The sequence below is a fragment of the Acinonyx jubatus genome, chromosome E1 (genome assembly GCF_027475565.1).
Source record: "Acinonyx jubatus isolate Ajub_Pintada_27869175 chromosome E1, VMU_Ajub_asm_v1.0, whole genome shotgun sequence".
NCBI lineage: Eukaryota > Metazoa > Chordata > Mammalia > Carnivora > Felidae > Acinonyx > Acinonyx jubatus.
In genome coordinates, this window is record NC_069397.1 from 22,042,192 (window position 1) to 22,265,303 (window position 223,112).

General features: G+C 46.1%; 8 protein-coding genes, 1 long non-coding RNA gene and 2 other non-coding genes across 33 annotated transcripts; 4 read left to right on the forward strand and 7 right to left on the reverse strand.

Moving 5' to 3' along the window:
- Positions 1-32,465: 32,465 nt before the first annotated feature.
- Positions 32,466-86,833, reverse strand: CCT6B (chaperonin containing TCP1 subunit 6B). Of its 9 annotated transcripts, none has more exons than XM_027034381.2 (15): positions 86,652-86,833; positions 70,926-70,989; positions 69,995-70,129; positions 64,134-64,307; positions 61,924-62,027; positions 56,663-56,773; positions 56,118-56,277; positions 53,792-53,874; positions 53,108-53,228; positions 52,658-52,805; positions 46,195-46,328; positions 44,203-44,305; positions 42,887-42,959; positions 42,320-42,369; positions 32,469-32,889 (listed from the first exon to the last, which is right to left on the reverse strand). In XM_027034381.2, exons 2-15 carry the CDS (start codon positions 70,926-70,928, stop codon positions 32,765-32,767), a joined length of 1,524 nt encoding a protein of 507 aa, XP_026890182.2. In that variant the 5' UTR covers positions 70,929-70,989; positions 86,652-86,833; the 3' UTR covers positions 32,469-32,764. The 9 variants fall into 9 exon arrangements, with proteins under 9 accessions (XP_053067778.1, XP_026890182.2, XP_053067780.1 ...); XM_053211805.1 differs by lacking the exon at positions 86,652-86,833 and adding an exon at positions 72,868-73,119 and having other exon boundaries at positions 42,320-42,364; XM_053211801.1 differs by lacking the exon at positions 86,652-86,833 and adding an exon at positions 72,868-73,119 and having other exon boundaries at positions 32,470-32,889.
- ZNF830 (zinc finger protein 830) lies at positions 73,149-75,526 on the forward strand. The gene has a single exon (XM_015069367.3). The coding sequence runs from the start codon at positions 73,183-73,185 to the stop codon at positions 74,296-74,298; it is 1,116 nt and encodes a 371-aa protein (XP_014924853.1). The 5' UTR covers positions 73,149-73,182; the 3' UTR covers positions 74,299-75,526.
- Positions 86,834-87,721: 888 nt separating the features above from the next.
- LOC113592683 (translation initiation factor IF-2-like) lies at positions 87,722-90,864 on the reverse strand. Its single transcript, XM_053211838.1, has 3 exons — positions 90,684-90,864; positions 89,995-90,569; positions 87,722-88,313 (listed from the first exon to the last, which is right to left on the reverse strand). The coding sequence occupies exons 1-3, from the start codon at positions 90,862-90,864 to the stop codon at positions 88,170-88,172; spliced, it is 900 nt and encodes a 299-aa protein (XP_053067813.1). The 3' UTR covers positions 87,722-88,169.
- On the reverse strand, positions 89,127-89,232 carry LOC113592757 (U6 spliceosomal RNA). The gene has a single exon (XR_003412717.1). It is a non-coding gene; the product is annotated as a U6 spliceosomal RNA (small nuclear RNA).
- LIG3 (DNA ligase 3) lies at positions 89,977-111,800 on the forward strand. 4 transcript variants are annotated; one of them, XM_027034376.2, is made up of 20 exons: positions 89,977-90,135; positions 92,202-92,755; positions 96,594-96,737; positions 98,556-98,753; positions 99,727-99,878; positions 100,573-100,739; positions 100,852-100,929; positions 101,394-101,562; positions 103,030-103,185; positions 104,928-105,059; positions 105,457-105,536; positions 105,874-105,961; positions 106,324-106,401; positions 106,732-106,855; positions 107,462-107,604; positions 107,951-108,025; positions 108,439-108,585; positions 109,235-109,427; positions 109,810-109,892; positions 111,011-111,800. In XM_027034376.2, exons 2-20 carry the CDS (start codon positions 92,206-92,208, stop codon positions 111,242-111,244), a joined length of 2,991 nt encoding a protein of 996 aa, XP_026890177.1. In that variant the 5' UTR covers positions 89,977-90,135; positions 92,202-92,205; the 3' UTR covers positions 111,245-111,800. The 4 variants fall into 4 exon arrangements, with proteins under 4 accessions (XP_026890177.1, XP_053068518.1, XP_026890176.1 ...); XM_053212543.1 differs by having other exon boundaries at positions 90,119-90,139; XM_027034375.2 differs by lacking the exon at positions 89,977-90,135 and adding an exon at positions 90,550-90,992.
- Positions 111,801-112,679: 879 nt separating this feature from the next.
- On the reverse strand, positions 112,680-179,490 carry RFFL (ring finger and FYVE like domain containing E3 ubiquitin protein ligase). 9 transcript variants are annotated; one of them, XM_053212544.1, is made up of 8 exons: positions 159,632-159,995; positions 132,177-132,284; positions 131,886-132,073; positions 124,944-125,357; positions 121,781-121,864; positions 120,608-120,818; positions 119,340-119,363; positions 112,680-116,895 (listed from the first exon to the last, which is right to left on the reverse strand). In XM_053212544.1, the coding sequence occupies exons 2-8, from the start codon at positions 132,208-132,210 to the stop codon at positions 116,714-116,716; spliced, it is 1,137 nt and encodes a 378-aa protein (XP_053068519.1). In that variant the 5' UTR covers positions 132,211-132,284; positions 159,632-159,995; the 3' UTR covers positions 112,680-116,713. The 9 variants fall into 9 exon arrangements, with proteins under 9 accessions (XP_053068519.1, XP_014924848.2, XP_026890187.1 ...); XM_015069362.3 differs by having other exon boundaries at positions 124,944-125,354; positions 159,632-159,993; XM_027034386.2 differs by lacking the exons at positions 132,177-132,284; positions 159,632-159,995 and adding an exon at positions 179,350-179,490.
- A 4,382-nt stretch (positions 179,491-183,872) lies between these two features.
- Positions 183,873-202,461, reverse strand: RAD51D (RAD51 paralog D). 2 transcript variants are annotated; one of them, XM_015069359.3, is made up of 10 exons: positions 202,161-202,460; positions 201,768-201,829; positions 201,434-201,552; positions 193,581-193,662; positions 193,218-193,352; positions 192,616-192,711; positions 189,126-189,216; positions 188,934-189,004; positions 186,562-186,726; positions 183,873-186,418 (listed from the first exon to the last, which is right to left on the reverse strand). In XM_015069359.3, exons 1-10 carry the CDS (start codon positions 202,240-202,242, stop codon positions 186,335-186,337), a joined length of 987 nt encoding a protein of 328 aa, XP_014924845.3. In that variant the 5' UTR covers positions 202,243-202,460; the 3' UTR covers positions 183,873-186,334. The 2 variants fall into 2 exon arrangements, with proteins under 2 accessions (XP_014924845.3, XP_053067684.1); XM_053211709.1 differs by lacking the exons at positions 193,581-193,662; positions 201,434-201,552 and having other exon boundaries at positions 202,161-202,461.
- A 437-nt stretch (positions 202,462-202,898) lies between these two features.
- On the reverse strand, positions 202,899-203,701 carry LOC128313379 (uncharacterized). Its single transcript, XR_008294008.1, has 2 exons — positions 203,525-203,701; positions 202,899-203,086 (listed from the first exon to the last, which is right to left on the reverse strand). It is a non-coding gene; the product is annotated as an uncharacterized LOC128313379 (long non-coding RNA).
- Positions 203,702-203,776: 75 nt separating this feature from the next.
- On the forward strand, positions 203,777-211,894 carry FNDC8 (fibronectin type III domain containing 8). 2 transcript variants are annotated; one of them, XM_027034374.2, is made up of 4 exons: positions 203,777-204,083; positions 207,523-207,892; positions 209,367-209,576; positions 210,132-211,894. In XM_027034374.2, exons 1-4 carry the CDS (start codon positions 203,875-203,877, stop codon positions 210,282-210,284), a joined length of 942 nt encoding a protein of 313 aa, XP_026890175.1. In that variant the 5' UTR covers positions 203,777-203,874; the 3' UTR covers positions 210,285-211,894. The 2 variants fall into 2 exon arrangements, with proteins under 2 accessions (XP_026890175.1, XP_026890174.1); XM_027034373.2 differs by having other exon boundaries at positions 203,791-204,083; positions 209,367-209,603.
- On the forward strand, positions 205,188-205,260 carry TRNAE-CUC (transfer RNA glutamic acid (anticodon CUC)). The gene has a single exon. It is a non-coding gene; the product is annotated as a tRNA-Glu (tRNA).
- A 69-nt stretch (positions 211,895-211,963) lies between the features above and the next one.
- On the reverse strand, positions 211,964-219,878 carry NLE1 (notchless homolog 1). Of its 2 annotated transcripts, none has more exons than XM_027034372.2 (13): positions 219,802-219,878; positions 219,535-219,684; positions 218,349-218,566; positions 217,676-217,755; positions 216,693-216,769; positions 216,423-216,520; positions 215,890-216,082; positions 215,245-215,380; positions 215,050-215,096; positions 214,123-214,325; positions 213,066-213,225; positions 212,881-212,951; positions 211,964-212,217 (listed from the first exon to the last, which is right to left on the reverse strand). In XM_027034372.2, the coding sequence occupies exons 1-13, from the start codon at positions 219,817-219,819 to the stop codon at positions 212,205-212,207; spliced, it is 1,464 nt and encodes a 487-aa protein (XP_026890173.1). In that variant the 5' UTR covers positions 219,820-219,878; the 3' UTR covers positions 211,964-212,204. The 2 variants fall into 2 exon arrangements, with proteins under 2 accessions (XP_026890173.1, XP_026890172.1); XM_027034371.2 differs by having other exon boundaries at positions 219,796-219,877.
- Between the last annotated feature and the right edge of the window lie 3,234 nt (positions 219,879-223,112).

The following is a 223,112-nucleotide window of genomic DNA, read 5'->3' on the forward strand; positions in this document are numbered from 1 at the left end:
GGAAAATTAAGAGAATCCACCACCTTGACACGACACCTTAGAGGATACCAAGCACATATTCATTCAGAATTTTATTTCATCCATACCACAGCTTTATGAGTTATGAAAGGGGCCGATGGAAGGGAATGCTTTTTCCATTTTTCAGATGAGGAAATTGAGCGCTAACAGGCAATGTGACTTGCTCTGTGTCACCCTGTCAAGCATTGTCTCCTAGGGACTCGTCTCTGTCTCTCCCTCCCTGATCCCCAGATACAGCCATTTCTATTAGACAATGTACTTGTCAATGCATTTCTTGGAGTTCATCCCAAGCAGAAGAAACTGGACAGAAGGTGGGACTATCCAGCAGGAACCATGCTGGGGAGGTGGCAAGAACCGGCTGCTACTGGTTAGCCATAGGAGCAAAGTCAGATTCCCACCCCACCTCTACCAGGACCCATAAATTTCTGGGGCCTTGACCTTGTGGATGGCCTTTGGGATGTCCCTCTGGGTTCCTGGGGTTGGATCTATGTGGAGTACACCACAGCAGACTCCGCAGACTCAGACTGAGGGTCCCCCCACCAAGTGACTAGAAAAGCCTCAAAAGAAGCCACTTGGACAACTGGGGGTCTGTCTCACTCTCTCAAGCCAGTCAAGCTTCTCATTCTGGCACTCACCCAAGGCTGAAGAATATGCCCCCTACCCTCACCTCCCTTCTCCTTAGTACTCAAGCAAGGCCCAGGCCACAGCGAGACCAAATTCAGATTTGGGGACTGGCCAGTCCCTCTGAAGCCTGAGGAATCCCTGCCCCCTCACTGGACTCCACTTGTCCCATTTGGCCAGGACACAGACAACCTCCCACAAAGCTAGTGGCACGGATGCTTAGGCCCAGGCCTGCTACACTCCAGCCCTGCTCCCACCTCTGCCTCCCCTAGCTACGCCCTCCAGCCCTTCAGACCAGTCCTCTGGTCTTCCCCTGGCCCCACCATGCTGCTATTCCGAGCTGCTCATAAATTGCCAAGTTTGATTCATTTTTCTTCATAAATTCAGAGCTTCCAGCCTCCTGTTTGATTTGTGTTCCTGAATTATCCATGAAATTTTCAATGGCTCAATGAACAGTCAAGCGGAGGTTCCCCCTTGGCCCCCAGAAGAAGCCACAGAGACCAAGAAAAATGATGGTGGAGGTACCAAAGGGGGAGTGGTGTGGTCCAGCCTCTACGGAGAGAAGAAACTTCAGGGGTACGGCAGGAGACCTACAGGAAACAGAGGGGAAGCAGGTGGCCAGGTCTGGAGAAGCTTCTCCTCTACCACCTAAGGAGATACAACCAGAGGGGGAGACGAACATAGCAGAGGTCACACAGCCTGTGCCTCAAATAATGATAAAGCCCCGGGCATTTCTTTGAATCCAGGATCATCAATCCACAGAGCATTAAGGCTGGAAGGACACTTCAGATACACCTAATTTTTCTTTTAGAGTCTGTGTGTGTGTGTGTGTGTGTGTGTGGCGAAGATACGTACCAAAATCTACCATTTTAACCATGTACAGTTAAGTACACTCACATTGCTGTGCAACCATCACCACCATCCATTTCTAGCACTTCACCTGATTTTACACACGGAAAACCTAGTGCCAAAAGACAAGAGGACCAGATCGGGGCCAGGTAGCATGTCTGTAGCAGAGACCAAGTTAGAATTTGTCCAATGGAGTGTCTAGAGGCAGACCCCCCCCCCCCACCAGAGATAGACCCCTATGGGAATGGGGGAGCACACAATGAGTGTGTGCTCCAGAAGAGAAACGGCCCCTCCCACCAGTCTCTGCACCCCATGGGTTCCCCACCTGACTGGCAGCCCCTCATCCTGAGCACCTGCTCATCCCTTCTTCCATAAACTTGAGAAACAGCCTGAGCCAGCAAACACAGTGGGTGTCTTGGCCCCCAGCAGGTTTATGGAAACCATCCATCCCCTGCTGAGAGCTTAAATACATCTACATAATCAGCTCCCCTTGACCCCGCTGCTCCCTTCATTTCTCATGGAACCTCACAGAGGCCCTCATTCTTCCTCTTTTTTTTTTAATTGAAAACATCAATTCCCCTCAAGTCAGGGAAGTATGGTGCTCTGTTTAGACCCAGGTGTGACACAGCTAGATTAGACCCTGGGAGGGAACAGTGATAAAATACATCTCCCACCACACAAACACACACACACACACACACACACACACACACTGGTGTGAGCATTTAATTACCATGGGAAATCACTTCCTGACACTAAATCTACTCCACTCTCTCTGTTCCAACCAGATGGCTTTTGCTGGAATATTTGTCCCCATAATGAGCCCTCAGCCTCTAACTAAATAATTCATACACAGGTAGGGCTGGGTCTTGTAGAAAGGTTTGGGACGAAGTAGAGGAGCCAGGGAAGACCCTCAGGACTGACGGAGGTAGGGGCTCAGGCCAGTCCATCAGGGGAGAGAGGGGAGGGTGTCTCTGTGAGAAGAGGACATTTAAGCTGACGGCTGAAAGTTTAAAAAGACCCAATCATGGGAAGAGGGGAGAGGAGAGCATTTCCAGCAAGAAGATGGCACATGCAAAGACTCCAGGCCTGGCCCATAGGTCTAGGGCCACCTGCTCCCCACCTTGTCCCAGCCCATCTCTCCTTGAGGTTTCTCCCTGCCCTGCTTACCACTACCTCGAACCCATGATTAGGGGAACAAGGTGACAAGCTGATAAGTAGTTATGCCACAATAACCCCCTGAGATAGATCAGGAAAATATTACTTTGGAGATGAGGAGAGTGTGCCTTAGAGACACTGAGTGACACATCATATGGGACAAGCAGATCCCCTCCTTCTAGAGAAGGTATCATTTGCTCGCTCCTGGAGGTTCCCAGCTAGGCTGAGTGGCAGAGTTGAGGCCACCACAGATAGGTCCCACTTCCTGCCAGAGGACCCTTCGGTCCCACCACCTACCGTACTCTTGGAGGGGGAGCCTGGGTGGCTGCGAGATGCTGTCCAGCAGAACAGCCAAGCAAGACAGGTATAGATGCCTAGCTTCCTCCCTTACCAACTGCACTACTGGTTCAGCTCACTTCACCCCTTCCAGTGTCACTTTCCTCATCTGTAAAATGAGCTTAATAATTTTCCCTACTTGATAAGGTTGCTCTGTAAACACCTGGCATGGTTCCCAGCAGGTAGTAAGTGCTCAAAAAAACAACAACCCAAAACCATACTTATTTATTAATAATCTTATTAGTAGTATTATTGGGGTTCAGGCACAAGACAAGATTGGATTTTTTTAATTTGCCTTAAAAATAAAGCACACCCAGGATGCCTGAGTGACTCATCAGGTGAAGTGTCTGTCTCTTGGTTTTGACTCAGGTCATGATCTCAAAATTCATGAGATCGAGCCCCAAGTCAGGCTCGGCACTAACAGCATGGAGTCTGCTTGGGATTCTCCCTCTCCCTCTCTCTCTCTCTCTCTGCCCTTCCCCTGCTCGCGTGCATACTGTCTCTCTCTAAACAAATAAACATTTAAAAAAAATAATAAAGCACACCCTTCACAGCCCACATTTATAGTTTTCACACAAAGCAAACACTGTCTTCATCCTCCCCTCCCTCTGTGAATGGCCCAGGGCTCTGGCCAGTGCCTCCATAGGAAGAAAGCCCCAGGATGCTGTGATGATCCAGGAAGGGGACATTCGGAAGGGCCACACAATGGTCTCTGTTGATTAACATGCTCCTAAAGCAACAACCTCATTATCTGATGCTCCTGGGTCCTACTGGGCCCTCTACTTCTATTTCCCAGTTGTAAGCAAGCAGCCATATAGCTGTGCCCTAAGTCATGAACAGACTTCCATGTTGTAATCAAATGAAACTCACAACAATGCCATCCAGCCACATGTGAGTGCTGTGTGTTATGATTATTCAGCTTCTTGGAGATGAACTCTCAATGATAAGCAGTGGCTCAGATAGGAAGCATCGGTATTTTTCTCCTTTGTCAGTTCTGAATCTTTAAATGGTGGTGGTATTAGACTGAATCCTGATCACAGACACATATACTGAAACTCATTCTCAGGAAGTTTCAGAGAGCCTGGAGCCATCAGGCAGGGTTCCCTGTTGCCCCCACCCCCACCAAGCGTACAGGTCGAGGCTCCCTGGGTCTGCAAGTGTCCCTTCCATTCCTCCCTTCATAAGGGCATCTAGAATGTCAGCCTGTTCACTGGTCTCAAGGAAAGCGGCTTCTAGAAGGAGCACGGATTCTAAATTAGAATGCCTTGCACTCAAATCTCGGCTCTGCCACTCACAAGCTCCATGACCTGGAATGGGTCACCGATCTCCTCAAGATTTTAGTCTCCCCATCTCTACATTGGGTCGTTGTGAGAATAAACAAACTAGCATATGTTTTAACAGAGCAGCACATTGGTTAGACCCTGGCATCGGACTGCTTGGCCTTGGGTGAGTCATTGGCCCTCTCCAAGCTTCAGTTTCCTCATCTGCAAAATCAGAATAGAAACAGTACCTATCCCATAGGGTTGTCGTGGGGCTCAACTAAGACCTTCCAAGCACAGTGCTGACACTCAGAGTGTGTGCCACAAATATCTCCTGAGGTGCTTCTAACACTGTTACTTGTTCTGTGCTTGGCAGATCTTAAGCCCTCCTCTCAAATGTGCCGGCTCCCTGCTCCTACTGGAAGGGACAGCCTGGGGGTCCTGGGCAAAGGTAACCCTGGTGCCCACAGCCACAGCTCCATGCCCAGGAGGTGGTAACACTGACACTGAGTTTCCTCTGGGGCAAGGTGGGGCAGGGAGATATGGACAGGGAAAAATCAGGGAAGCAACCAGACAGGTGGGAAGGCCAGGGTTCAGGCAGGGCTGGCTCCGGATCTCAGGGCTTTGGCTTGATAGACAGGGTGGGCCCAAAAATGTGGGCCTTTGCCCTTAGCAACGCTGAGATGCGAGGCCCCAAAGCCCTGGCTTGGACATGTGCTCCACTCATCTGGGAATGAATAATTTACAGTCTTTCCTCTTATACTGCTGAGGAGGAGAGGGAGAAGACTGTGAGGGTGCTGGGCACCCAAAGATGAGAAAGGAGGGTGGGAGATAACACAGCCCTTTCTCCGGCCTCTCTCTGGCCTATCAAGTCTCCCTCGGATGCTGGCAGACCTGCTGATCCTTCTCACGAGGGCCCACACCCCCAGATGTCAAGAGCTACGCGAACACGTTCAGAACACGCCGGTGCCTCGGTAAGACTAGCAGGGAAGAGAAAGGAAACGTTAATAAACGTGTGATGCTTGTACCAACATTGCCGAATGACTTCCACTTCCCCCACTTAGATCCCGCCTCTCCTGTTGACAAACTACTTTTTTCCTTCATTCAGAAAACACCCCTACTTCACCAGTCTGCGAGTGTAAATGGCACTCACAAGGCCCAGATGTCTCTAGCTCAGAGCACTCACCCTCTGCAGACTCTCTCCCATATCTGGGAGCCCTGAGGGCTTCCTCACTCATTAATAGGTTTGGGTTTCCACGCTCTTGATTGCTCCGCAAATTGGCTACAACAAACCCTTCCCTAAATGAGATGGGTTTTTTTTAATCTTATCAAGACTTTAACCCAGTATTTTTGAGCACCTACTTTGTACCAGGTACTGTGCTAAGCACTGAGCATTGTCCTGCAGGGTGGAAGAATGTTTCCCTGTGTTACGTTCAGGCGCTGGCAGGAAGCAGACCAGACCTCCTGGGGCCACTGTGATGAATTTTCGCTCAGGGATCCCACTCTTCCCCAGCATCCTGGCTTTCATTGCCCCTTCCACTGGCCCAGTGGACACAACTCTGAATACGTAACCCCCATTGTGGACACAGTTAAGGGTTTGGGTGCCCCCTCTCTGTCCACCAAAGTCTGACTCTCCCATGAGTCAGCAAATGCAGTGCAACTTAGGGTAAGAAGGGTCACAACCACACATGCCAGCGAGATCAGAGCCTGGGCCACCCCAGAGGCCCTGTCCCCTCTCTCGGCATGGCCCCTCCTGTGAGAAAGGGAGCAGCCTCGAGTGGGAAAAAGTCACTGAAGCTCTAGGTGGGAAGAAAGGGCCACATCTGACATCACCCCCTCCCTCAGGGCTGGGCCTGCTCCTGTCTGAGCCTAGCCACATGGGAGCCCAGTGTGGAGGCACTCAGGATGCCAGCCAGTGCTCCTGGCCCCTTCCCCCACCCCCAAGCTAGAACCCAAGGCGAGCAGGAAATATACTGAAAGGGTTGGGAGGAGGGGTGGTTACAGTGAGCCACACACCAGCCCTGGACACACACACACACACACACACACACACACACACACACACCCCGACTAGACAACCCATCCATGCCTTTGCACAACCTAGAGGTTCCAACTCTGACCTGGACTGGGGTTCTAATTAACGGTTTCTATGGACCCTACCTCCTTCTTAAGGCCGGGTTCCATTCTAGGCCCCCATTCTGACCCCTGTGACCCAATCCTCAGGCTTGAGAGCTTGCCTCAGCGGCTAACTAACAGTAAGAACAAAATCAGTAAAAATGGCGAATATTTATAAAGCACTATAACCAAATACTATCACATATAATCCACTTAATCTTCATACAACCTATGAAGTAAATACTATCATTAACCCTATTTTGCAGATTTGAAAGCTGAGGAATGTAGCCCGAGGGCCGAGGGCCTTAACTGGTAACCCATCCACCTGCTAACAGACCTCTGCAGGCTGACCCCTCATCTGACACTTCCCCCGGACATCATTTGGCCGGCTTGTGGCAAAGCTGAAGACTGGACTCTGCCAGGTCTGTGCTCCATGCCTCATCTACATCTCATTTCATCCTCAAAATGACTCCAGATGGTGAGCATTATTGCCCCATTTGTAAATTCCAATACTGAGGCTCAGAAGCTTATAGGCCGTGCCCAGGCCCACCCAGCTGGTGAGTGGCAAAGCTCCCAAGTATACAGCAACCTGTCCCCTTGCTTCCTACCACCCAGCATCCCCTCTACACAAGCATCTAGCATCTAGTTTTGGTAGGCAGATGTCCCATCCCTGCCTCCTCTCCCTTCCCACAGGTCTGGTCCTGGGAGGGGTGGGGGGGGGGGGCGGTGCTCTGTTCTAGGGGAGACAAGAGGTAAGAGGAAAAATCAGGCAAATGCTGCAGGCATGAGGGTTTGGAGAAATTCTCTGAACAGCTACACCCATCTCCCCTCCACCCCATTCCTTCCCCGGGGAATCTTGGTGAAGAGAGACACACAGAGACGAGGCCTCTTGTAAAACTAATTAAAAGGCCCTCCAAGCTTGACAAGCGGGTCCTTCGCTCCCCTGAAAACAGGCTCCTGCGCTCAGGTGGGCAGGTGCCCCCGTCTGCTGCGTGTGGTGAGTGTCTCTTCCCGCATCTTGCCCACCCTCATCCCCAGGGCTACAGCCCCAACCAGAGGCAAGGGGCTGGGTGCGCCCCCTCAGCCCTCACCTCTGCCCCGGCATGGGAGGAAAGAGAGCAGAGACTGGTTTCACTTTCCTCCTCAACCCTCACCCTCCTCTTTTTGCCAGACAGAAGAGCCACCCCCTCCCACCCACCCCCCCCCACACCCACCCCCCGCAAGCTCCCAGATCCTGTCCCCAGTCTTGTCAAACCTGGCCTCATCAGAGGAAAATGGGACTTCCCTGAACAGCCCCAGCAGCTCTGCCTCCCCCAGCCTGGGATGTGTCCTTTCACTGAAGCTGGAGCCTTTCTGAGTGCTCTTGGGGAAGTGGGAGAGCTGCCTACAGACTTGATCCCCAGGCCTCTGTAAATGTTATTTCGTTTTCAGGAAAACCCTGCCCTGCCTCCAAATCTTCCTTACGCGTCAATGCACAGTGGCTTTCCACTCTGTGAAGCCACCTTGAAATCACACCCAGGGCTCACCATTCCCCACTCAGTGCCCACTATGCCGCCTCCCTCTTTTACCATCCCCATGACCCTGTGATATAACTGAGCTCCCTGACAGCACGGCAGGGGCGCAGTGTGGCACCCACAGTGCCAGCACATAGCAGGTGCTCAATAAAGATTGGGTGGCGATGCGGTTTTCCCACTGCCTGGAATGGGAGCCCTCAGAAGGGTGAATCTCAAGGCTTTTTAGGTCTAAAAAGGGCCCAGGGCAGAATCTACCTGAAGCAGGGCACGGCACGGGTACTCAGAGCACACTGCATGCATAGACTATGAGTAAAGCCAGCATTTAATTGGGCACTTACAAGGGTGCTGGGTGCCGCACTAAGCACTTTACACCCATTATCCTACTTATTCCTCACAATGACTATGTCACATGGATACCATTAGCCCCATTTTCAGATGGGGCAATGGAAGATTGGAGGGTTAATTAACGTGACTAGCGTGATACTGCTACTTAGCGGCAGAGCTACACTCAGATTGGACCTGTCTGACTCTGGAGTGCAGGCTCTTATCCACACCAGCCTCCTGGGCATTTACACCCCACCTCACTACACAGTGATCCCCTTGTTTGGGTTTAAGGCTCCGTGTGAGTCCTTCATGCAGAGGATGAGAGGCTCAGCTGAAATCGACAATGCCACCCCTGTACCACCACCATCCCCCGCCACACACACACCATCCCTTGTTCTGGGACTCAGACTACAAGGGGACCATCAAAGGTAAAAACATCCTGGTCAATTACAGAGTCAATTCTCCGGCTCCAGGAGATAAGCCTCACCTGTCAGATGAAAGCCTTACCCCAGGCGCCCAGCCACCTGCAAATCATAATTAAAGGGAAGTCCACGGCCTCTGAGGCAGCTGAAACTCCAACTCAGCCCCACAGGCACACCTCACCCTGCCCTCCCCTTGCTCCAGCCACCCAGGCCTCCATCCACTCCCCTTCCTGGACCAGGAGTCTTGAACGTGCCTCCCTTGTATGTTTTTTGTTTGTTTTGTCCTGATGAGTGGGAAAAGATACTAACAAAAAATTAAATCAAATCTAACAAATAACTTTACTTGCAGTTAATTGGCTGCTAGGCAAACAGGCCACCATGGATGGGCACCTGGAGGGAGAAGAGACATCCTTGCCGGCCCAGGGCTCAGGGCCCAGCTCCCCAGAGGTTTCAGGTTGGAGGGCAGCTGGGGGGTACTCAGGGCCATGCACACACTGAAAAGAACTTAAGAGTCACTTTTAAAAGAAGGGGATGGTCTGTCTTGAGCAAATCACTTTACCTTCTGAGCCTCCATGTGCTTACCTGCAAAATGGGTGGGTCTCCTAATGGATCTCAGAGGCTGCCGAGGGGAATTTAAAGAGTTCACTTAGGGGAAAGCTTTACAGGGAGCCCAGGGCCATGCAGATATATGGGACTGTGACAGCTAATAGTGACAATGGTATACACCCTTACAGAGTGCTCACATGGAGCAGGTGCTGTCCGAGGTTGCTTTATGTCCATTAAAGCTCATTTTGTTCTCAGCACAACCCTCTGAAGTGGAATTATTGTCGCCCCATTTTACAGATGAGAATATTGAGGCACAGGGAGGTTAAATAAGTTGCCCAAGGACACCCAGTTCATGTGTGGCTGCAGCAAGCTGGTGAGGCAGGGCAGTTTGGCTCTCGACTCTGCTCTAATCACTGAACCACGCTGCCTCTCTGGAGCAGGGAGAAAGATCAGGGAGTCAGCCTCTCTGGACAAGATGGCCAGAGGCACCTGCCCCTGAGTGAGCACCTACTATGTACCAAGCACTTTCCTCACGTAATTCAACAGCCCTGCCCACCTCTCCTTCACCCCTACCCCACACCCCACCACCACAAGCTGCACACCAGGTGATTGAGGGCCAGAAAGCCCAAGGTCTCCTGGCTGGCAGGGATATGAGCTGTGTATTCTCATTCCCCTTTCCCTTTTACTTCCATTCCACCCCAAACTTGTCTTCCTGAGCCCAAAGCCCCTACCAAGCCCTGCATTTCTGAGTTCCAGGGACTGAACGCCCTGGGGGATGGGCAGTGAGGTCACTAGAGGCTGGACATAGGCCACACCCTGCCTTATACCTCCTGCCACAGGGCCCATCTCTCCCTACCCAGGTTGCCAGCTCCTTGGTTCCCCCACCCCCTCTTCCCATTGCTACATCCAAACAGCCTGTCCCATCCAGGGCACCCAAAAGAGCCCTGCAGAGGGGGCACCTAGCATGGTCAAAGCTGGGCACTGGAAAGCTTTGGACCATGGGTGAGAACTGCTCCCCTGGACCAGACTGAGGTGCTCCTCAGCATCCTCAGATGCTCCCACCCACATGCCCAGGTGTGCCCCTGATTACCCTCAGGGCACCACCTTCCCTCCTGTCCCCACTCACAGGTCCAGGGAAAGGGAAGAGGCTGTCCGGCTCTTCTGCCTCTTCCTCCAGGAGCCCCAACCTAACCCTTAGAGTAACTGGGCTCCACAGGACTCTACAGAGGGTGCGTGGGGTAAGGCTGCCCCCCACAGGCAGTCGGGGAAGGAGGTTGCTTTGCTCAGAAAACCTGCAATCTCTGTAAACTGGGGGTGGACAGTCTCTATGCTGGATTGTGTCTGGGACCCTGAGCCTCACCCTCAAACCCTGAAGCTGGGAGAAATCCATTTACAAGGATATTAGGAGCAGGCTCAGAGTAGAGACTGTGGGTGAAGGGCTTCCAGGTCCAGCACATGGATGTGGGACTCCGGAAGGAGGTAGGCAGATAATCCCGGAATCAGAACTCTCCCCAAAAGCAGGGTCAGGGGACATGTGCCAGCACTCTCCCCTGCACCCCATCCCTCTTTCACTGTCCCTACTGCTGGCTCTGGGCCTTAAAAACTCCCGTCCTATATGCACCCTCCCACAACCCCTAATTGTCCAGAAGTGTTCCTAGGATCCAACCAGGATGCCCTCTGCTGCAACTAAAGCCCAGGTGCAAATTCTCTGGTCCTGGTTGGTCTGGGTGCGTGGGGGAAGATGAGTGAGTGGGCACGGCTTTGTGCCCCCAGGGCTGCCTGGAGTAGAAAAGTGAGCAGAACACTATTGGAAGGGAACAGGGGGTGGGGGCGGGGGGAGCCCCAGGGGAAATCTTCAGACCAAAGGCAGCAAAGCCAAGAACAGAGCATTCCTTTAGATGTCTCTGTAGGAATACAGTCCAAAGCCCCGTTTCCGTAAAAACAACACCCTCACTGCTCTTTCGCCTAATCGGAATGTGTCTATAGGAAGGACTGCATGCCTACACCAACAGGAACACCACTAATTAGTATTTAAAACCCGGCAGGAGAGGCGCCTGGGTGGCTCAGTCGGTTGAGCGTCTGACTTCGGCTCGGGTCATGATCTCGCAGTTTGTGACTTCAAGCCCCGCGTCAGGCTCTGTGCTGACAGCTCAGAGCCTGGAGCCTGCTTCGGATTCTGTGTCTCCCTCGCTCTCTGCCCCTCCCCCACTTGCACTCTCTCATGCACTCTCTCATGCGTACTCTCTCTCTCAAAAATAAATAAACGTTAAAAAAATTAAAAAAAAAAAAACAAAAACAAAAAACGGCAGGAGCAGAGGCTAGCATGTGCCCACCCCAGGGGCCAGGCCAGGGCCTTGACACAGCATTGTCTTCTTGGGTTTGAACGCCAGCCAGCTCTCCAGCTCCCTTTTTGAGCCACGGCCTCTTCATCCGTTAGGAGGAAGAATAATTCTTGCCTCATTTGGCACTTGAAAGAACTCGAGTGGCGTATTGCTTCGGAAGGTTTGAACACAAGGCCAGGTACCTACCCAGTGCTCCACCGGCATTCGAAAGCCAGTCTTTCTAGGGATGGCCTTGACTGGGTTCCAAGTCATCTCAGCCAGCTTATCCAAGCGTCTTGGGTAAACTGCCCTCTCTGAGCTTCAGCCGTCGAGCAGGGAGGATGCCCACCACAGGGTTGCCGTTACACTTACATAAGGCACCACGTGGTAGGTCTGTGCTGAGTCAGCATCCTTGGTAACCAGATGCTGCCAACCAACTGTTAGAGCCAGGAACCCTGACATTTTGGAAGGAATTGTGAAGCCAGCTGAGGAGTTTCCTGATGCCCCCCTCCAGTGTTAAGTTTCCTCCACCCAGTCATACCCATAGTATTTCAGGGCCCAGTTTTTTAGGGTCAGAGTCCCTGACCCCTCAGCAGGGAAGAAGCAAAAAGCTGTGCCTATGGATTGGTGATGATCACCACCAGCTCCCGCAGTGTCATGTGGGAGGGACTCAAGTCAGCCACCTGTCCGCATCTCGGGGCCCTCAGACAGTGCCGGGCTTGCCCCAAGCTCCAGCTCTGAGACCCCTTCCATCAACTCCCTGCACATCTGTCTGCTTGAGCACAGGAACGTCCAGGAGGACAAGAAGAGTGGGTTTCTGCCTGGCTCCACTCAAGCCTCTGTCCTGGGGATCCCGCAGAGCTGGCCTGCCCTTGGCTAAGATGGTCCTTCTAACCCCCCTACCTACAGGAGTCAGGCTGTGGCTGGAGACCCGGAGCCCTCCTAGGAGACGAGCCATGGGGCATCAACTTGACAGGGCCACTCACAGGAAAGGCCCAGAGCAAGAGTCAAAGAGTGAGCCATCCGTGGCAAACTTGAGAGCAGACCTCAGGCCTGCTGAGTCCTGGGTCAGAGGACCTTTCTCCTGAGGCTGGGAATGGCTTCACTGTCTCTACAGAACGTTACTCAGTGCTAAAGTGCACAGGGCAGATCTGAGTTCAAAGCCTGGCTCTCCCACTTCCTGTCAGGTACCTCAGACAAACCCACTTAGGCTCTCTGAGCCTCCGGTGGTTGTTGTTGTTACTGTTGTTTAATCTGTAAAATAGTGGCATAATTGCCTACTTCACGGGTAGCTGTGAGGATTCAGAGAGATGATGGAAAGGAGTTTGGTAAAAGGATGCAGCCATGCCTGGCACATGATGAGCATGCAGTATGGGGAAGCAGTTGCCACGGCCCCCATTTTATATTCACACACACGCACGCATGCACACACACACATGCATACACAGTGTGTGCACATGGGCACACACACCCCCCACACACAAACACGCCCACTCACTCACACACTCACACACACACACACACACACACACACACACACACACAATGCAAACTGCAAATATTAATGAAAAGAAAGAAAAAACCTCAAGCCAACAACCTGGGACTTTGTCCTATCCCTGCACCCATTTGCTTCTGACGGCACTGGATGCGGGAGACAGGACAGAGGGTAGACTAAGAAGCGGGAGCGCAGGACGTGACAAGGGGCAGGAATTCAGCCAGGAGCTAACAATCAAACTGGACCTGGGTTTTCCACAGCAGCCCTGCTCACCTCTCCCAACCAGCCCCTGCTGGTCACCTAGCAACAAGCATCTATCCCGAACCCTTCCTAAATCGCTGAGATTAGGCACTGCTCCTCATCAGTGCCTTCCATAACTCCCCATCACCCTCCCTCCAGGCATGAGCTGCCCTCACCTGGAAATCTACACCTCAGGCATCCTCTGGGTCCACTTCTCAGGGTAAGAACAACGTAGAAAGCATTGCTGGGACCTGTGACAAGGTGTTCCATGTGGAGGGAAGGGACAGCCATCCCGGGGCTGGGCAGGATCAGGGCCAAGGAGGAAGCCCACAGTCCCGCCCTGAGAAGGAAGTGCACCCCGGCGGGATCCAGAGCCACCTGAGAACACTTTCCAGAAGACACAGCTGTGAAAACCCAGGGCTATTTAATGCCAGGGACCAATGTTTTGGGAAAGCCAGAGTGGAGCAGGGAAAAGAAGTGAACAGAAGCACTTGCTGGGTTCGTACTGACTGCATGCTGAGCATTTTACAGACGCTGTCTCAATCCACAAACCCTGCTGGGTTAGGACTTCGACCCTCATTTTACCAATAAAGCGGCTGAGGTCGGAGGAGAGAGGTCCCTCCCCCACGGTCAGAGAGCAGGTGTGTGACAGCCCTGGGAAGGGAACTCGAATCCGACTGACCCTGGGACGCGGCAATGTCAGGGCTGGTGCCTGTGAGAGGGTCCGCGAGACAGACCCTGCTCAAAAACAGGTCTGCGAAGAGTCCCCAGCACCCACAGGGCCAATCAGGGCTTAAACCAGTCAGTGCAGCCCTCCCCCACCCCTCCAGGGGCCATGCCTCCACCTCCCCATAGCCCTGGGCTCTGGGCTGCCCTGGTGCGTCATCGGGCCCCTCTGGAGGGTTCTTCCAAGTCCCAAGGTCTCTGACAGGCAACGGCCATGCACCCCATGAGGCTTCTATGCCTTTCTGGCAGTCCTGAGCTGCCTCTGAGAGCCAAGGGCTCTTTATTCCCTACCCAGCACCACCCTGAGAGGTAGGCTGTGCACACGGCTAGCAGCATGGAGGGACAGTGATGGCAACAGGATGTCCGCCCCTCATAAGGCCGCCAGCGCCCCCAGGATGGGTGCAGGGCATGGAGATCTGTACCCGGGACGGCCAGAGCCCTCCCAGCAATCGTCCTTCTGTCCACTTCGCAGCCCCCAGAACATGCCGCCCTCTCTCCCACCTTCATGCCAGCCTTTGTCTCACACTGTTCCACCCCCAACATCACTTCCTCCTTTCTTCCTGTCATTCAGTAGCTCTTGCTGGTGGCTGCACACTTGAATCATGAGGGAAGATTCTGAATCGATGGGTCTGGGTGGGGCCTGGGCATCAGAATTTTTTAAAAGCTTCCCAGGGGATATCCCACCACGCCAATGTGAGACCTTTAGTGGACTGCCCCTTTTCCTCATACCTCGGCCCTGAAGTCACCTCTTCTAGGGAGCCTTCCCTCACCACCCCTCCACCCCCAGCCTGGGCTGGGTGCCTCCCTCTGAGTCCCCAGGTGCCCTGATACCTCCACTACCAAAACCCTTATCACACAATACTATAACTGAGTTTATTACAAATCTGTCCAGGGCCAGGACCGCGTCTTATTCTTTTCTGCATCCCCAGCACCCAGGGACTGCCACAAAGAAGAGGCTTCAGAAATGTTCGGTGAATGGATGAAGGATTCAAGGAACAAATGAACGAATGAATGAATCCAGGTGCTAGTGCTCTGCCTGCTGATATCTCTTCCCCTTCTTCCTCGGCCAAGCCTCCCAGATTGCTAAGCTGCCCAAAGTCCCCTCTGCCTAATCAGCCTGCCCCAGCCTCCCAGCCTTGGCCTATGCAGGGTCAGATGCCTGGGGTGCCCACCACACAGGCGTAAACCTCTCAGATCATTCTAAATGCTGCCCAGGTCTCACCTGCTTCAGGAGGCACCCAGTTAACCAGGCGGACCCCAACAATGCCCCTTGATGTAAAACACCCTGGTTTCTTTCCTACCACTTTCCTCCAACATGCGGTCTTGGACGGTCAGCACCTGGACTGACCTCACAGATGACGACGCTTGGCAATACATTCAGGACTATGAGTCAAGAGACTTGAGTTCCTGCCACCAACTTGCTGTGTGACATCGGGCTAATCACTTAACCTCTCTGTGTCTCAGGTTTCTCGTCTGTAAAATGAGGGAAATAATAGTACCCTCCTCATAGAGTTGCGATGAGGATTAATGAGTTAATAGACCTATCCTTAGAGTAACACTAGGCACAGGGTAAGTGCTATTACCATACTGTTCACTACTCTTATCAACCAATCACTAGGCTTGAGGCTTTTCCAGCCTGATGCATTATTTTACTATATCATTTGGCCCAAGCCCCCACCCATAGGCAGAGCCACCAGCAAGAGGCAGTGACAGTCCTGAACTTCCACCAGCTGGCCCCGGGTCTGAGTCTGTTGATATTTCTGTAAACACAGCCAAGGTACGCCCGGGCCACCACCCAGCCAGGACCAAGGCTGGATTTTTCAGCCTCCATTTCCCGTCAGGAAGGCCCAGCTTGATTCCCTCTGCACATACTCGCCCCTCCCTTTAAACAGACAGGAGCACCAAAGCGCAAAGACATGGAAATTACCAAACGCAATTTCTTTCCAGAGATGACAAATCTGCTGCAATTTGTATTTCCAAACAGGAGCTGCAGTTCCCGGGCAGCTCCCAGGCGGGTTCCCAGCCCCCAGGGACCACCTCCTGGCCGGCACAAGCGCTCCCAGCTCCACCCCTGCAGAGGAGGGGGAACACACACACCACCCACCCCCCCCCGCCCCCATCTTCACTCCAGGGTCAGCAGTGCTACCACAGGAAGGGGTCAAAGCAAGGGTAGGAGACCGAGGAGAGAACCAGGTGGTAGGTCCCTCAGGGTTCACTCAGCCACACCTGCTCTATCTGCACAGATGTCAGAGCACCCAACAACGGGTCATGACCCGGCTGAAGGACCGGCCCTGCCCCTAATAAACAATCCCAGTGACAGAGCCCACCATGCAACATGTAAGCTGGGCCTCTTTATTTGCAAAATCGCATTTACTCCTGGCTCCCCTACCCTGGGAGTTGGGTGGTCCTTTTCCCATTTTATGGGAGAGGATATGTATGAGAGGGGCCCCTGGGGCTGGCCCAAAGTTGCACAGTTAGTAGGACATGATGTTGAACCTCTCACGTCCCTGACTCCAAAGCTAGCGTGCTTCCCGACCACCACCTTGGGTACCTCATCGAATCTTAGTTTTCTCATCTGCAAACTGGTTTGGACCAATGTTTCTTAATATATATTTCTAAATATACGCCCCTGTTTAAGCAACATTGAGAGCTCACGCCCTTTCTGTGACCTACACGATGAAAAAACAGAAGATTTTTGGTTTGTTTTCCAAAACAAAATTCTGAGAGAAGGTTCATTTCCAAAGATGCTGACACCAAAGTTGCTTTTGCCCATGCTAACTCCTCCCTGCTCCCAGGAGATTCGGATGCACTCCTTATAGGAGCACAGGGCCTCCACTGCTCACCCCACCATGCCCTGTTGAGAAGATCCAGGCTCAGACCCTGGGGTGCTATCACTGCTCACACACTAGGAGAGGTAGCAGGACCTATGTCTGGGGCACCCCTCTGCACTGACAGCCTGAGAAAGTCACCTCTCCCCTCCAACCCTCTGTCTGTAACACAGGAATAACAATAGTTCCTAGTGGTGCTGTGAGAGCATTGAGTGAGTAAATACCTAGAACACTGCCTGGCCCGTGGCAAGTGCTAAGTGTTAACTCTTGTTAGGTTCTAGGGATGTTTCTTCACAGAGTCATCTTTTGCCTGCAACAGGAAAAGTCCTGTAGCAAGTGCAAGTGCCTGTCCCCTGGCTGGGCCCTAGGAGATCATTTTGTGGACATGTTCCATTACTGTAGCCTCTAACAGTGCTCAGGATGCACCCAAGAGTACAGTGGGTCCCATCATCTGTGAAAACCCAAACAAATCACAGCCTCTGATTTGTTTGGATTCAATTCAAACAAATTCAAACAAACCACAGCCTCTGATTTGTTTGGGTTTCATTTCAAATATGAAGGACTTCCATTTGAGGAACTAGCCATCTGGGAAATATTTTAAGTTAGATCTTTACCTCACTCCATGCACCAAAATAAATTCCAGATGGATCTCAGATTTAAACATAAACAATGAAACCATAAATGTACTTCCAAAACATGAATCTGAAAGTGGGAAAAACACCTTTCTAAGTAGGACGCAAAACCCAGAAACCATAAAAGAAAAGACGGGTCAATTCAACTACATATGATTGTCTATTTCACATGAAAAAAAAACTATAAATAAAATTAAAAGACAAATGTAAAGTCAAGGGAATACATTTCAATACAGGTTTCAGAAAAAGGCCTCATAAAGAAGGGCTGGAAATGAATGAGAAAATAACAAAGACCCAGTTTGAAAAAAATGGGTAAAGAACAGACAATTCACAGAAAAGCAAACAAAAATAGTCCTCAGACCTAAGACCTAAGATCCTCAGCCTTATTAACAAGGAAACACACAAAACCAGGAGCAGGATACCTATGGCTTTCTACCAATCATTAAAAAAAAAAAAAAAAAAAAAAAATGTCAATTATACTTCAGTAAAGCTGGAAAAAGCTTTTTTTAATGTTAAAGTTTGAGAATACTCCTTTGGAGAAACAGGAAGTGCCCCATTTTGCTGGTGAATTGATAAAATATATAGCAGTTTGGCAAAATTTGACACAGCACTTCCGAATCTTATCCTACCTGTGCAAAATGACTTATGAACAAGGATATCACTGTTGCATGATCAATTCCACACCTGTGGGCATAATTAACCAAATGTGGGACCTTGGGCAAAGTGACTTAACCTCTTTGGGCCTCAGTTTCCTCATCTGTAAAATGGGGATAATAACAGAACCTGCCTCAGAGGTTGTAAAGCTTCTCGAACAGTCAGTCACCTGGTGTGTAGTAAGTGCCCACCAAGTGTTACCATTCATATTATCATCATGATTAATGTTGTCACCAGCGGGCCCCACCTGGAGACTAGCTCCGAACACCAGTGTGGAGTTTGGGAATAGCTGAGTTGCCCATCATCTTCCATTAGGAGGACTCTCAGTCAGGCAAGACGAAATTGCAACTGTAACTAAGTAGAAACCCATCGCTATATTCTGCCCAACACGTACAGAAGCTTGGTCAGCAACGGAAACAGGAAAAATGGCTTTCCCAGAAGCAAACCTTGAGAGGGCCCATCCCAGCTCTTGCCCTGGGAACATTTTGGCTAAGTAGATGGGACCATTCCGTCTTGGAAAATCTATCCAAGTGATGGGTGAAAGCCTTGCTCACTTAAGGCCAACTAATAATAAAAGTAACCGATAACATGCTGTGATGTGTTTTCTAAATGCCGAACAGAGCTAAGCATTTAACATACAATAGTTCTTTATTCCTCACACAACATTATCAGGTAGGTATTATTGTTCTTCCCATTTTATAGAAGAAGAAACTGAGGCTCCAAGGTGGAGAGACTGAAACAGCAGGTAAGTGGCAGAGCCCACATTTGGGCCTGGGTCTCTGGTGCGTCAGCCGTGCCAAGGCGAGTGTTCTGTCCACCTGACAGGTGTATCTCCATGTAGAAACCACAGGGTAGCACCCTGGCTTCTTTTACATAGCTGTCATTATGCATCAGCCCCAAAGGCAGAACCTTTCTGAGCACAAGGACGAAACTGGGGTTTGGAGCTTAGGAGGCGCAGGCCGGGTCATGTGACCCATCCAGCCCATGTGAGGCACACATTGCTGTCCTTATCCCTATTTCAGAGGGGAAACAGGCTCGAGGTGCCATACCTAGCAATGGCAATTGTCTCCTGTCTCCTTCCTACCGCATCTTTCTGTGGCACCTCAGGGCCTAAGAAACCGAGGCAAAGGCCTGGACAGCAGGCAGGGGAAGTGAGGTCCCCTGCCTGCTCCTCCAATGAGAGGTCCCAGAGCAGAATCTGAAGTCTGTCCCCTTCAGGCACAAGGGCAGGCACACGTGGGCTGCCAGCTGTCCTGGCCAATTACCTTCCCGGTAAAGGAGGGGTCAGTGCTGGGGGAGGGGTGCGCAGTGAGAGCACAGCTTCCTGGAATCCTTGTAGTCCCTTTACCACAAGATAAATTGTTGCCTCTGATTCCGCTTCTCCCTCCCTCGCCCCAGCCCTACTGGGCTTCCTAAAACAATAAGAAAACACATTTCTCATCACTGCATTTATTCCTTCAGGCAGGGAAGGGGAGCTGCGCATCTGGTTCCAGGCTTGAGATGAGAAGGGGAGGAGAGGCCCAGGGAGGGGCTGTGAGAGGGCCAGTGGAGTCCAGGAAGAGACTCAGGGGGGGAGATGGCTGGAAACAAAATTCTTGGGGGGAGGGGGCACAGCTTGCTCTACTGTGTATTTAGTGCCTGAATCACGCTTTCACTCTGCTAGGATCCACGGAGGCAGGCCCTGTTTTATGCTGGACAGGCAGAAAGGAGAAATACAGGCCAGGATTCATAGTGCAATGGGCACATGGACCTATAGGCCACTAGCTATGTAGATGAGAGCATTCCACAAACTCCAATAGGGGAAAGTTCTGGGCTTTGAGGGAGCAAGGACCAAGGGAAGACTTCACTCTGGCTGTGGAAGATTCTGCAGGGGACAGGGGCCTTTGTGCTGCTCCTCAGAAATTCACCAGGCTGGTGACAATGCAGAGGAAAAAATGTTAATTTAATTACGGCATTCTTCTCCTGCAACGGTCCTTACTCTAAACGTGTGAACAGGGCTTTACAGTTTGCAAAGCTGCCATCATCTCATTTCATCTCATGCCATTCCTGCAAAGCAAAGATTATTATTCTATTCTACTTACCCTGCAGAAGGGGAAGAAGAGGCCCAGGGGGTGAAATGGCTCCCCTGGGTCTCCACAGCCAGTCAATGGCACAACTGGAATTCAAGCTCTTTCTACAACCCCAGGGATGCCAGTGTGTCCCCAGAAGGGTGCTGCAGGGGAGGCAGTGAGGGCAGAGTGGGCCCAAGGTGGGGTTAAGGAGGGCTGCGGAGAAACGGCCATGGCTCTGTGAAACAGGTCAGCTGCCATCCCCAGGCCCAGGCCAATCCGCCCACATTGCTAGGTCTGAACTGAGAGAGCCTCTGCCCTCGGGGGTGACATTCTCACTCAGCCAGACAGCCATAGTGGGCAGTGGACGTGGTGAGGGTTTTGAAGAAAAGGATATCTGGTCTGTCAGCTTAGATTTGTTCTTGCCTGCAATTATGGAAAGAGAGATATATATGGAATCAGCTGCTATTCTGAAAATGGACTGAAGGAAAAGGAGCAAGGACATAACTTTTTGTAGCACTTACAGTGTACCAGGTACTATGCTAGATTTTTCATCTCCTTGGCTCCTCCTGATAACCCTATCAAGGGAAATACCACAATCCCCATTACACCCACTAGGAAACTGAGGCTCAGAGAGGTGAAGCTACTTGCCCGAGGTCTCTGACTCAGACCCTCAGCTGATGCTCCTTCCTTTCCACCATAAATGTCCAGAAGAGGAGCAACCACAGGTGGTCAGAACCCGAGGAGCTGGGGGTCACTGTGTGGCATCCTCCTGGATACCCTAGGGGTCTGCAGAGAGACCCCCTCACCTTCCTTTTAAGATGATCAGTGCCAATAAACATAATTTAGTGCTAACATTGATTTATCAGAGCATGACCCTGGGAGTGGCAACCACAAAGCTAAACCAAATCACAAGAGAGAACCAGAATTCCAAAGGCTGCCATTTTAATGTGTCAGGAAGTGTGAACCTAACAGAAAGAATCTAAACAGAACTGCAGCATTCTCCTCAAGGTCAAAGGTTATTAAAACCTGGAGATAGGAAGATATTTCAAGATCTCAAGAGGCCAACAAAAGCCATGTCTGAGCACATGTTGTGGTGGCCTAGGAGGGGTTGCATATTTCCGTAGTGGAGTGAGTAATGAAGGCGCTCGAGTCCTGAGGCGCGGACTGCATAACCACCTCCTTCTTTACTTTATAGCATCCCTGACGGAGCATCTAAATATGGAGCTTGGCGGGCTCCATCTATGCCGCTGATAAGAATCCAGCCAGAGTTGTGGCTGATGACTCTGATTATTAGGCAACCTTAACTGTCAAAGAAGGTGACTCCCCAAACCACTTAGGAAGGTATAATTATCTCCTTAGTGGGTAAAGACCTTCCATCCTCATAGAAATATTTGAGAAATTCAAACCCACAGGGTGAACATTTTTAGATGTTAAAGGCTCTGTGCATATTGGCGCTGTATTTACAGTATTTTGAGAACTTGGCCTATTTGAATAGCAAGTTGGCCTTTAGTTCCAATCTAAAATGTAATTTAACAATTGAGTTATATTTGCGACTTTAAGGTGAAAAAATCATCTTAAATTCATATGTGTGAAGTGCTAGAACACTTAAGATAACTTAAGATTCCTTTGCATTTATAAAAATTACCTAATTACTTGGGAAGATTTCACAGGTAATAAATCATAGTACTTAAAAATAAAATGAAATCTATGAAATATATCAAATGAAGTTTTAAGTATTTGAAGGTGTGTGTGTTCTCTCTAAATAAATAAACTTTTTTAAAACATAAAGAAAAAGGGGGTACCCGGGTGGCTCAGTCGAGCATCCAACTTCAGCTAAGGTCATAATCTCACAGTTCGTGGGTTCAAGCCCTGCATCGGGCTCTGTGCTGATGGCTCGGAGCCTGGAACCTACTTCGGATTCTGTGTTTCCTTCTCTCTGCCCCTTCCTTGTTCACGCTCTGTCTTTCTCTCTCTCTCAAAAATAAACATTAAAAATTTTTTTAATTAAAAAAAAAACATAAGCATCCTCTGAATATCCTTTCTGTGCAAACTGTCTTGAGGCTTGAAAGAAATCTCACACTGGGGCACCTGGGTGTCTCTGTTAACCATCTGACTTTGGCTTAGGTCATGATCTCACAGTTCGTGAGTTTGAGCCCCACATCGGGCTCTCTGCTGTCAGCACAGAGCCTGCTTTGGATCCTCTGTCCCCCTCTCTCTCTGCCCCTACCCTTGCTGGCACACACACGTGCTCTCAAAAATAAATTTTAAACAAATTTTTTTTAGAAAGAAAAAAATCTCACACTGACACGGAGCACTTCCTACGCGCTCAGAGCTTATACTTTAAATGAATGATCTCACTTAGTCCTTATAACAACTCCATAAAGCAGGTACAATTACTATTTCCATCTTCTAGGCACTGAGCGCTGGAGCCAGGATTCTGAACTGGGGCTGCTGGGGTTTCAGAGCTATCTGCCTTAAGCCCTATGCCCCAGTTCCCACATAAGAAAGAACCCCGTCAGGGCTGGCTTGGAAACACCAATGAAACAACCCGGTAGCCGGCCTCATCTTGTGTTCATGAGTGTTTGAGCCATGACCCCCGTCCCCATCTCTGGATTTTATCTCTAGGGCTTCGCTACTCACTATGTGTTCCAAGAGCTAGCAGCACACACATCACCTGGGAGCTCGTCAGAAAGGCGGAGTCTTAGGTCCCACCCCAACCTTTCTGGATAAGCACCTGCATTCACAGGAGTCCCAAGTGATGCGGGTGCCCACCAGAGTTTGACAAGCCCTGCTCTACAGCATTTCCTTGGACCCACCTCACTCAACCTGACAAAACAGGTTGCTGCTCCTGGTCCCTGTCCCCAGAAGATGCCAGCCTCCTGGGGATATGTGCAGTGTTAATACAGAGAGGCGCAAAGCCACTTGGCCCAGCCCTTAGTGAGGGTGGGGCTCTCCCACCACTCAAAGTTCTTCTACCAGCAGTTGCTGAGAAAGGTAAATTTTGTTGAACTGCCCAAGGCCACGCTAATTTTTAATTATGCCATTAATGTTGGTCTCCCCCCCCCCAGATAGCTGTTAGGCTGGCAGTTACTGCGCTGCCCTGGCTTTAAACAGCTTGCAGATTTCCTGACAGTATTAATGAAGTTTTGCAAATTGATTTGGGGAGATTAGATGGAGAGAGGCTGGCGTGACTCGATGTGAAGCCCATTCTAAGCAGCTCAGATCCTTCTGCCCTTGATCTCCACCCAGGGCAAGAGAGGAAAGAGAAAAAGTCAGGCCAAAGCCAAAAGTGGGCCTGTGACCCCAGGCCTGTCACTTCATGGTTGGGCCTCTTCTTTAAAATGAGCAGGTTGGGCTTGTCCAGATTCACCAGTGATTTCTCCTGGCTTGCTTCACTCCAATTTCTAAGTCTCAGAAGCTGCCAGAATGGCTTGCCTTAGAGGAAACAAGCTTCCTTTCTTCCTTCTTTCCCTCATCCATTCAATCATTCATGTTTTCACTCAGTACACATGACCAAGGATCTGTAGGAGGCTCCACAGTAGGGGACACAGGTTTAAATCAGCTGCTTCTGGCTGGCATATAGTCACCCTCACCATGGTCTGAGCTCAGCATCAGGTTCAGAGTTCATCAGCCCCTCTGCTCCAAGAGCCACAGGACGAGGACCAGAAGAGACAGGGAGATGGGGCAGAAAGAGAATTGGCCTTGTGCCAGGCCTGGGTTCTGAATCAGCTCCGGCTCTAACGACTGTGTTAGTGACTTGGGCAAGTCCCTGTCTGTCTAGCCATCAGTCTCCTTTTGTGGAAAATGGGGAAATGGGAATGATAACTCTTGGTCTTGTTTGGTGGGGGAGGGAGGTGGTAGTTGAAAAGAATGTCATTAGTGAACCAGACGGCCTTTTCTGTGTTGATGAGGGAGAAGGATTGCATTCTATCCTGTTGCCAGGGAGCTGCCCTTCCCATCTCCAAGAAATCCAGCCACAGGGCAGAGTATCCAGGAGATCAAGCCTTGGCTGAAATCGCCAGGACTCCCTGCCCTTAACTCCTGACAGTGACCTCAAAGCCTTTAAAATATTCCCAGGGAGGGGCACCGGGGTGGCTCTGTCAGTTGGGCATCCGACTCTTAATCTCAGCTCAGGTCTTGATCTTGAGGTCATGGGTTCAGTCCCCTTGGTTGAGCCCCACATTGGGCCCCTTGTTGGGCATGAAGCCTACTTGAAAAAAAAAAAAACAACAACAACAACAAGGGGCACCTGTGTGGCTCAGTCAGTTAAACGTCCGACTGTGGTTCAGGTCATGAATGATCTCACTGTTCATGAGTTTGAGCCCCACATCAGGCTCTGTGCTGACAGCTCAGAGCCTGGAGCTGCTTCAGATTCTGTGTCTCCTTCTCTCTCGGCCCCTCCCCTGCTCAAACTCTGTCTGTCTGTCTCTCTCAAAAATAAACATAAAAAATTAAAAAAAAAAAAACAAAAACTGAAAACATTCCCAGGGAGACAGGCAGGGCAGGGGCAATAGCAAGACAGATCAAGGGTGGAAGGAAGTAGTCAGGGGCAGTATAAAAGCCATGGTCTGCCTCCACTCCCTGTAGAAGGCCCTCATCCCTAAACCATCCTACTGCACAAAGCCAAGCAAAATCCCGACTCCAGTATCCCAGGTTGGGAAAGTAGCTGACTTGGGGAATGGCTTGGCCACACACCGTCAGAGAAGTTGGGAGATGCTCTGGGCCTCCTGGCTCCCCTCATGCCTAAGGTGTATTCTTCTAGGCTGGACCGTCCCTGTATCTCTGGACCTGTTCTTCTAGCCACCGGCTTCTGGGTCTTAGCTCCTCTCTCCTCCTCTCTGATAAGCTGGCTAACCAAGTTCCTAAATTCTGCCCAGCACACTACCCCGGACTCCAGAGCTGCTGTTGCCTATAAGTTTACCTGGCCCACCCCCTCCACCATCACTGCCACCAGCAGCAAGAAGTGTTTGTTTATGGGCCTGGGTTTTCTTCTAAAATTAAGTTTTCAATTAAAGTTGAGAAGTAGGAGAAAATGCAGCCTCAGGCAGGCACCCCCTCTCTGAGGCTTCCTCTCAAACAGATGGTTTGTAGCATTTTTAATTAATGAGAGGTGTGCAGATGGGGGCCCTTAATAGCCTGCAGCAAAATGTAGAGGCTGGGGAGGGGTGGAGCAGGCTGGCCCTTAGCAGGCTCTGGGCCAGGGGATGATGCCCAAGTTGGGAAAGGAACCCTGCACTTCAGCCCTGTCTCTCCACGGCCAGTCCTGCCTGCAGCAGCCACACCTGCCCTAAGGATGAGAAAGTCTTGCACCCTGGATTCTCTGCGCTGTGCCAGCATGCCCTACAAGAAGGACGGAGGGTGGGAGGGCAAGCCACTTACACAGTGACCAGTTTTGCCTGAGGTCAACTGTTTGATCCCTGTGAAAATTAAGATGATGACAACATATATGAAACAGACTATAACTAACTTTGATTGCAGGTGCCAAGAATCTGGGGCCAGGAGAGGAGAAAACAGAGGTCCCAGAACAGCACCCCAAGCCCTGCTGTTGAAGCCCACCAGGTGACAACCAGCATCCTCCTTCCTATCCCACCCCAGAGTTCACCCCCCACCTCAGGCTCAAGAAGGAAAAAGTGGTCAGAGAAAGGTCAGCATTAACCAGCATTCCACTCCATCAACAAAAGCTCCTGGAGCCCCTGCTATGTGCCAGGGACCGTTCTAGGCACTGAGGACTCACCTGGGGACAGAAAGCCTCTTCCATTCCAGCGCAGGGCAGATCAGCAATTAACAATGAGCATTTTACTGAAATCTCAGGTAGGATGAGTAGTACGAGGAAAAATAAAGCAGACAATACAGAACATGGGAGGAGGCAGAGTTTAAAAAAAAAATAAATAAGTGGGACTAAATTAAGTAAAGGAGTAAAGCATGCAGGGGCCTAGGGGAAGAGTGTTCTAGGCGGTGAGAAAGCAAAGTCCCCAAGACAGAAACAGCCAGGGAGACCAGCGTGGCTGAAGAGAAGTGGCAGGGGTGGTGCAAGGTAGGCCACGGTGGCGGGTGGGGACTGGAGACACAGGAGAGCCCTCCCGAAACGAGCTGTCACCCCAACTGCCGCCACAGCGACACATCTACTCCCAAGCTCCACTCTGATGCCGCTTAAGGTTCTGTGGGGAGAAGGAGGTGGCAAACTTTGTCATCCACTGAGGCATCGCCAAAGAGAAGCAGGTGGTGAGGGAGGGCCGCCGAGGTGGCCACAGGGACGGGAGAAGAGGGGCTTCATTCTTCACAAGAAACAAGAGGATTATGGATTTCAGTGGGGAAGGGAAAAGGGTACACAGTGTAGACAAAGTAGGCAGAGAGAAGGAACATGCCAAATAAAAAGAGCAGCTTAACAGCGTGTGCGGGGAGTGGTTCTTAAAGCTTTGTGTTAAGTCTCTTCATCTTGAGAACAACTCTGTGAGGCCAACAACTATGAGGATGCCATTTTACAGATGAGGAAACTGAGGCACAGAGCAGTTAAGTAACTTACTCAAAGAGTAAGCCAGTGAAGGGACAGAGCAGGGCCCCAACCCGTGTTGGCTGGCTTTACGGTCCATGCTCACGGCTTTGGAAGATGCTATGTAGGGACAGGGACCTGCACAAAGATGGCTTGAAGAGAAGCAAGCTGGGCAAGGTTGGGGTGAGGGGGGCAGGGAACTCAAGGGGTGACTTTTGCCTCCCATACTGTTTTTCTCCCCATGAAATTCAATGATGATGCTATCCATTCAGTGCTTGAGAATTTCACAAAGTGCTTTCCTTCCTATTTGATCCTTTCATGGGTTGTGAAGAAACTCATCATCATGCCCAAGTTATAGACAAGGACACTGAGACTCAAGAGGTTAGGTAACCTTACCAGGAAGCGGCAAACACAAGATTCAAGTACGAGCTTTGCCTGACTCCAAATCCCATGCTCTTTCATTCATCCAAAAGCACTTATGGGCATCTACGTAGTGGCAGGCACGGAACCAAGTATTCAAACATGGGAAAGGTGCTTCTCTCAGAAGGATCCCTTGGTTTGTGCCCGTCTCCTACATCCTTCACCTGGCCCCATAAGGAACATGCATCTCATTCCTGGCTGAAGCAAGTGACAGCCTTGGGGTAGATAGGGGAAAAACACTCGTGAGCTCCTGCTCTGAGCTTGGTTTTTTGTGTATTACATCACAGAGTCTTTCCATCAGCTAGCTCAGCAAGGTAGATGTGGCTGGAGCTGCCTGGCCAATCCAGTGTCATGCTTCCCTACTTCTGGAGAATGAGAACTCTGGTTTTACAGAGAGTGTCAATGAGCCTAACTAAAGACTCGTTTTAAAGTCTCTACTTCAATTAGGTATAGCCATAAGACTCAGTTGTAGCCAACGAAATGTCAAAGAAGTCATTGTGTGAGACTTCTGGAAAAGATCCTTAAATCGAAGACTCTGAGGTAGGCCCTTTGGGCTATTTCTCCTTTTCTCCTGCTTCCTGCCTGGAACTCAGTTATGATGACTGAATATCTAACAGACATCATGGATCATGAAGGAAACTCTGAGGATGGGAATCTTATGTTCAGAATAGTGGAACAAAAAATGTAGGGTCCTGGGTCCCAGATGATACTGAGGAACCACTATACAAGCCTGATCTCCCTGCCTCTGAACATGGGTCGAAAATAAACTTCTTTATTATTAATCAAGTTACTACTATTCCTCATCTCATTTGCTGGCAGTCAAATGCATGCCTTAACAGATACAATGGCTATTACCATCATCCCCATCTGGAAACTGAGGCTGACACATTGTCCCAAATCCCACAGCCAAGTAAGGGAAAGAAACAGGATTCAAAGTTGAATCTGTTTCCAAAAGCCACGACCCTCCCGTCCCTTTGGTAAGAGCCCTCCCTGTTCACTCTCAGTAATTCATGAGAAGGCACAGGCATTACAGTGATTTTAAACAGCCAACATCCCTACATCCCTTGTTCTTGTCTTAGAGATACACACCAGAGCAGATTGTCTTCCCAGTTACCTGTACACTCTAGTAGATGAATTAACCACATACCAGGTAGCAGGCAGATTTTTAATTTCCCATTCAATACCTCCTCTGTCTCCAAGTCCCAAGTTGCCAGGTTCTTCAGGACTCCAGGAAGAAAGTCCCCAAACCCATTCTCATACAAACTTGACAATCTTCTCTTAGGACACCTTGTGCTTATTAATTCCTTAGAGTTTGTAGATACCAGACAATGTTGTCTGGGAACACAGTTCTTCCTCTAATACTATGTTAAATTGAAGAGATGAGCGGGGGCATCTGGATGGTTCAGTCGGTTAAGCGTCCCCCTTTTGATTTTGGCTCAGGTCATAATCTCACAGTTCATAGGTTCAAGCCCGGCATTGGGCTCTGCACAGCCTGCTTGGGACTCTCTCTCTCTCTCCCTCTCTCTCTTTGCTCCTCCCCTGCTTACATTCTCTCTCTCTCAAAATAAATAAATAAAACTTGAAGGAAAAAAAAGAGGTGAGTGGACATCTTTGGTTAAGGAAGTTTCCTTCTACTCTAAGTTTATTGAGTTGTACCATGAAATTTGTTAATGATCTTCCTTATGTGTGCATATGGAGATAATTTTATGGGTTTTGTCCTTTATTCTATTAATATGGCATATTATATTAATTGATTTTTTAATATAAAAACAACTTTTCATTCCTGGGATAAATCCCACTTGGGTCATATACTGCATAATCTTTTTTGTGATACTGGATTCAGCTTGCTAATATTTATTGAGGATTTCTGCTTAGATATTGTTCTATAATTTTCTTGTGATATCAGGAATATTGTGTTGGGGGCCCCCAAGACCATCCTCAGGTTCATTGATTCACTAAGAAGACTCAAAGTACTCAGTATATAGTCATACTCATGGCTATAATTTATTACAGAAAAAGAATACAAAGCAAAATCAACAAAGGCACATGGGACTAAGTCCAAAAGAAGTCAAGTGCCAGTTTTCCAAGGCCCTCTCTCACTGGAGTCAGTCAGGATGCTCTTAATTCTCCCAGCAAAAAACTGTGACACCTGTGAAGTGTTGCCAACCAGGGAAGGACATCAGAGGCTCAGTGACCAGGGTTTTTACTGGAGGCTGGTCACGTGGGTGCCCTATGCCTGAGATAAACCCAAGTTCCAGACTCCCAAAAGGAAAGCAAATGTTCAGCATAAACCATATTATTGACAGCTTACCTTAGGCACAGTGAGCCACTCTTACCAGTTACGGTGGTGGGAACACCCCCAAATCCAAGCTACCAGATGCCGAGTAGGAACAAATCTTGGAAGCAGGCCTTTGAAACGAGTCAGGCCTGCTATGTTAGCTCTTTTCTGCACACTTGCATTTAATTTTTCTTAATATTTATATTTGAGAGAGACAGAGAGACAGAGTATGAGCAGTGAGGGGCAGAGAGAGAGGGAGACACAGAATCCGAAGCAGGTCCCAGGCTCTGAGCTGTCAGCACAGAGCCTGATGTGGGGCTCAAACTCACGAACGGTGAGATCATGACCTGAGCTGAAGTCAGATGCTTAAATGACTGAGCCACCCAGGCACCCCTCTACACACCTGCATTTAAAACAAAAACCCAGAAAGCCGATAATGCTTAATACAAAAGAATTAAATGCTGATGTTGGAATTTTAGCCACAGGAGGTAGAAAAGTTTGAGTGTCAGGACATTGTTGGTGCCCTGAGACCATACTCTTTCAGCTTACCCACATGTGTGTGTAAGATCAAGCCTGCATCTCCAGAAAATTTAATTTGGAGCAACAGAAAAGAATTCCCAACTCATGTCACACAGTGCTTAAGCAGAAATATTTTCCCTACACTGTAGGGAAAATGGCTTCACAGGCCTTATGGTCTTCCAGCAATATTAGGCCCCCGCCCCCCCCAAAAAAAACTATGTAAGTTTCATCAGTCATAGTCTAGGGTAGAGACTGACAGCATGTCAAATGGGGAAACAGGAAAGAAAACACTCATTTGACTCACCGCTTTGGCATATTCTCAGTCACCCAACCTGTCTCCAGGCAGCATGATCCTGGTCCCACAGTCAAAGCAATGTTGACACTTCTTGAGCTCCAACAGCTAAAGCCAGAAGCTTCCAGGGTTATTGTCACTAGTTGATTTTACTCTATTTATGTCACCAGCTATGCCCCTAACACTCCTCTTATGCATACCATTGATAGTAATTAAAATAATAGCTAAACAGCTGTTAAGTACAAAGAACCAAGAACTCTGTGAAGCAATTTATACATACTAACTTATGCCCACAACAATCCTGTAAGATAGGTACAATACTGTCCCCCTTTTACAGATGAGAAAATTTTAGTTAACTGCCCCCAGGTTACACGGCCAATAGACGGTCGAGACAGAATATGATCCCACACACTCTGGTTCCAGAGCCAGAATTCTTAACTGCCAGCACAACCCAGTTCTACAAAGACAACTCCATGACAGAAAGAGTCTCCAACACTGTCTTTCCCACAGGATAGCCCATCACATTCTCTGAGCCAGATCGGGGGTGAGGGAGAAAAGAGAACTTCTTGAGGCTGTTAGTGAAGACAAAGAAGCAGGTAATACAAATGATATACAATTGGGTAGATTCCTGAAGAAAGTTTCCTTCAGTGGTACCATCTTCCAGAGGACATCTGGAAATGCAAGGGCATTCTTAGTTGCCACAAGGAATGGGGGTGTACTGCCTGAGTGCTAGGAATGTGGAACATCGCCAATGGATAGGACAGTCAAGCACAACGAATGGTGACTCCCATATGTCAACGGCACCCCCCACTAACAAACACTGCATACAACTCCAGGGCTAGAGAAGAAAGAGGCAACAGAAAAGGTCCTTTTAAGCTCACTGCTTTCACAGCCTTACCCTATGCATCTTGAGCTTTTGTGAAGTACCTGCCAGGCAAGCATATGGCCCGAACCTGTTCTTCAACCTCTGCATCTAGATTTATCTCCTGCATGGGCAGGAGCCAGATTTAGGCCCACAGGCTACTTGTCCAACAAGACACTTGGCTCCATCCTGGCCCAGGGAACTAGCAGACACGGGGCTATGCCAGCTGACTCTGGGACGAAGCAACTGAGAAATGTTAAGAAAGTCTCAGAAGGAAGGAAACTGCAGTCATTGCTCATTGTGACTGTCATCAGCTCAGTTCTGTACCATCAAGAGCACAGAGAACATGGCAAACCTGATCATGGGAAAACCATTCTTATCATTTGTAGGCTCTGGGGAAATATCAGCACTCTGGTACTTCTCTCTCTGTCCTCCCTCAAACATAATGCCCAGTAAAGGCTCAGTGAAGACTCCAACTCAGATGCCCAAGTCTCCTTTTTAAAAGGCTAATATTTATGAAAAAACTAAAGAGCAGTGTAATCAAGAATTCATAATCAAGTGTATGTTGTAAGGCAATCTTTAGAAATAGCTTAGCAGCAGGTCGCCTGGGTGGCTCAGTTGGTTAAGCACCCAACTTCGTTTCAGGTCATGATCTCACAGACTGTGGGTTCAAGCCCCATGTCGGGCTCTGTGCTGACAGCTTGGAGCCTGGAGCCTGCTTCGGATTCTGTGTCTGCCTCTCTCTCTGCCCCTACCCTGCTCACTCTCTCAAAAATGAATAAACATTAAAAAATTAAAAAAAAAAAAAAAGAAATAGCTTAGCAGCAGCTGTTTGTGTTTCACTAAGGCATTAAATCACTGATCTTCTAAATTCTAAAACACTGATCTTCCAGTTTCCCATTCCTGTCCCTTTCCCATATAGCCTAAACATCTGGCCAGGAAAAGTATGATTGAAGATTAACTCTAATTCATGAGGCACCTGATTTCCTGGTTGATAAGCTTAAAGACCTTAATCTAGAATAGGATAAGGAAAGCAAGTCTATTTACAGAGTCACTAGGGATGTCCTTAATGATTGTATCCCTGTTCCCCTAGATCTCTTTGACAATTATATAGGCAGCTGTAAAGGAAGAGTGAATGGACTGTTACAAGGCCTTAATACTTAGAGATATTAAACTGAATTATGTTCAAGAGCCAAAACCCTGGGATGGCAGTGTATTGTGGGAGGTTGGGAGGGTAGTAATGTATGGCTATCAGACAGGATCAAAACATAAAGCAATAGTGATGGCACCAATAAAGTGATCTCAAAGAAAGAGTTATTGTTATGGAATGGACTATAAAAAAAAAAGATAGGTAAGAAACAAACTGTTAGGAGAATGGCAGACAGGGGGATAATATTCTTGGCTCATGATACTTTAACTGAAACTGAAAGGTTTATGAAACAAACTTGGGATAAAGTCTTTTTTTTTTAATTATTTTTAAGGGAGTTGTTACAAATTTTCACATATTTAAAAGTTGGCTACTCTACAGAAGACAGAAAATTAGTTAAGCAATTTGCATTAAAACAGGATAGGTCTGGCAGTTGCAGCACATATAAGATTTAGCTGATGTGGATGACCTCCCGTCAATTCAAAAACACAAAAAAATGCCAGATAAAATGCAGCATACTTGAAACTATACGGCACATTATGATATACTATTTTATATTCATTAGGATGGCCATTATGGAAAAAAAATAACAGGGGCACCTGGGTGGCTCAGTCGGTTAAGCATCCAACTCTTCGTTTTGGCTCAGGTCACAATCTCCCAGTTTGTGGGTTCGAGGCCCATGTTGGGCTCTGTGCTGACAGCTCGGATCCTGGAGCCTGCTTCAGATTCTGTCTCTGTCTCTCTGCCCCTCCCCTGCTTGCTCGCTCTCTCTCTAAAATATAAAATAAAATATAAAATAAAATAAAACAAAATAAAATAAAATAAAACAAAACAAAACAAAACAAAATAAAATAAAATAAAATAAAATAAAACAAAATAAAAATAACAGAAAAGAACAGGTGTTGGCAAGGATGCAGAGAAATTGGAACCCTTGTGTACTGCTGGTAGTTATGTAAAATGTATGGTGATGGCTCAAAAATTTAAACACAGGTTATCACATGATCCAACAATTCCGCTTCTGGGTATATATCTCAAAAACTGAAAGCAAGGACACAAAGAGATATTTATATACACATGTTCATAGCCATTATTCACAATAACCAAAAGGTAGAAGCAACCCAAGTGCCCATCAACAGATGAGTAGATAAATGAAATGTGGTGTACCTATGCAATGGAACATTATTCAGTCTTAAAAAGGAAGGGAATTCCAACACTTGCCATAATAGAGATAAATCTTAAAGCCATTATGCTAAGTGAAATAAGCCAGTCACAGAAGGACAAATACGATATGATTCTCCCCATATGAGGTACTTAGAGTAGTCAGACTCATAGAAACAGAAAGTAGAATGGTGGTTGCCAGAGACTGTGGAGAGAAGATAACAGGGAGTTGTTTAATGGGTAAAGCATTTCAGTTTTGAAAGAAAAAAGTTCTGGAGATGGATGGTGGTAATGGCTGCACATCAATATGAATGACTTAATGCCACCGAACTGTACACTTTAAATGATTAAAATAGTAAATTTTATGTTATGCATATTTTACACAATTTGAATAATAGCAGAAAACAAGCAAACAAACAAAAAATAAAAACTATACTGAACTTTAAAAGAGAGGCATATTTGCCTCATGAGAAAACCCACAGAGAGTGATAAACTCTAAAGATGAATAGTAGATAGAAGCCCAGGAAAATAAGAAACTAGACATAAGATCCAGTCCAGGTGTCAAGTTCTGATGCCCACACAGAAACATGGCCATCCTCGAAGGACAGAGTTGATACCAGGCCCTAAGTGAGAGAAGGGCCTTGGAAAGGCCACCTCTCTGTGATGCTACACAAACTCTCCCCACTTTACTGCCACGCAAAGCAGTAAGGGAACTTGCTCCGCTCAGGGCTCCTACAAGGAACTGAAGCCCAAAGTCTGCACCGTGCTCAGGCTCGGATGAAGATTTTATGCTACCTGATGGGGCACCTGGCTGGCTGAGCTGGTAGAGCCTGTGACTCTTGATCTCAGGGCTATGAGTTCAAGCCCCACATTGGCCATAGAGCTTACTGTTAAAAAAAAAAAAAAAAAAAAAAAGAACTTTATGCTACCGGAGTTTTTAAAAAAGGTAAAAGTGAGTTCCCATGCTCTATAAATTGGTGGTGGGAACCCAAACTGGTACAACCCCTAGTGAGGGGAATTTGGAAACATTGTTGAAATTGCAAAGCATATACTATAGCAGAAAATAAGGAAATAATATTTTCAAAGTGCTGAGGGAAAATAATGGTTAACTTAGAATTCTCCACTCAGCTAAATTACCACTCAGTGGTAGGGGGGCAATGTAAAAAACCTCTTGAGGGAAGCAAAACCGAGAATATCATTGCCAGACTCACAGGACAAGGACTAACGATATATGCATCAGTAAGAAAGAAAGTGAGCCCAGATGGAAAAAGATAGTTACAAGAAAGAATGGTGAACAAAGAAATGAGTAAGCATATGGAAATTATAAACAATAACTGGCTATATAAAACAATAATTATTATTATGACTAACTAAGGGGATTTAAAAAATAAGATGGAACAAAATACTGAATAAGAACACATGTAAAACAAGAGGGGATGACTATATTTAAAATGTTTTAATGAGTTTATAATGCTAGGGAGGAGCAGAAAGTTAGTAACTACATTAAGTATGCAAGTTAAAATTTTTAAAGTAATAATAAGATAGATGATTTCCAAACTAGCAGAGGTAAAAGAGGGGGAATAAACTATAAAACTGTGCCATTCCAAGAGAAGTAAAAGAAGAAAAGCATAAAAAAGAGAGGTAAGCAGAAAGTACCAAAATTATATGGAAGAAATAAATCCAATATATCAATAATCATAAAAAATTAACTTGCCAGTTAAAAGTGTCAGAGGACCACATGGGTGGCTCAGTCAGTTAAACATCTGACTCTTGATTTCAGCTCAGGTCATGATCTCATAGTTTGTGGGTTTGAGCCCCGTGTCAGTCTCCACACTGACAGTGTGAAGCCTGCTTGGGATTCTCTCTCTCTCTCTTTCTCTCTTTCTCTCTCTCTCTGCCCTTCCCTCACTTACACTTTCTCTCTCTTTCAAAAGTAAATAGATAAACTTTAAAAAGACAGTGTCGGGGGCATCTGGGTGGTTCAGTTGGTTAAGCATCCGACTTCAGCTCTCGTTGTGATCTCATAGTTCATGAGATGGAGTGCCACACAGGGCTCTATGCTGACAGCTCAGAGCCTGGAGCCTGCTTCAGATTCTGTGTCTCCCTCTCTCTCTGCCCCTCCCCCGCCTGCAGTCTGTGTCTCTCTCTCTCTCTGTCTCACAAAAATAAACATTAAAAAAATTTTTTTTAATGTCAGAATTTTAAAAATAAAAATCTAGTTATAGGCTGTTTTTAGAGTCATACTTAAAACTTAATAACAAAGAAAGTAAAAGAATGGAAAAAGAAAAATATTATCTTCTCTCTACCCACCCCATCCACCCCATCATAGCTAAAAGAGCCAGAATCTCTAGAGTAACACAAAACAAGACTTCAAAGGAAAAAGCATCAATTTATAGAGGGTTTCTATAAAAATATAAATTATCAGAACAGACTCAAAAGAAAACACTTAAGACCTATAACAATGAAAAAAATCAGTAGTCAAAAATCTATTCCTCCCATTTAAAAACTGTCCAGAAATTGTCCAGAGAGAACTCTCCATTTTAATGACTCAACTATTCCAAAGAAAAGAGTAAGAGAAATAACTCCCAACTCATTTTATGAGGTTAATATGTCATTTATACCAAACAAGGATACAGATGGTCCCCAGCTTACGATGGTCCAATTTACAATTTTTTGACTTCACAATGCTGCAAAAGCATGTTTAAGGTATGCTAGGCTAAGTTACACGGTGTTAGGTAGGTTAGGTACATCAAATGCATTTTTAACTTAGGATCTTTTCTTTTCTTTTTTTTTTTTAAGTTTATTTTGAGAGACAGAGAGAGCACAAGCAGGGGAGGGGCAGAGACAGAGGGAGTGAGAGAATCCCAAGCAGGCTCTGCCCAATCAGACCAGAGCCCAAATCGGGGCTGGAACTCACGAACCATGAGATCATGACCCAGGCCGAAACCAAGAGTCGGCCGCTTAACTGACTGAGCCACCCAGACACCCCTCAACTTACAATATTTTCAACTTATGATGGGTTTATCAGGATTTAATTCCATCATAAGTCAAGGAAAGGCTGTAGTGAACAAGTAGAACCAATACTGCTTATGAACACATGCATAAATTTAAATAAATATTAGCATCAAGTGCAGCAACATACAAAAAGTTAATACAAAATTTCATTGAATCCAAAATGTCACTGACTGTAAGATACACCATTACTTTAAATACTAAGAAAGAAAATCTGCTGTCATTCAACCATAACATAATGCTTTCTTATCACTCATACATTTTATTCCATACTTAACTGAAGAAGCTTTTTTAGACTCACATAGGTTTTGTCATCTATCATTCTCATGCATCCATAACAAGGAAAACATAAGCAAAAAAAAAAAAAAAGGTAAGATCCCCATATTTACAGTCTAGCTCCTCTAAATCACTTTTAAACTCAGTCTTTGATATTCATTCTTGCCATCAAGAGGTGGTGGTACATTTCATTGAAGATACTCTACTGCTATTTCTGGCATTTTCTTCTAAGCCACTGGCACACATTCTGAAAGTTTTGATGCTGAGAGTTTCTTTACCATACCAGAAGACAACAACAAAAGTTTTCAATCAATAATCAGGACTCATATTTCTTCCTCAAGTGATCCTTACATGGTTGCTGATTAAAACACTAAAGAATTACAGGTGACCAAGTTCAAACAAAAGCAATTAGAAGATGCCATTGACTGCGAAATATATTCTAACAGAATATGACAGAAATGTGAAATGTGAAAAATCTGCATCTCAGAATCAACAAATGTGGTATATCAAATCAAACAGGATTTATCTCAGGAATACAAGAATAGTTTAACATTAGAAACTATTAAAGTAAGTCACCACATTAACAGATTAAAGAAAAAAATCTCAATGTATGCAGAAAGCATTTGATAAAACTCAATAAGCATAACTTTTTTAAAAAAAACTCTTAGCAAAACAGAAATAGAAAGGAACAGACTTAAGCCTTTATAGCTAGCTACCTGCCAACATTTTCACAGCAAAAACAAACAAAACTAGTAAAATAGTAGAAACATACCCCTCTAAAGGCAAGAACAAAATATAAGTGACTGCCATCACTGCTTCCATTTAATATTATAACACATAGGGTCTCAGAAACTTCAGTGCAACAGAAAAAAAGCAGAGGCAGTACAAGGATTGGTAACACGAAAGAACTATTATTATCAACCCAAATAATCCAAAATAATCTACAGAAAAACTACTGCAATAATAAGAGTTTGGCAAGGTTGTGGAATACAAAAGCCAATATATAAACCTCCATAAAGGGCCAATAGCACAGTGACAAACAATTAAAAAGTACATTTTTTTAAACATCCTATTCATAATAGCTTCCAAAATAAGACACATAGGAATAAATCTAACCAAAGATACATTTTCATATGGAAAATCTAAAGCTTTATTGTAAACAAAACATTTACTAATGTAAAACAACTGAAGCACTTAGTAAGATATAAATGAAGTGACATCAAATATTTATGAGGTGTGTATATATATTCTACATTCATTTCTACCTGAAAAAATCTATAAAATAATTGCAGTTCTAATCAAAACACATAACTCAACAAACTGATCCTAAAATTCATATGAAAGAAAGAAAAGATGAGATCCAGGAATAGCCAAAACAATTTTGAAGAAAATAAAGAAGGGGTTGGGGGACCATCCTACCACATATCAAGAATTTTTATAAAGTTTTAAGAATTAAAACAATATTGTATACCAATATTGTTTTATGACAATCTACCAGACCAAGGGAACAAAATATTTAAACCAGAAATAAACACAAATTTAAAAATTTGATCAATTCAAGGCAATGCAATGTATGATAGAGGTGATATCATAAATCAGCCAGTCTGAGAATACTTGGTTGGCTATGGGGGGGGGGGGGGGGTGGGGGAATAGATCCACAACACATACAAAAATGAAAATAAATTCCAATGAATTAAAGGCCTAAAAGTGATAAAATTTGAAAACTCATACAATATAAGAAAATATATTTTCTTTATTGCTGAAGTAGAGGCGCAAAAAATTCAGTATATAAGAATAAAAATATGTGTGTCAAATTATTCTGTGTACTTTGCAAAGGTAAGAAGACCTCAGTCTGGGAGAAAATATTGCGAAATATGGATAGACAGACAGATATACCAATCTGAAAGACAAATCCAATGAAAAAATACACAACAATGTGAATAGGCAATTTTATAGAACTGAAAATGGCCAACAGATTTATGAAAATATGTTCAATTACACTAGTAATCACAGCAATCCCTATTAAGACAAGATATAAAATTTTTTTTATTTAAAAAAATTTGTTTAAGTTTATTTATTCTTGAGAGATAGAGAGAGACAGAGCATGAGTAGGGGAGGGGCAGAGAGAAAGGAGGAGACACAGAATCTGAAGCAGGCTCCAGGCTCTGAGCTGTCAGCCTAGAGCCCGATGCCAGCCTCAAACTCACGAACTGCGAGATCGTGACCTGAGCTGAAGCCGGACGCTTAACCGACTGAGCCACCCAGACACCCCAAGACAAGATATAATTTTATACCCTTCAGGTTGTCAAGAATTACAACTTTAAAAATACCAAGACTTGGTAAGGTTATAAGGGCATGTAACTATTATATATTGCTGGGGAGAATGTAAAGTGAAATAATCACTTACTAAATATAAAGATGAGGAACACTAAACCCAAGCCATTCCATTTCTAGGTATAATCTCTAGGAACACTCTCATATATGTGCCCAAGAAGACATGTACACAGAAATTCAATGCTGCAATGTTTAAAATGATGTAAAATTAGAAATAACCAAAAGGTCCATTGATGGATAAGTACATTATAGTATAGAAACACACTTGAAAACAGCTAAAATGAAAGGATAAATGAATGAATGGATAAATCGCAAAACCATATGTCAAGTAGGAAATTAAAGCAGTAAAAGTATATACATTTTATACACTTTTAAAACCCAAAAAGAAAAATTTTGCATTGCTACAGGCATATGCATACATATAAAAAGGTTTTTTTTTAAGTGCATGAGGATGATACATATCAAAGATCAAAGACTACCTCTAGGCAGTCTTTTTCTAGGGAGAAAGAGTGGGAAAAGCAAATGATGGGGTGTGGGTGGGAAAAAGTGGCAATTTAACAGCATCTGCACTTTATTTCTTTAAAGAAAATCTGAAGCAAACATGACAAGATGTTACTATTTGTTAAAGCTAGGTGGAGGGTACAAAGGTGTTAATCATACTTTTTCAATCTTTTCAATATATTTGAAATATTCCATAATTTAAACATTTTACATAGAAAAGAGAAAGTCTGGCAGTATGCATGATATACACATCTTAAAAGGTCTATCCTATAAAACAAGGATAGAAGCTAAAGGAGGAGATGTTTGTTTTTACTGGGAAAAAAAATTGAAAACGCAGTTAAATAATCACAGAATAGCCATACAATGAAATGTCATGTAACCACAAAAAAATTATATAGCGCAGAAGCACAGTTATTAACCCAGAAAGATGCTGACAACATACCAAGTCAGGGGGAAAAGGGGTATAAAAATATAGGTTTTTGTTCTTTTTAAAAATTTTTTTCAATGTTTTATTTTGGAGAGAGAGAGAGAGAGAAAGTGGGAGAGGGGCAGAGAGAGAAGGGAGACAGAGGATACAAAGTGGGTTCCACGCTGACAGCAGAGAGCCCAATGCAGGGCTGGAGCCCATGAACCGTGAGATCATGACCTGAGCCATTTCAGCTGCCAATTGAGCTACCCAGGTGCCCTAAAAGTATAGGTTTTCAACAAAGTCAGGAAATGGTTAAACAAACCTCCCATATGCACTAACAGAGGCCCAAGTCCCACTAACGCACCTGCCATATTTTAATCTCCTTATCAACTTGTGTCCATGGAAAGAAATGAACTACAAGCAGCCCAATAATAATAAGTACAATAGATTCATTCCAGTGTTTCAAACAAGAAAGCTTTTGCTATAATACTGAAACAGAAGAGCTGCATTCAAAGCCAAAAACAATTATTTCCCAATGTTGGTGCCAACAATCCCCACCTTTGCAGATGAAACCTGCTCTATTTAACCATCCAGTCGGAGAACTAGCACAGAAGCCTAAGTTGCTGATCATATATACCAAAAATCCAGGTAAAATATAACATACTACAATCAAAATAAACTGTCATGTATCAGTGAAATCCAAAGCTATAGTCACAAAGTGATGTCATATTTGTAAGAGGAACGAGTGGCAGCAAGAAGTTACTGAAGGACTTTCGAGAGAGAATAAAATGTTTGCCTGTTATATTTATATCTTCTGATAAGCTGGAAATTGACTTGGGTACTAGAGAACCTGTGCTTCCTATTTTGTTCACTAAAAGTTGTCGAAAGGTCTAAGAATCATAATGGATTCTATTTTATGAAAAGTACAGTAGCCTATGAAAGGAAAACTGTTTCCTCTTCTCACAACACTTCTGACTCCAAATGTGTATGGGGTTTTCACACAGCAATCAATTCTACAACTCTCCAGATACCAAGTGGGTGTTCTACAAACAATTCTGACACCAACTACCTGAGTTAGTGCAGACCCCACAGACCAAGGGCTCACTCCCACAAGACTGCCCCCCACTTCACCTGATCTTAGCCAAAAGGCCGAGAAGCAATTAAGACTGACCTCCCACTTCAGACACCAATTGCAAGTAATGGGTACCCATGTAACTCACACTTCTGTCCAACAGGGCTAGAAATCAGGGTTCCCATGACCCCCTCCTCATGTTTGATAATTTGCTACAGCAGCTCACAGAACTCACGTACTTACATTTATTTAGTAGCTTATTATAAAGGATATTATCAAAGATATAAATGAACAACCTAATGAAGAGGTCCATGGTGTGAGGTCAGAAGGTTCCCAGACCCAGGAGCCTCTGTTCCCAGGAGGGTTGGAGCACACTGACTCTCTTTACACAGGCTTCATCACATAAGCATGACCTTTGACCTAGCAACTCAATCTCCAGCCCTTCTACCTACCCCAGAGGTAGAGGGGTAGAGTGGGAGGTGTGGGGGAGAGGCTGAAAGTTCTAACCCTCCCATCACAAGGTTGGTCCCTCTGGCATCCAACTGCCCTCCTAAGGGCCCATCAGTCACTCATTAGCATACAAAAAGACACTCATTAATTTCAGAGATTCCAGTGGTGTTAGAAGCTCTCTGGGACTGGGAGTGCCTGGATGGCTCCATCGGTTGAGCACCCAACTTCTGCTCAGGTCATGATCTTGTGGTTTCTGTGTTCAAGTCCCACATCGGGCTCTGTGCTGATAGCTCAGAGCCTGGAGCCTGCTTTGGATTTTGTGTCTCTGTCTCTCTGCCCTTCCTTTGCTAGTTCTCTCTCTCTGTGTCACTAAAAATAAGTAAACATTTAAAAAAAATTTTTTTAATAAAAAAAAAAAGAAGCTCTCCAGGCTGGGAAGTGGAAACTAAGACCAGATACTATAACCAAAAAAAAAAAAAAAAAAAAAAAAAAAAAAAGCACTCCTATCACCCCTATTCCTCAGGAAATTACAGTTTTAAAAGCTCTTGTGCCAGGAACTGAGGATGAAGACCAAATATATATTTCTACTATTTCATAATATTATACATACAATAAAGGGTAAGAAGTTAGAAATCTTTTTTTTATATATACTTATTTAAGTTATTTCTACCCTCAATGTGGAGCTCGAGCTCACAACCCCAAGATCAAGAGTCACATGCTCTTCTGAGCCAGCCAAGTGCCCCAAATGTTAGAACTCTTAAGAACAAATATTTTCACTATTATTCCTTTACTATGAAAATATTTCTTGTATTATTTATACTTTGATTAAGTATTATTGAGACTGCTAAGACCAACAAATATAAACTGGATTTATTGTGCAAAACTTGAGAATGGCTCAGTATATAACAGTAGTTGGATATAAGGTATACTAAATCTCAGCTTCCAGAAGAGTTGGTTTTGAACTCAATCACCCTTTAAGAGAAGACATACGAGCTTGCATAATTTCATCAACCAGGAGAATGTTGGTGGCAATCACTGTGCTGAGGAAAAAGATAATAGGGTGAGTAGAGTCTACCAACCCACTCCCATCTTTTCCCCCGGCAATCTTTAGCTACTAAAAGTACTTTGTTCATCAATGATGTTGGTATGAGATCTTATGAGACAAAGCTATTATAAATACAAACATCAACTCTTGTATTGTAATTTCAACTCCTTTGCTGATAAAGTAAAAGTTTGATTTTAAATTGTAGCAAAACTGAGCTCATTTTTGGCACATCATTTGCCTTTCCCCCCTATGCATGTGGTACTATTTTAGTTAATTTCCCTCTTTCCCTTCCCCCTCAAATAAACAGTAAGATAAACATTTCTTATATATCACACTACTAGAATTAAAATGGAAAAGGGACTGAAAAAATGACAGAAGCTAGCGTTAATAACTGGATACCACACCTTTTCATACACTTAACCATTTTTCTACTATAGAGTGGTAAAAATAATAGACAAGTTTTAATGTTATTATGTCCCTAAAAGTCTTTATTTTTATTAATATGAATTTACCAAGAGTGAAGAAGTTGTTTTTTCACACAATAGTTATCCCAAACTCCTGCATCAGCTGCTAACATTGGCTCACCTGCAAATAAAAACAATGTTAACAATACAATCTTGATATATTCTGTTAATACTGGTTATATATTCTAACAGTACTTAATGTACCAACAAAACTATAGTGTCCAGGTCACAATGAACTCCATGGTATCAAATCAAATCCAGTGGCCAGTTCTCAGGCCTCATCTATCAGCAACATTTAACACGGCCTCCTCACTACTCTTTCTCACTTGCCTCCCAGGCCACCATGTTCAGCCTGACTTTTTTCTTTTTTGTTAGTGGCTCCTTTTCTGTTGACTTTCCTGGATTTTCCTCTTCTTCTCTTAATTTTGGAATACCCAAAAGCTCAGTCCTGGATTCTTTCCTTCTCTCTCTACACTCACTCCTTAGGCGATTTCATCCAGTCTTCTTGATTTAAACCATGTGCACTTTGGCAACTCTCAAGTTTTTATCTCCAATCCAGACCTTTTTTTTTTAAGTTTTTCTTTTAATTATTGATTTTTGAGAGACACACACACACAGAGTGCGAGGCGGGGAGGAGCAGAGATAGAGGGAAACCCAGAATCTGAAGCAGGCTCCGGGCTCCAGGCTGTCAGCACAGAGCCCAGGGTGGCTTCGAACTCACGAACCAGAAGATCTTGACCTGAGTGGAAATCGGCGCTTAACCAACTGAGCCACCCAAGTGCCCCCAACCCAGAATTATTTCTTGAGCTCCATACTCATACTTCCAATTGTCTGTTTCGCTTGAAAGTCAAAGACACTTCAAACTTAGCTTTGCCAAAACTCAGTGCTGACCTCCCCCTACACAACCTGCTGCACCCACAGTTCTTCAATGAGGTTAATGGCAATTTCAACCTTCCAGCTGTTCAGTGGACTTCCCTCCACAGAACAACCACAGTGATCCTTTTAAACATAATTAGGCCATGTCCCACCTCTACTAAAAATTGCTATCTCATTACAGTCAAAGTCAAAGTCCTTGGACTGGCCCACATGTCCCTGCATGATCTTTCTATTACTTCTCTCATCTCCTTCCTCCTCCTCAAAAACTTCAAACACTGGCTTTTCCACTGGCTGTTCCCTCTGCCTAGGATACTCTTTCCCTAGTTCCCCAACATGGCTACTTCATCACTTCCTTTGATTTCTTTCTACAGACATATTCTCAATTAGCTCTACCCTGACCACCCTCTCTTTTTAAATTGCAAACTTCTGGGTCACTGGAGTAGAACCTATTTCTTTACTGAGCAGCTAATTTTTCTTCACTTTCTTACCTGTATTCAAGTCTATGCCAACAGGTTGTTTTGATTCTGAATGTTCAGCCTGAACTTTTACTAGAGTTTCCTGCAGGTCATAACCAGAATTCTGAGCAAGAACCTTAAGGAATAAAAATAATAATAAATATATGTATGAAATACCTTCACACATATATTTGAATATCAAAGATAATAAATAAGGCACTGCTCTCTAGTCTTGTGAAAACACACTTATAATACAGTAATCCCCTCCTTTTAAAGAATTCCATTCTTTGAGAGAGAGAGTGCATGCACACAAGCAAGCGGGCAAAGGGCAAAGGGGGAGGGAAATAAAGAATCTTAAGCAGGTTCCATGCCCAGCACAGAGCCCAACTCAGGGCTCAATCTCACAACTGTGAGATCATGGCCTGAGACAAAATCAAGAGTCTAATGCTTAACCAACTGAGCCACCCAGGTACCCTTGAAGAATTCTGTCCTTAATCTAAAACAAATTAGTATTTTATGTCTCTAGCAGTTTTTATACTTACTTAAACATTTTCCGTATGTACATCACACTAAATTCTGAGGACATTATAGTACCCCCATCCCCACCCCACTACAGTAATTTCCCTCCTTGCAAAAGATCTCTTAAAAAATGGAAAGAGGGACACCTGGCTGGCTCAGTTGGAAGAGTGTGTAACTCCATCTCAGGGTTGTGAGTTTGAGCTTCACATTGGGTGTAGAGAATAAATACATAGATAGATAGATAGATAGATAGATAGATAGATAGATAGATAGATAAAGTAAAGAAGTAGAATGGTATGGTTTCTTCTCGTCCCTCTAGCCACACATTTTCCAGCTTTTCCTAGATATCTGCTAAAAGAACCCTTCATATTTGCAGGATGCTTGTGTCCCTTACCAACATGAAGAGAGTCATGACCTGTGACAACAGGAATGGAGCTAATAGCACTCCAGACCAGGTTTATTTCCAAGTAGTACAAAACCAACAGCTGATGAGTAAGGAACCACCACTGTATACCAGGCTTACCAGTTTGTGTCAACTACAGGATCATTACTTAACTGACTTTGCTGTTTTGGGGAAAGAGAAAAATAGATATCTGATTCTCAAAGATTCCACAAATTGTGAATAATTTAAAGCAATTACCAAAGAGACTTTGCTAGCATTGTTCTTTTTTTTTTATTTTTTTATTAAAAAAATTTTTTTAATGTTTATTTATTTTTGAGACAGAGAGAGACAGAGCGTGAACAGAGGAGGGGCAGAGAGAGAGAGGGAGACACAGAATCTGAAACAGGCTCCAGGCTCTGAGCTGTCAGCACAGAGCCCAACGCAGGGCTCGAACTCACAGACCATGAGATCATGACCTGAGCCGAAGTCAAACGCTTAACCGACCGAGCCACCCAGGCGCGCCACTAGCATTGTTCTTAATGTTTTTAATTCACGGTAATAACATCTTTGACATGGTCTTCTGTGTTTCTAAGTGGTTCACAACCAGATTAAGGCAAAGGAAAAGGAATGGTAGTCTGTTTCCTTTGTTGACACATGGAAAAAATACCTGGTTTCTCTCCTTTTCCAGGAATTATAATGAAAATGACAAAAGCATGCTAGTATTTGGAGTTCTCGTTCCCACAGTTTAAAATAATAATTAATACTTTGGATACCACCAACAAAACAAAAATCTACACAAAAGTCTAGTTAAATTTTAAGTTCTAAACTTTTTCATTATGATTAATCATAAACCATTTTTGAAGGAAATTTCTGGACTTACTTCCACTTTTGGAGCTCAGAGATTAGCAAGGGGGTAACTTAGTGATTTCAGGAAACTCTGACAAGGATTCTGAGCTATTATCCCAAAAGTTTCCCTGCTTTTGCTGTAAAATATCTTAGACAAAACTGTGTGGGGAAATGCAAATTAAAACTCTCTCTACTCTGGTGTTAGATAATGTGGGCAATTTGTAATCCAACACCCTTAGATCTAACCAGTTGTTCTTTAGCCATTAGGATAGTTGTACCTTAGGAATAATGAGTAAGGCATTAGCAAAAGCTTGTACTCCAAGACGAGCTCTTCCTTTTACACTATGCTTGTAATTAACAAGAGCTTCAGCTATTGCCACTTCAACTGCACCTGCTCCTGGAACCACACAACCTATTGGAGGAAAAAAGATTGGCAAGACATTCCATACAGGGAAAAATAATTAAGCAAAATAAACAAACAAAAAAATAGAGAAAAAAGCAATTAGCTATTCAGGTGTGTTCTAATACCTATTATATGGCCTACATCTAAAATATACCTAAGTAGACACAGAAATAAAGTAAGTTGCATAGTTCAGTGATTACTTAGATGTCTTATGAAGCATCCTGAAGTTACATACCACTAAAAAATTAGGCATGGTACAGACAACTGGCTGCAACCAGCTTATTTGTTTGTAAAAGTAGACATTCTTCCCACCTTCATCTTATTCCTTTATGACTACATGCAAAAGGTAATTATTTATCATGTATAGGGACAGGTAATAAATTGTAACATCCGATTTGAAAAAAATTTAGGCCAAGATGATTTGGCCACCATTTTGGTATGGAATTCTTGGGACTTAATGAAGTATTTGTTTTCTATACTGAAGCAAAACCCAAACTGCTACCTAAGGAAAAAATATAGGTGTTTTCATTATTCTAAGGCAAAAGCTCTGTTTAAAAACATCAATTTTCACAACAGGATATGACTTTTATACCTGCTGGTATGGTTTTATAAAGTTTATGACTCTCCTTTGAATCAGCAAATTTGTTTTGGAATCACCCATCTTTAAAACAAAACAAGAAGAATCTCTCCTTTGTCCCACATCATTTTTTTTAATATTTGTTTATCTATTTTGAGAGAGAGAGAGTGAGCAGGAGAGGGGCAGAGAGAGAAGGAGAGAAAGAATCCCAAGCAGGCACCACGCTGTCAGCACAGAACCCCATGCAGGGCTTGAACCCATGAACTGTGAGATCATAACCTGGGCCGGAATCAAGAGTAGGATGCTTAAAATGACTGAGCCACCCAGGTGTCCCTATCCCACATCATTTTTTAATTACTAACCCCTTCTTCTGCTTCTCTGTACAACAAAACTGTTCAAAAGAGTTGTCTACCCACAAGATGACTGCATCCTTGCTTCCCATTCACACTTTTAAAAAGTTAAAAGCTCCCGAGGCGCCTGGGTGGCTCACTCTATTGAGTGCCTGACTTCGGCTTAGGTCATGATCTCACAGTTTGTGGGTTCGAGCCCCACACTGGGCTCTGTGCTGACAGCTCAGAGCCTGGAGCCTGTTTCAGATTCTGTCTCCCTCTCTCTCTGCCCCTCCCCCACTCGCACTCTGTCTCCCTCTGTCTCAAAAATAAATAAACATTAAAAAAAAAATTTTTTTTAAGTTAAAAGTTCCCTGTGGTGTAACACTGTATGTTAATTATACTGGAATTAAAACATAATTTTAAAAAACTTTTTTAAGTTCCTGTGAAATACTGAATATACACAGAAGAATATTTATATGTGTAAAGTACAAAGAATAAATGCACAAATAAATGTACTCATGTACTTCCCACCCGGCTTAAGAAACAGAACATTGCCAGTAACTTTGAAAACCTCCCTGATCCCATTCTGTGAAAACACAACATATCACAATTTGTGATTGTTGGGATGCTACTCAAGCAATACCTGAAGAGAAACTTATATCACTAAACACCTATGCTAGAAAGAAGGGTCTCAAACCAATGACCTCAGCTTTCACCTTAAGAACTAGAAAAGAGCAAATAAAACCTAATATAAACAGAAAAAAGAAATAATGAGAGTAGAAATCAATGAAATAAAAATGAACAGTGACCAAAAAAAAATAAACAATGTCAGAAATGAAAAAGGTAATATCACTATAGATTCCACAGACATGAGAAGCATAATAGTAAGGGAATATTATGAACAATTTTATGCTAATAAATTTGAAAAGTTAAGGGATTAGCAAACTTTCTATAAAAGATCAGATATAAATACTTCAGGTTCTATGAACCACACCATCTCTTTTTAACTAATCAACTCTGCCACTATAGCACAAAAAGAGCCACAGACAATACATATATGAATGGGTATAGCTGTACCCCAATAAAACTTTATTTACCAAAACCAGGCAGCAAAAAGGATTTAGCTCATGGGCAGTAGTTTGATCATCTTAACAGATGAAATGGACAAATTTCTTGAAAGACACAAACTCAAAAAAGACAGATAACCTGAATACCCCTGTCTCTATTAAAAAGATTGAATTCATAGTAAAATTTTCCCATTAAGAAAACTCCAGACCCAGATAGCTTTACTGGTGAATTCTACCAAACATTTAAGAAATAAATACCAATTCTACACAAGATTTCAACACTTTCAGAAAATTAAAGAGGAGAGAATACTTTCCAACTCATTCTATGAGGTCACCATTATTCTAACAGCAAAAAAGATAAAGGCATTACAAGAAAGAAAATACACAAGTACCCCTTATGAACATAGATATAAAAATTCTTAACAGCATAGAGGTGCCTGGGTGGCTCAGTCGGTTAAGAGTCCTACTTCCACCCAGGTCATGATCTCAGAGTTCATGAGATCTAGCCCTACATTGGGCTCCATGCTGGGCATGGAGCCTGCTTAGGATTCTCTCTCTACCTCTCTCTCTGCCCTTCCCTCATTTGCACTCTCTCTCTCTCTCTCAAAATAAATAAATAAAACTTAAAAAAAATTCTTAACAGCATATTAGCAAATCAAGTCCAATAATATATAGAAATACATAGCAGCATTACTTACAATACCCGAAAGATGAAGTGATCTAAGTTTCCATTACCGGATAAATAGATAAATAAAATGTGATTTATACATACAATACAGTATTATTCAGCCCGAAGAAGCAAGGAAATTCTGACACATCATTCAAGGATGAACCTTGAAGACATCGTGCTAAGTGAAATAAGCCGGCCCAAAAAGACAGATACTGGATGACCTCAAATGAGGTACATAGAATAGTCAAATTCATAGAGACAGAAAGCAGAATAGTGGTTTCCATGAGCTGGGAGGAGAGGGGAATGGAGAGTTATTATTTAATGGGTATAAAGTTTCAGTACTTAAGATGGAAAATGTTCTGTGGATACATGATCATGATGGCTACACAACAGTGTGAAAGAAAGGATTTATTGCCACTGAACTGTAATACTTACAAATGATTAAAATGACAAACTATATACTTATATCCACAATTTAAAAAAATAATTTTAAAAATTGTAATCCATTTTTAAAGAAAATAATACATCATAAGTAAGTAGGGTTTACCCCAAGAATGTAAGTTTGGTTGAACATTTGAAAATCAATGTAATTTACCACATTAATAAACTTAAAGAGAAAAAACATGTAATCATCTCAATAGATCAACAGAAAAGCAACTGACAAAATCCAACATCTATTCATGATAAAAGGTCTCAGCAAGAGAGGGGAACTTCCTCAATATGACAGAGGGCTTCTATGAAAACCCTACAGCTAAATATCATACATAATAGAGAAAGGCTGAATATTTTCCCCCCATTATCAGGAGCAAGGAAAGAATGCCCACTCTCACTATTTCCATTCAACAATGTATTGCAGCTTCTAGCCCATGAAATAAAGAGAAAAAGGAAATAAAAGATATCCAGATTGGAAAGAAACAAATAAAACGGTCTTTATTAGCAGACAACATGATTATTTATATAGACAACTCAATTAAATCTGTAGGAAAGCTACTAGAGTAAGTGAGTGTAACAAGGTTGCAGAATTCAAGATCAGTAAACAAAAATCAGTATCTATATGTTAATCAGAAATTGAAATTTTAAAAACATCATGTATAATAGGATCAAAATTCATGAAATACATAGATACATCTGAAAAAAATATATGCCACTAAGAATCACAAAATATTGCTGGGGTAAAAAAAAATATATATATATACACACACACACATATATATATACACATATACATATACATATGTATATGTGTATATATACATATATATACACATATACATATGTATATACACATACACATGTATATGTGTATATATATATATGTGTGTGTGTGTGTGTGTGTGTGTGTATATATATAAATTGCTGAGACAGAGTCAAGAAGGCCCAAATAGGGGCGCCTGGAGAGCTCAGTCAGTTGAGTCTGACTCTTGATTTTGGCTCAGGTCATGATCTCCTGGTTCATGGGATCCAGCCCTGCATCAAGCTCTGTACTAACAATGTGGAGCCTGCTTGGGATTCTCTCCACCTCTCTCTCCCTCCCTACGTCTCTCTCTCTCTCTCCCTACGTCTCTCTCTCTCTCTCTCTCTCTCTCTCAAAATAAATAAATAAACTTAAAAAAAATAAACTTATTTTAAAAAAAGAAGGCTGAAATAAATAGATATACCATGACTCAATATTGTTAAGATATCAAGATATCAATTATTCTCAAAATGTTCCACAGATTCAGTGAAATTCTAATCAAAATCTCAGCAGTCTTTTTAGTAGTGACAAGCTGATTCTAAAATTCATATGGAAATGCAAAAGATTTTAAATAACCAAAATAACTTAGAAAAGAACAACATGAGAGGATTAACATTGCTGATTTCAAGACTTATTATAAAGTTACAGTGATCAGGATAGTATATTAATATTGAGCCAGACAAACAGATTAGTGGAACAGAATAAAAACCCAGAAATAAAACCACACAAATATGGACAAATGGTCTTCATCAAAGATGCAAAAGCAACGCATTGGTGAAAGAAGAGTCTTTTCAACAAACGTAGCTGGAACACTTTGATCAAAGGTATATTATGGTATACCTAAGAGTTGATTTGCTGGGTCATATAGTATCTCTGTGTTTAACTTTGAAAAAAGAAAAAATGTTTAATGTTTATTTATTTTTGATAGAACACAAGGGGGGGGAGGAGAAGACAGAGAAGGAGACACAGAATCTGAAGCAGGCTCCAGGCTCTGAGCTGTCAGCACAGAGCCCAACGCGGGGCTCAAACTCACAAACCGTGAGATCATGACCCGAGCCAAAGTTGGACACCTAACTGACCAAGCCACCCAGGTGACCCTAATTTTTAAATTTTTAAATGTTTATTCATTTTTGAGAGACAGAGACAGAGTGCAAGCAGGGGAGAGGCAGAGAGAGAGGGAGACACAGAATACAAAACAGGCTCCAGGCTCTGAGCTGTCAGCACAGAGCCCGACGCGGGGCTCGAACCCACGGACCATGAGATCATGACCTGAGCTGGTCAGTCACCCAACGAACTGAGCCACCCAGGCACCCTGTCTCTGTGTTTAACTTGTTAAGGAACTCCCAGCTATTTTCCAACAGTTCCCACCAGCAATGCTGAAGGCTCCAATCTCTCCACATCTTTGCCAACATTTATTATCATCCAGGTTTTTTGATTTATAGCCATCCTAACAGTTGTGAAATGGTATCTCTTTATGGTTTTCATTTTCATTTTCCCAATGACTATGTTGAGCATTTTCCATGTGCTTATCATTCTATTTTAAACGTCTGTTTTTTATTGAATTATCTACCTCAACTCCTTTTAGAAGGTAGTTTATAAATTATCAATAAATAATAAATGCTAATATTCTGTCCTAATCATTCTTAAAATTATACTACATCTAAGGTAACAGAATGAGTTCTAAGCTATTAAATCCTTTTCATGGTTTTAAAAATAAATTTCTAAAAATAAAAAAACTTTATTATAGTGTGGGGTAAGTCTTTCCATCCTGGAACTATGGCCTAGTTTGTCCATAACCTTGCAGAGAAGGCCCCAGGGCTGGTGAATGAACACCAGCATTTGGTGCTGGTAAGGTCACAACTTACCTGAAGCCCCGACTGGCCACATTTTGGCGCTATGCCAAATTAAGCTGGCTCCTCCAATTCCTGCTGAGATCCCTACAGCTATTCAGAGCTTGAAAAAAATAGCCAAAAGCACTCAAACTGGTAGCTTCAAAAGGTTCACAGTTAAGGAATCTCGCTGACTGGTTTGGAGGCCACTGAGGTGTGGATGTGGTTTTATGTCGGTAAGATCATAGGCAAGCATGGCATCATTGGCTATAATGTTTGAAGACCAATCTTTAACATCTATTTACATTTGGTTTGTTATTTGAGCCCTCTTGGACCATGTGTAATCACACTGGTATTTGAATAAACTAAGATAACGTATCAAAAAAAAAGATACTATAGCATTAAATTAAGTGCTTTTTCATTTCATAAACAGAAGCTAATTAAAAGGGCAGCACACTCACTACAAATAATGCAAAGGAAAAATCTTCACAATCCAAATTATAAATTGTCCAAAGTGAAATAAAGAAGAGTAATCAGTCATATCTTCTAAAATACTGTGTGTACCATGACAGATTTAGTACCGCTTTTAAAATACATAAGGTTCATATCCATCATAAAAAAGAGCCTACCATCTTCAATGGCATTTTTGATGGCACGAAGTCCATCCCTTAGAGCATCCTTTATTTGTGTGAGAGTATGCTTATTTGGTCCTTTAACCAACAAGGTGACAGAACGAGGGTTAACACAGGCCTCGATAAAAGTGAACTTTTCTTCACCCTAGAGGGTAATCCAAGAAGATATAACTCTAATATTTAATGTCATTATGAAGTGAAGTCCTAGTTTATAATATTAGAATCCAATCTTGCAAATTTTTCTCATCAAACATAACTAAATAGACACTAAAAGCAGTTAAGTTATATTTGAACTCTTAACAAACATTTAGAAAGATAAATTGTAAAATACATCCTGGGGATTATTCAGATATCAAAAGGTAAAGCCTGAATGAAAAGATTTAGTATGTAAAAAAAAAAAAAAAGTTTACTCTTCACTTTATAACCACTGCCCACAGATATACTCACTAATGTACACTCATGTACAAGACCAGCATGCCCCAAACAATGTATACTGAGGTCTTCAAGAGAATTCACAGCCATTCCACCACAAGCAAGAGAGAGTCTGAAATTACAGAGGTCGTCGTAGCTTTGATTATGGTAAGCATGAAAGACTTAATTTCTCAAAGGTGAAAAAATACCTAACACAGAAGACTGCATTGTCACTGTATTGTACTGTTTTTAAAATCTGGGTTTTTAAAAAATTTTTTAAGTTCATTTATTTATTTTTGAGAGAGAGAGAGAGAGAGAGCACACAGGGGAGGAGCAGAGAGAGAGGGAGAGAGAGAAAATCTCAAGCAGGCTCTGCACTCTCAGTGCAGAGCCCAATGTGGAGCTCAAACTCACGAAACCATGAGATCATGACCTGAGCTGAAACCAAGAGTCATATGCTTAACTGACTGAGCCACCCAGGCACCCCTAAAATCTGTTTTAAGAAGATGAAAACCTTTGTCCTGCAACAAAGTTCTGACGTAGGTTAACAATCTTGATTTTTGACATTTCCATTATTTATTGAAATTAAAAACAAAATTTGGAACATGTATGCTACTACTTTGCTCAACAATGTTTACATGCAAGTTAAAAGGAATATCATGGAATCATTTCAATTTAATCTGCTAAAAATTTAGGATACATAATTATCTGCAAGCTTACCTTTCCATATTTCTTCTTTTTGCCCTGCGAAGAGCTACTATGCCATGTTTTGCAAGAGCATCTAAGGAAAATGGATCAATTCCCTAAAATCAAATTAGCAAAAAGTTATAAGCACATCTTAAGCCACTAGTTCTCAAACTTTTTTTATCTCAGCACTGCTTCACATTCTTAAAAATTAAGAACCCAAAAAACTTTTGTTTATGTGGACTCTAAGTTATCATAAATTAAAATTCAAAATAATAGTAAACTCATTTTATGTTAACATAAATAACATTTTTAAGTGAAAACTTACTATACTTTCATAAACAAAAAAATATGTAGGTTAAAGTAATGGCACGGTTTCACATTTTTTATATCGTTTTAATGTCGGTCTTAACAGAAGACATATGGAGTCTCATCTGCTTCTGCCTTCAATATGGTGTGATATCTTGTTTTGGTTAAAGTATATGAAGAAAGCTTGGCCTCACACAAATACATACTGGGAAAAAGAGGAATATTTTAATAACTTTTCAGATAAATGTGGGTGTTCTTCTTTGATACTACACCAAAACTCAATAAATAATAGTTTCTTAAAGGTTAGTTTCGAGGTGAAATATGGAACTTATCAATAAACTTTTCTTCTTTAAATTTTTTTTAAAATGTTTATTTTTAAGAGAGAGAGAGGGACAGAGTGTGAGCGGGGGAGGGATAGAGAGAGAGGGAGACACAGAATCCAAAGCAGGCTGCAGGGTCTGAGCTGTCAGAACAGAGCCCAGCACGGGGCTCAAACTAACGAACCCTGAGCTCATGACCTGAGCCAAAGTCCAACACTTAACCAACTAAGCCACCCATGGGCCCCTCAACAAAATTTCCATACTCTCTCATATGAAAATCCACCTGTCTGGGGCACCTGGGTGGCTCAGTTAAGCGTCCAACTCCTGATTTTGGCTCAGGTCATGATCTCACAGTTCATGATTTCAAGCCCCGTGTAGGTCTCTGCACTGACAGTGCGGGGCCTGTTGAGATCCTCTCTCTTCCTCTCTCTCTGCCCCTCCCCTGCTCACTCATGCTCACTCACTCTCTCCCCCTCTCTCTCTCTCTCTCAAAAATAAATAAACTTTAAAATAATAATAATAATAAAATCAAATCCACTTGCCTGTCTTACACTTCGAGTGTATTATTTACCCATGCATGATTTTGTTAAATCATATGGTTTTTTTGTCATTTAGAAAACATTGAGGGTGGGGGATGGGCTAGATGGGTGATGGGTATTAAAGAGGGGACTTGTGATAAGTACTGGGTGTTGTATGTAAGTGATGAATCACTGAATTCTATTCCTGAAACTAATACTGCACTGTATGTTACCTAACTAGAATTTAAATAAAAATCTGAAAAGAAAAAAAGAAGAAAACATTGGTTCACTATGTTAAGCAGAGCTTCCAAATGCTGATACATTTCATAGTTCTACAATACCAGAAATATCACATTTGCTAATATCACCATTAACATTATCAGAAAAGTCCTTCAAGTATTGGAGAGCTGTGACATTCACAATGGCAGATACAAGTTTTCCAAAATTTTAATTTTTGCTTGAAAGCTCAAATTTATTGGCAACAAATACCGTCAACTGTTTTCCTTGAAGTGACAGAACCACTTCTTCTTTTTTGAGAAAAACCTGCCAAATACCCACATCTAAATAACCACAGTTTGTCAGTTACTTTTTTTTTAAGTAATCTGTCTGCCCAACATATGCCTTGAACTCACAACCCTGAGGTCAATAGTCACTTGTTCTACCCACTGAGCCAACCAGCTGCCCCTGTCAGTTATTCTTTAAAGTAAAAATGGCATTCCATGAAAAAAGTGGCTAGGTCAGCTTGCAACTCAATTATACAAGAGTTTTCCTTCAAGATAACCATATTCTGATGTGCAGATTTCACACTCCGTCACACAGAATTATAAAAGGATGCCTATGTAAGGATCAAAATTCAATAAAATTAATAAGTTTTACCACTTCATTAAGATATTCTCAAATGAAACTTTTTTTTTTTAACTGCAAGTGTACGGTAAAATGGGAAAAAGAATATAATGACTATTAGTACAGTTTGGTGCTACTCCTTTGATTTGTACTAATGCACCAGTAGTTTTACCTAACGTTGACTTTGCGTGATCATTGCAAATGTCAGCACAACGTAAAAGGCATTATTATTACTATTATTATCATGAAAATAATTTTGACCTCATAGACTCCCTGAAATGGTCTTATGGACTCCCGGGAATCCACAGACCACACTCTGAGAAATGGTGAAAAACATTTACACATAGTTAAAATCAAAATTTTCTTTCTCACCTTTTGATTAATGACAACAAATCCTTTACTGGACTGAGCACAGACTTTGTCTTTCAGGTCTATTATTTTTTGTACTCGATCTTCAATAAATTTTCTTTCAGCTTTTACCAGTTTCTCTTTCTCTTCAGCAGACTTATAAAAGAAACCAGAGCTCACCTCTCTAAAAGATTAATAAAAACAAGCTAGTAAAGGCAGAAGAGAGAGGAGGAAAAGGCAGAAAGCGTTTACACTAAACATCTGGCAGGGAAGCAAGAGATTAAAAAAACACTTTTAGAAAATACAATTTCAGGAGTGCCTAGGTGGCTCAGTCGGTTGAGTGTCTGACTTCAGCTCAGGTCATGATCTCACAGCTTGGGAGCTCGAGCCCTGTGTTGGTCTCTGTGCTGACAGCACAGAGCCTGCTTTGGATTCTGTGTCTCCCTCTCTCTCTGCCCCTCCCCTGCTCACACTCTGTTGTGTGTCTCTCTCTCAAATAAATAAATGTTAAAAGAAAATTTAAAAAGAAAATACAATTTCAAAATTCACAAAGAGTAACTGACACGTACGTTTTTTCATATTCTAGTGATACATTGCAAGAAAGGATAAACGCATCTTCTACTCGTTTCTTCATATCTGGATGACGGGCACCATGATCCAGAACTAATCCTCTGATCAACCTATTAAAAATATGTAATGTTTCTTCCTCTGAATATACACTCTAAAATTTGTTATAAAATAAGGATTGTATTCTTAAAATTGTAACAGAACTACTGGGGCACACATTGTTTCCTTGCACCAACTGTAAGCCTAACACATAATTAGCAAAATTAGAAAAGAAAATTTATTTTAACACAGTGTGACTGGGAAGTCACAATGAAAAGTCAACCCAGAATTATTCTCTAAATTATGTGGCTCACACATATGACACAGCTGGTCAAGTATTGAAAGGTAGGCACACAGTGAGTTTCTTAGGAACATTTGTTCAAAATAATTATATGGAACCACCAAACATTGTTAACCTAAATGTCCAATAATAAGGCATTGTTCAGCAAATAAATGACCCAACTATTTCGTGGTCGTGAAAACTATGTAATGACATGGAAAAATATTTACAGTGGTAGCTGATAAACAAACACAGAATAGCAAACTACCTATAAAGCATGATTATAACTACTCTTTCAGAAAATAAGCACCTCAGTACTGACAAGAAAAAATGAAAAGAAATTAAGAGTAGAGTTATGCTTGGGTGGTAGGAATACAGATAATTCAGGAGTGGGAGACGCTTTTTTCCTATCGTTGAAATTTTCTTTCAAGAGTAAATATTTTTATAACTTTTAAAACTTCATTTATACCCAATTAGGGAGTGGTATTTCTATTTACAAATCTTTTATAACCAATATTTGTTATACATAAACATAAAAGAAATAATTGTTAAAATAGTTAAACACAATTATAAGGAAGTTTTCAAACTTTTAATTTAACTACTAATTTTAATCTGACTACAACATTTTAATCTAATTATCCAACTACCAGCTGAAAGTGCAGAGCTTTTCTTTAGGAAGAAAACAAGCAAACTATATGTTCAACACTTGTCACTCTCCAGGTCTCTTTACTCTTCCCCCCTCTCTCATTCTCAGCAAGTGACCTTGTGCTTTGAGAAAATACACTGTCCCACCACTACCTCTACCAGTCCACCTGCACTTGACCCTGAACCTCCTGCTCCTATGAGCGAACTGTCCATGCTCTTCTCTCAGGTTAACCCCTGCATGTGTGTACTCTATTCCCTTTCTGGTCTCTGCTCCGGCATCATCCCCTCTTCCCCCATGTCAGTTCCTCCTGCCTCCAGGAGCATTCTCGTCAGGACACAGATTTGCCATGAAAATTCTCATCTTTAAAACAAAGAATGCTTCTCCTTCAAGTCCCTTCCCATCCTCCCTTCTAGCTACTGCCCGTTTCTCTGCTAACCTCCTTGGAGCTGTGTATGCTTGCACCCTCACTTCTTCCTTAACCACTTCTCTCTCTCAAGCCCACTTCAATCCAACTTTCACACCTACTCCTTTATTGAATCAGTTCCCATCCAAGTCACCAAAAACATTAAATGCCTTCCATATCTAATGGTCAATTTTCAATCCACAACAACTTGCTCTAAGTTTCAGCAGCATATGACATACTTGATTATTCTCCCCTTGAAACATTTTCCTCTCTTAGCTTCTGGGACAATACTTTCTCTTGGCTTTCCTCCTATCTCAGTGACCATCCCTTCTGGTGCTGAATCCTTCTCATCTTCTCAATTTCTTTTTTTTTTTTTAAGCTTATTTATTTTGACAGAGAGAGTGTGTGTGAGCAGGGAAGGGGCAGAGAGAGGGGGAGAGAGAGAGAATCCGAAGCAGGCTCTATGCTGTCAGCACAGAGCCTGACATGGGGTTCAAACTCACAGACCACGAGATCATGACCTGAGCCTTAATCAAGAGTTGGACACTTAAGCAACTGAGCCACCCAGGCACTCCTTGTCTTCTCAATTTCTAAACATTTGAGTTTCCAGGGACCAACTTTAAACTTCTATCTATATTCACTTCTCAGCTGATCTCACTACCTCTCATAAGCTTTAAGTCATCTATACACAGATGACTCCCAAATATTTTTCTAGATCAGACCTCTATTCTGAACTGCAGACACACCTCTCCAACTCCCTACTCACACATGGATGCCTAACAGGCATCTTAAAACATAACATTTCCCAAACTGCGCTCTTGATTTATTTCCCCAAATCTGTTCCCCCGAGTCTTTTCCATCCCAAGAAATGGCATTTCCCCTTCTTCAGATGCTCCATGCAAAGCCCCAAGAGACATCCTTGACACTATTTCTGTCACATTCTATGTCAAACCATCAACAGATCCTACTGCTCCTTCTAAGTATACCCTGATCTAAAGTGTTTTCATCCTTCACCCATATTACAACAGATTCCTGACTGGGCTCCACTTCTGCCCTTGCCCTGGGAAATGCCCTGCTTCACAGTGCATTCTGCCCACAATAACCACAGAGATACTTCTGAAATATAAATCAGAACTGCTATTGCCCTCAGCAATAGTAGACTAATTTGGACCAACCCTACTACCAAAAGCAAAATGCTGGGTTAAAAACAAAAACCTTAGGAGCACCTGGGTGGCTCAGTTGGTTAGGCGTCCAACTTTGGCTCAGGTTCGTGGGTTTGAGCTCTGCATCGGGCTCTGTGCTGACAACTCAGAGCCTGGAGTCTGCTTCAGATTCTGTGTTTCCCGCTCTCTCTGCCTCTCCCCCACTCACATTCTGTCTCTGTTTCTCAGAAATAAATAAACATTAAAAAAATTAAATGCTTAAAAACACTGGAGAGCTTTAAAACAGTAAAGAAAACATGAACTCCAAAGGATAAGAAAAGAACTGCAAGTACTCTTATCCTAAAGTCACTTGACAATTCAGATCAATCTGAACTTGGGTTTCAACAACCTCACTATGAGAGGGGGACAGAATGAAAAGCTCAGGGCTCATCGAAGGTAGAGGGTCTAATAGGAGACACTCTTCACTTTAAGTAGGAACACCAAAGGGCTACATACTCAGGGCATAAACCAGAAGGATGAACTAGAAGCAAGCAGTCCTCATATGAATCAGTAGTTAGAACTACCAACTGGATATTTGGGATGCCTGGGTGGCTCACTCAGTTAAGCGTCTGACTCTTGGTTTTGGCTCAGGTCATGATCTCATGGTTCATGAGATCAAGCCCTGTGTGGGGCTCTGTGCTGACAGCGAGGAGCCTGCTTCAGATTCTCTCTCTCCCCCTCTCTGCCCCTTGCCTGATCATACGCTTCCTCTCTCTCTCTCTCTCTCTCTCTCTCTCTCTCAATAAACAAACATTTAAAAAAACAAAACTAGGGGCGCCTGGGTGGCTCAGTCGGTTAAGTGACTGACTTCGGCTCAAGTCATGATCTCACAGTTCATGGGTTCAAGACCCGCATCGGGCTCTGTGCTGACAGAGCCTGGAGACGCTCAGAGCCTGGAGACTGCTTCTGATTCTGTGTCTTCTTCTCTCTCTGTCTCTCCCCCTGCTTGCAGTCTGCCGCTCTCAAAAATAAATATTAAAAAAAATTTTTTAAACACAACTAGATATTAAAAACAAACAAAAACAGAACCCTCAAGCTGTGGATTTAATTTAAAGTATTCCCCAGGCTCCTTGCAACAGCAAATTCAAATCCTCTGTGCAGAAATGCACCTTCATCCTAGGTGTCAAATAATTTCTACAAATACCTTTTTCAAACATGATGAATGGCACATATAGAAACAAAACACAGGGGCGCCTGGGTGGCTCAGTCAGTTAAGTGTCCAACTTTGGCTCAGGTCATGATCTCACAGTTTGTGCGTTCAAGCCCAACGCTGGGCTCTGTGCTGACCGCTCAGAGCCTGGAGCCTGCTTCAGATTCTGTGTCTCTCTCTTTCTCTGCCCCTCCCCTGCTCGTACACTTTCTCTCTCTCAAAAATAAATAAACATTTAAAAAAATTTTTTTTAATAATAAAAGGCAGGCTTGGAAAGATCTGCAGGGAATAAGACACCATAAAAAGTGCAATGGCCAATCTAAGAAAAACCAAATAAAACTTCAAGAAATAAGTAAATAAAGAGATCCACAAACACACACATATATTAAAATAAAGTATTTTCAAATGAAATATGATATTTGGATTGGCTTCAAAATAATCCAGGTTTGGGATGAGGAAGAGAAAGAGGAGTTTATAAAGGGAAATAAAAGGAAAAATAAAATGGGCCACAGATTGAAAATTGATAAACATGAGTGACAGGTATGTGAGAGTTCACTATTCTATTCTTTCTGCTTTTATATATGTTTAGAATTTTCCATAAAAGAAAGTTTAAAATTCATTAAGTCCAAAATCAACAACATGCTACATATTCTGAGTACATACTTACCCAGACCATGTCAATTGTCTGACCTCTCTTTCCTCTCCAACTTCAAATCCTACTCTTTTTTCCTCTTACTTACTGTGCTCCAGGTACACTGGGACACCCCAGCACACTGGTGCCTTTGGGCCTTTTCAACCTCCATTCCCTTGACTTAGAACTCTTCATCCAAATATACACATGGCTAACTCCCTTATTTCTTCAGACACCTCCTTAGCTCTTGAGTTTAGTTTGCAATCACAAGGATCTTCCCTGAGCACTCCAAAATCACACACATGCTCTCAGTCACTCTAGTTTCTTCCCAGCATTTATTATCACTTATGTATTTATTATCTCCCACAACTAAAAACATAATCTTCTTAGAGAAAGAAATTCTGTTTTGTATTACTCTTCATTCCTAGCACCCAAAACAATGACTGCCTCAGGGTAAGTATTCACTTAATATATGTTGAATTAACAGACTGATGTTGAGGGGCGCCTGAGTGGCTCAGTCAGTCGAGTGTCCAACGTCGGCTCAAGTCATGATCTCATGGTTCATGAGTTGGGCTCACATTGTTGTCAGTGCAGAGCCCACTTCGGATCCTCTGTTCCCCTCCCTCTCCGCTCCTCCCCCGCCTGTGCTCTCTCTCAAAAATAAACATTTTTTAAAAAATAGACTGATATTGAATTAAAGTAACTAATGATATTAATGAAAAAAAAGTATCTGAACTACACCAAATATTCTAGAATCCATGTATTGTCAAAGTTTATGTAATTTAGGGGCACCTGGCTGGCTCAGTCGCAGGAGCATACAACTTTGATCTTGGGGTTGTAAGTTCAAGCCCCATGCTAGTGTAGAGATTACTTAAAAATAAAACCTTAAAAAAAAAAGTGTATGTAATTTACTTTGTATCTGTTTCTGATTTATGCTTCATCTCCATGATTTCTATCATGAAGAGATCAATAGGATAACCCGGTCTTCTAATAGCCAAAACAGAATCCACCACAGCCTGAAAGAGAAGTGAATGAGAACAGTAAATTACTGGTCTATTAAAAGAAATCACTGGCCCAAGTAATCATCAGACTAAACAGATAAAGGGCTTCAGGCCCCAAAATATAGGGCAAGGCCACAAAGGCCACTCTGTCATGGACATTAGTAATAATCAATGCCAGTGGGTACTTTAGACCCTGAAGGAACTTCAGAGATCATCAGGCCCAAAGCCTTCATTTTACAGTTAAGTAAAGTAAACTCTGAAACTTTTAAGAATTTACAGACTTAACACAAGGTCTAAAAGCAGAGCCAGGCCTAGAATTCCGTTTTCTTTAACTGCCAAGCCACTGCTCTACTACCAACACTACTCAAACTTTTCCACCAAAAGACATATTTAATGGAAAAGAAGGAAATGTAATCTGAGGTAAAAGTTAAAATTTTCTGATTACACTAACACGAAGTGTCTTAAATTTTGTGTTTTATCATGAAAAGCTTCTACGTCATGCCATCATATACATTTGCTTTAATGTGAAAGTAATGCTTTTCCCCAAAATTGCAGCGTGAAATTGATACTCCAGAAAGACATGTGCTATTTATTCTGCCACATAGCCCCAGGGATATATAGCATGGTACAATAATATATCCTATTGCTTAGCTCAGAAAGCTTGGGTGGTTCAGTTGGTTAAATGTCCGACTTCAGCTCAGGTCATGATCACACAGTTCGTGGGTTCCAGCCCTGCATCGGGCTCTGTGCTGACAGCTCAGAGCCTGAAGCCTGCTTTGGATTCTGTATGTCCCTCTCTCTCTCTGCCCCTCCCCCATTCGTGCTCTGTCTCTCAAAACTAAATAAATGCTAAAAAAAATTTTTTTTTAAAGAAAGTAATATGAAATTACATAAATTAAGTATTACAATATAACCACCCTAAAATATAAATAAAGCAAAAAACTATACCTTAGTTTACCTGAGATAACATGATACTTGGTTTTGGAACCTAACAGGGAATAATGACAAAGACCACAGGATAATGAGAGTATCAGTGTTTCTACAACTCCAAAAGAGAATGGGCGCACTAACCAGATAACATGAAGATTCTGGATCACTTGATATAAGTACTCCAACAGGAGAAAATACTGTAGTCTTTATTTGAACTCTGCTGAGCAAGAAATTGTCTGATCTTAATCTGATTTGCAAAGTAGGTTTTCCTATTGGTAAGGGGAATTGACCAGAAACAAATCAGGTGTTCTAGTCCATTTGTCATTTATATTTCTCAGAGTAAATTAGCAAGACAGCATTCTGATTTATATATCAATGCTTTGTGATTTTGGTTATGAATTCATCATTCCTGATAAACCAATATATTCAAGTTGCAGATAATACAACGCTGAGGAACAATGATGATATCAAACTATAGCCACCTGATAAAAGCCTTCCCAAAATACCCAATCTACTCCTTAAATTACATACATTTTACCTTTAGAAGTAAACAAAACAAATACGCATTTCCCAGATGTGAAGATTATCTGTCAGATCAATCACGCTTCATTAAAGTGGTAACCTTAACAACCTATGTGTCACCTCACATAATAAATATTGACCTCTAGGTTTGAAGAGACCAGCACCTCACCCCAATGACATCCACAAGGGTTGATCCACAGGCAGCCAAGCTCCCTTCATGTTAACTTAAAAGAAAGTTTAATATAAGAGGCTCTTAAATACTGAGAACAAACTGAGGGTTGATGGGGGATGGGGGAGAGGGGAAAGTGGGTGATGGGCATTGAGGAGGGCACCTGTTGGGATGAGCACTGGGTGTTGTATGGAAACCAATTTGACAATAAATTATATTTAATATAAAAATAAAAAGAAGGTTTAAGAAGGCAGCCAGGCCCCTTTCATTAACTTTCATGTTAACTTAAAAGAAGGTTTAATATGACACTTTTGAAAAATTACACATACTGTTCTGACCAATCAAGTATAGACTATAACTAAGTGAATAAATGTTTGCCTTCTGTATTTTATTTCATGTTCAAAAGAACCACATACGATAGTTGATTCTTATAGGAAAAATAAAAATATCATCATGCATTAGTCTATATTTGTTCTGAATGCAAAAGTTTAATCACAAACCTCTGTTAACACATCAGCCAATTCAGCAGGAACTTTAGTTTGTAGAGATGTTCTAGCCACATCTAAGAGGACTTCTCTTTTCATCTCTTTGTTAATTTTAACCTTTTCCAGAACTTCAAGTGCTTTTATCTTCGCAGCTTCAAATCCTTCAGCTATTATTCTAGGGTGCAGGCCCTGTCACATCAACATAAAACTAAAAATCATAAAGTAAGTCATCCAAAGTAAAAGTAACCATCTTCTCCTGTTAATAGGTATGTTCAAAGAAAGTAATATTACCCACATCAATGGCACTCAAGACAAATGCATGTACATAACTTATGAAAGTAATTTTTCAGTGCTTCATATTTAAAACAACCTCAAACTTACAGAAAAAAATTTATGTCCAGGACAAAACACTACAAAACTCCTTTTTATTTCCAAAAATTATGACACACTGTCATGTGGTACCCTTCCGAATGGGCACAAAAGAAAAGACTCCTTTAATGCAGAGGAAAAGAACCAATGCTGATTTGGAGGAAAGTACAGACAAACACCACCTTCACCAAATGTTAACATCACAGCAATGGGACAAATAGACATCATGTGCCTCCTGATACAATGCATTAAGAACACTACCACACGTCTATGGTATTTCATGCCAGAAGTTTATTACCTGAGTCTAATTGTGATAGTCAAATCCAAATTGAGGACTTTGTACAAAATAATTGGCTGTACTCTAAAAGTAGCAATGTCATAAAACACAAAAGACAGCTCAGGATAATTCCAGTTTAAAAGAGACTAAAGGAGGGCACGTGGGTGGCTCAGTCAAGTTAAGCATCTGACTTTTTTTTAGATATATTTATTTTGGGAGAGCGCAAGAGGGGAGGGACAGAGAGGGGAGACAGAGGATCCAAAGTGGACTCTGCGCTAATAGGCTGACAGCAGCATGCCTGGTGTGAGGCTTGAACTCACAAACCACAAGATCATGACCTGAACTGAAGTCAGACACTCAACCAGCTAAGCCACCAGGAGCCCCTAAATAAATGAAGCCTGGAGCCTGCTTCAGATTCTGTGTCTCCCTCTCTCTTGGCCCCTCCCCGGCATCCGTGCTCGCTCGCTCTCTCTCTCTCTCTCTCTCAAAAACAGATAAACATTAAAAAATTTTTTTGAGAAAATGTTAAAAATTAAAAAATAAAGAAGACTATAAGGATAGGACAACTGAATGTAATGCATGAACGTAGATTTTCTTCTGCTATAAAGGACACTGTTGGGACAAATGATAAAATAGGAATAAAATCTATAGATTATACTACTGTATCAATGTATCAATGTTAATATTAATTTCCTGGTTTTGATCACTATTCTGTGATTACATAAGAGAATATCGTGGTTTTAAGAAATATACACCGAGGGCACCTGGGTGGCTCAGTCAGTTAAGTGTCCAACTCTTGATTTTGGCTTAGGTCATGATCTCACAGTTTGTGAGATCCAGACCCACATCAGGCTCTGCACAGACAGCACTGGAGCCTGCTTGGATTCTCTCTCTCCCTCTCTGTCTCTCAAAATAAATAAAATTTTAAAAACAAAATTTTTAAGAAACATACACTGAAATATTTAGATGATCATGTCTGCAACTTACACCATTCAAAAAAATATGTACATACATACATATATGCATGCACCATATATACGTTTATATCTGAGAAAGAGAGAAATGTTATTCTTTGGAATATTCCTGAAACATTTCTATAGGCTTGATATTATAACAAAATAATTTTTTTTTATTTAAAAAAATTTTTTTAAATAAATAAAAATTTTTTTTAAAAAAACTTTTTTTTATTTATTTTTGAGACAGAGAGAGACAGAGCATGAACAGGGGAGGGTCACAGAGAGAGGGAGACACAGAATCTGAAACAGGCTCCAGGCTCTGAGCGGTCAGCACAGAGCCCGACACGGGGCTCGAACCGTGAGATCATGACCTGAGCCGAAGTCGGACGCTCAACCGACCGAGCCACCTAGGCACCCCAACAAAATAATTTTTTTAATTGTCTTTTCTGGAAAAATATATAAACTTATTGAAAGCTGGAACTGGGTCTAATTTATTCCCTTCCTCCATTCCTCTACATCAGTCCTACAATAATTTTTTAAAGTTAACATTTCTTAAGGATTTGTGCCAGGTTCTAATCTAAAAGGCTTATTTCATTCAATCCTCTCAACACTACGAAGTGGGTATTATTTCTGTTTCACAGATGAGGAAATTGAGGTTTATAATAATGTAACTTGCTTTAGATCACCAGGATATTAAGTGGTAGAGCCAGGATTTAAACCTACAAAGCCTGACTCCAGACCCTGGATGTTATTAAACATTTTCAAAACACTTCCTCAGTCTCGGATCTCACAATTTCTCACCCGGACTATGATCCTCTAGTCTTGACTCCCTTAAAGCTGTCCCTCGAATATTTAAAATGCCAATCTGACCAGATCAGTCATTAATATGTTAACACGAACATTCTTCGTGGTTAGTATACCACATGCCCTCTGTAATCCAGCTTCCACCTACTTCTCCTGCCTTTCATTGCCGTCCCACAGCACTTTAAAGTCTGGCCAACACCAAAATGCTTGCAGCTTTACACACATACCATGCTGCTTCTCTTCTCTGTTAATTTTGCCTCTGTTAATTTTGTTCCTTCTGCCTGGAATGTCTTTCTCCTTGCTCCTCACTCTTTCCACTGGTTCACTGCCTCTCATTCTAAAGATTTAACCCAGGTCTTACTTCCTCCAAAGAGTGCTTCCTAATTCGGGCAAGTTTAGGCTATCACTCCTTCCTCAGTGTTTCTATCACATCTGGTACTTAGGTTTATCACTATACTGCCACAGTTTCACAATTATGTCAATGCCTGTCAGCATCTCCCCCTTCCCAAACTTTTTTTTCCCTAACCAAACCCTAATCTTGTTTAGGTATCTCTTTCTCAGGTCTTCAGAGGAAGCTACCCTCTCTAGCTAACTCAAGGGGTGGATCCTGATTGGATTAAGTCAATTCCCCTAAAACCTGTTATTGATTTGGGATGGACACAGATCAAAGTTGGCCCAATTATATTATAAAGGAAGGAGTTAAACTCCATAATTGGGCAAATAGTTTTATCCTCCCTCTCCTGCTGAGTGTTATTAAAGGAAGCAAGTAGTCCTACTTTTCTCTGACAGTCTTATAATCAGGATAGAAATAAGCTTTATCATGAAACAGCACTATAAATGGAAGAGCTAAGACACAGAAAGGACCAGGGTACTTGATGACTAATAGACATTTTCAATCAACCAAACTTGGATGTTCTGTAATGGGAGATAACTTACTGTTTAAGTGACTTTCAGTCAAGTTTCTACTGCTTACAGCCAAAGGCATCCTAAATGAGGTACGTTGCAGGTACTGAATTGTTAGACAATTCCCAATACTAAATGAAATGCAAAGAAGTACTAATCTTAGTACTTGGACCAGGTAATGCTTTGCTGAAATGGTTCTTGAAAGAAAGGAAAAAACCCAAATACTTAATTAGATTAGACAGATAAATAATGCCAAGAAAAGGATACAGATTGAACAAAGGCAGTGACATAGAAATGTGTGTAGTGATTTCAGAGGCTAGTGAGTAGACTGGAGGAGTCTGGCTAGAGTAGATGGTTTATAAGGAAAATAAAATAGAAAGGTAGGTAAATTCACAGTGTGAAAACCTTCAATTATTTTTCCCCAGTTATTTTTTAAAAGGTGCATAATTTGGTTTAGACTTCATCAGTGATGTTTTCTTTTTTAGGTCATTATTCATGGGTATATGGCTAATTTTTTACCTTCTTATATACCTTAAATATTTCATTTTTTAAAAAGGGATATCATTCCAATGAAAGGAATTATTTTGGCAAAAAAAAAAAAAGAGTTCATTATTACTTCCATTTACAATTGTACTAAAACCGGGGTGCCTGGGTGGCTTAGTCTGTTGAGCGTCCGGCTTCAGGTCAAGTCATGATTTCACGGCTCGTGAGTTCAAGCCCCACGTCAGGCTCCGTGCTGACAGCTCAGAGCCTGGAGACTGCTTCGGATTCTGTGTCTCCCTCTCTCTCTCTGCCCCAACCCACTCTCATTCTGTCTCTGTCTCTCTCAAAAATAAATAAACATTAAAAAAAGAAAATTTACAATTGTACTAAAGTATCTTGATAAAAATTGGCACAAAAACACTCAGATCAATGGAACAGAATGGAGAACCCAGAAATGGACCCACAAACGTATGACCAACTAATCTTTGACAAATAGAAAATAATATCCAGTGGAATAAAGACAGTCTCTTCAGCAAGTGATGCTGGGAAAACTGGACAGTGACATGCAGAAGAATGAACCTGGACCACTTTCTTACACCATACACAAAAATAAACTCAAAATGGATGGAAGACCTAAATATAAGACAGAAAGCCATCCAAATCCTGGAAGAGAAAGCAGGCAAAAACCTCTTTGATCTTGGCCTCAGCAACTTCTTACTCAACACGTCTCCAGAGGCAAGGGAAACAAAAGCAAAAATGAACTATTGGGACCTCATCAAGATAAAAAAAAAACCTTCTGCACAGGGTAGGAAACAATCAGCAAAACTAAAAGGCAACAGACAGAATGGGAGAAGATATCTGCAAACGACAAATCAGATAAAGGGTTAGTATCCAAAATCTATAGAGAACTTATCAAAGTCAACACTCAGAAAACAAATAATCCAGTGATGAAATGGGCAAAAGACATGAATAGACACTTCTCCAAAGAAGACATCCAGATGGCCAACCGACACATGAAAAAATGCTCAACATCACTCATCATCAGGGAAATACGAATCGAAACCACAATGAGACATCACCTCACACCAGTCAGAATGGCTAACATTAACAACTCAGGCAACAACAGATGTTGGCGAGGATGCGGAGAGAGACGATCTCTTGGGCACTGCTGGTGGAAATGCAAACTTGGACAGCCACTCTGGAAAACAGTATGGAGGTTCCTCAAAAAATTAAAAATAGAACTACCCTACAACCCAGCAACTGCACTACTAGGTATTTATCCAAGGGATACAGGCATGCTGTTTTGAAGGGGCACATGCACCCCAATGTGTATAGCGGCACTATCAACAATAGCCAAAGTAGGGAAAGAGTCCAACTGTCCATCGATGGATGAATGGATAAAGAAGATGTGGTATATATATACAATGGAGTATTACTCGGCAATCAAAAAGAATGAAATCTTGCCATTTGCAACTACGTGGATGGAACTAGAGGGTATTATGCTAAGCGAAATTAGTCAGAGAAAGACAAATATCATATGACTTCACTTATATGAGGACTTTAAGACACAGAACAGATGAACACAAGAGAAGGGAAGCAAAAATAATATAAAAACAGGGAGGGGGACAAAACATAAGAGACTTCAATACGGAGAACAAAGAGGGTTGCTAGAGGGGGTGTGGGAGGGGGGGATGGGCTAAATGGGTAAGAGGTATTAAGGAATCTACTCCTGAAATCACTGTTGCACTATATGCTAACTAATTTGGGGGTAAATTAAAAAAATAAAATTAAATTTAAAAATAAACATTAAAAAAAATTTTTTTAAGTATCTTGATAAAAATTAACTTTTGCCCTCTAAAATTAAACCATTGTATGAGTGAAAACAACAATTTCCACCTGGGTGGCTCAGTCAGCTAAGCATCCAACTTCAGCTCAGGTCGTGATCTCACAGTTCGTGGGTTCGAGTCTGGCGACAAAGCCTCTGTTTATCCCCCCTTTTCTGCCCCTCCCCCCGATTCAAAAATAAACAAACATTTAAAACAGTCAAGTACTACATGAATGTGAATTCTGTAATATGCTAATACCTCAGATATGTAAAGATCAGCTTGTTTTAGTAACTCTCCAATAATTAGAACGTTGGAAGTAGTACCATCTCCTGTAATGTCATCCTGGGCTGTTGCTACTTTTGCTATCAAGGAAGCTGTTGGGTGTTGAATTTGCTGGAAAAAGCAAGCAACAGATTAAAAGAACAAGATTGGAAAAAAAAAAAACAGTCCAATGCAAACAAGATAACCTAAGGGCCACCAGTAAAATTAAGAAATGAAATAAGCCTCACTCTACACGTTCACAAATTCTGTAGTATCAATACTTAATAAATGTCAATACCCAAAATTTTTAAATTGAGAACTAATGAGGTTTGAACATTTTAGAAGAGTCTTTGCTTTAGAATGCAATGACATTTCCAAAATAACATTAAATCCTTCAATCTCTAAGATGAATATATTTACTAAAATTGCAAAGGATTTTTTATATTTTCATGATTACAAAGAACATAACACAGTGCCTTTAAAAGATGGAACTAACTTGGAAGTATCTCTAAGCTATTACTTGGACTGTATGAAGATTTGAAAACAACCAAAAATATCTTTTATTAAGGTTTAACCCAGCAAGTATAACTCATGACTGCAGTATGAGCAAGCTGACAGCCTTGGTTTAAGGATATACAATTTGTGGGGCACCTGGGTGGCTTGATCGGTTGGGCGTCTGACTTCGGCTAAGGTCATGATCTCACATCTCATGGGTTCGAGCCCTGCGTCGGGCTCTGGGCTGACAGCTGGGAGCCTGGAGCCTGCTTCAGATTCTATGTCTCCCTCTCTCTCTGCCCCTCCCCAACTCGTGCTCTGTCTCTCTCTCTCTCTCAAAAATAAACATTAAAAAAAATTTTTTTAAGGATATACAATTTGTACTATGTTTTAGGCTTATTAAGGTTTCTTAGAGTCAGTAGCATCAGCTCACCATCTCATGGAGCAGTACGTTGCCATCTTTGGTGAGTTTGATGTCACCTGCACCAGAAATAAGCCTGTTCAGAAAACAGTGATGTTATTAAACCTCAGATGGCAAGGGTCAAGCAAGATATTCTCAGTTCTTCCCAGTCTACGATCCTTGATATCAGGAACTGGGCTTCAAAACATCTATGTGCCATAGGGAGATTCCATGGTAACCACCACCATGTACAGCCTACAAAATCACTTCTCCCCATGAGGACTGCTATAGCAATTTCATTCCAAATGGAGCATTTACAAGTTTAAGGGTAACAGAAATTGATGAGTTATGAATGGCAGTTTGGTCCAAGAAGAGTATTTGTAAGTCTACAAACCACAAATTTGTAAATTTGCTGTAGGTTTTGTGTGCGTGCGTGTGTGTGTGTGTGTGTGTGTGTGTGTGTGAGAAATGTTACCATTCATTCACTCAACTTACTTTCTTCCCTCATCCCTCACATTTATTAGATCATCAAGTTCTGTCAATTGTACAACCTAAGTATTTCATGAATCTACTCCCTCCTCTCCATGTTCAACTGTCAACATCTCTAGCCTGGACTACTTAAGCAGCATCCTAATATCTCTGAATTTGAATCTACCCTCCACACTACATTTATCTTTCTAAAAGGCAATGTGACTCAGTCAGTTCTCTGATCAAAAATCCTTCAATGAGGGGCGCCTGGGTGGCGCAGTCGGTTAAGCGTCCGACTTGAGCCAGGTCACGATCTCGCGGTCCGGGAGTTCGAGCCCCGCGTCAGGCTCTGGGCTGATGGCTCAGAGCCTGGAGCCTGTTTCTGATTCTGTGTCTCCCTCTCTCTCTGCCCCTCCCCCGTTCATGCTCTGTCTCTCTCTCTGTCCCAAAAATAAATTTAAAAAAACGTTGAAAAATCTTTCAATGATTCTTACAAACATGGGGAAAAAAATCTTTCAATGAATTTTATGTTCTCCATCACCTTCAAGGTAAAATCCAGACTATTTGGCAATGACCTAGTTCACCCTTCCCAAACTGGTTTATGTCCATTTTTCCTGGCATCTACCAAATGAGATCTGGTGGGAAAATACTATGGTTCCTTTAATACGTCATGCTTGTTTTCACTTCTGTTGGATTTACATCACTGGACTTTCTCATTCCTTAACTTACCAGGAGGCCTTTACTCCCTTCTCCAACTGGTGAACTCTAACTTAATTTTCAAGACTCTGATCAAAAATCTGTTTTCGGGAGGTTTTTCCTTCTCCCTACCACCATCAGTAATTAGTCCCTTTCCTCAGTATATTTGCGATATATATGATCAATAACATATATGATACCTTCACCATCTGTGTTCCCAGCATCCAATTAGTACACAAGCATTCTTTTACCGTTAATATTAATTTTGCTCATTCCTCTTAGAATGCATCTTTCCCCCTTACACATTTTTTGCTCTTTTTTCCTCACTCTTCCAAAGAAACTTGTGATACTAAGTAAATGCATGCTGATGGCGCGAAGCGTTCAAGTTAAGTTGCCTAAGGACGCACGCTGGAAGGGGAACTTGGATTTGCAACCGCAAGGCCTGTGTGCCCTTAACGCTACAACACACTGCCAAACACAAACCAACCTAAGGGCATATAGTCTCAAAGAGCAGGGGAGTTAAACCGCTTATGTTTCTAAAGAGACACCAGATGAAACGACTTTCCAACTGCACAAGAGCGTTAACGTGGGCGGGGGGGTAGGGGGTGGGGAGTGGGTGTCACAGCTTCATTGGGGGCCCTTTCCTCGGGCTCCTCCCGCCCCAGGCCAGGGATGACCTCAGGGCAAGAATGAGAACGAGGACAACCAGGCCCACAGGTGCGTCCCGTCGCTCCAGGCCCTTCATGGAACGTCGGCCTTAGAGCGCGCAGCGACACCCAACAAGCCGCCGGCTCCCTAACCGCCGCCTCACATTTTCATGGTGCCCTTGGGCCCCAAGTTGGTACGTAGCACATCTTGCAGCCCTCGGACGGCGCATATGTTGACGGCCAAGGCCGACCGGGCCCGCGCCACCTCTGCCTTGGAGTTCACAGCCGTGATCGCAGCCATAGAACCGTTGAGCGTGCGACCCGGCCGGCAAAGACAGCCTTAGCGCAGATCCTGAGGGAAATCCCGGCGCCACCGCCCGCGCTCGCGAACCCTCAGCCAATCCTCGCCAGCACAGGAAGTGACGTTACCAGGCCTCGCCCGCACGGAAGCCAGAATCACCTTGGGTCAGGGCGCCAAGATGGCGTCCTCCGCCTCCGCTCGCACTCCGGCGGGGAAGCGAGTGGTGAATCAGGACGAACTGCGGCGCTTGATGAAGGAGAAGCAGCGTCTGAGCACCAACCGGAAACGGATAGAATCTCCATTTGCGAAGTACAACCGTTTGGGGCAGCTGAGCTGTGCCCTGTGCAACACCCCGGTGAAGAGCGAGCTCCTGTGGCAGACTCACGTCCTGGGAAAGCAGCACCGGGAGAAAGTGGCCGAGCTGAAAGGCGCGAAGGAAGCCACCCAGGGTCCGTCCGCCAGCTCAGTGCCTCAGTCAGCCAAGAGGAAGGCGTCGGAGGCGGACGGTCAAGATGCCAAAAGACCCAAGGCCTCCCCGCTTCCCCAGGTACAGCCCTCCACATCCGCTTTGTCCACCAACTTTGACAAAGCAGGGAAGGAGTCCACTAGAGCGACCCTCATTAAGGTTTCAGGACTCGGTTTACTCCCTGATTATGAAGATGAGGAAGAAGAGGAGGAGGAGGAGGAGGGAGGAGAAGGGAAAAGGGGAGACGCCGGCAAGCAGCCGCCCGATGCACAGGGCAAGGAACACTCGCTTTCCTCCTCGAGGGAGGCAACAAGTAGTATGCTGCCAAGCGGCTTCTCGGATACAAATCCTCCCAAGGCCCCTTTAATTCCTCATTCAGGGTCCATTGAGAAAGCAGAAATACATGAAAAAGTAGTGGAAAGGAGAGAAAACACAGCGGAAGCATTACCGGAAGGCTTTTTTGATGACCCTGAAATAGACGCTAGGGTTCGAAAGGTTGATGCCCCAAAGGATCAGATGGACAAAGAGTGGGACGAATTTCAAAAGGCCATGAGACAGGTCAATACCATTTCCGAAGCCATAGTTGCTGAAGAGGATGAGGAGGGACGGTTGGACCGGCAAATTGGGGAGATCGATGAGCAGATAGAATGTTACCGTCGGGTGGAAAAGCTTCGGAATCGCCAGGATGAAATTAAAAATAAGCTTAAAGAGGTTCTGACTATAAAAGAACTGCAGAAAAAGGAAGAGGAGAATGTTGACAGCGATGATGAGGGAGAACTACAAGATTTGTTGTCTCAGGATTGGAGGGTAAAAGGGGCTTTATTATAGGGTTTCAAAGACCCAAGATTTCTACACCCTCTACAGTGGTACCAAAAGTGCTGTCTCTGGATATGATCTTGGTTACTTCATGCCTAACTGGGTTGTTAAGATACAATGAACCTGTGAAGATAGCACTTTGGAAAGTTGGTGTAAAATATTTTTGAGGTAAAGTTGTTTTTGAAATTTTTCCAGTATTACATACTATATTGTCAACTTTTTACACATTTACTCAAGTGTATAATTTTGAGTTAAGTCTGTAAGCTGTAAATGTTGTACATAGTTAAATATATATTTACTTAAGTAATTCTGTTTTGAAATTTATAAATTAATAGAAGTTGGGCTAGCAGAGAAGGCTTTAGGTGAAAATCAAGTGTAGTATTTGGGATGTATTTGGTTTTTTTCTTTTCTGATCCCCTAAATCAACTCAAGGGTGGAGGATGTTTTTTATTTTAAGAACACTACTCAAACACATAAATCAGGGCAAATCAGTTCTCTGAATTTTCTGTTTCAAAAATGTGCCAGGAGAACATGGTGAAAACATGCCAAACATGACCAGCCTCCTTAACCCAAAAGTTTCTCTTGTTTAAACCAATGATTCTTGGGTGTAGGTGCACAGGAAGATGACCCGCCAAGCTTTCGAAAAGGTGCATATGAATCGCCTTGGAGCTTTTAAAAAATTCATGTGCCTGAGGCCTACTGTTAGAGACTTAATAAACCTGGAGTGGGGCCCAGGCATTTGAATTAGTTTTGAAAGTTTCCCAGGTTATTCTAATATACACCAAAGTTGGAGAACCATCTGGCCCTAAATCCAGAACACATATTTTTTCAGCCTGTTTTTTAAGTACTGCTTTTTATTTTTTCTAAAGATGTTCTTTTTCTTAAGTAATCTCTACACCCACCATGGGGCTTGAACCCACAACCCTGAGATCAAGCATTGCATGCTCCACCAACTGAGCCACCCAGGCACCCCAAGAAATACTACCTTTTATTTATATCTCATCTAGTCTTAAATGTTATTGCATCTTGTAGAAAATTAGGGTTTAGGGGCACCTGGGTGGCTGCATCTGACTTTGGCTCCGATCATGATTTCGCGTTTTGTGAGTTCAAGCCCAGCATCAAGCTCTCTGCTGTCAGCACAGAGCCCACTCCAGATGCTCTCCAGATGCTCTGTCCTCTCTCTGCACCCCACCCCCCACTGGTTCTCGTTTTCTCTCTCTCTCTCTCTCTCTCTCTCTCTCTCTCTCTCTCTCAAAAAAAAAAAAAGAAAAGAAAATTATTGTTCACAGTTTCTATCTATTGCAGGAAGAGAAGTTGTTTTCTCAAGGAGTTAACAATTGGCTTGTGCCAGTCAGATTGTTTAAATCACTACTTTTCCCATTGCAGACAGACCTGTTCAAATAGGAAAAAGGATTTAGCAGTGTTCCAGAGGTAGAAATGGATACAGCTTACTCAAATGAAAGTCAGCAATAATAATAATAGCTAAGATATATAGTTATTACAGTATAAACCAGGCATGGTTCTAAGTGCTTTACATAAAGTCAGTCTAGTTGCTCTAAAGCCCAGGTTTTATGGAGGATAGTACCAAAAGATAAGGAATGAAAAAGCCTGGCTTGAATGAATGCTAGATGAAGGAATCTTCCTTTGGGCAACGTAGGAAGAGTGGAAGTTTTTGAGCAGAGAATTATATTTGCAAAAAAATACTATGGAAGATGATTTTGTTGCAATATATAAAATGGAACGAGGGGCACCTGGGTGGCTCAGTCAGTTAAGCTGCTCTTGATTTCGGCTCAGGTCACAATCTCACAGCTCGTATGAGTTTGAGCCCCACGTGGGGCTCGGTGCTAATGGTGTGGAGCCTGCTTAGGATTTCCTTCCCTCCCTCTCCCCCTCCCTCTCTGTCTCCCTCCAGCCCCCTCCCACCCCCCCCCCCCCCCCCCCCCCCCGCTCACACGCTCACACTGTGCTCTCTAAAAAAAAGAAAAAATAGACTTTAAAATGGAACAAATGTGGATAGGGGAGAAAAGCTGGGAGACTACTTGGAAACTGAATTTTAAAAGCAAGGTGAGCAAGACTCGGATTAGTTACGAGAGAAAAGGAATAAAATTGAAAAACTTCACAGGAAGGGCTAACATTTTAGTAACTGGATATAGAAGAAAAACAGGGATAAAGATGGAATTCAAGGATTTGGGGGTTTTTTTAGCGTGGGTGACTAAAGGCAATCTAACACTTACTGAACATGTTAACTATTTTGCTGTCTTTGCCAGAAAGTGTTTTCTTGAGCTGTCAGCTGGTAATAGCAACTTCGATTTGATAACAGGGCATGCCTGCCTTAAATGAATAAAACCACAGGTACTCACAGTTTTCTATCATCCATCACTTTATTATTTTAGAATGAGGAAATACTAAGGTGGGCTTGAGTAGAAGGTCCTGTTCTATGTTGGCTTAAGAGGCTAGGCTGATGATTTAGTAGAGCACTGTCCATTTAAAAATACGGTGTAGTGGGGCGCCTGGGTGGCTCAGTCGGTTGAGTGCCTGACCAGCTCAGGTCATGATCTCACGGTTTGTGGGTTCCAGCCCCACCTTGGGCTCTGTGCTGACAGCTCAGAGCCTGGAGCCTGTTTCAGATTCTGTGTCTCCCTCTCTCTCTCTGCCCCTCCCCTGCTCGCAGCCTGTCTCTCTCTGTTCTCAAAAATGAATAAATGTATAAAAAAAAATTTGTTTTAATACGATATAGGGGTGGTTGGGTGGCTCAGTTGGTTAAGCATCCGACTCGGTTTCGGCTCAGGTCACGATCTCACGGTTTTGTGAGTTCACGCCCCACATCGGGATATTCTCTTTCTCTCTCTCTCTGTGTCTCTCCCTCCCTCCCTCTCCCCCCCCCCCACTCGCATTGTCTCTCTCTCGAAATTAAATAAATAAATAGAACTTTTAAAAAATAAAAAGATGTAAGCCACATATATATTTTACATTACTTAGGAGCCACATTAAAGTAAAAAATGTGAAATTAGTTTCAATGTGTTTTGTTTTATACACTATACCCAAAACATTCACTTTTCAATATATAGTCAATATTTAAATACCATGAATGAAATAGTTTACAATTGGGGTTCTACATTTCTGAAACCTGACACATCTCAGTTTGGACTGGCTCCATTTCAAGTGTGAGCCATATGTGATGGATGGCTACAATAAAGGACAGTACATACTTAAAGGTGTGCAGGTAGAAAAATAAAACATGCACAGGAGGTAGCAAGCAGACCAGTATAGAGCAGAATGTTCATTTCAGACAACAGTGGAAGCTATGATTGGAAAGCTAGATTATGAACTGTTGTGGAAGGTCTTTAATGCCATGCTCTAAGGAGTTGGAACTTAGTTCTAAGTTAACAATTGAGTATCTTTGAGGTTATTGAGGCCTTAACTGTAACACAGTTAAAGAGTGCTAGGTATAGGGGCGCCTGGGTAGCTCAGTCAGTTAAGCGTCTGACATTGGCTCAGGTCATGATCTCACAGCTTGTGGGTTCCAGCCCCGAGTCAGGCTCTGCGCTGACAGCTCAGAACCTGGAGCCTGCTTCAGATTCTGTCTTCCTCTCTCTCTGCCCCTCCCCTGCTTGTGCTCACTCGCGTGCTCTCTCTTTCTCCCTCTCTCTCTCTCTCAAACCTAATAAAATATTTTTTTAATTAAAAAAAAAAGTGCTAGGTATGTGTTACTACACATGTAAATAGCATTGGGTGTTCAAGAGGGACAGAAGCTCTCAAAATCTCCCAATGCTCTGCATCCCAGAGAATGAGTGGTGGGGCCCTGAACAAAATCAAGGGAATCCTTGTTGGGTCTGAGATCAATGTAAATAGCTATAGGGGTTAGTGGATCCTTTCAGATCCTCCACACGTTGGAGAGCTCCTTTATGCCTCTCTGAACTGGGTCAAAGAGGTTCTAGCATTAGACTGTAAATCCACTGAAGTTCCCAAATTGTAAGACTTAGTCCCACAGATTTCTTCCAGTCGCTGTTCTCTTTTTTAGAGAACCTCCTAATTTAGCCAACAGTATATCAGAGTTACTGTAAACGCTACAGAGGTAATCCTCTTCACCAATTCACTTGCCAATTTACTGTAGTTCCCCTGGGTTGAGGGGGAAAAAAGCTGATTTAATTAGCTTTCAAGTGTAAATTTGCCCAGTGCCTTACAACTTTCCAAATGCTTTCACATTTGTATTTCACATAATGATGAAAGTAATGACTACACACAAGGAAACAAGAGGCTGTGGAATGAGAATTCCAGAAAAAAAATAATTTAGGCCTAAAACCTTTAGTAGTAACTCACTAGATTCCTATGGAACAATAGAAAGAACAGAGAAATTGGCAAGAGAACAGAAGACCGAGGTTCAAGTTCCCACTCTACATTTTAATGGTTAGTAATCTTGGGCAAGTCACATCTCTAAACCTTAGTACACCCTACATCAAATGATGATATATCATTTACAGGTCAAATGACGCATGCATATGACAGGGATTTATAAATTGAAGTGCAATAAAGTGTCTGGTCCCCCACCTACATGAAGTTGTATTTCATGAAGTTTTGACTTCATAAGAGTGGGAAAGCAATACACGTTCTGTAGAAACTGCTTCAAATTGTGAACTGTGGGCCACCTGGGTGGCTCAGCTGAGCATCCGACTCTTGATTTCAGCTCAGATCATAATCCCAGGGTCGTGGGATTGAGCCCTGCATCAGGCTCTGTGCTGAATGTGGAGCCTGTTTAAAATTCTCCCTCTCTCTTCCTGTGCCCTGCTCACACACTCTCTCTCTCTGTAAAGAAAAGAAAAGAAAAAAAAATTTGTTTTGAATTGTGATTTGAATCTTCTCCTGGGCCAGTGATAGGGAGTATGATACTGTCGTGATGCTGGGCATGAGCAGTGAGCCACAGCTACCAGTGAGCCACATGATCACGGGTGTAAACAACCAATACTCTGACAGCCATTCTGTACTCCTACAACTATTCTGTCCTTCACTTTGAAGTATTCAATAAATTATATGGGATGTTCAACACTTTAGTATAAAATAGGCTTTGTGTTAGATTTTGTTCAACTGTAAGCCCATGTAAGTGTTCAGATCACATTTAAGATAGGCTAGGCTAAACTATGTTCGGTAGGTTGGCTGTGTTAAATCCATTTTCAACTTACAGTATTTTCTTTTTCTTTTTTTTTTAATGTTTATTTTTGAGAGAGAGAGAGAGAGGCCGAGCGTGAGAGGGGGAGAGGCAAAGAGGGAGGGAGACAGAATCAGAAGTAGGCTCCAGGCTCCAAGCTGTCAGCACAGAGCCCAAAGTGGGGCTCAAACTCACAAACCATGAGATCATGACCTGAGCCAAAGTCGGACACTTAACTGACTAAGCCACCCAGGCGCCCCTCCACTTACAGTTATTTTCAACTTATGTCTTTATTGGGACTTACCATGGAGTTATGTCGTAATAAACCCATCCTAAGTTAAGGAAGATGGACTGGTCTTACCCTGTCCCATGCTAACTTCATTTTAGGCTAATAATTTAGTGCCCCTTAATTTCCTCTCTGAAACTGAGGTAATTAGAGTAATGATTTACTTGAGATTTCTTTTAACTCCAGATGTTTAATTTTGCCATGAGACAAGTGGCATCTCACCTTTTAAACATTTTTAAAGTCATTCAATTGATCATCTGGAGACAGATGGCTAAAGTACTGTTGCTTTTACTTACAAGATTTGCCCATCATAGTCCTGTTTGTCTTGGCATAATATGAATAGTGCCCCCCACCTACCCTTCACCCTCAATGCTGGCCTTTTCTGGAGGTATATATACTCACCTAAAATTTTTATAAGAAGAAAAACCACTTTCTAATGAACATGGAATAGATGATCTCAATGGAGATAGCATGTTTCATTAACAGGAAATTGGCATGGGGCGCCTGGGTGGCTCAGCAGTTAAACGTCCGACTTCGGCTCAGGGTCATGATCTCACGGTCCGTGGGTTCGAGCCTGGCATGGGGCTCTGTGCTGACAGCTCAGAGCCTGGAGCCTGCTTTGGATTCTGTGTCTCCCCTCTCTGCCCCTCCCCCACTCCCACTCTGTCTTTCTCTGTCTCTCAAAAATAAATAAACATTAAAAAAAAATTGAATTTAGGTCGAGTCACTGTCACTTAAAACCCTTCATTGCATGCTTCCGTTACACTTGTGGGGGGAAACAGTCCGGGCCCTTATTAAGCTCAAATGGTGCTCAGCTTTGCCGATTCGAATGTCTACTGCCTATGAACTAATGACGGGCCACAAGCCCCACTAAAGGGCGGTGGAAAGGGCAGGAGAGCATAACTGCTCTATGTCGAAATCAACTGTCCTCCAATAGTGGGCTGGCGTGGCCATGTCTTTTTAATTATCTGGAGAAATTACAAGTCAAGGTTGTTTTTGTTTTTAGTGAAATCTCAAAAACATCTTGCAGGCTAAAGGTAATCCATAGGATCTCACTCTGTGACCTGTCTTTTAACTTCATTTGCTACACTCTCCCCCCTTTATTCTCCATGTCCCCATTCTTGCTGGCTAACTTTCTGTTCCTCAGACATGCCATTTTAGGACCTCCTCCTCACAGGACCCTCTGCTTAGAACCTGACTTCAAATAGCATGGCAATCTTATTCTGTTCTCAGCCCTGATGTTTCTTTCTCAGATGATATAAACAGCCATCTCTCCACCTCTTGTTACATCATTCTATGGGTTCATTAAATTTACCATTATCTTGAATTAGCTTGTTTATTTGCACATGAATTAGGTCTCTCCCCAACAAGAATGTAAACTCCACAAGGGCAGGAGACTCGTCTGTCTTGCCCACAACTTAATTAATGCCAAGCAATCATAGAGTTCAATAAATATCCACTGAATGAATAACACCCACATAGCAGGAAGTTGCTTGGAAACGTGGTGAGAAGACCAAGCTAACTCACGGAAGCCAGAACCAGAACAAAAGTCAATTCAGAGGCCTAAAGGGCTGAGAAATCTTTTCCTACCTGTGTGTCCCTTGTCTGGCACAAGAAGTCATTACCTACTCTGAGAGCAGCCGTACAAGAAGTATCCACAAGAGCCTCTGGAGTGCAATGGGCCACCCCCACATTTAGCAGCTAATGAGAATTCCTCATGGCACCAAACAAGCAAAGAGGGATGTCCAGAGATGTCCGTATGTCAGCGGGAGCTAGTGGGCAGCCCTCTTTGCCTAGAGGCCTCTTAAGTGGAGGAAAGGAGGAGTAAAGTGATTCTGTAGCAGAGTGCGATCAAAAAGTCAGCAAGGACACATTGCTTCCCAGCTGCTCTCAGCCCTCCGTGCTCTTGTCTGCCACCGCCATTTCATTTGGCTCCCTCCTCCTGTCACTTGGCAGTCAAAGCTATTTCAGGGTGAGTCTGCACTCAGCCATCCTTCATTAAAATCACCCCCAGTCTCTCAGAGGAGAAAAGGAGTTCCATCTGGCTAGACCTCCCTTTTGCTAACGGCATTTGGCCAGCTTCACATGCACTTGGGAGCCAGCCGTCACCTTTAGGGGAGCACAGAGGACCACACTGGTGGGGTGGTTGATGGTGGGGGTTATTGCTGTTTTCGTTGTGTGCGTGTGTGCCGAATGTGGTTATAAGAGAGTGTCGACCAAGCCAGGTTGTCAGGTTATTATTAATAATAGCTACCGTTTACTGGATTCCTACCATGTGTCTGGCTCTGTGCTAGGGTTTGACATGCACTATCTCTAATCCTCCCAACATCCCTGTAAGTATGTAATATCTTCATTTTACAAATGAGATTGATGCTCAGAAGTGAAGGAACTTGCTCAGGGCAGCAATCCCAAAGTCCTCACTATTACCCTGCATCATTATTATTTAACATCACCTTACATTTACATGGTGAGCGTATCTTTTATTCACTGCCTTCACATCAGTTTTCTTCAAGTCTCAATGCCCCCCGGAGGTAAAACAACTGCTATCGCCTCCATTTTAGACATCTAATGACTTGTCCAAGGTCACTCAGCAATTGCTAAAGTAAGACTAGATGTAACTTGATTCCCTCTACTATTTAATAGAGAAATGCGGAAAAGGGGAGAAGATCCCCCAAAATAGCAAGAATTAAGACTAGGGAAGTTTGCTATCAACATTAAGAGAACTCAGTGCCATTCAGAGACCTTGGCTGGGTTGGAAGCTATATTTTTTGAAGTTGTTAACAGACTGTCCACACTGCCCCACCCTCCTCCATTTCACCAGCAATAAATTTTACCCTTTTTTTTTAAATCTTTTGTTTACTTTTGACAGAAAGAGAGCACAAGCAGGAAAGAGGCAGAAAAAGGGGAACAGAGAATTTAAAAGCAGGCTCCCCGCTGACAGCTGTGAGCCCAATGCAGGGCTCGAACTCACGAACCTTGAGATCATGACCTCAGCCAGAAGTTGAATGCTCAACCAACTGAACCACCCAGGCGCCCCAGTAAATTTTACTCTTTAGTGGTCTCTGATGGGAGCAAGAATAATGACTTCAGTTCCCAGACATTTCAACTAGGAAATAACAGAGCATGCCCTGTGGTCCACCACTTTTTAACTATGCGACCTTGGGTAAGTGATCTCACCCTTCGTTTCCACAACTACAGGGAAAGTAACAGTTCCTACCTCCTAGAATTACTGAGAGGATTAAGTGAATTTCAAGGCATGTACATGCTTTTACATATAGCTTTTTTTATTTTTTTATTATTTTTTTTATTTTAAAATGTAAAAGCATTTTACATAATGCTTTTGAATAAATGAGTGAAGACATGACCCTTAGATTCAAGAAAACTACAAGCTGGTTGTACTGTAAATAGTATAAGAAATTGAGCAGGACCAAGGCGTCTAGGTGGCTCAGCTGGTCAAACGCCCAACTCTTGGTTTCGGCTCAGGTAATGATCTCACATTTCATGAGTTCGAGCCCCGCAGCAGATTCTGCGCTGACAGCGCGGAGCCTGCCTGGGATTCTCTCTCTCCCTCTCTCTCTGCCTCTCCTCCGTGCTCTCTCTCTCTCAAAATAAATAAACAAAAAAAATTTTTTTTAAGAAAAAAATTGAGCAGGATCCAATTATTTATTAAACTACTGGTATAGGTAGTAGAAAGAGAGCTAATCAAAAGTGTTCAGTCTGACTCTTCCCACTGACTAGTTATGTGTTATTTATCTAGTCAGTTTGCTCTCCAAGCCTCAGTTTTACCATCTCTGGGTATTATGCTATCTGGGTACTCCCTAAGACCCCTCCCACATCTGTCTATCACTGTGATATTGTGATTCAAAATAAGAGATACATATTTTGGGGCACCTGGGTGGCTCAGTTGGTTAAGCATCCGACTTCAGCTCAGGTCATGATCTCTCGGTCTGTGAGTTTGAGCCCCGCGTCCGGCTCTGTGCTGCCAGCTCAGAGTCTGGAGCCTGCTTCAGATCCTATGTCTCCCTCTCTCTCTGCCCCACCTCTGCTCGTGCTCTGTCTCTTCGTCTTTCAAAATTGAATAAATGCTAAAAAAAATTAAAAAAGACATATTTTGGCCTTTGTCCCCATTTCTGGCATAGATCTCCTAAAACCCTTGGAATTTCCTAAGTGATTAGGGTGGTAAGAGTGACAAAAGGGTCATTTGTTACTCAAAACAAGCCCCTTTCAACCACCTCAGAGTTCATGATAATCAGGTGACTTCTGGGCAGCCCCTAAGGTTATGTGCTGCTTGCCAGGGGAAGCAAGCTTGCTATTAGAAAGTTAAACTTTCAGCACCCCTCCCCCATCTCTGGGAAGGGAGAGGGGGCTAGAGATTCAGTTGGACCACGACTGCCAATGATTTAATCAATTGTGTCTCTGTGAGGAAACCTCTGTCGAACCCCGAAAGGATGGAGTTTGAGAGTTTCCAGGTCGGTGAATATGTGGACATACCAGGAGGGTGGCGTGGCCAGAGAGGGCTCTGTACTCCTTCTCGCACACCTTGCCCTACGCATCTCTTTCACCTGGCTGGTCCTGAGCTACATCCTTTTATTTCTCTTTATTTTAACGTTTATTTATTTATTTTTAGGAGGGAGAGAGAAAGTGAAAGTGGGGGAGGGGCAGAGAGAGAGGGAGAGAGAGAATCACAAGCGGACTGCACACTGCCAGCAAGAAACCCAATATGGGGCTCGAACCCACAAACCATGAGATCACGACCTGAGCTGAGGTCAGACGCTTAAGCGACTGAGTCACCCAGGCGCCCCGGATTACATCCTTTTATAATAAACGGATAATCCAGGAAGTAAACTTTTCCTGAGTTGCTCTACCACATTTATCAAACCCACAGAGGGGGGTCTGGGAAGCTCTGACTTGCAGGTGGTCAGTCGGAAGCCCCGTGACAACTTGGCCTTGGGACTGGCATCTGAAGTGGGGGCAGGGAGCAGTCTCGTGGGACTGAGCCCTTAACCGAAACCCTTTCATTGCTGGATGTAGAAAACCCATGTCTGGTGTCACAAGTGAAGTAGTCTTCAGAGTATCGTCTGTAATGCAAGTGGAAGCAATTGGGGTTTGTTTCTTTACTATCACCAACACCAAGACCGAAGCCGAAGGCAGGAGAGGGAGAGCACAGCGGGCTGCACGGTCAGAAGGTTCAGTAAGAGGGCATGGGTGGAAGCTCCCAGAAGAGAGAAGAGGGGTAGGCCCTTTCCTGAAGTAAAGAGAATGGCATGAGACACCAGAGGGGAAGGAAGCGTTCGACCTGATCTTCAAGCTGTACCATCATACCCAAACTGGAAAATCAACGGGCACCAAGGCCACCTCTCAGCCAGCCTAGAGTCCGCTGGAGGAGACAGAACTTAGGTTTGTTTCCCAGATAGGCTCATCTCTTTATAAATTTACCTTTTGAAAATTATTAACTTGCCTCCTAAAAATCGTGACTAGAAAACCCACCCCTGAAGTTTAGGGAAGACGTAGCAACTTTGAGGCCCCTCACTCCGTATCTGTGACCTCAACTGTCGGGATCGAACGTCCTAAACCCTGCCCCTGTCTCTGTGTCATGATCAGCTATTCCCGGAGGCACACAAGACACTTGACTCCACTCGTCTCTGTCCTACCTCAACCTGGCAGCTACAGCACAAAGCTATCCCAAGGAGAGGCCAAGAAACCCCGCTGGTTAAGAACCAACCGCCACAGCCTTTATTGAAAATAAAAAGCCATGGGCTGATGTGAATTATTACATCTTCCCACAGCTGTTCCCTTTTAAATATTTATCCTGGCAAACACCATCACCGTTTTTTACAACTTATTTTAATTGTGTGACTATTAAGCAAACCAAACCGTAAAATTGGCTCTCAGTGCTGAGATTTATGTGATTCATAGACCAGAGCTTATTAAAAAAGGGAATCTACTGAGTGTGAGTGCCCCACACTGTCTCTCGGAAGGTGCGAAGCCTTTTCCCTATTCCTGCCTGTGACTGCCAAGCTTCCGTACTGAGTAGCGTAAAAAATGAACAGAATCAATGATTTTTTTTTTCTCCTTAATCCTAATGAGCTTAAACTGGAAGTCAGGGCTGTTACAGTTGTTTTGTTTTAATTTTTTTTTTTTTATTTTTGAGAGACAGAGCACAAGCAGGGGAGGTGCAGAGAGAAAGGGAGACACAAGAACCTGAAGTAGGCTCCTGGTTCCGAGCTGTCAGCATAGAGCCGATGTAGGGCTCGAACCCACAAACTGTGAGATCATGACCTGAGCCGAAGTCGGATGCTTAACCAACTGATCCACCAAGGCGCCCCATGTTACAGTCTTAAAAGGGGGCAGCAGAAGCTCTGGGAGACTCAGCAGCAGAATCGGTGCCCTGGAGGGTTTGGCAGCAACATCTGAGGGGAGGATTTAATCATGTGGACTTTGAATAACTAGGAACAGGTAGGAGGCACCCTGGTTATTTGTCACCAAGGTCATTTTTGGTTTGATTCATGGAATTGCTTTAGGACTTCAATAAAAGCGCTCCCTTGAAAAATGCACTTACAGGGGCGTCTGGGTGGCTCAGACTCTGACTCTTGGTTTCTGCTCTAGGTCATAATCTCATGGTTTGTGAGTTCGAGCCCCTCATTAGGCTACGTGCTCACAGCGCAGAGAGTGCTTGGGATTCTGTCTCCCAGCTTGCTATCTTTCTCTCAATAAATAAAAAGAAAAATGCACTTACAAAAATTTACATGAATACTTGGTTACTCTTTCACTGTTACCACCCCAGCTGCCTTCATCTTCCCCTGTATTTTTACGGTAGCCAACTAACTCATCTCTCAGTTTCTCCACACAGCAGCCAGAATGATAGCAATCCTGGTAAACCTAAGTCAGATCATGTTACTTCTCTGCTTAATACAATCCACTGGCTTCCCATTTTACCTGCAATAAAAGGCATCAGATCTATAGGATCTGTCTCCGGATACCCTGCTGACCTTGTCTCCAGCTCCTCAACCTTAACTCCTGCTGCTGTTTGCAAGCCCATCTCCTTGCTGATCTCATAACCTGACTGACACATCCTGGCCTCTGGGCCTTAATTGCTATTCCCTGTACCCTAGACTACCACGTGGCTCTCATTCATCCCTTCCTGTCTTTACTCGGTTGTCGCTTTGGGGGTGAGGCCTTCCTGACCACTGTGGGGTTTTTTTTTTTTTTAGTTTATTTATTTTGAGAGAAAGGACGAGCTGGGGGGGGGGGGGGAGCTGCAGAGAGAGGGAGAGAATCCCCAAGCAGTCTCTGCACTGTCAGTGCAGAGCCCGATGCAGGGCTCAAACTCACAGATTGTGAGATCATGACCTGAGTCATCAAGAGTCAGAAGCTTAACTGACTGAGCCACTCAGGTGCTGCTTGACCACTGTGTTTAAAACTGCACCCCCATCCCCGCCTTGCCTGGCACCTCCTATCCTCCTCCTCTGCTTTCTTTTCCTCCAGAGCACTCCACGTCACCTTACATACTATGCATTTTATTTATTATTTATTTTCTACCTCCCCCTTTTTGTTTCACTGCTGTATTCCACTTCCTGGAATAGTCCCGAACAGAGAATAGGCATTCGATACCTGCCTGATTGATTCCGCTTCGCAGTGGGATGGATGCATCCAGGCTGGGGAGTGGAGGGGAATGTACATTTAGTGAAATACCTCTAAGTGCAGTTTGCAAGTTAATATAAATCCTATCACTTAACTGTCACACACAATCCTAGAAGGTATTTTTAGCCCCATTTCATCATGAAAACTGAAGCCCAGAGAAGTTAAGAAAATAGTTACACAGCATAGTTCAAACCTAAATTTGTTATTCCAAAGCCCTGCTATTTCCACTACACGTTACTTCACCCTCCTTGGTAACAGTTCCCACTTGTCTAAGGAAATGCAACTGCCAGCTTTCACACCTAGTTCTGTTTTATACTGGGGGACAGGGGAATGGAGGGTGAATCAAAGAGATTAGGGGTTCCTTGGAGCTGTATTCAAGCAAAACAAACATTAAGAGCCTGAGTCTTTTTGCACATTTACATCAAACATTGCCAAAGATACAATGTAATAAAACATTCTTCTGAGGGAGCTGATCAATGTCAGAGTTTCAAGTCCTTGCATTCACTCATGGGTTTCATTAATGTATTTATGAATATTTGCTGAGTGCCGACTATGTGCCCAGTACTATTCTCCACAGTGACGATAAAAAGACACATAAGGCACAGATGTCACCCTCCACAAACACTGAAGTCCAGGGCAGTGCTGTCCAACAGAAGTATCAAGTGAGTGGAGTATGCAGTTTTACATTTTCTAGTCACATTTTCAAAAGAGTGAAACAGTTGAGATTAATTTTAATATATTTTTATTTAACTAACCCAACTTATCCAAAAGATTACTTTAACATGGAATCAAATAGATAATTGATGAGATACCTTACAGTCCTTTGTTGTTTGGCAACACATCTTTGAAATCAGTGTGTATTTTACGCTTACAGCACGTCTCGATTTGGACTGGCCATGCTTCAAGAGCCTGATAGCCACATGTGGCTAGCAATGACAGCAGCCAACAGCACAGGGCCTGGGAAAAAGGTATAGTCCAGGGGATTCTCAAAACAATGTAGTAAATGCAGTGATAGAAATCAGGATTCCTCAACTGCCCGTTAAAATTTGAGCCTCCAGTGACCTTCCAAACCCCAAAACCACGCTCATTCTGCAGCACACTAAAGACTGCCCCACTCCAAACAGTGGGATTGTGGTTGTCCTCAACCAATCAAATATGTCCAAACAAAACTCATCCTTTTACCCCAAATACCTACTTCTCCCTGTTCATTTTGTATCTCAGTTGATGGCACCATTATCTCCTGCTCACTCAAGTCATTCTCATTTCATCTTTAGGTAAATGAGCATTGTATCCAAGTATTTATTTATCCAATCCAAGTATTTATTTTAGGGGCGTCTGGCTGGCTCAGCCAGTAGAGCATGCACCTCTGGATCTCAGGGTTGTGAGCTCCAGCCCCATGTCAGATGTAGAGATTATGTAAAAGTAAAATCTTCAAAAAAAAATTTTTTTAATAAAAAGTAAAATCCGAATATTTATTTTTCAAAAGATGCCCGTTCCTCTCCATCCCAACTAACTGAGCATGTTCAGGCCACTTTCTCACATGGGTCACTACCAGAAATGTTTTGTTTTTTTTCCCAGCTTTATTGAGATGTAATTCACATACATTACTACAGAAGTTTAAGGTGTACACAGCATAATGGTTTGACCTATATATTATGAAATGAATGCGAAACTTACAAAACTTACCCAGTAAGTTTGGGTAGCATCCACCATCATATACATAAAAGAAAAAGAAAAAAGGGGAAAAAAAAGAAAAAATTGTCTTTCTTTAATAATATGGAACTCTTCATGAATTTGTGTGTCATCCTTGTGCAGGGGCCATGCTAATCTTCTCTGTATGTTCCCATTTTAGTCTACGTGCTGCCTCAGCAAGCACCAAGAACCTTTCATTTCTTCCCTTGCCTCAGTCTCTCCCTGACCCAGCCTCAAAAGTAGTTACTATTCCCTAAGGCCCTTTATGGTTGCCCATCCCCTACACAGTAAAAGTCAAGCTCTTTTGCACAGAGCACAGAATTCCCTCCAGAATCTGATTTTAGTTTGCCTAATAATGCCCGATTGTTTGCTGTTCCTAGACCCTGAACAAGTTCGCTTAGGTTCTCTGAGCCTGCTGCTCTTTTGTAAAACTAGCCATCCTAATCCCTCAAAAAGTTGACCTGAGGTTTAAGCAACACAAGGGATTACTCTCCCCAACACTCCTTTACACCTTAATGTGTGTCCACGTATCTAGTGCTTTTCAACTCAATACTATTTATTGAATACAACGTGCTAGGCATTGTGCAGGACACAAGACACAGGGAATATATAAAAATAAATTGAAAAAAAAAAAAAAGAGGTTGAATGACGCATTCCTTTGCCTTCCCCAAGCTCATTACAAAACAGTTTCTCAACCATTCGATTTAAGGACTGGAGCATCTCTAACATTATGAACGCATCGGGGCGGGGGGGTCCTCTGAAGGTCAGGCCAGGGTGCGACCCCAGCTACCACCATGCCCCCCCCCCGCCCCCGGCACCTCCACTTTTCCTGACCTCCACCGCAGGCGGGGAACCACCCCCAAACCCCAACACCGTACCCAAAGCCGCACTGGGCGGAACCTGACCACCGCCCACGTGGCAGGGGGGGCGGGGACGCGTAAAGCACCTTGGGCCCGGACCTCTGCGCCTGCGCACTGCGCGGGCTCAAGGACCCGGATTTAAAGAGACAGGCGCTACAACCGTCGTGGCGGCGCGCGGCCTGTGGGCGCCCGGTGCGAGGCCTGCGGTGTGCGCTGGAGCGGGGAAGGTAGGTGAGCGGCGGGCGCGGCGGGGCCGGGCAGCGGGGAGGGAGGCGGCCCGGGGGGCCGGGGGCCCGGGGCTCGGCGCGGCCCGGGAGCCAGCCCCCTCGGCTCCTCCCCCGCCCGCCCGCCGAGCCCCGGGGCACACCCTCCGTGACGTGGCGGCCCCCGGGGAACCCACGGGGGTTGGCCCGTCGTTCCCGGGGACCCCCACGGTTCCGCGCGCGGGAGGGTCCCCCGGGGCCCCCGCGGAACCACGCTGGCCGCGCCGAGGCCCGTGTGCCTCCGTGCCCGTCCGTGCGTGTCGGGAGGTTTTCTCTGCCGGCCACGTCCCCTTCCCCAGCCCCGGGCCGTGTCCTCGCGCCCCTGGCCGGTCCGAACCGAGGAACTCGCTTCCCCGCTTCCTCCGCGGCCGTCCCCGGGCGTTCGCACCGGCCAGTCGCTCAGCCCACCCCCGCGAAGGCGTCGGGGAAGGCCCCCCGGGAAGAGCGGCTTCAGCGCGCTCGCTTCCCGGCCCGGGCTGCGTTCGGGCCCCAGCCGTTTCATTCTCCACCACGTTGGAGGAAACGCTGCGCGGCGGCCGTTGGGGGCTGCGAGCACACGGGCTTGCTCCGAGCAGCGTGGTGCCTCCTCGTGGCCCAGCTCGCCCTGGGCCTCGGGCCCCGCGGAGGGTGGGGTGCTGCGCCGCGCTCTCCGGTCGGCTCCGTGCGGAGCGAGGGGGCGCGCCTCCCAAACATCCTTCTGAGGACCGCGTGGAAACCTAATTCGGCCTGGGCTCCCCCGATGGGCCTGCCCTGCCCACATAACTCACCTCTGCAGACCTCCTCTCCAAGAGAATGCCCCTTGATGAATCTGCGCACTTTGTGTACGTTTTCAGGGAGTTCAGAGCCCCTTCCCCCAGCCCATCCATGGACTCCTTTAAATTTTCCCACTTATCCTGTGGAGTAGGTATTGTTTTCCCTACTTTGGAAAGAACAGAAACTGAGACACCAAGGAGTTAAGGGTTTTCTCAAAAATAATATAGTCACTCAACTGAACAGTCCCAGTCGCACTCCCATCCCTGATCCCGATCCACCTGCCTTCCTCTGCTTCATGTTGCACTACAGGAAGTAAAGCCTGCCTGTCATTGTAAACAGCTAACGTTATTTCCCTTTTGCAAAGCATGTGCGGGCTGGAAAGAATTTCCAGGATATTTAAAATGAGAACAATGAAGCTACTTTAGAAAATATGAATATAAAAAGGTGGGGGGATACCAGGTAGACATAATCCCTTGTTTCCATGCGGGTTGATCTATCAGTTCCTTTGATTCTTGCCGTCCAGTTGCTTCAACATTCCCTGATTCGAGGTGCTATAAATTATGAGCAGGCTGGTTGCACAGAGGGAGCCTCTCCTTAAAAAATAAGTGCTTCCAGTGGGTTTTGAACCTGTGCTGTGTGCCCAGCTCTGTTCTTTGGGCCTTCCTCTTAGAATGACAAGTTAGGTACTATCGTTTTCCATATTTACAGTTGAGGACATTGAGGAAGGGAGACGTTAAGTGACCTACCAAGGTCACGCAGCTAATGAGCTGGGATATGAACCCAAGCAGTCTGGTTCTAGGCTCTCCACTTAATGGCCTCTCAAAGTAGGTCATCTGATTACATCACAAATCTATATAGTGAATTATTTTCAGAGGATGGCATATATGTTATGCTTCACATTAAAAACTTCACAAACCTAATGCAGTTCTTCTTGGTGATTAAAAAGAAACTTCAGGATAGCTTGTAATACTTACCAGTCATCATCCATTACGAGTATCGGATGTTGCTGATGGCCTGAGAAAAGCTTTTATGTTATTTGGATTTGATCCCCTTGATTATGATTTACTAGATGTACATGTGTGCATTAGATACTTGAACACCCTTTTGCAAACTGAATTTTCCTGTTTTGAACTTGTCTTCATCCTGTAGGCAATAAATCTTTAATACTTTGGGAAATGTTTAGTCAGCATGGACTGTGTTAGGACTCTGGCCTCTGGGGACAGTGGAAGCCTAGCTTCTGGTTTATATGTCACTTTTCCTGCGTCTTTTTCATGCAGCTGTATGACTTTGACTTTCAAGATCCTCTTCCTCCCAACCCTCCGCGCACTTGGGCGAAAAGAACTCTGCCTCTTCGGAGAACAACATCGCTGGCCTGACAGAAGACAGTTCGGCCATTGGTCAGAAACAGAGCTGTTTCATGGGCACGGCCTCCTCCAGAGAAGAAAGGCCGTTCTGTCATCCCAGAAAGGCGGTCTAAGACCACGTGCCACCCACCTTGTTTTCTTGCCAGGGTCGCATGTGGGACTCTGCAGTGGCCCCTGTGAGATGGCCGAGCAACGGTTCTGTGTGGACTACGCCAAGCGTGGCACGGCCGGCTGCAAAAAGTGCAAGGAAAAGATCGTGAAGGGCGTATGCCGGATCGGCAAAGTGGTGCCCAACCCCTTCTCAGAGTCCGGGGGCGATATGAAAGAGTGGTATCACATTAAATGCATGTTCGAGAAACTGGAGCGGGCCCGGGCCACCACAAAAAAAATTGAGGACCTCACCGAGCTGGAAGGCTGGGAAGAGCTGGAAGATAATGAGAAGGAACAGATAAGCCAGCACATTGCAGGTGGGCGGGGAACTGGTGCTGAGAGAAAGGAGGGGGAGAGTAGGACCCCATTTTTTTTTCCTCCCTGCCTGCCTTCTTCTTTTTTGTTGTGTTTGGTTTTTTTTTTTTAACTTTTTGAAAACATTTCCAAACTCACAGAAGAGTTGTGAGGATAAAAAAAGAAAAAAAGCTCTTATTCCCTTTCCCCAGACATACCTGTTGTTACCATTTCGTTGTCTTTGCGTTAGCATTTGTGTTCCTGTGCTGTTACTCTCTCTGTCCACGTGCACAGTTTTCTTCCTGACCCATTTTAGAGTAGGTTGCATACGTTATGGCCTTGGCCTTGAAGTACTTCAGTGTGTATATCTTAAGAATAGGAATATTCTCTTATGTGACCGTAACAGTTATCAGCTCCAGTAAATCAATGCCTTATATAATACTTTCATCCACCATCTGTGTTCAGTTGTGTCAGTTGGTCAAACAGTATCTTTTTTTTTTTTTAAATATTTATTTTTGAGACAGAGAGAGACAGAGCATGAACGGGGGAGGGGCAGAGAGAGAGGGAGACACAGAATCGGAAGCAGGCTCCAGGCTCTGAGCCATCAGCCCAGAGCCCGACGCGGGGCTCGAACTCACAGACCGCGAGATTGTGACCTGAGCTGAAGTCGGACGCTTAACCGACTGCGCCACCCAGGCGCCCCTCAAACAGTATCTTTTATAGCTTTTGTCTCTGGTACAGAATCCCACTCTAGGATCCAGTATTGCATTTTGTTGTCTCTTTGTCCTCCTTAATGTGGAACATTTCAGTAGTCTTTTTTTTTTTTTTTTTTTTTTTTTTTTTTTTAAATGCCGTTGATATTCTTAAAGACTAGAGTGCCTACCATCACACCCTCTTATCTTTCAACTTCTTATCCTATGGACTCACAGGTTACTTTTTCCTGGTGGCTTGTAATTTTATTGTATTTTATTAATTTGGTATTTATCCCATAGTTGGCCACTTGGGAAACCCCTTTGAGCTGGTTTCTGTGTCCTAGATGCCTCATCATTTTTTATTTATTTATTTATTTATTTATTTTTTAATATATGAAATTTATTGTCAAATTGGTTTCCATACAACACCCAGTGCTCGTCCCAAAAGGTGCCCTCCTCAATACCCATCACCCACCCTCCCCTCCCTCCCACCCCCCATCAACCCTCAGTTTGTTCTCAGTTTTGCCTCATCATTTTTTAAAATGTTTTTTAAAAAACTTATTTTTATTTTGAGAGAGAGAATGCACACGTGTGGGGGTGAGGGGCAGAAGGAGAGAGAGAATCTCAGGCAGGTTCCACGCTCAGCACAGAGCCCAATGTAGGGCTCGATGCCATGATGCTGGGATCATGACCTGAGCCCAAATCAAGAGCTGGATGCAGGGCGCCTGGGTGGCTCAGTCGGTTGAGCGTACGACTTTGGCTCAGGTCATGATCTCACGGTTTGTGAGTCTGAGCCCTGTGTCGGGCTCTGTGGTGACAGCTCGGAGCCTGGAGCCTGCTTCGGAATCTGTGTCTCCTTCTCTCTCTGCCCCTCCCCAACTTGTGCTTTGTCTCTCTCGGTCTCTCAAAAAATAAATAAATGTAAAAAAAAGTTAAAAAAAAGAGTTGGATGCTCAACCGACTGAGCCACCCAGGTGCCTGTTTTTAAAAATATTTTACAAGAGCACACTTTACCTACTGTATGTTAGCCAATTTGACAATAAATTATATTAACAAAATAAAATATTTTAAAGTACTTCCTTAATTTTCTGGCATAATGCTCTTAGGCTTACTTTAGTTTTTTATTTTATTTCCTTACTATTTTTAAGGTTTTATTTAAATTTTTTTTGGATGTTTATTTATTTTTGAGAGAGACAGAGACAGAATGCGAGTGGGTTGGGGCAGAGAGAGAGGGAGGAACAGAATCTGAAGCAGGCTGCAGATTCCGAGCTATCAGCACAGAGCCTGACGCGGGGCTCGAACTAAGGAGCTGTGAGATCATGACCTGAGCTGAAGTCGGACGCTCAACTGACTGAGCCACCAGGCGGCTCTTACTTTTGAGATTTTAAAGTAATCTCTACACGCAGTGTGGGGCTTGAACTTACAACCCCAAGATCAAGAGTCACATGCTCTGGGGTACCTGGGTGGTTCAGTCTGTTGAGTGTCCGACTCTTGATTTTGACTCAGGTCATGATTGCGCAGTTCATGAGATCGAGCCTGACATCTGGCTGTGTGCTGACAGTGTGGAGCTTGCTGGGGATTCTCTCTCTGCTCTCTGCCTCTCTCTCAAAAAAAAAAAACAAGAAATCACGTGCTCCACCAGACTAACCCACCCAGGTGCCCTTCTTAGGCTTACCTCATGTGTATCCTACCATAACCCTGGAATCTGCCATTTCTCTGAAGAGTCCTGGTTCTGTTAGTGGGGAATGTCTTTAAAGAACAAAATCTAGATGCTCTGTATCCTTGTTACCATGAGGTATCTTTGCTTTTAAGCTCTTTTAGCAGACAGAACTAGAAAATGTATGTTCATATGCAAAAACGCCTGCATATACATACACAGATACATCTATATGCACACGTACATATTCACATGTGTGCATATTTTAGAAATCTTACACTGGTATTTCCAAATCCATTTAGTCCTTTATGACCTTCCTGTGCTCATTTTGACCTTTTTTTTTTTAACTTTATTTATTTTGAGAGAGAGAGACATAGCATACAAGAAGGGGAGGGGCAGAGAGAGAGGGAGAGAGAGAATCCCAAGCAGGTTCGGCGCTGTCCGTGCAGAGCCCCATGTGGAGCTCAAACCCACAAATCATGAGATGATGACCAAAATCAAGAGTCAGACACTTAACTGACCGAGCCACCCAGGCACTCTTCATGTGTTCATTTTTAAAGTAATCCTATCTTCAATTAAGTATAGTTCTGGTCACCGAAGGAGAACTATAGCAGTGGCTCTAAAAATGGGCAAAAAGATAAAAAACAAACAAAAAAAAAGTGGGCATCTATCTATCATTGTTCTTGGATCGGAGAGAAGACTTGCAAGAGAGAAAGCTACTTCACATATACTCCTTTCTCAAGTTCCCCATCCTGTCCTGCCTTGGCCATTGGCCTTAGCCTTTGTCACTTCTTAACTAATCTCCTTCAGAGGAAGAGAAATACAAGGTAGAGTCAGACTGTCACACAGCTCAAAAAACTCAGCAGCTGGGCTTTTCCTGCCTGTGCCAACCTGACCTGCTCTGTTTTCCATCTTCATTTTACTTTCTTGTTCATCTATAAATCAGGGGGCTAATTCCATGGAGCTGAGTCCCCAAGTTTTATCTGTGAAGATGTGATTTCTGATTTTCCCCAAATCTGGAGATTATTATATATGGGATAAGAAGTAGAGAGTGTTGATGAAAATATAAGTTACTAACAGAGGCAGAGTAATGGGGTCTTTTGTCGCCAGAACCTGCTCCTTCTTCCCCTGCCCCCAGTACTCTGTTACCCACTAGCTTCACTCAAAAAGATCAGTCCAGAGACATCTGGGTGGCTCAGTCCGTTCAGTGTCTGACTCTTGAGTTCAGCTGAGGTCATGATCTCATGGTTTGTGAGTTCGAGTTCCACGTTGGCACGGAGCCTGCTTGGGATTCTCTCCCTCTCCCTCTCTCTCTGCTCCTCCCTCCCTCTGTTTCTCTCAAAATAAATAAATAAACTTGAAACAAAACCAGATCAGTCCACAGCCAACCTTTGTAATGCCATGGTAGTAACTTACCAAGTAAGGCTGTAAGAGCAGTTGTGAGGTTCTTTGGAAGCTTTTCTCAGGGAGTTTTCACTGAAACATATTTTCCCTTCTTTTGGGGTCCTACAGATTTGTCTTCCAAGGCAACAAGCACACCAAAGAAGAAAGCTGTTGTCCAGGCTAAGCTGACAGCCACTGGCCAGGTGACGTCTCCAGTGAAAGGTGCCTCATTTGTCACCAATACCAATCCTCGGAAATTTTCTGGTTTTGCAGGTGAGAGATTAGGGCTGCTTTAGCCATTATGGTTCTTTTAGTTTGGAATCCTATTTGGGATTCTGGCTAAGAGTGGAAGTTCTGTGCTATCTATCTGGCCTCCTTCAGAATTCGCTTTCCTCTGAGCAGAGGCAGGTAATGGCTAATTTTCAGCATTCCAGTTGTATAGCAAGCATTTCTTTGTGTATGTGAATCTCTGTGGCAGCCTAAAGAGGTTTTGTGTTGGCAGGACTTTTTGCCCTTGAAGTAGTCACCTAGGTCGGATGGAGATGATTATACCCTGCCCTAAAGCTTCCTTGTTTTTTGGTACTGAATGAAGTTTGAGAACTTGCATCCCTAATCTTGCCCAAACCAGAGCTGAAAGTATGGAAGAAGGGAGGTGGCATGTGTGTCCTGTGTAACAGGTAGCACTGGGCTAGGTAGGGACTCTTGCCCATGTAATTTGGTTTGTTCCTTCAGTTAACCTTACGAAGTACTTTTACGAGGCCTGTCTTATGAAAGAGAAAGCTGACGTCCAGCGTTCATTATGGAATTAGTATTTACGCTAAAGTCTGTTTAACTCCAACGCCTGTGCTCTTTTCCCTGCACCCTGCTGCCTCTATCATTTGGAGACATTTCTGTGACTCAGGTAAAGAAAGTAAAGCCAAACACATGGCCTTAGAAGTTGTGCGCGGAGGTGGCTTTTTGTGAGTGAAAGAAGCGTAGGCTTCAAGTCAGAAGTCCCAGCATCTGACAGCTCGCTCAGGGGAGCATGTCGCTCTACCTCTGAGCTTCTGTGGCCTCATCTGTGAAGTGGGAACTGTAACACCTGCCTCGTTTACCACCCGGTATTCTCATGAGCACTAATGGAGAAAAGATTGCAAAAACAGTGCCTGATTCTGTGGGGGTTTTATTGTTTTAAAACTCTGAGGTTTGGTTTTTGTGTGGTTGTAGGCCAGAGACGGAAGTACAGAAGAGTTCAGGTAGCGATAAGGACAGCGTGTTTCTGGAAGGGCCCTGGTCCTAGGGAGGGAAATTTGGGAGGAACTGAGAGGAATGGGGTGTTCTAAATTCTCGCATCCTGCTGAACGTCACACTTTGGAGATTTTGTCCCCTAAAATCCTCTTTAGACTCCGGGTCAGAGTTGGGGATGGGTTCATAATTTACAAACCCCAGACAAGAGGAAGCTTACGTCAGCAGTCTGCTTGCTAATGGATCTGCTGCAAGCTTGCAGAACAGAATTTGCTTTGTAAATAGCCGCAAGGAAGTAAGAGAGGACCATTTGGGGATATCTGGAGGAAAGTCTTGCTCATTGAGCCAAATACCTGTTATTTTGGCAAGAATAAAGAAGTGGTGATGGGCGGGTGGGAGTGGCGAAAGGCTGGAAACGCCTTCTCCCTGGTCTTGGGTTCCTCATCAGTATGAGGAGATTGAACTGGGTAATCTTTAAGGCGTCTTCCAGCCCCAGCAGTCTGCGGTAGTGATGATTTCCCACTGACTAATATGTCACTTGGTTTCTTCTCCTGCTCTCCCTGCTTCTCTGGGGTCAGCTTTACCATTGCTGAGGTCTCCTCTCGGCACAAAGGTGACCTATTCTGTGCGGCACTCCTATAAACACATGCGCGTCAGCTGGGCACCTGCATGGGTGTGAGGCCAGTGTTTCTTTCCCATTAATAGCTGTGACGCCTGTTCTTTACCTGTAAGGTGGGAATAATGGTATCCCCCCCACAGGGCTATTTTGGGGGATTAAGTGAAGCTCCAGCAGATGGCTTGTCACTTTCCCTTTCTTCTTTCTCAGCAAGGCCAGTGAATCCTCCCTCATGTTTCTCTCTCCAACAGCCAAGCCCAACAACTCTGGGGAAGCCCGCTCAAGCCCTACCCCTAAGGCAAGCCTGTCCTCAAGCAGATGTGACCCCAAGCACAAGGATTGTCTGCTACGTGAGTTTCGGAAGTTGTGTGCCATGGTGGCTGAAAATCCTAGCTACAACACGAAGACCCAGATCATACAGGACTTTCTTCGGAAAGGTTCAGCAGGAGGTAGGGCCTAGAACATCCTAGATGGGCATTTCCTTTGAAGAGCTCAGAGCCGTGACTGGTTTCGTGGGCATGTGAACTATACGGTTTCACGGGGGGAGAGGGGGAGCTTGCTTTGATGTAATCTTCTGTTAATACCATCTTGAAATTCTCTTTTTTTTCTTTAGATTTTTCATTTTTAAGTAACCTCTACACCCAACATGGGCTCAAACTCACAACCCTGAGATCAAGAGTTGCATGCTCTACCCACTGAGCCAGCCAGATGCCACTTGAAATTCTTAATAATTTTGAAGAATGAGCCCTGCATTTTTACTTCTTCTTTTTTTTAATGTTTATTTTTGACAGAGAGAGAGAGAGAGAGATCGTGAGCAGGGAGGGACAGAGAGAGAGGGAGACACAGAATGTGAAGCAGGCTCCAGGCTCCAACCTGTCAGCACAGAGCCCAGTGCAGGGCTTGAACTCACAAGCTATGAGATCATGACCTGAGCTGAAGTCGGATGCTCAACCAGTTGAGCCCCCCAGGCGCCCCCATTTTTACCTCTTACAGGCTCCACAGGGAGCACAGCCAGTTGTTCTTGGGGCACAGTGGCGTCACTCTTCTGCTGCCCTTATTTTATCCCCAGAAGGCCGGAAGGACCTATTGCATTTGACCAAGAGGAAAGTTCACTATCCTGAATGTTGGATAAGGTTTTTGTGAACGATTCATCTAACAAATGATCATTGAGCATCTGAATGTGCTCATCACTGGGGACACTAAAGCAAAACAGTGGCTCCGCCCTGTGGGAGTTCATCCGGGGAGGTAGATGCGTAAGCCACGAGCCACCAGATGCGGTAGCCTCTACCTCTGTGATGAAGTACACGGGGTATTGTGGCAGCACAGACAGCGATGTAGACATCTCTTTCAGTTCCTTGAGTTTATGTATGTGTTTGTTTAAGCTCCCATTTCTCAAGAAGGGTTCTATTCTTCTGCCTCCAGATGGTTTCCACGGTGACGTGTACCTAACAGTGAAGCTGCTGCTGCCAGGTGTTATTAAGAGTGTTTACAACTTGAACGATAAGCAGATTGTGAAGCTTTTCAGCCGCATTTTTAACTGCAACCCAGATGATATGGCACGAGACCTGGAGCAGGTCAGAGGAAGGGGAGGGTGGGCGGCGTTCCAGGTGGGGCTCTGCCAAGCTAGGCACCTGCAACCTCTTTTTTCTGGTTGGGGCATATACTGTTTTAGGAAACTGAAACCCATTTGAGCAAGCTTCCTTTTCGAGAGAGCTTCCTTTACTAGAGGCCATAGCCGTTAGTGTCACGAGGTTGAGGACGGAAATTGGACTGCGACCCCATGAGAGGCCTAGATCTCAGCGACGGGGTTTGAGACTTCCCACTGGCTCTCCTTGGGTTCTCATTCTGGGCCCTCCTTTTTCTTGTTTTTTTTTTTCACCGTAACTTGGTATAACATTCAGCTTTTGTTTGTTCACAACTCCAGCTTTGGCAGCATAGAAAGTTTCTAACCGAGCGCTGCCCTTACCTGATGACCATATTTGTTTCTTGGTCCAAATTCTACCAGGAACCCAATTGGCTGCGTCCTGGATTAGTCCTTCCTTGCGTCACTTCTCAGCCAAGGCAGATGGCCAGATCCTAAGGCGGGTAGAGGTGCCCTTTCCAGGAACTGTGGGTGGGATAGAGTCTCCAAGAAGTGAGCCCAATATGTGCGAGCTGGGAATAGGAGTGATGATTGAAATCCCTGACTCACCTTTAGTGCTGGGGGGTTGGGAGATACGCTTGGCCACTCTGGGGTTGCAGCAGAGCCATTTTGGTTTTTGGAGACAGGGTGACGTGTCAGAGACGATCAGAGTCTTCTTTGAGCAGAGCAAGTCTTTCCCTCCAGCTGCCAAGAGCCTCCTCACCATCCAAGAGGTAGATGCGTTCCTCCTTCGCCTCTCCAAGCTCACCAAGGAGGATGAGCAACAGCAGGCCCTGCAGGACATCGCGTCCAGGTCGGGGGAGCTGCCTCGTGGGGCTGGGTGTGGGGAGATGCGATCGCCAGGAGAGGAGGCTTTGGGGGTCCACAGCTCTGCAGAGACCAGGCTGAATGTGCCTCACCCCTAGGTGTACAGCCAACGACCTTAAGTGCATCATCAGATTGATCAAACATGACCTGAAGATGAACTCAGGTGCAAAACACGTGTAAGTCCCAGCCCCTCTGATGGCCTGAACTGCCAGCTTCCTTTGTTGCCAGCTGGGGTCAGGGCCTTGGAGTCCTGATCTAGATTTAAATCCTCATTCTGCCTTATTCCTTCGTGTGGGACCCATCACTAGACCTAGCTCAGCCTCCGTCTTCTCACGTAAGATGTAAGGATCCCCTTCTCACGCAGTTGTTAAAATGGAAAGTATGGAGCATGTTCAAAAAATAGAATATGAGTTCCTTGTCCGCCCCGGCCCCCTCTTTGCCATGGCAGCACCCATGGAGGCCCAGTATCTCAAAATGCTGAGTTTTCCAAGAGCTCGTTTTCCTGTGAAAGTCTTTAGACAATAGAGCGTCAGCTTCCCCTCTGTATTGAGATGCTCCCTCTCTGAGAACTGACTACTATCTAAAGCAGTAAGGTCAGAGACAGTGGGTTTTGTTTCCTTGCTCCCATCTGCCTTGGCAGGTTAGATGCCCTTGACCCCAATGCCTATGAAGCCTTCAAAGCCTCACGCAACCTGCAGGATGTGGTGGAGCGAGTCCTCCGCAATGAGCAGGAGGTGGAGAAGGAGCCAGGCCGGAGACGAGCTCTGAGTGTCCAGGCTTCACTGATGACGCCAGTGCAGCCCATGCTGGTAAGGATGCTGCTCCGGCCCCATGTGCTCCAGATACTCCCCGTGCTTGTGAGATCTGCTAGGGTATGATGCTGGAGGGGTTTGGGGAGGGAACAGTGGAATTGCGGAGGGGTATGTTTCCGCGGGGAATTAGAGGTAACGGAGAAGGCGGCGTGATCTAGCAGAAATACCTGAATTCTAGGCCCGACTCTGCCAGCAAGCTGTAGAATCTTGAATGAGTTACTTGGCCCTTCTTAGTTTTTTCCTTCCCTCACACAAATGATGTATGAAATCTTCTGAAGCATCTACTTAGAATGGTTTGTCGGTCATCTTTCCTGAAAACAGGTGGATGTATTAAGTAACTCCTGAGATTCTGTGACCTACCCCAAAGTAGCTCTGAGACTTAGTGGCAGAGCCTAGCTGCTTATGACAGGGTGGCTTGGCCTCATATTCTTCTGGAAAACACAGCTCAAGGAATGAAGACCAGGTGTGACCGAGATCATCTTGAGCCTGTGTTCATTTCACGAGATGTGGGATTTCCTTTCTGGGATTGGTTTTTCTGTGCATCGGGCCCCTCCACATATGCTGCTGGGCCTACTATGCGGTCCCTGGGTTGCTCCAGCCGGTGCAGTGCCTTTTGTGAACCTGCCTCGTGTGTGCTGCTAACGCCTTCGCAGAAGTGTTCTCTCCCTCCCGGGAATGTGGGATGGCCAGCTCCAAATTTGTGAGCTCACCATCCCGGGGACAGGACTCTTGTCACCAGCAGTAGTGGCCTTTCTGACTTTTATAAGAGTTCTGTCCAGAGTCTATTGTACAACTTGTCACTTATTTGAAGAGTGGCATGGGTTCTATAGCTTAGTGCTTAACCCCACAGGCTTTGGAGTTGGGGCTAGCTGCAAACACCAGCCCTGCCATTGACCAGCTATATAGCTTTAAGGAAGGACTCAACCTCTTTGAACGTCCTGTTTTCTCAACCATGAAGCTAAGACAGCGTCCCTCATGTAAGATAGCACATGGAGGGTGTGGCGGGGCTATGTCTGATCTATACCCGTGAATAGCCCCAGAATGGTAGTCAGTCAGTCAGTGTTATGTGAGGCAGGGTGGCCCTGGTATGTGAGGAAGCACTCCTGTGACCTGTCCTGACCGCTGTCCCTGACCGCTGCTGCCCTGCCAGCCCCTGTCAACGTTCTGCATCCCTTATCTTACCTCTGCGTACCTCCTTTGCTGACCAGTGTGTTTAACAATAAGCCAAGACCCTGCAAGATCTTAAATTATTGAGAAGAAAATGAAATGCTGTTTCAGTGGAAGTTTATTACTCTTTTAAAATGAATCACATTCGTAGTCTTCAAAAGGCAAGCTCCGTGCCAGCCCTGAGGGCATCCTCCGGTCCTCACTCCCCGGGACCTGGACTCTGGGGCTGTCCCTGCTGAGCAGCCCCCAGTGGGAGAGCACCTGTAAGTCTCCAGGCTTGTCTTTCCTCACCCCAAGGCCGAGGCCTGCAAGTCCATCGAACATGCGATGAAGAAGTGTCCTAATGGCATGTTCTCTGAGATCAAGTATGACGGGGAGCGAGTCCAGGTGCATAAGAATGGAGACCACTTCAGCTACTTCAGCCGCAGCCTCAAGCCCGTTCTGCCTCACAAGGTACAGGTTCCTTCTTTTCTGCCGGGACTTTCTTAACCTTCCCGCCTCTAAGACTCTCAGGGGCAGGGTTCCATAGTCATTTCAGCTCTGGTACCCAACAGGGGTTTTCTCGTATCTGTTGAATGAACGTGTGTTTGTTTTTGGAGTCTCATTAACGAGGGGCTGCCCAGTAGGGACAGCCAAAGAGCCCAGACTTGGGTAAGTCAGCAGAGCCCCAGGGGACAGCGATGCTCCCCTTGCCCACTGTGACACTGAGACAGTGAGCTCACCTTGCAAGTGACTTGCAGTGCTTGTCTCTTACGTTTCTATGCCCGTGTGCTTCTCAGAGCTAAATTACAGGTCGGGTACAAAAGGCTGTGGAACTGTCGTTCATGAGTTTGGTAAATATTTATCGAGTGTTTTGTCTGTGCTGAGCACTGTTCCAGGTAGTGGGTGTACAGCAGTAAAAAAATGGGCAAAGGTTCTTGCCCCCTGGAGGCTTACATGCTGACGGAAACAGTCCAGTGGGGACATCTGGGAGCCCAGACTCCTGTCCTTCATTCAGGGGCGTTAAGAACCTCACCCCTCAGTCCTTCTCAGCACCAGGGCCTCTGTGAGCCTTGGGGCTTTCTTCAGGGGAAAGCACCTGGAACATCTGGCCCCAGAAGCTTGTGAGTAGATGGACTTCCTGTCCTTGCTACCCGTTCTCTCCTTGCTCAGACTCCATTTTTCAGAGCTCCGGGGGTGAAGGGGACCTGTTGGGTGGCTCCCGTGCTCCCCTCCCCTTGCCTTCCTGCTAGAGCCCTGAGCCTCGGGCTGTTCATTTCAGATGTCCAGAGGAGAGCTCAGCACTGCCCTCCCTGGGGAGATGAGCGCAGGCTCACTGGCGTGGTCGGACCCAGTAAAGCCGCCGAGGAACTGTTCCCAGGGAGCAGCTGCTCAGTGGGCACCTCTGTTACCCAGGAAGAAGTTCGAGCCTGGCTTTTCGGAGTGTAGACCCCTTTCCAAAGCTTCATTCGTTCCTTGTCTCTCCTGTACTTCGGGTTTGTGGAGAGTGGGTTGGGGATTGAAGTAGAGCAGGACAGGTATACAGGCCTCTCCTGTCCCAGCTTCCAGCCCCATAGGTAGCAAGGGCCTGCGTGCCCGGCCCAGGGGAGGAATCAGGCCGCAGTCACGCTCTCTGGACCTCACTGCTGGCATCACTTGGCAGGGGCTAGCAAGGGTGGGACTCCTCCCTCTCTGGAACTATCAGAGACTAGGTTTCTACCTCTATCAGGAAAAACTCTAATTCCAAACATCCTTTCTTACTCATTTTGAAGATGGTTGTGGATTTCAAGCTCTCAGAGAAGACCCTCCTGTTTCCTCGCTGCTCCTAAGAGGGTTCATTTCTTCCTTTCCATCCACCTCTTTGTAGCTGACCTGTTCTCCCCACAAGTGTCTGCCTGGCCGCACTCCCTCCTCTCATGTTTGTCCACCCCCACCTGCTCCTGCGCATACTGCACGCCCTTTTTCTTCCTTTTTCCTCCAAACTCTCCTCCATGGCTCAGGGGACTCAACCCAGGCCCACCTCTTCCTGGGTCCGAAATACCCATTCGTCTGGTCTCAATGGCTGGTAAGGCTTAGGTCTGTTTTGCACATGAGTTTGGCTCCCCGTGTTGATGTTCTGCGTTCCTTGTGGGGCCTGGGTTTTGCTTTCTGGCTCGGCTGTAGGTCACTGCTGCCCGTTCCTCTGTCCCTTACCTAAGTCACCCTTTTGCCTCCAGGTGGCCCACTTTAAGGACTATATCCCCCAGGCTTTCCCTGGGGGCCACAGCATGATCTTGGACTCTGAGGTGCTCCTGATCGACACTAAGACAGGCAAACCGTTGCCCTTTGGGACTCTTGGGGTGCACAAGGTACTGGCTCAGGGCCACACGTGTGGGAAGGAGCATGTGTGCGCATGTGGACGTGGACGTATGCGTACTGTTGGTCTGAATGGAGGGGAATCTGTCACTCACTCAAGGTTAGGCTTATTCTTTGTTTCTGAACTATTTCTGAATGTAGCCCTGAGTTTAGATGTGTTTTTTTTTTTTGTTTTTTACATAAAAGGAGCTAGTACGGGGAACTTAGAATTGGGTTGATTTCCATTTAGGACCATGTGCTAAGTGCCCTTGTGGCCCAGGGCTTCAGAGCATGTCAAGACTTTTCTGTCCAGTGCTTTAGAGGGTCTCCAGAAGTGGATTGGGACTCCCCACTTTTTCTGCCCTCTTGTTTTTGTCCCTCATGTATCTCCTATCTCATTTTTCTTTACAGAAAGCTGCCTTCCAGGATGCTAACGTCTGCCTGTTTGTTTTTGATTGTATCTACTTCAATGACATCAGCTTGATGGACAGGTGAGGGAGCTCTTTTGGCTCCTGAGTAGGGAGGCAAGGGCTCACTCACCTTGGGAAGGAGGGAGGGGAAGGGGCTGGAGCCTGTGCCTCTTTGTACCCAGAGCTGGGGAGGAGGGAGCTAAGAAGTAGCACACTTGCTACACGCACAGTGCTCCACAAAGCAGAAACGGGACCTGCGAGGGCGAAGTGGCTTTTGTGCCGCAGCTCGGTCACGAGAGAGGCTTTGAGCCATGGCAGTCCCTCTCGCGAAGCAGCAGTTCGTCGCTGAGTCCCTCCCTCCTCAGAACTCCTGATGGGGGTCGGAGGACCCTGACCTCAGCTCTCTCATCCCCCTTAGGCCTCTGTGTGAGCGGCGGAAGTTTCTTCATGATAACATGGTTGAAATTCCCAACCGGATCATGTTCTCAGAAATGAAGCAAGTCACTGTGAGCAAAGACCACACCCCAGACAGCCGCCTAGTGGTTTGAAAGGGCACACAGCCCCTTGGTCAGATGTGACTGGGAGAACGAGTCTTAGTTGTCGTATGGGGGCTGCCGACGTGTGTATGTCGTCCACTAGTCACCCCCGGGAGGACAGGGCATGAAACACTCTTCTGCGACGGGCTCCCCATGTCTCACAGCCACAGAAGCTTTCTGGTTGGGAGAATCCCTGCTTTGCAAGACCTTGGTTTGTCGTACTCAAGTCCAGTGGGCCCCGCACTAGTGTGCGAAAGGGAACCGCGGCCACCTCCCCGCCACAGCAGTGTCTGTTCTCACGCCAACCTCAGCATCTCTCTGTTATCCTTCAGAAAGCTTCGGACTTGGCCGACATGATAAACCGGGTCATCCGAGAGGGGTTGGAAGGGCTGGTGCTGAAGGACGTGAAGGTGAGCCACTCAGCCACTCACACCCTCGGCCTTCTTTCTCTCTCCTGCGGGCCCCCCCACCCACCCGGTCTCTCCAGCCCCGGCCAGCAGAGGGCGGCGTCAGCCTGAGGTGGCCGGGGCTGGCTGCAGCAGGGCCCTTTCCAGGGTCCGCACAGCTCCGTTCTGTGTCTAGAGGATGGGTTTGTGTATGTTTCCTGGGCCGCGAGCTGGGGGGTCTTGGCCAGAGTGGGCCGGGCACTGTGGTAGAGCCAAAATGTCAAAGGAAGAGGTAAATCCCACCCTTCTGCAGGTTCCATTCTAGTTTGAATCTTTCTTGCTTTTTCCTCTCAGGGTACATATGAGCCTGGAAAGCGGCACTGGCTGAAAGTCAAGAAAGACTATTTGAATGAGGGGGCCATGGCTGACACAGCTGACCTGGTGGTCCTTGGGGCCTTCTATGGGCAAGGGAGCAAAGGTCAGGGCGGCCTCTGGATGGGACTTCTTTGACAGGCACCACTCAGGGTGTAGGCTGGCCTTTTTGCTGGCTTAATCTACCAGCACGGCCCATCATGACTTCCACGGTTCTGGGGTCAAGGGCCCCAGACTGGCCCGTGTCACCTCAGGTGGGGACATCTATGTGAGAGTTATAGACTTGGGCAGGGAGAGTTCAGGCAAGAGTACCCTATGCTACCTGGCATTAAGAAGCTCACCATCAACTACTTCCTCGGGGCCTGGCCACTTTCTACTCGGAGAAAAATCTCAAAATCTCCTGACTGGAGGGGAAGTTGGGGTCTGAGGAATGAATCTCCTATGTGCCAGACACTGTTCAAGTTGTTTTACTCACCGGAATCTGACAAATTCTCTATGATTGTCCCTAACTGACTAAAGAGGAAATTGGGGCTCATAAAGGTTTAACTTGTGCGGCTAGTAAGAGGTAGAGGAGGTAGATCCAGGAGGGGCACTCGGCGCTCTAATGCCTGGGCCCAGGGCTTTCCCCTCCAGCAGGCTGCCCCTCACTGGGCACGTGGGGCTGACAGCAACGGCTCCCTCCATCCGCAACTTAACTCGCTGCCCCCCTCAGGTGGCATGATGTCCATCTTCCTCATGGGCTGCTATGACCCAGGCAGCCAGAAGTGGTGCACGGTCACCAAGTGTTCGGGAGGCCATGATGATGCGACGCTTGCCCGCCTGCAGAAGGAACTGGACATGGTGAAGATCAGTAAGGTGAGGAAGGGACCTGTTTGGTCTGGGCCTCTGGACTGGCCGTCGTCACTGAGACTGGCTGTGCTTGGGGGACTGCGGGGATCGTTGATCTGTCTCCACAGAGAGTTGCTGATTGGCCATGGGAGCAGCATTAGGCCTTCCGAGTCTTTGAGTGCCAACCTTGTGCAGACCGGCCCGCCTGCTCCCTGGGCCAAACTCTCTCTGGGCAGGGAGGATCCCCTGGGGTGAGGGTCAGCCTTTTGTAAACAGTCCCCTCTTTGCACAAGCCTGTGACTGGGGAGGGGAGTAGCATCTGCTTCTTGTTTTGGCGTGGGAACAGCCCAGCACAGCGTCTTTTGTCTTCCAGGATCCCAGCAAGATACCCAGCTGGCTGAAAATCAACAAGATCTACTACCCGGACTTCATAGTTCCAGACCCAAAGGTATCAGCCCAGTGGCCCGAGGCCCTCCAGCCCACAGAACAAGCTTGCAGGTTCTGTAGGGCCATAGAGATGCCGTTTCAACCTCACGGACAGCCCACCTGAGGATGGGGGTCTAGACCGGGCAGCCAAGTGATGGGCCAGTCGGCTCTGAGGAATCCTCAATAGAGGGAGGATGACACTGACCATCCCCTAGACACAGAGGGTTTGCTCGAAGTGACCGGGCCCGGTTCCTTCTGTGCACTGACCGAGAAATTGAGACCCCGGAGGAGAGCCAGAACTTCCCTAAGGTCACATAGCGTCAGCAGCGCCTGTTAGCCAGTGCTTTTTGGTTTTAACGGGTCTGTGTTGCTTCTAGCTGGTTGGGAGAGGCTTCCCTGCTTCACCAGCGAGTGACCTGACTTAACCCCTGACAGAAAGCTGCCGTGTGGGAGATCACAGGGGCTGAGTTCTCCAAATCTGAGGCTCACACGGCCGACGGAATCTCCATCCGATTCCCTCGTTGCACCCGGATCCGTGATGATAAGGACTGGAAATCTGCCACTGACCTCCCCAAACTCAAGGTGCCTGCTTACGCTGCATGTGTGTCCTCTGCCCTGCTGTCCTGGCCTGGCACCCCAGCTGTCTGGCCCGCTCACATGTTCTCTCTCCCCTGAGACCAGGAGGGCAGTGGAGGGAGACCACCTGTCACAGGGCCAGGAGCTGCAGCACCCCGAGGGAGAATGCCGTGCTGCTCTCCCGCTTCCTGCTCGGGGGCTGGCCCCAGGCTGTGGTCTGTGCTGCTGAGAAGAACCGGGGGACAGAGAACAGTGATTTGTACCGACTCCCTAAGAGACAGGGACGGAGTTTAGAAAAGCACTGAGGGGCACCTAGGTGGCTCAGTCGGTTGAGCGGTCGACTCTTGATTTTGGCTCAGGTCGTGATCTCTCGGTTCGTGGGATCGGATCCTGCACTGGGCTCTGTGCTAACAGCGGGGAGCCTGCTTGGGATTCTCTTTGTCCCTCCCTCCCTCTCTAAATAAATAAACTTAAAAACATACACACACACACACACACACACACCAAGAAAGCCAGCTGCTTTTTTCCCTGCCATTTATTTGTCTGTCTCCCCTCTTTGTTCCTTAGCCACACGGACCTAAGACACACCTCAGAGGCCAGTGGCTGGGAAGGTAAGGGAAGGATCACACCTGATATTCTCCGTGCCTCTCCTCAGGAACTGTACCAGCTGTCCAAGGAGAGGGCAGACTTCACTGTGGCAGCCGGAGACGAGGGGAGCTCCACTACTGGGGGCAGCAGCGGAGAGAACGAGGTTACCTCGCGGCCTGCCTCCAGGGCCTCCCCGAAGCAGCCCTCCACCAGTGCCAAGAAGGCAGGAGGGAGGCGGAGCAGCCCCAACAGCCGAGGTGGTAAGAAGGGAGGGGCTGGGGCGATGAGTGTGGTATGAAGGCAGACATCAAAGGACAGGGACCTGGTCTGACATTCCAGCTCTGAGATCATGTGATTCTCTGCATCCGCCGTGACAGACGTTGACCGTGTTCCTGTTGTGTGTCCAGCCGCGGGCCAGAAGCCATTCTCCTGGGCCCCCTCCATCTGCTCAGTAAACCTGAGTGACGGGACCCCGGGAGAGCCCACCTGACCTTTGGATAAGCCCCCTCTGAGCTCCCCTCCCGTCTCAGCCGTGCTCCTAGGAGAGCCAGGGCCTAGCCCTTCTGCGTGCTGCCCTGACCTCCGGGGTCCGTGTCCGCTCCCCTCCCCACCGCCTAGTTCTAACCCTGAGCTGTCCCGCAGGTAGCAAGCCCACAGCGAAGCCTCCCCCCGTGAGAGTGGGAGAGAAGCGGAAGGCTCCCGACGAGCCCCCGGGCCAAGCAAAGGTGAGGGGAAAAATGGCGGGGTACCCGCGGCCGGCTTGGCCCAGGGCTGTTTGTTCCCGATCCTGCACTGGAACACGGAGAGACGAGCGATGTCTGGGGACTGATGGCCAGACACGCACCCCACCCCGCCGCGGCTGCCAGCGCCGCTGCTCCACCCTGTGCCCTCTCGTTGCCTTGCAGAGGCGGCCGGCCAGCCAGCAGAGAGGAAGGAGAGCTGTGCCCGCAGGCAGGAGATAGAACAGCCGGGCCTCGCTGAGAGGCTGCAGGGACCCATCGGGCTGCCGCTCCCAAGTCACAATTTACATTAAAGAAAGGGGAGGAAGCCCAGTCTGGGTGGAGTGCGGCTGGCCGTGTGAGTCTGTGCTGTCTGTGCTCGGGGCCAGAGCAGACCGAGCCCACGAGGAGCGGAGTGGGGAGAGGGCGCTGGCTTGGTGATTGTCCCCCAGAGAGCCCTTCGCCTTTTGTAGCCCCTTCTCGGTCGTTGGTTTGACAACAGCTATTGAGCACCTACTGAGGCCAGTGATTAGGCTGGCCCAGGGGGGACGTGGGAAGTAAACACCCGATCTCTGTACCATGTGACGGAGCCACACAGTTCTCCCCGCTAGCCAAGGCAAGCACCAAAGTTTGGCAAGTCAGGCCCTGAGCCCTGTCCCCGGCAGACGTGTAGAACCGTTCCCGTCTTTTCCCTGCGCGAAGCCCTTGAATCCGTCCACGGCCGAGGAGGGCTCCTGACCCCGCAGCCTAGCTAGTTGGGCACCGTGGACTGCTCGATCAGCCGGCATCCCGGAGTCCAAGAGCCACTGGTCCCGCCTGCCGGATGGTTCTCAGACACATGTACTTCCCCCTTCTCCAGGTCCCCGCATAGGGACCCACCCTGTCTTCCTCCTTTCCCTCTAGGCAGGGAGGGAGGGGGGTGCTTCCTCTAGAGTGGCTGGTGGACATGGGTTTCAGTGCCCGTTCCTTTTCTCCACTAAACTCTCCATGCTGGTGTCCTGACCACTAGGCTTCATCTCTGGCTCTTGTTGTGTCTCAAGTCCCCTTGGTATCTGGCCTGTGCTCGTCTCTGTGGAGGCCCATCGGTCCCACTGCTGACCGCACTGACCCCTGTGCGTTTGCAGGTGCTGCTGGACATCTTCACTGGGGTGCGGCTCTACCTGCCACCCTCCACGCCGGACTTCAGCCGTCTCAGACGCTACTTTGTGGCATTCGATGGGGACCTGGTGCAGGAATTTGACATGGCTTCGGCCACGCACGTGCTGGGGAGCAGGGACGAGAACCCTGAGGCCCAGCAGGTCTCCCCGGAGTGGATCTGGGCGTGTATCCGGAAACGGAGGCTGGTAGCTCCCTGCTAGGACCGCGGCCCTCCGTCTCCCTTGGCCGCACTCTTCTGCCTCCCCACAGGCCTGTGCTCCTGCTGGGCAGACAGGCGGCCCCAGGAACCAGGGGAGGCCGATGGCATTTCTTCTCCAAGCGGTGCATTTTCAGAACACGCCAGCCATGCTTGGTCTCTTCCCGACCAGGATGGACTTGCTGTGGGCACCCCTCCAGGGAAATCACTTTCTCCTGCTGGTTTACATAGATCTTTCAGATCTGGGTGCTGGTTTGGTTGTCTTTGTTTTCTTTCAAAAGCAGCTTCCCCACGCCCCCCCCCCCATAAATAAAATCTCTTACAGTTATCCCTGGCCTTGCCCCCCCCGTCCCCTGTAACTTCCCTAGCGATTAAGGCTATTGAAGGCTGTCCACAAAGCCACTTGCCCCTTTTACTTGCAGACTCATTTTAAAAGTTGTATTTAAAAGATTGCCTTCGGAAACGCTTCTTATACTTGGCGGAACTTGTATTCAACTTGGCCCTTTTTGCCAGGAATGAATCCTTATTTGAAAGAAAACAAAATGAATTTTATGACTTAATTCTCTGTGTTCTCCTCTTCCAGGGTATGGGTCCCGGTTTGAAGGGAGGGCACCAGGATCAGGTAGGAAAATGGGGCCTTTCTACAGAAGCGAGGTTGTGTGAGCTACTCCTCTGGGGGACATAGGGCTCCAGGAGGATCTGCCTCCTCCAAATCTGGAAGCAAGACTGGTTTTGAAAGTCAGAAATCCACCCAAGGACAAAACCTACACAGCGTCCTTACCAAGAAAGGCTCCTGCGCCACTGAGGCTGGTGTCTTTGAATAAAAGGAAAACAATTCAGTGTAGAGGAGTGCTGTTCAGTCGAACTTTCTCTGGCAATGGAAATACCCTGTAAATCTTCGCTAGCCAAAATAAATTAGGCACACTTAGCTATGGAGCTCTTGGAATGTGGCTAACACAACTGAGGAACTGAAGTTTTCATTTTAATTCAACTTTAAATGGTCCCAAGTGGCTAATAACTACCACATTGGACAGTGCAGGGATGGGCCTGGTTCAGATCCAAGCCGAGACTCCGAGGCTGTGACGTCTGAGCCTCGCTTCCTCCCAGAGGAGTGAGGAGAGGACTTGTGCCTGTGTCCTTAGGCTGCTGCAAAGAGTAAACAGATCCAGGATAACCTGTGTGAAGCACTCAGCACAGCGCCCAGTCCACAGTTTTCTGGAGCAGGGACTACACACGTGCCCACTCCCTGCCTGGGACCTGGGAGAGGGCGCCCCAGCCCCTGACTTCCCAGCTCTGGTCACACCACTCCCACAGCCTCGGGTCCGTGTGTGCAGCTCACGCTCTGGGCTGGCGCAGGTTCATCAGGCTGCCCTCTCCTCACAGACCAGCTTCCACGTTTTCCATTCTGCAGACTCCAGAGAGTGAGTTTTTTTGCCTTACTATCAACAGGTCGTCAGGCTTGTTTGTCCATCTCCTGAGTTAAGTTCATGAGCCTCAACCTCTGGAACATGCTGGAGTGTCTGAGTCTCTAAGATTGAGGACCACTGCCTCCCCCAGACCCCCTCCAGTGTGTTCAACTAAGGTGATACTTCGCTGGGAGGCTGCTTGCCAGTCGGCCTGGAGGCCAGCTATAACCTCGTCTGGGTGTCTGCCTGCTGGTTCAAGTGTGTTGGGAGGAAGGGACAGGAGGGGTTGGTACCACCCTGACTCTAGTCCAGCACACTGGTGTTTCTGAATAGGCACCATTCAGTCTCACATCAGTATTGAGAATAAGACTCTCTTTATTCTGTCCTTTGTGGAGACAAAAGCTGCTGCTCCTTTGAGTGCTGACCTACATAAATTTCCACCCCCTTCTCCAGCCTCCTCGGGCCAAGCAGCCAGACAGGGCAGCAGAACAAAGTGTGCCCCTTGGGATTCTGCCAAAGGACACTGTCACTGCCCTTTGGCCCAGCTGACTTAGACCCAACCTACCTGCCCTTACCAGTCACTTAGACTCCAGGTGTGCCCTCATGGCAGAGGGGCCCTGCCAGCCACAGGGGATCATCTTAGTAATGAGCCTGGCCCTTTTTGGCCCTTCCCGGTCTTGCTGGGTGTTCTTTCAGTTCGCTGTTCAAGGTACTATGTCTGTTTCCTTCTAGTCTCTCTCCTGCGTGTTTTTTTTCTGCCACTGAGATTATACTGTCTACACAGCTTCATATTTCCCAGACCCTGGGCAACATCATCTTACACCTCCCCAGCACAGTGCTGGAGGCCTGCCCTCCTTGGAGAAGGTTTACATGCTGCTGGTTGGCAGCGTACAGGAGGTTGTCCTGGGTGCTCAGCAAGCCGGTCCCCCAGAATAAGGAGGACAGCTGCAGCTCAGCCTCCGGCCTTTACATCCGCCAGGCAAGATTGCTTCCTCGAGTCCCAGGGTAGATGTGCACGGAATCTAGCTCTCCCCACATAGGCCTGTGTGCACACAGCCATCTGCCCACGAGGCTCAGTGACCTCTGAGCCATAACTACTACAGCTGTATCCAAAAACTACCTTCTGTCTCCCAGGGTCACCTGAAGTCTTGACTGGGCACACTGGCTGTCCTCAGATTCCTTTCTGCCCACATCTTCGAGGCCCATCTCTATGAGATCAGTGTCAAGTGTCTGAACTCAGTCGGTGTTTCTTGCTATTTAGTCTTAAGGCTGGTTCTTTTGCTACGCAGCTCCCGTCCTCTCGTAGGCTGTTCCGTGGCTTCTCCCATACTCTAGCTGTGAGACCTCGAACAAGTCAAAACAGCACCAAACTTCAGTTTCCTCATCTGTTGAACAGGAATATCAATAAGGCCACAGTGGCCCAAGCATCTCCACAAATAATGCAGTCTCTCAAGAGCATGCCTGTGTGCACACAGCCTGGGATTAGCCTGTGGTGTATCAACTCTCTTGTCAGTCTTAACTCTCAGACCTCTGGTGTTCTCCCACCAGATGAGACAGGCTTCTATAGTGAATTTTATTACAAAATTATAAAGCAGAGCTCTGTAACAAAAAATACACATTTGGGTTTGCTTTAACACCCAAGTAATTCTGAAGACTCTTAATATAAGCCACTTGAAGTAACACATTCACGTCCCCAAGATTTCAACCAATTTATACAATATATATTGTGCATGAATTCCTGTACAGCTTATTCTTACTAGCTTGGATCCAACTATTCCAATATATTATGAACCAGTCAGCTCTCCTAAGTCTTGAAACAAGTCTCAAATGAAATCTCAGAACAATCACAGCAAAAGCCATGGAATAACTGGAAGAATTAGAGGTTTTCATGATAATTAAGACCCAAGGATCCATGAGGGGTGGGGGCGGGGGCAGGGGGCGGTGGTTACTCAGAAAAATCAGGTTTTCTACCTAGATTAGATAGTAACTGAAATGGGATCTTGAATTCCCAGCCTTTATTTGGTATGATAATGACGGATGACGACAAATCGGGGTGGTTTGACACCATTTTTCCTGAATGAAAACCTTCGTCAAAATAGATCAAAAGACTCCAAGGCAAATTCTTTCTCCAGAATGAAACGATACCAGTTATAATTCTTACTGAGGTTACTAACCTTCAGGATATTATTCGTAACTTCTGTCTAGGAGAGGGACTGTGGGAGGTGGGGAGAGGGAAGGCCTCAGCAGTGAAAGCAAGTTTTAGGGAGAGAGCCAGCATCTGCCCTGAAGTTATTGCTAGATCTTAACTGAGTTGCATAAATATAGACCTGTTTCACAGTGGAATCGAGAAGTGGTGGAATTCTCTGCCCAACTGGTACGCATTGTAAACCATAATATTTACTGTCCAGCAGAAAGGTCAAAGGTCCTCTCACTGACCTCTTGATTCCCCCAATTCCTACAAAGGCTGAGTCCCAGAATCCAGTCATCCAGGGCTTGGTGTAATGTCAAGGTAAGTGGCCCAGTGGTTCAACTGGCAACCACCTTATGCAATCATTTCACTCCTCTGAAGGGGAATAGTGGTTGATGATGGGGGAAAGCCTAAGCACATCTGTACCGATAAACAGGTCCCCTTGGAGTTTCCCACTGTCTTCCAAAGTCATGCTAGGTTCCAGTCTGAGAGAACTTGACTGTTCGGCAGGGGAGTAGGGTGGGGGCGGTGGTCTGCCAAGGCCCTCGGTGTCTAGGGTTTGTGTAGTTCATCCATTGGTGATGGCCGCACACAAGGCTCTTCGATAGCATGTGTGTGGGTTCTTGACTAAGCTTCTCCAGCAAACCTAAGCCCTTTGGCTCTCCCAGTGGTAGAACAACCCTAAAAGGGCTCAAGAATCCTCTAGCTCAATGTATGGTCTTTCTAAAGGACCTTGAGAGTGCTTCTTCCTGACCTGCCCTCAAGTCAGTGTTCTGAGAAAGGAAATGGGAGTAGAGAGTCCCCACCAACCTGGGGAATTAAGACTTGCAGCTGGCTGCTCAACAGCTGACTCCAGTCTCATTCGGTACCTTCAGATACCCCTCGGGTGTTGAGGTTTGGCCTCCAGGAACTTCAGGAGAAGTGTGGCTAGAGGAGAGCAAGGCTCTCTGCCTTCAGTGAGACCATGGAAAAGAGTGGGACTTCATTCTCAGAGGAAAGTGGTTTGCTATCCCTGTCTGCTGGAGAAGTCAAAGTCAAGCAGAAAGCCCCTGCCTCCACCCAACACTTTCCCTTCTCTCAAGCTAACAGGGATGGCGTGCGGGCCCTAGAGAAGCAGAGAGGCTGCGCGAGCCGTCTCACGCAAACGGACTCAAACTTCCCAGCAGTTTGGGAGCCAGGGTTGGGGTCAGGAGACTCATCGCTTCCAGTCCCAGCACTTAAGGAAGCAACTCTTCATGACTTTGAAATTTTTCAGTAGCAGTTGAGTTTTGTTTCTCACCAGAGCTAAGTTTACCGGTCCAAATTCAGTCCCAAGGAGGATCACTCTCGGTCTGGTAAGCTAACATCTCTTTGGTCTGAAGAAACAAATGGATTTTAGGCAATGTAGCCAGAGACGTTAGCAAAGGTAGGTTAAAGCACAGAAAGCCAGAGCAGAAATAAATCCAAATGTGCTGGGGAGGAAGAGAACCATTTCTACCAGGACTTCTGACCGGTGAAGGCCAGAGGCAGGGAGCTCAGAAGGACGGGTGGGGTACACAAGGGTGAAACTGTTAGGCTTTCGGAGGAAAGGAGGAAGATGCGGTCCAAGTTCTGGCAAGTCCTCTCTTCATCAGGTGCCATCATTACCCCAAGATCACTGAGATAGGGACTTGCCCGTGCAGTCTGTTCCGGTTTCCACCGGCCTCCAGCGCTGCCAGCCAAGAGGTGCGCCTCCGCGGCAGGACAGGCATGCCCAGAGGTGACAGCATCCTTGCTTGCCCCGGTCTTACGAGCACTGCAGATTTTCTTGTTAGCCTGCCCCTCCGCGAGCTGCCCAGTCTGGAGCCCAGACACCTCAAGCTACGTCCCCATAAGGCACTGAAGAAGCCGGTGCAAGCCCTCACGATCGGAAGACGTGCACGGCTCGGATCACGTACTGCCGGCAGATGGGACACTCGTTCATGCGCTTGCCGCACTTGGTGCAGGTCACCATGTGGCCGCACTCCAGCAGGACACAGTCGATGGGCGAGTCCATGCAGATCCTACACAGGTTCTCCTCCACGCTGGACGGTGCCGCTCCCCCTGTACAAACACCGGGCAGGAAGCGGGCGGAGGGGAGAGGAGGCTGTGAGTGTGGAAGAGAACAAACGCCCCAGTCCACACACTTCCCTCAACTGGAGCTCCAGGCAGACATCTCCCCCGCCCCCAGTCCTCAATCCCAGCTGCGTGCTTAATCTGCGCCTCTGTGGGGCAGGCTACGGATCTGAAGAATAAAGTACTTGGAGATCAAACACAAGCCAGCACAGGAGAACTAAATAAGGCCAAGTCCTCAAAGCTTAAAAGAATTTTCAGACAGTTGAGGATGTAATATGGTGAGAAAGTGGCACTTGGGGACTCATTATCCCCTGAGGCAGAACATGCTGAAAAGATAAAGAACTGGTTCCAAAAAGTTTAGATCTAAATGGTACTGTAGTGAACGGCTTGTTAACGATGGCAGGGCTTATCGGTAAACATATCCCCAATTTCAAATAGCCAAGGATCAGGGGGGCCCCCTGTGCTATCCCACAGACCTCCCCAGGGCCTCCTCCTCGGAGGGGACTTCGGGGCAGAAGAGCCCAGCAGAGACCATAGCTCCCTCTTCTGTGCCCACCCCCCGACGCCTGCTCCTCGCATTGGATCACAGTGTTTATCTCCCCCACCACACCAGGAGCTCCTTAATTCAACAAATTCCATCAATTTCTGCAGTTCTACACTTAGCATTTGTTGTCTGCTCTGAGGTTGGGTATTTCTCTTTGAATCCCTAACATGCCAGTCATGTGGTAGGTGTTCTCTAAGTGTCTCATAAATGAACATCTCCCAAAGGAGTGCTAGCAGCTCACGTTTGCGGAATGCTGTGCCAGGCAGGGTCCTAAGAGCTTTGCGTATTTTCACTCTCTGATTCCTCATTAGAAACTAGGAAGTAGGTACTCTTGGCACCTGGGGCCAAGGAGTTAAGTGGCTTGCCCAAGGACACACAACTGCTAAGTAGAGGAGCCAGGATTCGAATCCCAGCAGGCAGGCCTTCCGGGCAAGTGGCCCGAGGACAGGGACTATGGAATTAGTATCAGCTGCTCCGTGCACAGGGCTAGTAGCAGCTGGCTGGCTTGGGCCAGTGATGAGGTGCAGTGGGCATGGCCAGGATCCTAGTTTAGTGCAAACAGAAAATCCACATCCAAAATCCCAGCCATCCCCAGCATGTTTTAAATGGTAGCCCAAACCAGGTAGCCATAAGCAGGGAGCTGGCCGCGTGCCAGTCACCTGCCCCATGCCACTGCTGCTCTGCACTTTCTTCTGTTTCCCGGACTATTCAAAAAGTCAGGCAACATTTGAGGTGGGCTAGCTGTGAAAGGCAGTGAAACCTACTGGCCCTTTCGAGCAGTTGTTGGCCCCAACAGGGGTTTGGAAAGGACTGAACTATATACATAAAATGATCTAGAGCGTACTACAGAATATCATACTGATTGCTGTTCTTAGGAACAACGATAAACCCATCTACTCAGTTGCCAGTATTCTCCCAGAGAAACAAACAAACAAAAAAGACAGCATGTGGATTAGCCTGATCTTGGCACCAGGAGAGGAGGTGAGTCTAGAATCCCCAAGGGTTTGTGGGGGCCGAGAACTCAACGTTTGAGGATTTATTTGAGCAAAAGGCCATTTTACTAAAGAACAAGTTTGGGAGAGTCTTCTGAAAGTTTTAAAATGGTTTGCAGGCCCCAACACTACTCTGAGAACATTCTCTCTTGGGGGCAGAGCTCAATCGCACAGCCTGGAGGCTTTCAAAAGGCAGAACGAAGGTATTTTTAGAATGAAGCCCAGGCCCCGCCAGATTTCTGTAGTGCTTTCTGGGGTACCTGCAGGCCCAGTGGCTGTCTTTAACACCCAGGTGGGGGTGTGGCAGCAGGGTGGTATAGGAGTCTTGTGGTCAGAGAGCACCACATGTGACACCTTTCCTGCTCCATCCCGAGAGCAGCTCCAGCCACCGCCCAGCCCTGTATGAACAAGGGTCAGGTCACCTCCCTCTCTTTTTGGTTGGTACCAGGAGCTGTGAAACATGTCAGGCGATTTCTCTGCAGGTACACGCAGAGACCCTCCCCACTCAGACCAGAACAGAGTGAAAACTGCAGGGGAAGGAGCGCCTTAGCAGCAGGAGTATGAAAAATAAAGCGAATGCGACACGCGCCGCCGCTCGCTTTGGTAAATATTTTACAGATGCTGGCTCCCAAGCTCTGGCAACCCCGAGACATGCACATCAGTCTGCCCCTGGGTAGGCTGCCACTCTTCACCTTCCCCAGCTTTCCCAGGGAGGCGAGAAGGGCAGTTTTTAAAGATGCTGAGAAGCCCTGGTTCTCCGTGAAATTTTCCCTACGCTGTCTAGATGCCAATACACTCACAATTCTTAGCCTGCTAAGAGGAAGCAGGGTTAGCAGAGGGGAAAAACAGAAGAGCTCAGAGTCCAAACACGGTCCCAAACAGAAGCAACTACGTACCGTTCTGGTCTTCAGCACCACACACTGCAAAGGAAAGAAAAAGAAGATGTCTGAATGTGTGATGGCGTGAGGAACGTCTCCAACCAGCCTGTCCTCACTTTGTGCTCGGACCACTTCCCTGCTTGGGAGCCAGGCTGGCCAAGAGCCCAGCCAGACGCCCGCCCTCCTCGCTCACACGCTCAGAGCTCACACACAGCTCCCGCTGGCGTGTCCGGTCCAGTCTTGGTAAAAGGGATTCCACTGGTTTGGATGAACAACACTGCCAAGTAGGCAGGACCCTGCAGAGGCACAGTATCCTTTTCTATCACTTTCGAAGCAGCATTAACATCAAGAAGGAAGGAACAGTCAGCCAAGGAGTCTGGATGAGGTACTCCCATGGGGCCATGTCCTATTCCCCAGGACATCACAACTCTACAGGGATTTTGGGGACAATCCCAGAGAGGAAAGTGAGTCTGTGAGCAGGCGACTAGTCAGACATCCTCAACTCTGATAAACTAGTGGGACAGGAGAGCCTGAAATCGGATCTCGACCACCAACAGCATGCACGGAATCAAAATGCTGATTGCAGAAGCTAAATCAGGTGGGGAGGAGAGGGCTCTGGGTGAAATTTTAGGAAAAGAGGAGTTTAAAAACAGCTGAATACACACTCCTCTTCCACAGGACTTCTCTGCCTTTCCTATGGCGTCCCTCATGAATCGGTAATAGGGAGACGAAGTTCTTTCCCCAAATTCATTCAACCACAGGCCTAGATATTTTACTGGGCACTTCCTAAAACTGATGCCGTGTAGAATGCTTTGGGAAATGACTGCAGGGAAAGCCCACGATCAGGCAGAATAGATCTATTCCCCTGTACCACGTGTGCAGACGCACCTCCTCATCTCCCAACTGCTCAGGAGGGTATTGCTGGGCGGGGTATGGCGGGGTATGGCGGGGTGGGAGGGGGGGGAGGGGGACACGTGGTGGGAAAGGCTATGGACTCCGTCCAGGATGCCTTCAGTTCAAATACAGGCTCTATAATAAAAGGGTAATGCCAATCATGCCTATTTCTCAGGCAGCTCTGAGGATTAAATGAATGTACACGGTGCCTAACCCGGTCCTGGCACTCAACTTCAAATGGCAGCTATTACTGGCCGGTGCAGATGCGTAAGGTGACTCCTTCCTTGGCTAAAAGCACGGAAATCTAGTCAGGTCGGTGCCGTCAGGCTTTAGAGGGAGAGCAAGCAAGCGGTCCGGGTCCGTGTGCAGCTGCCGTGCAGCCGGCCCCTCACCCAGGTGCTGGAGGCCCTTCTGGTCCTTGTACAGCCGCGTCACCCTCTCCATCAGCTCCCACTTCTCACAGCAGCCCTTGTAGTTGACGAAGTTGCGCGCCAGGATCTCCTTCAGCTGCCGCACGGTCAGACCTTCAATGTCCTCCAGGTCGGTCAGGTCAGACAGAGAGGCCCTCCGGCCTGGGACGAAGCCGTCCTCTGAGTCGACAGACTGCAATGGCAACGGTGAGATCGGTGGGCTCAGCTCTTACCTCCCAAGCTCTCGCCAAGAGACCGTACTTCTGGGCCCGACCTCAAGAAGTAAGTAGGAACAGAGGCAGGAAGAGGACCTGGCCTGTGCTTTGCTTTGCAAAAGAGCCCCCAGTCTCTTCCTGACCCACGGTCCTGGGCTCAGGCACAGCCAGCCCCAAACCCACCAACCGGTGTCATACAGGAGAAGGCGCACCGGTTTGAGTCACGCGGCCCGAATTTTGACTCCTCCACCGACTGATGCTAAACACCATCGAGCAAGTTGCTCGCCTCTCTAAGCCCGTCTCCCCCTCCGTAAAGGAGAAATTGCCGTCCTGCCGCACAGGGTTCCTGTGAAGATTAAAGGTAGCAACACAAGAAACCACCAAGCATGGTGCTGGCCTTTCCCCTCTCCCCTGGAGTGAGTTCTGCTTCCCTCTGGAAGAGGCAGACTTCCCTGGCCAGCACTCCTCTGTACGCAACCTCGACCACAGCTTCGTGGCCCTGCTGGCTGTGCCCTCTGGACTGGCCCCGCCGTGGCTGAAGCCTGAACTCCGTCTCATCTTTCCTCCTGATTTTCTGACCTCCTTCTCCTGACAATAGCTACTGTGTGCTAGAAGCAGAAGAAAAGAACGACAAGATTTGCGCGGCAGCACCAGGAGCCTGCCCTCTGGCGACTTACAGAAAGGCAAGAGACTAGAAACAAAGGGGCCGCGAGGCTCCCTGGTCTCCACTGTGACCTCACAACTCCTCACTTAACAACTGACGGCTTCCAAGATTTATCTGGAACGCTAACACTAAGCTCCACCCCTGAAAACAGAATTGTAAGACTATCATCACAGGCTGATTCTTCACTTTTGAGTCCGCTGAGAGGGTCCCAATCACAGCCTGGCAACACCAGTGAAAGAACAAAGGCAAAGGCACAGACCCGAGCAGAGGCCCCACCTGGGTCTCATCCTCAGCAGGTGCTCTGGCTGTGCTCTCCGGGTAGACGGGTTCCTCTTGGTCCTGAGACACATGGCCATTGGCCTGTGGGAAGAGAAAGGTGCCATCACATCCACAGAGACGACCCAGGGATTTGCACAGCATGGGCCTCTTCCCAGCTCATACCATATCCAAACGTATTCCCATCTCCCCCGGAAATCTGGTGTCTCAAACCACAGCATTACAAAAGACTGCTCTTTAATACTGACTCTGTCAGGGGGAGAAACAATACAAACAGATTTCAACTCTAAAAAACAAGCAATACATTACTTCTGCTCACCACCAGGGTGGCATTAGTGGCCACTCACCATCAATGTGATCTCAGCTTGAACAGTCCAAGTGAGGGGAGGACCACAGGTCCACTGCACTGCAGGCTTCTCTCTAACTGCCATCCAGGTTCTCCTTGATGCTGATCCCAAACTGCCCTTCCTGTAACTTCTACCCACCATCCTTGGTTCTACCCCTGGAACCAATGTCCACGATCTTCTCACAAATTGTTCACGTCATGTCTTCTCACCTCCACACAATATCTCCCTGGCTTCCTCATTTGACCCAGATGAGACTTTTTAGACCCTTATCACTCTGTTCCCTCTCTTCCATCCAATCACTGCTCTTACATTCTAGAAATGTGCTCCGACCAGCAGTGTACACTATTACTAAGAGCTATCTTGATACCTGGTCAAAAATTACCTTAATGCACCAGAGAATCTATTAGCCTAAAACTATAAAGACAGATGTCTATGCTTAAGGAGTTTAGAATTCTAACTTCTCAAAAGGCTTTGTCAAAGAGTAGTTAAAACTGTGAGCCTCCTAGTTCCATCACCATTTTTTTTAATGTATATTTTGAGAGACAAAGAGAGAGAATAAGTGGGGAAGGGGCAGAGAGAGAGGAAGAGAGAATCCCAAGCAGGCCTGCACTGTCAGTAAGCAGTCTCACAAAGTGGGAGATCAGGACCTGAGCCAAAATCAAGAGTCAGATGCTTAACCAACTAAACCACCCAGGCACCCCACCCCACCCCCGCATCACCATTTAAGCCACAACCCCCTTAACTAGAGCCTCTTCACCCACTGCTCCCTCCAAGCAAAGGCCCTGGTGTGAGCCAGGAGCGAACAGGTGTCTGAGCTCACAGGCCTTTCCTCCAGACTGTCAGAACAATAAAGGGACAGCCCAGGAAACCAGTCCCCCATGGCCCCAACCACTCATCCCAGATTACGATGCATGACATAGAGCTAATTAAGAAGAGCCCAATAACTACAATGGAAATGAAAAGTAAAAATCACCACCACCACCAAAAATGCCAGGTGGTGGTGAGATCACACATGTAGCATACATGTACGGGGATGCACCCAAAACAGTATCTGGTTTTCCCTTAGCTTTATGTGGATGTGGTACCCACCAGTCTCCTGGAGTTACAAGCCTTTCCGAGCCTAACCTCCTAAGTAGACAGCTTCTGTATGTCCTTTTTTCCTGGAAAGAGAAACTGGAATCCACACTGCAAAGCATGCTCTTGTCTTTTCAGTTTGCCCACTAGCTAAACCAAAATCTGTAACTAGTGTCCACCCACTATTTTGCTTATTCCACCCACTTCTATCCCTAGTAGTGATGGCCAGGGTGCTAAGGGGAAGGGAAAGAAGCCTGGAGCGGACGCCATGGCAGATTTGCGTCCTAGGTGCAGGTAGTCTGCACGAGTTACTTGACTTCCCATGTCTCTTCTCCTGGCTTGAAAACTGCAGATGTCACCAGAACAGGGGATGTGAGCTGTGACCTGCGGGTGCAGCCTGGAACTTCTGCTTAAGGGCAGGAAGTTAAGAACCTACTCCTTTCATGGAAAAACCCACCTGAAAGTTCTTTAGGGAACAGCAATTTCCTCAAGTTACTTTCCGGGCTCCCCATAAACAGGAGAGCTCAACCCAGCCAAGGGAGGAAGTCACACTAGGGGGTAAAACCTGCCAGGAGACAGAGCCCCAGTGTAGGGAAGAGTTAAACTCCAGCTGGGGAGAGGGCACACCACAGCCCCCAAGAGAACTAAGTGAGTTTACTGCAGGTGAAGTAAGCCAGCACCCTGGCCTTTATGCCTCAGTGCCTGCCAGAGCTGAATCAGGGGCCCAGTCCCGGCGAAGGAGGGGGTCACAAGCAAGAGGCAGCGGCCAGCCACGGCCTGCACAGGACCTAACACTAGTGCTAAGCCAGCTGTAAGAGGCTCCCAGCTCTTCAGACCCGCTGTCACGCCAGCCAGTCCTCCCAACATCCTGGTGAGAGCAAAAGTGGTCTGGGATCGCTAACCCCATTTCATGGATGAAGGCTCAAAGCTTGCCCAAGGTGACCAAAGAGTCAGTGACAGATTGGATATGGAAACCAGATCTTCTAGGTCCTAATGCCAGAAAAATAAAAGGGTCACCGAGGCACTTCAGTGTATCTCTGGGGCGCCACCACTCCTGACACGCTGGGAAGTGTACTGGCCTCGCTCTAACCCAGTAGCTGGTTTGCACATCTACCTTCCCTCTCACAGGGGCTTCCTGAAGGCACAGGCAGCTCTGTACTCCCCAGGCCTGGTTCACAGCTCCGCCAGTGTGCTGCTCTTTGCCTGCTGTTTCGAAGCCCCCTGGGAGGATGCCAAGGCCACTTCCCATTCCATAGTATACCAACCACAACCTGACCCAAACGGTGACTGGCGACAGAAGCAGCGACCGTGTTTTGGTCGCAGTGTTCCTCTGTTCTCCCTTCCCTCTCCATGTGCCTTTTCCTACGTGCCTTGTGACGGTTACTAAGGCACCGAGCTCCCCACCTGGCTAAGGAAGACTGATAACAAAGATAAGCAGGAGGGCAGTCTGCACAGAACTAAATTTGGAATTAACAGCTTTCTCACAATATTTCTGGAACAATGAGTTTTTAAAAACTAACAGGGATATATGTCTGTATTGAGAAGATACAAAAACCACAAAAATACCTGATGCTGTGCATTATAGTCTCTGAAAAAAACAAAACCGGGGTCTGATGTCCAGAAAACATGCCTGCATCAGTAGGCAGAAGGGACACTTAGCCTCACGCCCACTCGCACACAGCGAGCAGGAGAGCGCATTGAGCCCCCTGACCGGCCGGGGGCGGCCGTGACCCGGTGCATACCTGCTGGGTTTCCTGAGCCTGGGCTGGGGGAACAGAGGTGGCCTGTGCGGACGAAGAGGCGAGGTGAGGCGAGGTAGGAGGTACCGTGCTGGCGCGAGGCTGGGTCAGGAAGGCCTGCTGCTCGGGGACATCCGCGGACGAGGTGGGCGCGCGAGTCCTGCCCTCCTGGGAGATTACGGGCTGCCGGCCAAGCACCAAGAACACCAGCTCCTCTTTCTCCCGGCACATTTCGGTGGAGGTGTCATGGAGGCTGAGATAGTCCCTGAGGTCCTTCACCTTCATCTTCATGAGCTCCTCCCGCCGAAAGGCGGTGGCTCGGAACCGCTGGCACAGAAGGCAGAGGCGGGGCCCGTTTCCCACCTGGCTCGAACAGCTCAGGCAGAAATTCTTCTTGCAGTCCAGGCAGGTCTGCTGCTTAGAGCAAGAGGCAGCGGAAGCCATGTCAGACGGAGGACAAGAGGGGTGGGATGGGGGCCTATGGCTGCATGCCTAGCAAGGCCTCCCCCAATCACTCCTACTTGTACTAAGCTACCTATTTTTTAGGCTAAAGTAGGCCCCGCGGCCCGACATGGGGCTTGAACGCACGCAAGAGTCGGACGCTCTACCGACTGAGCCAGCCAGGCGCCCCAGGATGCGGGTGCCAGCTCCCTTATTCAGGTTAAACACCACCCCCAGATGGCAGACCTCCCCCCGCCCCGTATGCATCTGTGTATCCATGTACAGGACGCTACGTTTATTATTCCAGTTGAGGCTTACTTTTTCATTGTACAGATAGAGAAACAGAGGTTACTAAGAATACCAACTTTAGGGTCGGAAAAAAAAACCAACATTTTTATTTAGTCTCCCCCCTCCATTGTTTTCAAAAGTTTATTTATTTTTTGAGAGACAGCACAAGCAGGGGAGGGGCACAGAGAGACAGAGGATCATAAGCATGCTCTGCACCATCAGCACAGAGCCCAACTCAGGACTCGATCTCACAAAGCTGTGAGATCATGACTTGAGTGGATATCAAGAGTTGGACGCTTAACTCACTGAACCACCCAGGTGCCCCTCTCCCCCATTTTTTATGGTGTCACCTTGGGTGTGTAACTTAGCCTCTCTAGCCCTCAGTTTCCTCATCTGTAAAATGGGGGCAATAATAGTATCTACTTCATATGACCGTTGTATAGTTAAGAGAGAATGCATTTAGCATATCTGACACATGATTTTTCAATAAGTGTTAACTCTTTTAATTATTTCTAGGAAATGGGAGATAATTTTGAGAGCCAGGATTCAAACTCTGAACTACGATTCTTGCTACTTTACTGCTGAGAAAAGAAAGCAAATGCATATGTATGATGGTGGTTACTACTATTATTAATTAAATTTACTGAGAGGCCACAATGTGCTAGGGCCTGTCATTTAATTCTCAAAGCAACCCCGCAAAGCACTACTGTATCACTGTATTATGTATTAATGTACATAATCATTAATCAATCATTATTAACAGGCCTCCCTGTTTCACCAAGCAGGTGAGGCCCAGAGAAATTAAGCACCGTACTCGAGGGCAGGCAGGGAACAGCAGAGCTGGGACTCACACTGCAGGCCTGTCCATGTGGAATGTCCGCAGCCACGCCCGTTGCACCAGGCCATGCTGCCTAACTCAGTCCCGGTCAAGCCTACAGCAGGACCTAGTCCAGGGCCTGGCTCTCCATCTCCAAACCCCCCCCCCCCCAGGAAGGCCCAGAGTGCTGGCAATCCAGAGACGCACGGCAGCATACCCAAGGCAAATACTCAGACAGCTACAGGGGCCCCCCAGACGCGATTAAGGAGCTCTCATCTGCGCAAGTGCAGAGTGTCCCAGCCGCACGACGAGAGCACCTAGCAGGTAGGAGGTACTGCATGACAGCAGCCTCTCCCATAACGGCAGACCACACAGCACACAAGGGCTTGCTCAACTCACAGGAAGCAAATCCTCAGCCTCTCGCCCTACAGGCTGAGCCAGCACAGCGACATCTGACTGAGCTCTGTCCCAGCCAAGAGCAGGCCACACTCCCACGGCAGAGGTAATCTGTGGGCATGCTGGCATGGCCCTGGAAGCACACACTAGTCCTCTAAAGAAATTAAAAACTTTTCATCCTCTGGTGACTTGAGCATTAACTAAATATTTCTGTTCCCTCTCTTCTAAATATAGAAAGCTGAATTCAAACTCGCAAGAATGCCCGAGAGACTTAGGTTCTCCTAGGCGAGATCAGATACCCCTGTGCAGGCTGAAGAAGGCTCCAAGTGGCATTTGTGTCATAAAGGGAAACGGGCATGTCTACCAACCAGTTTTGACCACTCATACTTAGAAGGCGTTTTGAAAGGACACATATCCAGCTCCCTCACTATCTACAGTCATAACCAGACAATAAAATGGTCAGAGCCCAAGTTAAAAGGACACATGGCTGCATGAGCATCATAACAGTCCTGAAACCTATAGCCACTCAGGTGGAAAATAGATGTTTTGGGGTCCTGGGGGGTTCATTTAGATCTAAAGCTTTTCTATTGGGAAATGAAATACGTTTAGGATGACTGATCATGAAATGACGAGGCTTTGGTGTCATAAAGCTGCAGGTCCTGACGTGTAACATTACTTAAGTCAATGCAGTTTGACAAGGCCTAGCCTGACGCAATTAAAAAAACCTGAGTTGCTCAATCAGCCAGATCTAAACAACTCTCTATTCTTTCTTCAAATGTGCCCAGCTTATTGGATTATTGGATGCAAGATCAGAATGCAAAGGCAGCCACCCAGCTTCTCCATATCCCCTTGCTCGCAGGGGACTCTCATGTCAGCCGGCATCTGAAACACCCCCTCAAGGAGTGAGACAGCCTCCAGGCTAGCATACCAGCCTGCAGAGCCAGGACAGAACAAAGGGAAAGGAGAAAACAGCTGTCAACAAACGTGGGCAGAATGAGCAAAGGCAACATGTGTGTATAAATTCTAGCAACCCCTGCAAACCAACTGAGTAACAAGGAAGCATGAAAGATGAGTTAGTGGAGCCAACATCCCTGCAAAATTGCCAAGAGTACAGCACCTCCAGGCAGGCACCGCCCTTCAAGGGATGCCCGGCGTGGGGGGCGGGGGAGGGCAGGTCGTTCTCCTTGGCTAATCTGCCCTTCTGTTATTCCTCCCCACTCCCCGTGCACACTCCCTGGCACAGGTGGGACAGCCCCTCCTCCACACCAGCCTTCCTATGGGCATTTCTCCCTGCAGCCCACTGGGGGGGGAAGAGGACAGCCTGAGGAGTGACACAGTTAGGATTCATTCCTGGCAGGTCCCTTCCTCGCTAAGGGAACTTGTACAAAACAAGTAAGTTCCCAGGGCATCAGATTCCTCACCTGTAACATCAGAAGGTCAACCCACCTCTAAGGGTTACTGAAAGCATTACATGAGGTCATGCATAGGAAACCTTAGCATAAGGTGGGCACTCACAAAAAAAGGTAACACAGTCATCTTTTATTCCCTTCCCCCTTTGCCTTATCTCTGAGCTTCTGCCAGTACTCTGAGATCCCAAGATCTCTTCCAGTTTCTAAGTACGACCTCCTCCTCCTCCGCAGCCTCCCCCAACTGGTCCAACTAAAGAGGCTGAGCACCAGCCCTTCCCCCCCCCCCCCCCCCCCGCACTTTCCAAAACGGTTGGGGCCCCTGCCAAACTACACATGGGTATTGCAAATACAGAGGAGGTTTTTGGCTTGGGGCAAAACCTTTGGCTTGTCATCCCTCTCTAGGACTAAAAACTCTAAGGCAGGGGGTACAAGCTATGTTCTCTCCAGATAGTCCTGAATGTTATCTGTGCATTGTACTGGATGAGTATTCAGAAGATACTGACCACAATGAAGAAAAGAAAAACAGCAGGATCCTCGTAATCATTTCCTTTCAACCAACTTCTAGAAAACACGTTTTAAAAGCCTGTGGTTGTTATTTGCCAAGCCCTAAAGATATGAATGCTGATCCACTTGGAAGTTACAAATGAAAAATTCTCTTAGGAGAAAACATCCTTAATATTCACAAAATCCATTGTGAATTACACAAAATTAATTCTTATTTTTGTGGCAAGACAACATCATACCAATAGCCATCTTTTTCCGTTCAAACTGGAACTTTTCTTCCTCTCATACCCCCCAAAAGCTCTTTTTGCTACAGAAGCTTTCTCCTTATCTCCTTGATCTCTTTCGTTCCTCTGTTCAAAATCTTTCTTGTGCTTCCTTGCTATCTGGTGACAAGCTCCTTCCAGCGGAAGTCATGGCCTTTCACCATCTGATCCCAGCGTGGTCCACCCTAACTCCTCGAGCATCCTGCACTCTGGCCAAACAGGCCACTCACAGTTCCCAAACACACCTGGCACTTGCCCCACCTCTGGTGTCTTTACTTCAGCCGCTGCTTTGCAGATCAATAAACTTTCTTTCATCCAGCTAGAAATATCTGGTGTCTCAATTTACCAGCAATGCCTGATTCCCTAGTACACAACTTGCACAGTTGCTATGAGGGCCTCCTTAGCCAGCCAGGGAGCTCCCCGAGGGAAAGGCCGACTCAGCTCCGTCTCCACAAACCTGTAACCTCTAGCTGTGAGCACACTGCTGCAGCAGCAGAGTTGGGCCCTCAATGAAAATCTTCAGCATGGAATTATCAACCACGAAGTAATGAAAACAGAAACTCTCCAGCCTACTTCCTCCTTTACAAACTGTTGGCAACTCAACTGCCTAGTCATTCATTCATTTATAAAATCATATTGCCTACGACTGCATGTCAGTCACTGTTCTACTAGCACTGGGGACAGAGTTGCAAACAAAATCAACAGAATCCCCGTCCTGTGCTCCACCTCTGAAGATGGGCCATGGGCAAACATTTACGTCAGGTGGAAACAGGCACCATACACAAAAATGAAGCCTCCTCCCACGTTCACCTACCCGCCATTCTCTCTTCTCTGGGGGCAGTTTCCTTGCCCACTCATTCTCTTTTCTGGCTCAGAAATGTCAGGAACTCTCCAGATCCCTTGGTTCTCTCAACATGCTTTTCAACACGCTTAGTGTGCTGGTGCCCGAGCTGATCACCATCACTGCGCTCGCTCTCTGCTCCCCTCCATTCGCCTTCCACAGGGTATAACTGATGTTTTCAAGAAAAGGTCATACAAACCTAGAGCAAATTCACGCAGCCTCACTGAAACAAATATCTTTCCTGTTCCAAAGGAACAGGAAGTTACTTTGCCACTTCTTCCCGCAGTTGTTCCCAGCATTTCTCATTGAAAACAGCAAGGTCTTGGACTATCCAACAGACTCTAGCTGCACCTGAGGAGTCCTGGAAACTACTGACTACCTTAAACAGAGAGAGCAATTTCTTCATCTCTAAAATGGGAACAAACAATAGCACACGTTTCATAGGCTGTGTTAAGGGCTCAAAGAGGGAACGCATTTGAAACACCAAGCTCAGTGCCCGGCAAGTGACAAGCAGCCCATGGGCCTCCTGCCCATCTCGCTTCGGCTCCAGAACCCACCCCACCGTCTCCATCACTAAGAGGACTCCCAGCTCCTTGTAGTCTCCGCATCGGCCTCCGTCCAAGGACTCGACCTTCCAGTCTAAGTGTAAGGGCAACAGCGTCGCAGCCACTGAACCACAGCTCCCTGGCCACCTGCAGTGGCCTCTCTGGTGGCATTCTAGCAGTGACCAGGGCAGCCAAGCAAATCGCGGCAAAGCTCTGCTGAGGGCCCACCTTCGCTGCAGTGGAGCGTAGGCAAAACACACCTACGAGGCAAAATGCCAGTCCTCCTCCACCTTATGGGGACAAAAGGGTGGTCAGCGCTACAGGAATTCTCTGACGTGCTGAATGTCTTCTGGGAGGCAGCTTGGGAATTCAAAGAGCTGGGTGTGAATCCTGACTCTGCCCTCTACTAACCACATGATCTTGGGGGCACTACCTAAGTGGAGGGAAAAGACGGAGTCGTTCAATCCCTCTTACGCCATCTGCCAGGAACTTGACAGTCTCCTTCTTAACGGTTAAACTCTAAAGCCTCAGTTTCTCATTTGTAAAATGGAAGTTTCGGGACCCTGAAACCTCTATCACAGAGACACTGCGAGGATGAAATAAAACCAAAACATCCACACAGCTCACAGCAGACCCTGGCATACAACACGTGGCTTAAAAAGTAGCTCTTCCCCTCAAAGTCCCCATCAGCGCCATTCTAACATCACATCCAGGGCTGCAAACCGCCCGCTCTGCAGAAGAAAGCAGGAATTCCCAGGTCAGGGTTCACCTTCAGCCCCGGCCGTGCTTGACCGAGGAGAATATGCCGCCTCTGAGCCCTAACCAGGGACACCCGCACCCAGGCACAACTCCCCAGCCACTGGTCTCCCCTGCTGCTTGCTAATCTGGAAAACATGATGACTACCGCGCATGGCCAGTGAAGTCGCTACAGTAAAGGAGCCCCGGTCTTTGTCCTGTCAGGGTCTTGATGTACCTGAGATGTCCTCGGCACTGCGAGTGATAAAAAGAACAAGTAAATCTGCGCCCGGGCTTTTTATGACGACAGCGAATGAAGGGAGTAACACTGAGTGCCTGCTCCGTTCCAAGCATCATGCTGGATACCCCTGGTGGCCTAACCATTTTATTCTCACAACACTGTCCGATGCGTATGACTATTACACCCCCATTTTAGAGACGGGGGAGGGAAAGAATCTCCAGAAAAGTTGGGTCATATGGCTTGTAAGCAGCAAAGCTGACATCTGAATTCAGGCCTGTCTGGCTCCAAATCTACGCTAAGATGCTCTGCTTTGGGCTAGTTTTTCTTTAACAATCTTGTGAAGGGATCAGGTGTGGGTTATGGGATCAGGCAACGGCAAGGCGACAGGCATTACGGAGGGGTCGGCAGGCTTGCCCGAGGACCTGAGGCTGTAGCAGCCCAGCGGGCCGTGAAGTCAACACTCACCTTCCTGGCCATGTTCGCGAAGTGGGCCCCGCAAGCCTTGCAGCTTGGTTCCGAGCCTGTGGGGGAGGGGAAGGAGCTGTACCCAGGGTTGGAATAGGCCTGCGTCCTGGCTCCCTGGGGCGGGGGGACCTCCTCAGGCTGTCCATCCAGGCAGAACCAGTTGCAGCAGGTTGCCCACATGATAAAATCTGGTGCGAGGGAGGAAGGGGAAAAGGGTCAGAGTTAAGACACACCTCTACTGCATTCCCCCATTCCCGAGGGCACAAGTGAGCCGGGATACTCAATCCACACCTGCTGCCAGAGTCGAGCGTCGAGGTGAAGACATGTTTTCAGGGGCCGTAGGTTTCTCACCACCTCCTGCTTCACCAGTGGCCGTTGCACACAAGACAGACGCCTGATCTACCAGGACGACACGGACGGCCGAGATGGCACCCTACCTTTGAAAGGTTGCTGAGCTATGTTTTGGTTTAATCTGAGACCTGACTTCAAGTAAAGAACTGCCTTAGCAATTGTAAGTGACCTAATACCCACTTTATTCAGGAAGATGAATTTGCTCCTAGAGCTCAGATAGATAGAACTTTATCAGGGGCGCCAGTGTGGCTCAGTGAGTTAAGCGTCTGACTCGGATTCAGCTCAGGTCATGATCCCACAGTTTGTGAGTTCAAGCCCCACATCAGGCTCTGCGCGGACAGCTCGGAGCCTGCTTAGGATTCCCTCTCTCCCTCTGCTCCTCCCCCACTTGCGTTCTCTCTCTCTCTCTCAAAATAAAAGTTTTTTTTTTTAACTTAAAAAAAGAAAGGACTTTATCATACATGCACATGCACACACACAAGTATAATCCCATATTCACAACGACCATGGAGAGGAACTATTATTATTTCCTTTAGAGATGAGGCAACCCAGGCTCAAAGAAGTCAAGGTAATATACAGAGAACTGAGATTCTGAAAACCCAGGTCTTCTGACTCTAAACCTAACGTTCTTTTCCTGTACCATGCCACCCACCTTGATTTCCCCTCTGCCGGCCAGCAGAGCAAACTGCTCTGACGTTTTTTGTTCCAGTCCTTCCTAAACCTCTCTCCCAGCAGCTTAAACAGTTTGTTGCACAGACATTCTTACCCTCTATTTTCTGCCACTAAAGCATAAATTCCTTGAGGGCAGGGATGACTTCTTAGCCACGTGTGTGCTGTATCCTAGCAGTGTCCTGCACACAGAAGACGCTCAACCAACGTTTGTAACCTTGCTGAAGAGGTGCCTCTATGGGTTTATTAAGAAATTCTGGAATATTATTCCCATTTAACATATCAAATAGGGGTGCTCCTTTGTCCAAAGGAGTAGATTCTTTTTAAGTTTATTTATTTTTGAGAGAAAGAAAGAGTGTAAGTGGGGAAGGGGCAGAGAGAGACAGAGGGAGATAGAGAGAGAAAGAGAGAGAATCCGAAGCAGTCTCCACACCACCAGTGCAGAGCCCAATAAGGGGCTCGAACTCACAAATGGCTGGATCACGACTTGAGCCAAAGTCAGATGGATACTTAACTGATTGAGCCACCCAGGCGCCCCTGGTTTTCTTTTTTAATTTTAGAGAGAAAGAGTGAGAGGGAAAGAGAGAGAATCCTAAGTAGGCTCCATGCACAGCATGATGCAGGGCTCAATCCTACGACCATGGGATCATGACCTGAACTGAAATCAAGAGTCGGACGCTCAGCCGACTGAGGCACCCAGGCACCCCAAATGCTTTAGGTAGGCTCCACACCCAGCACGGAGCCCAGTACGGGGCTTGAACTCACAACTGAGATCAAGACCTGAGCTGAGATCAAGTTGCTTAAGCGACTGAGCCACCCAGATGCTTAAGATCACAGAACAAAGAAGATCCAATCCCTCAAATGTCAGAATAACCTAAAGTTGCAAAAGGGTCCCCTGAAATGCCAAGCATTGCCGTGATGAAGTAAGAGCGTGCTTTTCTTAGTACACCATGGCAGTCAATATGGACATTTTGAGCCTGAACTCTCTGCCTACAGAAATAATAAATGAAACATTTAGTGTTACTACTCAATAATCAGGTCACACAGAAGAATGGTACCTTCTGCTCTGCCTCCTGACTCATGCAAAGTGCCTTTGTAAATCATAGTTCAAACATGTGCTAAGCTGGGAAGTACTAACAGTAAGAAGCCGACTGGTTCAAGCTTGGTCATCTCACAGAGGAAAAGACAGAGCCCCAGCAGGAGGATTCACTTCCTGGTTCACACAGCTATAACCTTAGGTCTCCTGACTACTCTAGGGCCTTCTTAGCTTCTAGCATTTCCCAATACTCCTGATGGAGAATTCATTCCCTTTTGCAGGCATGTCTGATTCACATCCGCCTCCTCCCACCCCCCACCCCCCTCCCTCCCCTGAGAACAGGGACCATGACAGTCAGCCAGTGCCCAGCAGATAGACAGCTCAACAAAGACTACAGGATGAATCACACACGGTATTTAAACTTTAATTGCATTCACTCCATTTCCTACACATCAAACACCTTGGTCTCGGCCTAGTACTTGTCCAAGGCCTCTCAGTTCCTAGAAGACAGTCTTAACTGCAATGAATAGTTCACATGGAAAAACAAAGTGAGAAACAGTTAAATAAAGGAGTTCTGTGTTGGCAAGATAATGGCGCTAACAGCAGAGTGGCCCCTCTGAAAGAGGGGTTGTACGATTCTCTCAATCACCTGGACAAGAGCATCTGGGACCATGTGTTGTAATGCAAGGAATGCAGGATCTGGAACCAAAAGACCTGGGCCCAAGCCTTGCTTTACTACACCTGCCTCTAGTAAGTCCTACCGTTCTGTTCTTCCTTTTTCTCACCTGGACATTCTCTGGGCTGAGAGCCACTAAACAAATCAGTCGTTGTTACGAGCATTATAACAATAGCTCAGCCACGATTTCTCTGGCAAGGTTCAGATTAAAAAGTAAACCTAGAGATTTCCCCCACAATTACCATTGGCTTTCTGGGCTATCCTAAAAAGGGATATGGACATCTGTGACAAAATCAGCAGAAGGGGTCAAGTAACTGAAGGGGGTGGGGGCAAGGCGAGGATCAGCGCAGCCCGGCTGTGGGTGGTCTGCAACTTTGGTCAGAATCTCCACTCCCCCACACATGCAACCTTTATGGAAGCCAGTGCCTTGCTGTTTCCGGTGCTAGGCAGGTAAAGGGAGAAATCTGACCCTCGAGGGGTTCACAGTCTGGCAGGGGAACAAGAAATATAAAAGCAGGGGCGCCTGGCTGGATCAGTCAGTAGAGCACATGTCTCTTGATCTCTGGGTGGTGAATCCGAGCTCCATGTTGGGTGTAGAGATTACTTAAAATCTTTTTAAAAAGACAGAAAGAAATGTAAAGCCAAAGCTAGAAACTTCAGGGTGCTCAGTGCTTTAACAGAGGTTCCTACAGCATATGGGAGGCTACAAAGATACAATCAACTCCCCAGGGGTGGAGGGATGACCAGAGAAGACTTCTCCAGTGAGATGCCACACATATCCTGCTGTTAGAGTAACTGGCCCAGAGTAAAATGAATTTGCAAGAAAGAGCAAACTGAATGCAACATGGCATTAAAGAAACCACAAAATGGGGGTGCCTGGGCGGCTCAGTCTGTTAAGCATCCGACTTCAGCTCAGGTCGTGATCTCATAATTTGTAAGTTCAAGCCCCGCTTGAAATGGGCAAGCTGTGCTGACAGCTCGGAGACTGGAACCTGCTTCAGATTCTGTATCTCCCTCTCTCTCTTTGCCCCTTCCCCGCTCGTGCTGTCTCTCTCTCTCTCAAAAATAAACATTAAACATTTGTTTTAAGTTAAAAAAATACAAAAAGAAACTACAAAATGTTCAGTAGGGTCAAGAGTAAGGGTGGGGTGTGCAGCAGGCAAACGAGCAGCCACTAAAGACCACAATAAGGAATCTGGACTTTATCCTGCAAGTAATGGAACACGGTGAGGGGTTCATGCAAGCAGGTTTTCTGATCTTATTTACATTTTAGAGTGGGCACTCTGCCGGTAAGCAGCCTGGGGAACAAGCCTGCAAGGGGAAGGCTAGGAGCAGGAAGCTGCTATAGTACAGTCAAGACACGAGGACACGGGCAAAAGAGAAAGGCACAGACAGATCTCTGACGAACTCGTGGGATGTGTCAGTGAACTGAAGCAGTGGGAGAATGGGGAGAGAAAGCAGTCTTGGACGAATCCTGGGGGTCTCTGAAAAAAACAACAGGACACGGTAGAATCCTTAACTGTAACGAGGGACAAGGCCCTCAGGAGGAGGCATGTGTCTGTGTGAAGGCAGGGAGCAGTTAAGACGACAAGTGGGGTTTTGTACCCAGGGGACTTGCTGATGGACACAGCACACAGGAGCACAGTCCTGGTTGAGGACAAAGGTCTGGGAATCCTCAGCCTGCTGGAAGCATGACAAGCCAGAACAGGGCAGAAGACTGAATTAGACAGTGGGGGGTCAGAGAGGGTGGCCAGGGAGTGCCCCGGGGAAGACCCGACCTAAAGGGCTAGTGGAGGAAAACCATCACAACAGTGGAAGGAAGAATGCTCAAAGGTGGGCGATCTGGGGGCGCCTGGATGGCTCAGTCGGTTAAATGGCTGACTTTAGCTCAGGTCATGATCTCACGGTTCACGAGTTAGAGCCCCACGTTGGGCTCTGTACTGACAGCTCAGAGCCTGGAGCCTGCTTCGGATTCTGTGTTTCTGTCTCTCCCTGACCATCCCCTGCTCACGCTCTGTCTCTCTCTGTCTCTCTCTCTCAAAAATAAATTTAAAAAAACAAACAAAAAACCAAAACTAAACAAAACAAACAAATAAAAACAAAGGGGGGGGGCACCTGGAAGAGGGTTGTGTTTCAGGAAGAAATGACCAATGCTGTCAAATGACCCGGAGAGTAGAACTCATGGAATACAAAATGTCCAATGGACCCAGGCCCCAGTTTCAAGAAAACGTGAATATGTTCTTCATCCGAGCAGTTAAGGAAGAGAGAACTTGATGGCTAACCACAGGTCAGATGTGAGGATGAGCCAGGCCCTAAGGATTAACTGTTCTCTGAAGAAACTTCTGGCCATGAAGGGAAGAGAGAAGGCCAGAGCTAAAGAGGATGCAGGTTACTAACACAAGACAGAGAAATCAGAAACTGCAGGAGACCCCCAAAGAGGAAGAGGTTACAGGGGAAGGGAAGCTGGCAACACAAGGTGGGAGTCAGGGCCAGGAGGAGAAAGAAAGACTGGGGGTGGGCAGGGAGGAGAAAGGTCACCTCTTTCACCAGAGACTGGAAGTAAGGGGAGACAGATGTCACCAAAGATAAGCTGCCAGCAGACAAAGGTGAACGGATGAAGTAAAAAGACAAGGGGGGGGATGTTAACCACAAGAAGAAAACAAACTTTTCCTTCGCACAAGGAATCTGCACGTTGCAATTTTTTCTGAGAGCCAAGGACTTTGCCACACGATGGGTAGGCCCGCAGAGCAAGGCGTGATCAACAGGAAAACAGCCAGAAGGCCAGCCAGCTGTACAGTGTTTAAATTCCTGCGCTTTCCCAAGCACTTAGGGAGCACCAGCGCCGTGCTGGGCACTGGGAATACCAAAAGTGAGGTCGACTAGGTCCTTGCCCCCAGGGAACTCTGGGCCCAATGTGGCACAACTATACAGCTCAACTCAGCCATCCTGACAGAAGAGCTAAGAAAGGTCTTCCTCAGTCGAGAACCAAGACAATCTATCTTCCACGGCGGTATTTTCATTCTCTCAACTTTGGTTCTAATCTTAACTGCCTCCTCTGAAGAGCTGTGAAAGAAAAGCCATCAGCCTATCCAAGTATGTGGCCTGGCTCAGGAGGTCTTGGCTCTGGGAGAAGACTTGAAGATTGCCTCTGGGTTCTTCCCCTGGCCCCATGTGCAGGTGGAGAACGGAGTCTTATCCCGGGCATATGAGTATGTGGGGACGGACTATTACAGAAAAGGCTGGGGCGGGGGGAGGTCTCCAGTGCTGAAGTAGCTAACTTCAGTAACTGGTGACCCTGTCACCAATGTCAGGAGACCAGGCTTTTACTCTTTTTGACATATAATTAAAATACCATTTCCTAATGTGGCCAGTTAAAAGTACTCTCTTGCCAAACCGGAAAATACGAAGCCTAAATTACAACTGTGTTCAGGATTACCTCAGGGAGTGAAAGGAAAGCGTTTGTAATTTTAACATTGCCATATAAACCAAACGCTTTTCTCTTGGCAATATTTTTTCATCCCTCAGCTCTAAACAAACACACACACTTGGCATCTGATCGTGTTACCAAAGGGCTGGAAGTGGAACCAACCGTGGGTGTATAACGAATTTTGCCCATGGCGCCATCATGAGAAAGTTCCCTTTTCTGATCTGCAAATCTCCTGATCTTGAAAGAAAATGATCAAATCTTCTTTGAGGGTTTGAAAATTCCTTCCCCGATTCCCCTCACCCTCTTCAGAACAGACAGACTTGGCGATTTAATCCCCAAATACAGTCTCTGACCGCGGTCCCAGGGAGCTTGTTTGAAGCCTGCGAGGCTCTCCTCTCCCGCTCTGCAGGACCGGGAGGAAGACAGGAGGTGTAAGGCCAAGATGAGCAAGAAAACTTGCTCCTCGCTGTGGAGGAACCCTGCGGTCTGGGGCCGAGAAGGCTAGTCAGCATGTGGGAGTGTGTCAGCTTGACAAGTATGCTGGCATTTCTTGAGAGACTAAGCTCTGCTGAACAGGAAAATTACAGTTTTAATAACAGGGTTAAGATAAATGATCTATCCCAGGTAGGCTGAGTACAGTCGTAGTTAGAGGCAAGAAGGGAGATAATGTGATTTCTCCCCATTAAGTCCTAGAATCCTAAGTAATTTTAAAACAGTCACTTCTGCACTCGTTCACCTGCCCAAGGCAAATAATTTTAAGCAGATCAGTGGTTGTCATGGGCTTTACCGAGGAGGAGGGAAGGGTCAGAATGGACCCATGGAGTAGAAGGGTCAGAATGTCAGTGCCCTAGTAAAATAAGTGCTAGTTTGCAATGTGACTCCAAACTACCTTGCTAACCTCCAAAATCCAAGGCAGTAAAGTCAAGTCCCCAAGGTTCTCATCCAATCTGTTCTGATTTTAATTAACTGCTCTGTGTGCCAAGGTACTTCTGCAACAACGGGCTTTACATAGATGCAACATCCTGGAATTAACATACTTATGGTGAACCACTGTGTAAGATTTCACAAAAATCCTTTTTAGAAAACCTAATTACAATGCCCACAATCCTCAAAGAAGTACCTTTCTGACAGGGCAAATCAGAAAGTGGCTACGAAGCAAGCCTTCAAGAATGTCTGCAGTTCCGTGAGGGAGGTTTGCCTATTGTCACTACCATATTCCTGGAATTGTTAAAAGCAGCTAGGCTGTAAGTGCATTACGAAAAGTATCCCACGTTATGGATCATTAATACAGAATAGGTTTTGCTTCATCTTGTATATTATCCTTAAAAAGCAATTAAAGTACAATTGCAATGACTTTGAAAGGAAATGCTATGAAAGCCTATCAATATGGCTTAGCTATGCCTCTTTGAAATAACTGATAAGTAATTACATGTTTTCAGAAGTAGAGAAGAAAGTAGTCATTCTCCACTTGAAGAATACTTCTGATGTCAGGCACTGAGCTAGGGACTACCTAGTGCTTTATCATGTGATCCTCACAATTCTGGCAAGGCAAATTAGATTAGTGCATCCCATTTACAGGTGAGAAAACCAAGGTTCAGAGAACTTAACTTGCTAAAGGTCATAGCTAGAGGGTAGTAAAGCCAAGATGTGAAACTAAATCGCTTATACCATGAAGCCCGTGCTCTGCAGGCTGCAAGAAGTACTCCTGATTCCACAGTCCATCAATCAGTCAAATAATAATAAAATCAGCCTAGGGCGCCTGGGTTGCACAGTTAAGCATCTGATTCTTGACCTCGGCTCAGGGCAAGATCTCATAGTTCATGAGTTCGAGCCCACACAGGGCTCTGTGCCGACGATGCAGCCTGCTTGGGATTCTCTCTCCCTCTCTCTCTGCCCCTCCCTTGCTCGATTGCTCTCAAAAATAAATAAACCTTAAAAAAAAAATTCTCCCAATACTCAACTCACTTCATCAACTTCACTCTTTAAACCCTCCAGTCTCGCTTGAACCACTCCACCTAATCTCTTCTTCTCAAGGTCACCAAGGAATCCCAAGTGGCCAGATCCAAGTGACACTTCTCTGTCTTCCTCTTAACCTCCTGGCAGAGCCAGACACAAGTAACCCTTGCCTCCTCCTTGAAACACTCTCCACAACTCCGTGCCCTTGGTTTGCCTCCCAGCTCAAAGCCTATTTGCTGCTCTCTCCCCTCCCTCTGCTCTTCAATGTTGGGAGCCCCTAGGCTGTCTTTGGCACCCTCTCCATCCATAGTCTCCCGAGAGGAGCCCTGTCGGGTGACTTTGGGTACTGTTTTTAAGCTGAAGATTCATAAATTCCTATCTCCTACTCCCCTGTCACCACCCCCCTTCCCCCCTCCCCCCCCCCAATACGGCAGAGATCTCAACCGCCATCTCTGATCTATTATGCACACGGCACACTTCCCTCCTTAGACGTTGAATCTGCTGTTTGCTTCTGGAAGAGTCCTGCCTGGACTCTTCTCCCCAGGATATCACATACCTGGCTCCCTCCTGCCATTCACTCTTCAGTTTCAATGTCATTTTCTAGTCTCATGCCTAACAGCATGAACTGGTATTACTGGCTTACTTGTTAACAGCTTTTCTAACTAGAATTTAAAAAATACACGAGGGCAGGGATTTTACGCTCTACTGTAATTCCAGAGTCTAGAAGGGCTCCTTGGGTAGAAGAACTGATCCTAACTAGCTTCCCAGCTTCTGTTCTTGCCTCTCTCCAATTCTTTCTCCCCAACACACACACACACACACACACACACACACACACACACACACACACACACACACACACACGCTCTTGAACAGAGTCCCACTGCATTTTAAAAGGAAAACTCAACTCCTTGCATGGCTAAAAGACCCTGCATGTGCCACCAGTCCACTTCTCTGATTCGTGTCATGCTGCTTTTCTCCCTGCTCGCTAAGCTTCAAGCCATGGTGGCCTTTAGGAGGTCAAGCACACGGCTCCATCCTGCCTCCAGGTCTCCGCTTGTTCTCCCTGCCTGCGTTGTTCCTCCTCATCTTTCAGGATGCAACCCGGACACCACCGATTGAGAGGAGTCCTCCTCAGTCACACTGCCTCTCTCTCACTGCCCTTAGTTTTCTTCCTGAGCACTGCCGATATCTGCAATTATAAAGCTTTGTTTACAGCTGATCTACCCACAGACTGGAAACTCCAAGGGCAGGAACCCCACCTGTCCTCACTTTTTTATCCACATCTAGCACCGTACCACTTTGCAGCAGGCACCCAAATAATTGGTGAAATGAACAAACAGAGGTCAGAAGAACGTTCAAGTATTTTATCAATACAGCCAATGAGGCAAGTACTAGTTATCTCTCCTTAGGGCCCAAAGCATTTTGTCAATATTTATAGTGACATAAAGGGACTATGAAAAAAAAAAAAAGCCCTTTATCAAAAACAAAGGGTAGCTAACCTTGGACAGGTGACTTAAGCTTTTTGAGTCTGTTTCCTCACCTCTATAAAAGGGATAATCCCTGTGTTGGGAGGTAATTGTAGGGATGAAAAATAATATTCAGAAAGTGCCTAACCCACAGTAAGTGATCACTGATCAATAAATAACATGCTAAAAGAAATTATCATTTAACTTTAAGTTACAATTCTAAAATGGCAACAGCCTAGATGTTTAACAGTGACTATGGGCCAGAAAGCCCCATACGTCTCACGCTTTTTCTCTCTGATGCCCCAAAACTTGAGTCTCCTACCACCTAAGGGACTGGGTTAGGTGGGGCTCCGGCACAGCTGATCACACCACCCACACGATAAAGAATCCTTATCTTGAGAACTCACCTGAAATTTACAATCATCTCTCAACATGGAAGGCTGCTCACTTCTAAAGTTTGAAAAGAAACTTGAAATCCCTCAAAACTATTTAATTTAAAACCCAAACTCAAAGTCACGACTTGAATTTTCCAGCAAACATGCCTAAGGTAACCACCCTGGCTGGGGAAGGTTTAAAGGGCTGGCGACAACACCATGAGCATGAAACAGGGCCACTGTTGCATCTGTGAGTAAGCAACCCACAAGTGCACCATATTACACACTGGTCTCACTTGCTGGGCGTGGGAGAGTGAAGCATGTTCTCTGTGATACGGACATTATTTCTGAGATATTTACTTTAGGATAAAGAATTCAGAACACCTAAGTCACAGAGAAGACAAGTATATTATGGAACTCTAACACCCGAGGCCTGAATCAGATCAGCAGCCCTGGTAAAGTGGTGTCTGGGCTGGGCATGAACAAGGGATCTGTCACAAGGCTGGAACACAGCAGACGAAAACATTTCCAAAGGCTTTAAATCCTAATAGACATTGTCCATCCTCCCAAGCAGTCCTTAGGATGTGGGGAGTGGATAATGCATATTTCCTAGCTAGGCATTTCATTTGGGGGCTAAATTTTTAGAAAATACAAGAGTTAAAAAAAAAAAATTCTCGGGGCACCTGGGTGGCTCAAGTTGGTTGAGCATTCATTCCACCTCAGCTCAGGTCATGATCTCAGGGTTTGTGGGTTCGAGCCCCACATCAGGCTTTGAGCTGAAAGCGCAGAGCCTGCTTCAGATTCTCTCTCCCTCTCCCCTGTTTGCTCGCACTCTCTCTCAAAAACAAAAAAAAGGAAAAAAAAATTCCCAACTACATCTTACTCTGGTTTTAGCTTCAGTCAGACGTGACCTTAAATCCAACTCTAACAAGGAGTAACGAAATGAACTTGAGAAAGTGGGCTCTCTGAGCTTCGGCGGAACAGGAATAAACTTGCCTGTACCTCGCAAGCTGGACACAGAGTAGGTGCTCAGTATAAAGAGGGAGCGTACTTTACGAGCTAATTTTTAGTCTTACAAAAAGAGCAGAAGATGGTACTAGACATTCAGTAAATGGCTGGCCTTATAATAAGGCATGGGGCTAAGGAGGATTCAATGTTTGCCTCTCTCCAAACCAGCTCCCAGAGCCCCTATTCATTCTGAGATGTCAGCCTTCAAAGACACTAGGACTCCTAGGTCCTCCAGTTCCCAAGTTCTACTTTAATATAAAGGATCAAAGCTCTAGGTGAGAGAAAGAATTTCCTGTGCTGTTATTTCAGGGGTAGACAAGGGGAAAATAGGAGGTATTTAGACTCAGGGGTTCAGAAATCCCTTCTCAGATGATCCTAGAAAACAGTATTTTTTTCAGGAAAAGTAAAAACACTACAACACACGTGAGTTGTTTTGTCGGCATCTGTTGTCTCATTTAATACAATAATCCTGCAAACATCGAAATTACAATGTTCTTTTCCTAAACCAAGAGGCTGGGCCCTTCGGGTTGGGTCATACAGCTAGGGGTGATTAACCTGTGGCCCTACAGAAAGAGGGCGATGCTTTCACCACCCACAACTCCCTCCCCATAGCACTACTAACAGAGCCTGTGTGCTGGAGAGCAAGGTAAATGAGTTGACCATAGGAGAGACAGTGGAAACCACCTACCCGCCGAGCCAACCTTTCAACACTTGAGGACCTTGTAAAAGGGATGGCAGACAAACCATCCCCGGGAATACAGAATTTTAATTTATACATCCAGTAGGCCATCTGCATTTCCGACCCACTACAACTTCGGGGTACTGACGCTATGAAGAGACCCCCAACTTTCTAAAGATAGAGCCCTTAATCAATATTTAAGATGTTTCGGTTTCCATCCTTGCCCACCTTGGTTCCAGCTGAGGAGGGGTTTTTCAGTTAATTGTCTCAACTACCTAATGCTCTATTACTCTCCTTTTAATAAGTGTTTTCACTGGTACCCATTAGATAATAATGAAAGCAAATCCTTAGCAATCAGGGCCTCGCTCTCCTTGCTCTTAGCTCCAGCTACCCTGCTATTCCGTCGACCCCTCAAAGACCAAGCTTATGTGGGTTTTCAGGAACCTCCCTCACCCTATATACCCTCGACCTTGACCTCCTCATGCAGCATTTATTTCCTCAGGAAAACCTCCTCTGACCCTGTCTGTGCTCCCACAGCATCTCGTACACCTCCCAAGAACTTTAATTCATTCACCTGACTGTCTGCATAGCGCTACTTTCTGCAGAGCTCTCTTCCAGGTGCTGGGGACTCCAAGAGGAACAAAACCAGGCAAGGTCCCTTCACCACATGGTGATTACATTCTGAGGGGATGAGCATTCTAGCAGCACTGCATTTAATCAATTGGCTAACAATCTGTGTAATTTTTTTTTTCAAGTATTCTTCTCCCATGGTTAGGGAGTGAAACAGGAAAAGAGTCTACAGCTTAATTCCCAGCCTTAGTGCCAGGTAAACGTGATCACCAGGTATTTGTTGAAGTCTTATTAATGACAACAACAGAGCTTTAAAAAGAGAGAGAGAGAGAGAGAGAAATTCATGCTTGAAAACTCTACAGTCCTGATTACAGGGTGATGAGCAAATTAAGGGTTTTAAACCCAAATGACCATAGCAGTATGTTAAGGGAAAGGCTTAATAGGTACATGCCTACCTCACACTTGCTGAGGATTAAGTTTTTAAAGTGTCTGCTAAGAATGGTAGTAACAGACTGAGTTTCTAGAAGTAACAGACACATGTTAAAACTGCCAGTTACGATAGCATTAGAAAGCCAGAAAACCTCGAGGATGAACAGGATCGGCACGTCCATCCCCTCCCTGCATCGAAAGGCACAGAAGCCTTCAGTGACCTCCCAGCGGCTTCGGTTGGGAATAAATAGCACAGTGATAAGAACTGCAGAGAACACAAATTAAAGTGAAATCAACACATGGAGAAGAGAAACAACAGAGAAAAGCAATGCTAGACAACCAAAGAGACTCTACCAGATCCACCCAGGTCTAAGCAGAGCTTTGCCAGTCGCTACCAATGTGCGCAGCTCAAGCAAGAGGAGGGAGAAGCAGGACACAAGGAACCACGGCAGCGGGTCTTGGAACACAAAGCGTTAAAATGACAGCATGAAGAAGGGGAAAGGAGGGAGGTTTCACTTTTCGCTAGTAATACATGAGCTCTTTTCCTGAAGTGATAACTGTTGTAAACAAGTGAAAAACATACACAATAATCCAAGTTATAAATGTTCTTGAAAACTCCCTCGTTTCAACTAGTCTATGACAAATACTTGCAGAGGGACCTCAGCATCTGCTGCGAAGTTCAGGGAAAAGTAATTCTAACCAATGGCCTTGTGCCAAAATCTCACCCTCGGGGTCTGACCAATTAAATGGCTGCTTCTTAGTGTGGCGTTCAGGAGAGATGACAGATTGAACACTGCAGCAGAGAAACCTACACATTTAATTTCAGCCCAGGCATTTTGCCCCAAAGGGCGAGTCAATCAGGAAAGAAAGCAGTTCAGAGGAGTCTTCAAACAAGCTGAAAACAGAATAAACGGACCTGTGGTTTAATTACCACAGGATCCTTCTTCCATCAAAACTGATGACAGAGCTCATCAAGAATAAAGAGATTCTGATCCCTCTGAACTCTCGTGGAGAAAACAGGATTTACCAGAGAGGCTATTCTGGACCCAAGAAGTTGTTCTCCTAAGCTACTATCACAGTGACGGGACTACTGGGTCACCAGGATAAGGAAGCCAGGGATTCACTGAGAGGGTTTCTGCCACATGCAAAGCCCTGGGGAAAGGCAGCGCTTCAGGGCGTGAATTCTGTCTAGGGTCAAAATGACCCCATCTGCCTTTCCAAAGTGGACCGCACAAAAGTCACTGCAGCTAAACGTACAGTGGCGTGAACTCAACTGAGGACTCTAGCCCCTGGTGTTACTTAATCCCTTTAAACGTTATTTTTCTCAAAAACAACAGAGCTTGCTAGGTTGAAAGGATAATTGAAAGGATTAAAATAATGCAGGTCAAGCATGTACTCCAGAGCCTAGCACAGAACGGTACTCCATAAAAGCTGGCTACAAGTAACTTAAAGAAAAGCTGTTTTAAGGTTCTTTAAAGGGACAAAATTTACCTGCTCTATCCCCTATCTGCTTTTTTCAAGACCTGCTAATACCTTTCTTTCATCAGGCAAAGTCTAGTTTTCTAATGATCCTCCAAGAACTAAATCACCCAGGCCCCTCCCACCAGCTCTTAACTTTATAATCCCTGGAGAAGGGGCAGAGGGGATCTGGAGGTGGTTTTCCCTTCATGCAGCCCAGCCTGCTACACTTCTTCCCAAGTCCACTGCTTTGCCAACAAGTTTGCCAATTTTCCCATGGCTCAGTTACTGGAGACTCTCCCTCAGCTCAACCCTTCCGTCCACCTGATGCAGAGGACTGAGCACACACACACCTCTGGCCCCCACCTGGCGCCCCATAACTGCCTGTGCTGCGCTGAAGTGTGATGGGAGTTTGTGATAAACCCAGGATAAATTCAGACTAACCACCCCCTTCCTCCCACAGACCTTTGGCTTGGTTTGATGTTTGATCTCAATCTAGAAATTATGCTGACTCTCTGAAATGTTTTCTGCTCCTGCCAGGATGTGATATGTCCACTATCTCTCCCAAGAGGCAGAAATGGAAATTTCTAGTTCACCTCATACCACAAAGAAATCCTTCATGTTCTCATCACCTTCCCTCCTTGGGAAGAACACCTGTGCTTAACCTGGTCTTCGGGTTTTATTCTTTGTCTGTATATCCCACAATGAAGTGAAAACTGGCTCATATTTACCACTCCTTGCGAGAGTCAAGAAAAGAGACAACTGTGCTGATATCGGTCTATCATAATACTGATACTATAATGCTATTCTCATTGATGCCAACATGTGCCACTTTACCCATCTGCTCCTGGAATTACAAAGTGGAAGGACAGGGGTGCCTGGGTGGCTCAGTCAGTTGAGCTGGTTTCAGCTCAGGCCGTGATCTCACGGTTCATGAGTTTGAGACCCGCACAGGGCTCTAAATGCAGCCTGCTTGGGATTCTCTCTCCCTCTCTGCCACTACCCCCTCCCCAACCCCCTGGCCACATTCACGTGCACAAGTGCACACTCCCTCTCTCAAAATAAATAAATAAATAAACTTAAAAACAAGAAAAGTGGAAGGATAGTCTGCAATGTGGCAAGGATGTGGATTGCACAAAAAACATTACCCAGACTTGTACCTGCTCCATATTCATTAGTTTATGGTTTGAGACCACCAGAATGGACCTGTTCTGAAATAGCTCAAGTGGTTATGATAATCCACAAAGATCCCAAGATTACTTCCCACAGGGAGTTATTCTATAGACCATCCAGTTCCCTAACAAACGTAATAAAGCAAATTTCAGCAGTGGGAAGCAATGAGGAATGAGAAGGGGTTTATCAAATAGAGGTTCCTAAGATTGTTTACCAGCTGAGTGACCTCCCCAACAAGCAAACTGCTTATTTAATCTCTTCTCCAGAAACATGCCTACAGGGGTAAAACAGTTCAGCAGTTAGCTTTAGATCCAGCCTCCAACATTCAAGGAAATTTTCAATTCAAAGACTAAAAAGGCCTGGGGGTAATTTGTAAACTACCACACTTAGGAAGCACTCAAAAGGTGTGCTAGAAATCCTGGAATCCAACAAAAGGAACCTGTAATTTAAAAGGCTGGGGAATTATAGCCTAAGATTTTCTACTGTTATTAAGAAATAAATAGCCAAGCACAGCTTGGATCCCTCATCTACCAAAAGTAACACATCAGCAGGCAATTCAGTGGTTCCATTTTATGAAACATATGGATGCAATATGGTGTAAGGGAGGAAAAACCATCATGCACCAGGAAGAATGGCTTAATCCCTAGAAGAAAGATGTGTACCTGTATACAGGCAAGGGCAGTAAAGGACTAGTTAGTTGCCTTACCACCTTTTCAAACCAGAAACAGAGACATCTTTGGTCAAGCTCAAATACTAGAAGTCTTGACTTTTTAACCACACCAAGTTTCAAAACACAGATACACAAAGTTACAGTAAAGACAAGCACATCCTGTTTGCACTTGACTTCCTGTTCTAGGCAGTCTGATCTATTTACACTGCTGCTGCCTAGCCACAAAACAGGTAACCTTTCATATCTGCCAACAAATGGTTCACTGAACAGCAGTCCACTGACAACATTTGTTCTACGAGTTGGGTTAAAAAAGATTCACCTGAAGAGCACCAAAAAAACAATCATGAGCTCCTGAGCCACTTTCGGTCTCTCCTACGCTTCCTACTGACGCCTGACCTAAATAATAAAAACTGAACACAAACGCGCTGAGATAAGAAGTCACGCCTGAAACAAAACGTGAAATATGAAGGCTGGGAAAAGAGCAAGGAAGATTGGAAATGTTTTTATTATTAAACGTGGGTCTCTTTTCAAATGTAGAAGAAACAGGTTTCTGTCAGCCCAGAATCCCCACCGAGCAGATGCCCAGAAGGGAACCTCCCGAGTGATCACAACACTTAAAAGGGCCCTTCTGGTGAACACTGCCCCCAACCCAACCTGCTACCAATCTGGGTCTACTTGGCAGCAAAAGCCTTCTGGTTTTACAGACCTGAAGCCTCCACGTGAAGTGAAATTTTCACCGCTTTCAAAGAGTTAGCGGTGTCCCCCACAAGCCACATTCAGTGTTGGGAATAAATGCTGGGCCAACAAATATCCCAGTTTTTATGGACCCATCGGTTAGCCTCCTAGGGTCTGTTTTCTCATCTGGAAAATAGGAAGGCTGAACGACACAAATCCCTAATGTTTCTTCCAGCTGTAGATTCCAGGATTCAACACTAAGAGAGGAAGCTTCTGTGGCTTTCGGCGTTATTTCTTTGGTCAAAAAAGACACCTCCAACACCCCACAAATCCACAGTGTGAATACATGCCTTGATCTACCTCTCAAGTACCCAAGGATTCTTTTCCCTTCCCTTGAAATGTGGATCGGAAAGTTTCCCATTTGCAAGCTAAATAACAAACCTTAAGGACTGTTCTCTTTACACATGGTCTTTTTATTAAAATCTTAATGTAGTCACCACTCGGTTCTCATGCTGGTCATATGATTCCTGTACAGAATAAAGCCACAAAAGGATGGAGACAATCTGACCAGCAGCTTGTGGCACTCCCACATAGTGCTTGTTAATGGGGAAAAAATGAGGCAAAATCTGAGTAAGAAAAAGGAGTGGTAAAGACAAGTTCGGTGAGTCAGTACAAAGGAAAACACAGCAAGTTTAACAGAAAAGAAAAAGAAATGAGAAAGGAAAAAAAAAAAAGGCGGGGCGGGGGGCAGAATCCAAATCAATGAGCAGAAACTTAAATCTTAATTTCTGTTTCAGGAGGGGCGCCTAAGTGGCTCAGTTGGTTAAATGTCCAACTTCAGCTCAGGCCATGACTTCCGGTTTGTGGGTTCAAGCCGGCGTCAGGCTCTGTGCTCTGGATTCTGTCTCCCTCCCTCTCTGCCCCTGCCCCACTCATGGCTCTGTCTGTCTCTCTCTCTAAGCAAATATTTTTTAAAAAATTTAGTTCTGCTTCTCCATTTACCTATTCATCCAACAGATATCGAATGCCTACTACGTGCAGGGAACTGAATTAGACACTAGAGGAGATACAAAGGTCATCCGGATAAATCTATTCAGTGAGGTTATGGTCTAGTAGGAGAGATAAAGGCATGTACACAAACTACTGAAATATATAGCAGAAAGTGTACTGTGCCATAAAAGAGAATTCTCTACTATGAGACCCAGAGGAAGGAGTGATTACTCCCAGGGAGGGATCAGACAAAGAGGCTTCACAGGAAGAATGACATTCTAAGCCAAAAGCACAACAGAAAAGCAAGGACACCCAAGTATGAAATCAAGGACATAGAGGTACAGTGAGAAACTGGATTTGATTTGAGCTATAAGTGGCCATGAAGGGAGGGATGGTAATAATAACAGTTAGCAATCCACAGAGCCACAGCTAAATTGGATAGCTGGACTGGAGCCAGACAAGTATTCTAAAGTCAGACTCAGAATTTGAGTTTAAATCCAGTGGAGAAGGAAGGGGAAGGAGGGAGGGTGACAAGTTAGGAGCTTGGAGGAATCTCATGACCCATAAAATTAAGATAATAAAATTAATGCAAAATCAATGTGTACAGATTAGTACCTCCAAAGAGATACAATGTCTCCCAAACTAAAAGCAAGAAGACAGGAAGACAAAAGGGCTTAGGTGCCTGGCTGGCTCAGTCAGTACAGCACATGGCTCTAGACCTTGGGGTTATGAGTTCAAGCCCAACATTGGGGGTAGAGATTACTTAAAAATAAAAAGAACACAATCACATCAAAATGTGGTCAACAAACTTAGAAAAACCTAGAAAAAAACAGAGGGGGCCATTTTGAGTCCAGAATAACCCAAGGTAGAGAAATACTTCAACTAGGTGGCACACCATCTTCTCTCCTGTGGGACAAGGTCTGTTCATGAAGCTTAAATGGGAACTGTGTACAGCAGCAGTTAGGGGTATGGGCTCTTAGAACTGGAGGGACTGGGTTCCAATCTCAGTTTATCCTCTTACCGGCTGAGACAGAGCTTTGGTTTCTTTATTTATAAACTGAGGATAATTGGCCCACTGGGAGAATTAAATGTCCTACTCTATGCAAAAGCACTCAGTACCAAACTGAGCGTATAGTACGCAATCAACAATCTTTTTTTTTTTTTTTTTTTAGTTTATTTACCTACTTTGATGGGGGTGGTGGACAGGAGAGAGGGGAGAGAGAGAATCCCAAACAGGCCCCACAAACCTTGAGATTAAGACCTGAGCTAAAATCAAGAGTCAGACAGACGGTTAACCAACTGAGCCACCTAGGCGCCCCAGGCAATCAATAATCCTAGCCTGTTTTTTTTCTAACTTCCCTCACAAACTATTCTATTATTCCATGCTCATCAAGCAAGCATGGTATTATTAAATTTCATTTCTCAGATCTCTTGATATAGAAAAGCAATACCCTAGCAAAATCCAGATTCCTGTCAATAGGAAAGGCCTCAGTCACTCTAAAATAATAAGTTGTCATTCCTTTCTGATCACAGACACTGAAGTCTGAATACAGTGCTGTCCCCAAAAGACTGATCATTTCCAGGTACGAAACAAGACAAATGTTGTGCCTTGAACCAGACCTAAGATGTAGTGACCGAAACCCTGAGGGGTCTTCCTGAGGAAACAGATGGCACCCGCCGGGCCGGCCCTACCTAGTGCCACCCTCGATCTGCAACAAGCCAGTCTGTAGAATACTGCCCCATACTTCTTCCCCTTCTACCGCTCCATACCCTTCAATCATGCACCACAGTCAAACACTTTCTCTCTCTCTGACCTTCGAGAGGTCAAAGATCCCATCTTATCATCTTTGCATTCTTGCCTCCATATCCCAACATACCTTGCATCAAACAGAACCACATTTATTATAAAAATGAATTTCAAACACAACTTTCTTCGACACCACAATCCATTGCAATCCACCAGTCCTACACCCTGAGGCAGGATTTATTGAACTCTCTTGATTTACTCAACTCTTATTCTATGGTTTTCTTCCCTTCTAACTCCCCAACCTCTCCACACCTGAGCTACCAAGTATTACAGAAACGTCAGAAGACTTTATTTACTGGGTACCCCACAAATTCATACAACTGGGACCAAACCACCACTGGCCTCAGAAATCTTTTATTCATCGTTAGTTGATGTCTCCACAGGAACTTTCCAAAGAGCAGTGTTCGGCAGGGTTTTGGGACATGGAGCCTGGAGTTAGACAGAACTCACAGTCTTCCTACGTGACCTCAGTCAAGGTGCTAAACTTTCCCAATCCTCACGTCCACTTCTGTAAATGGAATCCCTAAATGAGGTAATTAATGCAAGCCCTTAACAACACAAAATGCTCAAAAAGCGGGAACTATTACTGTTTTCTACTTTGTCTAAGCCCAACCAATCCCTCTCCCCTCTTCCACGCCTTGGTCGAATAACCAGCAACTGCCTCACCTACTTTACCGAAACAATTCAACAGGGTTCAGACTATTTACTTTGAGGCAGTGGTGGTACCTTGGGAAGAACATGGTGATCAGGCGCGCCGCTGGTGCCCTACCCTAGATATGGGACCACGTGCTAACCGTTTACCTTTGCCTCAGACTCTTCAACTGCAAAATATGGATTTCATTTTTAATTTTTTTAATGTTTACTTATTTTTGAGACAGAGCACAAGGGGGTTGGGGCAGAGAGAGGGAGACACAGAATCCAAGGCAGGCTCTGAGCTGTCAGCGCAAAGCCTGATGGGAGCTCAAGCCCACAAAACATGAGATCATGACCTGAGCCGAAGTCAGACAGTCAACCGCCTGAAGCCACCCACGGACACCCGAAATGTGTATTTTAAGATGTGAGAATTAAACGGAAAAATATGAAAGAGCCATCAAGCAGACGAGGGGAGAGGGAAAATATGTCAGGTAAGAAGGCTTTCAAGCAAAACAGACCTGGCTTCAAATTCCAGTTCTACCGCTTAACTAGCTGTGTGACATCAGGCAAGTTAGTCTCTGGTCCTCAGTTTGTCTGTAAATGGCGGAAACAGCATCACAGGGTTTTGGACAGGTTTAAAACAACGTACAAACTACCTGGTATGCTGATTCCCCACCCCCCCTTTCTGCCTCTTCTTTTCTTTCCATCTCAACAACTCCCCTTTATTCAGTAGACCAGGAGAGCACCATTTCTGACCATCAGTTAAAAAAAATTAGCACATCTCCAATATATCTATATGTAATATAGGTGCCCCTACTGTGTTCTTTCTAAAACCTAATACTAAGAAGAAATTTCAAAGAGTAAAATAAAAATATTTTTAAAAACTTAGTTCTGGGGCGCCTGGGTGGCTCAGTCGGTTAAGTGTCTGACTTTGGCTCAGGTCATGATCTCGCGGTTCTTCAGTTCGAGCCTGGCGTCCGGCTGTGTGCTGACAGCTTAGAGCCTGGAGCCTGCTTTGGATTCTGTGTGTGTCTCTCTCTCTTTGCTCCTTCCCTACTCACGCTCTGTCGCTCTCAAAAACAAACAAACAAAAAAATTAAAACACACAACAAAAAACTTAGTTCTGATGTCTCCTTCCCATACCCCAAAGGAAGTTCTTATATACCTTAGAATCTAGAAATTCGTTTTGGAGGTCACTACACTATTAGGCAAACTGTTTAAAAACAAAGATAAATAGAACAGACTCAGTATAGTTCCTAGCACAGCAACTGGCATATAGTAGATGCTCGGTAAACACTGGTCCATTAAAGTTTTTATAAATCTGTTTCCACACACATGCTTCTCTGTGCAAGTTTGCACAAGTGGGCTCTCCGCTTAGTCTCCCTTTCTCTCGAACTTCCTACTTCTCCAAAAAAGAGTGGTGCTCTGCTTCACCTCCAGGTCACACACTCATTTGTTAGCTCCACTATCTTACCCAAAGCCCTTTCTCCAAGGTCACCAAAGATCTGATGGCTGGACGAATGACTTTTCCCTAAATCCTCCACCTTCCTGACCTCCCTGCAGCACCATATACCAATGACCTACCCGTGTTCTTCCTTCTGGCTCCTTCTTCCCCTTTGGTTTCCACTGAAAGTGCAGTAGCTAGACTCCCCTTTGACTTCAAAGACTAATCTTTCTCCCAGTCCTTCCTGGCTCCTCCTTTTTGCCCCCTAAGTGTCCCCTAGGACTCTGTACTTACCATTCTTCTTTTCCTTCTCTAGTGAATTCTACTGGGTCTTTTCAAACCTATCCTGCAAATATCCCGTTCTCACTCTATACATTGCCATACCCTGTCCTATGTAGCATTATCTTTCTCAAGAACTAGGGCAAACACCTCCTGACTGGTCCCCTCTTTGCCACTCTCTTTTCTCCACACAGTCAGTACTCAGGATCACCTCTCATTAAAAAAACAAAAACAAAAAACAAAAAAACATACTGCTTGTTACTCTCCTGCTTTAAAACCTTCAGTGACTCCCACCACCATGCTTATTTTGGTAAAGTTTAGACACCCCATAGAGCCCACAAAGGCCTGTGTGATATGGGGCCTGCCTTTCTCTCCTGCTTTACCTCGCCCCCCATTGCTGCCCCGCTCCCCCATTCACCTCACTCTAATCCCCTGGTGATCCTCCTTTCAGGTCCTCAAAAAGAAAAAGGACGATTTATTGCCCCCCACCCAGGTCTGCCCACTTGTGGTTCCTTTTCGTCCTGGAACATTCTCCATAGCTCTCTTCACCAAGCTGGCTCCTCTTCAGCGAGACTTGAGCTCACCTGCCCTGTAACACAGTTTTCTGGCACACAGTCGGAGCTCATGGAGTCTGTGTTGAATGAATGGATTCCACAGACTTTAGTCAGATAACTCCCAAATCTAAATATCTGGAATCGGTTCTCACCCTTCAGCGTCAGCACCTGACTTCTAAATGCTCCCTAGATATCCATACCTCAAATTTAGCACAGCAAATACACTCAAAACCAAACCCTTCATCTCCACCCAAACCAGTTCCTCTCATCTAGAATTACACGAGCAATTTAATCTACACCTCCACTTCAGAACCATGAATTTCCCAGTCATTTGCTCCACCTGTCCACAATTCTAATCACCCTTTAAAACTGAATTCAAGTATCACTTCATTCATGCATGCATTCAATCAACCACTTATTCATTCAACAATACTTGCTGAGTGCCTTTTATGAGGCAGGTACTATGTTAGCTACCGGAGAGCAAAGCAGACATATTTTTGTCTACTGTGTATCAGTCAAATAATCACACAAATATTACAAATTATAAAAACTGTAAACAAAAAATGTTATGAAGGAAAAAGGTGCTAGAAACTATGAGAAAAAATATGCGAGGTTTCAAAAAACATTCCTTAAATGATGTGCTGAATGAATGAGACATAATTTAGCCTAGACAGACTGGAGGGCAGAGCATACCAGGCAGAGGGTTCAATCAGGTCCTGGAAGCAAGAGGAGACCAGCAGGCCTATCTTAAGGCACCCACCATTCTGCCTTATGTTGTACCTATCTGGACCAGTCTTGTTCCCTTTCTCAACCCCCACCCTCATTTTAAGGTTATCTGAGAGAAAGGACATAGACTGTCTCATACGTGCCAACACCCTCCAGGAGATACTGATTAACATGCCCAGGCTTAGGCCTTAAGAGGCCCTGCAGCTTCCATTATGGCCACCTTGGAAACCAACCACCATGTAAAAGGAGCCTGATTTTGATTAATGAATGATGAGAGACCAAGAGAGTGTCAGAACTCATGGAAGAGAACCAAGATGTCTCAGCTAACAGCTAGCAGAGAGGCCCACGTATGTGAGTGAACCCATGTTGGATCCCCCAGTCAAGTCAAATCACATGGAGCAAAGCAATATGCCCTTCTTCCCTGAATATAACTCACAGATTCATAAGCAATAAAATGGTTGCCATTTGAAGCCACTCAAATTTTAAGATGATTTGCTACACGGTAATAGAAAACTGAAATCGTCAGAAATTCAACGCTTTTAGCAATCATTCAAATGTTTCCCAACTTGGATGATCAAGAAAATCTTCCTCATATTCATTACAATGACTCCTCCTTCAATTTAAGCCCATTTCCTCTTAGATCTTTGAAGTACCAAAGAACAATTAATCAAAACCCCCCTGGCAAAAACTATTCTTCTACTTTAAGATGGTAATCAAGCCATCCCTTAGCTTTTCCTTCAGTAGGCTAAAATCATTCCTTTTTTTTCTTAAACTTACAATGATAGGACTTGTTTTTAAACTTTGTAATCATTTTTATCCTCTCAAACATTGGGGCAGTGCTGGCAGGGGACTAAAATTGGAAGTCACATGCCAGCATCTAACAGAGATTATTTCCTTGCTCTGTGGTTCATCGTATTGGTTCAAATTCCACACAGTCCCAAATATGGCATGTTGGCACCACAGAAGTTATTACCCTACAAATGCAATCATACGCTGACATTATTACGAAAACTTTTGGGCTCTTAACGTTCAGCTTACTCCACCTTGTGCCAACTCCCTTCACTCATCAACCTGGTTTCACACTCCATTATTGAAATAGATTTTAACAAATTCTAGATATAGGAAGCACAACAGAAAAGCTTGAGGTTGGAGTGGGCACGCCATTAATTTCAGTCAAGGTCTCTAACCACAGTCAAGGCTTTTCTGTAGGTCAGGCGGGCTCAGAGTACCTCCTTCCACCTTGATGGCAAAGCAGTCTTGTAAAAGGCAAGATCTTTAGCACTTGCCTATTGAGCAAAGGCACCTTTTTTTTTTTTTTTTGTAAAACCCAACAGGGTATATTTAACTACAAAGAGACAAACCAGTTGCTTAAAGCAATGTAAAAACGCATTTTCTCTCTGAAGTATCACATGAATGTAGGCTTCAATGTCAAATGTAGCTTTATAATCACCAGTAAAATAGGGATAAATAAAGCCTACCCAAAACAGAGTATTGTAGGTATCAAATAAAATGATACAAGGGAAATAATTTTGTAAAGTACTATATAAAAATGGTAGGTGATATTGTAGAACTAAGTTTCAGCAAGCCCAAGAAATATTCAAACCAACTTTGCATGGTTACATGATGGTTTCAGGTGAAATATATGGAATAGGCACCATGGGCTCAAGTTCATCCAATAGGAACTAAAAAGCTGCCACCTAATAAGAAAGCTTATGAATTTTCTAATACTGCCAAGACTAATAAAAATGTTTGGACTAGTGGTTGGACCCTGGGAACCCACTTCAAACACTGTCTGATGGTGTCAGGATCTAGGCCAGGGAACAGGCTCAGTCAAGGAATTCAACAGTCTACTGGAAGAAACCAAATAATAAACCGTGTAAGTCCAAATAAGGAGGAATAACTCTACTTGAAGAAGGCAGGGAAGGTTTCACATATGAAGTAAGTCTCCTGGGGGATGAGTACTTTGCTAGTCTGAGGGGGAGGCCACCAGAAAAAGACAGAGTCCTAGAAGAAAGTGCAATAACCAGGGATTCGGAAAATGAGAGAAGTTGGGAAGGGGTTGGGCTGGAAAGAAATGACTGGGGACAGGAAGGAGATGAGACAGGTAACAATAACAGGTAGGATAGGGTCAAATTGTGAAGGATTTCACCTATCAAAATATGTTGGTAACAGGGAACCATTGGCACTCTGAAAACCTGAGAATGAAAAGATTTGATTTGGGCTTTTAGGATGATAACTTTGGCAACAATGTGGAGGAAACAGGAGCAGAGAAAGACCCATGGTAGAGTGGCAAAAGCCCAGTCAAGATTTGATAAGGGGGCGGGGGTGGTGGTGGCACCTGGCTGGCTCAGTCCTAGAGACTCTTGATTTTGGGGTCGTGAGTTTGAGCCCCACATTGGGGGTAGAGATTACTTTTTAAAACAATAAATAAATAAATAAATAAATAAATAAATAAATAAATAAATAAATGTCTTTAAAAAAAAAAAAAGATATGATAAGGGTCTCAACCACAAGTTATAAACTCAAATTCCTGGAGGCAAAGTAGGTAAAATGTGACATCTTTAGTATTTAACATCTGGGAGAAGGGTTACCTGTAATCTTTTTTTTTTTAAATGTTTATTTATTCTTGAAAGAGACTGAGCGTGAGCAGGGAAGGGGGAGGAGAGACAGAGAATCTGAAGCAGGCTCCAGGTTCTGAGCTGTCAGCACAGAGCCTGACGTGGGGCTCAAGCTCATGAACTGTGAGATCATGACCTGAGCTGAAGTCGGACGCTTAAATGACTCAGTCACCCAGGCATCCCAGTTACCTGTAATCATTGAAGAGTGCAGGCCCCTGCCTAAAACTATTTACACACATTTTAAGCCATTGGACTGGTTAAACAAAATGTCTACTTTCTGACTTCTGGTACAGTAATGCAATACAGTGGAAATGAAGGAAAACCACACATGAAACAGTACTCCAATAATACAATCAAAAGGGTTTAAGCAACCATGGATTTAGCATATTTAGATGATGTGAGGCATTAAAAAGTATGAATAGGAAGATTTGGTATACATCATTAACAGAGTTCAAACCTACAGCAATACAAGCAGATAACTGATACTGGGTAGTGGAGATAATGTATGTAACAATTTAAGATGCCTTTTGAACACTCTGGTAGGTTTGTCAAGTTGGACAAAGTCTATCAAGTTGGAAATAAGGATCTGAAGCGTGGGACAGACAGCTGGTTGGTAAGACATACTGAGGATAGCTGAATTTATGGGTATATTTGAGATCCTTGGAGTAAAGCTACGGGGAAGAGTGGAAAGACACCCAAGGCAAAGCCTTGGAGTATCTCAACATTTATGGGATAGTCAAAAGAGACTACAAAGAAATAACAGAAGAACACTGTGGAAACTCAGAAGAGACAAGGTAGCCTCAAAGCCAAATGAAGAGGGTTGGGGGTGGCAGGGAAGGAATGGTTCAACACTGCCACATGCCAAGCTGAGATTAAGTAAGGTGGAGGCTAAAACCACAACACTGGGTTTGGTAATCTGGAGTTTACTTGGGTTCTTCAGGAAAACACGAGCAAGGTAATGTGGGTAGAAGCCGAAATAACAAACGGTTTGGTAAGAGGATCAGAGCTGAGGAAGTACACTATACGTTCTTCCTCATTCTACCCTGAAAACCATGTGCCAAGTAATATGGACAGAAGTCTAAGAAAACAGACGGTGATTCTTGATATACCCTATGGTCAGAGTAAATTCTGACTTTGTGGAAGAAGTGACTTCCGGGCTAAAGCCAGTAGCTAGGTTAAGTTGGGGCAGGATGTTTTAGAGACGGCTGGCTTATGTAAAGGCCTTAAAGGCCTGAGGTAAAAGAACATGCGCCACTTGGGGGGAACTGGAAGGAGCAGAAGCAAACTTTGTGAGGGGCAACTGCCTAGCATTGAGACTTAAGACTTAAAAAGGTTAGAAGAGAGGGGCGCCTGGGTGGCTCAGTCAGTTAAGCGTCCGACTTCGGCTCAGGTCATGATCTCACGGTTCATGGGTTCCAGCCCCGCATCGGGCTCTGTGCTGACAGCTCAGAGCCTGGAGCCTTGTTTCAGATTGTCTTCCTCTTTCTGCCCCTCCCCCATTTGCACTCTGTCTCTCTCTGTCTCAAAAATAAACATTAAAAAAAATTTTTTTTTTAAACAAGGTTAGAAGTGAAGAGCAGGAGGGAGAGAGAATAGTAGTCTGATCAGAATTAGGGATGAAGAGAGGTGCTTCATAGTACCTCAGAAATATGGAAACTCACTGATAAGACAGTGTTCCCTATAATTCGATATTCCCAGTGATTAGGTAGATAATAAAATACCTTTGCTTCTCTCTCTTCCTTTAATAACAGTTCAGTTTGACCAAACTGCTTCTCAAAAAACATAGGACAGAAACTATAAGAGCAAAAGATGGATAAAGCTGTAAGCCTGATGTGTTTGGCTTCTCTAAGGTTTCTGTAATAAATGGTCTAATTAGGTCTAAAACCACATCCAGATCCCAAATGAAGTGAAACTTCTCCCCTTCAGACCCCCTCCAAAGGACTGAAGGACTGACTTTAAGACATCCAAATTGTTAAGGCATTAACGAACTTCTGAGACAAAGGACTGGCCCAGTTCGTCCTGCAGCTCAGTCTAGCTGATGAAAATGAAACTAAGAGAAAACAGTCTGGGGTTACCTGGTTTTGCCTGTTTCAAAACATTACCACAGCAGAGTGCAGGCTGCCTCCAGTTCCTGCCGCTGAGGTCCTTGGAGCCATTTCAGATGAGCTCATCTCAGGAGCCAACAGCAGCAGCTTTCAGGCAGAGTGAATGGTGCCGCCTGGGGACGTATCTTTGGTAAGCGAGATTGCAACAGAGCAGGCGGTTTACCCAGGGCAGTGCTGACTCATGCTAGGCAAAACTCCTCTTTCCCAAACAACCCAGCCTGAGCCAACCACAATCAAGTGCAACCTCGAAAAAGAAGAGGTGCCCCACTGATTTTTTTTTTTTTAAATCCAGTGCTGATTACCGGGGGCAGCTTCCTCATGGCCCTCCTGCTGGTCGCTCGGCTGCCTCTGGAGCCCTTACCTGGGAGGCTCCAGTGGTCACTTTCCAAAGTTTCATTTGAGAACAGCCCGGGGCTCAGGGCAGCAAGATTACAGAAGGTAGCAGGTTCACAGCCCTGAAGATTTCTCCAGAGTGGCTGATAAAGAAGTCACTTTGCATTTACAAATTAGAACATCTGGGTCAGAGGACTCCGGAACTTGCCCAGTCATCCTTAGCTGGTCAAATCATCAGAGTGAATTTGTCAGCTATGACCAGGCTCACTCTTCTTTTTCCCTACTAGGCCTTCTCTGAACTTTCTATTTCCTTAGGCAATTCAAAAATCTCAAATTAAGACAGAAATAACTGAAGGCTTTTTTGTTTAATCAGCTGCCACACACAGCTTAAGCTACATTATCCACCATCACACCTACCAGATGTTTAAGGAATACAGGAGTGTGAAAACTGTATTACCACTTACATTTAAAAATCCCTAAATCTAGGTCGATTCTCATTTATTGGCCAGCTTATTAAATAATCAATTCTAGAATGACTGGTTCATCAACAGCTATTAATTATTATTGAATTTGCCCTGACCAGCTAGAACGGGCTTTGGTGCTATACCAAGAAAACAAAAGATTAAGCCCTTGCTTTCTGTGTTTTCTCATTTGATAAGAAAGAAACGAGATTTCGTATCAGATCCTTCTGTTGCCTTCTCAAAATTTCCCACGGCTACCAACTCTTCCTTAGCATGGGCATTCAAGGCTCCCATTCCAAGCCTTGTCCATCCTTCAAGGCAGATCCCACATGCCATGAACTCTGGATATAACTACCAGCCCAGCCTGTCATTCAGTAAATGTTATTAGGTTAATTAAAATGTATGTGCAGACCGTCACATTTTGGGTTTAATAACTATGCTACTTAATTCTATTCCTTTTCAAGGGTCTAGTTAAAGAAAAAAAAAGTTATTTATCCAACTTGCTTAATTCCCCTTAATTACATTATTCCAGTAGGATAGCCACACTGGGCTTTATAAGGTTTTATAAAATGTTCTCTCTTTTATTTCCTCCCTTTCAGCATTTTCTTTTTCAGAAAATGGCTGTTTAAAAGAAGTTTTCCTACAGTATGTGTTAATTAGTTCTTTTCAAATGATAAAAGCGTTTTACAGCAGCTGACAACCATTATCTCATGGACCACATTTTAAGAAATATTTCTGTAGTTGATAATAAACAACATTCTGGTATGGAGCAACTCTCAAGGTTCGTACAGTAATGGACAAATATGAAACCTCTTTTCGAAAAAACATTATTGTTAGAGGCTTCTGGCTCATTCTATATTAGTAACTGTAAAAAAGGAAGAGAAAATTCAGATGGTACTATACCCAGGAAGTAAATATAAATTATATAAACAGCAACACGGGGGCCAGAAGCATGAGAATCTCCTAATTCTGCTAAAATAAACACCATTAGCAGGTGAAGAGAAATATGGCAGATTATCATTTCCCGGTTTGGGATTCTGTACAGTTCCAATCAATTTCCCCAAAATATAACCATACATACCCATCCCAGTTCCTTCTTTTAGACTGGAAAGGCTGAGGATTACACTGATTTAGGGCTTTCAAAAGATGCTAAATCTGAACAAATGGCTTCAGGCACTTGAAGTTTTATGAGGTTATATGAAAACTAGGAGGTTATACGAAAACGAGAAATAAGAAAAATAATTGTGGCTTTGTGCTTATTAAGTTCTCTCAATGCATTATGTTAAAACTCAGACAAGTTATTCCTCACCTAAAGGTACATTTTATGGGTGGTCACAGGAGAGATTAAGTGTATGTATATGTGTGTGTGTGTGTGTGTGTGTGTGTGTGTGATATCTGCACACACTCACACTCACTGTTTTTCTTGAACAGGAATATGTAATGCTATTTATAGGCCCCCCCTTTTTTTTCTGCAAGAGATCTTAACGTTACAAACGTTAAGTAAGCCAGGTGTCAAAAGAGAAAAAAAAATTCACATCTCTGGATTCTGTCATCTTCCAAATCCATAGAGAATTACCAAATACATACAAAAAGATATGGGAGGATACACACATCAGGGAGGGAACTGCAATGGGAGATCCAGGAGGTATTTTTAGTTTCGCGAGAATTTGAATTTTTTTGTTTTAACAAGGAACACGTATTCAAGTATTGGTAATTTATTTTTTTTTTTAATTTTTTAATGTTGATTTTTGACAGAGAGAGAGACAGAGCATGAGCGGGGGAGGGGTAGAGAGAGAGAAGGAGACACAGAATCAGAAGCAGGCTCTAGGCTCTGAGCTGTCAGTACAGAGTCCGACGCGGGGCTCAAACTCACAGACTGTGAGATCATGACCTGAGCTGAAGTTGGATGCTTAACCGACTGAGCCACCCAGGCACCCCAAGTATCGGTAATTTAAAACTGGGTTAAACGTTTTACCATTTATTAACTAATCTTTTCCCTTTCTCACTTTTTCCTCTAATCATCTCCCTTTTACCTACTTTCCCCTCCCCAACATCCTAAAGGATACTGCACATTTATTCTTTTCAACAAAATTAATCTTATTAATGTCCATATCCTTTCTCTTATGGAGAAGAGGTTGAATTGATAAATCCAAGTCTCCAGAAACCAGTGGCTGCCTCAGCTTGTTGAGTATTAGGGACATTGCCAAATTCTCATCTTTGGAGTTCTAGGATCTTCTAACCTTTTTTAAAAAACTAGAGTACCTCCCCTTCAAAAAAGACAGATGAGCATCAATCAAACATCTATCGTCTAATAAATCACAGAAATTAAATGTGAAAAATGAGTAAATTTTAGGATACTCAAGAATCCACTCTAGGGGTACTTAAGAATCCACAGGGGTGCCTACTGAAAATAATTCTTTCTCATCCGAGTCCCTCAGACATTCTGGATTAGCCCAAGTGGAGAGGCCCCAGAATCAGAATTTTCAATAATCATCTCCTGCTCCCACATGATTCTGATGCAGGTGGGACTCAAATATTTTGAGATACCAGTCATATAGCTATGTTCCCTGAGCACTGTTTACAATAAAATGAAAAGTTGTGTTTCAAAGACCACCAAAATGAGCCACAGTCTCCCTGAGTATGCCACAGACATTAGTCCTCTTACCCACAAGAATCACCAAGTATACAACAACTGAACTGTATTTATTTTGTCAACTGGACCATTATTTTCTTCAAGCCTCCAGAGACAATTATTACCCTAACTACTCTTAAGGATTTTAGCTGTCACCCACAGTCATTATACTGAGACACTTTCACACCTGGGATGCAGTACAAGGGGCTTAATGGAATTTTTATGGCTGTAAAGATTAAAGTTCACTTGACTCAACAGAATAGTCAAATAAAACAAAGGATAAAACCTCCCAAAAGGCACAGGTTGAAAGTAGAAGCTTCTGACTTCCTGATGAGGCAGTTTTGCCCAGAAATTCAAACCATGGGATGCTATATAGCTCATATGTCGAGAGTACCCAAATGCCAACTTATCACCACAGCATCAGCCAATGCAGGCTTACTGTAACATTTGGAAGCACAAACCTCCTGTATAAAATGGCCTCTCCTGGGAGACAGAGGCTGTCGCCATGCCGGAGATCATTCCATCTTGGGGCCAGAAGGACCAGGCAGTCCTTTTAATCTTTAACGAGCCACTTTCATGTTCAGGTGTGGAAACCTGCTTCACAGCACTTTGCTGCAAAACAACACCCCCCCACCCCCCAACCAGCTGTGTGAGGGCACGTGACGTGAGTCTGTCCCTGATGGTACAGTGACCAGAATCTGGTCTATAATGTAATTGTGGGCATTTGATTATCCACTGCGGTGTAATAGTTCAAAAGGGTATCAAATATCGAGGGTACAGCAACTGCCTACCTCAGTCACAGTGAAATACTAGATCCCTAAATGTCAGGGAATTGAAAAAGTAGCAAGCCTATGGGAAAAGGAAGAATCCTAAGCTGACAGGACACAGTGGGAGGCCCTAATAACAAGATGGGGGGAAAGGAAGTCAGCAATGTGACCAATCTGCTATCCTGGGCAGCTCAATTTAGAAACCTGGCGATGGAAATGTGGGAACCGTCTGATAGTGTAATTTCCTTTACAAAGCTATTTCTTCATTTTCTCTCCTGAGTTGTTAATACAGAAGAAGGGCAGGGACAGGCCCTTGTCCTCCAACTCCATCACATAAACAACTCTCATAGCTTCATAATGAAGTGACTAGTAGGCTCACGTCCTATTCCCCAGTAACCACCCTCTCGGAACAAAGATTCTGTAATTCAACTCTGAAGATTTCCTGAATTCACAATTCTTCTTCACTGTGTACCTCTGGACTCTCCTCTTTAAATACATCCACACACACTCCTCTTTCTCTCTCTACTCCCTGCCACCTCCCATACCCATGCCCTGCCTCCCATAAGTCAAACTTTCTGACTTTTCACTTTGGTTTCCACTAAAATGCCACAAGATTTAAGTTACCTTCTCACAGGTGCCCAAGTCTATGGGGCCTCTGTTGACATGTGTCTCATCTGGATGGGTGATTTCTGGCCAAGTAGATAAAACTACCTGTTCACCTACAGTTAATCTTCAAACTGGCTTGTGTAGGCTGTGGAAATAAAAGAGTAAGGCTGCACAGCTTGAATGTCCCATCAAGGTAATCAAAATAATGGAAGAGAGACAGTAGACAGGAGAGATTTCAAAATAAAGACTGAACTGTGCATTTCAGTAGCACTTAAGAAAACACTCCATCTGATTAAGCCCCTGATGAGTAGGCTAATACCCAAAGGACTGTACGTTCTCCAAAGATTATTGTGCTCACAGCTCTTGCTTCCCTCAAGGTTCATAAAATCAAACTTGCATTACTTACAATAAAATGGATAGGTAGATTCCAACATCCAGAATTCTGCTGATTTCCTTGCAAATAAAGCTACAACCTTATTTCAACCCAAACTCATGTAACGAAGAATAAAATACATTTTGTTTCGGTCTTTCAAAGGTACCTCTCATGCCTTCTCTCATGCCTTTTATAAGAGAACAAAAGGGGTTAGAAAAAGGAAAACAACACTATCCCAAGCTGAAGCACTTAAAAAAAAAAATCACAGCCAAAATGCCCATAATACATTCTCCACTGAAAACAAAAAAAGCATTAACACAACAGCAGATGGGGACTATGGGAACACGAAGACACACACACACAGAATATACATACACATAGAGTGAAAAAAGATACAAAATACACATAGTTCAAAAGTTTAAAACCATTTCATAGTAGTTACTTCTGATAAGGATGGGGTTTACCTCCTGCTTTATATTACACTCTCGTGCTATTTTAGTATTTTTAAATGAGTGACATAAGCTAAGTAATATTACCAGAAGTGGGGTACCTAAGGTCACTTGACAAAAAAACAGCTATGTGAATAAGATGGTAGGGCCATTGTAAAATCAATTTTCAGCATATTTAAGGATATTTTCACTGAGGCAAATTTCTAAAGAAGTAACCAGAAATTTGGGGCACCTGGGTGGCTCAGTTGGTTAAGCATCCAACTCTTAAAAAAAAATTTTTTTTAATGTTTATTCACTTTTTGAGAGACAGAGGCAGAGCGTGAATGGGGGAGGGGCAGAGAGAGAGGGAGACACAGAATCCAAAGCAGGCTCCAGGCTCTGAGCTGTCAGCACAAAGCCTGATGCAGGGCCCGAACTCACGGACTGTGAGATCATGACCTAGCTGAAGTCAGACACTTAACCGACTGAGCCACCCAGGTGCCCCCAAGTATCCAACTCGATTTCAGCTTGGGTCATGATCTCATGGTTCATGAGTTTGAAGTCCTGTCCCCCCCCCCCCCACCTTGTCAGGCTTGCAATTCTCACTCCCCCTCTCTCTCTGCCCTTCCCCAACTCGTACCCTCGCAAAAATAAATAAAACATTAAAAAAATAAAAATTAATAAAATAAAGTAAGTAAAACATTAAAATAATAAGTAAAAATTAATAAAATAAACATTTTTAAATTATACATAAGTACAAATTAAACATTTTTGAATTATAAATATAAAATAAAATAAAAATTTTATTATAAATAAATAAAAATAAAATAAAATAAAAAAATAAACATATATAAACCATCCAACACAGCAATTGTACTCCTAGGCACTTAATCTAGAGAAATTAAAACTTGTATACACAAAACACCTCTAAACAAATGTCCGTGACAGTTTTATTTACATTCTGAAAACTGGAAACAACCAATAGGTGAATCGCTAAAAAAAACCTGTGGCACATCCACTACTTCTCAACAAAAAGGAACGGGCTGCTACAACACACAACTTGCATGGAAGGCTGATGCTAAGTTAAAAATGCCAATCTCAGAAGGTCACATATTGTTGTGAATCCATTTCCATAACATTTCAGAAATGACAAAATTATACAGACAGAGAACAGATCGCTGGTTGCCAAGGATTAGGGATGATGTGACTAAAAGTGCAATTACTCATTCAACTGTCCAATCACCACGGGGAACCCAGAAAGGCGAAAAGTTTGTAAAGCAAAGCACATTTCTTCTTATGTTGCAGTTCCTACCATGCCAGAAAAAAAAGAAAAAAGATTCTCTAAGCATGGATCAGTTGCTGGCCCAACCACCTGAAATACATTTCAGGCATTACCTGTGCCTCATCCCTCCCTGTATTTCCGTCTGAGCTCCCCCAGAGCCATAAGCAATGAGCCAAAAGGCAGAAGTAACCCATACAGAATGAATTCTGCTGTAGTTTCAGCTCAGCATTCAGCCGAAAGGACCCTGCTGGAAATCAAAAGCATCTGAACACTGCAGCAACAAGACAAAGAAATTGTGAAAGACGTGGTTACCAGGTAGGGCACCTCACATGTGACAGGCTTCTTACTACAAATAGCTTTCCTTACAAAAGTCTCAGGAGCATTCTCCAAAAATGTGAGGGAGAGGTTAGCAGAAAAAAATTAAATGATGCTTCTTCTGTGATTCTTCAAGCCAGTCCTCAAGGGTTTCATACGTAGGGGAAGCAGGACACGTGTCTCAAGCCCAGAGAGCAAAGTTTTACTTTCTATACTGATCAGGACTTCCTCCTGAAAATGGTCTATCACCATTTATTCCATTATCATTTACAACAGGAAGTCAGAACATCTACATGTCTTATGTAGAGGGCAATTTATTGAGGCCTAGTGACAAACAGGAAGACACTGCCCCCACCAGAAAAAAAATAATTGAAAAATGAAAAGTCATCAATAAATCCTTCTCTAAGCCAAAGCTTTAGCTGTTTAGCCAAATGTGCTTTTAAGGGTGACTGGTTTATACACCAAATACAATTACAGGGGCACCTGGGTGGCTCAGTTGGTTGAGCATCCGAGTCTTGATTTTGACTTAGGTCATGATCTCATGGTTCGTGGGTTTGAGCCCCACACTGGGCTCTGTACTGACAATGCAGAGCCTGCTTGGGATTTTCTCTCTGCCCCTGCCCCACTTTCTCTCTCTCTCTCTCCCTCTCTCTCTCTCTCTCAAAAAAAATAACTAAATTTTTAAAAATACAATTATAATGTTAGAATTTGGAATAAACCATGAAACAACACTTCAGTGCTAACAGAACTAAAACTAGTAAGTAACAAGTGTTGCTAACATCTTTTTTTTTTTTTTTTTAAGAGAGAGAGCTAGAGAACCAGCAGGGGAGAGGGGCAGAGGGAAGGAGAGAGGGAGAGTGGGAGAGGGAGAGAGAATCTTAAGCAGGCTCCATGCTCAGCATAGAGCCCCAAGTGGGGCTTGATCCCATGACCCTGGGATCATGACCTGAGCCAAAACCAAGTCGTACACTCAACAAACTGAGCCACCCAGGCACCTAATACTCCTTTTAAATACCATTCCACACAAAGAGGCCCACATATAAGAAATTTCAAAGCCCACCACTATATGAACTAGAACCTACTTCTGAAGACATACTCTGAAAAGTAATGGTAACAGATGTGTCAGCAGACCATGCGGCCACTATAGCCTGGTGGTTGAAAGCTTGGACTTCACAGCCAGAAGGGTTCAAACACTGTGTGGCCTTGCACCCATCACTTAACTTCTCTGTGCAGTGTTTTCACATCTGTGGAACAGAGAAACTAGTACCCATGCTTCGTAAAACTGTTGGGAGGATGAAATAAGTTCATATAGTTAAGTCCCTGCACACAGCAAGTACACAGGGAGTGTTGGTAATTTTTATACAGGTAAAATATGGCACAAAGACAAGTATAACACAGCAAAAGAAATGTCAGTCTTTTCATCAGTCTTCCACCAAATTCTCTCATACTTTTAGACAAGAGTAAGCCTTCCCCTGACTCCCACCAAACAACGCATACAATTCCGTTCAGAAAAAAAGTATCATTTTACACAACGGAATGAGTAAAATAAATCCTGCTGAGCAGGCCTAATGCTTCCCAAACTCTCATGGGCAAAATATGATTTCAATAGGAAAGGGGGCTGTTTTGTCGAGACAGTTTTATAATGTCCTTCACCAAATCAAATGTTCAAAGTGCAAATTCAAGGCTTCACACAGCAGGCACAGACTTTCAAAAACATCTGCATCCTCACACTCATGTTCTCCATCCTTCTTTCCTAATCAAGGTTATAATAACCAAAGTCCTCTGTAGGTGGCACACTGCCGGACAACGTGCCATCCTACTGAATAGTCAGTAACTAGGAAAGAAAGGCCCAGGGAGTCAACACTCTCTTTACAGCCCCCCACCCCCACCCCAGTCAGAAAGATGGCGAGAGACATTTGTTCGAGAGACACTTAAAGAAAACAGTTTTGACTTGAATAACCTAGACACAATGCCATACCTTTCTCCACTTCTAGGTTTCCCAACTATTCAGGGAACAGCCAAGACGGTTTGGAATCAGAAACGTAAATTGTTTCCAAAAGTGTTCAACAATGCTTGTCCAAAGGCCCCAACAGAGCTGGTAATTTAGACAGCTGTGCTAAGGAGCCACAGAAGCTGCATTTTCTAACTAGTATTGCTTCTGAACAATTGAAACTTTCTCCAGTGCAAAGTCCAGACACAGGGAGCAGTGTTCCTTGAGAACATCCAAACAGTTTCATTTTTGTTTAACCACCAAAATAACAGCTCCAATAATCTATCAATTTGACATTTTATCCAACTAGGCAATTTAAACCAGGATGCAAAGCCTGCAGAGATTATCCCCCCCTGCTCCACATCAACATTCATTTTGACATTACAGCAACACAAACTAGGAAGCTTTGTTCCTAGACTACTTATAAAAGGCTTCTAAAAAAGGCACCGCAAACTTTAGTGCCTCAAAAAAACTGCACATCCCCATATTTTATTTTGTCTTACACTTTTAAGCAGGTTTTATTAACTGTGAGTAAAGTTACTCACAGTTAGGCCAAGAGGTTGAAAACTCCTTTTTAGTGGTTAGTCAAAAGAGGTAAACACCCCTCCTGATCCAGGCACCAAATGCAAGTTGTACTGACTTATTCTTAAACATATTAAAGGTAAGTATCCCTCACCTAATCTCCAAGTAGTAACACTGTGGTTCTGAATTAGCAAATCACCAGGTGATGGAACTTCTCTCCCCAAGCAGGGATGGGAGCTCAGGGCTGTTTCATTTACAGGTAACAGACAGCTGAGGAAGACAGTGATTATCAATGTCCTCAGAACCACCTAGAACAATGCTATTCAAAGTGCCTTAAGCTCCTCTGGGCCTTAAATTCCTCCTCTGCAAAATAAAGGCAGCCTCGTAATTTCAGAATTTCTCAGCATCATCACCACCACCACCACCACCATCATCATTATGGTCGTCAGAAACCCAAGCCTCAGTCCCAAACACTGATTGTATAAGTCTAGGCTAAGAAGCAGGAAACTGAATTTTTTTTACAAGTGCCCAGGGGATTATGGGGCACACTAAAATTTGAGATCAGCCATATGTTTTTATATATTATAGCAATGTTTTTATGAGTAAAAAAGGTTACAATTTGTGTGTAATCCCTGATAAATTATCTTAGGTAAAGAATATTTTTAATTTCGTATATTAAAACTTACAGAAAGCATATTTTAATGTTTTTAAAAAAATTTTTCAATGTTTATTTTTTAGAGAGATGGAGTGTGATTGGGGGAAGGGCAGAGAGACAGGGAGACAGACTCTGAAACAGGCTCCAGGCTCTGAGCTGCCAGCACAGAGCCCGACGCAGGGCGTGAACCCACGAAACATGAGATCATGTCCTGAGCTGAAGTCCAGCACTTAACAGACCGAGCCACCCAGGAGCCCCTAATACACTTTTATAATATTTGTAATATGTAACAAATTTCAACTTTTCCCCATTTTTAAATTTTTTTTTAGTAATCTCTCCATCAATGTGGGGCTCGAACTCATGACCCTGAGACCAAGAGTCACGTGCTCTACCAACTGAGACAGCCAGATGCCCCAACTTTTCCCCATTTATAAAAATGACATTGGTGAGGGTGCCTGGCTGGCTCAGTAAGTGGAGCCTGTGGCTCTTGACTTCAGGGTTGTGAGTTTGGGCCCCACGTTGGGCACAGAAGTTAAAAAAAAAAAAAAACCCAAAAAAATGATGTTTGGTTGGGAAGACCAAATGTAAATTAAAATACATGTAAATATGTACATGTTATGACATCAAAATTGTTTTGTTTGTTTTTAGAGAGAGTGCAAGCAGGGATGGGGAGAGAGAGGGATGTAGGGAGAGAGGGGGAGAGAGACTCTTGAATTTTCTGCAATCCCTCCCAAATAAAACCAGTGGCTTATTTTTATGTTTGTGTTGTTTCTAAAAAGATGAGACAAGGAGGATTTCAGGCTACGGTTTATGAGCATTTCCAAAAGTAAGTACAGTGCAGGTATGGACAGCCTATATCTCAAATAAAAACCAATTTAAATATAATTGTCAGTGTATTTTCATTTTCAGTATTAGTTTTGGTACTACAAGAGACATGTTGATATGCTGTATGGAAAAAAAATGTTTAATGTTTATTTATTTATTTTGACAGGGGGTGGGGAGAAAAAGAGAGAGAGAGCGCCTATGTGCCTGCAAGCAGGGTAGAGAATCCCAAGCAGGCTCCACTCTGTCAGCACAGAGCCCAACACAAGGCTCGATTTCACAAACCCAGCCCATGAGATCATGACCTGATCCGAAATCAAGAGTCAGACACTTAACTGAGCCACCCAGGCACCCCTCAAAAATTTTATCACACAAAGTTTAAGAATCTGATGAAGATCATCTGGAGGTAAAGTGGCAGAATGATACCATTTTTATGTCCCCTATTAACTGGCTGGCTCACTGTCCCTATTCAAGCTGCTGGTCCGCAACTGTGTCAACAACCCAGAGAGTTAGGAAACACCTAACTGGATCAGACCAGTGGGCATGGGAGTAGAAGATTCAGATTCATCTGGAGTGCTGGGTCCAACTATACGGTGAGGGCAGTAAGGAAGGTGGAGTGGCCTTTGTCAAGCTTTCTGGGAATATTCAGGCACCCCCTCGCTCCACCCGTCCCGTAGCAAACACTGGCTAAGGCAAACTTCAGCTTGCACTCAGAATGATTAAGCAAATTCTTCCATCAGTAAATAAAATGACCAAGAATGGTACCTGAAGTCCAGTCATGCCCAAAAGGTAGAAACCAAGGCAAACAGGAGAGAAGCTGAAAGACTAAGAATTTCCCAGTATGGGCTGAGAGGGTCCTAGCATCCGCAATTCTTCCTGCCACCTTCTTCCAACTGTACAAAATGTTAGCCCCTAACTCTCCCTCTTCACCCCTCCAAAAAATCCCAAATGCCCAAACAATGGCTGCTACTTTACAAAAAAAACCAATTCCCCCTCTTCGTAGAACCATCCTTGACTAAAGATTCCTCCAACTAACTGAACTTCAGCTGACCTACTGCTGCTAGAGCAAGCCCTAGGAAACACTCTGCTCTCTTTCTCCAAACTAGAATGCTCCTTTTGTCCAGCATTTTCGATTAAAGCCTTATGCTCTGGTGAATCTTCTTCCACACCAATAAATAATAGTTTACCATGGTCAAGAGGAGGTATAATTAATTGGTTGTGGACCCACTGACTCAGGACCTAGGAAAAGGTTGGAAGCAGAAATAGGATGAGGCTATTTACCAGGCAGATGTCTTAAACATTATCATAAAGAAAAAAGGTAAGATTCACAGAAAATGCTGGAGGGACAACACACTTCTTCTATACATTTTAGGATCAAATCTTGTGCTGTTCATCTGTATGCCCGTCATCTGGACTGAGACTGGAAAGATTTTCCAAAGCAAATGAGTAGAGCATGAAGAAGATGGGGTGGGAGAGAAGGATGCTCCATTTACTTAAGAAAAGCTTTTTTTTTTTTTTTTGCAAGTCTTTTAACATAATCCAGCAGTTGCAAATAAACAATGGTGCTGATTACTAACGAACTGCATTAACCACTCAGAGGCCAGCAGAGCCTCCAGTTGGCCTAACTTCCTGTAAGTTTCAGGATGACTAGGCAGCATTTCTTTCAAGAGGATCAGGGCAGTTAAAATGTTTTCAGCGATCAGACTGGCTCCTGGTAGTTCAAATGGGGATGGGCTTCCCCTCCCTTTAGAACTGGACTGCGGGAAACAAACAGTTGTCCTAGGGAGCCCTGACCACTCCACAACCCAGAGACAATGAAATCAGGTCTTTATACGCGATTCCAGAAGGCCTGAGCATGTTAAACTGGGAGATGGGGGCCTAGCCCCCAGCACCAGAGAGGGGCAGCTTTAAAAAGTCAAGTAACACTTGCTCAACAAAATTTTTTAAAAGTTCAAAATCAGCACAAGGGGTAGCTGCTGAAAAAGGCTGCTGAGATTGCAAGAAGGTTTTGCTTATCTTTTTATAGGAGAGGACAATGGAGAAATTACCAGACCAAGGTCACTTTCCATTAAAAAAAAAAAAAAAAAAAAAACACAAAAAGAGGCTGGAAGCCTTAACAGAGCTAAAAACCTGTGTAAAGTCATGACTCCATGAAATCAGCAGCCTGGTGAGAATCTCTGCAAGAATCCTATAGGAAATGAAGGGCGGATTAGAGTAATTAAACGTAAAGTCTCCTCGAGAGCAACTTCTGTTCCTGAAGACTAGAGCCATTTCTGTGAAACGTTATCATAGAAAAATTGTGAGGAGGATTTGCCAGGCAGCTCAGCCTCTCCACTTTCACATCAGGTCTGCAAACGCTATGATCTAAAAAGAACAGAGCGGTGATTTGGGGAGGGCATTAAATAATACACCTTATCAGAGAAACCCACTCCACTCTCCAGTCTTTGCAAAAGTCCACATGCTCGTGTAAGTGTAATATACTTAGAGGTTTCAAAAATTACACACATTTCCTCAAAAGAGATGTAAGGAAAAAATATAATCATGGGGTAAAGGCCAAACATTGTCTCTTCTGAATGCTTAAATAGCCAATTATGTGCCTTAATACATTAATTCTATGGAGAGAAAGAAGACTATTACAGGAAAGTTGAATAAGACATCTTAAAAAATGTACCCTGGGGCCTAAGTCCATTCAACTGACAGTAAAATCACCCCCTCAAAAAAGCAGTTTTATGCAACATCTAGTATTTTAATTTCCCAGCTGCCAAGAGAAATATATAAGGAGCAGAAATTAAACTAATTATGTCAGCAGCGCAGTGAACAAAACTTTAATTGTATTACACACCAGTTAGACATTTGCTGAACAATACAAAGGCCCTTAAGGGTAGAAACTTCTTTAGAATATAAATGATTCCCAATCAAATGACAAAAATTAGTCTGTTTGGGCAATAAACAGATTCATGGTTTAGACACAAACTTTCAACCAACATCATAATTCAATATAAAAAATAAATATATGGTATAAGAAAGAAATCTTGAAAATGGCTTTGAATCACTCTCTGATTTACATATGCTGTATCATTAATAGGTCCTTTAAGCCAGTATTGTACTAATCAGCTTTTTTAACATCCTGCCCACAAAAGGGCCTATTCATTTAGCTGGGAGACAGGTGTTAGCAACCAGCAACCTCTCTTTTAGCCTGGAGTTTCAGGGGCCTGGCCTGTGATTACTGGGGCATGATTGGCAAGTCGAAAGGAAGGGCACTTTGAAAGGGAGGAGAGAGGGAAAGAGAAACAAAAGAGACCGAAAGGGAGAACGGGAGATGAGGGAAGAAATGGATGTCAGCTGCTACTTAACGGGGCCACCCTTACAGCCTCCTAGACTGACATGAGTGCCCGCGCACTACCACCCAGATAGATACGTATGGCTGAATTTGGATGGCATTAATTCATTTCTGCAAACAGTAACTCTGGATATATGCCTATACTCCTCTCATTCTAAAAACACTTTTGAGTGTCCTATGACTCATTCTTCTTTACCCATATCATCCAGTTCCTAACTTTAGTCCTCACTCTTTCAGAGACTCTCTAAAAGAGCTGACAGAGTAGATATTCCTGGAAAGATACAGAGAAGGCCAGATTTAGAAAGACATCTTAAGCCTCTGGAATAGAAATCCTAGCAGAAAGTAGGAGAAGTGAACATTCAAGGAGTTGCCTGCAATGTATAAAGAACGGATCTTCTCTCTTTTAATCCACGGAACAATCCCATCAGGCATTATTTTCATCTCGGGGATGAAGAAAATGAAGCTGACAAAGATTAAGGAACGTGTCTTGAAGTAGCAGAGGCCAGGAGGTGGAAGAATTGGGATTCAAAACCAGGTTTGTCTATTTCCTCAACTGTTACACTTTTCCCAAGTTTAATTCCCTAACATGTTGAGTGCCCCAATTGTTTTAACTGGGATGGTTCTGTACTTCAGCAATTGTGCTTCCTTCCGTGAACTCCGCAAAGGGCCCGTGACTAAATTTTATTGACTATTAAGCCTCCATTATTTTCAATAAAGCTCTTTGGCTATGAAGCAGTGAAACATCTGGCAAGTTGGCTTTATTTTTAAATCCTACACGCGGAGAATTCCCAGGCATCTCTCCTATCCAACACTGATCGTAACTAGATTCGACTACCGATTCAGACCTCCAGTCGTTTCCACATTATCATTCATTTGTCCACTCAGGAAATAAAGGAAGCTACTTTCACCAACCCTCCCTCATGACTCCAGATAGATAATACAGCGGGAGGGCGGGGGGGGGGGGGGGGGGGCTCTTTGTAAAGTAATTTACATAAAAGTTATAAAAGCTCTTTGTTATCTGTCATGACTAGGAAATGGGCTATTCTAGCAAATCAAACATCCTGGATACCATAATGATGCTTTTAAAGGAACTACCATTTGTAAAGAATTTCAAAGCAGTGCAACAGTGGCTCCCAAACCTGGCTGCATATCAGAATCGCTTTGGGGACCTTTTTGGAAATAGATGCCAGAATGGTTTTTAAAATGTAGATTCTTGGGGCGCCTGTGTGGCTCAGTCAGTTAAGCTTCTGACTCCGGCTCAGGTCATGATCTCACTCAGGTCATGATCTCACAGTTCGTGGGTTGGAGCCCCCCATTGGGCTCTGTGCTGACAGCTCGGAGCATGGAGCCTGCTTTGGATTCTGTGTCTCCCTCTCTCTCTGCCCCTACACGGCTCATGCTCTGTGTCTCTCAAAAATAAAATAAACATTTTTACAAAATTAAAAAAATAAATAAATAAAATGTAGATTCTTGGTCATCACTCATTCACTCAATCAAATCTCCAGGAGGTGGGGCTGGGAAATCTGTATTTTTAAAGAACCCTTTAGTGACTCAGCTGCAAACTGCAGCTTTCAAGGAATGGCTGGCTTTTGGGAACTCCTTGCAATAAAACACACTAAAAAGGCTAAAGGCTGCACTGAATACAATATGACCTTTTTTTACTGATTCGGGAAGACTTGGGGATCTCCCAAAGGCTCTAGTTCATCATTCACTACTGTCACCAGTCACTGTACTGGCAAAACCAGAAAGGAAAGGTTAAGATTTTGTATTGGTACAAAGCTGGAAAAACCAGCTTTGGTTTTCCTATCAGATTCAAAAAGCTAATTTTCCCCCAGAGGAAACACAGATTTTATGCTTGCTCTGAAAAAGGAAAATGTTTAAGATTGTGCAGTAGGATTCTCTTAACCAACTGTTTGGCTCCAATTCAGAACGTTAACAGGCCCAAATGCATCAAAAATGGGGAATATTCAACCTGCACAGGGGAAAGCAAAGAAACTTCATGACCATCTTAATCAAGAGAAAGGAAGGTAATGGGTTTAAAGTAAGAATGGCATTATAGGATTAGATAAAACCACTGTCCTGACCATGGCAACTGATAAATCCTGGAAACTGGGAGAGCCAAGGCCTAGGATTCCTTCCTGTCAGGGATGGCTTTCAATTGAGATGTAACAGAATATCCTATTAAAAGTCCTATTTAAAACACTGTTGATAATATAAAGTCACGATACAAGAAAATGACCAAACCATTTCCCTATTGAAAGAATGGGAGTTCGCGTGTTTGCATATAAAAAGACTGTCCTTGTGTGTCAACTATAGTTCAATTAAAAAATAAACCAAAAAAAGGTAATAAAAAAATAGATTATCCTTATAATTACCAAAATCTTTCTTACATAAACACAAGTAACCACTACCAATAACCAGTAACCAAACAAAAATAATAACCAGTAATCATTACCAAACGATAATAAAGCAGCTCGTCCCTTGAGATTTAACCAATAGCAACTGAAAACTATGTATTCTCATTAAACTCTAAATTATAACTTAGCTCTGTATTGCAGAGGTGAGGAGATTCGAAAGGTACATAGGTTAAAACTTTCATCCCAAAATATAAACACTATGGTCAGTACAAGTTTGATATAAAAGTCTCTAGAGGAGCCTGGATGGCTCAGTCGGTTGAGCGACCAACTCTTGATTTCAGCTCAGGTCATGATCTTGAGGTTCGTGGGTTCAGGCCACGTGTGGAGCTCTGAGTGGATATTGTGGAGCCTGCGTGAGATTCTCTCTCTCTCTCTCTCTCTCTCTCTCTCCCCCCTCCCCCTGCTCATGGGTGCAGCACTCTCTCTCAAAATAAATATTTTTTTAAGTCTCTAATCTACCATTAAAGCAATAGCAGCATTAAAGATTCTATTATAAGACATCAAGGTGGAATTTGTCCCCCTAACACTCTTTAGGTGTCTATAGGTGTTTCCAGAAAGTTCTAGGGACAATACTCTTACAGATGGGTGTGGCTATATTAAACATGACAGTGAACATGTGTTTAGGGAAGAAATTGTGCCCTTTTTTGTTACTGTTGCTGTTTTGTCTTTTCTAAATGCTGGTAATTGAAAATGCTTTTTCCACTGCTATCTTAAGAGGCCTTAAAGATGCATTATTAGATAGTGCTAAGCAGTTAGTTATGTCAACCCCTTGGCCATGAGAAAGATTAAAAACATGTTAATTTCTGGGGCACCTGGGTGGCTCAGTCGGTTAAGCGACTGACTTCGGCTCAGGTCATGATCTCATAGTTGGTTGAGTTCGAGCCCTGCGTCGGGCTCTGTGCTAACAGCTCAGAGTCTGGAGCCTACTTCAGATTCTGTGTCCCCCCCCCCTCTCTCTACCCCTCCCCTGCTCACACTCTGTCTCTCTGTCTCTCAATAATAAATAAAAACATTAAAAAATTAAAAAAAAACAAATTAATTTCTAATCTGAGAACAGCTCTTGTTTTGTGCATATTATTTTAGCAAATGGTTAAATTAAGTCAATTTAGAGGATTTAAAACCCTTGATCCCAATGTAAACAGTCAGAGTAACAGCTCTCTACCTCTACCTGACCAATTTGAAAGTTTTTAGTGGGCTTATCTTCATAGTTAGATATAGACATTAAAGTGTGTGGGTGTCTCCTAGATTACATGGAAATTTCCTTCAAGCACAATCAAGTTCTTATTTAGCCTTGCCACATCAAGTTGTTATACACAACTTCCAAACTTAAGAAAAATAACACCTCTAAATCAACTGTAATTTATGAACTGTACTCTGAAGTCCAAAATTATTAGGAAATATGCCATAATGCTTCAGAAATACTTGCCATCACCCACTTCCTTGAAATGTGAAAAAGAACACAATCAGGAAAAAACGATAAAGAAGTTATTCAAACCTGAAATCCCCTGAACAGAGAGCAACTCTGCATCTCCCAACCCTGGAACTCTGTATAGGAACTCGGCCCAGCACCTGTCCCCTGCCTACTCCCATTCCTAAAAAAAAAAATGGCTCAATAAATAGGACAGCTTTGGTCACATTGCAGTAACTTGAATTGTCACTAAGAAAATCACAAGGCTCCCCAGACAGCTGTAGCAACAGGAGTGATGGGAAATCTTCCCGGTCCTCCAAACCACCTGTAAAAGGGGATGAATAAGGAACTCGCTGCTTTCTAGAAGGCCACATGCACCTGTGGATGTCTGTAATTAGGTCACCGTGGCCTTTAGCCAAGGTGCAAAGTGACAGTAGTGGGTAAAGCCCTATTTCCAAGCTAACCGTAATTCCTCCCTGCGGTAGACTGGGAGGAGCTTGATACACCCTTGATTACACAAGCAGTTTTTTCCCACTAGAATAAATGACAGGCCAACAAAAAGGAGAAAATATGCTGTTGTTTGTATCTTCTACCAGCCCGAAATCAGGCTCTGAGCAGACAGATGCCTGCCATGCTCTGACTCCCCTGGTCTAGCCATACTTCCCTACTCCTGGGCAAATGTCTCAGGGGCTGCCGGCTGCAGAGAGGCCCCACTTCCCTCTCCGTCTTGGCCACTGACGACCTCACACACCACCTCACATGAACAGAGGACAAATCCCTAAGGCGGGAGGGGGGAGGGGGCAGCACATTCCCAAACTTCTCCACTAAGCCTCCAAACTTCTCCACTAAGCCTCCAAACTCCAGCCGTCTCCTTCCGAGAGGCCCGAAAGGCTCCTCCGCTAGGAAGCAGGGACAAGCCAGCTCCTTTAAGGGGGAACCAGGCCGCCGCGTACCTGACTCAGTTTCCTCTGCCGTAAGGCGGCATCTTTCCCCCCACAAACCAATTGAACCTGCCGGTATGTAAGGCGTTTGGGGATATTTGAAAAGACCCGTCTCCTGTTACTGCCCCCACAGGTGAAATGCTTTCTTTGGAAGGACTTTTACTGGGACAGGTGCGAGCTGCCCCGGATGCGGAGACTTCCAGCGAGGCAGGGAGAGTCCCAGGCCGCGCCCCGCACGGAGGAGGCGCTTCCAGACCACAGCGCGGCGAGAGCCGAGGCCGAGCAGCGCCCCCACCCCGGCCTCCCCCAGGACCCCACCCAGGCCGGGCGCCCCGCAGATCCCAGCGCCGCCGCCGCCGCCTCCTCACCTGCCGCGGCCGCCCGCCCGGTCCGCACCTGGGAGGGGAGGGGAGGGGAGGAGCCGGATCCGGGCCGCGGACGCCTCAGGCAGGGGGGCTTCGGACTCCGCCGCGGCGGCGTCTCCGGGGCTGAGGGGCACCGGGGGGCGGTCGCGACATCCTCACGGGAGGCCCCAGGAAGTTGGCCCCCCCACCCATCCCCAGCCGCCCGGCCCGGCCGCTCCCGCCCCTCGCGCGGCCCCGCCCCCGGCGCGGCCCCGCCCCCTCTCGGGAGCGCGCCTCCGCTCCCGCAGCGCCCGAGCCACCATAGAGAGGGGCGAGGCACGCGGCGGGCTAGAGCGCGGCCTCCGAGCGCGCCCCCTGGCGGAGCTGGGGCCGCCGGAGGCGGGGCTGGCCGAGTCTGAGCCTGAGTCCTGTGGATGCATGCATTCGCCCCTATCTGGGCATCCCTCTGCTCCTCGTTGCCTTGGTCACCAGACTGCGCGACGAGCTGGAGTCCAGGTCTGAGGCTCAGCTAGATGGTGGCCCAGCCTGGTGACCTTGAGCGAGTCCTTTAACATCTTTGAACTGGTTTCGTTGTAAGAGGTTGTGAGTCGCCTCTCCTATCTCATTGTTCCTCGCAACAATGCTATAAGCAGGTGATGGTTCATAATGGAGGCAACCCGGGCCCATCAGGGTTCATTAGTTTAGTCAAGGTTCTGTAGCTGGAAAGCTATTAGAAGCCAGATCTGTAAGACATCAAAACCCATGCTTGTCCCACTCACTCGCTGGCACCTCCCTCTTCTAGGATTTCCCAGTCTAAACCCCCAGGGTTAGTTTTACCCTAAGAGGGTGAGGAAACTGCTCAGAGGAAGGCCTTAGTAAAAGGAAAATGACCCTGTGCTCGGGAGCCCACCCTGGCTATTCATCGGCTGTGTACCTTTCAGCAGGTACTAACACCTCCAAACTCCAGCTTCCTCATTCTTGAAAGAATTGGAATGGTTTAGGAGGTAGGTTGGTATGAGGATTACGGAGCACTACGGAGAAGTGCTTAGCAAACTATAAAGCACAAGGGTTGCATGGGGGATCGTTAGCCAGTGTAGACTAGGAAAATGCCTTAGGAAAATAATATACATTCTCATCATTCTTCTGACCAAGTCTAGTGATACTTTCTCCTATTTTTAGGTTCCTGTCAAAACCTCCCACAGTTGTGAACAGTTTGTATTTGAAAATAATGAGCATCACAAGGAAGTGATGTAAAAATACTATCATTTATACACGTAGACTCTCACAAGTATGATTTCCAATCTTCACAACCCAGCAAACTGAGTCCTGTCATTCCCATGTTATTAACAAGGATCTGAAGATTAATTCACCCAAAGCCACACAGGTAGAAAAAGGCTAAGTTGAAATTTTAAACCAGGTCTTTCCACCCCCAGGAACTCATGAAAAGACTAGCCTTCTAGAGGTCTCCTACCCCTAAATTAAATGTGCTCATCTTTTTCCTACCTGACTATATTCGTAACTTTCCTTGATGGAATTCTGTCCTCTCTGCTTCTCTCCAGGGCTTTAATTCTCCCAGTGAAGGCATTTATTGTCTCTTATTTTCCCCTCTCAGGACATTGTTCATCTTCATTCTGAAATGGATTTGTGACCTGTGATTAAGGCCCAGTATTCTCCACCTGATCTCTCCTTCTCTCAGTGTTAATTATAGTCATAGAAAGTTAATAAGTTCAGAGCAAGGATAGGGTGAGGCCCAGAGATGTTTTTGTAAGCTCAGTTTACAGGCGGAATGCTCAGTTCCAAAGGGAAGTGTGCTCAATCCATGGGTTAGAGCCTAGATTCATAACATCCTATAGAGGTCATTTTTTTCCCAGGGCCCTCTGGTCCATATTATAGCTAAATCATTGGAATGCTGCTAAATAATGTGCAGATCTCTGAAGCAAGGAGGTCTCAGAGCTGCATTTACCCACACTCCTCATTTCTCCACCTTTAGCATTATCACCATCACTATTTTTCATCTTTATCGTGTCCTTCTGCAGAGGCACTCAATAATGTACCCATTGTGCAAGTAATCTAAAATCCTTTTCGGCAAGCAATAGTATTTAGTAGTAATAAAACACTAATTTGTCTACCAAGTGACATATTTATAGGAGCAGTTTACTTTGACATATTTTTATTATTTCTACTCATTTGCTAAGTACTTTCCAATACATATTTATGAAGCACATGCCTTTCCCAAAACAGTAGTGAAAAAATAAATCATATTATTTCTTTTATTAGTAGCAGCATGGTTTGTAAGTTCTAGTGCCCTGATTTTGTTACTTCTGGCAAGAGCCGAAAGAATTAATGGTGATTGAGCACCTACTAGGTGCCAGACTCTCTATGGAAGGCATTTTGCATAGATTATCTGTTAAATTCCCCTGAGACAATGTAATTTTACCAATAAGGAAAATATAATTCCCCCACAACATAGATTTTACCAATGAGACAGACACCTTACCTTGCCTGAGTAATTTGGCCAGAAAGAGCCCCGCAGCATTTTGAACCTGGATCTTTTCCTTATCCAAAACCCCAAATCATCATTCTACTTCATCAGCCCCCTCTTAACTTCTCTGAACCTAGTAAATTATGTAAAATATAAAGTATTCCTTTCTGAAAGAGGCCATGTAGATTACCCCAGAATGGAACAGAGATAAGACACAAGATGTTAACCCCAATTTTTCTATAGGAGGTAACTCTCTAAGGGAGTTATTCCCTAAGAAATCAGTGGTAGGGTATTTTCCAAAGGGAAGGGCCAGTACAAGAGTTCTACTCATTGCTGGGGACAGGACTGGTTATGTAGCTTGCAGGGCACAGTGCGAAATATGGGATGCTTGTTCCAAAAGTATTAAGAATTTCAGGATGGCAACAGTAGAATATAAGCACAGGGCTCTGTGCAACTGCACTGGTCATACTTCCTTGAAGCTGGCCTTGCCCGGACAGAAGGAAGCTGTCACTAATTATCTCCCAGGCATCAGAAGCCTCATAATAATAATATGAGGTTAAGTCCCATTATAGGCCCGGAAAAGTCTTCAGTGCTTTACGTAAACCATATGAACCTAAAGCAATTATAAGCAGCAGGTCTTATTTTCCCCATTTCACAGATGAAACTGAGGCTTAAGGAGTCTAAGTCATGCAGTCTCTTGTAAATTCCCTAGGGGAAATTGGAAAGAGCTAATAAAGTAGATCTCTGATCCAGCTTTTTATGGTGAACTAAGCTGAAAAGAGCTCAGGATGTATATAGCCTTGGCTGCTCTCTGGGCAAAATATGAAAAATAATCTTTTTTTTTTTTTTTTTAGGATTTTATATTTAAGTAATCTCTACACCCAACATGGGGCGCAAACCCCTAGATTAAGAGCTACATGCCCTTCTGACTGAGCCAGTGAGGCACCCCAACAAAGAGTTTTATCAAAATGTTTACATATTCACAGCTGAAGGCAGCATGAGGATGGACAGAAGAGTTTAGAATGAGACAGACCCGAGTTTGGAATCTGTTGCTATCACTTATTAGCCTTATGTCCTTAGCCTTGCTGGGCTCCTATTGTCTGTACAATGGAAATGATTCCCCATGCTAAAAGGGTGTCTGTTCTAAGATCTAAATGAGATGTGTACAAAGGGCCTAAGCACATGACAGCCTTGAAAAACTTGCCTTCTGGACTTGGGGCTGCCCACTGGATGTCTAATTCCTCCATGCAACTCCCTCCTTTCTAGTAGTGCCCCCATTTCCCAGAAGGCCACAGCATGTGCTTAAGAGAAGCCTGACCCCAGCCCTAAGGCTATTTTCTTCTTGGTCTGAGCCAATCACAGACCCATTTCCCTTGCCATGATTTAGGTGTGGGCTATAAGAAAGCAATTCTGTGCTAAGGTATGAGGTAAATCTGCTCTGGCCGGAAGTTGAATTTTCCTGGTTCTTAAAAGGACCCAAGTCCCGGGTTCCTGCCTGTAGATACTGTCATGTCTGGATTGATGCTCAGAATGGCCACATCCAGAATTTAATGAGGAAAATGAGCTTGAAGACAAAACCAACACAAAAGGAAGGCAGAGTGGAGAAATCAAAGAGGCCTTATACCCCTTCACACTGAGCCACTGAACAAGCCAAACTCGGACTCCTTGTAACTGGAGATAATGTCCTTATTGTTTAAGCCTCTTTAGGCCAGGTTTTGTTACTTGCAGTGGAGAGCAGCCTCAAGGAGACATGGACCTTTTTTTGCCTGAGAGTCTCTGGGGGCTCAGGTGCCTGACTTAAAGTCATCAAGTGCCAGCCCGGAGTAGGGACTCAACATTAATTTTTTTCTAATATCAAACCCAGGGGGGCGCCTGGGTGGTGCAGTCGGTTAAGCGTCCGACTTCAACCAGGTCACGATCTCGCGGTCCGTGAGTTCGAGCCCCGCGAGTTCGAGCCCCGCGTCAGGCTCTGGGCTGACGGCTCGGAGCCTGGAGCCTGTTTCCGATTCTGTGTCTCCCTCTCTCTCTGCCCCTCCCCCATTCATGCTCTCTCTCTGTCCCAAAAATAAAAATAAAAAACGTTGAAAAAAAAATTTTAATATCAAACCCAGGACATACAAGAATCCTCCATAGAAAGCTCTATAAAAAGCTACTCTGGGGAATCAATGACTATCTAGATCTAGAGAAAAACATCCCTGCGTTCCTCATTTGCCATCTTTAAAATGCATTAGAGCCCACCCATTCATATAGTTAACCATTACTGAGCTCCCAGACTGCAGAGAGAACAAAAGGAAAATTGACATGGGGGCTCTTAAAATGGATCTTGAGCTCGTGGGCAGACAAGTGAACAGAAAGAGAGGCAGAGAGGGGTTATGATGTCTATCTAGACAATACTTGCTGCATAAAAAAGGGAGGATGTCAGGGTGAGTGTGCACCTGACACAGCAGACACATAAGCAAAGGGAGCAAAAGGCACTTGGGCAAAAGAGCCAGCCCGGCCCGAAGCCTGCTAGGCCAACGCACCATGCAGTCTGCCCAGAATGGAGTGTGCAGTGGCAGCACGCAGGGTGAGGTGAAGCCCTGGTCTGAGAGCAAGATCCAGGGAGGAAGCAAGCTTGGGGGTTGGGGAGGCAGGATCCTGCAGGAATGTCACAAGGTGGTCTGGAGCAGCAGTGAATGGGGCAGCTTCCCGTGGCCAGTGAGGCCACCTGGGTGATGGCTGAGTTGCAGTGAATTGTCCAGGGGAAGAGAAGTATGCAGATGGGAAACTAAAGGTAACAAGGAGACCCAAAGGTCTCTGGGGTCCTGGGTGCCCGCTCCTGTTCTGCCATGGGACCATCACTCCTCCTCTTTGGGCCTCAGTTTCCCTCTCTGGTTGGTCGTGACTACCTGGACTCCTGAGTTCCATAAAAAAAAAAACCCTTGAGTGATTGGGGAGACCGCTGTGCAGAAATTACCTCTGTGGGCTCAAAATGCCCAAATGTCAGGAGCGGCAGGGATCTGCAACTCCTAGCTTAACGTATTTTTCCCTGCTATGGTTGCAGAAATGCGCCAGCCCCTCATGGTGTGAGGATACCGAACATTAATTTCTCCCAGGGTCCTCTCTGCAAGCAGCAGTGCCGGGCTCCCCCTCATCTTAGGCTCACCAACCCTGTCTTCATTCAGGCAGATACCCCGGAGCCAGCGTGCTGCTCGTTCCCGGTCCTCCACGCTTCCTGCTTCTGCCTCGGCTACGTTCATCATCTTAATGTCCTAGCTTCCCCCTGTAACTCTGACCCCCCTTTTCTTGCAGCCAAGACACAACTAATTAATTACATGACAGGCTCTCTAACCAAGAAAGGCGACCTTCCTTTAAAAAATGTAGTCAGTAAACAATTCTGATCATTTCTCTACTTTGCCTTTTATTATTCTTTCCCTGGTGTCCTCCTCACCACCCCCTGCCCCCCCCCCCCCCAGCCATGGCTACAGCCCTCAGATGGATGGCCACAGTGCCAATAACAGACAGGAGGGTTATTTCATACACTAGGGCACCAGGCTGTGGTACAGCTGGCAGGAAGAGAAGGGTAATTATATTGCATCTCGGAGCCACTGGCAATGAATTTCTGCATAAAGGACTAGATTTGCCATGTATTATTTACGCCAGCATCAATTTTCCCAGCTGGCTGTATTTACTGTGCAAATTCTCCTCTGTCTGTTTATGGGCAAGGCCATGGTTCAGCACCTTTGGCTACTCTATACTGTAGAGGGGCCCTGCAAGGCACCGTGCATAATAAACAAGTAGCTGGATTCACTGTGGTCACATCCTCCCTTCCTGTTAGATTATATCCCTGGGACTGCAGGGAGTTCACAATCTCACCTAGTCATGGTGATGCATGCAGGTGTGTGAAACCAAATCGGCAAGAGGGAAAAAAGGAATAACCGTTCTTTGGAACCTCACTAGGGGAAACTGAAAAACAACCTTCTGGGGGGAAATTAGGTGGCTTTGGGGCTCAGGGAATTTCGTCTTTGTATTTTTCAGAACATGACATAGATAAAGGTTTTGCATTTACAAGGGCACTTCCACCTAGTACCTCAGAGACAAAGCTAGGGGAGCTCCATCTTATGGATGGAAAAACAGAGGCCAAAAACCCCCAAACAAAAACAAACAAAACAGAGAGAAGCGGGGGCAAGCCGGAGGCTTCATGGCTCAATCACTGTGTAAGGATGGAGTGCAGGCACAACGATGACACACAGGGTTCTGCTCAGTTACTAGCATGCCTCTTCAGAAATGCCCTAAGCCAGGGTGAACTCAGCTCCCACTGGAAACATACATGATAGAAACAAGGAAGAAAACTTGGCACCGGCATGGATTTCTGGGTCCTTCCACCACAGCACCTCTCTCGCCTGTAGCTCTGTTTCCACAGAAAGAGAGGCTGCAGAAACAGAGATGCCTCTTCTGTCCAGCCCAAGAGCTTCGACTGGAATCCCAAGCGCTGGATGGCAGTGAACAGCAGGTGTTACTGTGCACAGAGTTGGGGGGCCCATGATGGCCCTCCCTTTCCCAATCAGTAGAACAGTCACATCTGATCTCCCTGTGACGTGGGGCTCTGCTCTGGAGTCCCCCAGGTTCCAATGTCTACCATCTCCTGGAAACCTGTTGGCTGGGAGAAGACAGGAGGGAAAGGTAAGTTTTTGAGTGAAGCAGCCCAAGCCGGTGGCCACTTTGGTTGCAGGGTCTCAGCATCCAAGATGTCTCTATAAGACATCTGGGCCGATTCCTGGCTTTCCCCTGGGGCTGGCTCACCAGACGGGGAGATTTGGTCAGATAGGCCCTGCGCCAACTGCCTGACATCCCTGCCCCTTCCTCAATGTCCAGGAGAATCCGGGTGCTGGGTACAAAGCTCCAGGAGCGTCCAAGGGCAGGTTTGAGCTTCCCACTGTCCCTGTCTCGGGTCATGTGATTGGTCACCTGGGGAAGAAAGCATCAAAGACTTAATGCAAGTGTAGAGGACATCAGTTCCTACTGCTTCATTCTACAAGTGGTAAAACTGAGGCCTCGCACAGAGAAATGACTTCCCCAAGGCTCCATAAGTTAGTAACAGCAGGTCTTGCGTTAAGAACCGTGGGTCCTCACTTGTGCTCAACTCTTTCCATTAAATCATAATGCCTCAGGCTGGACTTGGACAGAAGGTGATGGGGCATGTGTCTGGGAAAAGCAGTGTTGTCTCCACTTTGCTGAAGGGAAGCCAGCAGCGGGCTTCCCCGACCCAGCAGACAGGCATCCTGAGACCACGTCCACCCAGCCTTTTGTGTCAGGGAGTGCCTCTGTGTGTGGGGAGGTTGGGGGAGCTTTGAAAGGGAGGTCGTAATCTGGTCAGTCCGTTCTACTCTGCCCAGGATAGTCATAGGTAGGCGACCTGAGCCTCACAGCATCCTCTTAATAAGATTCTCCCCACCAGACCCCAACCAGGGGCAGGGGATGTGGCTTATTCGTCACCGAGTCCCCACTGCCTGAGCCAGAGGCACAAGCAGGTGATCACGTTAATTCTAAAGTCAGGAGAGGGAGGCCCTGGGACTCAAGAACACTGCTGGTGGGTGTAGAAATGAGAATACCTCCCTGGAAATTAGTTGGCATCTACACATTTAAAAATGCATGCACCCTCGGGGTGCCTGGGTGGTTTGGTTGGTTAAGTGTCTGACTTCAGCTCAGGTCATGGTCTCATGGCTCCATCGGGCTCCCCGTCATGCTGTGTTGACAGCACAGATCTTGGAGCCTGCTTCAGATTGTGTCTACCTCTCTCTGCCCCTCCCCTGCTTGTGTGTGCTCCTTTTCTCTCAAAAATAAGTAAATAAACATTAAAAAAAAAAAAAAGAAAAAGAAAAAGAAAATGCATGCAACCCTGACCCAGGGAATATACTTTCAGGAGTTCGAGGAAATAATATGAAATGTGCAAAGAGATTTAGGTATCAGCGTGTTGTTCACTGGCGTCTTCCTTAAAATAAGAGGAAAACCAGGAATGACCTACAGGCCCCAAGATCATTATGGTATACGAGGGGCTGGCAAACTAATACCCAAATGTGGCCCAAAATTGTTATTGAAAATCAAATGTGACTGGAACATAGCCATGCCCTTTTGCTCAAGTATTGTCTATGGCTGCTCTCATGCTATCTAGGCAGAGTTGAGTGGTTGTGATGCAAACCGTATGGCCATAAAGCCTCAACTATTTACTGTCTGGCCCTCTACAGAAAACTTTGCTGACCCCTGTAACCTAGGTATTAGATAAAATATATAACTGCTAAAAATGGCATTCTTAAAACATCTAAAGACATGGGAAATGGAATGAGTTTTTTAAAAAAAAATTTATTTATTATGAGAGAGAGAGAGAGGCAGAGAGAGAGGGAGAAAGAAAAGCCCAAGCAGGCTCCACAGTGTCAGCACAGAGCCCAATATGGGGCTCGATCCCACAAACTGTGCAATCATGACCTAAGTTAAAATCAAGAGTCAGACGCTTAATCAACTGAGCCACCCAGGTGCCCTGAGTTTTTTTTTTTAAACAAGGTTACAGTTTAGTTGGAAAGCTGGTTAAACGTATAGATATATATGCAGAGAAAAAAGACCCTATGGAGATATACAAAAATATTAATATGATTTCTGTGGATGTGGAGATTTATTGCAAATTTGATTCCTATATTTAACTATTTTGCCCTATGAGAAGCATGCAGACTTGAAAGGCAAAACTATTGAGATAGAAACCAGATTGGTGGTTGTCTGGGGCTGGGTGACCTTTTTGGGGTGACCAAAATAGTCGAGATCTTGATTGTGCCAGGGTAACAAGACTGGATACATTAGTATCTGTTAGCCAAACTTTAAATGAGAAGAGAGTTACTCTGTGTGAATTATACCCGAATAAACCTGTCTTAAAGTAAAAAGAAAAACAAGACTGTCCTTGACCCCTTGGCTATTTACGTCCAATCCCATTAAAATCCAGTGCTCGATGACCCAGGGAAGTTGGGCCAGGACCCTTTCCTAAAGGGCCACTTTCGGGTTTCAGAGGTTGCCATTTAAGGGAAGTAAACAGCCTAGAAACTGAATTATAAATTAAATTCATGTGTCCCCTTGGCAAAGCCCTGGGATCAGACACAAAAGCAGCAAGCTGGCCAAGCCCAGTTCCTCACCATTACCGCCACGCCAACGTCCCGGGCCAGGGTCTTCAGCTCTCGAGCCAGCTGCATCATCAAGGCCAAACCTGGAAGAGAAGCAAAGGGCGAGGGCAGCAGGGCACCCGGGACTAGGCTGGATGGGGACTGGATTTCAGAGCTGGGAGGCAAGGTCATGTCCCGGACTGTGGGCTCTGCCACACCTCTTACCTTCCCTCTGCTGACCTCCCAGAAGTGGGGAGACCACGGCAGTGACCGAGTCCACAACCACCACCTTCACAGTCGCTGAGGCACTGCTCACCTGGGGAGAAGCAGGTGCCATGAACCAGTTAGTCTCTAGGGGGTGTCCATTACAGGACAAGATTGCTCCTCTATCCGGAACTGGTAAGAAGTAAGTTCCCCAACCCCAAATATTAGCTGTGCAGGTTTCACGGACTTTCAGTCCCCCCACCCCACCTCCTATGTAGGTATGAGAGATTTTACTGAAGACTTGGGTGGAGAGAGAGGTTTTAAATCAAAGGACATCACAGATATACCAAAATATATTTGCGAAATCCCTGTTCCAAGTTCTATAGCCCTAGCCATGAATTTTCTTTTTCTTTTTTTAGGATTTTATTTTATTTTATCTTATTTTTTAGAGAGCACATACACACACATGCAAGGGGGATAAGCAGAGGAGGGAAGAGAGAGAATCTTTCTTTTTTTTAATGTTTATTTCTTTTGAGAGAAAGCATGTGAACAGGGGAGAGGCAGAGAGAGAGAGGGACAGACAGAATCCCAAGCAGGCTCCCAGCTGTCAGCATGGAGCCCCACACAGGGTTTGATCTCACAAACTGTGAGATCATGACCTAAGCCAAAATCAAGAGTAGGGTGCTTAACTGCCTGAGCCACCCAGGTACCCCGAGAGAATCTTAAGCAAGTTCCATGCTCATGTGGAGCCCAACTCAGGGCTCAATCCCATGACACTGGGATCACAAGCCAAGACGAAATCAAGACCTGAACGCTCAATCGACTGACCCACCCAGGCACCCCTTAAGATTTTACTATATTTTTTAAGTGTATTTACTTATTTTGAGAGAGAGAGAAAGAGTGCATGAGCAGGGGAGGGGCAGAGAGAGAGGACAGAGAGAATCCCAAGCAGGCTCAGCATCGTCAGTGCAGACCCTGATGTGGGGCTCAGTCCCGCAAGCTGTGAGATCACGACCTGAGCCGAAACCAGGAGTCAGATGCTTAACCGACTGAGCCACCCAGGCACTCCTTAAGATTTTATTTTTAAGTAATCTCTATACCCAACGTGTGGCTCGAACTCACAACCTTGAGATCAAGAGTTACATGCTCTACTGACTGAGCCAGCCAGGTGCTCCAGTCCCGAATTTTCTTAGAAGCCATCTTTCTCCTGATGGCCAGCCCTCCACCATCTTTTCAGGTCCCTCTTCTCCCTCTCCTTCCTACTCCCCAAATTCCTAACTCCCTGTGCTAAAGGGTTAGCCTTCTCTTTACTTCACTGTCTCCTTCCAGATCATCATGCCTCTAGGGCCTCATCTTCCGCATCTGAAGTGGTTCTAAATATAGACTATATAGACAGCCATCTGTTAAAACCATAAACTTTTGTCTTTACACAAGCATTAGCATCTTGGACCTAACCTCCCTTACTCCTTATATCCAAGTCATTTGCTGATTCTGTTTCTACAGCTTTCTTTCTCACTTCATGCCAACCAGATCTTGGATATTCAGCATTATCTGGCCTGTCTTTTGCATGTCTTTGTTCATCTTCCAGTTTCTGACTCTCGGCCATCAGCTTGTCTAAGAGAAGACGGCAGAAGAGGAGCTAAAGCTGAAATCAGCTTAACTCTTCCTCACTTGGGAGAGCAGGTTGAAATCTCTGGCTAAAATGGGGACAGCCAGGCTCTCACTGCTGGCAACTATGGAGTTATCAGGTCATCCGTGGCAGACAAAACCTAAAGCAGCCCCTTGACCCCCACCTCCAGGTGTACAAGCTCTCATATAATCCCCTCCCCCCAACTACGGGTGAGTCTTATGGCTTGCTTCTGACTAATACAGTGTCAAAGGTGTTGGAATGTTACTCTCTTGTCTAGGCTACGTTATACGGCAAAGGTAATGAAACATCACTCCCAAGATTACATTATGTTATATGAGACTGCGTGTTGCTCTCATTCTTGTGCTGTCTTGAAAGCAAGTGGTCATGCTGTGAACTGCTTATGGAAAGGGCCACATGGCAGACAACAGGGGGCAGTGTGCCAGCAAGAAACTGGACCCCACTAGGAAATGAATTCTGACAACAACCTGAGTGAACTTATAAGTGGATTCTCCCCCAGTTGAGCCTCCAGATAAGAACACAGCCCAGCTGCCATCTTGATTACAGACTACTGAGATCCTAAGCAAAGGCCCCAGCTAACTGTGCCAGACTCCTGACCCATAGAAATTGTGAGGTAGTAAACATGTGTTGTTTTAAGTCATTAAATTTATGTAATTTGTTATACAATAGGATATATACTATCATAACGGTCTTCCAGTAAAAAATACAGTCATTTGACTTGGGAGTTGAGAGATTTGGGTTATTCGCTTAGTTCTTATCCTTATTATGTGGTGACTATAAATAACTTACTAAACTTCTCTGGCCCTCACTCTCATCTCTAGAAATAGAGGGTTGGATTAGATCAAGGCTACTTGACTTCATGTCTCAACACACATGGGTCATAATCAGCAATGGCTCCTATGGCAAGTATCTGTTCAGTACATTCTGAAGTTTGTAAAAATGATTTACTTTACATGCACATGTTATGCTTTGGGGTCAGAGTTTAACATGAATTGAGCTATTCTTTTTTTTTTCTTTTTTTAATGAATTTTAATGAATATTTAATGAATATTCTAAGATGTCTTTCTAAATCTAGTAGCTCATAAATCAGTGCACCAAATCCTAAGTACCTAGGCAAGTATAGTGCAGTACCAATCCAAATGCCATTCTAAACTCCTCTTCCTTGTTAACAGGATTCTGAAGGTTTTCAGGTACTGGGCAGAAATCTCCTGACATCATGGAAAGTGGGCCCAACTCCTAGTCTGAGATACACATAAAACTCTGTTTTGGCCAACTAGATGTAAAGCAAAGTCTACTAGTGGCTTCTGAAGACAGATTTTTCTTTCCTGATAAAAGGAGAGAAGTGCAGAAAAGGGGCCATCTATTACTGCCCTGAACACCGGGGTTGATGTGTGAAGACATAAGGCTTAGAGCTATAGCAGCCACTTTGCAATCATGAGGGGAAAGAGCAAGAGAATCAGACACACCAACCTAGAGCCCTGATACTGTGGACCAGCCAACCTCCAGACTCATGTGAGATAATTAAATGTCCTCAAGGTTCATGCGTCTGTCAGGCAGACTCTATCACTTGCAGCTGAAAGTAATCCTAGCTGATCCAGTGGGGGAATGAATGCAGAAATGAGTATGACATGATCCTTGCGCTCAAGGGTCTTACTGTTTAGCGGGAAAGATGGGCATGTAAACAATGAGGTACTCAGGAATGGATTTAGCACTCAGGAGTCCCATCCTGGAAGTGGCATGCACAGCTGGAGTCACCAGATTGCACATCTGCATTTCCAAACAGTCTGTCGTAGGGTACCTGCCCACATACAGATCGCCCTGGCAAGTTGGGTGAAGCAAGAAGGGACAGAACAGCAGGCTCACCTGCTGGGACATAGTGCCTCGGAGGTCCTGCAACACATCCAACATCTGGAAGATGTCAAACGCATGAACCACCTGGATCCTCTGGAGAGCTCCTGCCTAAAGAGGTGGGAAAGAGAAGGAGGGGCTTTCAATAAGAGGGAGCAGGGGATCTAGCAAGTTAAAGAGGGATTTTAAACCTGAGCAGACGCATCTAGACATAAGGACTCAAGTCCAAGATGGCAGATGGGTTTTGTCTACTGGGCCAGTTCTCACACTGGTGGTTGCCGGGTGCTGACCTACAAAGCCAAGTCAGAGTGCAGTCAGGGAAGTACGACTGGCAGGTCTGGTTAGGAACGTCTGCTGAGGGCAAGCAATGGGAAGGAAACACAGATGCTGGGTGTTTGCCAGCCGTGACTTAGGGTGCGCAAGGGTTGGATTACCTGGGAGATCAGTGTGGTAGCATCCCAGCTAGGATAATGTCATAACAGGGGAAGCTTGAAGAGTACAGGAAGTATTAATAGAAATGACTATTAATCCAAATGGCCATAATTCTTGCAGTATAAGGGATACTTGGGTCTTTCTGTGTCAGAACCTCAAAGGAACTCAACCCTCCTACCCCTTACCTGCTCCTCCTCATCTGGGGTTCTAGCCTGAAGCAGCTGGAGGAGGCGGGAGGCTGTCAGTCCTCCATTGGAATCAACGTATACAACATTCTGCTGCAAGCCATAGGCCACATTTGCAGCCACACAAAGACATACCTGAAAAGACAAGGCATTGGGAGAACTTGAGCCCCCAAAATGAGAACTCCCCACCAAATCCTGTCCAAATCCCAGTGACACGATCGAGCCAAGTTCAAGCCCCACTCCTCATCACCCATCCTCTCTCTTCCAAGTTGAGTCACAAGCACATTGGCAGAAGCTCCCTCAGGGATACGGAGCTATGCACCCACCTCCCCCTATCCTCCTGGCTGCTGGCCGCACATGTACCTGGGTTTTGCCGCTACCTGGGCCTCCTACAATTTCAGTCACTTCTCCAGTGTAGAGACCAGCATCAAGCAGTTTGTCTAGGCTGATGAAAGAAGAGGAGGAAGGATGAGAATCAACCCAGGGGACTGGAGGGAACAGAGGGGAGTAGGAACCAAGAAGAAAAGGAAGACATTCCTTCCCAGCACTGGTTCTGCCCAGACGATCTGAACAAGATCCTGCTTGGGGCCCTCCTCATCTGTTCACTCTCAGCCTAAAGATCACTCCCCACAGAGGTCTCCGCTGCCCCATCAAAAGGTCCTCCTTCCTGATCTGAATCTCAGTCCCTTGTGGGTTTCCTTTAAACTCTGAAATAATTATAGATTCATTAGGAAGTTGCACAAAAAAAATCGTACAGGGGTGTTGCATGTACCCTTCGTCTCACTGTCCCTAACGGCAGCCTCCTGCACTGTAAGATACACTGTACCACAGTACAACATCGCCGGGCGACCCTAGTGCAATCTGCAGAGCTTATCCAGATATCCCCAGTGTTATGTGTGTGCGCGTACAGTTCTATGGAATCGTATCACACGTGGTTTATGCAACCACCACAATCAAGACACAGAATGTCTCCATCACTATAAGGCTCCCTTTATAGCCACCCTTTTATAGCCACACCCCTCCATTCAACCCCTACTCCCCTAACCCCTGGAAACCACCAATCTGTTCTTTATCTCTATCATGTTGTTTCAAGAATGTTATGGACATAGAATCACACTGTATGCAGCCATTGTGGCTGGTTTCTTTGGCTCAGCATCATTCCCTTGAGATCCATCCAAGTTGTTGTATCCATAGCCGTTTCTTTTCATTGCTGAGAAGGAGCCCATGGTAAGGATGTACCAAGTGTGTTTAACCACTCACCCATTGAAGTCTGTTCTAGCTGTTTCCACTTTGGGGCAATTATGAATCAAACTGCTATGAACATTTGTGTACAGGTTTTTGTGTAAACCTGTTTTTATTTCTCTGGAATAAATGTGTAAGAATAGAACTCCTAGGGGCGCCTGGTGGCTCAGTCGGTTGGGCATCCGACTTTGGCTCGGGTCATGATCTCACAGTTCGTGAGTTCAATCCCCACATCGGGCTCTGTGCAGACAGCTCAGAGCCTGGAACCTGCTTCGGATTCTGTATCTCCCTCTCTCTCTCTGTCCCTCCCCCACTCACACTCTGCCTCTCTCTCTCAAAAATAAACAAACGTTAAAAAAAAAAAAAAGAATAGAACTCCTAGGGGGTGCTTAGCTGACTCAGTAGAGCATGCAACTCTTGATCTTGGGGTTGTAAGTTCGAGCCCCACGTTGGGTATAAAGATTAGTTAAAAATAAAATGTAAAAAAAAAAAAAAAAAGAATACAACTTCTGGGTTGTGTGGTAAGCATATATTAATTTTACTAAGAAACTACTAAATGATTTTCCAGAGTGGCTATGCCATTTTACTATCCCACTAAGAATGTATGAGTAATCCAGTCTCTCTATATCCTTACCAGCATTTGGTATTTATCACTGCTTTTTAAATGTTTGTTTATTTTTGAGAGAGACACACAGAGCATGAACAGGGGAGGGACAGAGAGACAGGGAGACACAGAATCCAAAGCAGGCTCCGGGCTCTGAGCTGCCAGCACAGAGCCCGATGCAGGGCTCAAACCCACTAACCGTGAGACCATGACCTGAGCCGAAGTTGGGACACTTAACTGACTGAGCCACCCAGGTGCTGCTATCACTACTTTTTATTGTAGCCATTCTGGTAGGTGTGCAGTAATATCTCATTGTGGTTTTGTTTTGTTGTTTATTTTTTTAATGCTTATTTATTTATTTTTGAGAGAGAGAGAGAAGAGAGAGAGAGGGAGGGAGGGAGGAGAGGGATCATGAGTGGGGGAGAGGCAGACAGAAAGGGAGACAGAACCCCAAGCAGGCTCTGTACTGTCAGTTCAGAGCCCAGCACAGGGCTTGGACTCACAAATTGTGAGATCATGACCTGAGCCGAAATCAAGAGCCAAACGCTTAACTGACTGAGCCACCCAGGTGCCCCTCATTGTGGTTTTAATTTGCATTTCCTTAATAACTAATAATGTTTGACATCTTTTCATGTGATTATTTGCCACCTGTATGTCCTCCTTGGTGAAATATCTGTTTATGTCTTTTGACCATTTGCTAACTGGATTGTTTCACCATTGAGTTTTTTTTTTAAGTTTATTTATTTATTTTGGGAGAGAGAAAACTTGTGTGCACACGTGGGAGAGGGGCACAGAGAGAGAGAGAGAGACAGACAGACAGACAGACAGACAGAGAGACAGAGAAAATCCCAAGCAGGCTCTGTGCAGAGACTGAAGTGGGGCTCGACATGGTTCTTGAACTCATGAACCGTGAGAGATCATGACCTGAGCTGAAATCAAGAGTCAGATGCTCAACTGATTGAGATACCCAGGTGCCCCTCACCATTGAGTTTTAAGAATTCTTTATATATTCTAGATGCAAGTCCTTTGTTGAATATGTGGCTTGCAAATACGGTGCCCAGTCTATAGCTTGTCTTTTTGTCCTCTTTTGCAGGGCAGAAGTTTTAAATTTTGACTAGTTTTTATTTTTATTTTTTTGATTAAAAATTTTATCTTTTTTTAATTGATCACATGTTTGGTGTCACATCCAAGAACCTTTGCCTCGCCCTAGTTCCAGAGATTTTCTATATTTTGTTCTAAAACCTTGACAGTCTTAGGACACCTGGCTGGCTCAGTCGGAGGGTGCAACTCTTGATCTAGGGGTTGTGAGTTTGAGTCCCACGTAGGATGCGGAGATAACTTTAAATAACATCTTGAAAAATAAAAATAAAGATAAAAGCTTGACAGTTGTACATTTAAGTCCATGATCCATTTTCAATTTTTGTGAGATGAGGGGTTTAGGGATACTTATTACCCCATGATGCCCACCAGCTCCAGCACCATTGTTGAAAGATTATATCCTTCCTCCACTGAAGTGTTTTTGGACCTTTGTCAACAATCAGTTGGCCATATCTGTGAGTGTACTGCTAGGTTCTCTACGCCACTCCGCTGATCTGTGTCTTTTGCGTGGCCAATACCACACCAGTCTTGATTACTGCTTTATAGTAAGCCTAAGCATGTGGCAGACTGATTCCTCCAACTTTATCCTTTTTTAAAATTGTTTTAGTGATCCTACATCATTAGCTTTTCTGTTTGTTAGAATAAGCCTTATCTCTACCATCAAAAAAAATCCGCTGGGACTTTGGTAAGAACTGCATGAAGTTTTTAGGGCAGTTTGTGGAGGATTGCCGTCTTTACTCTGCTAATCCACGAATATAGTGGGTCTCTCTATTTATTTGGGTCATCTTTCATTTCTTTCATCAGCAAGTTTGAATTGGCAGCATACAGCTCCCACACCTGCTTTGTTAGATTTAGACCCAAGTGTTTCATTTTCTTTGGGGCAAGTGTAAATGGTATTATGTTTTAATTTTCCAATTCCACATGTTCATTTTCAGTATACAGAAATGCAATTGATTTTTATGTGCTGATCTTGTATCCTGAGGCCTTGCTGAACTCACTCAGTTATAGGAGCTGGTAATTATTTTCTATGTGCTTGTTTTTGTCTGTCTTCCCCATTGGGCCCAGAGCACCCACGGGCAAGGACTAGGCTCCAACACTGGCATAGTGCCAGAAACACAGGAGATGAACAATGAATGTTCCCAGAGAAGCAAGTGATAGAAAAGTACCAATTAGTTCCTATATTGCCAAAACCCTGGCTGCAGAAGCCTTGGGATAAACTCAAGACACAGCCAATTCCTAATCCACATCCTGTCCTTGAACCATGATGAAACAGGTCACTAACCACTTTCCACTCCCTGCCTGACCTGTGGGCTGAAGCTTCTCTATCTACACCACAGCCCACACTAATGGCTCCATGTCCTGACCTCATGCATCCCTTTCCCAGCCCTGCAAACCCCTTCCCAGGCCCCAGTACTCTGCAAAGGTTCTGGAAGACCTCCCCTGACCCTCCTGTGTACTCCAAGCATCACCTCAGTAAATACCCCATCTATTTCGATTCCAAGGACTCCATGATTATAGGCACACGTCCCTGCCAGTCAAAACGCTCTTATCACCACTCCAGTAGCCTGTGGCTTCTCCCGCTGGGACCAGACAATCCCTAGCTCCATCACGGCAGCGGCACCGGTTCTCCTGGGATGGTCCCCGGACCAGCAGCAACAGGGTCACCTAGGAACTGGCGTGTAATGCAAATTCTCAGGCCCCGCCCCACATCCGCTGCATCAGAAACTGGAGACTGTATCTGATTTCAACAAGGCCTCTAGGTGATCTGGATGCGTGCGCATGTTTGAAAACCACTAGGCTAGACTAGTGATTCTCAATCCTGCCTGCATACTAAAGTCTCCAGAGGAGTTTTGAAAAAGAGGCCTCTGTCAGCAGTTCCCAGACTTGTCTGCACAGTGGAATCACCCGGGAACTTCAAAAACGACTGATGCCTGGGGCACCTGGGTGGCTCAGTTGGTTGAGCATCTGACTTCAGCTCGGGTCATGATCTCGCAGTTTAGGAGTTCGAGCCCCAAGTCGGGCTCTGTGCTGACAACGCGGAGCCTGGAGCCTGCTTCCTATTCTATGTCTCCCTCTCCCTCTCCCCCTCCCCCGCTCGTGCTCTGTGTCTCTCTCTCAAAAATAGACATAGAAATAAAAAAACAAAACAAAACCTACTGATGCCTGTGTCCCATCCCCAGAGAATGTGATTTAATTGGTCTGCAGGAGGCATGGGCTTTGGAATGTTTAAAGATTCCCCAAGTGATTCTAATGCCCAGACATGTGTGGGACCCACTGACCTAGAGTAATTAAGTCAGAATTTTTCTTAACCTCCCATTTGATTTTAACGTGTAGCCTGGGCTAAACCACTGGTACTGACTCTCCAGGCAAGAATCAACCTCATTCTTGGCCACGAGGACCACGCTGCATAAGGAATTCTCAAATCCCCCTCTCCGCTGACTTCTTAGCTGTGTTCCTGTGTTTTCATTTCATGCCTCCTACTGCCCACAGGACTCTCCTACCGAGCACTTCTAACTCGGGGCATGTGACGACAGAGAGAGACACCTCGCCCCACCTGCCTGGTGCAGCAGAAGCACACCCTGCTCTTACGACTTGCTTTGAATCCGAGTGATTTCTGGGAGTTAGCCTCCCCCTTTCCCTTGGGATTGGCTTTTAGTCTTTTCTTTTCCGGCCGTTCATTCCAACATGACCTAAGTACCTCACCATTTCCTGAAGGTCTTACTCTAAAACGAGGGAGATACAGAAACACAGAGAGACCTAGCTCCAGCCTTGGAGATACAGAGATACAGAGAGACCAGCCTTCAGGGAATCACCTGACTCCCCCAGTCAATACAGCTTCTTACAAGGTCCACTTCACTCTCTATTGTCCTTGTAAAGACTGACATTGCACATCAGGCTCTGATATGGCCTACAACAAAGAAACTCATTTAATTTGGGTTAATGAAGCATTTCCTCAGCGTGACAACAGAACTCCCCACCTCCCTTTTAAAAGTTACATCCATCCGTTAACTGCCCAGAGAACGTTGTGAGGAGGGCAGAAACCCAGCATATCATCTGATTCCTCACAGCCACATCCCACCAGGTAGCAAGGCCTGTTGCGCATCTTTTCAATGCGTCTCCTGCTGTCACCTGCTCTCGATGGGACTCACGCACTCCACTGCTACTATCTCGGTCTTGGCCTCTCTCCTGTGAGCCTCCCTAGTCCGGTCCACCCTGCACACCTCTGCCTCCGTGCCCACAGCTCACTTTCACATCACGGCCTCCCTCCTGGAGGCAGGCAACAGGACAGAGCAGTCCGAGTCAGAAGTGTGACAGGTACGGCCTCAAGGGCCTGGTCTGCCACTTATTAGTTGTGCGAACTTGCCCACGTCACTTAACCGGAGTTCCGGTCTCTTCATCTAGCCAATGGTGGTTTTACCTGTGATGTGGCCATTGGTGGTCGTGGAGAACAAAGGAAATAATGTGCTGTGGAGTGCTAGCATGGTGCCAGGTTCTTGGTTGGCACTCAGAGAAGGCCCATACTGAATGCCCACAGCCTGCCTCTGCCTCAGAGCTTTCCAGAACCACTCTGATTTCCTTTTCTTTTAAAAAAAGTTTTTTTTTACATTTATTTATTTTTGATATAGAGAGACAGAGCACAAGTGGGGAAGGGGCAGAGAGAGAAGGAGACACAGAATCCGAAGCAGGCTCCAGGCTCCGAGCTGTCAGCACAGAGCCCGACGCGGGGCTCGAACTCACAAACGGGGAGATCATGACCTGAGCCGAAGTCGGACGCTTAACCGACTGAGCCACCCAGGTGCCCCTCTGATTTCCTTTACAACACCCCACTGCAGCCACAGTCCTGACCATTTATGACTTGACTTCTCCCTAAACGCTTCCTCTGCCCATGTTGCTTTTCTAAGCTCTCTAAGTCCAGAGGCCAGGTCTGCTTCCGGTGAATCCCTCCCTCCTTATGCTGCCTCCACACATGCGTACACCTCTCTTCTGTTCACCTGCTCTCCTATCTACCCACTACACCACACATTTATTAAGTGCAGGAGCCACGCCATACTGGGACACCTATAATCCGCATGTATCTGGCACCTAGTAGGCATGCAGTCGGTGCTTGAGGGGTAAGAGACTCGGACCGCCAACCAGGAGGAACAAGCACCATGCTGTATGAATCTTGCCAAGAGAACGTGTTAGGGAAACAGCAAGGGCCAAACCAATCCAGAGACCTTTCTGGTGGCAGAGTTCCTCAACAAATTCTGCACGAACAGGCCAGGAAAGAGGTCAGACTCCCTCGGCCAGAAACTGGCTGTGGTCTTCCAACTCTTTCCCTTCCAAGACCACGCAGCAGAATATAACTACTCCTCCACGGAAGCTCCCTTGGCCCCTCTTGCTGCAGGGTATGGGGCACACACCTGGCTCCGATCAAGTGTCTCAGGGCTTTTCTCACCACTCCATGCCCCTCAATCTCTAGGGCTAAACTCAAGCTTGCTTAATCATCACTAACTCACAGGGTCACTGAAGAGATTACATAACCTATTGTCAGTGGCTGGCATGCAGGAGGCACTCAATGAGTGTCAGTCTTGCCATGTTCTCTTGCCCTATCCTTTTTGTTTTATTTATCTTTGAGAGACAGAGCACAAGTGAGAGAGGGGGCAGAGAGAGAGGGGGACAGAGGATCTGAAGCAGGCTCTGCACTTACAGCAGAAATCCTGATGTGGGGCTTGAACTCACAGATAGTGAGATCATGACCTGAGCCGAAGTCAGACACTCAACCGACTGAGCTACTCATGTGCTCCTTGCCCTGTCCTTCAGTGAAATGGGAAGCAGGGCCAGAGAACTGCTTTGCTCTGCTGAACAATAATGAAATACTGACATTTTGTGTGATAGGATAGTGGTTCTCAACCAGAAGCAATTGTGCCCCCACAGGGGTCATTTGGCAACATCTGGAGACATTTTTGATTGTCACAACATGGGGAGAAGGGAGGTACCACTGTTATCTATTGAATAGAGGCCAGAGACGCTGCCCAAAATCCTATAATGCACAGGACAGGCACTCCCCCACCCCCCGCCCTGGGGCAAATAATTACAAATCCCAAAATATTAGAAGTGCGAAGTCAAGAAACCCTGTCATAAGGTAAGACAACTCAGAAGTCCTGGCCATCTGCCCATGCTGTCCTCATCACAGCTTGAAAAACCCTGCTCTCTCTAGATTCAAGAGTGAAAGGCGGTACCGGAGGCAGCCCGGTCCTCCAGCCTCTCACCTTCTTCCCCAAATACAAACCTTCCGATGCCAGTGGACAGGATGGCTGTGGAGGTCTTTAGTTCCTCGTACAGATCAGCGCCATTGAAGGGGAAAGCTGAGAACTGAGCCAGCAGCACTCTTCTCAGGGCAACCAGGGCCTACGAAAGGGGCGGGGGCAACTCAAGATGGGGCCTGGATCGCTTCAACCCAAAGCAGCCCGAAGCACACAGCAATGACCCGCCAAGGGAGGGGGCATCCCAGGGTCTCATACGCTGCTGCCACCCCAGTTTTCAATCTCTGGGAGCCCTTTGCTCCTTTGACTCAGGGTTGAGCATTTAGAGACACCCAAGTTTGTAGCGTGGAGATAGCTCACCTTGTAAGACAAGCCACACTTCTGGGCTACATCCTCCAGGTCTGCAGAAACCAGGTCCACCACTGAAAACAAAGCACACGTGGTTGATTGGCAGGAAGGGAGGTGCCGGGCTTCCCACACGTGGCTTTTCCTCTTCTGTAAAGCGAGGTGACGGTTCTACCCCGGGGCAGGCAGTCCCAGGCGGCCTACGTGACAGCACAGAGCCGTGGGGCCTGGCGGGGCGCCTGGCACCCAGTAGGGGTTCTGCCCTCCCCAGGGGCTCGGTTGGCCCCACTCCCGCCTTCCCGAGGCTCTGCAGAGCGGTGCGGGGCAGAGCACAGGGGTGCGGGGAGGACCCCTCCCGGGTACGCCTAGTCCGCGCTGTGCCCAGCTGGGTGGCGCGCACGCGGTCACCTGTCTTGATCCCGCGGCTCCTCAGAAGCTGGACTGTGTCCTGGGTGAGGCCCGGGCACAGCCCGGCCCTGAGAACGCCCATGTTCCCTGGGGGTCGGTCCGGGTAACGCCGGGCTCGGGGCTGGTCGTCCCGCGGGCCTCCGAGGGGCCCTCTCCCTTCGCCCGGCGGCACCCTGCTGGAGAAGAGGCGCAAGGCGGCAGCGCGGAGGTGGCGCGCCCCACCGGGTCTCCGCGCCTCAGCCCAGCTGCTCGCGCCACGCCGCGCTTCCGCCTTCCAGGCGCCAGGACCTGGCTTGCAGCGCCATCTGCTGGCCGTGCGGCGACAGGGCGGTTGGGGCGGGAGCCGGCCCCCAGTCCCCAGTCCCCAGTCCCCCGCCCCACGACGCTCCACCCCTGTGCTCCCCGGCGCCCCTACTGGACCGGCTCTCCGCCCGCCACGCCCCGCGCCCGCACACGCCTCCACCCGCCTCCGGGGGCGCGCGCGCAGATTGTGCTGCGCGCCCCCGGGCGTCGGCTTCTGTTCTAAAGCTGGGCCGCGGAGTTCGACCCGGCGGACCATCCCTGCCCTCAGGCACCTACGTGTTAGTGGGGAGGACAGTGAAGAGGAGTCCAAGATACCGGGTAATTACAGATTTCTATGGTAGGTGCTCAGAAGCAGCAGAGAGGGCATCTGCGGCTCTATTTTTGAAACAACACTTTCTCTTTTGGGGGATGAATTAACAACAAAAACCCTGATGATTTGGAGCACAGAAGATATGATTTGGCGTCTTTAAATATCCTTTGCTTTGCCTCGTCCTCTGGGAAACCTAAAACAACGTTACAACTCCTCACAATCCAATAAGGCGGCTGCTGTTTTTATCCCCATCTTCCAGAGGAGGAAACTGAGGCTCAGCGAGGTGAAGTCACTTGCCAAAGGTTTACACAACCTGTAGGTGCAGAGCGGGACTTAGAGTGGACAAATCCACATGTGAGTGCAAACCCACTCTAACCACTCCCGGAGTTATGTGTCGGTTTTCCTACGGTTAGGTGGTTTCCTTGAGAACAGAAACATGTCTGGCCCATATTTGTATCCCTGTGCAGCATCCACCGTTGTCACTCAACACACAGAGACGCTCGGGGTGAGGATGTGGCACATTTAGAGTTCTAGCAGCAAAACCTGGCTGTATGTGGGCTGTGAACCCCATGAGCCATCTGGACTTTCCCTGTGCCTACTGACATAGTTGGGGTTTGCTGCCCAGGATTTCTGGATATAGAGCCTCAGCATTCTGGAGACAAACTCCCCCCTCCCAGAGACCCATTTCAGTGCTGCCTGTCTCCCAGGGCCCCTGCCGACTCCCACCTGCCCCCAGGAGCCTTTCTCTTACCACCTGCTCCTCCTTCCCAGAGCAGCTCCAAAGGGAACAGGTGGTAAGCATTTTGAGATCTTCAGAGAAGAGAAGGACAGGGTTGCTGTAACCACAGAGCATTAAAACTGGAAAGGGCCCAAGGGATGATGTAGCCTGTCCCTTGTACCTCACTCCTAACACTGGCCCTGGGCGGCAGCAGCCTCCGATCAAGGGGGAGGCTGGCCCCTAATTGTTACACTCTGCCGTGATTATGAAGTCAGCTCATTGCACCCCCAGCCCACACAAACTAAGGGTGGGTCCACTGCCCCCAGTTTCTCTCTGCTTCCTGTCAGCTGTGTGGTGACGGCTGCGGTCCCCAAACAGACAAGATGGCATCAAAGGCACTGTGTAAAGTGGGAGATAGGGGGGAGGCCATGCTGAAGAAGGAAAACCTCAATGTTCTGAATGCACTCTATCAAATGTCGAAGCCTTTTCCAAACCCCAAGTCTATGAACAGGACTGTCACTACCAAAGGACTCCCACTTTCCACGAGAGGCAGTTTGGTTAACTTCTTGGAGGAAGATCCCATCAATCTACCGTAAGACACAAGTCTGGTCCTTTCCTTCTTTCTAAGGCCGGAGCTGAGGGGCAAGGAGAGGGTCCCAGAAAAGCAATGCTGCTTCCTTGACCTGTCACAGCTTGGTCCCTGAACTCCCTGGGAAGAGCACGGCACGTGTACAGGTTGCACTTTGGATGTCTGACCCCAAATCAGTTCTTGGAGGCTTGGAGGCCTCCTGCTCCAAAAGGCCTTCGAGGATTAGAGTTTTGTTGACGGTACTTTTTATCCTGCTTTGTCTAGCTGTGGTCCTCCCCACTCCCACACCCCCATACAGACACCCCTAGTCCATTCCATTCCCCATGGCTCCTCTTCCTCAGTCCCCCCTTTTGGTGCCTTTGCCTGCCTGATTATGTCCCCCCAATAGTCTGCCTGCTGTCAGCCTGAAGTTTATTGTTCTTCCTCAGTGATTCTGGGTTCTCTTTAGTTTGTTCCACAAAATTCTCTGAGCATCTCTAAGGTATCTGGCCTAATGTCAAGTTCTAGGAACGCAGAGTTGAAAAACCCAGCCCCTGCCTTCAAGGAGCTCTCAGTCTGGTGTGTGTGTGTGTGTGTGTGTGTGTGTGTGTGTGTGTGTGTGTGTTTGGAGATGTTCGGCAAGAATCAAGAATAATAAGCCCAATCTGTGCTATGACAGGACACCTTGAGGAACCAGACATGGCTGTCACTGTCTAGAAATTCTTAATAATTTTGAAGAAGTGGCCCCATGAACTGTGTAGCTAGTCTTGATTACATGAAAGGGATATGACGTCCAGTCCCTAAGGGACCTATAAGTAAGCAGGTGTGGCTAAAGTGACAGATGCTTGTAGGAAATGTCATGTGATATGACAGGAAAATCTTGGGCTAGGAGCCCAAGTTCAAATCCAAGTTCTATCACTTAAGATACATGACTATAGACAAATTAATTAAGATCAGGGACCTTCAGTCCCTCATTTGCAAAACGGGGCTAACACCCATCCAGCAGAGCTGTCATGAAGAGCATAAAAAATTTTTGTCCAGCATATAGCTCAATACTTAACTACTTTCTGTGCCCACTTCAGCACTGCTCTTTTGAATAAGAGAATCTAAAACAGATATTCTTGGGGTGCCTGGCTGGCTCAGTCGGTAGAGCATGTGACTCTCGATCTTGTGGTTGTGGGTTCGATCCCTGTGTTGGGTGTAGAGATTAGCTTAAAAAATTGCTTTAAATCTTATAGATAAATAGAGACTCATTAGGACAATCTGAAGTATAAGTGACCTAAATACAAGACTCCAGCCTACAAAGGGCCTTGATGGGGGAGTCACCTATGGCAAATGTTCACCAAAGGCTAGCATAGAAGGTTTGGGCGGATCAGGATTTCTCAGGAGGTAGTCTTTGGGGCTGGAACTCAAGGAAAAGTTGGCATATCCATCCCATCAGCCATGAAGCCAGTGGTTGGCCTGGAGTGAGGGATCCGGGCATGTGTATTGATTGCTGGATCTGTCCGGAGCAGCTGGGGAAATGGGGTAAGAAGCAGAGGAGAGGAGCCAGAATGCACCAGAGGCAGATGGGAGCTGTGAGGCATGGGACCCAGGAGATCTGGGTTCTGGTTCAACCTCTGCCTTCAACTCACCTTGTGACCTTGGTTAGGGTACTTGGTCCCCAAAGGCCCAGTGACTGCTCCTGCTATACCACTGCTCTTCAAAATGTGGGTTGTGGTCCATTAATGGAGTTGACAGAGACCAGGATTATAAAAATGAAACAGAAGAATAGAAAATTCCAGAGCACATCACACATAGAGTAATTAGTGGTTCATGAAATGTGTTTCAGTTTTACACGTATGTATGAGTATACCAGGTTTCCAGGTAGTATGTATTTCTTCCTTTTGGTCAAGGAAAAAAAAAAAAAAGATTTGAGACCGAACCTTTTTGGATTCTGGACTACATCGGTAAAAAAAAAAAAAACCAAACAAACAAACAAACAAAAAAACAAACTAAGGAAACATGTACAAGGTTTTTCTTTGTAATAGCAAAGAATTGGTAACAAGACAAATGTCCATGTAATGGAAAGTGTACAACAGTTAAAATGTCTGAACCAGAACTACACGTATCAATACAAATGAATCTAAAAAAACCAATGTTGAATGAAAAAAGCAAGCTGCTGATGGATATGACACCATTTATTTATATGAAGTTTTAAAATATGCAAAATAACAACTTGTGTAAGGATAGCGTACACATGTAACAAAGCTTTAGAAACACACATGAAGAATAAACACAAAATTTGGAATGTGCTGTACTGGTTACCTCTGAGCAGGAGGATGCAGACTGAGGAGGAGGACACAAGTGTCAGGGGCTTTAACTGTACTGCTGAGGCTTTAGAAGGTGTACATGATTTGATACGTGTGTGTATTATGAAGTGATTATCTCAGTAAGTTTCATTACCATCCATCACCACACATGGTTATAGACTTATTTCTTATAATAAGAACTTTCAAGTTCTACTTTCTTAGCAACGTTCTTCTTCTTTTTGTTTAAAAAAAATTTTTTTAATGTTTATTCATTTTTGAGAGACACAGACAGAGCATGAGTGGGGAAGGGGCAGAGAGAGGGAGACACAGAATCTGAAACGGGCTCCAGGCTCTGAGCTGTCAGCACAGAGCCAGACGCGGGGCTCGAACTCACAGTTCACGAGATCCTGACCTGAGCTGAAGTCGGACGCTCAACCGACTGAGCCACCCAGGTGCCCCTTTCTTAGCAACTTTCAAACATACTGTATAGTAGTACTAACTATAATCACCATGCATTATTATATATTAATATATTATTCTTGATATCTCGTGTATGTCTAAAATATTTCACAATTTAACAAAATTAGAATGGAAGAAAGGTTTTTGAGCTTTTACCCCAATATATTCATATTTATGTGTACTATTAACTTTACATGCTACATATTAATAAATATTGTTAAATGTTGCAAAATCTAAGAAATTAGTAATTACTGTTCAACAGTAGCAAGTATTAGTAAAGCTTAATTATTTTTAATTTAGACACTTAGATATTTTTCCATACCCCACTAGATTGGTTTGGGCATTCCCCAGGGTATTTGCACCCTGCTGTGGAAGGAGGACTTAAGATTTTAGCAGTGTTTCTCAAATTCTGGGCCTCAGAACACATGCCTGAGAATCATCTGAAGATCTTATTAAAGATACTTTAGTAGCTTCCCCAGTCGCATCCCAAAGCGGGGCGGGGGGGTGAGGGCAGGGACCGGGAATCTGCATCTTTCAGTAAGTGCCCTGGTGGGTTGAATGGACTGCTGCAGGGTGATAAGGATGTTCTGAGCTATTCAGAAGCATCTGGGGTTACTGGCGAGTCAGGCTCAAGGCCTGCCTTCGGGGAGCTTCCCAGCTGCATGGGCTGGGGTGGCCTCCTTCAGTGGCTCACCTGTCTCCCTCCCACTCAGGAAGCCGATGCCAGTGGAGGATTCTGAATGCAGCTCTGACGACACCAGCATCTCCCCACTCTCATCCACCTTGTTGAATCCCATCAAACTGGCTGTGACCCAGCCCAACAGCAGCTTCTTTGCAGGGATGCTAGAGGGGGAGCTGAACAAACTCAACCTCTCCTCGATGGGCAACGACACACACAAGAGGAACCTGGCTCTCTGCCCCCGTCCATCGAAGTCCCAAATAGTCCCTGGGGGCCTGCTGGACCTTGACAACCCTGAGCTGGACACAGACACCTCCTCAACACCCTCAGAGTCCTCTGTGGTCATGGATGTGCCGGAGGCGCCCTTCATCTGCGAACACACAGTCAGCGACTCCACGGCTGTGGTGAGTTTCCCTCTTCGTGCCTTCAGGTACAGGCTTACTGGCCGCCCCCGTGTGCCAGGCACTGAGCTGAGCTCCACAGGGAGTGCGAAGATGCCTACCACCTGCATCCTGACCTCACGCTCCTGGCACAGGAGAGAGGCCATGTCTGTAAAGCACTCCAGTGCAAGCTGGATTGGATGCAGTTCTATGGGCAGAGTTCAGATCAAGTGCCACCAGGAATTCAGGGGGAAAGAAAAATTACTTCCAGGTGTAGGAATAAGCTTGGTGGCTTTGGTAGCGTTTAAGCTGGGACGCAGAGGTAGGATTTAAACATCCAGGGATGGGAGAAAGACATTCCATGGAGGGGTTGACACTAGCAACACCTCACAGGTGGGAAAAAGTGGGAGCAAACAGCCAGGTCCCAATGTAGGGCTCTCGCACTTTTCTGTGCCTGCAGAGCCAACCGTCTTCTTAAAAATGAGATTCCTGGGCCTCATCCCTAGAGATTCTGATTCAGTAGGTCTGGGGTGGGGCCTGAGAATTTGCACCACTAACAAATTCCCAGGTGGTGCTGATGGGCCTCATGTTGAGTAGCATTGTTCCAGGTCCAGGACAGGGAACAGAGTGGGGGAAGTTAGCCTGGAGTCATTTTTTTGGAGGTCCTGCAACGTTAGACTACTGTATAGATTTTTCTGTAAGCAGTAGAGAACAGCTTTTTGCAAAGCCTTCTATCTGGTGATATAAGGTGATATTTGAGCTGTATTTTAGGAAGATAAATCTGGAAGTCCCAGATGAGCAGTGTCTCTCCAAGTGTGGTTCCCAGACCACCAACAGTGTCAGCATCGTATGGCAACATGTTTGAAATTTAAATTCTCCTCTCCTCCCCCTCCACCTGGGCCTACTGAATCAGAAACTGTGGGGGCCAGCAGTCTGTTTTAACAGGTCCTCTAGGGGGTTGTGATGCACACCCAACTTTGAGAACCACTGGCCTAGATGGAGGAGAAATTGGTAATGGGAGACCTGAGAGAAGACAGCATGGCCAGGAATCTGCAGTGTTATAAAAACTCCCCCAGCTCCTTAGCCAGGCTTGGCAACCACTGTTGTAGCACAAAGTATGTGGGCTCTGGAACTACTGGTTTGAACTTTGGCTCTGTCACTCTGTGTGACCACGGGCCAGCCACCCGCCTTCTCTGAACCCGTAATCTCATCTGCAAGGAGTGAGGTGCACAAGATGATCTCTAAGGTCCCTCTCAACTAGTCTAGAAGAAATATGGGCTGGGGGCACACCCTGAGGTGGGTGGGGCTGCCCAGGGAGAGTTGCAAATGCTACAGGCCCATAGCATGCCTTATCCCTTCCATCAGACCTGCCTCAGCCCCAGGAGGGACAGGGGATGGGAGTGGGGCATTCGGACCCATGGTTGGGGGTGGGAGGTGAGGGGAGGACAGCCTGGAGCAGGTCTGAGGAAGCCTGGTGGCGGGGGGTCTCTTCTTCTAGATTTCCTGGACGTATTCCCTGGGCAAGCAGCAGGTCAGTTTCTACCAGGTCCTGTTGCAGGAGGTGGTCAAGACAAAAGACAATGAGCCGCCCAAGACAAAGAATCGCCCGTGGATCTTCAACAAGATCTTGGGCACTACTGTCAAGCTGATGGAGCTGAAGCCTAACACGAGTTACTGCCTCACCGTCCGTGCGGCCAACACAGCCGGGGTGGGGAAGTGGTGCAAGCCCTACAAAGTGAGCCCTGGGAGAAGAGGGCCGGGAGGTCAGGGGATTTGGAGGCAACTCATCTTCTTGCTGGCTGCCTTTCTGCCTGGGCGGATGAGCATGAATTCCAGGCTGCTTCCTTCTGGGAGGTTTAAGGATTACACCACTCTGGGGCCCACTGGGAATGCAAACTAATATATTCACCAGCACCTCTGTAATGTTCAGCTTCCAAAGCCACTACTTTTGGGATTCTTCAACTCATAATAATCGTGAGTGGGCCAGGAAGTTAAGGGCACCGAGGGAAACACAGGGAAGAGGCGAAAGGGGGACGAAGAAGGGAAGGGAGGTGGGCAGGGGCACGGGAGGAGAGGCCCAGACAACTGTGGTTGGAAACCTCACACGACAGAGAAGGCACTGGTTTGTACCTGTTTCTGGAGTCTGTGAACAGGCGGTAAGGCTACATAAGATCCCATTTGGCAAACAACAAGGGGGTTGCAGAGATGAAGAGCTGAGCTAGGGTCAGGTCTGGGATGGAATTCTGAGTTTGTTTTATTTCAGTTTGCAACCGTGGCCACTGACTTGAACAGCTTCCCCGAGAACAACCCCATCCAGATCACCGTGCAGCGCAAGGAACCCCAGCGGAAAACCGTCTCCATCGGGTTGGAGGAGATGCGGAAGCTGGAAGATCTGGAATACCTATTTCCCTACTAAGGAGGGCCCTGGGAAGCCCCTCACCTATCTTCAGCTTCAGCCTCAGCCCAGGGCTCTCAGGAACCAGAATCGTGAGATTTACCACCAGCACCATGCCAGGGAACTGCTGACCACCCTGCCCGGAGCCTGGTGGCGATGCTCCCAAATCTACACTCCTGGGCCCGGGCCTAGGCTAGATAGGAGCTCCATTCACCTGGAGACGCCACAGGCCAGGTCAGGTCAGCTACTGTCTACAGCTGCTCGGCATCCTCCTCCCCAGATCTGGGCTGGGTCCAGTCCCTTATTAAAGCACTGCAGGTCACCCAGCATACCGAATTGTGCTTTGTGTTGACAGCCGGGCTGGCTGCCATTCACCTTCCTAGCTTCTGCCAGGACCGAGAGTCTGGGTCGGGGGCTGGGGGGATATGGAACATATCCCCCTTTCCCTGGGGGAGGAAGAAATGTTAAAGACTAAAACGCACATACACTGGGATAAACAGCAACACTGGACAGAGGTGGTGGCAGCTCGTCGATTGTCAACAAGCTCTGGAAGGACGTGGCGCAAAGTGCACAGGTTATGGGGCAGGGTCTGCTCTAATCCTAGTTTTTCCTGGATGTGAGGGCACAGACAAACCATCTAAGATTCCTGGGCTGTTTAGGGAGGTGAGAACCCTACGGGCAGGACAGTAGGGGGTCCCATGAGGATCACGTGAGCACATAGAACAAGTGCACAGGGTAGGAACTCCACCACTGGTGGCCCCCTTTGCCCTTCCTGCAGCCTCCCTGCAGAGACACACAAGGTGGAGACGGAGCACATCCAGATGATGTGCAAAATCACAAAGGCATGGTGGGCGGGGGATAAGAGGTTAGAAATGCCGTGGCCTTGAGCAGTCCGTACAAGAATCGAACTGCCGGAGCATTGAAACGGGACAAAGCAAAGGCAGGATGCATGGGAGGCAAGACTTTGTTCAAGCATTTGAGGACATCTGGTGGGGATTCCTTTCACTGTGTGACAGTCCTTATGGGGCAGAGAACCATCCTCCCATGTCACATCACACCCACTTCTGCTAGAGCCCTCACCACTGCACGCTGTTAGAGGGAGCCCCCTGGGACAGCGGTCACCTTCTGCTCTGTACCCTGAGAGCCCGGCACAGTGCTCAGTGCACTGCAGGAGCTCAGGAAGTGTGTTGTGTGAGAGAGGGGCGGACAAAAGAAGCCCTAGAACAACACTGGCCCGCACAACTCCATGGGCTGGTGAAGGTGTTCTCCATCTGTGCCGTCCGGTGCAGTGAGTAGCCTTCAGCTAGCATCACAGAACTGCACTTCTAACCATGTGGAATTCTGGTAAACACAGCCACATGTCGCTAGCATCTGCCACACTGGACAGCACAAGCTCACATCATCCTCTGGCCACTATCCTATGGCTTCCACCGGCGCCCCCAGCCACAATGAGCCTCTCCCTCGTAGGCACAAGAGAAAGAGAAGAAAGGCCACCTCCCAGTCAGTATGGCTTTGGTATAGCCCGGAGGGAAGGGTTAGACAGACTGACTCAGCACAGCCCTTGGGTGAGCCTTGGGGACAAGGAATTAACCCGAACACACAAAATAGAAGTTATTTATTTGGTCACAGGATCCAGGGTCTGATGCTGAATAGAGAGAACATTCAGGAAAGGAGGAGGGCCAGCAGCAAGGGTCTGGTCACTGCCTGCCCCCCCCCACCCCCCCACCCCCCAGCAAGGTATGGAGTAATGGCCAACGGCTGAGCCCAGTGATATTTTCCAGTAACTTCGACCTCCTGCTCTGGGGAGGGACCTCACTGGGGTCTGTCCAAGGACAGCAGACCACACTGGTTCACAGGGGCACCACCCTGGCCTTCGGTCTCTGTCAGGGCGGGCACTGGCAGCAGCTGAGTCCAGGTGGGAGTCCAAGAACTTGGGATTTCTCATCTCCTCCATCTGTGGAGAAGGGGAGGGAACAGCATGGGGATCCTATCTTGGGAAGGGGAGGCTGCCATATAATCCCAGGAGCCCACTACGGGGGAGAACCTGTATTCACTTGGTCATTAAGAGACTGGCTACCATTTCTGCTCTAGCCACCCAAACTCACACTGGGCACCCACTGCCTTCCCCGGCCGAGACCTCATCCCAGGGCCTGGCCTCTCAGATGCCCACCAAGGTCATCTGATAGCAAACAATGACAACATTTACAAGTACACGTGCTTTGGGTTCCTAAGTGTGTTCGCCTCCTATCTTTGATCTTCCCATCTACTGAGGCTTGACGACTCTCAGGAGGCAGGTGAACCACGCTCTCCAAAACCGCACAAAGTCGGAACCAGGATCGGAACTAGGTGTGATGCCTTCAAAACCCAGTGTTCTAAGAACTACTGCCTCATGCTGGAGGGACTCTGGGCTCGCCCTTCGGAGAGCACCGTCAGGGTCTCCCATAATCACGGTTATTCTGCAGTTCTCTCTTAACCACCGAGAGAACGTGGCACCACACGCCGTCTTGGGCACCTGGAGAACCCTTAGAATTCTACGCCAGAAGGGAAAGGTGCAAGGAGTGGCCAACTTAAGGGCAGGAGAGCCAAGCACACCAACCGCCACCTCCCCAAAACTCACATCCGGAGGCATTTGTCCTTCCCACCACTTGCCACTCTCTGGCCATCTGGACTCCAGTCGACAGCATATACCTAAACAGAGGTGGGGGTGGGGAGAAGCAGGTAAGGTGTCGGAAGGGGGGGGGGGCAGGAGGGCCAGGCTTCAACCCCTACCTGCCCCACCTCTGCTCACGAGGTCAGCCATACCTCATCTGCGTGGCCTGGAAGATCAGCAGCCAGCTTCTGGCCCTTCACATCCCACACCTTCAGCGTGCTGTCACTGCTACCACTGACCAGGAGCCGGCTATCGGCTGACCACGCAATCTGGTACACAGCAGCCACGTGGCCACGCAGGGAAGCCAGGTACCTGGGCCAGGAAAGTGATGATGGGTATTAGGTCTGAAGGGGCCCCTGTGCCCTCCGTATCTGGACAACTTTGCATGACTTCGAATCCAGTGTAGTCCCTGCTCAGCCCATCTGCCTGATATCCCCCTAACACAAGTTGCTTGCTGACAAGTGGCATGGAGTAGTGGGCCAGGCTCACCTGGCACTTCCAGGTCAATACAGATTAGCTATGTCTATTTGGACAAGTCATTAGGACTTGTCATTTTGGACAAGTCTCTGAGACTCAGTTTCCTTATCTTGAAAAAGAAGGGAACGACCTATTTCAAAGACCGCTATACGGAAACCCACAATGGCCGAGACAGCAAGGCCCCAGCAAGGGTTTCCCTCGTCCCCTTTCTCTTCTTGCCCGTGCCTTTGCCTCTCTGCTGACCTGATTAACCTCAAGGGCACAGTATCTCGTTATACTGAGGCTTCTCAGACTTCAACGGGAGCAGAATCAGCTGATGACTTTATTAAGATGCAGATTCTCATTCTTAAGGTCTGGGGTGGGGCCCAAGTTCTATCAAGCTCCTAGGTGATGCTGCAGCAGCTGGTCTGTGGACCACACTTTGAGGGGGGCCGGAAAATGACTGCAGCTCAAGTCTACACTTCTGCTGCAATCCCGGCCGTCTTAAGGTCATTTCTCTCCTTTGATACAAAAGGAACTAGCACTTCAGTGCCCATTTATTGCCAGTCCTAAATATACCATCTCCCTTAGTCCTTGTAACAAAGCTGAGAGGTAGGTCTGCATATTACAAAAGAGGAGACAAGGCTCAGAATACCCAAATGCTTGCCAAGGCCACGCAGCAAGTAAGTGGCACAGCCAAGCTCCTTCTAGAGGACCAGTGCCCTTCCTCTCCCTCCCCACGCCTCCACTTACCTGCCTGTCCTGCCATCCCACAGTTTGATGGACTTGTCAAAGGAGGCACTGGCGATGATGCGGGAGTCAGGGGAGAAGAGCACCTGGTTGATGAGGGCCTGGTGTCCCGTCATCCGTGCGAGGGGCTTCTTGTCCTCTGCTGGGGACCACAGGAATAAGGTGAAGTCGTCTGAACCAGACACTAGCCTCTCTGGGCCCTGGCCCTAGGAGAGGCAGAAAGCACACCGTGTTGGGCACGGTCTCAGACAGGAGAGCCTGACCTGGGCAGCAAACGCACCACTGACTGCCCAACACCAGCACGGAGGCCAGGACTAGGAGAAATGAGGCCAGGCCTGCTACCAACTCACATGGGACCCCTGGCAGTCACTTCCCGCAAAAGGAAATGTTATGCACCTGGGATAATTTCTAAGATACATAATCACAAGAAAAAGCAAGGTACAGAATAGTGTACTAAAAAAGGGAAAGATTTTATGTGTGGGTTTGTACACACGTGTATGTATGCTGCATCCTGTGTACACATACACGTGTATGTGGAGGTATGAAGTCTCCGGAAGGAAAGACAGGACACTAGTAGCTCTGGATGTTTCCAGAAGAAAAGGATGGATGGGCAACAGAGACGGGAGACTTCTTCACCATCTACCTTTTTGTGTTCTTTGAAGCCTCGACCACATGAATGTGCTACTTAAACACAATAAAAAATACAGAAAATGCAATAAACAGATAAGCAAGTGAACACAACAAAATCACATGGTCCTATACATTAAGATTTCAGGATTAAAAACTAGGATTTTCATGAAGAACTTTCTGGAAGAGGAACGTCTGAGCTAGGCCTAGAAGGGGGAGGGGCCTGAGTGCCTGCAGAGGGTTTGAGAGATCAGTGGAGAAAGAGTAGGGAGCCGGACATGCTGGCGGCGGGCACACACTCACCCGCACGAGGCTGTATCGGCTCAGAGCCCTTTCCTTCAACTCCTGCACTGTGGCCAGGTACCAGAGGGGAGAGGAAAAGATGAGGAACAAGGCTGATTAGAAAATCCAACACAAAAGGCAAACACCCCCGGCCCAGGTTGCACACTAAGCCCAAGAACCGGCTCCTTCCCAGGCGGCCCTCTCCCACGCACTCACAGGACCCTCGGAGATCTTGGGCGTTAACCGAGGCCTCAGCTGGCTCGAAGGCGCCCGTGCGCAGGGCGTAGTCAGTGCTGAGTGCCATGGTGTTCACCCAGTGGCCGTGGCCTTGCAGGGTCCGGCACAGCACACCCTAGGGCAGAGGAAGACCGGTCAGACGCACACCCACCCTACTCTCCACCCTAGGGAACTGGTACCCCCAGATTAGCCCCAGAAGACAGCGACATGGGACTCAGAATTAGGTCCCTCGTTCATTGTGATCTTAATCAAATCACCGCTCTGGGCTGAAGTCTCTCCTCACTTACAAAATGCAGGTACTGGCCCAGATTGTTGTTTCCAAAAGTATGTTTCATGGAAAGGAACTTAAGTATGTGAGAAGAAAAGGGTTCCAGTCAAGTAACTCTGGGATGTGGCAGGTTTAATAAAGCTAACAACAGGCTTCCTGAAGCGGCAATTTCTGGACCACGTTAATGAACACTGGAACCTCCACTATCATGCAGCACCAACCACAGGAACCCACTGTTCCTGAAGCACCTCCCGCCACCCGGATCCCAGAACACACTGGTCAACATTCCTTCCAGCCCTGGCATCTCATGGCCCGAGATTTCCCCAGGCTGCTCTCTGGACCCTCCCAGCTCTTACATCGTGAGCCCTCCAGACTTTGATGGTGCGGTCCTGGGAGGCAGAGTAGAGAAGCCCGTCCCCTCCCCACCGGAGACAGGTGACTGACTGTGTGTGCCCGGTGAGGATGCGCTCACAGCGGCCCACAGTTGTATCCCAGACCCGCACGCTGCCATCCTTGGAGCTGCTGGCCACATAGCGGCACTCGGGGTTCCTGGAGAGGGGAAGGGAGATGTGGCCCCACTTCTGATGTGGGAACAGCAATAGCACCCCCCCCCCTCTTCTTAGTTCAAAGGCCAGGGATAATGACTCAACAGCTTCCTGACTCCAAGACCCAGCTGCATTGCAAGGCAACTCTCAGGGCCCATGATGAACAGCCCCCTCTCAAGCAGCAACACAGATTTGGAAGCCCTAGCCCACTGCCCGCCATGCCAGTACTGTCAGTCGGGCTGGCCATCCCACCCCGAGGCAAAACCCCTCTGCACCAAGCAAGGGAGGAGACCACCTTGAAGCCCTGGCTCCTCACTTCCCCCAGTTCTGTGAGCATCACTTACACGTGGAGGGGCTCCCAGCTCAGGCCTGTGATCCATTTGCTGTGGCCAGCGAGGGGCCTGCCCACCTGCTTCCCTGTGCTTGGGTCCCACAGGAGAATCTGAGGGACAGAAGCTTACTGAATAACCCTCTCCATCCTGTCCCTAGGTCCACCAAAGTTCCCGCCCACTGCCCCCAATCCATCTTTCCCTGAAGGCCCCAGAACCTCACTTGACCCATGTCCTAGGAAGGAAGCCCAGAGTCCCTGACTGGTTACCATGACCACCATCTACCTGGCCATTCTTGCAGCCCGAGGCCAACTTCTTGCCATCTGGGGACCAGGATATGCTAAGGACCCAGTGTCTGTGTCCTAGGAAAGCAGGGGAGGGAGAAAGCAAGGAGCACATATCTGTCTTTATCCCCAGTACCTAGCACGCCTGACACGCTGCAGAAACTCCTCAACTAGCCCGAGAATAAATGATTGGTCAAACAAAAGGGGAGACGCAGTTTTCTAGGCAAAGGAAGAATTCATCCCAAGTGCTACAGCCGTGCATCCTGCTGCATAGATAGTACTTCCGCTAATAATTCCTTCCATGATACGTGGTATAAAGTTTCAAATCCTTTTTTTTTTTACCTTGACCAAAAGTAAGAAATGCATGCTACCTGGAAACCTAGTATACTCATACATACACGTGAAACTAAAACACATTTCACCAACCAATAATTACTCTATGTGTGATGTACTCTGGAATTTGCTTAAGGGTATGGAGCAAAGCAAAAATTATTCCCAATTTTCCAGATGACAAAACTGAAGCTTAGGGAGCAGGCCCTACCCACACAAGGTCACCCAGCAAGTGTGACCTCAAACTAGCAGCATCAGCACCAGCTGGAAACTTGAAATGCAAATTCTCAGGCCTCATCCCAGAACTAAAGAGACAAAAACTCGGGGGTGGGGCCCAGCAACCTGTAGGTTAACAAGCCTCCCTGTTGATTCTGATGCTCAAGTTTGAGAACCACTGTGGTGGGGGTTGGATTTAAGGCAGGTTCTCCTTGCTACTCAGCACAACTCACAACCCCACACCCTCTCTCTGGTCCAGTCTCTGGAAGTGGCTGGCTGGGTTCAAGGATAGCCTCTACCTAGGAACAGGCAGCTGCTAACTGGGTTAAGGGGTTGAATTGGCTCTGGGCCTCCTCAGAAACTAAACAGCTGAGTAAATGATCACCCACCTACCACTGGGTTAAGACCCTCCCTCTAAATGGCTAACTGCATACTGACCCTGGCATGTGAAATGGGGTGTCTCGGTGCTGAGATCCCAGAAGCGCACAGTGGTGTCTCCGGAGCCACTGGCCAGGTACCTGAGGAAGAAGAGAGGACACCTGACCTCTGCAGTGGAGACAAGGGGTAGGGCTTACACCAAAACAGGGCACATGTGCATTTTGGCTGCCTATTCAATTGTCTTCTGCGCGTACAGTCTGGGACTGGACTTTTCTCCCTCCCCTGAGGAGGAGAAGTATAACACTGATACCATATGGGAGAAGAACCCCCTACCTCAAGGCAGCCATATCTCTCTTCTTCCTTTCTAAAAGGAATGGCCACAGCCATAATCAGATTTAGAGTTTCTCATTATCTGTGTAGGATTGCGAAAAGCAAACAAACTCAGTTTCACAGATGATGAAATAAGTCAGAAAGTGATTTGTCTGGGGCACACAGCCAGGAAGCCTACAGTTCAGCTCTCCTGAGATCAAGGCCAAGAAAGGCCCTTCCAAGATGGGTGTCCTTCAAAACCAAACCCCACTGGGGAAGTCCTCTACCTGGAACCCGTGCCCTGAGCTCAGGTCTATGATAGGCAGCCTGAGGTCCCATTGATTGTTAACTTGGGGTATCTGCCCCACCCCAGCCAGAGGCTGTACCCCCACACTCTATTCCACGATTCTGCAACTGTCCTTACTTTCCTGTGGGGCTGAAGGCCACAGAAATGACTGCCTCGCTATGACCTTCCAAAGAGCTGGTGCAGCGGGTCACAGCACGGACCCTGAAGATAGCCTGTGGCTGGTAGATGATGTCAAGGACCTTCTCTGTCTCCACTGCCTGTGACTCCAGCGTCTTCCCCAGTGATGAGACGATCTCAGCATCGTGGACAAAGAATGCCAGCGGCACGGGATCCTCCTAGAGGGCAATGGCAAAGGGCAACTCCTCCATCAAAGGATAGGAGCCAGGGGTGCTCCCCAGTGTGCTATGGCCAGGTGAAGCTTCATTCTCTCCAGCCACGGTGTGGGTACCCCCACCATGCCCACCCCAAAAGGCCTCTTTTATCCTCCAAGAGCAACTGCAAGATACTTAAAATAGTACTTTAAAATCCTTTATCTGCATCTCACAACAACCCTGGGAGGCAGGCATTCATATTCCCACTTGACAGATGAAAAAACTTGAGGCTCAGAGCAGCTAATTAACGCAACGTCCTATTGGTAACAACTAATCCAGAAAGAAAACTGAAGTCCAGAATTAGTGTCAGTATACAGGATTATGCGGCGTTTTCTAAACTGCTACACTATGATGTACAATGTGTAAGAAGCATCCAAAACTCTGGTTGAAAACACAGACTCTGCCTTACCCCAGGGTCTGGTGTAGTAAACCTGGGGTGGGGTCTAGGTATTATATTTTTAAGCCCCCAGCCCCCCCCCCCCCCCACTATAATGATGAATGGCCCCACTGGTTTAGAAGACCACGGGTTTTGAACCTGACATTCGGGTTCTAATTCCCAATCTACCACCTACGACATAGCATCGTACAAATAATTTACTGCCTCTGGGCCACACTGTCAGATAGGGGATATTAACGAGGAGCTGCGTCGCGGAATCTGACGATGTACCCGATGCGTTCAAAACGCGCGGTCTCTTCCCAGGTGGACCTCGCAGGTCGAAGCGAAAAGCGCTGTCACACGAAATACATCTCCTGACCGTCCCCCGACATAGGTGGCACTGCCACGGACGCGCGCCAGGGTGGTTCTCCCAGTGTCGGCAAGCGCTGGGACCCCCGAACCCCAGACCTTGGGTCTCCCGGTCCCCTGCGGGCCGGCCCAGAGCAGGGCCTCCTGCCGAGGGGAGGAAAGAGGGACCGCCCGGGCCGCCGCTCACCTGGGCCAGCAGCGCGTTGCACACGAGCTGCAGCTTGTCCGGGGTGATGTCCACGGGCACGTCGAACGGGGAGCCCAGCAGCTGCCCGCCCTCATCCTGGAACTGCACCAGCAGCCGCTGCACGTCGCGCGCCGCCGCCTCGTCCTGTGCCTACAAGCACCGCGGGGGTCAGCCACGCCGCCGGGCGGGAAGGCCCCCACTGCTGCTTCCCTCTGAGCTCGGGGACCCCGGGCCGGAGCGCCCCCACTCCCATTCACTCACACCCACTGCCGCCGCCGCCGCCATCCCGCGTTCGCACGTGGAGGAAAAAGACTCAGGCGGGACGGAGCGCCGCCCCCGGGGTAGGGCGGCGCTGCAGCCCGCGACAGCGCCCTCTGGTGTGGCGGAGGGGATGTGTCACGCCGTGCCGGCCAGGCTTGGGCAGTGGGCGCACCTGGTACCTGCTTCCACAGCCTCACCTTGGACAGGTGGCTGTCACCCCGACCCAGTCCCTCCCAGTGCCATGCAGGATACAAACAGCCTTTTGTCTCTGCAGAACAGGGATTTTTGCCCCACTTCATAGGTGGGGAAATCGAGGCTCTGAGCGGTTGACTTTCCCCCAAATCAGAGACCGGAAATGGCAGAAGACTAAATTGGGTTGGCTCTGACAGCAGCGCCCCTGCATGGGTGGCTTAGGAAACTAGACCTGTTGGGTTGCAGGCAGAAATTATTATTCTTTTTTAAATGGACCAAATCGATTCATAATTCTTGAGTACAAAAGCAAAAAATGTCTGCAGTTTTCAACACTGCAAAGCAATAACAATAATGATGATAACGAGAGCAGTGTGTCAGGCATTGTTCCAAGCGTGTCACACATATAACTCGTTAAATCCCCACCTTCCTCTCCCCACATTACAGATGAGGAACTGAAGCGCAGACCCACTAACATGAGGGCTCTTACCAGAAACCTGGGGTCTTCCTTGGCAGCTCTCCCCACATCTGGACGGTCTCAAGCTTGGTCAGGCTGGCCTCCTTAACCTGTCCTGAATTTGTTCTCTCCATCTCCACTATTACACTTTGGACTGAGTCACCGTGGTTGCCTACAAAAGCCTCTTCACTTGCCTCTCTGTTTCCACTCTTGCCTCTTCCGATGTATCCTCCACACTGCCACTGGGGTGACGTTTTCCAACCAAAAATCTGGTCTGTCACTCTCCACCCTAAAACCCTACAATGTCTCCCATAATAAGCAGGACAAAAGTCAAACTCCTTATGATGGCGCACTCAGCCTTACTTACCTCTCCAGCCACTCCTCTCTCTCTCTCTCTCTCTCTCTCTCAATTTTCTCTCTCTCTTTTTAATGTTTATTTATTTTTGAGAGAGAGAGAGAGCACAAGTTGGGGAGGGACAGAGAGAGAGGGTGACACAGATTCTGAAGCAGGCTCCAGGCTCTGAGCTGTCAGCACAGAGTTTGATGTGGGGCTTGAGCTCATGAACCGCGAGATCATGACCTGAGCCGAAGCCTGATGCTTAATCAACTGAGCCACCCAGACACCCCACTCCTCTCTCTTTAAGATTAAATTCTTCTGGCTTTTGCTCAGTTCTTCTAAGGTATGACCCTTCTTACATCGGTGCCTTTGTACGTGCAGACTTCTCTGCCTGGAACTTTGATAGGCAGAGTTGTGTCCCTCCTCCCCAAATTCATATGTGGAAGCCCTAACCCCCAAGGTGACTGTATTTGGAGAGAGGGCCTATATGAGAGTAATAAAGGTTAAATGAGGTCATCAGGGTAGGGCCCTAGTCTGATAGGACTGGTGTCCTCAGAAGGAAGAGATACCAGATATTACCTCTCTCTCTCTCCTCCTTTCCCCTCTCCTCACATGGAGAAGAAGCCATATGAAGACACAGTGAAAAGGTGGACATCTACAAGCCGGGAAGAGAAGCCTCACCAGAAACCAATGTTGGTGGCACCTTGATCTTAAACTTCTAGACTCCAGAACTGTGGAAAAATACATTTCACTTATTCAAGCCATCCCACCTGAGGTTTTTTTTTTTTTAAGTTTATTTATTTATTTTGAGAGAGAGTGAGAGACAGAGAGAGCGCAGGAGTGGGGGAGGAGCAAAAGGAGAGGGAGAGAGAGAATCCCAAGCAGGCTCCACCCTCAGTGCTGAGCCTGATGCAGGGCTCAATCTCATGACCTCCAGATCACGACCTGAGCCAAAATCAAGAGTCAGCCCTTAAGGTACTGGGCCACCCAGGCGCCTCCTGCCTGTGGTATTTTGTTATAGCAGCCTGAGCAGCTGAAGACAGGGACAATTCCTCATTTTTCAAGTCTTGCCTGAAATATACATGCATCCATTCAACAAATGTCTCTGCCAAACATTGTTCTAGGAACTCTACATATATTAACTCATTTAATCATTCACTCAGGAAGCTTTCTCTGCAACAATGCCATGTTTCCCTATTATGTGTTTTCACAACATCCTGGTATTCTTTGTATTTAGGAATCACAGATCCATGGAATTATTTCATCCATTTATTCATTGAATATGGTTGAGCACCTACTATGTACGCACTGTGATAGCCACGTGAAATATGTAAGTGAACAAAATAGACACAAATCCTTGCCCTCATGAGTGGTCTCTGCTTTCACTGTCATTCACAGTTCCTGCTACATAGTAGATGCTTACGAATTGACATGGAGTGAATTACTGAATCAGGATTTGAATCTAAGATTCCTAGGACCTAAAGTCAGAGAACCTCAGTTTTCTGCCAGTGGCAGGATCCTTTATCCCATTGCTTCATTACTACAAGAGCACTTGCCCCACAAAGGGGCCCAGGGTTTAGGACACCATGATGGCAGGGAATCCCTTCCTCCATTCATTCCTTCATTCATTTATTCAGTCAACAAACCTGCAACAGACAAATATGCATCAGAGCTGGGCCTTGGGTCCAGCAGGACAGTAGAACTTGTCCACAGTCATAGCTGTGTGTCCAAGGTTACCGATCAAAGAGCAGAATCTTCAGTGCGTTTCTCTGCCATGGTCAGGTAGGTTTGAAGATGTATGGGGGGAGGGGGCAGAATTGTGATAAGTGAAGAAAAGCATCAACAGGAAGACACTATTCATTCATTCATTCATTCATTCATTCATTCAGGAAGCCCGCACTGGGCACTCACTCTGCCAGCCTCTGTGCCAGGGTAAGTCAAACTGCAATGAGATGCTGTCTTTACCCTGTGGGAGGGCGCTCACAGCCTAGGCTTGGAGACACTGGGAGGTGAGAGAGTTCTGAGTCCAAGTAGGAACAGACTCAAATTTGTCTCAGGAACCCTCAGTCAGATGAGAAGAAACAAGTCCTGCCCCAGGGGAGACCTGTTTTGTTCTTCCTTCTTGTCCCAGGAAGACCCTCTTTTGATGAGGGAGACTCAGCTGATCCCAGGAGAGGTCCCAGGTAGATGGGGGGGGGGGGGTATGGTCCTCGGGCTCAGGGAATTCCAGACTGACCTAGCTCTGACCAAGAAGAAGCCTATAATCTAGTGGGGGACATTAAGAGCCCACCCTCTCTGTCTACTGGGAGGGGTAGGCTGAATGCATCCACTCCA

What these genes read in the sequence shown, in the direction of transcription:
- CCT6B (XM_053211801.1), bottom strand. Translation starts at nt 73,004, where the DNA reads ATGGCTGCGATCACGGCTGTGAACTCCAAGGCAGAGGTGGCGCGGGCC. An exon ending in CCCAAGGGCACCATGAAAAT is followed by an intron (nt 70,990 to 72,867) that starts GTGAGGCGGCGG and finishes TTTTCTGAACAG; the next exon opens with GCTTATTTCTGGTGCAGGTG. An exon ending in AAACAACTTCTTCACTCTTG is followed by an intron (nt 42,370 to 42,886) that starts GTAAATTCATAT and finishes CTTTTTCCTCAG; the next exon opens with CACAGTGATTGCCACCAACA.
- RAD51D (XM_015069359.3), bottom strand. Translation starts at nt 202,242, where the DNA reads ATGGGCGTTCTCAGGGCCGGGCTGTGCCCGGGCCTCACCCAGGACACA. An exon ending in AGTGTGGCTTGTCTTACAAG is followed by an intron (nt 201,553 to 201,767) that starts GTGAGCTATCTC and finishes CCCCTTTCGTAG; the next exon opens with GCCCTGGTTGCCCTGAGAAG. An exon ending in ACGTTGGCGTGGCGGTAATG is followed by an intron (nt 186,727 to 188,933) that starts GTGAGGAACTGG and finishes TTTCTTCCCCAG; the next exon opens with GTGACCAATCACATGACCCG.
- NLE1 (XM_027034371.2), bottom strand. Translation starts at nt 219,819, where the DNA reads ATGGCGGCGGCGGCGGCAGTGGGT. An exon ending in ACCCCATTTCACATGCCAGG is followed by an intron (nt 216,770 to 217,675) that starts GTCAGTATGCAG and finishes CTGCTTTCCTAG; the next exon opens with GACACAGACACTGGGTCCTT. An exon ending in GCCGATACAGCCTCGTGCGG is followed by an intron (nt 214,326 to 215,049) that starts GTGAGTGTGTGC and finishes TGCCTCTCCTAG; the next exon opens with GGCCAGGGCCCAGAGAGGCT.
- LOC113592683 (XM_053211838.1), bottom strand. Translation starts at nt 90,864, where the DNA reads ATGTTTGGGAGGCGCGCCCCCTCGCTCCGCACGGAGCCGACCGGAGAG. An exon ending in CGCGCAGCGTTTCCTCCAAC is followed by an intron (nt 90,570 to 90,683) that starts GTGGTGGAGAAT and finishes GGGTGGGCTGAG; the next exon opens with CGACTGGCCGGTGCGAACGC. An exon ending in CGCAGAGGTCCGGGCCCAAG is followed by an intron (nt 88,314 to 89,994) that starts GTGCTTTACGCG and finishes CCTTTTTCCCAG; the next exon opens with GCCCTGTGCTGTTGGCTGCT.
- RFFL (XM_053212544.1), bottom strand. Translation starts at nt 132,210, where the DNA reads ATGTCTTCACCTCGACGCTCGACTCTGGCAGCAG. An exon ending in CTGCTGAGGATGAGACCCAG is followed by an intron (nt 120,819 to 121,780) that starts GTGGGGCCTCTG and finishes TTGCCATTGCAG; the next exon opens with TCTGTCGACTCAGAGGACGG. An exon ending in GAAGGGCCTCCAGCACCTGG is followed by an intron (nt 119,364 to 120,607) that starts GTGAGGGGCCGG and finishes TTTCCTTTGCAG; the next exon opens with TGTGTGGTGCTGAAGACCAG.
- LIG3 (XM_027034375.2), top strand. Translation starts at nt 90,964, where the DNA reads ATGCCCCTTGATGAATCTGCGCACTTTGT. An exon ending in TCGGAAAGGTTCAGCAGGAG is followed by an intron (nt 98,754 to 99,726) that starts GTAGGGCCTAGA and finishes TTCTGCCTCCAG; the next exon opens with ATGGTTTCCACGGTGACGTG. An exon ending in GACATCAGCTTGATGGACAG is followed by an intron (nt 105,537 to 105,873) that starts GTGAGGGAGCTC and finishes CATCCCCCTTAG; the next exon opens with GCCTCTGTGTGAGCGGCGGA.
- ZNF830 (XM_015069367.3), top strand. Translation starts at nt 73,183, where the DNA reads ATGGCGTCCTCCGCCTCCGCTCGCACTCCGGCGGGGAAGCGAGTGGTG.
- FNDC8 (XM_027034373.2), top strand. Translation starts at nt 203,875, where the DNA reads ATGGCATCAAAGGCACTGTGTAAAGTGGGAGATAGGGGGGAGGCCATG. An exon ending in GAAGATCCCATCAATCTACC is followed by an intron (nt 204,084 to 207,522) that starts GTAAGACACAAG and finishes CCTCCCACTCAG; the next exon opens with GAAGCCGATGCCAGTGGAGG. An exon ending in AGTGGTGCAAGCCCTACAAA is followed by an intron (nt 209,604 to 210,131) that starts GTGAGCCCTGGG and finishes GTTTTATTTCAG; the next exon opens with TTTGCAACCGTGGCCACTGA.